The sequence below is a fragment of the Rutilus rutilus genome (assembly GCF_951802725.1).
Source record: "Rutilus rutilus genome assembly, chromosome: 2".
NCBI lineage: Eukaryota > Metazoa > Chordata > Actinopteri > Cypriniformes > Leuciscidae > Rutilus > Rutilus rutilus.
Genome location: NC_140210.1, coordinates 16,810,392 through 17,028,572, shown reverse-complemented (window position 1 = coordinate 17,028,572; position 218,181 = coordinate 16,810,392). Strand labels below are relative to the sequence as shown.

Below are 218,181 nucleotides of genomic sequence, written 5' to 3'. Positions count from 1 at the left end.
TGATGCATTTAATTGATCAAAAGTGAAGAAAGGTTCAAAGTAAAGACATTTATAATGTTACAAAAGATTTCTATTCCATACAAATGCTGTTCTTTTGAAATTTCTATTCTTTCAAGAATCCTGGAAAAAAAAAGTTTCACTGTTTCCATACAAATGTTAAGCAGCACGAATGTTTGACAAAACCAACTCAGAATATTGATTTCAGAAGGACTGAATTAAATTGACTGCTGAAAGTTCAGCTTTGCTATATACAGGAAAAAAATTACACTTCAAAGTATATTAAACTAGAAAGGTTATAATTTTTACTATATTGCACTGTATTTTTGATCAAATTAAAGCAGCCTTGGTGAGCAAAAAAAGACTTCTTTCAAAAACATAAAAAAATATATCTTATAGACGGTAAACCTTTGAATGGTTGTGTATATTTAAGCTAATACATGCTAATAGTCTTTTTTATTGTGTTTCATATTGTGAACAAGTCATGAAAAACTTCTATGGTACTTTGGGACTTGGAGCATAAAAGCGAGTCTGCATGCAAGGAGGTTTGCGGTTGACTCTGAAATGTTGGATTCACACCTCTGCTCTTTAGAACGCAAACAACTCGGCTCTCTCTGTTCTTAGCACGGGTGCTGCTTTAAGGAGTGGAGTTTGACCTCTGGATCACTTGGGACAGCATGTCTGAGCGTGTGCTTTCAGGACACATATGCCTTTTGTTGTTTCTGCAACTTCATGCAACCACTTCAAAAATAAATCTCTTACATTGGATGGGTTGAATCAATAAAAATTCCTTTGCCTACCTATTCACTACAACAAAACCATGTTGGTTTAAAGTTTTTTATATATATATCATTCTGAGTGTAAAAAAGCACACATACACTAGTTCAGACAGAGGAGGAGGCCTCAGGAATTCAATTTACCCTGGAGTGTCAAATGAACTGCCTTCCACAGTCTGTCGGGTCAAAGATCACACCAAAAGTCTGCACCCTCCCCCTTTCCCACACACACAGTCAAAGACATTTAAGAGCACAGATGGTTAATGGCTATCTTGTTGAACATGCATAGCTACAAGCTTCTCGTTCTCCTCCTGTGCCTTCTTTTCCCGAGGAAGATGATGTAACAGAATAGCTAATATAGCAGTCTAGACACTGGACAGCTGCTTGAAAGCTCATATGATGCAAACTCATTCAAATGGGGGTTACAGGATCTTTGCTGAAATCCATTCATTAATTAGTAAGACCAACTACAAACTAGCTCTATTAATTAATTTCAACAAAGATCTTATTAACGTAATATGATCTTTATTTTAGCTTTCAGCTTCAGCTTAATTTACAAATAGGCTATGATGATACGTTAGATTTGATTACACTACATAAACACTGATTTAAGTGTTCCAAGTTAAATGCACTTTAAAGTGCAGGGTGACACGATGTTTATTATCAGAACTGAATTATTATTTCAGACAGTTTCTTGTTTTCAGCGGTTCATTTGCTCCTGTTTAAATTGAGTAAGGTTCTCTCTCCCATTCTCCAAACTTTCCGTCACGCTCTCTCTCCGGGAATGTGTTTCCTGTGGTCCGCTGTCTGATTGGTCTGCTGACTTCCGGGGAGACGCGGATTGGAAGACGGAGCTCGACATCTGGAAGGGAGGAGAGCGGTGATGGGAAGTCCGACTCAGTTCTGCGAATCGGTTCTTTCAAGCTGTGTTTTTCAATGAACTGGTTGATAACGATCCATTGGTTCTGTTACGCCATTGCCTAGTAGGCCTACCTGACATCCCAGCATGGCATGTACAGTATTATGTGCTATAAATGAGCAATAATGGCATAGCCTATATAGGGCTACGCTTCAGGTATAATCTATAAACATGCGAAGTGTAATGACCGTATTATCCCATTTCATCCAATTGCTCATTTTGTAATGTCGTTGAAGAACCCACTTATTTTGAAATTATGTTGATTGCAATGTGTTTTGCTTTGCCTTTAATTTTGTTAAAGGAATGTATGTCCAAACATCTGTAGTAGCCTTTTTTTTTTTTTTTGGCTCTTTGAAAATAGGCCCTTTTTATTTAAAGTTTGTAATAAAAGTTTGTATTATTCTTTCTTGCATAATTTTGCATTCATTAATGTAGTTTTTTTTTTTTTTTTTTACGACAATTTATTGTATTATTTTACTATCCTATGGTGTTAAAAATGACAAGATAAAATATACTTTAGCTCACTTCAGAATTTCATGTTACCTTCATGTATTTAGTTTTTTGTCTTTTTGCTTGTAAACGTATTCTTTGTTACAACAAAACATACCCTTTTAAAGGAAGTTGTAAGTCAAGTGCCCCACTTATATTGATTTGTTTTTGCAGATATATTTTAGTTAATAAAAAAATAAAGTAGCCTAATTTTGAATCTACATTAAATTTATATTTAAATAACAGTAATATTAATTGTCATCACTCGTATAAAAAATGTTTTTAATGTTTTAATAAAATGTTCGCTCATTGTTTTTCAACCATAGACTGTAAAAAATACACAACTCTACAAGGCTCTCAGTTCAATGAATCATTTGTTGACTCGAGAACCGCACGGTTCCGTGAACAAGTCGTTCAGAATGGTTTTGTGAACCGGTTCAACTGATTCATTGAAAAGGTCCGACTCAAACGATCGACTCGTTCGCGAATCGGACATCGCTAGAGGAGACGAGGAGAAGAATATACGAGAGGTAAACCAGAAAAAAGGAGGAGAACAGGAGAGGGTGGTGGTGACATCTGAGGTGAGTGATGTGCTATGCCAAAATATTTAACCTGGACATACGAGCAGCTGAATTTATGATTTGAGAACATTTAAATCTTTCCGTTTGCCACTTTTGTTGGTAATAAGTTTGAAAGGCTGGAAATATTTGTGGACGCGCTTCGCCCTAACAGCGATAGCAGAAGGCGGATAGACGCCTCGGCAGTGGGCTTCTGAGTCTGACTAACAGTATCGGGTATTATCGTTGCTACAGTAACAAACACGCTGTGGCTTGATATATTGTAACAATTTTGACGCGTCTTTGATGTTGTTATATCATGTTCGTGTTAGTTGCGATGGAATGGTGTAAACGGGGGTCGTGCGTGTGGTCACAGCCCTCCTGAATATCGCTTGACTTAACGGGTCACTTTGTGTTTCGCGTTTGATCCTTTACTTTTACAACTAATGTCGCTTCAACATTAGGGTGTATATTATTAAATAAGTGCCATTTGTGGCGTTTGTTTCGCCACGGTTATTTTTACGCGCCTCGCCTCGCCTCTCCCCCTCTCAGGTCCATGGCAGGCTCCAGCCCCCCGTTCAAGGCCAGGCCAATGGAAAAGTCAAAGCAGCGGGAATCCATAGCTTATCATACTGGGCTGTGGCAAACGCGCTTGTTAAAGCACCAACATGTGTATTTGAAATAATCATTAGTGTGAGCGCGCCCGTAGGCCCGTGTGTGCGTACTCGCTGCTGTAGGTGCGCGCGTCGCAGTGGCGAGACTCTAGTCCCGTTTTATGACGCCCGTTCTGCGGCAGGCACAGGCAGCTCCAACAGCAGACATGTTCTCTGAAGACCATTTCACATTCTCCGGTCCTCTTATAGAAGTACAATAGCCAATTATACTGTAGCCTACAGTACACCAGTCACCGGCATAAAATCTTCCACAGTAAGGCCTTTGCGAGCTGTCGTATAATTGGGTTGAAATGTAGAAAGCCAATGTAACATTGAGAGCAGGTCTGGGAATTGTTGTTACTTCAAAGCTTGTTGCTACATTTCTGGAAAGCAGTGTTTGTCAGATGAAATGGTTTTGGTGGCTACTGGGTATTCTGTTTGTTTATGATCTTGCAAATGTGTTTGTAAACGACAAGAGGTCATTTCCACTGAGTTGCGTCCCTGGGCCTTCTACAGTTATCCACAATAGATGTTGGTTGCGATTGCTTCATGGGTTTGTCTTACCTCTCATTACTGCACTGTTTATAAGCTAACTGTAGCTTGGGGCATACATTTATAAATAATATTAACAATCCAATATTGAAATCTATAATGTAATATATATACAATATACAATATAATATGAGGATATGGATGTGGTCCAAAATTCTAAGACCACCAGTGAAAACGTTGTATCTTTTTAATCAAAAGGTTTGTCAAAAAATGGACGATTATGTCATTATTTACTCATCATGTCGTTCCAAACCCACAACTTTCCTTCATCTTTGGAACACAAAAGAAAATATTTTTAATATTCTTTCCTATTTTTTTTGTCCATTCAATATGACGTAATCAAGACTTACACCGTAAACCAAACACAGTAACGAACAATGACGTCGATTTTACCATATCAATGCAAGCGCGAGTCCGATGATGAAACATTGGAAGAACTGTTATTCAATCCGAACCTTGAGGTACATTATATGAGATGTTGCAACTGTAATTCCTCACCATCAGCATTAACAAGTGCATGTCCATCAACAAACCGATTATTTTAATTGTACTAATTTATTTAGAGAGTATTTTCTAATATATCGCGGTGAACACATGGAAACTGTATCAATAACAGTGCATGTTTACAATGTATACATTAGCCGAGCTCTAGAGTGAATGATCTGATGTAACATAAACGTTGGTAAAACAAATATTTCCTCAAAGTAGTGAGAACGACAGACAATCTGCATTAATTGACACAGTTATAGGTAATCGTGACCCACAACCGATTAGGAGAAGTATTTAAGTAAGACTTAAGTTAGCCAGTTAGCAGGAGACCAATATAAAACTCAAAACTAAGTTTTTTGAACACCATCTTTCAAGAGCAAGCGGTTTGTGAATCCTGCATTGAACTCTGAGATTTGAGAAGCAGTCTTCAGTAAAATAAAGGGAACATAATAAAGTTTAGGATTATACTGCTGTGATATCGTGGTAAAGATTAACTTTAACCACTGATTCTTCACATGCTCGTCCTCGGGCAGTGAAAAAAAAAAAGGGGCTTTACCTTCACATTATAGAGCACAGCGTCGTCTTCTTAACATGATGCTGTCCAGTATCCACAGGAATCAGCTGCTGGTTTGAGGTTCAAGTTTTCCCTGGTGTCTGTGCGCGCAATAAGTGGGCGAGCAATATTCTAATGTTTCGTCTTGACGTCACAACGAAACTGATCATGACTCGTTTGAAAAACGATTCATTTAATTGACTCAGAGTCGACTCTTACTTTTTGAAAGACAATAACTTTATATACGGTGCACTTTCAGATTTAAAACTTTTCAGGATGTTTTCATTCACTTAGAGCTATGTTACACACTACATGAAAGGTCATTTTCAAAAATCCATAATATAGGCCCTTTAAGTTTTTCATTTAGAGTTTTATTCACAAATAAACACTGATGAACCCAGCTCAAACATGCATGCTTAATACTCAAGAAGGTTTGTTCTTGTGTGTCAAGGCAATGTTTTTATGTGAACCTTAAAAATGTTGATTATACAGACTTTCAATTAATAGAATCAGATTTTGTGAACGTAAAAGGGGTTTTCAAACTTATTTTTCATATTTATATTCTTTTGCTTTAGTACCATGATGACAACATTAAAGCCAGTTGTTTAAATTTGGAAACAGTATGTTGTTTGTCTTTATGTCACACCTCATATTTTTCACAATAGGACATACAAATATATAGCTAGCTGCAATTGAATTTTAGGAAGGTGGTCCCTTGCAAGTGATCCTGATTTAGCCTATATGATCAACTCATTTATTTGGCCTGTTACTGGTTGGTTAGGACTTGATATGAAAATGTTCAGAATAGCATAATCTTTGCATAAAGACAATTTGACATTTTGTACAAAGGGAATTACATGATCAGTGTCACAAATTAATTTTTTTTATATTAATTAGTGACATATTAATAGTGCAGAATCTTTGTTTATTTCCTATAAAATAATATACAAACTTTTAGATCTGGGTAGCGGATACTGAGTGCTGTTGGGACAGGCATTTTGAACCATTGTTTCTGTAAAAACTGTGAGCACACATTCAGTATGCATAATGCAGTTACTCTCAGTGTAAATAAACCTTTTTTCAGTGGCTCTTTCTCTTCTTCTTGATCTCCTAAACTTGACTTGTATCCCTTCACCCCTTGTCTGTTTGTTGTGCAACAGCAGCTCAGTTCAGTCTGCTATAGTGAAAATAGTATACTTGTTAAGGATTCAGATTTCCGTGTGCTCTGGCTGGGATAAGGTCTCTGCTTCGGGATTGAGAGTCTTCTGGAATGTTTTGCTGAAGGCTGTTGTGGTCATAAAGTCTTATTTCCAGAGCCTGTGCTCCTCAAAAATGTATGTATGATGCAATGTTTGTTATAACACTCATCATGGGATTTATTTTGGTTAACTGCTGGCAGGATTTTGTTGGGGTGTAAATGTGCTTGTTATCATAGACTGGTCGTAGTCAGACATTATTGAAGGCTAAGAGTGATATATTTAGTGTATTTGGTGACTACCTCATTACGTTCATTAACTAGCATTTTATGGTATTATGTGGCCTAAAATTGTCATATACAGCTAAGACAGAAGAACCCCCAAGGTTTGTCATGGCAGTATGACCCATTTTACAATTTGGATGCAGACCTTAATATTTCATTCATCTCATCTCTTAAATTTAAAAAAATATAATGTGTGAAAAGTGAAATATGTTTAGTGCTGGATAAATGCTACAAATCACTACCTGTCTCACTGTACTGAGTTGACTATAGCAGGGCTGACTATTACCAAATCCTGGCAGATTTTTACAGATTCATGATTTCTGTCTTTTCCAGACTTTCAGAAATAATGCCTGCTGATTTTGAAACAAAAAGATTAGTCGGTTCCAGTTTCAAAGCTCTATCAACTCCCATTGCAAGTGCATTACTGTATGATTTTTGGCCATTTTGCAAACTGAGGGGCAAATGTTTTTCTGTTGGCACAGATGCTGTAGATAAAGCTTAACCCAGAACATTTATCCCTATGATGCAGCAGCTGCTTTCATTTTCATACTGCTCTGTCTGCAAATTTCTGTTTTTCTAATGAGACACATTGCAATATGAAAATGTACCCTGCCAATATTTTCACTTGCCCCACCACAATTAATTTTTCTTTTAAATGTGCCAGGGAAAAATCTTTTGCATTTTCTTTCATAAAAAGGGGTTTATTTAGTATTGGTATCGGCTCTGATTCTGCCATTCTTTGCCGGCCATCTACAAATCGTGTATCGGTCAGACAGGATCGATCCAAATCCGATATTGTGCGTACTATTCTGTGTTATTGTTAAGCCCCACAAAAAGCATAAACGCATTATAAAGCACCGTAAAGTTTTTGTGCACTATATTCCAAGTCTTCTGAAGCAATTCAATAGCTTAATGGGATATATACAGATGAATATTTAAGTCTTTAAATTAAAGTTCACATAAACGCTTCCCTTCGATACAGCTGTCAGTCATTCTCCATTCAGCATTCAAACTGCGTGTCGCGTTCGGTTACAACGGTCAGCACGGTAAAACGCTCTCCAGGATCATTCAGTGTTCCCATTATTTGTAGATAAAGGTCTATGGTTTTGCATTAAAGTACTTCATCTTGCTGGAGTTTATTACTTTTTCTAAATCATGTCACTTGCTACCGGGTGTCTGTTAGATCACAACACTGGAGTAGAAAAGACTATTGTTCTTCACGCGCACAGTAATTGAAATATAAAACTGTTAAAAGAAAAGGCTTACTAAACTGCTGCATCGATATAATACACTACACATCAATATCTCTTCCCTTTGTGCTTTGAACTTTTCAATGCAAAGAGCTGTGACTTGTTGCTTCAAGCGTATCATGCAGCGCACGGGATGTGCATAAGAGATTTGTGGCGCTCTTTATTGGAGCCTTTCATATTATAATACTTTTGCACAAATTCATAGCCTTTCTTGTCCTGTCCTATCTATCATATGTTAAGCTACGCTATACATTTAAAAGAAGTTTCTTTTTTAAAAGAAAAGCCTTTTAATTTAAATATATTTACTTCTGTACAATTTGTTTTTCATGAATGTATTTTATAACAATACAAATAGCAATGTGTAACATTGTACCAGGTTTAGTGCTACGCTTGTGCACTTTTATTTGTTCCCCACTAAATAATGTTTTTTCACTAAATGTTTAGATTTCATAAAATTATTGTGCACTCATGATTTTTCTAGAATAACTTTTGCTGCTGAATTATCCACTAACCTAGTTTATAATATACCTTTGTCATAGATTATGAATATATACACTCACCTAAAGGATTATTAGGAACACCTGTTCAATTTCTCATTAATGCAATTATCTAATCAACCAATCACATGGCAGTTGCTTCAATGCCTTTAAGGGTGTGGTCCTGGTCAAGACAATCTCCTGAACTCCAAACTGAATGTCAGAATGGGAAAGAAAGGTGATTTAAGCAATTTTGAGCGTGGCATGGTTGTTGGTGCCAGAGGGGCCGGTCTGAGTATTTCACAATCTGCTCAGTTACTGGGATTTTCACGCACAACCATTTCTAGGGTTTACAAAGAATGGTGTGAAAAGGGAAAAACATCCAGTATGCGGCAGTCCTGTGGGCGAAAATGCCTTGTTGATGCTAGAGGTCAGAGGAGAATGGGCCGACTGATTCAAGCTGATAGAAGAGCAGCTTTGACTGAAATAACCACTCGTTACAACCGAGGTATGCAGCAAAGCATTTGTGAAGCCACAACACGCACAACCTTGAGGCGGATGGGCTACAACAGCAGAAGACCCCACCGGGTACCACTCATCTCCACTACAAATAGGAAAAAGAGGCTACAATTTGCACGAGCTCACCAAAATTGGACAGTTGAAGACTGGAAAAATGTTGCCTGGTCTCGATTTCTGTTGAGACATTCAGATGGTAGAGTCAGAATTTGGCGTAAACAGAATGAGAACATGGATCCATCATGCCTTGTTACCACTGTGCAGGCTGCTGGTGGTGGTGTAATGGTGTGGGGGATGTTTTCTTGGCACACTTTAGGCCCCTTAGTGCCAATTGGGCATCGTTTAAATGCCACGGCCTACCTGAGCATTGTTTCTGACCATGTCCATCCCTTTATGACCACCATGTACCCATCCTCTGATGGCTACTTCCAGCAGGATAATGCACCATGTCACAAAGCTCGAATCATTTCAAATTGGTTTCTTGAACATGACAATGAGTTCACTGTACTAAAATGGCCCCCACAGTCACCAGATCTCAACCCAATAGAGCATCTTTGGGATGTGGTGGAACGGGAGCTTCGTGCCCTGGATGTGCATCCCACAAATCTCCATCAACTGCAAGATGCTATCCTATCAATATGGGCCAACATTTCTAAAGAATGCTTTCAGCACCTTGTTGAATCAATGCCACGTAGAATTAAGGCAGTTCTGAAGGCGAAAGGGGGTCAAACACAGTATTAGTATGGTGTTCCTAATAATCCTTTAGGTGAGTGTATATATATATATTAATTTGTTGTTTATCTTTATAATGTAGTAGTCTGTATTTAGTAAATCAACATAAAAGAGTGAGTATCAGTTATGGATTATTATCAGGTGTAGAAATTCTACAATGATTAAAAAACTGTGCTGGTATCGGATCGGTATCAGTTCTGAAAAAATGATATCAGAGCATCCCTTGTTTAATTGGCTTGTTTTAATTACTTAGCTGGAAATTACACAGCTATTAACTCCATAATAAACAAACTTTTTTTTTCTTTTTTTTTTATATTATTTAATTTGTTTATGTTGTTTAACTAATGCTTTCAATAATTTCTTACAATTCAGTTTTGACTGGCATATTTGTAAGCCTGCAACCTATGTTTAAATCCTTCGAATCTCAACAACATTCAGTTTATTACAGTAAATGTTTATGTCTACAGAAAATGTTTATGGCCATTTATAAACTAAATTTGTAAGGCTGCGGGTGTCATCCGCTTCTAGTTATTATTGCAAACTGGTACTTATCATATTGTTTTAATTTATTATCATAAACACACTGGTTTGTAGCGCAAATAGTTGTACTGTTTACATCACTTTAGGCTTGGTACAGTAGTCTGTGTTACCGGTGTTACACAGTGTTTCAGCAACAGAAGGGTTCTCCATCTGCTTGCACTCGGAAAAAAAAAAACCCCGCCCCTCAGCCATCACGGAATTTAATGGGGTCTTTAAAAACGCCCCCTAAAAAAATCAAGATATATGGGGCAAAAATGTCCCTGTATGAGTTCTGGTTTTTATTTATAACAGGATATAGAGTGCTGTTTTCCTGAATATCAGCACAATTGCAAATGTGATAGCCTATTGATTTTATACAACAGTTCAATAAAAATAAAGTTAATGTTAGGTGACTTTCATTTTAGACTTAGAACCTTGTCTGATTTTGCTCTACTTCTCAACAAATCCACAATAGAGCAATTGTGCATCTCAGTGCAACTGAATGAGTCCTAATCAGAAGGAATTGAATGACTCGCTCGTTAAGATAATTATTTGCCGCCACCTACTGGCAGTTTTAGTTTCAATACATTTTTTCCATCGTTTCATTTTCTATATTTATATCTCACGCCTGCAGTTGATAAAATCATACCTACGGTGCAGCTGCAAGAAATTCTGTCCGCACTTGTGCCAACTGTTTGTTTGAAACGGGCCTCGGAGTCGGAATTGCAAAGGCCGCCTCTGTTTGGCTGTACACATCACAGTGCAGCAGAAGTCAGATTTCACTTATCATGTGACGTGACAAAAATTCACTTATCAGATGACTGACAAGACGATGGGGGAGGATTTGGTGAGCATCAGATCTTGAGACAAATGTCTTATCTTATAACATGTGCAGTCAGTACCGGCGCTCCCTATACACAGAATGATCACGAATTCAAAAGTGAAAGTGGAGAACCCTTCACGTACCCCTTCAGTACCTCTTCCCGCTCCCCCTCCAGTGGCAGTGTTGTGGCAAGTTTATTTACTGGTGTGAAAATGTCCTAACCATGACATCCCTTCTGCGCTTTGTTATTCTTTAAGTTATTAATCTATAGGGGCAAATAAATTGGAAATCTTGCACATTCACAGAAAATAGCTTAGTACCGCTTTGAAAAATAAGGTGGATATGGCCTAAAACACTAGATCACAGGCCTGATATCTTTGAAATGTACAAGTCAAGAATTAACACATAATTGTATTATTCTGTGTTTGTATATGCTATATGTGTATTGTATATTTCTGCTCCATAAACTTGAATATATATTAGATCATTTATAAATTGTAAATATCAGATGAGACAATATCAATATAATTATTCCTCATGCTCTGTTATTCCATTGCTCTCTTTCTTTCTCTGTCTTTCTTTTTTTTTTTACACACAGACACACACATCTTTAGCATCAGACTTGAGTGACATTACTTTGTCAGTGTGTTGGTAACCATCTTCATACAGGATCTGGTATCCTTGTCGCAGCCTGTGTGGTTTTTTTTTTTAGGTAAGCGATGTGATGTCACTGCTAATAGCAGCGTCCTCTGGGCATACTCTGTGTGTGTGTGTGTGTGTGTGTGTGTGTGTGTGTTGGTTTATTTTCCAGCAGGCTGCTGCACTATGTCTCTGTCTCCCTCTTTAAGGGTCTGGAGTTGCTGACTGAGGAAAATGTGAGTCAGAGGGGGATAGGGGTAGAGAGAGAGAGAGAGAAGGGGGCCGAGAGGGAGGTGCTGTGGAGAGACTGCAGCTGATGGCATGTAGTACAGCGGTACATCTGCACTGTTGGGTTATTGCTCTGTTATATTGTTTTACAGGATAGTGCTTTTACTGCAGCCTGCTGAAGTGTTCATTTAGGATTACATTATTACGGGAATTGAATGAAGGTTGTAAACTTAAGTTTGCAGGCTAGGCTACTTTGATTTTGTGAATCTAAAGTAGCCATAGGCTACTTTGAAACAACTTAATTTTGGTCAAATTTAATATTTAGGAGCCAAATTACTTTTTTTAGCTGACAAGTTACATAATAGTTTGATAAAGATGGCTGTTCAGAATTGGTTTAGTTCTCATTTGATGCTGTCATTGTAGCGATCCTGATTATTTATTTATTTATTTTTTGCACTTGTGGTTTGTATGAACTGTCGGCCTGTTTAAAAAAGTTATATTTTATATTCAACTATAAGGTATATTTACTTGTATACTATTTACTAATTTAACTATCATTTACTTAGTAGGTTTTATTTACTCCCAAACATAATCAATGCAAACATTACAGTTGAATAATTTTTTTTCAGTAGTTTACAATGAGCAATAACATTTGTTTGAAATTGTGATTTTTGTGAATAAATTCTTGTTGATTTTTTTTTTTTTAGAATACCATTTATCACAGCAAATCTCTGTTGCGAATATCTTTAACAATCCCTGGTTCATTTTGAATAAGTCAAATCAAATGATTTGCAGTTCAGTAAGGGAGCAACACTCTCATGGCAAATATTTTACATTTTGACAAATTGGTGGTGAATTCATATGAATTCGTAGCCTGGTTCTACCAGACTCTCGTACATTTCATTTGTACAGAGAGTCTGGCCTCGCTCCATTGAGAAACGTTTACTTCCTTGAAGGCGGGTTCTCTGTTAAAGTTCAAAACTATTGGATCTGCCCAGAGTCACTCAGGATCTGCCATAACCAATCGCTAACGTGTGGTCGTCCGAATGATCAGAGGATTATGTTTAGAATAAGATGTCTGTCTTTTATAAAGTTTATAAAGCGACGAGAATACTTTTTGTGCAAAAAAAAAAAAAAAAAAACGACTTTATTCCACTATTCATTTCCTTCTCTCTGTTCCTCGAGTCTTGATAAAGCAGCGCGTCTGTGTGTTGTACGTCACACGTAGGCTCACTATTGGCCGACGCTAGTCATGTGTGTGATCACATCAACGTCATCGTTCTCAGCCACTCCCTCTATTCGCTGATTGGTCCTACAAAAAATTTGGTTCTGGAAACCTAAGAATATACAGCAGTCCCAGACGTAGTACTGAAGGAAAATGAAATTGAGCGGAAGTACGGAGGAGGGCGGAGCCAGGCTAATGAATTCGTACAATCTCATTTACATTTTTATATGATGTGCTTACTCCCCACTGACGGTTTGGTTAAGGGGTGTGAGGTAAACGTAAAACACTTGCATTTTCTCATGAGGTCGGGATGGAGGGAGTCAGTTGAAAATAATAAATATCATTTGTTTGTGAAACAAAAGATTAACCACCATACAAGATGTTATTTGACGAAACCACATATGAATGCACACAACTGTTTCCCAAGTGTCACCAACAGTGTTTAGATTTTAAATGACTCTGTCGCATATTTTACATTTTTGTTTACATTTGTGACCATTTTAGACCAAATATCTGTCATTTCTTTCCAAATAGGCTACCTATCAGGTTGTCATATTTCAGTTGCTCAATTGAGCATCAAATGAACGTGAAGCTCAGGGAAGTTAAAGCAGGAGTACCATGTTAACATACACTATTGTAATAACCTATTGACTGAATTATAATGCAATACGTGGAGTAAATTTACCCTTTTAATGTGTGTGGTTGCGTATTTCCCTTCTGCTCAATCAGAACATTTGCCATATGTGGCTTTGCGTTTGCTGAATAAAAGTTTGGATCGTATCAGAGAGATGCGTCTCTCTCTGATTCTCAAATGGCTGTGTAAATAAAGCTTAAGACTGAAAATCGGCTTAAAAATTGTCTAGTGGGACGTTGGCCTTAGATTAACTTCAGGGAATTGAGGAGGGAGCAGCCAGACTCATCATTCATCCAAATCAGTCCTGCTTTCCACAGAAAGGGGGTGTGAAATCATGCCACAATCCCACTGTCATTCTTAATGTGTGTGTGGGGGTGTGTGTGTGTGTGTAACCTTATCACACTCCTCTCATCTGACCAACAGTTGCCTTGGGCTTGACTCATGATTGTGAAAGTGCTGTTTCATTCCCGCTGTGTGTGCATGTGTGTCCCTACGCCTGTTTTCTATCCCGGCGTAACAATAGGAGGCTTGTATTGTTCTTTCTTGCTCCCTGTTCTCTCCGTCCCTCTCTCCCCCTTTCTTTCTTACTCTATGTTGCTGTTGGAAGCAGACAACCATGTGGTCTGTTTTCATAAAGAAAGATTATGACTGATGTCTCTGTCGATCACGTGGGTGAAGATATAAATAGTGAAAAAAGTTTGTATGTGTGATTGAATTGGGTTGCAGTATTTGCTTGACTTTAAATTAAAAACACCGACTTGCCTGATAATTCACTGGCCCCTTGAAATGAATGGTCACAATTATTGACAAGCCTGACATCACTTCCTATTTCCTGTGGATGTTTTCACAAAGCCTGAGTACACACTCTCTCACATTCCTCTGTGTGTTTGTTCAGAGTGATTGTGTGTTGGCATGTCTGTCGAGAGCCGGCCAGGCTTATGTTTCTTCATGCTTTTTTGAGAAATGCAAACACATTTATTCACTTTTTTCGGAATGAATTTGAATGTTATTCTGTCTGCCTCTCCTTGCTCGACCTTGATATCGTGTCAGTCTTCGTCTCGCTCTGAGATGTGAAACGCACAAACGCAGACGCTGCACATTCATTTTCGAGAAAGTTCCTCGCTTAGTCAATCTTCTCCCGTCCGCAAGCCCTGTCAACGTCCATCTTGTTTCTTTTCTTTTATGTTTTTTTTTGACACGAATGATGAGGTGAGATGCAGGTTACATAGGCACATGAAAGTAAATCTGCATTTCCAATATTTCTTAGCTGCATGTGAGTGCGTGCGTATATGTTTTGTCAAGGCTGTCAGGAGCAGATGGTAATTTTTATGCTAATTTTCATGCCTCAAAGCAATGCTCTCTCAAACCTGACGGGTCCAAAGGTGCGAGTGTGTGTGCGTGTGTGTTTCTCATCGGTCATGTCTGCTGCTGTAAATTCATATTCACCTATCACAAGCCAAAAGCAAGAGGATCACTGAAATATCAAGATGTTTTATTAATGCTAGAGTGTTCTGGGTGGTTGCCAGGGTGACGTTATGCTATCTTTAGTTTGTTTGTTGAGTAGTTTCTGGTGGTTACTTTAGTCAAAAGATCCTAAATTACCAGGTTAAAACAGGGATTTGTTCAAATAATGACTTTGCAATTTGAGGTGCATTTTCCAATCAACGTCGTAACTAGCTGCTTTACTGTACTAGGGTTGGGAATCTTTTGGTACCTCACGCTTGAATTGATTCTTGAGTTCACAATCTCGGTTCTCGGTTTTGAGTCAAATTTCAATTTGATATATGCATAGATTTGATTCATAGTTTACTGTTTTGTGTTACTTTTCCTATTTGAACGTGGTAGACAGTTTAATTGGTCTTGAAGAAAAGAAAAAAATCCCACTGAATTAAATGTGAGTCACGACTGTTTCCCGAAACCATAACTATGTCACACATCCAACGTTTGAACCGTTTTGTTTCAATAATAGAAGTTTTGTTGATGATGTGGAGGTGGTGGAGTACACTGAAAAAAAAAAGTGATGTACAATTTACTTGGATAGATTTTTCACTCAGAAATTGCCAGTTAATTTCACAATTAATTACACAAAGAAACACATTGATTTAAATGTAACATTTTTAAGTAGAAAGATTGAAATAGTTTTTTCTTGTAAAATGTACTCCAGTAATCTTTATTTTATTTACAACTTTTAATACGTTTAATAACTTCTGCAAGATTAAATATAGCTCGAGATTGAATGAATGTCAGATTTTAAATAACAAACATGACACGTGGAGGACTACTTTGCTATTTTTGTTCTCGATTGTTTTGTGTGTGTTTATACATATAAAATTAAATGAAAGATGTAGATTATATTGCATTTTAGCTTGCTCATTTTTTTCTTCATTTTTCTCTATTCTAACTTCAGGTTGAGCTGTAGTTCCAACCAAACAAATTTGCAATGTTGTTTGCAAATGTTCATTGTAGAGAGGTGGGACAAAATATTGATATCGCTGTCCTTCTCCGTACGATACGAGAATTGATACGCTGACGTCAAATAACAATATTTTAATTAATGAAATAATGCGCTCTAAATAGATTTCCTTGATCCCAGCGTCGCTACTTCATGGCTCCTCGTGGTGGCGCTCAAGAGTCAAGACATGAATGAGGGAAACGTGAACATAAGTTAACCCTAAGAAAAAGAGGATTTTAACAGGATGGCGGACAGCAGTGTGAGTTAAAGTCCAAAGTCTGGACCCACTTTGGCTTACCATTGATGGGACAAACAAAATCGACAAAGAGTCCGCGATATACAAGAACTGCCTGGTAAAAGTAAAGTGCACGGGTAAAACCACAAACATGCAAAGCCAACTTGCAACGCCATCACCCTGATCTCACTGGAAATGTTCAATTTAAATTACAGACTGAAAAGCAGTTTGGACTTGAATAAAGAGAGAAAACCAATTCGCATGCATTTTGTTTTCATATTTAGGCAGATATCGTGATGTATCATTATAGGATTTTCTAGCAATATATTGATTATCGCAGAATTGCTGTATCGTGACAATACTGGTATCGTGAGCCATATATCGTGTATCGTATCATATTGTGAGGTACCTTGGGATTCCCACCCCTAGTTCATTGGGACTATGGTTTCGGGAAATACTCAATCGTTGAACTACTGGTATGTTGCTATCGACAGAACTCGCAACCAAACTTGGCTTACAATGCTTTTGGGAAACATGCCTCTGGGTAGTTGAATGTATTGTACAACACTCCGACTTTGAATAACCTACAGACTTGTCTAAAAATCTGTTGGCCAAAGGCCTGTTAAATTGCAGATTGCTGGTTTTAATGGGTCTTAGTGCGAATATATTGCTGCACAATCTGATCAGGAGTTACAGAGTTTCACAGAAATGAAATAGAGAGAGAGGGAGAGATAAGCCCTGTATAAGCTGTTTTATGTAATATCGAGACTTTGCTGTGATTTGGTAATGCTTAGTTTAAAATTAATGTCCACAGGTCAACAAACACATTTTTGCATTTTGCAAAACTGTTTTTCAGAGGAAAGACTGGGAACAATGGACTCATCCTGCTGGCTGTTATAGAACATGCTTATTTCTATATACACACACACACACACACACACACACACACACACACACACACACACACACACACACACACACACACACACACACACACACACACACACACACACACACACACACAAACACCCAATGTTTCTGGCCAGGTCTTTGTTGTGTCTAGCTATCAACTTCCTTGTTGTGTGTGTGTGTGTGTGTGTGTGTGTGTGTGTGTGTGTGTGTGTGTGTGTGTGTGTGTCTCAAGCTCTCATGGCTTCTAAGTCATGTTTATTGTTGTGGCCCATCCGCTCTATTCATAGCCTGGATGCCAGCCGAACTTAGCCCCGCCCACAAAATTTTTAGGTCGGGAAGTTCACATTCTGACTAGAATCTGAGTATGACGACGTCAGGCTACTCTATTCATGTTCTGGGATCTATGTGAGGTCACAAGAATCCTGCACCTATATTTTTTAAAGGCGTACAAAATATATAGTTTCAATCTTCAATACTATACATTTTACTGCTTGATGGTATGTTGTTATGCCTAGTGAAATAAATATACATTTGTTTGGGTTTAGTAGGTTTTTCTTCTGAAAGAATTTTTTATTTTTTTTATTGATTGATCAAATACTTTTAAATTGTTACAAAATGTTTATTTTTTTAACTTTATATGTATCAAAGAAACCTGATTTTTTTTTTATCAAGGCTTTCACAAAAATATTAAGTACAACTTTTTTCATGATTGATAATAGTTTCTTGAGCACTAAATCAACCTATTAGAATGATTTCTGAAGTATCATGTGACTGAAGACTGCAGTAATAGTGCTGAAGATTCAGAATTGACATCACAGGAATAAATGCCATTTTAAAATATATAACAAAAAAACAGTAATTTTGAACAGTAATATTTTTTCACGATATTACCGTTTTTGATCATAAGAGACTTCTTTCAAAAAATCTTTGGAAATGGTCGAGTATATCGAACCTAAAACAATAAATTCTGATGATGATCTGTCATGCCAGACAAACAGCTATGCCATATGGTTTTAGTGAAAACTCCTTGTGAGTACTATAAGATCAACACAAAATGTTACAAATCTATACTGTCCTTTTTGTTCCCTTGTTGTTCCACTGCTTTAAATATCACTAAAATAAAATATAATATATTTTTTAAGTGCATGTATATTATGTTACTGAAAAATATATAATTTTCTTATGGTGGCTAATGAAAATGTTGTCCAAACCAGCCGAAAAAAATGTTGAGCCCTGCTTTACCTTGAGCCAGTCAGTTCCCACACCTATGAGATACAGTGGTAGAAGTGACACGTTGGGATATTCAGTGTCTATTGAATGTGAGGTGTCTTTGAATGCAACACACAAAGATCATGGCATCACTGAACAAGAGATGTGGAATGTCACCACCACCATAATGACATCACTGAAACATTATCCAAAGTGGTGCGGGGCTGTACTAGTTGCATGTCTTCATGCTCTTTGTGCGTGTGTATGTGTGTGTGTGTGTGTGTGTGTGTGTGTGTGTAGGTGTGAGAGAGAGAAAGCCCACTCCAGATGTTTGGCTTTGGCAATCATGTTTGAGGAGGATGGACTGTTTTTTAGTGACGCCCACCATCTCCCTCCCCCAATTCCTGTCTGCTGCTGGAACAGGAAATGAGTTTGGGGCTCTTTTCAGCTCTTGTGCTGTGCCTCTGGCTCTCACACAGCGAGAGGGACAAGAATGCTCCTCCGTGTGTGTTCCTGAGCCAGGCTACGTGCCTTTTTTCTTCTGCATTGCTTTCTTGCCCTAAATCTTAGACATTTCTCATACACTTAAAGGGATAGTTCACCCACTAATGAAAATGATGCCATTATTTACTTATTATTATTTAGATTATTCTCTTATGGTTAAAATTATTGTTGTAAAGAATGTGCTGGTTGCTATTTTTTATTCAGTATCAAATGAACAGGGACTGAGGCTTTCCAGTTTCAAAAAGGATGTAAAAGCTGTATAAAAAGTTTAATAAAATAATCCATATGACTCGTGCACTAACATTCTGCATACTTTTTCCAGAATGTAGGCAAAATCTTCTTAGTGTAAAAAAAATAAAAAAAACATGGATGTTGGACATTCACAGAAAACATAAACAACATTAACAATAAGTTGTGGCCTTGTGGGTGAGTAGGCTAAATCATGAATTATTATTATTATCAGTATTATTATTATCTTAAAACAAAATTGCTGGCTGCTTTGTGTAAACAGTATTCCCTCCACAACAAAGTCGGTCAGGAATATTCCTCATCATATTCTCACATAACCTTTAGCTGTGTGTTTGTGTGGCGTGACAGCGTTGATTTATGGTGGTTCATCATGTTTAATCTTGGGGTGGTTATTAGGGAATGATATAATCTATGCATACTTGTCACTCTTCATATGAGCAGTATCAGTGCAGCCTTCATCTCAGCTGTGTTTGACGTATGTCAGCATTTTCTTCTCTGATCAGCGGCGGCACAGAAGATATGGACTATTAGCTGAAGTGCTGCATGTGCATTTCTGACCTACTGCAGCTGTACTATTGGGGACAAGTTTCTGAAACTTTCCTACAACAACATTTCTTGTAGTCATTCTAATTAGCTTCAAGATGACCTAATATGCCCTTTTACAAAGTCTTGATTTTGTTTTTGGGGTCTGCTAGAATAGGTTATCATGCTTGAATGTTCAAATTCAAAATATACATTATTTTTCACATATTTCACATTGTTGCAGCACCTCTCTTCCCAGTCTGTCAGTAACGCTCTGGGCTACATTCCTCAAAAGCATCGTAAGCTTAAGTTGATCGTAGAACAATTGCCACCAATAGTCTCTACGATTAACTTAGGCGGCTTACTATGCTTTTGGGAAACACAGCCCTGTTTAGTTCCGGTCTCTATGAAGCCCCTCCTTCCGAAAAGCGCAATGTACTCTGATTGGTCAATTGCTTTGAGCTGGTTTTGGAAATGTCATGTTCATTACCATAATCAAAGTTTCAACACACTATTAAGGCATCTCAACCTGGCCTTTTGGGGTCTCAGGGGACTTCAGTGATAGCCTGTTTCATTCATCACCTTTGTGTCAGATGTGTCTCCTAAAATAGAAGTAAAAACAGACCTAAATGAGACTATTGTTGATTAAAGAGTTACAGATAACACTTTACTGTGGTTCCATTTGTTAACATGTTAACTTTGTTAAAATGAACTAACAATAAACAATACTTTCTGAATTCATTGATATTGAAGGTCGTATCTGTTTAATGCACTTTGAACTAACATGAAAAAACAATGAACAATTGTGTTTCTATTGACTAACATGAACAAAGATGAAGAAATGCTGAAGAAATGTGTTGCTCATTGTTAGTCCATATCAGTCCTGTAGCTCGAACAGTAAAGAAGCGATAGTGAGGTCATTGGGTTTGATTCCCAGGGAATGCATGAACTGATAAAATGTACAGAATAATACAATACAATACAATACAATACAATGAATAATTTAAATAGCTTCAGATAAAAGTGGCTGTCAGATGTATTAATGTAATCTAGTGTAATGTATATATTTCACTAGTTCACCTGCCCATTCAGCCTTAAAGGTTAATTGTAAACTAACTTGGTTTGCTGTCCTTGGAGGACGTTCGAACCTGAGGCTCGGCTCGAACTCCGATTTAACCCCCCCCATAGGAGGAAAGAAAGAATTAGAGGAGGAGGCGGGAAGGAGGAGTATTTCTCAATGTGATGATGCAGTGTCTGCTGCTTATATAGTATGCTCGTAATGATGATTGACAGGACCGAATGTTAGGCTCCTCCCGAACCTACGTTTGGAACTTCATTTCATAAAGAATTATCTAATGTTAATGAATGATATCTTATAGTAAAGTATTACCTAGTTATAAAATGTATGTGAATAGCATAGCTATTCTGGGAGACTTTAATGAGAAATGTTTGAGAGATGTGATATTGGAATCTCTGACTTTTGAATGATTTTGAATTACTCTGAATTATTATTTTGGTCAATCTTTTTTGTAACTGATGAAATCTCATCTAAAACATGAGAAAACACATTTAGGATTACTTGGGTCTTTTTTAAAAAACCCTCTCCATATTCAGAACTCAGATCCAGGTTATTTCGTTGGCTATGTGATTCTTTTCAGATTAAAAATGTTCTTGATGTTTGTTCTTCTGATCAGAGTATTTGTTCTAGGTTCGTTTATGTACTTCTATGGCAATAAGCTGTAACCCTATTGGCAAATTTAAGAGTACATAAAAAAAAAAGAAAGAAAGGTAAATCAGGTAGCAAGGTAAACGTGTATGTGTGTTGAAGGAAGTACAAACTGACTCAAAGCTTCTAGTATGCACACAGATTGTTTATACAGATGTTGATGGAAACCCATAGTGCTGTGGGTTTTCTCTTTCTTCTTTTCCTCTCTGTTGCCTTTTGCACTCGTTCTCACTATCTCGCTCTCTTTTCCTCCCTCTTTTCTTCTCTGTCATTTGGCAGCTGTTTTCACAGTGCAATGTGCTGGAAAGCAAGTCTTTGATATGAAGCCTGAGTGTGTGTGTGCAAGATTTCTCCTCTCTGAAATGTGATCTCAAATTGCTTCTTTCCCAGCATTCATCTGTGTTTGTGTATGTGTTTTTTGTGCGTTTTAATAGTGTTTTACAGTTTTTCTGAATTGCTAAAACACATTTCTTGAAACCATTACTCACTTTCTCAAAACCTTAAACACAAAACCAAATTTTCAAACCACATCCACAGAACCGCTGACTCTTCTGGCAAAATCAAACAATTGCCTCAAAACCATTTCATCTGTGCTCAAAATCAAACAATGCTCTCAGATCATACACACAGCGAGTCAAAATTATAAACACTACAGATCATTCATTAGACACTACATCAGAAAATGGAGAACACAGAATCCAAAGCATGCAGTTACAGGAAAAAAAGTATATTGTAATAAAGTAAACACATTTTGCAATTAAATAAAAAAATATAGTAATGACAACTTACAGTAGTAAGGTGAATAAATTATATACTATATTCACTGCAAGTATAGTATTGTACTGAATATTGAATAGTAGGCCTTATCGCATGTTTGTATATTCACCACTTGCATACTGTGAAAATACAGTGACCCAACTGCAAAAGCCAAAAAGGTTACAGTAAAAAACTCTAAATGAAAAGCATGTTACAGTAAAGTACACTCAGAAGAGTTGTGCAACTGCAAAATCAAGGTCAGTGAGAGAGATTTTATTCTGCTTCAGCATCAGGTCTTCATGTTGGGTCCGGCCGGAGGAGTTTATTCATATCTCAGACAATGTCGTCTCTGCAGGCAAAGGGGAAAACCCTAAAGCCAGATCCAGCCTTGACAACATTCTCCACACCTGCTCTTCCTCATCCTCATCCTCTTCCTGCTTGTTCACCTCCTCTTACTCATCCTCTTCCTTCTCTCCCTCTTATATTGTTTCCATCCATTGTTGGTATCAACATTCAGTGCAACATTTTGAATAAATGTTGGGACTCTGAACTGACTTGTATTATGCACAGTTGGTTTGGTCACATCATTAGAAATAAGTGTGAACAATTTTGAGTCGTTGTGTGTAAACGATGACCACTGTGTTGCATTTGTGCTTAACTTTCGCCTACCTGTGTTTAGCATTTTGAAACATAAGTGCATCACAGTGCAAAATGTGTTTTAGTGAGTGAGAATGTGTTTAGAGTTTTGAAAAAAAAAGTGAATGAGATTTGCAAACAGTGTTGTAACTACCTGAACTTGTTTAATGTTTTACAGAAAGAGTGATTTATTCGACAAATTGGTTTAGACTATTGAGAATTTGGTTCAGAGAATGGGGTTTAGTGTTTTAGCAATTCAGAAAAACTGTAGTCTTTGTTTGCTTGTTTTTTCCACGACACTGAATGGATGCTCTTTTATGGCACTTTTGGATGCAGTTATGAGCAGCAGTTTACTCCGACTGTACATGTTCCTCCCTGTTTCTGCAGCTAAATAAAAGCCTTTAATCTAACCAGTCTGTGTGTTTGTGAGCACAAGCGTCTCTCTCTCGCTTTCTCTCGCCCTCAGCGGGATGTGCTTCGCAGAACTGTGCTCTCTGTTTTTTATTTGCACAGTTGGATAATTTAGCAGGTCATATTTACTTCTGTTCTGTGTGGTTTGTTTAACATTTTATTTTCAGCTGCTAAAACTGTCAGTCAGAGTTTGTGTTGTGCATTTTTGGCATTTCTGTCTAATATTATTTCTATAGACTTAATGTGAATTCTCAAACTAACGGCCTTTTTCTCTGTTTTGCAGGTAAGAACCTCAACTGAATGTGAAAAGCACCTCTACCTGCAGAAATACAGGTGTGTGTGTGTGCGTGCGAGCACGTGTGTGTGTGTGTGTGTAAGAGAAAGGGGTGTGATGTGTTTTTCTCAGATGGTTAATTAAAGACTTCTGAAAATGACATGCCTAGAATTCTTCAGTTTTCCCTCACATTCCTTTTTTTTTTAAACTCCCTGTAAAAACTGGATTTGAGGGTGTGTGTGTGTGTGTGTGTGTGTGTGTGTTATGATTATAGCTGTTGTGTCCAGACGCCAAACTCTGTCTGTTCTAGGTTGCTGCAGAATTCATTTATTTAAGTGAAGTTAGGGGTGGAAAAGAACTGAGCTATAAAGTGTATTTCATTCTGTTGTTTTGTGTGTGTGTAATCTGGCTGCAGTTCTGTGAAGATGGAGTCTGTCCTCTCTGTATTGTCAGTTGCTGCAATAGTATTCCGTAACACACATTCCAGGGAACAATAGCGGGAACAATTTTCCAAACAATAGAGCTTTGAAAGGTTTTATTTTTATAGATTGTGAATTGCATTATTTGTTTTGAAAGGAATAGTTGACACACAATTAAAACTGTCATCACCATCACCCATATGTCATTATTTTCTTTGTTAGTACAAAATGTTAAGCAAAATAGCATAGCTGATCTTTTCTATAGAAAGAAAGTGGTGTCGATTTATTAATTCCAACCTCAAAAAAGACAAAAATAAAAAGCACTATAAAAGTAGGCCTGCCATGAAAATAGTCAGCATTTGGTGTGTTCCAAGTCTTCTGAAGCCATTCAGTCGCTTTGTGTGAGAAACAGACTCTTTGAATAGTCCATCCTTCATGCAAGTACAAAAAGATATCGCATAAGCTCTATGCATGTGAATTGATAAATGTTTTTATACGACTAATAGCCTGAATAATGTCTTTTCAGCATGCCCGAATTCGATTAAACCGCTCAATTCACATAATTACTTTTTATGATGTATTTTTTTTTACTTTTTGATATGTTTATATATACTTTCAATTGAGGGACAAAAATGATGAGAGAATATTCAAAAGTCTTATGGATTAGGATGAGTAAACTATGGCATAGTTTTCATTTTTGAAATCTGATGTAAACATATTAGAAGCAGATAAAAATTGCTTTGCAATCTCACACTTCATTCCAGCTCAAATGTTTTATGAGCGTATTTTACAGAAAACCACGCTAGTGTTCACTGAAATCTTTACTTGATTCTTATGGGTAGTTCTGTAAAGCTTGCCTGCAGCGTACAACAGTAAACAAGGAGCGCAGAGTTTAGTCGAAGGGTCAATTACTGTGATCAGGTTCAATTCATGTACTCAAACACACACACACAGTCTTTCTTTAAGGTCATGAGTGCGGCAGCTTCCTGAATGAGAGAGAGATGCATGGTTATGAAAGCGGGATCTTATGGAGGTTAGCCACCGCTTTGACATCTCTAATTAAAGCTCACCACACTCTCACACACACTGAACTGCTCTACTTCTGTTTGTTTTTGGTTCTTTGTTATGCATGGATACAAAATGGCAAACCAAATCAAAATCTCAGCACTTATCTGTCTTTCTTTCACTCTGTATCTGTCTGTATCTGTTTTTCCTCTCCCCATCCTTATTAACAAACACTTGGGCGATATAAAAATATCTTAATATTTTTCAGATATTTGATGACATGCAATAGCAGTATATCTTATTATTTATGTATTTGCTCTGAAATGACTTAAAATGTAATTTGTTCAGTTAGAGAAACCATATCAACAAAGTGAATACAGTAAAAAAAAAATCTGTATCGGGATCTTACAGATCTTCTAGGCAGATTTTTCACAGTTTTTCATTAAGCAGAACAAAGAAGAATGATATTGAATCATTTATACGCAGCATTAAAACGTGTAGTAATTAATAGTAAAACGTTTTTACACATGCACACATACACACACAAACATTTGAATCCAAATGGCATGCAGAGACTTCAGGATACATTTCAGTAATGCCTCAAACTAACTGTTGAATGAATCAGAGTGAATGAGTGGAATCATTGAAATGTGAATTTTCATGAAATTTAAGTGAGAGGTGCTCAATCTATTAAAATATCTATCTTATCATTTATAAGGTGCAGTCACATTTAGCATTGTTTAGTGAATTTTTGTGGACAATAACCTTTTCAATAGGAATCCACTCAATTGCAAATGTCACATGAGGGCGAAAGACTTTCAGACACAGACTTTGCAACAGACCAACTGAAAGCTGCTTTCTGTCTTTGAGATTTCACCGAAATGTCACAGCACCTATACTCATTAGTCATGAGACGGGGAAGGATCGTGAAGCTAGCATACTAAAACACTCTTTAGGAAACCTAAAGACCAAGTTTTTAATGTTGTTTATATGTCTATGTGGTGTTTTTAATATGCTTTAAGACAAACCATGTGCAAAGTCATAAGTCAAAACCATTGCTGAGTATTTTCTCCTTAAAACTGCAGTGAAAAAAAAGACGCGTCAACTGGTGTTTCTTACATCACAAATTACCTTGTAACCAATCACGTCAACAGGCGGGCGGGATTTAGCATATCATTAACTGCGAACTGTGCGAAGCAGGGGAGTCTCCAGAGAAGCCAGGTTATCCCGGCGGCCAAATGACACTTCAAAATCATTCAGAGCTATAAAAATGTATATTCATATAATGTATATTCATATTTACAAGTAAATATTAAGATGCATATTCATGAAGATACATTAAACTCCCTGTTATACCTACCTTAATAGCACACACATTTTTCTGCCCGTTTTCACTTGTGTGATCGCCAGCCTCTGCTTTTTCCGTTACACACTTTCAGCTAATAAAAGAAAAAGACAGTAATTTCCTGGTGTTATTTTTTGATTGGTTGGGGAATTCTACAGCCCTTCATCAAACTTACCAACATACAACTTTCTCAAATCATATCTGTGCCTAAATTCTGATTGGGTGGGCAAGGCAGACATTTGGCTGGGTTCAGCCCACCCCTCCCCATGCCTAGATTAAAATCGTTATATTTTTACCCAAATCATCACAAATACTTGATGAATCGCCTTATAATGTTTAGACATGTATGTCCTTTGATCTGTGCAGTGAAAAATTATATCATTCATATTCACCACTCGGTTAGGTGATTCCCCTTGAGATTGAGTGTGTGTTTCTGTTTGTGTCTCCACCCTGACAGTTATTTTTGTCATTGTGCTCCAGATGCATATTTCCACCCCATGCTGTTTACACGCACAGTAGGAGATGTCTCGGAAGATACACGCACTCACACATCACTAACCTTAGCTGAGGGATGGGTGTAGTGAAAATGCATTAAGTAAAAATGCACATATGCTATCTAGTATTTTCTGATCATATTTTGTATTATTGTGTTCAGAACATATTTCTTGAGTGCTTCCATGGTGATATACTCAGCTGGTGCTGATTGGCCAAAACCTTGATGATGCGCTGATTCTACACCATGGCCCAGGAGGCTCTGTGGAAATACCCACAATCCTCAGCTCCCTGGTGAGTATATGACTGCCTGCTCATTGAATGTTTGTATTAACCTTTGATTTTATACAGATATTATGCGTTGTGCTTTTCAAAACTAACATTGAAGCTGCACATTTGTAATTGTGAATAAATGCATAAAAGTTACAGCATATATTTAAATCATACTGTGCTACCTTTGCTTGTGTGTTTGTGGACGGTCTGCGAATGATCAAAGAAGATAATTGTATTATTATTTTTGTTGTTGTTGTTGCAGATTTACATTGGCACATTCTCTGGCTCAACAAGAAAACCTGTACAAGGTCAGACAGCCCTCTGTGTCAGGACATGATTTGTGCATCAACTAGGGAGCCAATGGCTATTGAAATCAATCTTTTAGGAGACTAATTGCTTTTGTTAATTGCCATTTTACACACCCGTTGCATGAATGGTTGAATATTTTTGCCTGCTTAAAAAAAATCCAATGTTGCATTGATCCAACATTGTCTAACAGTGTTATTCCCAAACAAGGTCAATTCAACCTTCAATTTTTTGTCTCACTATGCTAGACAACAACCAACATATTCAGTTGCAATTTTAAATGTTTATAGAATAAAAAAAATGTTTTATTACTATTGTGAATCTGTATCTTTAATTGTTTTTATATTACCATGTCAGTAAATGGACTGACAAACTTAAAGGGATACTCCACTTTTTTCGGAAATAAGCTCATTTTACATCTCCCCCAGAGTTAAACAGTTGAGTTTTACCGTTTTAGAATCCATTCAGCCGAACTCCGGGTCTGACGGTACCACTTTTAGCATAGCTTAGCACAGATCATTGATTCTGAGGAGTCCAGTAGCATTTCTTTCAAAATGACCAAAGAGTTTCAATATTTTTCCTATTTAAAACTTGACTCTTCTGTAGTTAAACCGTGTACTAAGATCGACGGAAAATGAAAAGTTGCGATTTTCTAAGCCTATATGGCTAGGAACTACTCTCATTCCAGCGTAATAATCAAGGAACTGTGCGGCTGTACCATGGGTGCAGCAGGCGTAATGATATGACGCAGCGCCTGAAAATAGTCCCCAGCTCGGTAACTTCTTCCAACGTGACCGGGACTAAGTTTGTCTAACCTATTAGACCTATTTTCAGGCGCTGCGTCATATCATTACGCCTGCTGCACTCATGGTACAGCCGCACAGTTCCTTGATTATTACGCTGGAATGAGAGTAGTTCCTAGTCATATAGGCTTAGAAAATCGCAACTTTTCATTTTCCGTCGATCTTAGTACACGGTTTAACTACAGAAGAGTCAAGTTTTAAATAGGAAAAATATTGAAACTCTTTGGTCATTTTGAAAGAAATGCTACTGGACTCATCAGAATCAATGATCTGTGCTAAGCTATGCTAAAAGTGGTACCGTCAGACCCGGAGTTCGGCTGAATGGATTCTAAAACGGTAAAACTCAACTGTTTAACTCTGGGGGAGATGTAAAATGAGCATATTTCCGAAAAAAGTGGAGTATCCCTTTAAAGTACACATTCCCAGTTCTTCTCAGTCAATTTAATATTGGACACACACAACCAAACATGACTTACAGTTCAGTGAGGAAATCAGTTGTTAATTCTGTAACAGCTCTAAATGATTCACTGAATAAGTATGATTCCTGACTCATCACAAGTTGTTATTTGATTAAATTAATTTGGAGGCATATACTGTTCCCTACTGTTGCCAATGGTGGTGACTAGATTTTAAATTAAATCTAAAAAAATGTTTTACTCAATCTGGAGCCCTGTCTGTGTTCATCTGTCTTATAAAATGTCAGATTACTGTGTGATTAGTTACATCCTCTTTCCTAGTAAATGCACTGGCTCTGAATCTGCTCTTTGAGCGTTAGTAAAAATCATCTCATCTTTTGGCATGAACCTGATTTAATTTTCCACCCAATCGCATCATAGTATGAAGCACTGAGTTGTAAATCAGCTAAAATCACATTCAGTTCCCGCCAGATTAAGTTGATTTTAAATGTGGTAATTCAGTTTGGTAGTACAGAAGCAGCACAGTGTGCAGAGCTGCTTGAGCAAAGACAAATAAGCTTTTCATGAACGTCAATGCAGATTCAGTCATAGTGTTGAATCAATCTGCAGTATTATCATTTTATTATATTCCTTCACATTGTGAAGATCATAAATCATGTGATCCACATTTTAATTGTTTTTGCATTGCTTAAATTTTTTTTTTTTACCCTGTTTACACCTAATCTGTCTTGACATGTCCTGACCAACAGCGAAGGGCAACCTACTCATCTGTCAATGAACCACGGGACTAAAAACAAGGGCTTTAAGCTTTTCCAAAATGCAGCTTTAGTTCGATTAGTTCCAAAATTCAGCTTTAGTTCGACAAAGGCACTCGAGTCTCGACCTAAAAATTATGGAGAATTCTGCTTAGATTGTTAACCTTTTGCATTTGCTTTTCTATTGTTGAATGCACTGTTGAATATATAAGTATGATTTTGACTGCTTTTCATTCTTTCTCACTTTAGCCATGATGTCAGTCTGCGTGCCCTCACCACGTAACCCATCCCCCTCTGTGGACGTAGCCAATCGCAACGGGCCCTCTGCAACTCCGCCCACTTCCCTAAGCCTGCGTTCCTCACACAACCAACTGCTAAGTGGTGATGTCATCAAACAAGGCCAGGCCACGCCTCCGAAGTGCCGGAAGAAGTACGCACTCACAAGCATTCAGAGTGCGATGGGACTCGGCGAAGGCGTGACGCCACCGTCGTCATCTTCAGCGACTACTGCCAACCCTAAACTGGCCAAAAATGGTGCAAATCAGTTACGTAAAGCTGCGGAGCGAGAGGATCACAACAAGAACACCACAGAAGAAGACGAAGATGGAAACACAACTGGCGAATCAGAGCTCAACATCAATGATGAGTTGAGGAACGTTGAGGAATTAAGCCTCGACAGTGAGTCTATTGTTGACGACGTTCACAGTGACTTTGACACCAACAACGAGCTTGTTGACGAGGATGTAAATGAGTTGGTTGATGATGAATCTAATGAGGAGGATCATGTGGAGTATTGTGACGACCTGCTCATTCTGTCTGAGAAAACTGAGATTGTTTCAGACAGGAAGTCCCCCGAGCTCCTTAAGACCAAGAGTTTCCTAGAGTCATGCCTGGATGACCTGTCATACGAACTGCCTGATGTGCAGGATGAGGATATCACTAAGCCTTTGCTGGAGAAAGAGAAGAATCCCTGCCCCTCGTCTCCACAGAAACCGCACAGTCCCGAGGACACGCCCCTCCTGTCTGTCGGCTCTTCATCTTCCTCTTCCTCACCGGAGACAAAAAAAGACCGACCACGGACGGGAGCCAAGACAGACCGGGCACTAAACCGCATCCAGAACCTTCCACACAGTGATGAGGAGTCCAGCTGGACCACGTTGTCACAGGACAGCGCATCACTGGGCTCACCAGAAGAGAACGGTCAGTAGGACACATTCAAAGCGTTACATGTGTAGCTTGCTGGTCTCCTCAGTGTGGTTTGGTGTGTGTGTTTTGGCCTAGTGTAGTGGATATGGTGCACTCATGTGGTATGTGTGGTTTTCAATTTGACTGAAGTGTGTTGGCAGAGAGGTTTTTGTGTGTTTGTACTTTTCACTTCACTGGAGTGTGATCTAGGTAAACGCAGCACAGTGTGTGTCTGGTTTGAGGCTGTGAATGAAAGCTTGTCAAAAGCAAGTTTACTATTTTGTGTGTGTGTTTTTATGTACATTTCTTAGAATTGTCATTTTTTCACCGTTTACTCTTTCTCATGTCATTCCAAGCCTGTAAGATGTGAACCACAAAATAAGAAGTTAAACAGAATCTTTATGCTGCTCTTTTCCATATAATGTGGATAGTGACCATTGGCTATCAAGCTCAAAAATGACAAAAAAGCTCATAAGTGAGATTTGACATTTGAGCATTGCAATGAGGGATTTTCAGTGCTTTTTGAAGTTTGACATGCACCGGTTACTGGTAAGTGTCTGATTTCAGTTGGGTTAAAACAATAATTAATCTTTCAACGTTTTGTAAACAACACTTCTTTTGAGATGGGGACTAACAGACCTAGATAATGCAATTGTAACTTGGAGTCGTTCAACATGTATACAAGTTAATTACACTACAGGTGGCCGAGGTGACTGAAAATAGAATTAAATAAAAAATGTAAACTTTATTTCTTTTAGCTAGTTGGCAAGGTTAATTTAGACTACTAAAATAACTAAAAATGAAATAAAAATGAAAAAAAAAACCTATATAGTTGTATATTTTTTTAACGCAGAAATCAAATGAAAATTGCAAAAACTCAACAAAATGAGTTAAACTTGAACTAAAGTTAAAAGGATAAAAGAAAATATAAAAACTAATTGAAAATATGAATAAAAACTATAATAGTATCTGTAGTAATGATACTAAAATAGCTGGTTACTCACTCATGTATGCTAGGACAGACAGATGAAGACTTTGCAGTTATAATAATAATAGCTGTGCAGTCAAGCTGAAGTCTTCATCTGTCTGTCCAAGCATACATGAGCGAGTAACCAGCTATTTTAGTATGTAAAGTACGTAAAGGTTCTTAGGAGATATTTTGAAGGATGTTAATGCCCATTCATTTTATGTAGACACTAGTGTATTACACTGAAGAAAAATCACACAGCATTTTAGCGGAGCGGTAATATTTCCTCTGGAGCGGAGAATGACTTTCTGAAGATTCTGCTCCGCTCGCTCATTCCGCTAAGGTTATGGAGTTCAAATATTGTTTTAATTAAGTTGCGAACCTTATACATAAATGCACAGTAAACATCAAAGTGAAGAACTATGGAAAATACGTAATTGAAAGAGTGTGGAGTAGCAAAAATTCATTTTGTGATATACTAAGCGAAGGTTTTGTTTAAAATGATTTGCTTAGGGGTAAAAAGAAGTTTGAAATACCTTTGCAGTGCTATACTATTAACGAACATCCCAACACCGCCCGTCCTCTCTGATGAGAGCGCAGTTTAGATCATTATGGAAATATGTGCTGCATGCTTTCCTCTCAATAACAAAATAAACATACAACAAAAATAACAGCGGTGAGAAAAAAAGCGTAGAAATGATGTAGCGATCTAGATATGTTTGCACCAACTCTGCAATTCGGCACTATCCAGTCAAGTCGCGTCACATTTATTTATACCACTATCTGCTATCTATATCTCACACCGCTCCGCCTCGCTCACATGCTCTGGTTTGGAACAACATGAGGATGTGTAAATCATTTTTATTTTGGGGTGAACTATACAACCCATGTAGTACATGTTTTTTGACAATGGTAATAAATCGTGCTGGATTTCTTGTGTATCACTGTGGTGAGTCAAAATGGCTGTTTCTGTGGTAAGGAATCTCCTCTCTGCCCCACGACTGTCACTCAAACCAGTCTATCATTGACACAGGGTCTGTTAATATCTCTCTCAGTAGACAGGAAAACCTCACAGGTGTGTGGCAGGTCTGTTCAGCCAGCATGGTGGGTAATGGACAGCTGTGAACTGGTTTGCACCCAGATGTTAACTGGCATCACCGGAGCAGATATTATGCACAATTCCTGCACATTCATCCCTCTCCCACCATTTCTGTGTCTTGTCATACCAAGGTCACATGACCACGCATTGGGTGTCACTGTAGAAAAAATGATCTTGGGGTTGCCGGGGTGACAGATCGTTCGGCGAAAGAGGTGGGTTTGATTGGCCTGGTGACCAATTGCGTGTGCCGGATTGACAGGAAGCTGATATCTCTTCCTGCAAGATTTAGATAAAAAATAAACAGCATATAAACAGAGTCTGTTGCTCTCGCATTCTCACCCACCCCGTCTCTCCCTCTCCCTTTCTCCATCAGTCACTCGCCCCCTCTGTCTCTCTCCGCCTCTACCTCTGCTTTCCTCTCTCTTCTCATGTCATCCTCTCTTCTTGCGGCTGCTCAGTCATGATGCTGGGTAAAGACTACATGTTGGCCATTGTTATAGTGAATTACGAGGGTAGGTACTGTGTGTCGGTGTGTCTGGTTGTGAGTCAGTGCTGCGCATGTAGCTACGCGTCTCCATTGCGTGTGCATGCTCATAAATGCAGGCGTAGAAGAGAGATAAGGAAGGAGGGAGGATGCAGTGAAGGGTGTCACGAGCTGTGTGGTGAATACTAAAGTTTGTGCATATGTTCATGGCACTTCGGTCCGTCCGTGTGTGCGTGTGGGCATGAATTTTACAGCTGTCCTCCCCTCCCCCTCTACCCGCCACATGCTTTATAGAATGCAGAAAGAGAGAGACATTATCGAAAGTGGGTCGAATGTTAGATCTAGCATAGAAAACTAGGCTTAGGATAGTAACTACAGTATAAGCTAGCACACTGTTTTATCTGTGTTTAAAATGAACTAGCTGTTGTTAAAAACCCACAAAATCATTAAATGTCAACTTGATTATTGTCTGTATTTCTTTGTATTTGAATCTGTGTGAAGGTTTTGTTGTCTCTGCGATGAGGTTTTTAGGCAGCTGTAGTGACCCACTTATAAATCAGGGACTACAAGTCCCATAATGCACCTTGGCATAATACTCAGTATTAAAAGAACACTCGTACTGCAGTGCCTTGTCGTCTTACTAAAAGGGAACTTGGTTACAGGAGACATTTCTAATAAGCACTCGTGTTCACTTAGCATACATGACTAGTGCTGGCTTACAGCTGTTTCACACAGTTAGTCAGTTCTGTTGGCTAATTATTAAGTCTCATTAAAGTGAAACACACCTGAGAGCAACAGTGAGGCGACTCAACTCAAGTTTTCTTCCTCAACACATTACTCACAGTAGTCAAATTAACAAAAAAGATTTTGTGGCCAAAAAAGGGTCATTTTCAAGAATGTAGCGATGTGTAAAACATCTCTCACACAGAAGTCACTTATGAAGTCGCGGTAGCCAACTTGAACTCAATGCAAAATCTTTGTGGAGAAATCTTCTGCCCTCAATTGAAATCACGTGGATTCTGATTGAAATGACTTCATTTGGCCTGCAAAAGAAATGTGATGAACAGCAATAATGTGACCGCACCTTTGGTGTTCAAACAGCATAAAATGCAGTTTTTACAGCTCGAATTCTTATCACTAACATCCTCTTGACAGGTTACCATGTTTAACCAGCCGTGATGCAACAAGTTATTTTTATATAAACAGTGAAAATGAATTCAACACTCATATTTAATACAGCTATGTGGAGCAGGATTTTGGACCAATGAGATTTCAACGTGGACTATCCAGGGTGATACTTGGTTGGCTCTTCTCTTTGACCTATGTGACCTTCAACACGTCAACAAATGACTTTGGTGTTGTTAAGAACAATTTATGAATGAAGAACAACTTTCTCTGTACCTTTCCCCGCCATTGGTTTACCTTTTCAAATCTAATGGCTCCTGTGACCAAATGGGATCGCAAAGTGTCCACTGTCAGCAACTCTTCAGAACAGATCCAGTACACATCTGGGAATTGTTTAACCGCTTTTCCACCGCCGGGCCGAACGGTTCTAAGAACAGAAAGGAACGGTTCCAGTTATATTTCCACTTTGGTTCGGCACAGCACGATTGCAAACCGTTCGCGGCACAGCTCATAGAATGTGTGTAGTGACGTCGCCACTCAGGATTGGTCACTTGTCTTTTGTCTGGCTGCCATTTTCTAGCTGGCCCAAGCACTCTATTCGAGCGAAGTTCATGCAAGCTAATAATACAATTAAAATAAATATCTGATCATCCTTCATGATGCATTTGTATTACATTCCACAGAGCTCTATTATCAGCCCTACGGTGTAAAATGAAACCATATCCGTATCGGCTGTGCCTGATTGGCACGGACTGGAACGGTTAAGCAATGAGAATGGTTTGGCCCAACAGTGGAAAATCGACTTTTGTCTACTGTTGGGCTGGGCGATAAAAGATATCATATCGTGATCGCGATAAAATTAACGTTGATAACGATGATAAGCTCTGGACATTTTTCCTCTATATGGATTAATCTAACACAGAAATAAATGCAACAACATCCAGTCTGTGCATGTCGCAAATAAGTGAATAAGTTAAAAATAAAAATGCAATGTTTTGTTCTGAGTTAATTGTTATATTTTCATTTGATTACATTTTAAAATCTTGATTACAATTTTTAAGTTTTATATAAATTTTTATTAAATCATAAAACACAGAATCCCCCCAAAATAAAATGGATTTCATGGGGCCCTAAATTAAAAGGGAGCTACTCTGTGGAGTTTAATTGTGAACAAACAAGTTCATTTTCAAGGTCTAACAAATATGTGGAAAGCAATTCCTTCCCCATTAATGGTTAATGAATATATATATACATATAATTTTTTTTATGATATGGAAAAAAATATTGTGATAATATTTTTGGCCATATCACCCAGCCCTAGTCTACAGTATCCTTAATACTGAGTATTCGGACATCCTACTTATTTGACATAATGTTTTTTCATGCTATGTGGCAGGGAATAAGTAGGAAAGCCTAGAAACAACAGCACATCAACTTGGAACATGAAAGAGATTTTATCATTTGTGTCTCAGGCTCTCAGCTGTTTATTTCAATGTGGCAGTTAATGTTTCTTAAGTGTTTAGTCATTTTCTATATTCATTTTGTGGAGGTAGATTTAGTAGAATATGAGTAGATTAACAAAAGGTCCTTTGAAAATCTCTTTAGAGTTTTAAACACACATTGAATGTCACAGCTTCATGGTTTTGGTGAGGACGTGTTTCCTGGCTTGAATCTGTTCAGCATATGTGTGAGTAGCAGACTGCAGTGGTTTACTGTGTGTGTGTGTGTGTGTGTGTGTGGTTTTCCTCTCCCAGATTGCATTGTGTGAATAATGCTCTTACTAACATGTGAAACATGAAACAAACATTCCCAGCTGCTGAGCGAAGACAGACAGAACAGTAGCAAGTTCCTGTGTGAGAGATAGTCTTCCAGTTGCACAGAAAAAGACCTATATTCTTGGTAACAATAAGCCAGAATTACACAAAATGATTCTAGTTTTGGGTGTCTTCAATGTTGGAATGGAATATTGCAGTATTAATTATAAATGATTCATTAGTGCACATGGTTATTTATTTATTTTTATTCTTGTGCCCTCATATTCTTTAATTAACCTAAAATTGTATATATTCTTTAATCAAAATAAAATAAAATAAGATGACGGTACCATGCTACAGTAAAAATGTGTTAAGCAATAGAGATTTTGCTGCACTGTTTATACCATGGTAGATATTTGCTTAAATACTTCACACCATTTACACATGAGAGCAACAAAGAAACATGGAGAAATGCAAAAATACAGAGATTGATGTATCTCAAACACATCATGACGTAATACAAAAAAGAAATGAAGGCGACACGCATTAGGCACAATGTGAAGTAGTTGCCAATCAGAATTTTGACTCAATCTTTTATAATATTAGATTCATAGACTTATTAATTTATGATGAATAATATTATCTTTTGGTTTACATTCATCAAATTCCAAATATTAAGAAAATAATACATCTTCACCAACATGATTTTTTTGGTGTGGCAGTAGTAGCATCGTCATCTTCTTTTTCCCTCTTTTTTTTTTTCAGGACTGGAACTAAAAGTTGTACGGTGATAAATATCGTGTTATAAAATTACTTAAGGTTTTGGTCGTACCGCCCACTCTTAAGGAGTCTTGGATATCTTGGTTGACGGGTGTGTGGACCACACCTGACCTTGTGTATTTGCATTTACAGATATCTGGGGGGAGCAGTCATTTCAGACAGACCCTGATTTGCCTCCAGGATGGAAGATGATGACAGACATGGCTGGTATTTATTACTGGCACATTCCAACGGGCACCACACAGTGGGAGAGACCCGCCCCATGCCATCCGGTGCCAACTGGACCCAGCCATGCCAGCCGCAAACACTCCCTGGGATCCCTGTCGCCTTCGCCCACTCCAGATCACGAGGTAACCCTTTGAAATCCTGTGGTTACAAAAACTGGACGGGTTAACTCAGCTTAAGCAAATTAATTGTTCATGTATCCATATTGACCAACGTATCTCTTTGTTTTCCTGTAGTCGATGTCTCATGCCGACGTGTTTTTCGGGGCGTCAAGTCGTTCAGGCAGCACCACTTCCGACAGCTCAACTGACCCCGCCCCTGTCCCGTCTTCTTCATGTCTGGAACCTACCCCTATCCTGTCCTCAAACTCTTCCTCATCCTCTGACGGCAATGTTCCTTCCTGTGGATTTGTCAACAGCTGCTACTTTGTAAGTCTTTTCATCAATGTCCCATTTTACAGTATGAACAATACTCTATGGATATATCCTGCCATTCTTTGGGTGTTTAGCTTTCATAATGAGTATGATTTAGTTGTGGAGAATAAATAGATAAGACCCTTAACTCAACACAAATTATAGTTCATGAAAGAATTAGAATTCAGAGAATTGCCATTTGTGACAGTACTTCAGTTGCCATGGATTAAATAGAGCTGGGTAAATGCTTAATATAGTTACAGGTTGCCATGACTGTATTTACTGTATCTTTGATGATTGGAAAGTTTAACGGAACAGCATTTATATGAAATGAAATTTTTTGTAACATTTTAAAAGACACTTTTGATTAATTGAATGCGTCCTTGCTGAATAAAAGTATTAGTGTCTTGGTCATTGGTCATACATAATAAAGCTAAAACTATGTGTATTGTATGTTTGTGTGTGTATAGCCTCGGTCCTCATCCCTACAGATTATGCCAGGAAAGGACAGACACTCTGAGACACGCCATCGGGAAGAGGACAAGGTAACAACAACTCTTTCACTCTCAGAATGTTGTGGGGAAACATTTTTTGGACTCCTCTGATTCTTGCAACAGAGAGTGAGATATCAACATCCATATTGCATCTAATCAAATCACAACCAAACACCCAACAGCCAGATACTGTACACACACACACACACACACACATTCTTGATGAGTGATCTAACAACCCTGTCTTGTCTCTCTCCACCCTCCCACCCCTGACTCCTCAACCTTGTCCTCCTTGTTTGTATTTTTGTGTGTGAATAATGGTGCAGAAACAGCCATGGAGTGATTTTGCAGTGGGAAAGATTGACAGTGAGGTCTGGAAGGTTAGTATCTCAGGCAGTTTATTATTGAACCAAATACACAGTAGAATGTCTCAGGGAACTGCACTTGGAACAACACTTGGTTCTGCTCTTCACACGGTCCAAAATATATTTTTTTCTGGCCAGTGGCTGGTGATTTGAGCCCATATTTTGCAACTGTATTTTGCGTTATATAAATAATTCAAAGAAAAGTCTGTACCTGTAGATGTTCTACTGGTGTAGTTGTGCTCTGAGATCCTGTACTGCTTCATACCTTCCTCACCTTTTGACCTTTAACCTTTCTTCTAAGCATGGATTTCGTCTTTTGTCTGCATGCACTGCAAAAATCATTTATATAACTAAATAAAAATTAAATAAAACGTTCCCCTTTTTTCAAATAGTTTTTTATTTTATTTAAGATAAGCCTCACTAAATTTTGTTATTATGCTTAAACATAAATTTTGCTTTTTTTTTTACACACACACACACACACACATACACATATATATATATATATATATATATATATATATCTTGTTTAAAAATATATTTGGATATATACAACAAACTTTACTGAGGTTTATCACTCTTCATTTCTCCTCGCCCTCTTAATATATTCCTTTTGTAAAATGTGCAGGGTTCAATCATCTTTGTCTGATTTAAAACTGGTTAAATTTTTTTAGTTCAGTTTGTTTAATCACTCATCGCAGGAACTGTGTTTCCTGTTTTGTTTTTGCGTGACTTGCACATCAACACAGATCTCTGCGCTCAACCCACTGGCTCCATGCTGTATATTTGTATATTTTGCTGTATGGTTGTGTTCTCGTGTTTAAGCATATCTCTGCTTTATCTCTGCTTCAGGATCTACAGGCGGCCACAATAAACCCTGACCCCAGTCTGAAAGAGTTTGAAGGCGCAACTCTCCGCTATGCCTCCCTCAAGCTACGGTGTGTGAAAGAGAATAAATAAATACAAATGAATGAGGGAGAGGATAAAATGACGGTAAAGTGAGATGTAAAATGTCTCTTCTGACTGCGTGTCATCTGTGTTTAGAAACCCTGCTCCTGTGGAAGATGAAGATTCCAGCAGCATTAACAGTGACCCTGAAGCCAAGGTGAGAGCACACGAGTTTGTTCTGCACACACTGCAGCTATTCAAAGAAAACAACTGTACAGGGAACTTATTTTAGGTCTGAGGGACAGGATCCAACTTAACACTCACCAAGCTCTGTTATAAATGTGTATAATATACTGTATAATGAAGCTGGTGTTTCCAATTGTTTTAGGAATTATATGGTTTAAGTCAAATTGTAAGAATGATAGTCAAACTCTTGCTGTTGTAAGAGACAAACATGAATCAAATCAAAGACATACAAACATGTACTAAAGAAAACCTTTGTCGCTACTGTCATATCATATAACACCTTTTCCCTCAATGGAAATTGTATTAGTAGACACAAATGTGTTATGTTCCTTGCATTAATACATGAACATTTAGCATTTTTTTGGACTGATGCAAGAGACAGATTTCAAGTATGATTCTGCCAGTGATATGACTACTTGTTTGTCGCATATATACCAAGTTCTATCATGAAACTCTAGATAGCGCAGGCTAATGGGTCCTTAACGCAACCCGCTGACAATTACATTGTTAACTACATGGCTCAAGCTGATTGGTTCATGTTGCATCTGCAGTCAATGAGCTTGTTGCTAAACATTTAAATAGTTGGTCAGTGTTTGCTGTAGCAGTTTCTCTGAAACCTTCCACCTTCCCCAGCTCCATCTGTATAGATCTGCTATGAGTAATTTCAGATATGCTATTTGTGGAGCAGCAGTATGTCTGTGTATGTATTGGCAGTAGCAAGTCTCAGTTCTTGCTCAGCGGCAGCGTTGCAGATCTATTCTGCCAAGACCAAATAGATTAATATTGTCATATCCATTACCATGCTAAACTCTTCTGAGACTTGAGTCTTGATAGAAATTCAAATAGAAAACAGCTAGTTAATATGAGCATAAAATGCATGGAAAAATATGCATTTTAAGCCCTGTTTAAGAGTACGTAATGCATTGATGTTCTCTATTACTGTGTATTTACTGATAGTGAGATTGTTTGTCTAAATAAGCACGATAAATGTATGGTTTAACCATGTAGCAGGATTGGCACAAATTATTTAATAAACATTGTTTATTGCTGTTTTTTATATTAGTGGAAATTGGTGGTTCTGTCAGGAGATTTCAACTTCAAATGTAATTCTTAGATATACAGTGCCATCCGGTGGCTGTTCAAAGAAATGCAGATGCGTGTTATGCTTGGAGACGTGGTAGTAGGGTAAACAAGACAATGGAAAAAAACATTTGTAATTTAGATTTTTACTATTTATATATATATACATACACAAATAAGAGTGAGTTAAATCCTGCTGTTAATATAAAGCACTAAACAACATCACTTCTGTCAAAAGACTATGCCATAAATACACAAAACACAAAATGTTAAACAAATCAATAAAAAATGACAAAAATTGTAATATACTACACTGATTAAAAAGAAAATGATACAAGATATGTCCACGACTCCACATTGCTTTTTTACTTTGCAATGAAAGTGGATGGTGGACATGACTGTCAAGCTACAAAATGGTAAAAAAAAAGTACAGTGATAAAGTCTATTTTTGACTTTTGGGGTAAACTATCGCTTTAACAAAAGTGTTCCACATTCCAGTCCAATCCTTCAGATTTCTTTTTTTTTGTGCAATTATTACCTTTGATCTCGTTGTTGTGGGCTTGCTCCTCGTGTATTGGATCCTTCAGTTATGACACAGATGCCTTGTGTCACATACACCACTATTTAAAAGTTTGGTGTCGGTAAGATTTTTCTGAAAGCATTCTTTTATGCTCATTAAGGCTGGCTTTATTTGATCAAAGATACAATAAAAACAGTAATATTTTGAAATATTATAAAAGTTTAAGATAACTGTTTTCTATTTTAATATATTTTAAAATGCAATTTATTCCTGTGATGGCAAAGCTGAATTTTCAGCATCATTACTTCAGTCTTCAGTGTCACATGATCCTTCAGAACTCATTCTAATATGCTCATGTAGTAGTTACAGTTTTATTTACAGGCCTATTTTTATTATTATATAATATAATATTGAGTTTCCAGATGAGAGGTCAACCCCCCCACTATCTCTCTCGCTCTATCTCCCTCTCTATCTCCCTTTCTGTGTGTTTCACACTCTTCCTCTTGAGGATCTGTTCTTTCAGCAGCAGTTAAAATCAAAAACTGAAAGAGCATGACAACATTCTGCCTATTATTAATCTCTCTCTCACACAAACACTTTCATAATGGAGGAGCCTCATCATCACAGATTGTTAGAAAAGAAGAGAGACTGAATGATGGATGAATTTGCTCTTGGAGTGTTGGGAATGAGATACAGATGAGTAAGGAGGAGGGGAACAAGTGGAAGATGAAAGAAAAGATCTTCCAGTAAAAAGCATCTTCTTGTTTGATCTCAGTGTGTGTGTGTGTGTGTGTGTGTGTGTGTGTGTGTGTGTGTGTGTGTGTGTGTGTGTGTGTGTTTGATCTCAGTGTGTGTGTGTGTGTGTGTTTGATCTCAGTGTGTGTGTGTGTTAATGATCGTATGTGTAGGAATGCTCTCTCTTTCTCACTTGTTTTAACAGCAGCTATTCTTAGAAGAGGCCATGTGAAAATTTAAAGAGGCGTTTCCTCAGTTTAGTGTCTATAGATATCTTCCACTATAGAGTACGAGAAATTTGGATATGAATCATAATGTTATAGAATTATATATATATATATATAACATTATGCTTCATATCCAAAATTCTCCTGTGACAGGAAGGGCATCCTGGCACCACAGGAATAACGCTAAGATATAGCGTTATATAACGCTATATATATATATATACATACAGATAAACATGATACAATATAATGGTACTTGTTCCTGTGAAAACTGTTGTTGTTATGTCTTAAGTCGTATATTTGCTGTACTCTTCATTTGCATAAAGTGTGTTGTTGTAGCGCAGTAGTTGTGTTACAGTGTTTGTGCTTAATCAGTGGGTTTGTGTTTATTACAGTGTTTTGCTGTGCGCTCTCTCGGCTGGGTAGAGATGGCAGAAGAGGACTTGGCTCCAGGTAAAAGCAGTGTCGCTGTTAACAACTGCATCCGTCAACTGTCCTACTGCAAGAATGACATACGAGACACTGTGGGCATCTGGGGAGAGGTGAGACACACACACACACACTCTCTCTTTTTTCTCTCTCTCTCTCTCTTTCTCTCTCTCTCTCTCTCTCTCTCTCTCTCTCGTCACACACACACACACACACACACACACACACACACACACACACACACACACACACACACACACACACACACAAATGCAGAACTACCAAGACTGCCATTGTCAACCAGATTTATAAGAACCCATGCTGGTTGACCAACCACAATAAGATTTATATGGCTCTGTTGGCAGCTAGACCAGCACTAAACCATCTTTAGTGCCAATCTTTTTAGCAGGGCACACACATATTCATTAAAAAATACACACGTTTCTAAACTTGTGTCTTGGATCATCTTTAAAAAAGAGATGATAAAAAGAGAGGGACAAAATGAGACAATACAAGAAAGAATAGAAGTAATAAAAAGAGGGAAAGCTGAAAATGTCATGCAGAAAAAAAGAATAGAAGAGAAAGAGAGTTTAATGTGTTGTGACAGGACACAGGAAGAGAGCCTCTGTTCTCCTTCTACCTTTTATTTTCTGGTCTGATCTTTTATTCATTACTTCCAACACATATAAGCACTTGCATTTGCACTTGCAGAAATTGAGTGAATAAAGTGGAGCAAGAGACACATTGGTTGATAAATATAATGATATTTTATTTAATACTGAAAAGCTTTGATTTGACAAATAAGCTGACAATTTTAAATAAGCTGCATTAAAAAAAAGTTTGTTTTATTAAGAGTATCAAGTTTTAATTTAGCAGCAACTCAACCAGTGCTATTTGTATGAAATGACATGGATTATAATATACTTACATTTCATTCAATACAAAAAAGCAAAGTTTAAAAATGTGCAAAATTGACTGTTTTACCCATTGTTTCCATGTGTTGTGCATTTTATGCTTATTAGAATATTACGGTTTAAACTTAGCAACATGGCGCTACTGTGTGTTCTGTTTGAGTTGAGCTATTTGTCTAAAATTACATGGATTACAATATAATTACATTTAAATACCAAAAAGCATAATTCGACTTTTCTACCCATTATTTGCATGTGCTATACGTTTTATGCTTATTATAGTATCATGTTTTTAGCTTAAAAAATGTACTAACACCAAAGCCGAGCCTAGTGTATATTTTGTGAGTGCTACAGAAATCTCCCAAATTTCATTAAAATAAAAATAAATATTTGTGCCCCGTAAATGCACGAAAGTCATATGGGTTTGGAACGATGAGGTTGAGTAAATGATGGCATTTTCATGTTTGGGTGAACTAACACTAACCAAATCGTCGTTGTTTTATTCACGTCAGAAATACATTGTGTAGGTAACTAAATAGTTTAATTTAATTTTAATTTTTTATCCTTCTCCCAGTTCACCGGCCACTTACTTTCACGTGTTGTAAATCCGACAACTCTGATTCTCTGCGCTGAAGAGCAAACTATTACATGGCGGCACAGATCACCCGTTATCATATGACATAATCATTATAAAAGTGTTTAAAAGACAAAATACAAACACTAACACATATTTGAGAAACCAGAATATCAGCCATATTTCACAATAAGAAGAAAATTGTTCAAGCAAAAAGCAAGAGGTTTATTTTCTCATAGCTGAATGGACACAGTGTAATGTAATTTTGAATATTGAAGACAATGGACAAAATTAAGACTCTTGATGTGTCCAAAACCAAGAAGGTTTATGTCTTAAAGCTTAAGGGAACAAGTACAAAAGTGTAGGCAATTTTTTTGTATGCAGTTTAACAAATATATATTTTTAAATGTCTCACTTAATTCTATTCAATAATACTGTTGTGCAATTCAGAGATCCTGAGATCCTGACTTTGCTTGGGGCCCCCAAAATGGTAAACCCGCCCGCCCCTACTTAGAAGGCAGCTGCCTATGTAGGCATTAGATAGTAAGAAAGCTCACTAGGTTTTGAAACTAATCTCTCATCTTGTTCATTGGCGTTGTGCGTGTGTTTCCAGGGGAAGGATATGTACCTCATTCTGGAGAATAACATGCTGAATCTGGTTGATCCGATGGATCGTTGCGTTCTACACTCTCAGCCAATCGCAAGCATCCGTGTGTGGGGCGTCGGCCGCGATAATGGAAGGTAAACGCTGGTTATGGCAATGGGTATTTTTATGGGTTAGTTAAGGAGAACATGTTAAATGATTAAGGGTTTATGAAATGTTTAATAAATGACAGAGATAAACTGAACCAAACTGAATGTTTAATAACTCTGTATTTATGAAAATATGGGAGGTGTTTCTATAAATCTCTAAAAAGAGTTTTTGAAACCGCACAGATGGGGCAAAAATGGATTTTATATCAGTTTAAACATTGCAGCTGCCACAGACATCATCAGGGTCTTATTTACGAGGAGCTAATTTTCTACTTTGCTGCACTTGTTCTGCTGACTGGTCACCTACCAACACTAATAATGTTTAATCTCTGTGACCCACTGAATGTTTGCTCAATTTTTTCGAGTAAGTACTTTCTCTGCCTAGTTAAATCAGATAAAGGCCATTTCAAATACTGAAATGACCTACAAAAGCCAATGTAAAGGTGAAGTAAATGTACATTTCACCTTTACAATACTTTATTGCTGGAAAAAGGAAATACTATATATAAAGTGTTTTTCAGCCATTTGATTATAGTTTGATCAGCCAGTGTTGCCAAGTATTTTCTAAATATTTACTAATCAATACGTTTTCCTCAGTTTTTCCATTAAATAATCACTAAGAAGGAATAATGATATTTAATGACTTTCCTGTATATGAACCGATATAACAATACATAGTAATATAATCATAATTTATGCATTATTTTTTGCTAAGACATTTTAATATACAAAAATAAAAAAATAAACACATTTTGATGACAAGACATTGGGCCCTATTTTAACGATCTGAAACGCAAGTGTCAAAGCGCAAAGCGCAAGTAACTTTGTGGGCGGGTCTTGGCGCTGTTGCTATTTTCCCGGCGGGATAAATGACTCTTGCGCCTGGCGCAAATCTAAAAGGGGTTGGTCTGAAGTAGCTTCATTATTCATAGGTGTGGTTTGGGCGTAACGTGAAATAAACCAATCAGAGCGACATCTCACATTCCCTTTAAGAGCAGGCGCGCTTGTTCTAAAGCGGATTCCTATTAGAACGGCGGATTTGCCAGGCGCACGACAGGAGCGGTTCACAGCCGAGGAGACCGACGTTCTCGTCAGGGGCGTTGGGGATGGAGAAACACACCCAAATTAACTTCGGTTAAACAGGCGTATGATAATTTGGGTAAATGTGTAAGCTAGATGTATGCTTTTATAATAAAATGTCTATCTATCTATCTATCGTAATAATGTATGATTTGCAAAAATGATAACTGCTGCGTCTGTGTGTAGATGAGAGAATCAAAGTGTATGCGCGTTGTGCACACGCTACATTGATTAAGGCCAAGCATGCGCCCTTAAAATAGCATATAATAACATGCGCAATGCGCCACTGACTTTAAACTGTTTTTTTTCAGTTAGTGGCGCAATTGTTTTCTAAACCTGTAAAATAGCATGAGGGAACGTTTGAGCCGGAACACGCCTCCTCTTTGCGCTGAACCGCCCCGGGGAGCGCAAGTGTATTTCTTAGTTAACCGACATGCGTCTGTGGAGGGAAAAGTCCGCTGTGTGTCGGGTGCAAAATAGGAATGATACATGCGTCGGTGTTCAAAGTCAATTGCGCTGGGTGCAAGATAGGGCCCAAAGTCTTGAAACTGACAGTTTGTCTCATTCACAGAATATGTAAGGATAAGAAATAATTGACGACGGACCGTTGAATTATTAGAAAAATATTGCATGCGTGGCCGTTACAACTCTGGTGTGCATTATTTTTCTAATAATTCAACGTCCCAGAGTCAATTATTCCGCACCTCGAAACATTGTTCAGATGATGTATTTCAAGACGTTTGTCAAGTTTTTGTCCTTAAAACGCTCTTGTGTGTAGGACTATTTGCTTACGCATCTAATCCCAAGCCTCCGTTGCTAATTCCAAAACGTCATTTTAGAGCTAGTAACGGGGACTTCAGCCACCGACTAATCCAGTTATAGAGAGAGAGACAGAGATTAAGCGTGTGTGAATTTGACCTCAGTCTGTGCGTCTCTACCAGTGTCTACTAATAGCGAAAATACGTTTATCTGCACCTTGTGAGAAACATCTTTTAGATTTTAAGTTGCTAAACTATTTGACTGATAAAATCATCAGAGCAGTGACAACACGCGACTGTGTGTCAGTACTGTATGTGTGTGCGTTTGAGTGGGAGAGTGAGGGAGCACGAGAAAGATATGTGATTTCCATAATAACTAATTAATGCCTAAATAATAAAACAATTTTGTGACAGAAAACTTGGAAATAATTTGTTGTTTTTATCCTATTGTTTACTATATATTTTTGCTTAGTCAGTGTCTTTGTGGGTTTTGGTTCTTTTGTCTTTTGTAGTCTGTAAGGACCTTTGAAATAACTGAAATCGTTTGCCGAAGTGATATGGAAGTGTAATGCGGTAAAGACCTGCCTGGAACTACTTTAGCCGTGCGTTTCCCTGAAAATAATTGCACACCTTAGAACGTTCTCAACCAATCAGAATCAAGCATTCAACAGCCCTGTAGTATAATGCTTAATTTTATGTCACTAGCAAAATTCTAACAAATATATTATGACTATTCAATATAACCTGCCAGTTCTAGTGGCTGGTGCATGTGCTGTGAATTCTTCACATTTCATTTTAATTAGTGATTTATATCTGCAAACGTCAGCATCTCTGCACCTGTGACTTTCCTCATGCGCTCATTACTTATTACACTCTGTAAGAGATTCACTTAATGTGTCTGTGTTAATGTATTCTGATATCGAGATACTCCTACGCTAAAGGTCATTATAATGATTCTGGATTGAAGAAGTCACCCAAGTGAAAGGAGGACAGAAATAAAAGATTGATGATTGAGAGACTAATGAAAGTTTAATCCAGTGTTATAGGGGCTGCCCGTATGTGTAGCTGTGAGTGTCTTGTGACTTCCAAATTTGACATCCAAATGTTGCATATAAATCTCGTACACACTCTGAAGAGCTGCACTTTTCTTGCTTTAGTCCCAGAAGAGCTGATTGATGTGTGTGTGTGTGCGTGTGTGTGTGTGTGTGTGTGTGTGTGTGTGTGTGTGTGTGTGTGTGTGTGTGTGTGTGTGTGTGTGTGTGTGTGTGTGAATGATGCAGGGGTGGAATGCAGCATACTTCATCAGGGATGCTGAATCACACTTTTGCCTCACTGTTTGTAAGCAGTACCACACTCTGACCAGCAGATGGCATACTTCATATGTTCACTTAACAGGAACCATGCTTTAGGCTGGGCTTTTTCAGACTTATTGTGTAGTCTGCATGTGTAAGTATGTGCTTGTGTGTGATCATTGTGTCCTCCTATGCTAATACTCCACTAAGCCCATCAGTAAGATTTTCCTCCCAAGACCCTGGAGGAGGTTACCGTAGCGACAAGCGAAGCAGGAGGGGGAGGGTAGAAGGAACGCTGGGATTGGATGGAAGGAGAGAGAGCGAAAATGAGAAGGGGGTAAAAAAAAAAGAGAGAGATCCAGCATAGAGAGGTGAGCTGCATGTTTTTAACAGAGCAGGGGATGAGACGAGGAGGTGAAAATCTGTAGAAGAGGGTACGACAATGCTATAGCAGGAAAAACACATTACTTGAAAAGATGTGAGTATTTTTCTCTCTTTCTATCACTTAATTTGATAACTTGAGACAATACCCATGAATAAATGTAATGCATTTTTTTCTACAGCATGACATTTGTTGTTGAGTTGTTTTCAGTGGAGGTATGTGTTGGAGTGAGAAAGGAGGAATAGTAGAGCAGTTAGAAGGTGGAGTGGGTGGAATTGCTCCAGATGGTGTGGATGAGTAGGTGGAGATTTCAGTAGAGAATTATGGACGTACTCTACGTGTTGTTGTCATTTACTGTGGTGAGGATAGCATTGTGGAGTACTGTGTGTGCCGTTATTAAATTAGGTCACGGCAAGATGTTCACATTTGAAAGAGACTGCAACTTCCTTGTGTGTTCCCTCAGATCAGGCCTTCCCTCTGATGCCATCCCACACATCCACGCAAACTAGAACACATGCGTTTTTTCAGATTCCTCAGGGGAACCTCAGGGTTCTGTTCTCGGTCCATTTGCGTTGTTCCCTGTACCTTCTTGTAGATTCTCCTTGACCCTCCAGCACATTTTTCTGTCAAATCCTGCTGAGGTGCTGTAACATAGCCCAGTTTGAACAGGTTTACCAGCCTGGGGTTCATTCTGGACATTACTGAGTGCATTGAGTTCATCTGGTTTTATTCTCTCTCTGTCTGGTCAATCTCTAATTACCACACTGTTACATATTCATGTCTTTTTCTGGATGCACACAGAGAGCCTCATGTTTTGAGGTGTCACATACATCTTGATAAATGTCTAAATTCTCTTGTCACACCTGCTGCTCTCATTTCCTCTCTCTTCTCTTTTCTCTTTCTTTCATACATGCACACATGCACACATAGAAATATGCTAGTCTTATTATGGAGGTTTGGAAAATGCAAAACTGCTAGAAAATGTATATTTTCTTGAAATGACAATATATTCTGTCCACAGCAGTTTTTAAGATGCAATTCCTGTCCTAGGAAATTTTTGTTATGGTCTATTTGTAATGAATGCATTGAAATACCTGAACACATTGGAACTTGTTCATGAAACAAAAGCAGTGTTTCTGTGTAAATCCTTCATAATACGTATTTTGTTGCATTGAATTGAATGTGACAGTTTTGTTTTGTGAATGATTTATGCAGAACTTTGTTTTACTCATGTTTCATTAATGGGCATCATTGTGTGTATTTTCTCATCATGTTTATTGTTTTAATCTTTTACTCTACTGCTTTCCGGGACTCAGAGAGAGGTAAATTGATTTACTTTTGATTTGTTATTTGTATTCTTCCCATTGCCCGGCTGTAGTCTGTTGCTGGTCATTTTGTTCATAATGGTTTATTTTTAGCTGAAATGTTAAAGAATAATACTGTGTATGATACAGCTGGAGGTATAAGTATAGAGATACTCATTCATCTTTCACATCCACGTGCACCTGGCTGCATATTGTATATGAGGTGTGTGTTTTTTCTTCACGGTTATATTTTACACCATTTTTTTTGGTTTGTTTGAAATGTTGGTGTATGTTTTTTTAAGTAACTGTTTTTAAATTGATTGTCTAAATCTAAAGGGCACATCATCCATCACAGTCTTTGAGGGCAGTTCTTAGCATATGCACACGTGGAAACACACACATATACACACAAACTCACTTTCACAACTCTTTATGTTTATAACCAAGTGTCTGTTCAATTGCATCATTTATTGATTCGTTTAATATGGTTGTTGATTTAAAATGACTCTATTTACTTCCTCAATGCACATTCCTAGTCTTAATGTGCACTTTATTTCTTTGTAATTATTTTAAACAAATTTAGGAAATCAACAGTACCTTTTTGTGGCCCAATCATTTTCCTATGGATAAAATAGTGACCCTTTACATTTTTCTAGTTCAGTATTCTGTTTGGTAACACAACAGATTATGTGATTTAAATGGGTTGTGAAATGTGACTTTAAACAGCTGTTTACATATAAGTTTAATCGTGTTTCATTTTAATTGTGTGCAAACAGGGATTTTGCATATGTAGCGCGAGATAAGGACACCAGGATATTAAAATGTCATGTGTTCCGTTGTGACACCCCTGCCAAAGCCATCGCCACCAGTCTGCACGAAATCTGCTCCAGGGTGAGAACTACACACTATACAAACAACATCCAACACAATTATCCTCAATGGCCCGTTCAAAACAGTTTAACACCAAAATTGCAGAGAAACCCACTGACAGTCTCAAGGATGTGCGAAAGGATAGAACGCAGCTGAGAAGGAAGAAACAGGGTTCACATTCTGTTTAGGCTGCTGATTTAGGGCAGCGAGTCTAATGAGTTCGATCCCTGTGTAATAGATCATGGCAGAGCGCAAAAATGCCAAAGCTATGGCTGGAGGATCCCTACAGGACAGAACACATGCTGGGCTCGACGTCCCACTACAAGGTAACACAACGTGCTTATACACTACTGGTCAAAAGATTTATTTAATGTTTTTGAAAGAAGTCTAAGGCTACATTTCTATTTGAAAATGTAACCAGCCTTGGTGAGCTTAAGAACATGTTCAAAAACATTAAAGAATTTGATTATCGCAAACTTTTGAAGGGTAGTGAATGTGTATTTCTTCCCTGTTAAATAATAGGTGTGTGTTAATGTGTAATTTGTGTGTTACCCTTAGCAGAGTTCCCCACACCAAAGACTGAACTGGTGCAGAAATTCCAGGTGTTATACGTTGGCATGATGCCGGTTGCCAGACCTATAGGTGAGCAATCACTCTCACTCGTAGTCTTGCACTCATAGTTTTCATGTTCTCTCTCTTTTTTTCACATACACTTATATAATGTGAAATATATGTCTGGATAAATTCCTGTAGCTCAAACAGTAGAGCATGGCGCTAGCAATACCGTCATGGGTTTGATTTCCAGGGAATGCATGAACTGATAATATTTATACTTTCAATGCAGGTGAGTCGCTTTGGATGCATAAATATGTAAATGAATTAAATCCTTAACAAAAGATAAATACAGTCTGCTTAAACTGACAAACAATCTTTTTTTTCATGTGTTTATTGTAAACACCGTGTAAATATTTAAAGTGCAGTGTGGAAAAAGTATGTAAATCCTTATTTAATGGGTAGTTGATATTTTTTCCGAATCAGCCATGCACATCTGTCAGACATTTGGCACTTTTCTTACTTGCAAAACTTTTTCAGTTATCTTTTGAGCTGTCTGGTGTGCATCACATTCTTAAGGTCACGCTTTTGTAACCCTTTTCAGCTTTCTGCAGATCAACAATTCTTCATCTTAGGTGTTCTGAGATCTCATTTGTTTAACGGTGATTGCCTTGTAAATAGCAAACTTTGTGAGTGTTGTTTTATAGATCAGGCTGGCTCTGACCTCCGTTCTCGTCTTAAGACACCAGGTTAGATGACTCCTGACTCCAGTTAGCTTTTGAAGAAATCATTTTCACCCTACTTAGGGCCAGATTTACTAACATCTTGCGCCAGCGCAAACCCTCTTTTGGTTTTAAAAAACTACTGTCAGGATTTACTAAAGTAAAATTAGCACTGAGAAGGCGTGGACAGGGTTATTTTTTCGGCTGACCTTATTGCATATGTATTTGTCGGTTTCCCTAGTTTCCCTTTCAGACACAAAATGTGTTTGAATGAATCACGCAAAGTGATTTACTAATGTTTGCGCCACTCAATTTACTCGTATTCGCGCTATAATTATTTACCGACCAAAAAAACATGTCTTAAACCAGATGCTAATTTGTAATTTGCCTTGTTTAGTAAATCTGGCCCTGAGTGCGTTTAATAAAGACATGAGAACGCATCATTGTTTGTTATTTAAGTAGACTGCATTTGTTTATTGTTGCGACTGTTGAAAATTATGGCTCATGTATTCAGATAAAGCCCCTCATACTTTTTTTCCTGGAACTGTACATGCTATTACAAGGTCAGATGTCCCTGTTTTCTAGGCATGGACATTCTCAACGGTGCAATAGACAGTTTGATAACATCGTCGATCCGAGACGACTGGATCCCAGTGATGTTGAATGTAGCCGATGCAACAGTCACAGTCATCAAAGAGAAGGCAATTATAGATCTTTTCACCTGTTAAACCCAATAACATCATTGCCAAAATATGTGTTTTGCTGAAGTACAACTAATTCAGGTGTATTTATCATCTTTGAAATGTTGATTTGTGTATGATTCTTGGTGTCATAACCTATACTAGGAGGAAGAGGAGGTCCTAGTGGAGTGTCGTGTGCGTTTCCTGTCCTTCATGGGAGTAGGAAAAGATGTGCATTCATTCGCGTTCGTCATGGACTCTGGGAACCAGCACTTTGAGTGTCATGTTTTTTGGTGTGATCCCAATGCTGGCAGTGTGTCAGAGGCTGTTCAGGCAGCATGCATGGTGAGTTATGACACCGGAACAACGGTTCTACACCTCGTCAAATGCGTTACAAACTTACTGCAGCAATCTTATTCTATGGGCACTATAGCGAAGCTTTATAACCAAACACAATCGTTGTCAAGACAAGAGCTGGACAATATAATGTAGCTACAAAAATTATATATCAATATTTTTCAGCTTGTAAGAATAAAAAAATAATAATTGAATTATGTCTCTCATGCTCACCTAGGCTGCAATTATTTATTGAAAAATATAGTAAAACTGTAATATTATTGTGAAATATTTTTGCAATTTAAAAGAGCCCTTTAAAAAAGAAAAGAAAATTATGTTAATATATTTTAAAATGAAATTTTATTCTTATTTTTTGAGGAATTGAACATTCAAAAGCTTGTATTTGAATGTATTTTAAATTTGAAACCTTTGTAACATTATACATGTCAAAAGATTTACTGTGACTTTTGAACAAATTAATTTGTCTTTGCTGAATAAAAGCATTCATTTTCATTTATCAAAAAGTACTTATCCCAAAACTTTTTAATATATAGAAGGGCTGTCAATAGATCATTTTTTTTAAGTGCGCTTAATTAGTCCCTAATTCATACATTTTTGCACACCAAAGCACCCATTCAAAAAAAACTTTTCAGAATTCACAGTGTTCATGTGTTCAGTGCAACAGCAAAGAGCTTGTTTGCATTTTAGACAAGTCAAGTCATGATACCGAATAGGACCACATGAAGATTCCAAAAATAAATAAATAATGAAACCGGATCTGACTGTACACAGATCCATTCAGAATTACTAAACAAGGCAACATTGGCAGGAGTCATGACAAATCAAAACATTATTCTGAACGTGTGGAGACAATGTGAATATACTGAAGTGTGTCTGTGCATAAATACAATGTGAGGGCTCGTGCTCTTCAGAAATGATCACAGAATATGACAGAGCTTGTGTTTTAAAGCGAATCAGACACTGGAATTAATAATTCACTGAGAATCCAACGTGAGTCTCTATTCTCTCTGCCATCTCTAATCATCATGGTTTTCTTTACATTATTGCTGTTTTGGACTGATTGTTTGGATGAATTCGCTTTTGTTTAACGGCTTAAAATGATCTGATTGCTAGAATATAAATTTCGAACTACCAGGGTTACAGGGTTACTTGTGCCATTGTAGATGCTTAGTGTAATAAACTCCCGACTCTCAAGATCATCTAACTGCGTGACGTTACGTTAATGACGCAATTTCACGTGCTTCAGTCATTTATTTGCGTTAAATTAACACATTAAGAATTTTGCATGTGTTATATATATATATACACTCACCTAAAGGATTATTAGGAACACCTGTTCAATTTCTCATTAATGCAATTATCTAATCAACCAATCACATGGCAGTTGCTTCAATGCATTTAGGGATGTGGTCCTGGTCAAGACAATCTCCTGAACTCCAAACTGAATGTCAGAATGGGAAAGAAAGGTGATTTAAGCAATTTTGAGCGTGGCATGGTTGTTGGTGCCAGACGGGCCGGTCTGAGTATTTCACAATCTGCTCAGTTACTGGGATCTTCACGCACAACCATTTCAAGGGTTTACAAAGAATGGTGTGAAAAGGGAAAAACATCCAGTATGCGGCAGTCCTGTGGGCGAAAATGCCTTGTTGATGCTAGAGGTCAGAGGAGAATGGGCCGACTGATTCAAGCTGATAGAAGAGCAACTTTGACTGAAATAACCACTCGTTACAACCGAGGTATGCAGCAAAGCATTTGTGAAACCACAACACGCACAACCTTGAGGCGGATGGGCTACAACAGCAGAAGACTCCACCGGGTACCACTCATCTCCACTACAAATAGGAAAAAGAGGCTACAATTTGCACGAGCTCACCAAAATTGGACAGTTGAAGACTGGAAAAATGTTGCCTGGTCTGATGAGTCTCGATTTCTGTTGAGACATTCAGATGGTAGAGTCAGAATTTGGCGTAAACAGAATGAGAACATGGATCCATCATGCCTTGTTACCACTGTGCAGGCTGGTGGTGGTGGTGTAATGGTTTGGGCATCGTTTAAATGCCACAGCCTACCTGAGCATTGTTTCTGACCATGTCCATCCCTTTATGACCACCATGTACCCATCCTCTGATGGCTACTTCCAGCAGGATAATGCACCATGTCACAAAGCTCGAATCATTTCAAATTGGTTTCTTGAACATGACAATGAGTTCACTGTACTAAAATGGCCCCCACAGTCACCAGATCTCAAGCCAATAGAGTATCTTTGGGATGTGGTGGAACGGGAGCTTCGTGCCCTGGATGTGCATCCCACAAATCTCCATCAACTGCAAGATGCTATCCTATCAATATGGGCAAACATTTCTAAAGAATGCTTTCAGCACCTTGTTGAATCAATGCCACGTAGAATTAAGGCAGTTCTGAAGGCGAAAGGGGGTCAAACACAGTATTAGTATGGTGTTCCTAATAATCCTTTAGGTGAGTGTATATATTCCTTAAAATACAGAGCCATAAACAGCTTTGTTACCATCCTAATAAAAATTAGCACAAAATATTTTTTTATGAAAAATGCCCTTCTGAGACTTCTGTGAATGGAACTTGATGGTCAAATAAAAAAATTATGTTAAAATCATTGCAGTATTCACAATATTGCTTAATCGTTGTAAACATTGCTTAGTCAACACTATAGACTATCTGTCTATACCAACTGTAGGTGTAGTGTCCAAAACTACCACCCAAACTTTTCATAAGATTTAACAAGATCAAGGTTAAAAGAAGATCTTTTCCAGCCCAGCCTGATGCATTGCATTCGACACATGAATTCATCCACTCACTCTTTATTCTTGTTTTCTTCTTTGTCTCTGCAGTTGAGGTATCAGAAGTGTCTGGTGGCACGCCCTCCATCTCAGAAAGCCTGCTCACAGGCGCCCCCTGCTGATTCAGTCACACGCCGCGTCTCCACCAGCGTCAAACGTGGAGTTCTGTCCCTCATCGACACGCTCAAACAGAAGAGACCAGTCACTGAGCTCCCCCAGTGATCTGACACACAAGCACGCATACTCACCGTCACGCTCTGCATGCTTATAACTATCAGAATGTCCTGTACATAACCTGTCCAGTCACATGATGGAGATGAAGAGGAAGTCGAGGATGAAAACTGTCCGAAAGAAAAACTACACGTAATTATAAAAAGGATCTGATGCCAAGAAAATACTCTCGCAAACACACACACACACACCTGATCAAGCCTCTCTCTTCCGTCACGCATATGTCGGTCGTGTATATCTGCATGGGAAGACACGCTTCTCCAGCATGACAATAACCAACAGGCTCCGCCCATTGATAAACACCACTCCACATGGACAAAGGCTGCTAAAAGAGATAACTTAAACTGAAGAAAGTTTGTGTAATTCAGAAAGAACAAATATGACACAGCAGAACTTCTTCAAATCGTCAGTTCATGTGTGCGGGTGTGTAGAAGAGCTTGATGCTGCTTCATTTGCTAAAGGATGTTCGCAAGTGTCGCAGTTTTTATGTTGCATTCTTTGTTACACTGACAAACACAAAAGAAGAAGAATGGATGGATGAGAGGAAGTAATGTCATAAAACTCAGAAGACTGTGAATGTTTGCAGTCTGTTCCATTTAAAGTCGGACGTTGAATATTCCCACTTGACATCTTCTGACCAAGGTGCTCCAATGTTCAAAAGATTGTGTAAATCGTCAGTGATATTTTAGTGAAATTTTGCAGGCAAAAATGTCCATTGTCAATAGTGTAGCGATGTTTGAAGCGCAGTCCACACAGAAGTCACTTTCAAACCAAGCAGCTTTCTGTTGGCGAATGCAACGAATTTGCCTGATGCGAGTGGAGAAATACCAGTCACACGGTTGGTTTCAACCTCAAAAATCGGCCAAACAACAGTGAATGTGACTGCACCTTAAGACAACAAAACAACAATGCTAACTTAGCATTGCTTTTGTTCAACGTCAACAATGCGCAAGTTGGGAGTTCGACTTCAAGTGAAGTTCCTTTGCACTTTTCCAAGTAGGAAGTTGGAAATTAAGTCGAACAGCATTAATGTCAAAACACATCAAAGCTTTCACCAAATTATTTTTTTTCTTTTCTTCAAGAAGCTCTGCTGACACGCTTGTCTTCACCGGAAGTCGACGAGGAGGCTTGTAAAAGATGCGGACATGAAACGAACAACGTTGTTAAATCAAACATCCCCATAGACTTGCCCTGCATTAACACAGTCGGAAGGACATGACCTCTTCAGTTCAGTGTGTAGATGTAAATTATGAATGTGCTTTTTATATTTCCAAAGTGAAATTGCCTCTTTTTTTCTTTTTTTTCTGAAAGAGAGAATGTTGCAGAAGAGAACTAAATTACTCGTAGGGCGAAATACAGGAGGCGGGAAGAACTTTGTTTAGAGCCGAACAGTTCAACGGTGTCACTTCTGCTTTGAACCCCTGCGTAGTGCTTACTTCCTCGAGAGGCTTTCCAGTGACTGAAAGTCAAAAATATCTGCAGCACATCCAAGTTAGTGAAAAACCGAAAGATCTATTTCAGTTCCAGCATCTGTTCCTCACGTTCGGGTGTCATTAGTGGCTCTACATGTCCTGGTTGCGCTTCACAAATGTTTTTTTGTTTTTTACCCGCACGCTTTACCCACGTGGTCTTGCTGTGCTCTGGCGTGCCACCTGTATTCCTAGACTTACCCTTTCTTTCACAAGGGTTTTGACGAATCACTTATGTGTGTACATACAGTATCTATATATAGCAAACATCATATCATAAGGCTTTATTTTTCAAATTTCAGATACTTTTATTTTGTCATGTTTTCTGTTTTATTTTGGTCGTACTTGCCTTGGCATGTCTTGTGATCCCATTTGTTCTGGCCATACTGTAAAGAAAAAAAAAAACTCATGTATGTGTTGTAGATAAACCAACTGACAAAACAAAGAAAATAAGAAGAGTGAATGATGGTAGAAATTGTGAATATGAATTTATTTTATGGTCCTTTTTAGGAGAGCTAGCTCTAGGGGAGGAGATGTGAACTGTAAGTGTCTATCTATGCATTCTTTTAGCTCTGAGGAAGATTTGAGAGAGAGAGAAAAAAAGACACATTGCCTTGCATGTCCTGGGACAATTTAAGAAGAATAACTGTACTGAACAGAAATGATATTTTTTATTTTATTTATTCTATTTTATATCGGTATATACTGGTTTTATTGTGATGTATCATATGCTTAGACATTCTTTACCCTGTCTCGGACAACAAATCAAACAAGAGGTGTCAATCCAAAACGTAGTACAGTTACTCTGGTGACTCTCGAAAGAGCTGTGTGTGCTCGGATGCTGCCTTGGTAACGTAACATTTGAAAGGCCTTGTAGGACCTTCACGTTCTGCCCAAACCAACATTAGATACTGCTTTAGAATACACTAAGGGACAGATTTACTAAACAGGGCAAGTTAGCGTGAGAGCGCAATTCCCAAAAAAGCGCAGATGGGAGTGAAAATGTCTATTCCGTAATGACCAACGCAATCTACCAATTAGCGTCTGGTTTAAGACATGCTGTTTTGGGCGGTGAATATTGGGGCAAAATAACAGTTAATTGAGTAGCGCAGACCTTAGTTTTTAAATACTCTCGTCCCATAATTTTTGCGTCTGAAAGGGAAACTCCAACAAATGCATGTGCAAAAATAACCCTATCTACGCCTTTTTTCACTGCGTGTCTTTAGTAAATCAGTACTATTTTAACGCAATTTGAGAAACAATGCAGGAAATTGGCAACAAACGCAGAGTCTCAATCATCTTTTCTTCCCTATTGTGATGAATATCCAAGTAAAACAGCTTCTCAAACAAGAAAAATGTTTATTGCTGTGATCTCTTCATGTGAGTGACGGGTTGTCCTGCCCTCATTGCCAGTAAACACGTCATCAGAGATTACGAGGGCCCATGAATTAAAAAATATACATGTGCAGCACACATAAATTATAATAAACACTACAATATTCCATTAAAAAAAAGTTGTCGGTTTTGGTCTCATGGTGACTTTAAAAGGTTTAAAAATGTGGCGCCCTTGTGCAAGACAATGAAAAATCCCTGAGACACGGCACAACGATAATTAATCGTATCCCTCTATTAATGCGTATTGCTATTTAACAGCAATTTTGTAGCAAAATCGGAAGCAGTGAAAGGTGTTACAGCAGCAAAGGGACTAGCGTTCTGTTAATTAGGTCAAGCACCCTAATTATGATAACTTATATTATATTACACACCATTTTGGTCATTTAGTGTATGTTCCAAAATGTCAATTTAAACAATTTCGTCAACAGATACATTCATCAAGTTTGTCACAATCATATTTTTCACAATAACCAGAATTAGAACGCATTTGTTTGGGCAGTATGTAGATGTTCGGCTAGCTCCACTATAACCATCACTCCTGTATCTTGACACACATGGCCCATCGTGTTCTGCTTTCACCCTGCAGATAATCAGAGTATGAGACGCTGAATTAAGCGTCGTCTGTATAGACTTGTCCAATCTGTCTGCGTACTGCACCCCCTCTTTTTATCTCTTTGCAGTTTTGAAGAAGTGCACGTTGGTTTTTGTTTATTTCTTTCATGTGAATTTCACTCTGTGATGTTGGGTCTTATACAATGCAATTTCTTTTGGGGGGAGGGGGGGGGTCACGGTGAATAAGAATTAATCACACTTTGTTTAGAAATTAATTCGCTGCCAACCAGCAAAGTCAGCTGTTACATGCTAGAGGAAGGGGGCTTATGGGTAATGTAGTCAGCATAGAATCATCATTCTCATGTTAGCCAAGAGTAGTGTGTTTGATTGACTCTTGTGTTCTTGTATGGTGAAACACTCTGATTGATGACTGTCAGGGGAATTCTCATCACAAGAACTAATAAGCTAAAAATGAACACTCTACTGAAGTAAACTCAAATACGTTTTTGTGGAAACATTGGCTTTCTCTGCTCTACACTAATTTGTACACCATATAAATGTAAACTGTTGTGAAAATAAATGGCATATCACTAAATACATCTAAGTGTTTCTGACTGTTAATTGATCTCATACATACTGTATAGTGAGTACTGTTAGTTGAAAGAATTGTCCTAATGATATTCATCTCACGGCAGTTCGTAAATATTTTAGGTCTTGTCGAATTTGTGTTTTCATGTGATCTCATCTTACGGCCCACTGAGGTTTATGGGTGGACCTTCATGCTTAGCATTTCTCTTAAAATCATACTTTTTCGTACTAAAAATGGAAAAGTTTCACCATTTAGACGACAAAGTTGTTAAAATGATCCCCATTCACACAGACAAAGCTCTATACTCATGCCAGGCCAGTAGTTGATGATGTCACTTTGTAAAGAAAAACTGCACCTATAGACTGTACTCAACTGAACACTTAAACACATGCGCATGATGTCACCATTTTCACATTATTCACATTTTTGTAGTTTACACAGAGACAATAATTGTGTCGTTTTCAAAAACTCGCACTTTGAAACCCATTTTTAAAACCTAACCGTGACCTAACAGTCAACTTAGAGTTGACATGTAGTTGCAAGTTTACTTACAGTTAGAAGAATGTCTAAAGCGGACCATCAAAATAAAAGTGTTACCGGACATTCATATTCATATTTTACTAAATATGGGTCAATAAAGCTTTAGTGGCTTAATTATAAAGCCACAATGAAGCAGGTATTTTCTTTTATATTGTGACGAACATCCAAGTGAAATGGTTCTTGGGTCCGTCCATTGGTTGATGAGTTATGACATTTTGATTAAGAATAAGGTCAAAACAAACTATATCTGGTGAATAAAATAATAACAAACATTTTATAGTGATATAAAATCTGGTTTAAATTAAACGAATAATTAAATGAGATAAATACTTTTTGAATTCATTTAAACGCATAATTAAATGAGATTACATTAAATAAGATACAAAATGTGGTTTAATTTAAAAGTAATACATGACCACCACAGATTTTTGATACCAAACCATCTAACACACAATACAATTAGGACCTTCCTCTGCCGGTTAAATATCACAAATATAACATGATACAAACAGTTACAGTAATATATCAACAAACCGCATATATCAACATGAATAATTCAACAAGACTGTTATAGTCATGAGATCAGTAGGCTACCTGGCCTTAATCTGCACACATTGTTTACCACAATTCTTCTTTTGTATGGAAGCACACGGGATGTGTGTGTATGAACAACAGGTTGTAACTCAGCGCCGTGTCTGTGAACGTAAAATGATCGAGTCTCGGCCTTTGGCGATGCTGCTGGAAGAGGAAAGACTGCTGGAGAAATTGGAGGAGTATGGGGACGAAGAGAGGTGTGAAGGACTGAGCGGATAAACGGGAGGGAGACTGAGCTCTCTTGGCCGGGTTTCCTCCCCGTGAGGCTTGCAGGCCTCCGATTTGATCATTTCCGTTTTCAGTTTGACAGATTCTCGTTGAGACGTGGCTCTGCTGTGCAGATGTCTGGATCTAAACGGGGACGCTGGGGTTCTGATGGCAGCAGGTTTGGTCTGAGGTGGAGTTGGTTTAATGGAGTTAACAGTGGCGTGTTGAGACGGCCGAAGGTGCAGGAGTCTCTTGCGTGGAGGTCGAGACCTGCTCTGGCGTTCTTTACGAGTGTGGGATTTAGACCTCTTTTTTCTCCCAGACTGCTTAGCAACTTTAGCTTGAGGCTTATGACCTTTTGGTCGCTTCTTTCGCACAACGGAAGACTGGTTGTCCGATGGGTCTAGAAGACTAAAATGATTTGTAGTGCTAAATGTGGCATCCATAAATGAAGTTTGACTTTTAGAGAGTGGAGTGTGATCTAGGATTGTGGAGCTGTCAGTCAGGACTCTAGAAGTGTGTTTTGGAGCGGCTGCTGTCTGACTGACACTGAAGGCTGGAGGACTCGGACTGATCATCACTGATGCAGGAGGTTCTATCAGAGAGGAAGGCGGAACAATAGATGTCGATCCCTTTTGTTTTTTCCCCTTTTTCGGTTTCCCTCCATTCAGGGGGTCAGGAGCCGTCAGCCCCCCCAACAAACCTTTAGCAAGAGCTCGAGCCAAAATGTCCTGCACAGTTTCTGCCTCTGCTGGGTTATGCTGTTAGAAAAAACACACACACACACACACATGTACATAGTGCAATGTTATTATGTAACATTGCTAATCTGATTGACTGATTTTACACAACTTCTGTCAACTGGATTTTAACCAAAAGGTTGTTGAACCATATTCTTGGGACAAGGGTTTATGTCAGGTTGGAGCAAGTTGTCACGTGTTTTAATCGAATTCAATAAAATAAATGCATTTATTTAACATACACTATTGTTTGGGATCGGTACGTTTTTTAATGTTTTTGCAAGTAATCTCATGCTCACCAGCCTTTATTAGGTCAAACATATAGAAAAAATAACATAATTATTGTGAAATATTATTACAATTTGAAATAACTGTTTTCTATTTTAATATAATTTAAAATGTAATTTATTCTAGTGATGGCAAAGCTGAATTTTCAGCATCCTTACTCCAGTCTTCAGTGTCACATGATCCTTCAGAAATCATTATGCTGATTTGGTGCTCAAGAACATTTATTATTATAATAATATGATTATTATTTATCAATGTTGAAATCAATGTTTTTTAGGATTCTTTGATTAATAGAGAGTTTAAAAGAACAGTATTTATTTGAAATATAAATCTTATAAATGTATTTACTGTCACTTTTGATTAATTTAATTTGCTGAATACAAGTATTCATTTCTTTAAAAATAAATAATAGAAATATTACATATTATAAATATATTTACTGTCACTTTAGATAAAATTAATGCATCCTTGCTGAATAATAATTACTAACCCCAACCCCATTTTTGAATGTTACATTCATTCCAAATCCATAATATTGTTTCAATATTTTAATTATTGTTTTGTGTTTCACAACTGTTTTACTATCAATGATTAATGGCAGATTCACATAATGACAACATTTGGGGGCAATGTATAATAAAAAAAATAATAATAAAAACTACCCTGAAAAATATTCAATGTAGTACAAAAACTAGCTCCAGTCTATACACTGTCTAGTGCACATGCAAGCTTTCATACATACACACACAAGAAGCTACAGGCTTGTTTCTCTTGCTGTGTGTGGTCTTGTGTGGATGCTAATGTGATCAGACACAAGTGTTCATTATTTAGAGTGAACCGGAGCTACACTGCCAGTATTTAGGACAGCAATGCATCAAGCTCTGGATGAGAGCGGTGTGTATGTGTGTGTGTGTGTGTGTGTGTGAGCTCTCTACTCACACACATACACATTTTAATATATATGAATCACAGCATATCATTATGGCTGTAAAAATTCCTTTATATAATATATATATAATTATTATGTTAAAAAATCTGTTAGTCTGATTCTGTCTCTTTCCTTCTTACCTCTCTTTTCATCACACAGAGGAAACAGCCATTTGTGACGTCAGATGATTCAGTTCTGAAAAACTTCTCTTTCTCATCATCCCATCCTGCACTGACCAGCCTGTGAGAAACATGTAGAAAGAAAAAGAGATGTTTGTGTTGTAAATTCAATCTAACTTATATCCATTTTCTCATAGCTCAAACATTCATAATCCTTCCCCACTTGCTTTTCCATGGATTAACGGCTGTTTCCATGGATACAGCGACTTTAAATCCATACAGTTAGTGGCGTGTGACAGGAAGGACTTAATGCTTGGACAGTGTTTGTGTGTGTGTGTGTGTGTGTGTGTGTTACCTGAAGGGCAAAGCTTTTGCTTTGCTTTCTGCGTTTTCAAGCGCTCTCTTCACAAGTTGTTCATTCTCCTCTGGATATACTGAGCATGTGCAGTACACTACGCCTTTCACTTTAGGAACTGCAGTTAAGAAAGTCAAGTTAAACCACATGATGTGATTTAGTCAATGTATGATTATTAAATAAACAAACACTACAAAATTTTTTTTTTTACGTTTTTGAAGGAAGTCTTAGCCTGCTTAACAAACAGTGAATTTTTTTTAAAGATTCTTTGATCAATAGAAAATTGTAAACATTTATTTTGAAAAAGAGCATTTATTTTAAATAATTTAATTTTAGTATTTATTTATCGTTGTTACATGTACTTACTACAGTAATAACAGTAAATTAAATACAGTTACAAGCAACTAACCCTATGCTTTAGTAAGTACATGTTGTGTACTTTTATTTTTACTCAGTACTTAACTGTATAATTACACTGTAACAAGGACAACTTAAAATGAACTGTAAGCAAAATATTTTGTAATATTATAAGTCTTCCTAATTAAACTGCATAATGTATGCAGAAAACAATTTCATCAAGTTAATGCATAAACTGTGGTCATCAAGAAATAATATATTGTTTACATGATTAATTTTTGTTTAGCTTTTTACTGGAAGACAAAATTACTGATTAATTATTTTTAATTGTTATGAATTCATTATTATTAGTCAATTATTTTTGTAGTGTGGTGAGAGAACATGAACACAGATAAAAAATAGGTTCAGTAAAACAAATTAATAGAAAAAGCTTTAGACATGGAACTTTTCAGTGTCACAAAAAAAAAAAAAAAAAATTCAGATAGTAAATGAAAGTGTGTGAGAGTGAGTGTGGTCCCGGTAAACCCTACATTGTGGGGAAAAAAATTCCCCAATAAAGACGCTAATTCCAAAAATCTTTGACTGTGGCGACATTTTTAAGTCCCATGAGAAAAAATGCTATCATTCTAAATATTTTGAAAATGTAAAAATGCAGAAAATTGTGTTGTTGTGGTTTTGTTTAGGGGTAGTGTTAGGGTGTGGGGGATAGAATACAGTTTGTACAGTATAAAAATCATTATGTCTATGAAAAGTCCCCATAAAACATAGAAACTCAACATTATGTGTGTGTGTGTGTGTGTGTGTGTGTGTGTGTGTGTGTGTGTGTGTGTGTGTGTGTGTGTGTGTGTGTGTGTGTGTGTGTGTGTGTGTGTGTGTGCGTGCGTGTGCGTGACTCACAGTTAAGTGCATGGCTGAGGTCTTGTGTCTGCTTATCAACTAGTGGCTTCAGTTTACTGTCAGAGATGGTTCCTTTAGATAGGCCATGCAACAGCCCTCTGTCTGATAAAGAGCAGTGTGTTATCTCGAAATGTTGTTTCAAATGATCAGATCAAACATATTTGTTGCTGTACCTCCATTCTCCTTGAGGATAAACTCAACAGGGTTACAGAGCGCTGAGGCAGAACACCGTGGGAGCAACACAATCACCCGAACCTTCTGAATACGCATATCCCATTCATTAAGCTCATTGAAATACTCAGACATCAGTTTCACATCTATGCAGAAAGACAGAAAACACCCGAGTTTCAATGCTTCACTACTGGCTAAACACAGGAAAGGCACTATATGGTATGCAGACATTTACTCATTATAAGGTTAGGCAGAGTAACACTTACTTTTGCAGCCAGTAGAGGTGAGGATAGTTTGTAATTCCTTGTTGAAGGTGGAGACATTAAGGACCCCGCATACATGTACACAGCCAGAACAGGCAGTGGCCTGGAGAGCCACATGAGCCACAGTCCAAGCAGAGAAAGACCCCACCATCAGAACGTCACCACCCTCCACCAACAGCGGGCCAACCGCACATGCAGCCAGACTGCGAGATTTATCCTGAAGTCACACACACACATTAATCCCGGATATGTGTTTGCACCATCACAATGACATGGAAGCTTGTTTCCGCCATGATTATATCTCACAATTCTGAGAACAAAAAGACAGAATTGCGAGTTACAATCTCGCAATTGGGAGAAATAAAGTCGGAATTGCGAGAAATAAAGTCGGAATTGCGATATAAACTCGCGAGTTTAAAGTCAGAATTGCAAGATAAAGAATGATGAATATAGAATGAATGATGCTTATGTGTCTTTATTACCTGTATTATGAGTGTGTGTTCTGTCACTAGTTTGGTTTTCTCCAGTTGTTTTGTAAGCCTTCTGGGAAACAGCAGGACATTAGAACAGTGTTTGTCCTTACAGAACACATTTCCCACCAGGTGCATGTGTGAATCGACCTGAGTGAAGCCCGATGTCCGCAGAGTCTCACACACGTTTTCAATGCTGGATGAATTGGTATAAAAACACAATATATATCAGGCGGTGTATATATTAAATAAGAAGAATACGTGTACATACACACAGACACACACTACCTGGCTTTGAGGGTGTTGACCCAGGCATAGATCGGTACTGTCTGTGATCTTTGTTGTTTAGCCCTCACAGCTGGAGGCAGGTAACTGTCAATTGTCAGCAAATTCTGCTTTATTCTGCACTGAGCCAGTGACGCTTCCAGTTTGGTCTTGAACCTGATACACACAAATATACAAGCACCATTTATAAGGTCCAATGTCTTTAAAGAGCTGTGGCATATCACCAGGGGAGTTTTTTTATTTTATTTTATTTGAAGTTCAGGACATTTAATAAAGTTCTCAGATATGCTTCATTTAAGTATTATCTTAGCCTCAGATGTTCTTCCCAAAACTCATTTTAGGAGCGATAAAAATGGGACAATTATTTTGAAAGAGCTATAAAATTGATGTTTACAACAACCCAGGTAATTTAGTCCTTTAAAAATTAGATTAATAAAGTTTGAGTTCTAATCTATGGAAATTCTATTTCTACTTCAGAGTTAAAAAATAGTCACAATAAATATGAGGTCACATTATACAAAGTCACAATTGGAAGACAGAAAGTCGAAATCATGAGAAATCACAATTTTGAGATATATAAAACTCTGAGGAAACAGGCATCCATCAAAATCTTTGTTGAGAATTTTTCTGAAATTTGCGGACACATTTTTCTTAGAAAATACTCCTTGCTGCGCAGGAGAGACAGTTGAGATTTTTCACTCCATACATGGGATTCACAGAACATAATTCAGTCTAACTTTATAAAGGATGAATTTTCACAGGGCAGACCTGCTCATACTGACCTATAAAGGCTGTCCTCCACCTTTCTCACTTCTTTTATAAGTCCTTCCTCTACTCTTTTGATTGGCTCTCTGGGCTCGAACTTCCTGTCCAGGAGGTCATAGAGTATGACCACCACAAGAGCCATGAGGTCGTCTGGCTGAACATAAACACAAACTCACACATCAAACACATCAAAGTCAATCCCGAAACCAACACAAAAGGGCAGATGTCAGTCAACAGACCCACCATTTGCTGAGAACGGTAAAAGTAGCTGTCAGTCAGGATCTCCTCCAGTAGATCTTGGTCTGTGATGGTAGCAGGAGAGAGTTTGTTATATTTAGAAGATGGTGGTTAGTTGTAATTCAACACCATAATATGAAGACATGTAGTGGGGAGCAAAAAAAAACCCAGCAATATACTCCAGAGATCCTAAAATACCCAACAGCAAAACTGATGTGTGAGTTACATCCGTTTTGCTGAGAAATTCATTTAAAAATAGCTGGATTCCAACTCAGACACGGCTTACTGAATTTAAAAAAGAATGAATGTGAGTTGAATTTAAATTTTAACAATGAATCCAGAATAATCAGATAATCAGACAACCAAATAATCAGAATTTATGTCTTGTAAAATATTACTTCTTCCAAAAAGTTTGGAGAGGAAAATGCCTTTTTATCTTTCTTAGATGTAAGATTATTTTTAGATTTAAAGCCCATGTTGCAGGTTAGAGTACCCAGTAAGCCCATGTATAGAAAAATAATGTAGGAACTAGATTTAAATATAAACATATACTTATAAAACGCTATTTAGGCTTCTGGAGTCGTTTTTGTGAGAAAATTTTACTTCCGCATTTGAAAACCGCCGAACTGGAAGTGACGTAACGGGAGGGAGATGGATCGCAATAAGCCTTTTTCACACGCAACCGGAAACTACGTAACGCCGGGTAAACGGATTTCCGCCAGAGGTGAAACTACGGTGTTTTCATATAGAGTGAACATGGAGCGTTATTTCATAACTTCTCTCTGTCACCGGAAGTAAGTTTACCCGGCGTTGATGAGCACCGGAAACACTAAACCCGGAAGTGTGAAAAAGGCCTATGACAGCTCGGAAGCGGGGGAAATTGTAGCCTAAATGTTTACTCGTATGATATAATTCATACAATTGATATATATGATGATATCATATAATTATGAGCCTGATATGAAGCCAGATGAGCAGGACAGGCCAGGATTAGACAGAACAACGGTGAATTGTGGTGTGAGGAGAACGGGGCGAGAAACAAGAAAAAAACTATCTTTTTAAAAAATGTGCAATTTTTTTTATATACATTAAAATATATATATATATAGTTTTGCCCCTTTAAATTATTGTATAATAAACAAGACTGATAAGCTTATGTCTAATCCTATCAGAATATATAAATTTAAATAATTTGTTGTCTGCATTTCTGGATGATAGAACTGACTGCGAATATGAACTGACCTCATGCTCACAACTCAGCGCAGCCATTAAAGTGCTATAGCAGCCAGTGAACTGATGTCTGACCTGACTGCACTAAAAGCAAATAGATGTCCTTAAAAAAAAGAAAAAAGTAAAAAAGCCTCCCCTAAGCAAAAAGTTTGAGAAAGTGAGGGCAAAGCAGAGCAAGGAAGAGGGGGGATGAGTCAGACATGTGTAGGGAGGTTAAGCTACAAGGAGAAACCCAACCAGAATGTGACCAGACATCCCCAATTGATTCAGGACTTCAGTAATCGAAAGAAGAGGGGGAAGGCATGGAAAGATGAGGTCAGAGGAAAATAAATTACTTCTATGGAGAGTGTGAGACTTCTTTTTTTCAGGCACTGAACCACACCCTGAAAGTCAGTCTATTATCTTCAAATCTACATTTACTGATATACTGTAAAACTTTAGAAGCAAACTTGAAATGAAATCAAACTTTTCTAAATTTGTCTATGTGTTATATTTGTAGACACCCTAATGTTTAAAGCCGGCAATAAAATAAAATAAAATATGTTGAGGTAAAAGTAATACACTTAAGGTCAATATAAATTAAGAATTTGAACAATATTTTGGAAATAATCTGCAACACTGACTAATTACTTCAAGTTTCATTCAGAATAAAAAGTGTGACAACCAACTCCAGTCTCTGTCTACAACATTAGAAAAAGGAAAAACTCTCCTCTGCAGTACTGTCGGACAGGATAGGAAATAACTGTGGAATTCTGGGTAATAGTATTATACGTTTATGACTCTTCATCTGTTTCCAACTGCACCTTTGAGTCCTGTATCTGAGGAACTGAATAATTGATGTTAAAGATTTGTGGGCCACAAATAGCATGACATCAGGGACCACAGGGACATTAACTGCACACTCCAAAAACAATCAAGATAAACTGGACACGGTAGATTCTTGTGCTGTCTAAATCTCATCACTTTATGATATTTACATTCCTACCAAATACTTGTATTGTTGTTTCTCATACAAGACCAGGCAGGTAAAGCCCAGTTTTAAGCTGAAGGAGAATACTGAAATATGATATTTTAAAGGAAAAGCAATTCTCATCCTGATAATCATACAAACTCCATTTTGGTTTTGAGGCCTGGCTTTATTTTTCACTTACATTTCAGGGTGTTAAATGCCAGCTCATATGCCCAGTGCTCATTCTGCATGGTGTTGGCATCACTGTTGTCGACAATCCCAGAATCATCGTCATCATCATCATCATCATCATCATCATCTCCACCGGGACTGATGTGCCCATAGCGAATGAGTCTGTGTGCGAGGTCTTTCTCCACACGAGTTTTCTGGAAAATAGCTGCAGCATGAAAGTACACAGAGTCGGGGAATCCCAAAGGTGTCCCCCCTCTCTCCATCCTGGCTCGGTTCCTTTCTGCAAACACTGCAGTGACCCTCTTTTTAAGGGACTGAACACATACTTTCCTCATTGAGTTCTTGGGAGACTCTGGAGTGTGTGCTTTATTCTTAGGAGTGGATTCTTGATCCAGTAAGTTCAGTGATGTGACATCAGGCAGATCTGAGTCCAGTGTGGAGTTGAGAGTCTGTTTAACCATTCTTCTAGAGCCAAGTTCTGTGAATAAACACTGAATTAGTGAGATCATTTATTATTATTTCACACACATTATTTAATCTAGCAGTTTTCAGCTGTGACAATATAAAAGGCAATTATTTAACTTTGTAAATAACATTCTGTGTTAATTTCACACTGAATAGGGTTTCCGGTATGCATAGCCTACATGATACAGTAGGGATTATCATATTTTCTATTTGACATACATAGTATTTTCACTCTATGCAAAAGAATATCCAGTATACAGCTGAAGGCTTTTAGTGGAATTTCAAGAATTTTAACTGTTTTTTCAATGTGGAGTTTTGAACTCCACTGTACGGTCTAAAAGTTTGGGGTCAGTGAGACTTTTTTTCTTCTTCTGAAAGATATAATACTTTTATTCAGCAAGGATGCAATAAATTGATCAAAGGTGACAGTTAAAACTTCTACATTGCTACAAGCATATATATAGATACAAGCATATTGTAGATATATATGATATTGTATATATATATATATATATATATATATATATATATATATACACAATATCATATATATCTACAATATATACATACAGTATATATATATATATATATTTAAATTAATGCTGTCCTTTTGAAATGTCTATTCACTAAGTAATCCTCAAAAATGTATCACAGCTTCCACAACCATTTTCAACAGTAATTTTCCTTGAGCAACGAATCAGTTTAAAATAATTTCTGAAGGATCATGTGAAACTGAAGACTGGAATAATGGCTGCTGATAATTCAGTTTTGCCATTTAAAAAACAAACATTTAAATAGAAAACATTTATTTTAAATCATAATTGCATTTCACAATAATACAGTTTTTTTAATGTATTTTTGATCAAATAAATGCACCGTTAGTGAGAAAATAAATGACTTTTTTCAAAAACATTAAGAAATCTTACCAACCCTGAAGAAGTGTGAAAATACAGTTGGCTCCAAAAGCCTGGGACCACTAGAACCTGTGACCTAGAAATAGTGCATAATCTTAAATATTTCTTATTTATTTTACACCATAAGATTTCTTTTGTTTCTAAATTTCAAAATCCTGTTACTGTTTGCTTATTACCAGGTTTAAATTAGAAACATCTAATTAAAAATAAAATCGAATTAGTCAAAATTAAATTGTAATACGCACCTCTCATAACGTAAGCGCAGTCAGCTCAGCAACAGGTATGAATATGAGAGCAGAATGTGAGAATTAGGAGCCCTCTCTCTATTGGTCTCTCCCCCTTGTCTCACATATGGTCTCTCTCTCTCTCTCTCTCTGAGATCTCATGTCACTACAACAACAAACATTTGTTCTTGTCAACAGAGTGTGAATCCTCTGTCTACAGATATAGTCAGCAAGCTATCAGCAGCTCATCATTACACACTCTCTCTCTCTCTCTCTCTCTCTCACACACACACACACACACACACTGAATAGCCTAGTGAATAGTACACTAACAGGTTTGAGATAAGAAAGAGGTGTGTAAGATAGCACATAGTCATAGAGTGTCATATATGTTCATTTTGGAAGTGTGTTTGTTGTATCTATTTAATCCTTTCTTTAAATATCTGAGATGCTGTTATTCACTGGAGTTTAGTTAAAGAACAGACTTCTGGCTTTAAGGGTAAACAGACTTCAGAGTAACGCTTAATTTCAGCTCATTTGAAACCCTCTCATGCCTGACGCACGTCGGCTCCAATGAGACACAATTAGGCTGATGTTTGCATTCATCCTCCTGAATGATTTATTGCTTTGGTCTCTGAGCCCAGTCTCCCTCAGTTACCCCCACATCAGCACCGAAACAAACTACACCGGTCTTTGTCAGAAGTTTCCAGACCAGTCACTTCTTTTGAAGAACTGATGGTTTTATTCCAAACTTTGACAGCCAATCAGCTGCTGAGTCTAATTAAGCCCCACCCATGCAGCATCTGATTGGTCACTACTGTCATCAGTTGACTTTTAATTAGTGATGAGATCTGTCAATCTCATGGAAAATAATCCTTTGTTGCTTTAACTTCAGAATAGTGGAACAAACACAGTGAGTCTGCTTAATTAATAATGCTGTGTGTGGGGTGTGTACACTTCCATGTGTGTCTGTGTGCTGAATTAGTAATGTAAAGAAATAGCTTCTTTTTCCTCATTAACCCACATCTCAATGCCTCAGGGGCAGATCAGTGTGTCCAGTGACACTACATCAGCTTCACTGCTGTTTCAGCTTCAACAGTGTCCTGACATTGTAAAGATTTCTTTTTCATAGTAAGAAAAGAAAAAAATCCTAAACTTTATGTGGTCCCCCTAACACCCCTTTGAGGCCTCCTGGGTGTCCCCAGACCCAAGTTTAAAAACCTCTGTTCTGGGTAATCACTGATTGCTAAATGGGACAAGTCAAAAGAGCCCATCACAGAATCTCTGATATTTCAGCACCCAGATATAATCAGCCAGGTGAACATTCTAAGCATGATTGCGTAGAAAAGTAAAATCAAACAAGACAAAAAGAGACACTTATGCAGTGATTGTGGAATACAGCTCCAGTTTAAAACACCTCTCATGCACGCTGTAAGAACAGTTATGGCAAATGTATGCAAATGTATGTATTCTTCATGTGCTAATTACATCAGAACATGCACCTGACCCACATTTCTGCTGGCCTAGAAGATGCTGTTACATTCATTCACGTAACGTTGCAACTAAATCAGGTCAGAAACCAATGTTAAAGCTTAGATAACTGCTTATTGTATATTGGATCAATTGTAAATAAAAGTACAATCATATTCTGCCACTGTTTGTGAAGGCAAGGTGTTACTAAATTGAGACTTCACAGTAATTTTAAATACTCTGAGCTCTTTGTGATGATCTTTCATAAAGATTCAAATTCATTGTTTTTTTCAACCTTTTTGTCAAGGCCTATATTGTCCACAACAATATTCAATGGTCCTAAGATTTTTTAGTTGTTTGTGATTTACAGGATAAGGATCTTTACTTTTTACTTTTACTTACAATTTCTACCCAATTAATTATTTTAAAGCTTGGCATAACAAGAAAAATGTATATTCATTATAATAATGATATAGCTGGATTTGATTAATTTACATGACATTTATTTTAAGGTAAAAGTTTATAAACCACACCTTTAAATAATTAAATATAAATTTAAATCTATCTAGTAGGAACCCTGGTTCAAAGAAAAAAAAGTTGTTGAGGGGGTGTAAAATATGGATAAAATATGAAATATAATAAAAATAGAATAAAAAAAATAACATCCCCCTCCACTTTTTCTGCGAAGAGCAGGACAACCTGTTGCTCACGAGATCGCACAAACCAAAACGGCAACAATAGTGACCGCTGGGATAACCCATTGTATCTACATACTAATACACATAGGCTAACTGTTCTACCTTACTTTCTACCTAATTTTACACACAGACACACACACACACACACACACACACACACACACACACACACACACACACACACACACGGTCACGTCTCCTCTGATGTCTGATCTACACACACACACAGACACACACACACACGGTCACGTCTTCTCTAATGTCTGATCTCCACACACACACACACACACACACATACACAAACACACACACACAAACACACACACATGGTCACGTCTCCTCTGATGTCTGATCTTCACACACTCACACACACAGACACACACAGACACACACACACACACACACACACACACACACACACACACACACACACACACACACACACACACACACACACACACACACACACACTGCACAGGTCAAATAGACCTATATTCAATCTGTACAATGGTTGATACAACACAGTATCCCACCGGTCACAATTGTGACCGATCATAAAACACACTTTTTCATGAAAATTTCTAAAAATTATGATTGATTGTTTCAAAGGGATACTAATGACACATGATTTGGATATTTTTGTGTCTGGGAAAATTTGGGGATTAAATGGGTTAAGTCTCACCCTACATTTTTTTATACAACCAGTTACAAATAGCCTTAATGAATTCTAAATATTGCCATGTTATGTTTCTTATGATGAGCAGTTCCCCACCACAAACCAACTACCTGTAAAGTAAAAATATAAAAAATGGGTTTACTGCAAACCAGTAATTCTACATGTTCCTACTGACAGAATCAATGAGCTTCTTTGACACAAATCATACAACCTAGCCTTGCTGCCCTCCACAGGACACACAGGAAGTTTGCACATGACTGGAGAGGCTCTCTGATGATCGGATGAGATGCACAAAACAAACATAAGATGATACAAGTATGCACCGATCCGATACTCAGTATCGGTATCGGCTCCGATACTGCCATTTTTGGCGGATCGGGTATCGGTCAGACAAGGCCGATCCAAATCCGATATTGTGCGTATACTATTCAGTGTTATTGTTAAGCCCCACAAAAGGCACACAAACATTATAAAGCACCATACGTTTTCGTGCACAATATTATAAGTGTTCTGAAGCCATTATATAGTATAATGTGAGATATAAATTAATATTTAAGTCGTTAAATTCAAGATCACGTAAACGTTTCCCTCAGCTGCGCTGTCAGTCATTCTTCATTCAAACAGCGCGTCGCGTTCGGTTACAACAGTTAACACAATGAAACTCTCTCCAAGATGATTCAGTGTTACTATTATTATACTTGATCTGTAGATAAAGGTCTATGGTTTCGCATAAAACAACTTTATCTTGCTGAACTTTATTGCTGTACCTTAATCATGTTACTTTCTACGGGTGTCTGTTAGATCACAAAACTGGAGTAAAGTCAGAGCACTATTTGTTCTTCACGCGCACAGTAACTGAAATTTAAAACTGTTAAAAGAAAATGCTGAATAGACTATTGCATAGATAGATACTGTACAATACACTACGCATCAATATGTATTTTCTTTGTGCTATAAACTTTTCAATGAGGACTCGACGCGCTGCGCGCTGTGACTCGTGTTGCTTCAAGCGCATCATCCTGCGCTCGGGATGCGCATAAGCGCTTTGTGCCGCTCTGTATTGGAGCCTTTCATATCATAATACAGTGACGCAATGAAACAATATCAATAGCCGTTCTTGTTCTGTCCTATCTATTATGTTGCTACCTCATTAAACAGCTGTGCTATACATTTAAAAAATGTCTCAATTTTATTGTAGGCTATAAAATAATTAATATTTTTGATTTTTGTTGTTGTTTTTCATGAATGTATTTTACAACAATACAAAGAGCAATGTGTAAAGTTTTACCAGATTTAGTGTTACACTTATTGTCTCTAATTTGTTCCCCACTAAACATTTTTTTTCACAAAATGTTCAAATTTTATACAATTATTGTGCACTCGTAATTTTTCTAGACTAAATTTTACTGCTGAATTATCCACTAATCTAGTTTATAATAGCATTTATGTCAGATTATGATCATATATTTTTTGTTGTTGTTTTTCTTTTTTCAGTTCTTATTATCAGTTCAACACAGAGTTATAGAAATTCTACTTGATTAAAAAAAAACTGCGCTGGTATCGGTACGGATCGGTATCGGCCGATACTCAGAATTTTTGGTATCGGATCGGATCGGTTCTGAAAAAATGGTATCGTTGCATCCCAATGTGCAAATGTAAAAACAAACAAAAATTAATGCTAAATCCTTTAGAGTTTTCATTAAAAAACTGTTTTATTGAGGTTAAATACAATTCTTACAAATGTGACTTAACAGAAGTCATTCAGAAAGAATTGAATTAGTATGGCATTAAAATTCATTACCGCTCTTAACCTCTTACATAATAAACTAAAAAAAACAATACAAAGGGGAACAACACCTTTTCAAATGTCAGGTACAAAAATATCAGACACATCACATTTTATGTTTTCAGTCTCAAAATTGGCATGTTATGCACTATCGGGGTGGGAATCCACGATGTGGGCCGCCACGGCCTCTGAATCCCCCTCGATCTCCACGGAAGTTTGGGCGGTTTCTCTCTCGACCTCGATCCCCTCGTCCAGAAGGACCGCCCCGTCCTCCTCGTTGTGCTCCCCCACCTCTCTCTGCCATAGATTTAGGAGGCGGGGATTTGGGGCGGAGTCTCTCAATTTCTTCAGTACAACCAGACAAGTAAGAGTTGGGCTCACTGAAGTGGGTGGAGTAAGCTTCCACATTGAAGTTGCTATTGGTCAGGGTAGGGCCCAAAGTCAGCCATCCTGAAAAAAACAAAGAAGCATAACATTAGATCAGAATAAACACACTACCATTTAAAAATGTGGAGTCAGAAATATTTTTTAGTAAAAAATTAATGGATGACCCATAGGCTAATATCCAACCTGGCCTGATGGTGCTGTCCCTGCCAAACAGGTGCAGCCGTCGACGGCCCAAGCAGAAATGTTCAATGATGTGGAAAATCTCCACTGGCTTCTCAATATTGCCCATCTCTGGCTCCTCTGTAATGATCAGGTCTATATCCACATTAGCATGAATGAAATCGCCATCTGTGCTGCGTCTAACCGTGCCTTTGATACCCATCAGACAGTGTTCCTGAGTGACATCAGAGAAGAAAAAATAAAAGCATTTCCAACTGGAAACAATTGTTAGTGCCAACAATGTTGTGGCATGCCACAGCTCTTACCTTGGTTCTCTGGAACACTGCTTTGGGGTCCAGCGTTTTGGTCTTACCAGGGTTGTTTTTGTTGGTCTTGATCCAACAAATGTCTTCACATCGCCTGAAGCCCCATTTCCTCAGACACTGAGAGAGAAGAGAGAAAGATGTTAAAACATAGTTTGCAAGACGCATAGACAATGACCGTACTGAAGCATATTTGTTTGTGGGCAGGTAATGTAGTAATGCATGTCATTTACATCATCATGCAGTATTTAAATCAGTAAAATTGACTGAGAATTACTTCACATCAAAACAGAACTCACATTAAAAAAAAATGTCTTGAGGTCGCAGATACATCACATTTTGAGTTACGCTTAAGATCATGACAGGGTTCCCACGCCTTGGTTAACTTCAAATTCAAGGACCTTTCAAGGACTTTCCAGGTTCAATACCCTCAAATTCAAGGACTTAATGTGGGAACATACCATCGTAGTAGTTTCGTGCGCGTGTTAACGTCATGGCAACGTACAACACAAAGTACTTCACGCGGGAAAGTAAAGTAAATCAAGAATACTAGTAAGCAAAGGCCACGAAGTGTTGGCGAAATAACACATTAGCGGACCGGAGGGAATAATATGGAATTTTTTCCAAAAAACGTCTTGCACAAAATAAATTCAAGCACTTTCAAGTATCTATGTATGTTTATTTTCAAAAACTTTCAAGGATTTCAAGGACCCATGGGATCCCTGTCATGATTAACGCAGGTGATAATTTGCAACAAACAGAAATACGCCACTCTGTGTGTGATTGTGAGATTTGTACCATTCGGCCAAGATCAAGGCCTTCTCCTGAGCCACACCACAGGAAAACAAAAGAGCGAATACATGAGATTTCCTCTATGTCCAGCTTCATGATCTATATCAGACATAAAATACATAAATAAATAAATAAATAAATAAATATACATATATATCATTTTTAGATAATTTGCAATAACTCACATCGTCCCAGTTCCAGAAGCGCTCGTTGGCAATGATGCCCGACTCTCTGTAATACTCCTCTAATGGAGGCTCTATCAGAATCACATCAAACTTGCACTTCAAATCTCTCAGATCAAATGTGTCTGGATCTGCCTGCAGATACCTGACACACAAAAAACATCCATACATTCATAGTATATACATGCAAATGGGATCAAAAAGTCTCCTAGTGAAATGCTTCTAATTTATGTATTTATTGATATGCTTTCCAAATTGAAAATCATTTGTTTTTAATCCATGTTTAAATAAATTAGATTTACAATGTGGTCTCAAACATAAAAATATATAAGTGAAATTTAGTAAAAAAAAAAAAATAGAGACAGCAGGCTTTCTCACATGGGTGGGGTGTTGGTGGCAGAGATGAGCTCATCTTTTAGTCGGATGAGCTCTCTTTGTTTGGGGTACTCCTCAAACCTGTCAGCCAAACCTATAGCACAACAGAACATAGGTTAACATGATCTCACAGCTTGGCATGAAAGAAGGAGACAATGAGAAAAAAAAAATATAGAAAGAGATCGGACAATTTACCTCCATCTCGGATAAAGTTCTGAGGTCTATGACCTGTGTCCACAAAGTGCTGGCAGTAATCATTGTGGGGATTTAAACTCTGAGTGCCCTGTAAAACAGAAAGTGATGATATCTTGATCTTTATAATAAAAAACAGCTTGTAATGACATTATTGATGAAGTTGGCATGAAACAGAAGTTGCGATAGTCTATTATAAAATGCATCTGAGTGAAACGGCTTCTGGGACAAGAAAAAAAAATGTAGGGCGAGACTTGATTTTGTCCATTAGGAATTGATTGCATTGTAGTTTTTGCAAGTGGAAGGGAAAGTTATTTTGATTGAAGATTACAAGGGCATGTGAAAAAAAGAGAGATGTGCATAGATAAATAATTTATAACTTTGGTTAGTCTTTCAAAACTCTTCACACACTGACTGAGCATAACAATAGTCTACGTGGGCAACTCTTTGGATCATTTATCATTGCTTTAGTCACAAAATGAATTCAGTGACTACATCTTTTAAATTACATGAATTATTTTCTCACTCAGACACAACCACCGGCAAAACTCTATAGGTCAACTTGTACATTTACATACTCATTTGCTAAACTTGAGTTCAAAAACTGAACAAGACTGTAATTTGCTACTTTTCTACAGTAATACCATATAGAAATATATTCTAAATCTACCAAATCTGTCTTTCAATTTCATAACCATCTATACAAAGGGTGACTATAATTAATTTAGTAATACATTTGTTCTTTAATGTAGTAACAAACTGCAGTGAATTCTCAACAGTAGAGAGCTGTCATTCTTGTTTTATAAAACATTTTTATTAAATAAATCATTGTGATGTAACGTTGCCTGTTAGTGTTTTTTTATGTCGTTGAGTGAAATCTTTGCTAGTGTTATGGAAGAATTGATTTTGAGACATGCATTAAGTGTCTTGGTTGTTTTAGTGCATTTTGGATGTGAAATGAACTGATGTGCCAAGCTGAAAGTTGGTTAGGAGAACTGAGTGAAGAGTTTTGAAAAAGTAACCGAAATGTGTGCTAGCGATTGTAAAAAAATTAAATAAAAAACCCCCTGTAATATCCCATAAGAAAATTTTGATTTCACAGAGACTTTAAAAATCAATCACCAACATAATGTAAGATTTTGCACAAAGTCCCATTGTACTAGCATGTAATTGTTATGTAAATAATATATTATTGTGTTTAACGCTACCTTTAGGAAAGTGCTGGAGTCTTTGTACACCTCTTCATACGGTCCACTCTCCTCCTGCTGCTGGGGCTCAACAACTTCCTATAACACCAAACAGCAGATCCAGGATCAGTTACCTACAGCCCTGTCCTGATCTAAACAGAATTTAGAAATTACAGCTGATTCCAGATCAGTGCTCACTCACCCTCTGCTCCTCCACATCCTCCTCTGGGTCCTCACTCTCATTCAGACACTTTCTTTTTCCACCAGGAACTGATGTGTCAAATGATGCCCTACAGTAAACATAACACAGACCAATCCTTATTGTCACGGATCTGACTTGTGCTTCGTGTAAATGTTGCCCTATCAATACAGTTGATCAAAACAATCAAACAAACATATTTCAGTACCTGCATGTCTCTCTGGTCTCTTCGATTTCTTTTTGTTCATCTTTACTATTGAGAACAGCACCGATGCTATCGGGACTCTCTGCCCCGAGCTGCAAAAACAAATCATTAACATCAACAAAGCTATCTGTATTTATTCATAAGTCTAAAAGCGATTGGTTTGCCAATACTCGCTAACACTGCCTTTATGCAGTAAGCTAAAAAGTTCACCTGTTGTGCAAGAAGCTGCCGTCTTAGCTTCTGCCTTTCACGTATTTCTTGCAGCCGGCTGTTCATGGCAATAATATTTTGCAGGGAAAAAAACTTCTCATTCAATTATTTGATGAAAACAAAAGTAAGGCAAAAAAATTCACCGAAAACCTCGACGTGAGAAGCAGTCGCACGTATTTTACATCATCAGACGCACACTATGACGTCAGCAAACGGCCGATACTTTCTTTTGAAGTTAAAACAATGCGTATTGATTTATTAAGATATATTACATTTTCTGCTTAATAATAATATTATGTTGCGATCATGTTGTATCGTTAATTTTCTTTCTTTTAAATCCCAGTTTCTTATATTTATTAATGACTTTTGATTTTTTTTTCTTCCACATAGCGCGAAGCTAGAATAACTTTATCTTAATTCACTTGTTTTATTGATGTATTTATACTGTACAGAGGCCTCCATCACGTTGTTTCAGAATGGTATTTTTTTATGCCATTTTTGGATGTTTGTAAGGGGACATATATTTATTATCCAATTGTGTTATTTTTATTTGATTTTGTTTATTCTACTACTCATCTAATCTTATCTAATAATAATAATAATAATAATAATAATAATAATTATAATAGATTTTTAATCCTAAATTTACTTTTCCTCTTAGATTTTGAAAATATAGGCTATTATATTCTATAGAAATTATTTAAAAAATGTAAATAAGTATAATGGTGTGATAGAATGTTCTCTTGCTTCAATCTCCAAACACCTTCAATCTCTAAAAGAGCTGTTACCACAAAGAAGAAGAAGAAGAAGAAGGAAAAATTTTAAAGAAATCAATGAGCAGCATTTATTTGAAATAGAAATATTTTGTAACATTACATGTATTCTTTTATGGGTCTATGGGTCACTTTTGATCAATTTAATAGGTCCTTGCTGTAAATAAATAGGCCTATTTCTTTCTTCTTCTTTTCTTACTTATCCCAAGCTTTTTTTGTTTCCACAAAAATATTAAGCCAATGTTTTTGAGCAGCAAATCATCATATTAGAATGATTTCTGAAGGATCATGTGACACTGAAGACTGGAGTAATTCAGCTTTGCCATCTAAATTTCATTTTAAAATAGGCTATATTAAAACAGAAAACGTGTACTGTGTTTATGTCTGTTTTATTCTGGAGCAGTTATTATTTTCCTGACACAAGAGGGCAGACATGAACTTTGTCTCGTCCCGTTGGCCATTGCGCCCATGCCTGAATGCTTGAACAGAATATTTCACACCGGAGCCTCGGAGAAAACAACAGTGATGACCACACCAGACCAGACACTTATAATGAGTTAACTGAACGTGGCAGACTCGTTTGAGTTCACATTCTGGGAGGATCGGTTCGGCGCGCGTACATTAATCGTGGACCATCTCCCAGAAGAACGTGTGCTGTCCTGACTCCTGACTATTCTGTAGTGGAATCAATTTGCCTCATACTATTTGGGATTTTCTGCACCTTCACGCACTTTAATGAAGGACATCATCATTGATTTTTTTTTTTTACTTCAAATCTCTGGTGACTCAATCATCAATATGCATGAGTCTTCATTATAAGCCCCGGGCTTCCCCGCGCGGTTTCTCTTTTATTGATCAGCGTCTGACTCTGATTCTCCGATAACAGCAGAAAGACAAGATGAGACAACTCAAGGACCATGTCTCCATATAGACTGGAGGAGGAACTGTTGTTATGGTTATGGTGACGGTGGCAGACAGGTTGATCGTGATGGATGTGAGATGTGGGGTTCTCTTCACCCTCGGCACGCTGCTGCTCATCGCCTGCACTCACGGGTCTCCGTTCACCGACTGTATTCAAAGCAAAGGGAAAGCGGGCTTTTACGTGGGATCTATAGACGCCACCGAATCAGGCGTGAAATGCATGAACTGGAACGACGTGCCCGGTGTTAAAGAGCGATATCCGGGGAAAGGTCTTGGAGATCACAGTTTCTGTCGGAACCCGGACGGGAGAATTCGGCCCTGGTGTTTCTTCCCAAACAGCCGAGGACGCATTGACTGGGGGTACTGCGATTGCAAACAAGGTATAGGCTACATAAATAAAATGAATTTGCAAGAGCAGTATTTTACATTAACTTATGCGAGGGAAAAACGCGCGTCAAGTGTTTCTTTTCTTAGACAAAAGACCTCCACGCGCAGATCTAGTCGTTCAAGAATAGTTTAATGTTCGTTCTTATGTGTTTTACTTAACTTATGATTGATAGTTAAACATATTCAGATCAAGAAAACAGTGCAATGCACCACGCAAGCAAGCTAAGACATGTCCAAACTTCACTGCATCCACGCGTGGGAAAGGTATGCGCGCCTCAGGTAGCACCTATAATGAGAACAAAGCAGCCACTCTCATCCGGCGCACGAGGTCATTTTATCATTTGGGTCTTACTTTGAGACAACGATCTCTAACAGAAATTTCGCAATATAAGTTATTTCTGTTGCAGCAGAAGCTGTATAGAAATGAGTAAATATGCGCGAGCGCGTCTCGTCTTGAGCTGCTCAGAGCGTTTGCATTGCTGACAGGCTCGAGCGCGAGATCTGGAGTCCGTGCGCTGTTAAGAAGTCAGTCAGTAAGGTTTAATTTGGCAATCACTATTTGAAAGTGAATGTTGACTTTTGTGACAAACGCGAGAGTATAAATAGTATCGACAGCGAGACGTATAATGCCTCTCTCTGTAGGCTACGAGAGACCGGGTCGATACAGGTCCCCCTCCCCGCACACACACAAACTTTTTAAGGTACATTTGTTTTTAAAAGTCAATTTCTGTATAATTAAATAAGATAAATTATTGACTACAAAAAAAGCTAAACATTTCCACTTTTCCCTGGGAAAATGTTTTAGTGTGGAACACACGACACGTTGACCTTTTGTGACAACATGTCCCAATGTTGTGAGTGTGACTATGTGAGATAAGTAAACTCCCCATGAACAATGAACTGTATTGTAAGATATATATATATATATATATATATATATATATATATATATATACAGTTGTGCTCAAAAGTTTACATACTCCTTTCAGAATCTGTGAAAATGTGAATATCTTTTTTTTTTTTTTTTTTACAAAATAAGAGGGATCATAAAAATTCATATTTTTTATTTAGTACTGTCCTGAATAAGATATTTTACATAAAAGATGTTTACATATCCACAAGACAAAAAATAGCTGAATTTATAAAAATGACCCTGTTCAAACGTTTACATATTGATTCTTACTGTGTGTCCTTACCTGAATGATCCACGAGTCCACGACTGTTTTTTGTTTTGTGATGGTTGTTCTTGAGTCCCTTGTTTGTCTAGAGCAGTTAAACTGCCTAATATTCTTCAGAAAAATCCTTCAGGTCCTGCAAATTACTCAGTTTTACAACATCTTTTGCATATTTGGACCGATTTGAACCCTTTCCAGCAGTGACTGATTTTGAGATCCATATTTCATATTTCCATATATTCTAATATAGGCCTTAGAAATAACACTTGGAGAAGAGGTAAAAAGTTTTAGGTTGAGTTCCTCTATAATCTTTCCATATTTATTATTTGTGACATTGTTTACGATCTTTCCAATAGTATTATTATTAGTTAAAAATCACTTTGAATGTGGACAGCTTATCAGTGTATTAAATGGGAAACGGATGAGTTTATTTAAATATTCTATTAGTTTACATTTCCAGCATGCATCCGCCGCCTCACATTTTCAAAACATTCTGTAAAAGTTTTGAAGCTCTGAAATGTTTGAAGAACATGTGCTGCCATCATGTTTGGTTGTGCTTTGTGTGATTTATAACTGAATGCAACAGCTGGGCGGCTAATACTGTAAACACTGGATGCATAAAAGGTGTTTTTTAAGGTGACATAACTGTGAGTAATTTTCAGTATCACATGCACAAACACACACATTTATTATAGAACTGACAAGTGAAACTCATGTGGAGGTCAAAGCTTTCCTCTGTCATCACATAAAGCAAGTCATGGATTAATGTTTTCGTGCTGCGTAACTGTGGGAACATTTGTAATGCGCACATTTATCAAAATTACGGAGACCAGCGGAACCAATTGTTTGCAGAACATTCACTTTTATCAGCTGCCTGAACAATGAAGGTCAACAACACTCAAGTTTAACTCACTTTTTGTGTGTATTTGCAGGCTCTTTGCGACTGCAGGGAGGCAGATCCAAGTTGGATGGTACAGTAGAAGTGTATTTGAATGGCGTGTGGGGAACCATCTGCAGTAATGACTGGGATGACCGAGATGCCGCTGTGGTGTGTCGACAGCTGGGACAGGGGTAACACATACACGCATATACTGTACAGTACACACAGTATGTAAAACATACTGTCATACCACTTGCAGTACGTAGGCTGTTTGCAATATCTGAATGACTTACTATATTTATCAAAATATGCAGTATATCACAGATCATACTTTGCAGAATACCATACCCTGCAATGCATTGGACTTGACATCCATTTCTAGTGTGATGAATGACTTAATGGATTATAGCAAACTCTTACTGTCATATTTCTAATAAGTGTTGATCACAAATCATTTTATTGTTTTGTATATATTATATTATTAACTATAGTAAACTAAACATTTAGTATCTATTAGAAGCTTTAGTGTGTTTTGTGTGAAGGTGGATCGTATCCAAATTGCATTGTCTTATTGTGTATTTTGTGCTTAATTTTCGCACAATTTCTATATAATGCGCTGCACCGGACGTTGCAATGGCTACTGAGTGGCTACTGAGTCTAAGGGCCAGATTTACTAACAGCTTGTGCTGGAGCAAACCCCTTTTTTGGCAATAAAAAACTACTGTCAGGATTTACTAAATATACATGGTGCAAAATTAGTTTCCCTTTCGGACACAACATTGACGAGAGTATAGTATTAAAATAAATCATGCAAAGTGATTTACTAAGGTTTGCGGTAGTGAATTTGCTGCTGCAATATTTAACTCTAAAAAAAAAAGCATGTCTTAACCCGTTTTGCGTTTGACATGGCTGTGTCTGTGTTGTTTAATTTGCACATTGTTAGTAGATCACCCACAGAGCTTTCCACTTCCCATCGGTTGCGGTCTCACGCTTATTTGCCCTGTTGGTTACACTTTATTTTAATCTGACGTAGTTACATTATGCTTACTCAAATAAGTACTGTATGTACTGTATGTATGTAAGTATGCACTTGCAATAGAGTTACGGTAGGGTTTGTTACTTGTAATTATGCATAATTTACTGTTATTACTTTAGTAAGTGTAGTAACGTGTAACTACGACACCTTAAAAAAAAAGTTTCCGCCCTGTTTAGGTAATCTGGCCCAAAATGCACAAATAATTGTGCTTGACTTGATACTTGATACTGGACAGTCAGGAGATAAAGGAATAGTTAAACCAAAAATGTACATTTCATCATCATAAACCATTCCAAATGGTTTGACTTTCTCTCGACTGCACAAGCTTCAAAAAGCTATTTTATCCTGAAAATTAGATTTAGAAATGCAAAATAACCATCCCTGACCCTGCTGAGATACTAACTGGATGCCATTATCTGACTTAAACATGCAATGTGGTGAGGTCATGTGACAACAATGTTGCACTCTACTAATGTTACTTGAATAATGCATATTGTTTCACAAAGGTTGCATAAAGTAGGCAGTATGCATAGTAAGAACAGACTAAGAATGTTATTTTATTTTTCCCAAAACCTGAACACAAACCAGACATACTATGTACTGCTGAAATATTCAGCATATATATTATGTCTGTCCGTGGTGGACGGTAAGAGATGTGTTTGTAGTTAGTTTTTGAAGTCAGTGCTGCCACAAAGAGATAGTTGCTGTGTTCCGACAGCCATATGCTTTGTTTATTCCCTGACCACAAAACATCTTTGTAAGGTTGTACATGGAATCCTTTGGTATTTGACCCCAGTGGGTCAAAGGTCAATCTTTCACCTTTAAACACGGCATATGAGTGAGTTGTCAGGCGGTGAATATGTGTGTGCGGGTGTTTTAAAAGATCGCTGATTTCCCCAGAGAGTTCTAATCTCTATCTCGAACACACCCATGTGGTTTATGTCTATCACGGTCACACACATCTGAGAGCATTTGTCTGAGGTCATTACTGAGCGTGCTCAGGGAGAGGTGACCGCAGGGTCTCGTAGATCACATGACACAACAATGACAGTTATAAATCTGACAAAAAGTATTATTTTACCATTAAAATACAAACGGATACATACATATGCGTGGACCCGTCATCATTTGACCTCGGGAGCTTAGAGTCCATATGCAATTTGTGAATAATTCATTGGGTGTCTCAGCTTTGATAGATGAACAGACTTGAATTATTTAAAAGCTGGAGAGACCGATAGACTTCACTGACTTTGATTTATGTTTTCCATCTGTCTGTCTACCACAGAAGCTCTCAAGCTTTGTATAGTAGAAGCTTATAGGCAGCAAATTACATTCTTAAGAATAAAAACATATTTCAATATTCTGCCAATTTCATTATCATTGACTCATTGTTTTAAAGTAGTTCAGATTTGAGAAATTTGTCTTGAAATCTCTGCGCTCCATTCTTTTGCTAGTACTTCCCTTGTTTGTATATTGCCAATGTTTGTGTAGTATTATTTAAATACATAAAACATACTGAGATTCTAATGTTTAGAACCCAGTCAAAGGTTTAGATTTAGTAAGACCTTCTTTGGGGAGAAAACTTTTATTCTGCAAGGGTGCATTGAGTTTATCTAAAGTGACAGTAAAGACATATATAATGCTACAAAAGATTTCTTTTTCAAATAAATGCTATTCTTTTGAACTTTGTATTCATCAACAAATCCTGAAAAAATGTATTACGGTTGCCACAAAAATGTTAAGCAGCAATTTCCAACATTGATTATAATAAAGAAATGTTTCTTGAGCACCAAATCAGCATATTAGAATGATTTCTGAAGGATCATGTGACACTAAAGACTGGAGTTATAATGCTGAAAATTGAGCTTTGCCATCACAGGAATAAATTACATTTTCAAATATTTTCAAATAGAAAACAGTTATTTTAAATTGTAACAATATTTCACAATATCACTATTTTACTATATTTTGCTCAAATAAATGCAGCCTTGCTGAGCATAAGAGACTAATTTTAAAAACATTAAAAAAAATTCCTGATACCAAACTTTTAAACGGTAGCCTATATTTCTTTATTGAGCATTGTTAAATTAATTATTCAGTGTAAACCAATTATTTGTTAATGTAATGGGTAACATGTAGCCTTTTTGGCACCTTTTGTTATCTCTCAATATTTCATCTCATATATGAATGACTAAACAAATATAATGTAGAGAAACAATCACCGGCTTAATGGTTGACATGAATCAAAAGTGCTTATGCTGAAGAAGTTGAGATGTTTAAGAGCTGCCAGGTTATGAGATTCATGGGATTAATTTATTCTGTAATTTAGTTTTACACATTTAGAAATAACAAAATATTCTGTCAGTGGTATCTTCATTTTCTTGTAAAAGCACGTGAACTGAGATTAGTCATTGTACATGTCAGTCAGACAGCTCCTTATCAATATCCCGACCATATTTTTCAGAGCAGGGACAGAAGAGAGTTCCAACAGTTACTCAAGAATAATTTGCAATACTGAACAGCATAATGCAGAATTATCTGTGGCTATAAAAGTGGCTAATGCTTAATTTATATATATAAAAAAAAAAAAAATCAAGTTCGCAAAAATTTCTTGCGACTGCATCTGCATCATTTGCAACCCCATGAGGGGTCGTGACCCCAGGGTTCAGAACATGTGGTCTACTATTTATCATTTACAAACTTTGACAAAGGTTCATGAATAGTTGAAATATCATGAAAACTAAATGGATTAAATGACTGAAGTGAGATAAATTAGATGAAAAAAATCTCACTTTGTCTCAGTTACAGGGCACGTGCACGTGTGAGTCCTCTGTCACGTCTGGTGGTGTCTGTAGTTCACTGGCAAACTGTGGGCTGTGAGGGACAGGAAGAGGACTTACTGCAGTGCAATCGCACCGTATGGAACGGGGGAGAGTGTGTTAACCGCCAGGCGGCTGCCGTCTCTTGCACACCAGTGGAGGGTATGCACACACTCACAGATACATAAACACAGACGCAATCACAAATATACTCTCAAGTAAAGGGAAAATATCTTGAAGCTTGTGTGTGTAATCTGTGTATGTATAGCTTCAGTGTTTGTCCCGGTGCGTCTCTCTGGTGGTCCATCAGCGCATGAGGGCAGAGTAGAGGTGCATCATGCAGGACAGTGGGGCACAGTGTGTGATGACCAGTGGGACGATAATGACGCTGAGGTGGTCTGCAGACAGCTGGGGTTGGGGTAAGACACACACACACACACACACACACACACACACACACACACACACACACACACACACACACACACACACACACACACACACACACACACACACACACACACACACACACACACACACACAGGTTGTGTTCTCATGTTTTATGGGGACTTTCCATAGACATAATGATTTTTTAAATTGTGCAAACTGTATATTCTGGCCCCATACACTAACCCTACACCTAAACCTACCCATCACAGAAAACTTTATTCATTTTTACATTTTCCAAAAACATCACTTAGTATGATTTATAAGCTGTTTTCTTCATGGGGACCAAAAAATGTCTATACAAGGACAAGGATTTTGGATATTGCCATCTTTGTGGGGACATTCCCCATAATGTAGGGTTTACCAGGCCACACACACGCACACATTTGGTTTTGGTTTTGGTTTTAAAATCCAATCTTTTGTGTTACAAATCCAATTAGGTCAAATCAGGTCAATTCAGGTAGTAAAGAACAGGGGTCCCCAATCCTGTTTCTGAGCCTTCCAGCAAAGTTCAGCTCCAGCCCTGATCAAACACAACTAAACCAGCTAGTTAAGATCTTCAGGATAACTACTGAGAGGTGTGTTGGATCAGGGTCGGATCTGAACTCTGCAGGTAGTTAGGGCTGCGTCCGAAAGCTTAAAAATGCTATCTTTGGAGGATGCATTCCACGGTAGGAAGGCATCAAGGCACGTCCGAAATCCAATACTCCCGAGATAGCTTCATCTGATCAATTTTTGAAGATAGATATATCCTTTGCTGCCTTTGATATCCCACAATCCTGTGTGTACCATTCCGTGACAGCTAAAAAATTAAGATGGCATCTGAAAGTTGCAGTTGATGGTCAGTTTCTGTGTAAATGTTCGTTTTTGAGCAACATTTTCCACTTTTGATGTCATTTCTAGCAAAAACATTACTAATGAAGTAATTTTATATATTATTTAGTTATCACCAAAGCTCTATTTTGTTGTAAAATATTAAACTGTTATGCTGCCTTAGAAGTCTGTTCGAAATCAGTTACCTTTGTGCGCAAACGCTGCCTGCAAAGTCATTGCCTGATAAGGCAGCGAGGCAAAAAGTCAGCTGCCTAAGCTTTCAGACGCTGCCTGGATCTCCAGGAACAGGATTGGGCACCCCTGGTGTAGAAAATATCTGGTATATCTACATTGGTTGGCTGCCATAGTAGAGAGATAAGAGAAAAGAAAAGAATCATATTATTCCGCTGTGGTACTGAAATCATTATAGGCGCATCAGACAACACAACATTCATGCATATGCTTAGTTGTCATTCAGTACATAGTGAGAATGAATGAATGAATGGATTCAGACATGGCTCTAGACACTACTGCGCTTTGTGTATAACATTACATTCATGTTTTGTCCCATATTATGAAACATACTTGAAATCTGATCTAACTGGAATTAGTTGAATCACATTTTACACCACATATTGATTATGTGAATTGGATTGGGTCTGTTTTAAAAATGTTTTTTTAATATTGATGTGCTGATTAATTCATTAATTGTATCACAATATTCTTAACAAATATTTATATTTGTATTCCTTTTACATTTTTTTTTTATATATATATTTAATTGTTCTAAATTAATTCATTATTAATAATTCATTAATTGACAGCCCTTCAAAAAACTAGACATGTATGCCAAAGAAATCAGCCTGTCTGAACATAGCCATAGAGGCATGACCTGTTTTTTTGGGAACACACTGTCTATTTAGAGGAACACCAGGGCGTTCTTTTCAACTGAGATGTGTGAAAATAGAAGGAAGATTGAGAGGAGGTAGGAGTGATAAATAGGGAAAGAGAAAGAGAGGAGTTGAGTGTCTTCTCTGCATAAAAATGTGAATTATTTTCTTGGGAGGTCCCTGACACACAAAGCCAAAGTGTTCTCGGTAAGAAAGTGAGTGTGTGAGAGACGGACAGAAAATTGAGATAATGAAAGGATGAGTGCCAGAGGAAGACAGATCGAGAAGGCAAAGAGGCGTAAAGGGTGATTTAGTGGGAGGAAAGGAATTAGAGAGGAACGGAAAGAGGGAATGGAAAGATCAAGATGTGAATCAGGTTGATTGTTTCTAGCTTTTCAACTATAATGTAACAACGGACGTAATAAATGGCGCCCAAAAGTGAGCTTTGCAGGTGTTTGAGTTTGTATAATAATCACTCATGTGAATGGCTCTTTATTGAGCTGAAACAACTCCTGTAGAATAAAATGCGTGGGTTCGTGCACATGTCTGAAACCACAGTTCCACTTTATTTGCCTCTCAACTTTCAGTGATTATTGACTGCTGAACTTTGTGCTTGATTGCCTATTAATCACAGAAAGAATTAAAAATATATATAATCTCATAGCACACTCTTAATGTGACCCGCAAAGTCTGCTTGGAACAATTCGATTTTAAATGTGAGTGTTGCATCAGTAGTCTGTTGTTACAGAAATCTCTCCTTGTTGGAGCTCTGCCATCCTCACCGATTAAGAATGGAAGAGCCCGAGGGTAACAGACTAAATGGCTGCCTCTGACATTTCTCTCCCATTACCTGTTATGTATAACTGTGGCCCCAGCAAATCAATGTGAAATTAAAAAGGAGGTTCTATGCTAACATAAACAATTGCAATAGACTAAATCATGGAGTGGTTTTATCCTCCAGGGCTGTAATATATATTCCTGCTCAATTTTAGTGAGAAAAAATAAATCACATTAATTAAAGGATTAATAAAGGATCATTTACTCACCCCGATGTCATCCAAGATATCCATGTCTTTCTTTCTTCAGTCGAAAAGAAATTAAGGTTTTTGAGGAACATTCCAGGATTTTTCTACACAGAATGGACTTCAATGGCAACCAACTATACCAATGTTCAAAGAAGGTTCAAATGTCCGTCTCAATGCAGCTTCAAAGTCTCTACACGATCCCAGTTGAGAAATAAGGGTCTTATCTAGCGAAACGATCGGTCATTTAAAAAAAAAATATATATATATATATACTTTTTAACCACAAATGCCCGTCTTGTACCATCTCTGAGATGTGCCGCGTATTACGTCATCACGTTGGAAAGGTCATAACAATTTTTTTTGAAAAAAATAAATAATAATAAATTAAAACAAAGATGTCAGATGATTTTGAAGTTGGAGGAGAAAATGAGATGACATTTTTCTACACAGTGATTGCTTTACTTTCTTTGAGTCGTTATGACTTTCAGTGATTAAAATTTTCCACTGAAGTGTTGTTTTTTGTGCTATATTCTGATGTTTGTGTGCAGTGGCATCGCTAAGGCTTGGGTGGGAGCATATTTCGGTGCAGGCTCGGGGCGTGTGTTGTTGGACGAGGTGAGCTGCACAGGAAATGAGCTTTCCATAGAACAGTGTCCAAAAAACGCCTGGGGGGAGCACAACTGTGACCACACAGAGGATGCTGGAGTTTCTTGTATCCCACTTACAGGTATACACATATACAAATATGGCCAAAACTTATGTGAGAAACAGACCACAGTTCTATTAAATTGAATGATATACGTATAGGTTTGGGAACTGAGGGCCATTTGTTAAACAATATCAGAATCAAGTGACATTCAGTTCCTCTGACAGTATCAACTTCCCATCAACTGTTTGGTTACCCATATACATTTAAAACATCTAACATCGATGTCACATTTATGATCAGGTACTTAACATGTGCTTTAGTATGAGAGTACACATCAAAATAAGTGTACTTCTTAAAATGTACTTTAAAAGGAAAATGTAACATTACAAAGTGCACTTTTTTAAGAAAGTTTTTTATTATTATAAAACAATTTATTATTGTTTATATATACTACTGATATTTGCTAATCCTCCTACGAGGTAGGGGTGGTTACTCATTGTTGGTGTCTTTTTGTTGTTTTTTCCCCTCTTTTTCTTCCATCTTTCAGTTACATGTGGGAAAAATAATGTGTAAAAAGAAGAAAGGGCAGACAACGTTTTCTCTTTCATGTTTGTCTGTTTTTTTTTTTTTTTTGTCTGTACAATAAAAATGTAAGAAAAAAGTTACTTTAAGTAGTAAAAACTTTAATGTGAGACAAAGAAAAGAAGGAAGTGAGGGCTTAAATACACAGGGGAACATCATTAACGGAACAGGAAACAGGTGAGAAGTAATTAGAAACCATGACAACTAATGAATAAATTAGATCACAGCAAAACAAGTGACAGGGAAAACCAAACAGAACATTGCAATGAAACTAAACTAATCAGAACATGACTGTGACATAAGTACACTTAAGTAGACCTATATTTAATTAATATTATATTATCTGCAAGTACAGTTTAAAAAAAAACATTTTTAAGATTTATAGTACATTACAAGTGCACTTCTTTTCAGAACTAGTTTTGTGAGTGAGCAACTCTTATAAGTTATCAGTGTACTCCAGCTGATTTTGAAATGAAGGACTCTTATGAGACAGTTCTATTTAGTTAATCAAATGCATACACTTTACAACTTAATGTTGAACTTTTGCCAGGATTGTTTTAAATGTGTGTTTACCTGAGGTCGATGTTAATACCAGGTGTAAAAGGAGTCCCTCTCTCTCTTTTTGAGATGGTGCAGTGCGTCTGGTGGGTGGCGTGAAGGGTTATGAAGGGAGACTGGAGGTTCATTACAGAGGTCAGTGGGGGACCGTGTGTGATGATGGCTGGACACAGACTAACACGCAGGTCGTCTGCAGGCAGCTGGGCTTCAGGTAGCACACACACATGCAACATTGAGTTATTTGATTTGATTGCTGGTGTGTTTATCATTTACAGCTTTGTTAATGCTGTTGTGTTGATGCAGGTCAGGGGAGAGTGTGTCACCAGGGCGGTTCGGGATGGCGGCAGGTCCTATTCTCTTGGATGATGTCAGGTGCACAGGAAAAGAGCCCAGCGTCACACACTGCACCCGGAGGGGTTGGCTCAAACACGATTGTACTCACAACCAAGACGTAGCCATTGTGTGCAACTCCCAACGCTCCAGACATGGAGTGCCCACCAGTAAGAGCTCTGACACTCACATACTCACACACTTTAACACCACCTTATACATTCTCTCTAATCAGAGACGTAAGAACAATTCAAACACTGAGGGAGACATAAATCTCATCAGCCATAAATCTGACATTGCCGATAAAAAGCTGATACAGTTTTAAAGTTTGAAACCTAAACTTGCAGAAATGTCAGTCATTCTAGTATTCTAGTCATTCAAACTTTGTTGCAACAACTCTGTTTCTTGTCTTCTCTGACAGAAGTTTCTTAATTTCAGTGACTAAATCAGCATGTGACACTGAAGACTTGAGTAATGGCTGCTTAAAATGCAGCATTGCCATTAAAGGAATAAAATAATTTTTTTTAAATATATTAAAATAGAGAACAGTTATTTTTAATTGTAGTAATATTTCACAATATTACTATTTTTACTGTATGTTAAATCAAATATATGCAGCCTTGGTGAACAGAGGACACTTCTCTCAAAAACATTTATTATTTCAAACTTCTGACTAGGAGTGTACAGATAGATTAATGTTATTTAAAGGGGTGGTTGATTATGATTTCACTTTTTTAACTTTAGTTAGTGTGTGATGTTGCTGTTTGAGCATAAACAACATCTGTCAAGTCACGATGCTCAAAGTTCAAAGGAAAGGAAGATATTTTCTTTTAAAGAAATTGCTTTTTAAGGACTACAACAAACGGCTGGTAGGGACTACACAACATTCCTCCTGGGTTAGTGACATCACTAACCCTAAAATTTACATAAACCCCGCCCCCGGGAACGCGATTTATAGATTATCATGACAGAATATGCTAATCAATGATTAGAAGATAGTTAACTCCAGAGCCATATAGAGAGAGAGTTGCGACAACGGAAGTTCAAAATTCTTAGTTGTCACGTGATTCGCGTAGACCTCAGATAGTTCCAGGAAGTGCTTCGGAATCAACTAGAATGCTTTAAAACACAAGTTTATTTGATTCAGATAATATGATAATATACAATCTTATTCTTTAAACGTCTTATCTTTTAAAACTGCATCACAAACGGTCTGTTCTACCGCGCTGCTGTTACTTCCGGGAACTATTGAAAGGCTCTACGAGCCGCCATTGCTGTAAAAAAAGCGTTCCATTGTAGTCAATGGAGTTGTCGCAACTCTCTCTCTATATGGCTCTGGTTAACTCCACATCAGCTACATAAATTTAAACATAAACAAAAAAGGACACAAGGACACAAGCTGTTGTAGCTCCACCCCCTTGCTGGGAGCAGCTGCTCATTTGCATTTAAAGGGACAGACACAAAAACGGTGCATTTTTGCTCACCCTTAAAAAGTGACGATTTTAACATGCTATATAAAAATATCTGTGGGGTATTTTGAGCTAAAACTTCATATACACACTCTGGGGACATCAAAGAGTTATTTTACATCTTGCGAAAAGAGCATTATACCACCCCTTTAAACTAAGCTTCAATAGTTATCATCAGTCATTTTTAATAAAATTTAACATATACTGGTATGACATTATATATATATATATATATATTAGTATATGTATGTATATATGTTACACCTGTTTGCCCTTGGGCTCATTATCTTTGTATATTGTCCGGTATTGTCGTGTCTACATGCTGTTTGTTTCCTGCTTTGTATCTGTGGACTACCTGTGTTTGTTTAATTTAAAAAAATACTTTTGTTTTGGACCTTTTGAATCTTGATCACTAGAGGCCCTTAAAACACTTTTATGTGCACTCCATCACTCCATATGGTTCAGATATGAGAGGTAATATACTTTAGTATTAGCACTTCAGAGTTATGACTATAATGGGGTTGTTGTGGTGATGCCTCCATACCTGTAACACATGTGGCACAAGGGATGGTCTATGCAAACACACATAAAACCTGAATTCCCCCTTGAGGAAGTCGATCTGTCTTTCAGCAGAACATTCTAAAAAAATTATGTGTTTGGCTCAAAATTAAAAATGAACGCCACAGTTTGTATCAGGTTTTTTGAGTAATTTTTTTAGTTATGACAACTTCAAATGAAATTGTGTTCAACCAACAAATTATATTGTTAAATTAACTTAAGAATTTGTAACATTAAAAAAATATTAAAGTAACACTAAGTAACTTTTCAACCTTCATAATATATTTCCAAAACGCTTGTGATGGTACATCGACTTAAAATAGGTTGAATGACGCGTCTGCCATAGCCTGATGGGGTTTGTATAGTTTTTAATCGTACTTTTAAACTTCGGGGTTCGGGTAGTAACACCCGCGCACAAAAAGAACTACAAAATTCGACTGCTTTACGGCATAGGCTACCTCACTTCCCCCAACACATCCTCGCATGCTGTTGGACTTGTAAGTATATTGCTTATACTGTATATCACTCGGACAAGCTTTTTACTCGTTGGTGTGAGCTAAAAAGCACCTGGCGTTCTTGTTGATGGATTAGTAGACATCTTCGGAGGCTAGCTGTGCTTGTTTGATGTCCGACGATTTGTAACGCGTTGTGTTTATTCCCCAATCGAACTCGTGTAACTGTCTGTCACACGTTTTACCGTCCACAGCATTACTTGATAGACAAAAATAGGACAAGAATGAGCATCAAACAGAAACAATCCGCTTACGGTGTGTTCGAGGCGCACATACAATACAGACTGTGCCGAGTCAGTTAAACAGGGCGCGCGCAGCTCTTAAAGGGGACACACCTTATTGCCACTCGTTACAGCTTCTATCCGACTGAACAGGGACCGGTATACAGGGGCATCAGGCTCAGGATCAGTGAGTGTAGAGACTGCTGCGTGAGTGGTATTTACGACAGTAACGTTAAATACAAGTAGTCCACAGCGACTCTAGGGGTCGTTGTTTGACCAAAACGGAAATCCTACATAATGGGGCTTTAAGTCGCTCCAACTACTTGAGTTGTAGCCCTGGAATCAATTAATTTTGAATCTATTTCAGTTAAAATCCACAGCTATTATAGCACAAGCTTAATGTAACTTATTTAGCATGTATGTTTAATTAACAAGATATAATTTGTCACTGGCATTAACACAGTCATTGCTTATAGAGTTAATGTAGTGTTTAACTCCATGCAGTCTATTCATCAGCACAATGGTAACCACAAAAAACTTCAACATTACAGAAACTCTTTTAAATGTCAAACATAACAGCATTAAACACTAACAGGCCTTTCCCTTCACTAAAAAACAAATAAAATACTTAATCTCAACATTTATTCTTCTTATCCAGTCCTATGCAAAGCATGCTGGGAACTAGAAATCTACTCCCCAAATTGCAGTTATCAAGACAATTTCCTTAAGTAACTACAACTTGCGTTTAAAAAAAATCAATTAATGCAGAAATTTGAGTTTAAATTACACACAATATTAAGTTAATGTAATGATCAACATTATGTCAACAGAACTTAAAAGAGTCATGACCTAGTATTACCTTGGATACCTACTGCTGTATTATAGTCTTTCAGGCCCTTCTAAAAAAGAAAAGTGGAAAAAAAAATAAACACAGAGCTCCTCTGACCCTTATTTCTGAAGGCATTATTGTCTCGCGAGATCTGATGCGATATTTTGGCTGTCGTGGACGGTCATTATAATAATGCAAATGAGGGGCGCGTTGATTGGTGGCAGGAAGGAGGGGGGTTGACACCGCAGGTAACGCTTTAGCATATCATTACAAACTGACATCATGGCGCAAGTTGTGAATGAACCCGACCTGGCTGCGACCGGCTTCCCGGCCAGTGTATAAGTATGAGGCGCCGTTTAGGGCTTAAATCAAACTTCATTCACGCACACATATATGAAACACGCTTGCATACATATATACTAAGTAGTCACACATACATGTATATGAACTCTCCACGCACATACTCATATGAGACGCGAGCACACACACACACAAACTAGACGGCGCCTCATATATAAGCGTTAGGCAATCAATAAACAATAGCCGAATTCATGATGATCTCAGTCATTTGTTGTTTGCAAAATAACGTTAGCAGCCATTCCCCATGTTTACCTCGAAGCTAATACTCCCGCTAGCATACAATAGCCGCATTAGCAGTTAGCTGCTGTTTGTTACACACAGTAGAGCAATAAAAACACATTCTTACCGTTTCAATTGCAGGCAAGTCTGATTGTTGAAAATGGCCCCTTTTTCCCGAGCTTCGATGCCAACTTCGCCTGATATTGCCTCAAATTTGTGAAGGATTCCGGCGTAAAATGTATAGTTAGCACAGACACATAACGTTAAGCCAGTGGGAAGGGTTGTAGGAACCGCGTCATTAAAAATGAATTTAATCCACTGGTCCCTGACAGCTTGGTCCGTTCTTGGGAGAGAAAACACATTTACATGTTGATTCTGGCAGTCAACAACAGAGCAACTCAGTGTGCACTACGTTTCTGCTTCTTTCTCGACTGAATATGAGGGGAGGAGGGGCGCCAGGGCGCGCTTCCTGCGGCAGGTCTGCGGTGTCCATATATGGTATATCCTGCCCCGTCATGACGTCAAGTCGGGGCTGAAATCAAAATCTTGTATTTGAGTGCGCGTGCACGCGCGCTGGTTTACGAATCCTGGGGTAAACAAACGCTTCACTTTTAAATATCGGCTTCCCGGCCAGTGTATAATCGTTAGGTAATCATAACATACATTGATTCTCGTGGAAAAGTGAAAATTGCAGGTCATGACTCCTTTAATAAAATAATGTTTGCAACTTAAAAGGTTTAAAATCAATAAATTAGAATTTTTAGCTTGCAACCATGCATTTAAGTTGTGGTAACAGGTTCCCTGAATTACTTTTTACAGTGAATGTTACATTACACGCACTACTGAATATATATGTATGCAAAATCCACACAGACAGTTATGATCTGAGAAGATTTTTAGTATCTCTCTAATATCTCAGGACTCTTTGATTCAGCATAATGTATTAGCCAGCTCAAGACAGATTGAACAAGTGCTGCTAATGGTCTGGGGACATGAAGTCAGACATTTAACAAGTACAGCTGCCACTAGACTTATCATGTCTGACTCCTGCTGAGCTTCATAAAGAGCTGATGATTTTACCTGATCCAGACAGACACACAATTACACACATACATATGGAAAACACTCCTACACTTCCAGATGTCAGAATTCACTTCATTTTCATGATTATAACTCTAGGTTAAAAAAAATAACTTAAGTTAATTTAATATAACAAATTAAATGAAAACAATTGTATTTAATAAAATAAAAATGACGAAATATTTTTTGGGGGGATTTTAATTAAAAATGTTTTTCAAGAAATGATTTAAGAAATTAATCACAAGGACATAAATAAATTTGAATAGTAGAACAAATTTTTAGGAGCATAACATCTCTTTGTCTCGTCAATTTGTTGTTTGATTAATATTTACAAAATACTGTAACAGATTGGGACAGATCTATAGTGATGCATTTACACTGCAAGACCACATTTTTCCTGCCTTAATTTACATCCATTTAAGACACAGGTTAACTAAATTGTTTTGCAGAGAGTTCACCATTCACGTGAATAAAATATCGCCATGAATAAAATATCCAGACGTAACGTTACTTTCACATTATTTTGCAGCTTTTCTGTATCTCAGTTTGATTCCAACTTTTCCCCTCTATCCCAGAGCCCTTTTGTAAAATGCAGCAGAGAGAGAAAGAGAATGTGTGTGTGTGTAATAGATCTTTATGGGCAGCAGGCCAGTCAGAGTGTGAATAACAGAATGAGTGACAACACTGGAATTGGGAAACGGTGAGGTATGTCACTTACACACTCACACATACACACACTAGATACCGGTAGTATTGTTTGTGTGTAAATGCCTGCTGCAGTCCTTTTTCCTGCACTCTCGGGCTGATTTAACTTTATTGAGCAGCTGATGCTTTCAAGAGACACACTATAGAGGAGATCTCCTGTTTAATTCATCTTACTCAAACAGGAATTCAGATGAGTGTGTTTTGTTTGTGTATAAGAAGTCTCTTATTAAACACACATTTCAGAATTCATACAGTGTTGGGGGAAACGCATTACAAGTTACGTAAGTTGCGTAATCAGATTACTTTTTCAAGTAAATAGTAAAGTAACGCATTACTTTTAAATTTACCACAAAAAATCTAAATTACTTTTTCAAATAAGTAACACAAGTTACTTTGTTTTCTCATTTATTGACTGACACCTCTCCTGTTGCCATGGTGAGAGAAATCTGGAGTGAGGTGCAGAGGTGTTGTGTGCTGTGTAAACATGATGGTTATTGTAGTTCTAGACTACAATAGTGGGAGCATGTGTTTATTCATCTCACTTGCACAAAAACAGATTTCAGTATTCCTCAAAATGTATAAAAATTGTGAAATGCAAACTCAGCATATTATGCAAACCTTAAAAAAAATTATGCAAAAATTAAAAAAGTTGTCACATCATTTAGTGCATACAATCAAATCATTTCAGGTTACGCCTGTAACCATAGTTCCCTGAGAAGGGAACTCGCACTGTGTCGATGACGCTCTGGGAACGATAATGCCCAAACGCCATGCTCACAAGTACCTGTTGTGTGAGAGCACAACTACGACATAAGCACCTGTGAACCTGGAGCAGCATCCAGGTCCAAGTTGGTGAGCGGAGAGGACCAGCCCGCCGCATCACAGACGTCTTGAAGGGAGACCCTCGAAATTAAGGCCTTGGTGGCCGCCATACTCGTGGTAGAATGAGCTCTGACAGCCAAAGGTGATGGCTGGCCAGAAGCTTCATAAGCAAGAGAAATAGCCTCAACTATCCACTTGCTGACTGTCTGTTTGGACGCAGGGAGCCCCTTTTAGACGATCCAAAGCAGACAAACAGCTGATCAGATTTCCTCCACAGGGCAGCTTTGTGGACATAAGTATCCAGCGCTCTAACTGGACAAACAAGGTTTAGCTTTTGCTGGACATGATTTCTGAAAGGAGGACAGAATGCCTGCAAAACAATAGGCCACGGTACGTTGGTCGGCACCTTTGGAAAATAGCCCGTCATAGGGAAAAGGAATGCCTTGACCATCCCTGGTGCAAACTCAAGGCACGTGGGGGATACCTACAGAGCTTGAAGATATCCTACTCTCTGTAGTGAAGAGATGGCTAAAATGAACACACTTTTTAAGGTCAGAAACTTCTCTGGAACCGCATCAAAGGGCTCGAAGGGAGCCGCAGATAAGCCTTCTAGTACAACAGCCAGGTCCCAAGCTGGAACTCTGGTATGAATTACAGGCCTCAGCCTCCAAGTGCCACGAAGGAAACGTGTTATCAAAGGGTTTCTCCCCACAGATACACCACCCAAAGGGACGTGGTAAGCAGCTATGGCAGCCACATACACCTTCAGTTTGGACGGGGATAGCCCTGCAGAAAAACGATCTTGCAGGAACTCTAGTACTGAACTAACTGGGCAGATAACTGGAAGGCAAACCCACAGGTTACATATCTCTGGGCGGGGGTGAAGGATCATTCCTCCCGCTTGAGATAGAAGGTCCCTCCTGACCAGATCTCCAGGGGAAAGCCGTCAAGGAGGGTCACCAGGTCAGGGTTCTCGAACCGCGTCAGCCCCTACCCCCTCACTATCGTCCAGGTGCCTCAGCAGGTCAGCCTGGTATGCCTCTAGTTAGACACGGTGTGCAGACATGTACCAGCCTGGCCTGCTGCCATGTACGCTTTACCCACTAGCGCAAATGTTGTTTTTTGGGGCTTAGTGGGTAGCGTCGGGCCTTCAGGGATGATGCCGAACTAGGGGACAGGTGGTTTGTAAGCGTCTTTTCCACCTTCGGCATCACCCTATAACCATCCTCTTTTAATCCCTTGATATCAAAGTAGACATGTACTTGAGGACTAAACAAGCGTGCCGAGTATGATTTATTCCACAACCTCGATTGTGGAGATTGGGAAAAAAACAGTAGGCCCCGTGGTGGAGGTACTTTGTTTGGTGTTAGAAAGCACTCGTCCAATTTGCTTTTAGGTCGAGCGCCCTGTTTCTCGGCTGGCCAATCAATGTTCAACTCAGACACAGTGCGAGAAACTACCTACACCTGTTCCTCATATGCAGGGGAAAGATATGGCGAATCCTCCATCCCTGTCTCGATGCTCAGCACATCCACTTCCTCTGAACTGGACAGCTGAAGCACCGGGGTCTCCCTCGGGGCGGAAGAAGCCACAGCGTGGGCTTCCGATCCCAGAGAGAGAGTACTGGATCCCCCGGGTAAAGGCTGAGAAAGGGCGGGGCCCGTCTCAAACCCCTCCGAGAAATCCTCCGCAATCTCATCTTCGGTGCCAGAACTGCAGGGAATGCGAACCTGAAGACTCTTCTCAAAGAGTGACAGGCGAGAGCGGAGCGTGCGAAGTGGCAGCCTCTCACAATGCTCACAGTCAGGCCCCTTGAAGGCTGACAGATCATGCTCCGCTCCCAAACAAATAACACGCATCTCGTGTTTATGCGTTTGTGTTATTCAGAGCCATAATGAAACGAGGGCAGGGAGAAGCACTCGATTTGAATGTTTGTTTGCTCACCATTCTTTTATATATATTGAGTTGTACTATTTTGGGACAGACAACAAATAAGACAAACAGTATGAACACAGAGTGCTTGCTGAGGCACAGAAGATTACGCTGGTCATTTTGGATGTGCTTTTATGCTTTCCTGGTTGTGACGTCACCCGCCTGTGTCGTTCTGTCTCGCCATTGGACTAGTTGACACGTGCGTCAGACGCAACCACGCAGATGCGTTCCTAAAGCATCATCGACGCAGTGCGAGTTGCCTCGAAAGGGAACTAAAGTGCATAAATCTAAATGGGCGAATGCGATATACTACTTTTGTGTTTGCATTCATTTTAATTACTATAGACCTACACAAAGATATTTAGTAAAGTAAAAGAGTTTTTGTATTACTAGTACCCTAAGCATTGCTTACTAATTTTCTTCTTGAATTCATTTTACAACACACACACACACACACACACACACACACACACACACACACACACACACACACACACACACACACACACACACACACACACACACACACACACACACACACACACACACACACACACAGCTTCCTCTGTCAAGTTGATGGCTCTATGAAAATGTGGTGAGTGTGACTGGGAAACTCTCAGGTCTTGAATAATGTCTCTTTCTCTCTGAATGAACTTAAATTTAGTTCCCATTTGCCTTTGAGCCACATGGAATCCATAAGGGTTCACATGGAATCTGTACCCACAAGACAGAATTTCCGCAGATTTCCACAGAACCGGAACACCCGTTTTTTTAAAGTCATTCATCTCAATAGTAATACTCTCAGCTCCGTTTAACGCATGCTTAAATGCATTCTGCAGAAAGCAACAGATTTACCTCCCAGATCAGCACAGTGATGTCGGTTTTGCTGCTATTGTGATTAATTTTAACATGAATTATTACTCTACATCTATGTCTCTGTCTATCTTACTCTCACACCAGAAAATCTTCTATACTGATGAAAGATGACCATTATATACATAAACACTCAAGTTCTCATTCTCGACATGCACTCAGAAGAAACACGGTACTTGGATGTCCAAATAAATAAAACCCCTCTGAGTGTGCCTTTGTGGTCTTTTTTGATTGTTTTTCATGACATCTCATAGACGGAGCTGATGAAAAGTAGAGACCATCTGAAAAAACAATTTTAGCAGGGATCATTATCGTATGTTATTGTATGTGTGTGCGTGCTGCTGGTGCTGAAGGCTTTATGAAGTACATTTGATTTAATAAAAAAAGTACTTGAATAGCAGCTGACAAATGAGACATGACTGTGAGAAATGAACCATGTTTTAGGAATGATTAGTAATGCAGATGTTCATAAAGCAGTATGTTCTTGTAATGCATAGAATGTTACACAGACATATAGAATATGCAGTAGAGCGACAAACCATAAGAACTTGCACACAAGTTATTATAAAGTGACTCAAGTGATAAAAATAATAATCAAACACTAAATCCCAAATAATCCAAGCCTGTATGCTGTGTATGGTTGTCACGCAATAAAGCAACTTGGCACATTAATATAGAATTCAGCTATTGAGCAGAATATCTGCATCTGTGTAATGTGTAAGTGGGGGCAGATGTTTCATGAATGGAAACCTAAAACTCTCCCTTCAGCACAAGGTGTTTTTTATGTCTCTTACTGTGTAACACACACTCATACAAACTCATATATGTGGACATAAGATGTCTTTCCATAGCCTCCCTCATTTCCTCTATTCTTCCTCTCATCTTTTGTGCTCCACAGAAGAAAGAAAGTAATGTCTGAAAGTCAAAGAAATGTAAAAAAAAAAAAAATTACACTGGAACACTGGAAGTCAATAACCAAAACTTTTTGTTTACCAACAAATAAAACTTCAAACTTTATACTTCATTATACAGAACATATAAAATATATGTATATCTGAAATGTTTTTGCCTATTAGCAGTCAACTGCTAGCTTGAACCTACAGCCAATCAGATCTGTCTAGATGCTGAACCACTATACTACAACTTGCTGATCAAAGCGAAATGCAGCGTGTGTTCATTCATATACAGTATTTTGTTTTATCTGTCAGGTCTACCTGTGAGACTGGTGGGTGGAGAGAATGAGAGAGAGGGGCGTGTCGAGATCCTGGTGGGTGGCCAGTGGGGGACGGTTTGTGATGACGGATGGACGGATCGGGATGCAGAGGTGGTGTGCAGACAGCTAGGTTACAGGTGAAATCAACATGTTAGGGTCATCTGAACAGCCTTGTATGTTCCGTCATTTCATGTCATTCAGAAACGACATGGTAAAATCTAAATGCTATTAATGTGAATTTTTTTGCACCCACACTCAAATTCACACACTAAAGCAGTAAACACAAACTAGAGAAGTCAGGTTTTATGATAAACTTTGAAGTTGGCTTGAGAAATTTTAAGTGTGAAGGTTTTATAGTCATACAAATTCAGATGAAGAAAGGAAAACCATAATAGACCTATTTGTCATGATTGCTGTCTTGTGTTTTAGTGACTCTTAGTTTAAAGTGAGTTCCTATTGTATCTGTTCACTTACTGTGTTTAACTTCTGTTTCACACATACTCATACACATACAGTTTGCAGCGCGTATGTGGTGCATGTTGCAGTACGTATGCGATGCAGGAGCAGCACGTGCTCATGTGCTTTGTGCAACTGATCCACTGTATACCACAAACACAACATTTATTCATTATTTTTTATTTCAAATCCAAAAGTTGTTTCTAAAATTTTTTTTGTCAGAATTGCAATTCTCTTTGTACACAGTACAGATCTACAATTATACAATCTTTCATAGACTTATTCACGTTTAAACACACAACATTTTAAAGAGTAATGAAAACAAATTTTTTGAGATGTAAACAGATATGCACATCACTGAAAACGCTAAAAGCACTCATAAATTTCACCAAATAAGTGGAAATTTCAGAGGAATTTCGTTCTTCCGGGTTGAAGAGCAAAGTTGAAGCAACTTCACGGAATCTGAGGTAGAAGCGTGCTTTCAGAGTGTGTGATTGGCTGCCGGCAAGATTCTACGTCAGTGCTTCTCTGAATTTATTCATGAGAAAGAGCTTTCGTTCAATCCAATCACCGCGCTGTAGTATGCATGAGAATGAGATCACATTACAACAGAGAATTTAAATGTCATGGAAACCGGGTTCAGCGCTGTTCATTCACAACTCTGCCTGTTCTGCTGTGTTGTTGTCCTTCAGCCACATGTGTCGTAAGTGTATATTGCCTCAGTAAGAGTGCTGTTTGCATTTTGAGCTGGAGTTTGACTGCAAATACATGGGAAATATGACTGTAACAACATGTGCATTAAAACGTTTTCTGCGCGGAACGCTGCGATGAGTTTAACAACGCTCGCAACGCGGATCATATCATATAACTTACGGACTGCAGCGATTTGATTTCGCCCTGCAGCTCAGGCTGGAAACCTGTACATTTTTCTATCCTGCTTCCGTTACAAATCTGCGGGGACCAATCACAAACTGGCTTATCCACCTGGCGTGCTATTGGCGGGTATAACACGATGACGTCCCTCGCACGACCGCCAATCCAATTCCTTTTAACCCCTTGACGATGCTCAATGGCTTCTTTAGTTTTTGCAAACAAATCGCTCGAGTGGGTGTAAATACCACTCACTTTCATGTTTTTTTTTTGCACAACCTGCAAAAATCGCTCGATGCCATTGCTGCTTCTGCAAACCACTGATCAATGCTACAAGCCAACACGTTTGTTGGCACGTTCCTGCCTGGAGTTTTCGCGTCGCTCTGCAAAGCACGTCACCCGGATCGTTGGTCTGATTGGTTGAAGGACTATCCAAATGAGTCATTTGAACTATGCCCGATGATCACGCCTCTTGTGCAGTAGAAAATACAGAGCAGACTCCCCAGACTAATGTTCAATCTTAAAAGATTGAGCTTCTACTGGTGATAGCCAGACTAGACTCTCATGCTTTTTCTTTAGCATTTAAATCTTTATATAAAAAGTTCCACAGGTCGTACAGAACTTTGTTTCTCCACTTCAACAACCAGTGTCATCCATTGTGCAGCCTTCTTGTTCCGTGTAGTTCTTGGACCACCAGCCTGTCATTTCACACATATTATAACAAACTGTGCAGTGTATTTGATACTCCATGGTAAGTGTTTTGAGATGACTGTGAAAAATGTATTGTCAAATAATTTAATTAAATGCATTTATGGTGAGATAACAAAATTTTCATGTCAATCTGTGTTCATTTTGACCACGAACCATGCACTGACGCTTTAATTCAGCGCATGCAGCACAGCAAAAATAGAATCTGATTTAGACTGCTGCAGACGCTCAACTCCTGGAATGCATTGCCGGACTGCATCCACGTGCAGTGTGAACGCTCTAAACTGGTAACATGGGCACTGGAAAAAATACCCACCGCATACGCACTGCAAACGGAGTATGTGAAACAGGCGTAATACCTGTTTGCTTTGTGCCTTGTTAGTTTCCATAGTTACCCTCGTCTTTTACCATGGCTACTCATTGCATGCACCTGTTCATTGTTCCAGCCTGTCAGCAACTGTGGCTGTACAAAGTGCACAATGAAGGAGTTGTAAACAAAAACAGTCTTTACTTTAATCCACAAAACTCAGGAGAACGTTGGTAGAACAAAGCCACGCATAACATTGACGACCGATGGAGAGACCATCAGGAGGTGGTAAAGATGATGGGAGGAGCCAAGGTGGAGACAGGAGCAAGGGGAGTCCGGCGGAAACCCAGAATCCAGCCAGAAAGGAGGCCCACGGTGTCGTTGAGGGAGGGTGGAGCCAGACGGAGACGTAGGAGTGGGGAGAGGGAGTGCAGCGGACAGCTTGCAAGTCTGTGGCGCAGGCAAGGCGACGCCCAAACAAGGAGCACGGTGAAGGCGTAAGTCCGTTGGTTCCAGGTGGAGCTGAGGGTGGGAGGAGCCAAAGCGGAAGAGTCTGGACGACGTGCAGAGGTGGAGTGACGGGATCAGTGGCTGGAGGCAGAGCCAGGGAAAACCTTCGTCCAGGAGGAGCTGAATGGCAGAAGGCCCAAGGTGGATCCACGCCACGGAGGGGAGGTGGAGGTGAAGGATTTGAGGGACTGATGGGAGACAGCAGAGACTGGGCAGAGGAACTGGCTGAAGTTGAGTTGGGAGAGGGAGCCTGGGAGGTATCATAGGAGAAGCAGGAGACTTGGAGCTGGGTGGGACCAGGAGCACTGGAACTGGACGGCACCAGCGGGAACATGAGAGACAGGGTAACATCCTCTTCAATCAAGCGCAACACAGAGACCAGCGGCAGCACACCCTCAGTGACAGGAGTGTGGGTGGGGCTCCATGAGCATTCCTACGACGATGCACAGTGTTGACTGTTGACACACCTGTTCAGACATCTTGCGAGGCTCAGGCTCCAGGGCTATGGCTCGCCCATAACATTGACAACACGGAACAAAGAACTGAATGAACTGAGGGCTAATATACACATAAAGATAATTGACGTAACAAGGAATACCTTCGTAACTCAGTCAACGACCATGGAGACAAACCAGCTAAGAAAACAAGGTCAAATAGGAACTGAACACAATACCAAAATTGACTATATATGTTACACAGCCCTGCTACTCTGTGTATTCATACCCCAGTGTTTCTCATGTGCTTTGTCTGGTGTCGTCCTTCATGGATGTATTGTGCGCATCCAGCAGTAAGATCTCAGTCTCTCGAGGACCACAACAGAGACTTTTTTGACATTGCATATCTCACTTACTTCCCGGAATTTGCACTTATTGACTTTTGTTATGGACTAAATAACCACTTCCAGTCAACATTTATCCGTGATGGTCCTCAAGGTTTAATCCATTTAAGTGGATCCCACTTCACTGTGGGCGAGGTAGAGGAAAAACCCTTCCCCTAAACACCTTTTAACATTTAACATCTGGGTGACCTTTTTTGCGGTGGCTATGTGTCTCAAGCTCCAGTGGCCACAGAGCTTGGCCAACCACGGATCTCAGCGCATCCAAGTCTGGTGGTGCCAAGTCCGATGGACCCAAGTCCAAGGGTCTTTGCGCTTCCAAATCCAGTGGTTCCAGCACTGCAAGTCCAGTGGTCCCATGTCCGGTGGTCTCAGCGCTGCCAAGTCCAGTGATCTTAAGTCCGGTGGTCCTGGCATGTCCATGTCCATTGGAACTCTCTGCCTGTCTGGTAACACCCAAGGAAGCCATCTTTGAACTTTTTGTCTGCTCTGGCACAGCCGGGGAGGCGTTCTGTGAACTCTCGGTGCTCTCGTTCCAGTTCTGCCTGCTTCGCCATGGTGGTTGCTAGCCTGATCTGCCATAGAGCTCTCCAGTGTTCTGCTCCGCCTGCTCAGTCGTGGTGGTTTCCAGCTCCACCTTCTCTGCTGTGGTCGTCTCCAGCTTCGTCTGGTCCGCCTTGGGGGTCTTCAGTTCTTCCTGCTCCGCCTTGGGTCTTCAGTTCTGGGTGATCTTTGGGTCAGCCCTAGCCACCTGCTCTGCTAGCTCCGCCCTGGCCGATCCTCCTCAGTCTCCAGTCACGCTTCCACCCCACAGGCCTGGCCCTCCCTGTGTTAACTCTGCTCCACCACCCCCCTGGACTTGTTAGTTGTTGGAATGTCTGGAAACCGCTTCTTAAGGGGGACTTTTAAGGCAAGCTCACACTACACGACTTTTGGCTGGATTTTGCTGTCGCAGACAGATTTCCAAGGTCTGCAAAAAAAATCCTGGATCATGCCAAATTGGTGCTCGTTGCAGTCGGCGATGTTCGTTTAGTATGAGCAGGTCAGTGACGTGATCTGAGCCTGAGCCAGTCACAGACGCTGCAGTATTTTCAAGCCGATCACTATGCAGATGGTATAAACGGAAAAATCTCATAATCACTTGCGTGAATTTATGTGAGAACTTTTTTTTTTGTGCTGTTGGTTGGGACTGCCTCTTGACCAAATGTCTTGTAGTTTGTGCACCTCGTCAGTGTTGTGTTGTGTACGCGTGCTACTATTGGCAAAACAATGACAGATTACCTTGTGTAGTGTGAGCATCACAGGAATTCAGGTACTCTTGTAGTCCTATATAATGTGAGCTTGTCCTTAGTTTGAAGTGGGTTCTGGTTTCTATTGTTTCTGTGTTCACTTTCTGTGTTTTGATCCTGTTTGCTTTGTGCCTTGTTAGTTGCATGCTGCATTTGGATCCAACGCAATTTTTTGACTAGAAGAGCCATGCTACATTGACTGTTATTATTAACCTTATTAAACCAGTTCAGTCCCTAATAAACCTTTACAGACCCAATTAGACCACAAGATCACTAAGAAATCACATCAGACCACATTTCTAGGCACTGATGGTTAGACTGATGTCAGGCATTGTTAGCATGTTACTTGGTGTTATTAGCATAATAGTTATTATCTATCACAATAGAAAATTCATTTCACAATAGATTTATTTAGCAATAGGTTGTGGTCCATTTCATCAATGGTTTGTTTTTCTTGTTTGGAAGTGATAATAAAATTGTTTAAGTTCAGTTATGAATCATGGATATGTGTAATTGTTTAGCTCAGATTACAAAACTGAGAAGACTGTCAGATTTACACACATTAATGTGATCAACACCTTCCCTCACGCTCACCTCCTAAGGGGGGTGTCAGAGGTCAGGTTATTACACTGTAACTGATGCTCATATCTGATGAGCTCAGTTCTCTCAGCTGGAGTTGGCGACACTTCTCTCTTGTGTTAAGTTTGATATTCTGTGCTTGCCTGTGTATGTGTGTTACGATATGCTATGTTTCTCTTAAGTGAATACACTTGAAACCCACACAGATCTTTCATTGTTCAGTAGGTAACATTCACACTTCAGATTGAGCAAGGGAACTGACCCTTGCTAAACTACAGGATTCTGATCAATCAGCACACATCCCAAGCTTTTACACAACAGCAGTGGTATTTTAGTATTATTTATTTTGAATTAACTTTTATTTTAATATTTTATGTTTTAATTTTAGTTTAGGTTATGGTCATTTTGTTATGTGGTTTTGTTTTGTTGAAACATTTCTAATTTTAAAAGTTGAATTAATTTATATAATATTTATATTTTATTTCAGCTTTATTTCAATTAATGACAACGAGCAATTTTAATGAACATTTTTCAATAGTTTTAGATTTAGTTTTACTTCACAATAACAACAGTTTTGAAAAAAAAAAGTAACAATGTATCTTTTACTGTCATTCTTTTGCAGTGGCCTGGCTAAAGCTCGTGTAATGGCGTATTTTGGTGAAGGCGAGGGGCCTATTCACATTGACAACGTAAAGTGTACGGGTGGGGAACATTCTCTGACTGACTGTATCAAACAGCAGTTTGGGACACACAACTGTCGCCATAGCGAAGATGCCGGCGTAATTTGTGACTATGGGTTACAGAAGGATTCTTCTGGGGTCAAAGGTGGGACATTCTTCTTGATCCTCTCATAGCTACAGCATTCACAAACTGTATGTGATACTGGCAAGGTTTAAATGGATATTTCCCAAACCTGTATGAATCTCTCTCTGTCATGGAACATTATAGGAGAAGTTTACCAGAATGTTGATGCAGCTCTTTTCTATGCAATAAAAGTTCAAAAATTACATAAATCCATAATAGTACAAGAAAAGAAGTGTTTACTTTAACTGAATTAAAAAGAGCAGTGTGAACATTCGGCCTAACATCTCCTTTTGTGTTCTTACGGGTAAAAAAAAAAAAAAAAAAATTATATGGTTTGGGAAAGACAGGAACAGGAGTTTAAATAATGACAGCATTTTCATGTTAGAATTTCTTTTAGGCACATTGACATTGACAGACATTCGTGGACTTTACAAAAGTATCTGACTTCATTGTAATTGGTGGTCTTTACAATTCAGGGAAGCGCAGGTAAATGTGGAGTCCTGGAGAGTGGCTTTGAAGGATATATTTAGAGATCCTCACACCTGTAAAAATACTTGAATCCATTTAAAAGCTAGAGTGAAAGATGAAACCTATCAGATCAGATGTCTAGTTTGCGCTGGAGTGGAGTGTGTGTTATGTCTGCTCTAAAGGATGTGGTTTGGCTCGCCATCTCATGATCACTGGCACTTAGACTTCATTTATGCTTTATTATTCTTATCAATCTAATAACTCGCTAGTTTATCCGGCCTGCAGTGCTTTCTCCATTAAACTCTGAAGCTACACACACATCTTTTTGTGTTATTATATGAAAAATAAAGAAAGTATATTGTGCTTCTCATTACCATAATGCCCCATTATTATCAGTGGTACTTTTCAATATAATCTTTTTATAGTAAAAAAATACTCTCTAATAAAATTTTTTTGGTCACACATTAGATTAGGGTCCAATTCTCACTATTAACTATGACTTTTGCCTCAAACTCCTAATTACTGCTTATTAATAGTTAGTAAGGTAGTTAAAGTTTAGATATTGGGTAGGATTAGGGGACTAGGTAGAATTAGGTAGAATATGGTCATGCAGAATAAGGCATTAATATGTGCTAATAAATAGATAAACTAATAAACAGCCAGTATCGTAGTAATATGTATGCTAATAAGTAACTAATAATGAGAATTAAACCCTAAACTAAAGTGTTACCCATTTTTCTTTAAATAAGCATAAAGGCAGTACAACAAACACTGACATGATGTAAATAATACTGTTATTTGTTATTTATATAAATCATTTGATACCTAAATTATTAATATGATTTAAACGCATTACAGTAATGAGAAGAAGATTCCTAGGCTTCATTTTCCATATGCAAAATATATATTTTATTTTTTTATTCTGATTTGCTGTGAAATAGAACCAAGGCAGATGTTCCTAACAGGTTTCGTGAGATTCACCCATCCATGCTTTATAGAAACATGTGTTTGCTTCACATTACAGAGGCAGTGGGCTCCATGTGTGGTCTAAGACCCTCTCACACCCGTCAGAAGAGAATAATAGGAGGGGAAAACTCTATACGGTAAGCAGAGAGGGTCAAAATGTATACAAACATCTTTGACATAACAAATTACACATTTGAAAATAATTGTTAATGTGGTCGAAATGAGATGATGAAAGTGTAGAGCGGGTAAAATGGAAATTCAGAGTGTTTGTGTGTGTGTTGTGGTGTAGTGGGGGCTGGCCGTGGCAGGCAGCTGTGCGTATGCGAGGGTCTCAGGCAGATGGAAGGCTGGTATGTGGAGCCACTTTGATAAACAGCTGCTGGATCCTCACCTCGGCTCACTGCTTTAAGAGGTACTTACACACATGCATATGGACAGGTATATCTTCATTCTGTATCACATCTGCAAGGCATAAATAAAGTCCACCCACACACACAAATATGTACACACACTTCTTTCTTGTGTTTCCAATTTTCCACTGTGACTCACACAGCTAGATAACACAAATAGGCTGAAATACAAACAAAACGTATTTCTAATTGTCTATTTTAAACAATATTGCTTCCCACACTTCCTCTGTAGCCTGTGCCCAATTATGTAACCATTATTTGTGACTTGCAAATAAACACTCTTAATCATTCTAGCTGCAAAACAAACATAGTTAAATAGTTCCAATAATTCAGATTCAATAACAAAGACAGAGCAACCAAATCAAAATATTTGCCATTCAGTGAAGATGTCACACTGCAAAAAACATCAAATATACCCTTAACTTTCACCTTGTTTTCTAGTAAAAATATACAGTATCTACACATATACAGTGGGTACGGAAAGTATTCAGACCCCCTTAAATTTTTCACTCTTTGTTATATTGCAGCCATTTGCTAAAATCATTTAAGTTCATTTTTTTTCCTCATTATTGTACACACAGCACCCCACATTGACAGAAAAACACAGAATTGTTGACATTTTTGCACATTAAAAAAGAAAAACTGAAATATCACATGGTCCTAAGTATTCAGACCCTTTGCTCAGTATTTAGTAGAAGCACCCTTTTGATCTAATACAGCCATAAGTCTTTTTGGGAAAGATGCAACAAGTTTTTCACACCTGGATTTGGGTATCCTCTGCCATTCCTCCTTGCAGATCCTCTCCAGTTCTGTCAGGTTGGATGGTAAACGTTGGTGGACGGCCGTTTTCAGGTCTCTCCAGAGATGCTCAATTGGGTTTAAGTCAGGGCTCTGGCTGGGCCATTCAAGAACAGTCACGGAGTTGTTGTGAAGCCACTCCTTCGTTATTTTAGCTGTGTGCTTAGGGTCATTGTCTTGTTGGAAGTAGGGTTGTAACGGTATACCGGTATGGCGATTTATCACGATATTGGCATGTACGATTATCATATCGTAAACATTTGCTAATCCACGGTTTTGAAAAAAATAAAATAAAAATTAAACCAGATCTCATCTGCGCATATGCAACTTCTTTTCACTTGACTGCTTAGACTCCACCCAATACATGTGCAGCAGACAGAGGCTGCGAATTCGAATCTCCTTTTCCCCCGCCGAAAACAAACACTTTTGTCATCTGAAAAACGAACGCGGGATTTTCCTCGAAGATGGATATCCAGTTTAGAGTGCTGATCGGGAATTTTTCTGTCCGAGCCCGGCCCGCGTCCGACAGAGCAGTAACCGAACCCGACCCGAGTCCGACAGGCATAAAGATATGTCCGAGCTCGACCCGAGACCGACAGTTAAAATCTGTTTTTTTTTTCTTCTCATACTAATGAGACATGTACGTTTGTTTGTGTGGGAAGCCCGCTTTTATTAAGCAACTGTAGGAAGGCATTCGGAAACTCTGTTGATAACCAGGTGGAACCATTAACCCTTTAGATAGGCCTGTGCAAAAAAAAAGCTTAGTTTCTGGCTTTTACATGGAGTTATATGGAGTTTATAAGGAGTATAATAGCATGAAAAAGTAAGTGTGTGTGTGTGTGTGTGTGTGTGTGTGTGTGTGTGTGTGTGTGTGTGTGTGTGTGTGTGTGTGTGTGCGTGTGTGAACTCACCTTGATGCATCTGAGAAAATCAAAATATGCACCTCAGCTCTCAGATCTACATGGAGTAAACAAAAACAAAGTAAGTGTATTTATGCATCTGCTCCCTTTTGATGGTGAGAAATGCAGACTAAACAAAAACAAAGCAAGTGGATTTAAACGCGTACATGCAAGCCTGCTGGTCATTTGATGGTGAGAAGAGCAGCAAGCAACATGAGAAAGGGCTTGACTTGTAGTGAAGTTTTAGAGATGATTATGCTGCCTGACCCCTCCAGCGAGCTGCAGGATGTATCGTCTTCTCCCTCTGACACCACAGACTCAGGAGAGTCAGATCCTGATTTGGATGTGGCACCCTCATCATCCTCTCTAGCTTCCACTGAAGGCGAGGAGGATTCGGAGGATCCTGGATCTGGCTGGATTGGGAGAAACGGCGAAGTGTGGTTTTCCACCAACGCGGAGACAACTCCCTTTCTTCAGCCTGCCAGAGGCGTGACTCCAGGGCCGACGCGCTATGCCATCACAAGGCATAGTCATACATGTTTGTATGACTGTACAAACATGTATGTGTTGACGCAAGTCATGCTGACAATGAGGTCAATCATCTCCTCCGTAAAAAACAGATTGAACACGGAATCCATGTTCTGGACCCTTGCGAAGGCATAGCGCGTCGGCCCTGGAGTCACGCCTCTGGCAGGCTGAAGAAAGGGAGTTGTCTCCGCGTTGGTGGAAAACCACACTTCGCCGTTTCTCCCAATCCACCCAGATTCAGGATCCTCCGAATCCTCCTCGCCTTCAGTGGAAGCTAGAGAGGATGATGAGGGTGCCACATCCAAATCAGGATCTGACTCTCCTGAGTCTGTGGTGTCAGAGGGAGATGACGATACATCCTGCAGCTCGCTGGAGGGGTCAGGCAGCATAATCATCTCTAAAACTTCACTACAAGTCAAGCCCTTTCTCATGTTGCTGGCTGCTCTTCTCACCATCAAATGACTAGCAGGCTTGCATGCACGCGTTTAAATCCACTTGCTTTGTTTTTGTTTAGTCTGCATTTCTCACCATCAAAAGGGAGCAGATGCATAAATACACTTACTTTATTTTTGTTTACTCCATGTAGATCTGAGAGCTGAGGTGTATATTTTGATTTTCTCAGATGCATCAAGGTGAGTTCACACACACACACACACACACACACACACACACACACACACACACACACACACACACACACACACACACTTTATTATGCTATTATACTCCTTATAAACTCCATATAACTCCATGTAAAAGCCAGAAACTAAGCTTTTTTTTGCACAGGCCTATCTAAAGGGTTAATGGTTCCACCTGGTTATCAACAGTAAAAATTACAAATTTTACCTCTTCCCAACAGGGAAAACCACCAACAATCAAAAATGCATGATTATATGGTGTCATGGCTTTGCAATCAAAAAATGTGGTTATAATGGAAGTCAATGGGGCAAAAACAGCCACGAACAGTAAATGAGGGAGAAAAAGTTAAAATCTGATGCTGCACAAAAACTAACAATGCATCAAAACCAATGTTGTTTCTAATCTTTGACATGTCCAAGACTGTGATAAAAGGTAAAAAAAAATCCAGTCCACAATCACATTTTATATTGAAAATGAGTCATTTTGTGTGTTTTTTTTCCCAAATCAGTGACATCATTTACGAATTTGGCAATTAAAGAGTTAAAATCCTGAATTTTTTTTAAACATTTAGTATTTTTGAGCAGGACTGAGATTGATTAATAGATTCATGCAAAAAAATTTGAAAAAAATATTTATCTGATACATTTTTACAGCAGTTTAAAGTAGTGGCTGTTTTCAGCCACGAACATAACGAAAGGGTAGTAAATTTGCCCACAGTGTACTGTTGAGTTTTTGAAAAATTTCACAGCATTTTCCCAAAATATGTGTCAAAATAAGATTTGTCACCAAAAATCATTCCATTTGCTGAAACACAGAAAAAGTTATGGCCAAATTTAGACTCAAAAATACCCCATAGTGGATGAAAACATCCCCAACAGCACATAAGGGTTAAAGCGTCTGCCGTCTCACTCATATATGAGGACGTGAACACATGAACATATCCAGAGCTGCTCTGCTTTTATTTAAAAGAATCATCATCAAATACACTCTGACTGAAACTCATAGGTGTTTAGTACAACCTGTCAAAATAAAAGTTCGATTTAGCTTAAAGAAATGTTACTATTGTACAATAGAATATAGCTTAGTTATAACAACAACAATAATAAAGTTTATTTAAACATTAAGAAATATAGTTTTATGTCTGTTTTAATTTAGTAAACCTATCCAGACAAACAAAAGTTGTTACATTTCATCTGATTGCATTTTCAATAATATATTTGTATTAAATCATAGAATCCAGACAAATTATATCAGACAAGTTACCCAGAATTTCTGAGGAAATACATTTTATAAGACTCTACTATCTTATAATTATCTGAAATAATAATTAATAAATTAAGAATAAAAATAAGTTAAGGTTTTATGAATTCAATTGATTAGATATGTTTGTTCAATTGGGAATTAATTTTTTCTTTCTTATTTTTTCAAAAGGTAGACTCATACAAAAAAGTTTGTTTTAATAAACCATATGTTCAACCAAAAAACCCTATCTGTTTTCATTCATTTAAGAGCCATTGTAGCAGATGATTAAAATAATAATAATGATTGTTTAATACCGTATATCATGAAACCGTGATATTTTCTGAGACGATTATCATACCGTGAAAATCTCATACCGTTATAACCCTAGTTGGAAGGTGAACCTTCGGCCCAGTCTGAGGTCCAGAGCACTCGGGAGAAGGTTTTCGTCCAGGATATCCCTGTACTTGGCCGCATTCATCTTTCCCTCGATTGCAACCAGTCGTCCTGTCCCTGCAGCTGAAAAACACCCCCACAGCATGATGCTGCCACCACCATTCTTCACTGTTGAGACTGTATTGGACAGGTGATGAGCAGTGCCTGGTTTTCTCCACACATACCGCTTAGAATTAAGGCCAAAAAGTTCTATCTTGGTCTCATCAGACCAGAGAATCTTATTTATCACCATCTTGGAGTCCTTCAGGTGTGCTTTCATGTGTCTTGCACTGAGGAGAGGCTTCCGTCGGGCCACTCTGCCATAAAGCCCCGACTGGTGGATGGCTGCAGTGATGGTTGACTTACTACAACTTTCTCCCATCTCCCGACTGCATCTCTGGAGCTCAGCCACAGTGATCTTTGGGTTCTTCTTTACCTCTCTCACCAAGGCTCTTCTCCCCCGATAGCTCAGTTTGGCCGGACGGCCAGCTCTAGGAAGGGTTCTGGTCGTCCCAAACGTCTTCCATTTAAGGATTATGGAGGCCACTGTGCTCTTAGGAACCTTAAGTGCAGCAGAATTTTTTTTGTAACCTTGGCCAGATCTGTGCCTTGCCACAATTCTGTCTCTGAGCTCTTCAGGCAGTTCCTTTGACCTCATGATTCTCATTTGCTCTGACATGCACTGTGCGCTGTAAGGTCTTATATAGACAGGTGTGTGGCTTTCCTAATCAAGTCCAATCAGTATAATCAAACACAGCTGGACTCAAATGAAGGTGTAGAACCATCTCAAGGATGATCAGAAGAAATGGACAGCACCTGAGTTAAATATGAGTGTCACAGCAAAGGGTCTGAATACTTAGGACCTTGTGATATTTTAGTTTTTCTTTTTTAATAAATGTGCAAAAATGTCAACAATTTTGTGTTTTTCTGTCAATGTGGGGTGCTGTGTGTACAATAATGAGGAAAAAAATGAATTTAAATGATTTTAGCAAATGGCTGCAATATAACAAAGACTGAAAAATGTAAGGGGGTCTGAATACTTTCCGTACCCACTGTATACACACATAGTTTTTAAATTAAAAATGTAATGTAAAGTTTTAGTAATTTGTGTGGTCGACTTCATCTACATTACTTTTACTCATAAGACTGCAAACATTTCTCTCTCTTCCTGAACACTGCAGAAATATGGAGTGCTTTCTTCAGCATTATTTAAGGATTTTGGAGCACTCAAGGCAAAATAAGTTTTTATAGAAGTATTTATTTATATTAAAGTATTTATAGAAAAGATAACCCACATTTGACTGTCTATAGAGTTGAATTGACACTATTACATTTGTAGATCCACAATGTGGCAAAATTATAAAATTAATTCCTAAAGTAGGCCTAATAATTTAAAATAAGCAATAATTAAAAAAGAAATCTTAGCAAAACTGAGCCTTTAAGGCAGATTTGTTCCTCATAAAGAGAGTTACTCTCATATGAAGTAAGATCTAGCTCAAACGGGGTAGCAGGGCTGTTGTTTTGAATATTGCTAACTCAATGGCTTGTTGCTAAGCAATGATACATCCTATCTATCCCAAAATGACACTACATGCAATTAGCCCTTCATGCTACATTTGATGAATTCTCACCAAAGGGATAAAACATTTTAGCTGTTCACATTAAGGAAGAATAATAATAGTATGCCAGAGGAAAAGAAATAAAAAACATGTCCACACAAACACTTTCTGCTTCCCATAAGGATCGGTCTAGTAAATGATCTGTCTTCAGTTCAGGTCTGAGACTGTGCTGCATTTCCACATTACTGTGAAGAATGTACGTTAGTGGCAGTTTCTTGAATCATTTAAGGTTACATTTTTTAAAAAGGGTCTCAGTAGAAATATGTTGGCTGTTTAAGTAAGATTGAATCTGTTTTTTATCAGCTAGTCCAAGCACTGAGCCCTCAGAATATGATCCATGACATCAGACTACTGCTAAAGTTTCCTCTAGTTACACGCTCTCCTACACAGAGCTATAAATCTATATACCTTTGCGGCCCCCTCCCTCTTTTCCCTCAGACACGTACACACACTTTTTCAAGAATGCAATTAATAGCATGCAGAACAGCATAACAGTTGTTTTAAATAATTTGAGATCATTTCGCTCGAGAGGACTAAAGTTAGTCTCTCACTTCCGAGTTTACAGAGGGTAACATGACATTTGTGCAAAAATAGCATGTACAAAGACACACACACACATTAGCTCTAAACTATTTTAATGCTGTGTGCCCAGTTGTTGTCAAACCTTAATTAAACTCCGACGTGGTATTAAAGTATTACAACCGACGTGGTATTAAAGCCCTAATGTCGGAACTGCCATAATGTACAACCCTAAGAGTTTAATAGCTGTCAACAGATCCAGCTTCCGGCTTCTGAAAATCAGTTCAACAGAGTCTTAGACTAGTGAGCAAATGTGAGTTACCAATTAATAGAGTACTGAACTTTATCAGTTATTGGCCATATATGGAGATCTTGGGAGCAGCTGAAATTGGATATATTTAATTGCATATGCCAATTTACTTATTTCTACATTTATATTGGCTTTTGCTGTCAGTTAACACTCACTTAAAATGAGTAAAAAGTTTAATCATACTATAGTAAAAGTTTAAGTTGTAATTTCCAGGCCTAGAATAGTCATTAGTCAAATTACAATTAAACTTTAAAAATGTATTCAGTAAGGAAGCATTAAACACAACAGCACAACTGTTTTCAATATTGATAATAATCAGAGATGTTTCTTAAGCAGCAAATCGACATTATTAAAATGGTTTCCTTTTTCATCAAATACACACACACACACACACACACACACACACACACACACACACACACACACACACACACACACACACACACACACACACACGTGTATATATATCTATATATTTTTTTTAATTTAAATACATTTTCGAATAGACTACCATTTATAGGTTTAATAAGTTTAGACGCTGGAGAGGTGACCACAAACTATAGTCTATAGGGAAAATGGTTGGGGGTTGTAAATGAGAAATTATCCAGATTCAAAGTTGGGTTCAAGTGCAATATGTCAGAGCACTACCCACTTGGCCATGTGTCAGACAGAATAACCTCATAATAACCTAATTGAGATCAGTACTACAGTTGGGATTAATGGTGATCGTGAGTATTAGAAGCTTAATATATACAGTGTCAGGCTCAGAGCTGCCCTTTCCAGATTGTTTCTCATGAAGAGACTTTGAGAATGTGGTGCTGATCCTGCTGCTGACTCCTGCCAGACCAAGAGTGTCATTCCGGACAGGGCAGATCCTTTTTCCAGAAAAGACCTGACCGTGTAACGGGACACTGCTGTCTCTCTCTCTGGCACCACATGTATATTTCCGTTACACACCAATGGTTTCAATCACTAACAAGCAGACAGGAGGGCACAAACACGCACACACAGTCACTGCAGTGCAAACAACAGCTCTTGATTCTGTTTATTCCCTACTGATATACACATTATAATGACATATATCATTTATGAACTATAAAAGTAATAGGCATTGTATGTTTTTTTCTACCCACCCTTATGTTATATATATATATATATAAGCCAGAGGAGAAAAATGCAACTGTGGCTGCCAATAGAATACAATAATTGTAATTAATCTCACAATTTTCTTGTTTTATATATATAATTATTATATATTTAAAATAAGTTAAAAAAAGAAAAAACCTTATAGTATATTAAAGACTGGCAAGCACAGGACTTTCTGTTTCATGCAAAGACCTTTGTGAGTGTGATGTCATGGTGTTGGGTTTATGGAAAAAGAGAACTTCCTGTATGTATCTGTTTTCACCAACCGACCGTGACTGTGGTTTTGCAAGTGTGTGTTTGTGAGTGCACATGGTTTGGCTTTGGGACCATAAGCTCGGTTGACATGAAGCTCCCGAGGAAGGGACCGGATTTGTCATTTGAGGACTTATTTGAGTGGCATAGAGAGAAGTCATAAATCATCCTGCGATAATGTATTACGCTGCTGTGCTGTCCCGTATACTTGTTTGATGATTCACTGTGTTCTGGTCAGTTGTGTTGTTCAGTCTTGCGGAATGTGTCCTGTCTGTATGCCCTCTCTATCTCTTATTTAGCTATTTTATTACTAACTTTTTGCCTTATGTTATGATAGTATAGCCAATGTTAATGGCCTATACTAAATAAAATGACCTAAATAAATGAAACATAAAACACTTAAAGGGATATTTCACCGCTGGAAAGATGAATGTATATTTGTGACCAGTCACGGAAAGTAGGGACACAAGTCGGTTCTGGGGCATTTTGAGTTATTCACATATTCTGAAAGTGTAGTATTCAAGCTTTCCAACGATGTGTAACACATGTAAATCTGATAATATTTGGAGAAGTTGTGGCCATTTGAAGGTAGGCACTCAAAAAAAACTGAAATGGTAGAAATCTGCTTCTAAAGATTGGCAAGTTCTCGCCCTTCTGGGAATGACAATAGGGCTCATTTACATCTCATTTAGATAAGTCATACCCCCTGTAAAGCTCCCCCGTCTCCCCCTCCCCCCTGAATGTACCAATTCTACAAATTCTCTAAATAAAACATTTCCAGTTAACTGGCAGAGCATTCATTTCGTTCGTTTTTTAAATAAGATACTAGCGCTGAAATGTGTTTTTTTTATTTTTATCAAGTGATCAAAGTGCTCGTTGCCGCTGCGATCAGTGGCGCAGATACAGTGTTTACTTGTGTGGCTCGCGCACACACTGCATTGTCTTCACTCGACGCGCGCTTCAATCCGTTGCGTTGCGGTCGGATACTCTCTATTCGTTCTGTTGAAATAACAAAATAATTCAAACGTTTGCGTGTCCCTGCTTGATATACAACCACTGATGAACATAATCGTTTTGATGAGAGAAAAAAAAAAAAATCCATACAAGGGCGGATTTGAACTCTCAACCTCTGACACGGCTGGCGAAAGCTCTACCACTGTACCATTCATTTACACGTTAATTATAAAGGCGGATCTATGTATTGGCACTGACAACATGTATTAGGCTACATCTCATTAAACGACAAATTAAACCCCATGTAACCTACTATTTAAATCGATTGCTGGACATCGTAATGTTATTGGCGTCCATGTTCATTGAATTTTGAAATCAGATAGAGCCGGCCAGAGCGCTGCATAATAAGTAGCCACGCCGGCTTATTCAGTATGGAAATACACACCGACAATGACACGCCCCTACTGCGTGCTAGAATCTCCGAAAAACAAGCCGATTTCAAACTCAAAATGTACGCTTTTAAATATACCAATACTGCTATCTCAAACATGGAGAGGCTTCTTCGTGATCTCAACTAACAGATTCTGCAAAAAAACGAAAATCACCAATTTTGAAAAAAAACGCTTCTTTCTCATTTTGCTCGAAAGTTGTGCTGCCGACTTGTGTCCCTGGTTTCCGTGACGGGTCACATTTAAATTGGGCCATTTATGTAGTAGAAATGTGAAATTATTTTAATAATTGGTGCCTTCTAAACTGAGAAAAGCCAGAAAATGTATTTTTGGCTCATGTGGATGAAAGACAACAACTCCCAGAATGCACTTGCTTCGCTGCCCTACAAGGCCACTCCCAAGCCACGCCTACCGGTTACAGAGGGGAGAATCGGAAGAAATGATACAGCTAGGCTACTAGTTGACTCAAAACTGAAAAGATGTGGTTTTATCGTGAGATCCCACCCCCTATGGGCGGGTTGAAAACATGCGGAACTAGCTTCTACTGCTGGCTGTAGTCTCGAGCCTCTGGCCAAAAAAGCCTCCGATGACGCAAAATGACGATTTTTGCATCATCTGAGTTTTTTTTTTCCAGACACACAATACAGAAATCTCTCGTCTCAGGGGGACATGACGGAGGGAAGCACGGCCATTCGAAAATACTACCGGGTTTCTACTGATACTAGCTTAATGCTAATCGGTGAAGTATCCCTTTAAACCCAATATCCATCATTTTAAGTGCATTTAGGCATTAAGATTGTATAATGTACAGCATGAAAAATAGATAATTTTTAAGATTTAAAAATTACAATTAGGAAGTGTTAATTTTTTTTGTATTTTTAAAGATGAACTTTAAGTGATCATTGGATGGAAAAATCATTTTTCAGATTTTTATATATATATATATAAAAAAAGTGTGATAAATAATACAGTAAAAATAGAAATAAAATGATTACAATTTAAAAGAACACTTTTCTATTTTAATATTTTTTTAAATGTAATTTATTTAAAAATGTAATTTATTCCTGTGATGGCAAAGCTGAATTTTCAGTGTCACATGGTCCTTCAGAAATTATACTAATGTGCTGATCTGGTGCTCAAGAAACATTTCTTATCATTATCAATGTTGAAAACAGTGCTGCTTAATATTTCAGTGGAAATTGTGATACACTTTTTTGTTTTTGTTTTTTTGTTCAGGATTCTTTGATAAAGAGAAAATGGAAAAGAACAACATATATTTGAAATAGAAATCTTTTGTAAAATAAACTTTTGAATGGTAGTGTATGTAGTAACCTTAATTAAAAAGTCTCGTAACATCAGCCGATTACCAATGTGTTTTCACCGATCACAAATATATATTTTCACCAAAATATTGTGCATGGATTCAGTTCTGTTAATCACCAAGTGGTCATGGTTATTGGCTGATTAGTGATGTCTGACCAGTATGTAAGTTACGGGTCTGTTGTGTGCTCTTTCTTAGATACGGTAACAGCACTGGGCTGTATAAAGTTCGTGTGGGTGATTATCACTCTCTGGTTCCTGAAGAGTACGAGGAAGAATACGCCGTGGAGAAGATCGTCCTTCACCCGCGCTACCATGCTGACAGTAATGACTACGACCTGGCACTGGTGCGTGTGTCCGGCCACAGAGCTCACAGGGGTGTCACGGGCGAGTGCGTCGTGCTGAACCGTTTCGTGCTGCCCGCCTGCTTGCCAGTGCGGAGGGAAAAAGCGCCAAAGGACATCGGCAACTGCTACATCACAGGCTGGGGAGACACAGGTCAGAGATTCCATCACACACACTCATTTATGCATTTACACTCACTTAAAAAATGTAAATGCATTTACTGTGTCATTATTTACATGCCGTTCCAAACTCGTGTTTTCTTCTTTGATGTGCAGCATACAAAATATATTTTGAAACATGTTTCATCTGTTACTGTCCGTACAATGAAAGTCAATGGGGATCGAAAACACAGAGAATTTTCATTTTTGGGTGAACTATTCCTTTAAGGTCATAGGTGTGTTCTTGTTCGTGGCTCATCTGTTCAGAATTTAGATTCTGAATTATTCGTTTTACAATAAAATGTCTACTTAAAGGATAACTAACATATGTTATAAAGTTGTTTGGTGTGAAAAGTTCACTGATTTGAATGGAAAACAGCTTGTTTCACTTGAACTTGAACAACACAACAAGTATGGAATTTTTAAACAATTAAACATTTGTCAGCATTTGTAGGAATCTGCCTAATACATGATCATATTGTTTTTGTGTTTCTGATTTTCTGTTTGCTGAACATGTAGATCATGTTATCAGTATAACATCTGTTTTTCTGCAACAATCAGGCATCATCCATCTCAAACATTTAGTAATTACTTGTATCCTTGGTGGTATTTGCAAACAAGGTTTTTGCATGAGGGTATTTGTAAGCACTGGTTTATGAATGAGCACATGACGTGAGTGCCATTTTAACATGTTCATAATCACAAAATTAGTCTGTATTAGTGTTCTGTGATGGGGCTGTGAAATGATGTCATTTGTACATTTCTCCAACCAGATGTCCAGTGAGACAGAGATATCAAAAATATTAGCAGCTAGCATCAGTTGCAGATACCTACACACATAATATACTCTCACAAACATTAGGGGGGATTTTTTAACATTATTATAAAATAAATAGTAAATAGGCTATGCTCTTGTGAAAAAGATGTGCTCTTTATCATACTTTTACTTATTATGGACATTATATACTTTAAAAGAATGTACTTACTGTACAGTAGGTGTGAACGGAGTTTAATGTTTTTGAGCACTTAATTGCATGATAATTGCAGTTAAAGTGTAATATAGTTAAAATTTATATTAAATGGAATTAGTGAGGAATTAGTCAAACTTTTAATTTGACATTATTACAAAGTGCACCTTTTAAGAAACATAGCCATTAAAGTGTACCCTTTAAAGGGTTAATTCACCCAAAAATGAAAATTATCCCATCATTTACTCACCTTCAAGCCATCCTATGTCCTATTTTTCTTTCTGTCAAACACAATTGGAATTAAATTAAAAAAAGAACATCCTGGCTCTTCCAAGCTTTATAATGGAAGTGAATGGTAACTTGGATTTTGAAGCCCAAACAAGCGCATTCATCCATCATAAAAGTAATCCATCCAGCTCCAGAGGGTTAATGAAGGCCTTCTGAAGAAAATTGATGCGTTTTTGTAAGAAAAATCTCCATATTTACAACTTTATAAACTATAATTTATAAATCACTGGCTTTCGGAGTTCCGGCCTGACGTCATGACGTATTGACGAACGCGGAAGCGCAGAGGATAGGCAAAACAAAACATCGGTCATTAATTAAAAGTCTAAAACGAGATTTTTTAAAGACAAATGTCAGAGGAGCTTGAGTTTTCTTGCCCAGCCCTGTTTGTTTGAACCGCGAGAGGCGTCTACTCTCACCTAAGCTTACGCTACTCCTACATCCTACCTCATGCGTCGTGTCGGAGGTCACTTTTCCGCCAGAACTAGACTCACGTACGGCCTTACCGGAAGCCAGTGATCATAGTTTATAAAGTTATAAATCTAGATATTTTTCTTATAAAAATGCACCACTTTGCTTCAGAAGGCCTTCATTAACCCCCTGGAGCCGAATGGATTACTTTTATGATGGATAGATGCACTTTTTTGGGCTTCAAAATCCAAGTTACCATTCACTCCCATTATAAAGCTTGGAAGAGCCAGGATATTTTTTAATATAACTCTGATTGTGTTTGTCTGAAAAAAGAAAATCATATACATCTAGGATGGCTTGAGGGTGAGTAAATTATGGGTTAATTTTCATTTTGGGGTGAACTACACTTAAAGGGTTAGTTCACCCCAAAATGAAAATTCTGTCAGTAATTACTCACCCTCATGTTGTTCCAACCCCGTAAGACCTTCGTTCATCTTCGGAACACAAATTAAGATATTTTTGATTAAATCTGAGAGCTGTCACACTCCTCCATAGGCTTCTAAGGGAATGAAACTTGCTGGCGCAAAAAAGTTATTAAAGAGATTGTTAATATAGTCCAAGTGACTACAGTGGCTCAATCTAAAGTATATCAAGCGACGAGAATACTTTTTGTGCGCAAAACCCCCCCAAAATAACGACTTTATTCCACTATTAATTTCCTTCTCTCTGGGCCTCGAGTCTTTTCACGTAGTGTTTTAGCGCAGCGCGTCTGTGTTGTACGTCACACGCATCACACACATGACAAGCGTCGGCCAATAGTGAGCCTACGTGGTGACGTGCAACACAGACACGCTGCGCTAAAACACTATGTGAACTAACTCGAGGCCCAGATAGAAGGAAATGAATAGTGGAATAAAGTTTTTTTTTTTTTTTGCACAAAAAGTATTCTCGTCGCTTGATAAACTTAAGATTGAGCCACTGTAGTCACTTGGACTATATTAACGATCTCTTTAATAACTTTTCTGGGCCAGCAAGTTTCATTCCCTTAGAAGCCTATGGAGGAGTGAGCCAGCTCTCAGATTTAATCAAAAATATCTTAATTTGTGTTCCGAAGATGAACGAAGGTCTTACGGGGTTGGAACAACATGAGGGTGAGTAATTACTGACAGAATTTTCATTTTTGGGTGAACTAACCTTTTAAAGTGGCCTTTTATTTAATTTAAGTGCACATTCATTACAATTAAGTGCATTTCTTTTCTGGCCACACCTTTCCAGCTGTCTAGTCTCATCAAAAAAGACAGACATGACAGAGCTGTAATCAGAGGCTGACACAGAACATGAGGAAATCATCAAGGAACTACAGTGTGTAATTATAATGTCAGTGTCAAGTATCTACAGATGATCATGTGATGTGCTGATGGTGGGGCTTCGTTCTAATGGCCACGTTGTGTTGTAAATCAGTCTTTGAGTAGTCTTCTCTCAGTAAGTGGACTTAACAGAATTCTAAAGTGGGATGAATGAAGTGTGTGATCAGAAAAATGACCGCGCACTCCGTTGCATACGTGAACAGTTAAGTCTGATCACTTCCAGACTTCAAGTTAAAAGAATGGAGGACTTTCTGACCTGTTGGATTTTTTTTCTTTTCTCAGGCCGTGCATATTCGAAAACTCTTCAGCAGGCCTCGATTTCTGTTCTGAGCAAGCGGCAGTGTGAGCAGCGCTATTCGGACCAGTTCACCAATCGCATGCTGTGCGCCGGCTCCTCCCACGACGACCGCCGCGTGGACAGTTGCCGCGGAGATAGCGGAGGTCCGTTGGTGTGTGAGAGGCCGAGTGGAAGTTGGGTTGTGTATGGGGTCACATCATGGGGTCACGCCTGCCGGCTGCAAGACGCACCCGGCGTCTACACCAAAGTCTCCGCCTTCGTGCCCTGGATTAAGAAGGTCATTGGCCAGTAGGACCCGATGGAAATTTCAATCAACTAATAACAGGACGTTCTGACTATGCGGGCAGAAAAATCAAGCACATTTTTAGATAATAGTTGAAAACAATTTTATAACTAGCTGAAATTAAGTCTAGTATTCCAAATAAGTCTTAAATGTCAATTACGTAGTGCCTGGCGTCAGTATAGTCATGACAAAACTTGAACTTTGCTTCTGAAAAAACAAACATTTTCTGAATTAGTATTTTTGCTGTCCAGTAAAAATATCTAAACATCCTGAATGAATTTAGAGAAACAATGTATCGATACGTTTTTATTTTTAATATTAAAAAAAGATTAGATTAAGACTTGTTTTCAGAGAATACATCCTGAATTATTTTCTTACATCATTACTATTTTTTTTTTTGTATTTTAGGCAACTTTAAATCTTAAAGTTTGTGAGGTTTGTTTAACCCTTAAATGCATGAATGTTTCGCCAATCATTATTACATTTTCGGGGCTTTAGTGACCCGGATCTATATCTAATACGGATGGATCTCTACCTGCCGCAATAGTATAAAACTCTTGACATTTGAAATATAAAATATAGCATATTTCGTTACCTTTTGAAACTTGGAAGGGTTCAATTTGAGCAGATGCTTTTTACCATCATCGCTGTCGTCGTCAGAGCTCATTTCCCCAGTACATTCAACATCTGTCTCTTATTTGCCATCTCAATTATTCTCAAAACTACAGTGCTCATTAACATCTTCAAAATCAATATTTTGATCGCTCACACCATCATTGTGTTAGACATTGCCACCTTGAGGAATAAAGGTGAATTGCACTTACAGAGTCATCAGACTCAATTGTTGCGCAGAAAAAAAAAAACCGTACACTAGTAGGCTATTGCATACCTTAGGTCGCTAGCGAACCTATACACTTTTTACAAGAAAACGTATAAGAAAACAGACACTTTTTTATTATTGTATTTATTCTTGTTATATTGTTTATAATGAATTGACTGGGGAATCCCAAGAAGGTTGATGTCTAACTTGAGAAAATGAATGAGGGGGAAGGTAGTGAGTGACGTCCCGGGTCGCTAAAGACCCGAGGTGTGCGTTTAGGGGTTAAAACAAGACAACAACTTTTTGTATTTGTTAAATTAACACTAAATGTATCTTGTTTTAAGGATGGTTAGATATTTTTAAGAAAAACACAGATTTAAAAAAGAAAATCAGTATTTGCAGAAGTTTTATAGGCCCGTCTTGATAGCGATGCATTTGGTGGTCTTAAATTGACATAATTTCAGTTTTTTAATGAAAGCACTTCTAGGTTGAAGAGACCACAATTGTGAGAATGAAATTATTGATCTTTAAAAGGACAAATTAACCTGTATCTATGTGACTGTATACTCTATGCCATTGAGAAACAGATACAATTTGAACATGTAAAATGGTACTGTAAAAAAAAGTAATGTTCCAATTTGATACATAGCGGACTGAAGAACGTTCCAATGGCTTGAAATCACATCAGGCTTTAATGCTGAAATGTGAAGATTGTGGATTTCCTGCCAAGAAATGTATGGTAATTCTAAACTCCTGGCCTGGGATACGGTTACCATGCCATTGCTAAGCAACTGACCACATCACCTCATCAGCACATTAGATGACATCATAATCCTCCGCAGGAATCAGGACATTATGTGTTATAGATCAGATGTTCATGATAATTGGACTGAGGCTTGCCATATTTCAACATGAGGACATCATCATTTGCTTAATATTTTTGCAGTGCCACACTCACTTCCAGAAGCCAGAGATCTGTGGGATATGGGAATTATGTGCAATGCAAAGCTGTTTATACCTCCTTGTTTTAGTGTTGTGATGAGGAGCATTTCATGTTAGCATTCATTTTCTGTGACTTCCATGAGCATGATTTATGTTTTGCTACAGACTACACCCCTTTTTTAACGCAATCCATTATTATTGTTGTTATTATTGTTAAAAAAAGAGAAAACCTCTGATCAACCACAAGCTCTGTTATTTTGCACAAACTATGGTGTTTAGGCTTTTGTAAATTTCATGTTTTTCTTATACATGAGTCAGTCATTGTAATATCGTGTTAATTAACTATACTATGAAAAGTGTAAAAAGTGTTCATTTTTCACACGGGGTCAATAACACAGTAGTGCTTAGTATTTCCATTATATATGTACAAATATTTCGGAACTTGTGGCATGGTGCTTATTCTTGCCTAAAAATAGTATGTCAAGTCATGTCAACTTAAAATCATAAAAAACTTTTGATATACAATTGTCTGACAACCTCAGTTTGGAGCATTAAACATTTGTTGTTGGAATACTTGATGGAATATAGTACCTTACTGTCAAAGACGATCAGCTTCTTAAACTGGAACATTTTGTTTGAGGGAAATCTAAAAATGGTTTGACTGAGATTATAGGACAAGTATATATATATATAATAAAAATTGGCACATCCATATCTTGTATTTGAGGACGTTTCTAACAATCGTTGGCTTTAGGTTTTCTAAATACACAGTCAAGCTACACTTTTAACAAGTCCAGCTTTCTGTGTTTTCGTTCACACAGCGGTCTAAATCAGTGTGTACAGACCAGACAGTGCAGTGTTAGGACAGTCTTTTCAGAAAGCCCTTTGTTTACATGAGTTACAATGTACCTACAGGATCCGTGTGTGTACGCGTGTGTGTTGACACTGCATTTCTAATACACTCTTCCTTTAAACTAATCTCTATGGAGACAAGTATGATGGGAAATGCTGAAATGAATTTTCAGAAATGCAGATTATTTGTTAGAATTCATTCATATTGATTCACTGAATGAAAATAAAATTCAAGAGTCCTGCCAGAAGTAAAAATACTGTAAGTAAATGTAAATCCGATACGTATGAGACCTCTGCAGTTCTAGGCAGGAGGGAGAGTTGCTTCTCTATGACTCTTTATCCAGTGACATTGTTCTGGCATGTGACAATCCAGATAGCTCACTGAGAGAGAGAGAGAGCGAGAGCGATGGTTCAGTGATTGACATTGAGGGCAGTGTTACAGCGCCATCCTGTGGCCGAATTGGAACTCTCTAAATGAAACTTAACTTAAAACGTTTTACGTATAGCCCAGTGATTTTATAATGCTTTACCTCATAAACGTACAGCCTTCTGATCTTCCAAGCACACGTACATAATATGTCTCCAGTAATTCACAGTATTATTAAATAACCAATGTAATTGAGACCTTTTCCCTTTCTGAAGTAGAAGTATCATATCACTATATAAACTGGTAGTAGCCTAAAAGCCAGTTAAACTTCTCACTAGGCAAAATCAGTTCTTGACCATATTAATAATCATTTAATTTATGATAATGTCTATAGGGGTATCGCTATCTCTGACACAACAACAAAGAAATACACTAATATAAACATAAGCTGCAACTATATGATGGAGATTGTTTATTACCCCTCACAAAAAATACTGTGGTAGTAATATAGTGCATTGTATCATAGGGTAATGCCATGGTACATAATGATACTGGAATTCGTGTATCATGATTTTACATGATACTCTGGTTCATGTACAAAACACCTTGGTAATACCATGGTACTTTGTTGTATGTGACGTACAACCCTCCAACCCTGCTCCTGGAGAGCTACGATCCTGCAGACTTCAGTTCTCTAACCCTGCTACACACCTGCCTGTAATTATCACGTGACCCAAAACACCTTGATTATCTGGTTCACGTGTGTGTTGAGATCTGCAGGACGGTAGCTCTTCAGGAGCAAGGCTGGAGACCTCTGGTGTAGGTGATGTATAGTCAAGTCTATTTTTGGAAACGGAAAAAAATAGGTTAGGATCTAGGGCGCCCCCTGCTGCCCACCCACCAACCTTGCAGGCGGTGCCCTACTTCCAGCTTCACGAAGTCCCCTGGGGGTCCATAATGCTAAACCCGCCCAGTACTAATCTAAACTAAAGTATATGGGCCCCTATAACTCCAGAGTGTGCACGTTAAGCCAGGTACCCATGTAACCAGCGCTCATGAAGAAACGCTCCGATGCTCCCAGTGACGACACATGATAAGCGTCTCGTTGAAGCCAGAGCCATATAGAGAGCGAGTTGGACTCTCTCTATATGGCTCTGGTTGAAGCGTTCTAAATGTTTTGTCTAAATGTTAATCTGTAACCGTTAATCTCTCTCGAACTCTGTGTCTCACAACTAATCCCGAGTACGTTTGACCGTTGCATTCGCGTTATAGCGTCTCCAGTTGTTCGGTGAGATTCAGATTTAGATTCACAAAATGAATCGTTCAGACGTTTTCGCGAAACGGTTTGACAAATTGAAAGGATTCTTCACAAAAAAGTACAGATTTAAAGAGACTGAATTGATAAAAATATTTTTTTTTCTTTTTTTATCCGATAGGATACATTTCTATGTATGTATGTATCGGATTCGGAGTAATACAATTTCTAGTAGGTAGCCTATACATTTCTATATCCTTCAACATGGTATATGCCTAATCCATCCTCTGTGTTAGTTTCGATGATCGGAGAGCAGATGATCCAGCTGAGGGACACAGACGCTAATGTAGCTACAGCTACTGTATGTCTGCCCGAGTAAAGTACAGTAAGAAGACTTTGATATGACAGTAAGAATAATTTTTTTTTACACAAAATCAGATCTTAACCGTAAACTCAGTTGGTTGACTGGGTAGGCCTAAAAAGTGATTGTGAGGGTCCCATTATTTATATGACCACTAGAGGGAGGTATTTTATTAAAAACAAGATCACTATAGCCCAGCACGAAAGGTTTTGTCATAAAAACAAAACAACAACAACAACAACAACAACAACAAAAATGAATTGCCTAAGATGTCTCTGACAATTAAGTCCCTAGAGTATTTTTATTTGAAAGGGCACCTTGATGGTTTTGAGTATACCTAACCATGGGATGACATGTAGTAATATATACAAATAAATATATATATCTAAAATAATAGATAAATAATATCTAATATATATATTTAATGTATGTTTTCCAGGTATATCATGCACAAATGAGACAGAACTTTGCAAGGACTGTTTTTCGGAAACATGTTTTCTCCAGTGTTTATTGAATATATATAGTTATTTACATATTTCTCAAAGCACTTTCTCTCCGTATTGAGGCAAATTGTTTTTAAAAATAAAAGTCACACTTCAAATTCATCAGCCAACCAGTTGCAGTCCAGTGGGAAGGGCTAAGGCTACCTGGCTACAGACATATGCCTAGACACACATGCACGCACGCACGCACGCACGCACGTACACAAGCAAGGGTTTCTGTGTACTTACACACACACACACACACACACACACACACACACACACACACACACACACACACACACACACACACACACACACACACACACACACACACACACTGAAATGATGAAATGATATCCGCTCTTCAGGCCATTTCTGGGACATGGACATCACAATGACATCACTCCATTGACCAGTTTAAAGCTGACGCAGCAAACTTGACTGTGCTCTTTATTTTTCCATATTCATTCTTAACATTTTGCATCTTCACTTTGATTGGCTGATAGATTGATTGACTGATATATTTGCAAGAGTGAGGATATGAACAGTGGTTGTGCAGTTCTAAATTTCTTGATGACGTATAAAATCTAAAGCCATACCTTTATATCCAGTGTCTGATGGGGGGACAGTAAATATAAGAGGAAGTCTGTGGAGGTTTACATTTTCAGTTACGCAGTCTTTATGCAAGTCTCTGTTTGGCTGCATCTGAATTTCAAGGGTCACAGTTACATCACCGTATCTCACTGACAAAATCTGACCTTTCGCAACAAAAATGTCATGTTGCCATGGACACATACTGCTTTGTTTGGATTACCAGAGGCACCAATGATTGGTGAGTTGAATTTTTGACCTTTGCTTCGCAAGCTTTCAGGTAGGTGGCATTGAGTCCTGTTCAAGTGTCTGGTTTCCTGTGAGGGTTGAACCTTGAGGAGCGGTGGTTTGGTTAGGGCTACCTGACCTTCTGTAGTTCCTCTCGGAGCCAGGCTGGTAGCGGCTGACCCAGTCTGTGCAGCAGCTTAGATAATTCAATGTTCTGATCCCTGTAGAATCTGGAGAGAAACGCTCGTGACTGAAAAAAAGAAAAGACAAGAGTGAACAGAAAACATTTTTTAGTGAGCAGAGCAACTACAGACTTGGTTTAAGTCATAGGGGTGAAACAGGACACATTTTCGATATGTTGTTATTTTCGGTTTTATGGTTTGGCACGCATCTGTAGCAAACATCTGCTGTGTTATACACTATAGCACCTTTCACACATACACATATGTTTTTCGCTTGTGTGTGCCATGTAATATTCATTAACAGAGTAAGGTAGCTCCGCCTACTGATGGCTGGTCCACCCAATCAAATAAGACAAAATATTTTTGTGAAAAAAAAAAAAAAAAAAAAAAAAAATCACACATAGTGAGAATAATTGCTCAAAACCATAAATTTAGGCTATATTTTTTGTTGAATATCAAGTTTCAGAAATCATTATTTTAGAGCAGAAAAACTGTTTTAGCCAATCAATAGGCTAGTAGTACTGTTTTAGCCTATCACAGATTGTTGTGGGGAGAGGAAGATGAGTTTACTAGTGAAATAGATTAATATTCAACACGCACGAGGCGAGCATGTCGAAACAGATATCTTGATTAACTATTAAAAAACAAAAACAAGAATAGAGCCTGAAACTACACTCGATGGTGTCGACAGTACAAACACGTCAACTGATTACCCCACAACGTCTTATCTCCCGTCCACCAGCACCTCCTCTCAACCCAGGCCCATCATTCAGAAAAGCAACCTACTGGCTGATTTATCCACACTTGATGAACCACCTGCTCACTCAGCCCCATTTAGTTTCCGCGCACAAAAAAATCCGGCAAGTCCAAATATTTTGCTGCCACTGGAAACGCGATAGCTGCTGATAATACTGAAGGAGCTTATATATGTATACAGTGATAGGTGTCGTATTCCTATAGGTAGATGTGGATCAGCTGAGAGTCAAATATAGAAAATACGATTGACAATTAGCAAACAGTTAGGATTGGCGGTATGGTTCTGTTCTGGGCGAGAACTCCCTGCGCATCCATGCAGCCTAGCATGGATAAGAGCAGGGAGAGCAGCAATAACCCCCCTTAGGGTAAACAGAACAGAACCAACATAAATGTATTGCAGATATCATTCATTCAAGATTTTAAAGTACAACATATTTCGAGAATTTATTCTGATTCAAGGGGAATCAGAATGCCAAATCCTGACTGGGCGAGAGGAGGAGCTGGGGATGGAGGAGGGTAATTAGCTCCTGAGAAACGCGATAGCTGCTGATAATACTAAAGGAGCTTATATGCATACAGTGATAGGCGTCGTATTCCTATAGGTGGACGTGGATCAGCTGAGAGTCAGCTGATGCGAGCTTGACTTACGTGACCTGCCAGAACTGGGTTTAATAAAAAAAAAACAGACTCAGTTAAATTTTTTAAGTTACATACTGTTCTCATGAGCTGGGTTTGTTCTCTCTCTCTTGTTCTTTCTATCTCTCTCTCTCTGTCTCTCTCACTCTGGCCCTGCCTGTCTATTTTCCCTCCTGTTAGCGTTTGCGCTGCTTCTCTGTGACACCTGTTCTCACTTTAGTCTCATTACTTTCTCTCTACTTCTAGTGTTCGTTCCCCTTGTTCTTTGTCGGATTATTTTGTGTGTACGTGAGTAATGCCTGTGTGATATGTTATCTCCATAAAGATTTACCTTTTATTATCTTGTCTAGTCTAGAGGAGTTGTGCTCGTCTTGTGTGCTTTCTCTGCTGCTGGTGGCCTTCTACAGCCTTCTCTCTGAGGCTTTGTGGCCACTTACAAGGACTGTGTTACTGCCACGTGAATTACCAACTCTGCAAACTATTACCAAGACGGGAGTCTTCCATTTTTTGCTGACCTTCTGTAAAGTACACTAACTTTGAGTTTTTTCCAGTTCTGTGTCATTGCATGACAGACTGCCTATGTTAATTCTTCATTAAAGACTATTGCAAGAACTTGCCTTTACACTTTCTTCTGACAAATGAAGCTCAGAGTTTTCCCTGCAGCAACATTTCCAAAGGATTGGCACATATGCATCAAACAGACAGAATGCAGTAATTCTGACTAAAATATACATTATTTTGCTTCAATATATCTGTTCAGTATACCACCGTTTAATAAAACAGAAAAAGAAGCAGAATTTTGTTTCGTTTCCCCCACTGCTGTACAGAAACGTACCGAACCATGACTTCAAAACCGAAGTACATACCGTAACTTAATTGTTGTGTACAGTTACACCCCTAATAATATGTACAATATGAACCATGTTCTTAATATGTGCAGTGTTCTTAAAGAGTCATTATTTACTCATCCTCATGTCATTCCAAACCTTTGACTTTTGTTCTTCTGTTAAACACAAAGAAAGATGTTTTGTCCATACAATGAAAGTCAATGGGGTCCAGTGTTGTTTTGGACTCTACTGACTTTCACTGTATAGGGGAAGAAAAACAACAGTTGAAACATTCTTAAAAATATCTTCTTGAGTGTTCTGCAGAAGAGAAAGTCGTACAGGTTTGGAATGACATGACGTGGGTGAATGTAAGTTTTGTAACTGTTTTTTTTGTGTGTAAGGAAAAACAGTGAGAAGGAAAATGGAGAAATATGAAGCGAGAGAGAGAGTTGTTCTGTTGGTTTCAGTTATTTAGTACATGCGCTTCAGACATGTTAGCTGTTGCAAAATTGAACAGTCAGAGGTCAGAGTGAGTTCTCTCTCTCTATGACCCATATTACTCAACGATAGCATGCCTCTATAATGCAGCTCTAATCATAAAAAATTAAAGGCTCCATTTTGCTCAGAGTTTACTGTTGTTATGTGGTACCTCAGAGTCCATGGGTGGGTACTTGCGGCCTTTGCTCTTCCCCAAACACTTAGTCCTGCCTCCTTCCAACAGCTGACACCAAAAGCCCTTCTGAGGATCAAACCTGTCAACAGATACAGAACTCTTTACAATCTTAGAGACTTCTTTCCTCAAAAAACATATTTCTAATTTGCATATTCATTGAAATATATGCTGTTATTTCTTTCTCACACTCAGCAAAGGAGAAAATCTGGAAAACTCCAGAATGTGTGTCCTCTCACACACAAACAGCGGTCTGACTGACAGATGTCTGCTGTAACCGACACGGTCTGGTTTGATAGGCATTCAGAAACACATCAGCAATCTTTTAACAGCCCTCAGCAAAATGCGATATAAAATATGTGTGTGTATTGGTTCTTTGACAAAGCAGTAAGCAGAGTGTTACTTTAAAACATGAACTGCATGTCACACTTGGCGCAATGCATTTTTGTTTCACTCTCTCACTCTTTCTCTCGCTCTTTTTTTGGTCTCACTTACTCATTTTCCTTTTTTGTTGCTCAAAAATGTGCTCAGATATTCTTTGTTTAGTTTCAGTCCCAGAAAATACAAAGAGAATAAAGCAAATATAAGTCCTTTTCTCCCAACTTCGGGCACTTTTATTTCCCCGGGGATTCATGTATTTTAAAACTAAGAGATTTTCTTCGCTTTATGAAACTTTTTTACAATGCTCTATTTTTTAGCAAGGTAAAAGGCATTGTATTTAAATGCCTATAAAAAAATCATCTGTAATTTTGTCAAATTATGCAATCAGAGCTGATTTGGGAGAGTATGCATTATTCTGTAAATGTAGATTTATGGATAATTTCTTAAAAAATAACCAGACAAACATCACTTGGATTCTTTGTGTGATGGAATTAACAATCAGCAGTGGAGGACTGCAGGCCAGTGGCTAAAAAATCTTTACACATTAAAGGGTTAGTTCACCCAAAAATGAAAATTCTGTCAGTAATTACTCACCCTCATGTTGTTCCAACCCCGTAAGACCTTCGTTCATCTTCGAAACACAAATTAAGATATTTTTGATTAAATCTGAGAGCTGGCTCACTCCTCCATAGACTTCTAGGTGACCGAAACTTGCTGGCCCAGAAAAGTTATTAAAGAGATCGTTAATATAGTCCAAAGTGACTCCAGTGGCTCAATCTTAAGTATATCAAGCGACGAGAATACTTTTTGTGCGCAAAAAACAACAAAAATAACGACTTTATTCCACTATTAATTTCCTTCTAGCTGGGCCTCGAGTTGGTTCACGTAGTGTTTTTGCGCAGCGCGTCTGTGTTGTACGTCACACGCATCACACACATGACCAGCGTCGGCCAATAGTGAGCCTACGTGGTGACGTGTAACACAGATGCGCTGCGCAAAAACACTACGTAAACTAACTCGAGGCCCAGATAGAAGGAAATGAATAGTGGAATAAATCGTTATTTTTGTTTGTTTTTGCGCACAAAAACTATTCTCGTCGCTTGATATACTTAAGATTGAGCCACTGGAGTCACTTGGACTATATTAACGATCTCTTTAATAACTTTTCTGGGCCAGCAAGTTTCGGTCACCTAGAAGTCTATGGAGGAGTGATCCAGCTCTCAGATTTAATCAAAAATATCTTAATTTGTGTTCCGAAGATGAACGAAGGTCTTACGGGGTTGGAACAACATGAGGGTGAGTAATTACTGACAGAATTTTCATTTTTGGGTGAACTAACCCTTTAATGAATACATAAACAAATGACTGGGATCATTCACTAAGCATGTGTGTATGCACAAATTTGTGCGTGAAATCTACATATGAATGTTTTCAAGAACAAATCATGATGCACCAAAAATGTTCGTACTAAAATTAATTCTAAACGTGTGAAAATGTTTAGGAACAACTGAAACCACATGCACAAAAAAGCACTTTCTCGTGCTAAGAAGTCCTATTTCATCTTAACACAACTATAATTATATTATTATTTTATGAAAAATGTATGAATAAAGGTGTTTATGCTGTTTAAACAGGTTTGAGAATGACACAGCTGGCATTGCTCTCTTGAGGATCTGGCGAGAGCGCGTCTGCAGAGAGCGGCATGTTGACGAGAGTGACGAAAGGCTGTAAAGGAAAGGTTATGCGGAGGTTATATGGAGATGGTTTGGTGTTTTATGCAAATAACTAACCTCGTGCCGCTAATTTAAAATAGTATAAATTCACTAACATTAGAACAAGATTAAGAAAAAAAATCATGTGCATACACACGTGTTGTGAATTATGCAGAGATTTTTCGTGAGAAGTTCTCCTGTGTGCACAAATACGTAATAATCCACACGATTATTAGAGGCCCATTGTTTGTTTCCCATGCATTTTGATATGCAAAATTGTGCAAATGTTTGTTAATTGTGTTTTTAGGATAAATAAAATGTTAGCTTTCACATTTTCCAAAAGAAAATGTTTAAAATATTAATTTCCTTCAAAGAATGTTATGAAACACAATATATATTATGAGATGTGGTGGAGATTCATTAGCTTTGGCAAAAATGTCAGAACTCTTTTGTAATGCTTGTACATTAACTGTTGGACATTCTTAGAGGACAAATTAAACCAGTGAGTGTGAAAAGTATGTTTTAAGAGGGTTTATTTTAAAATTCAACAAGGCCAAAAGTAACCAAGAAACACCCATAAAAGAGATGAAAGCAACAGAGGCAGAGGGAGTGATGTATGACATATGAGACGAATGAAAAGCAGAGGATGATTGTTGAAAGACAGAGACTGAAACAAAATATGAAATGAGGAAAGCAAAGCCACAGAAAGAAGTGATCGTAAATGAAAGTGACAGAAAACAAGAAAAAGTAGAAACAGGCATGATGAGAGAGAGAATGAAAGGAGATGTGTGGAGAGATGAAGTGAGAGAGACTACACAGGGAGGTTATTAATAAAAGCCAAAGATTGATGGAGCTGTCTGTGGTAGAGAACACATGCAGAGACTCACAGAGCATTTAACACACACGAGAGAGGGAGAGGGAGAGAGAGAGAGAGAGAGAGAGAGAGAGAGAGAGAGAGAGAGAGAGAACTGAAAAGGATCTTTAATCTTTCGGCCTCTTATGTCAATGGTATTGATAATACCATTGATCACAATGCGAAATCACAAGCAGCGACTATTTTTCTTTTCTTTTCTTTTAGGTCCTTATTGGTTCAGGACACACTAACAAATATTCTTCAATACAATTATGGTATGCATTACTTTAAAGGAAAGGCTTTTTATTTAGGAACTTTTGACATATTTTTCTCTTCCAAAGTTGAAATGAGTAAATGTAATTTCATTAAATATGTTAAAATACAATATGATTTATGCACATGGTTCAAAATTAACATTTTACCACACTTGCTACTTGGTGGACAACGAAAATGTATCTGCCACAAACATTTCTCACTGGCCAGGTATTTCTTTTTTTAAAGATATATTTTTGGCATGTTCTACCTTTTTTATAACCATGTTCTTCACATTTGTAAAAAAAAAAAAAAAAAAAAATATATATATATATATATATATATATATATATATATATATATATATATATATTTGCCTTCATTTTACTCTGTGAAAAATCATATTAATTTTGTGGTTTAATGTGAGGAATATTTCATATATGTGTTACCACATGCTGTTCTGGAGATAAGAAAAAAACGCTTAAGGTATAAGATGAACTTCTCTGGTAAATGTTGTTAGAAGATTGTGAAAATTGTTTTCTTTTAGACTTTTATAACTCTAAAAAGTATTTTATAGATTCTATAAATCATTCAAATATGGGGCAGTCGTGGCCTAATGGTTAGAGAGTCAGACTTGTAACCCAAAGGTTGCACACCATTCCCTCCTCTCCTCACTTACTCCTATTATGTTTTCAGAATTGTGAGAATGTACATAACACTTTAAGAGCAATTTAACACAGAGAAAGTGTCAGATGCCTAATGAGCTGTTTTTAAATGGAGAGGCCAGATGAAGTTAATCCTCTTCCTCTCATGCGGTGCTAATGGCTACAGCCAAATGATCACAATTAATCTCATTCAGACTCTGTACAGATTATACAGGCATCAACTGCTGAGAACACGGATCTGTCAACTCATTTTATCAGCTGATTCTCAAACACATGGGACTAGGGACAGCATGGATGGCAGGCTTACTCCTGTATCGTATCTCTGGATGAGCCTGTGTCCATCTGTGTGCGTACAGTAAGTATGTGTATGGTCTCGTTTGCATATCCAAGTGGGGACCAAATGTTCCCAGAGAGATAATAAAACCAAAAAAACAACAACAACTACATTGTCTGGACCTACATCACACAGCTGCATAAAGTAATTGTTTATTTGTAATGCTTGCAATTTATTCAATAGGTTTTGTACTTAATGAAAAAACAACAATTGGACATTATAACCGTTTCATTAATGTTTAGTGTTCAACAAATTCAACAAGCGTGCGTAATATTACCAATGAGTGAAACATCGTCATTGATTGAAATGGTGATGTGAACACCAGTGGAGGACTGCAGGCCAGTGGCTAGAAATGTATTTTATCATTAAATTATTAGAGATTAACATTTTCGCATTTGCATTTCCTGTGCATTATATACAGTTTGAGATTTTGATTTTGATTTTGTAACATTCAAAAGTTTAGGGTCAGTATTTTCTTTAAAAGAAATGAATACTTTTATTCAGCAAGGATGAATTAAATTGATCAAAAGTGTCAGTAAAGACATTGAAAATAACCAAATCAGCAGATTTGAATGATTTCTGAAGGATCATGTGATACTGAAGACTGGAGTAATTGTTGCTTAAAATTCATAATAAATTATTTCAAAATAAATTAAAGTAGAAAAGTTCATTTAAATTCATTTTAAATTGTTATAATATTTTGCTATTTTTTAAATATTTTTTTTACTGTATATAGCAAATAAATGCAGTCTTGGAGAGCATAAGATACTTCCTTTAAAAATAAAAATAAAAGATTACAATTAGACAAGTTCAGGCTTGCGGTTAAAGTTAGTATATAGTAATTGTAATTATGCAAATTTACAAATCACTGGATGTCCCCACTTGAAATAAAACATATGGGGCCCTATTTTAACGATCTGAAACGCAAGTGTCAAAGCGCAAAGCGCAAGTAACTTTGTGGGCGGGTCTTGGCGCTGTTGCTATTTTCCCGGCGGGATAAATGACTCTTGCGCCTGGCGCAAATCTAAAAGGGGTTGGTCTGAAGTAGCTTCATTATTCATAGGTGTGGTTTGGGCGTAACGTGAAATAAACCAATCAGAGCGTCATCTCACATTCCCTTTAAGAGCAGGCGCGCTTGTTCTAAAGCGGATTCCTATTATAACGGCGGATTTGCCAGGCGCACGCCAGGAGCGGTTCACAGCCGAGGAGACCGACGTTCTCGTCAGGGACGTTGGGGATGGAGAAACACCCAAATTAACTTCGGTTAAACAGGCGTATGATAATTTGGGTAAATGTGTAAGCTAGATGTATGCTTTTATAATAAAATATCTATCTATCTATCTATCTATCTATCTATCTATCTATCTATCTATCTATCTATCTATCTATCTATCTATCTATCTATCTATCTATCTATCATAATAATGTATGATTTGCAAAAATGATAACTGCTGCGTCTGTGTGTAGATGAGAGAATCAAAGTGTTTGCGCGTTGTGCACACGCTACATTGATTAAGGCCAAGCATGCGCCCTTAAAATAGCATATGAATAACATGCGTAACGCGTCACTGACTTTAAACAGTTTTTTTTTCGGTCAGTGGCGCAATTGTTTTCTAAACCTGTAAAATAGCATGAGGGAACATTTGCACTGGAACACGCCTCCTCTTTGCGCTGAACCGCCCCGGGGAGCGCAAGTGTATTTCTTAGTTAACCGACGTGCATCTGTGGAGGGAAAAGTCCGCTTTGCACGAGTGCAAAATAGGAATGATACATGAGTCGGTGTACAAAGTCAATTGCGCTGGGTGCAAGATAGGGCCCATGGTGTGTGTTTATATGTGTGAGCCTTACGTGAGTGCCTGGGAGTAGTTGTAATAAGGAGTGACACCCAGAAATTTCTGAAGCTCGTCCATCACTTTAGCTGGGTCATTCCTCAGTTGCTGTCCATCAATAATCATTAGCTACAGGAAGAGATAGAGAGAGACAGACAGAAGTAGAGGATTCAGAAAAATGTCCAAATAAAAGTCCTGAACTCAGCAATGGTTGGTTCAGAGTCGACCACTGACAGATGTGTGTTACCTGGTTTGGAGGGTAGTATGTGAGCCATCTCTCCAGGTGTGTGGCGTACAGTCCCGGTACGAGACAGCGGTTTTGGAGAGAGCGCAGCTCAGGTGGAGCGAGCTGGTCTGCTGAAATGACCTCATAGAAACTGAACTGCAATGCTGCTGGGTCCTCATGAGCCCTCTGATGCTGCCAGTGAGATTAAAACTACTTTAAAAACCAAAACCAACTACACAATGACTTAAATATCAGTATTTATTCTGAATCTGACTGGTCATCAATTGCAAATTGGTCAAATACTTTTGTATAATTGTAATATTGTTGTCTGTCTTGTTGTTAGGCCAATTATTTTTAACAATGTAATGGTCTATTTTTTTCCTCATCTGCAGATGATCTGCAAGTAAGATAATCCAATGATCCAATGAACTCAAAATAATATTTATTTATTAAGTAGCCATGTAATAAGCGAGATAATGTGCAGGGCTTAAATGGTATTTAATTAAATGTAATTAATGTTTCTTTAATACAGGATATGAGATTGCAATGCTTTTCTTTTCATGTGCTTGTGATGTGCAGTATAGCAGCTTCAAGCTGTGCCCTCCTGTGCATCCTGTTGATGACACAATCTCTAACTCGCGTTTACACCCGGTGATGTTATCACTCACACTTACACATATTCAATCTCTCCACAATATCACACATGAACATGTGCATGATTGGTTCCCATGTATATCCACCAAGCAAGGATACACAAACCCTGAGTGATTTCATGTATATAATATATACTGTATATCTACTACTTTTCACTAAAAGACTGAAAGGGTGTACTAAAGTATAAGAAAATATCAAACCTCTATAGGTCTGGAGAAGTCATGAGGACCTGCACAGGTATTTGTTTAAGCTCAACACCTTTGGTGTTGAGACTCTGCTTTTTGCTTCTTTTTTTTCAGGTTAATGGATGATTTTTGTATTTTTATTTTTTTTACAACTCAAGTTAACCCGTTTCTATTGGAAAAATCTTGCTCTCCTAAAGTTTACATGCGCATGACTTTCCGATTTACGTTAATAGTTTTGAATATTACTATGAATATAACATGACAATAGTATATTGAATATAAGACATGTTTTATGTAATTCCTTTATGGAATAATAAATGGGTTTAGTTTATTTTTATGCATTTATTAATCTGCACTTTACAGTATTTTCATTCTCATTCTCATGTACCTATCCTTTGCCTATCACATTAATGTTTTATGTATTCTGACGTATTTGTTTGACAGCTTGATTTTTCACAGCTGCCGATATTGAAAAGCAGAACGATTTTTGTCTGGACATGCGCATACATAAATGACTGCTCCATTACTCTGGATATTCCACAAAAGGCATTTACATGACCCAAAAGTCTGTCTACTATTGAAAAAATTAGGGTCGGTAAGATTTTAAAATGTTTTTGAAAGTCTCTTATGCTCACCAAGGCAGTAAAAATAGTAATATTGTGAAATATTATTACAATGTAAAATGACAATTTTCTATTAATATATTTTAAAATGACGGCAAAGCTGAATTTTTTTAAGCATCATTGCTCCAGTCTTCAATGTCACATGATCAACCCTTCTAATATGCTGTTGTGATGCTCCAGAAACATTTCTTATTATTATCATTATCAATGTTGAAAACAGTTGCTTAATATGTTTGTGGAAACTGTGATACATTTTTGGGGATTCTATGATGAATAGAAAGAACAACATGTATTTGAAATAGAAATCTTCTCCACCATTATAAATGTCTTTACAATCAAGTTTGATTTCACGTTTTTTTTCTTTAAAAGCACAGAGGCCAAACTTTTGTACGGTAGTGTACATAATCAAATTCTTGTGCATGTAAACATGATCAATGGCACTGATTTTCTTTTACTGTACAAGCAGTCTCTTTAATCCACCCACACAACTCTGATTGGGCAATTCTACTAGTCTTTGCTTTGTTATTGGTCAGTGTCGTACCTGGTACCAGCTGTACGCCCTGTCTGAAGGGTTGATCAGCAGAGTTAGGATCTTGGCTTTAGGCAGGAGAGCAGCGGCTCGTTTGGGCGTCTCCTCAGAAGGAAAGTAGTTTGCACTTTTCTCAAACAGGAAATCTGTGCTGACATTAGAGGGTATGGGAAAGAACTCCATGTACCTTTGAGAAGAGAGGTGTATTGAGTTAGAGAACGGTGGGACATTTTGCCATATCACATTTTGTCCGCTCCACTTTTTGAAATAGCTTGAGGCGAGAATATATCAGGGCCAATGACAAATAAGAGTTTCCTAGATAAGAAAAATGGACAAATCTTTTAGTTATTAATATCTATAAATAAGAAGATATTTCCCTAACACATTGAATACGGATGTACGGAGCCACTAATTAAGAATTCGTTCCCACAACTTATTTGTTCTAGATATGTTGTACTAATTTGTTATTACTACGACAAATTAATAAGTTGCCCCCCCTTATTATTTTTTTACACTTTGCTTTGCCCTGTCATAAATAGGTCAAATCATCTTAAAGGCAGGGTCGGCAGTTTTTTTCTAAAAAATCTTTTATCCAAATTTGTTTAAACTTTCTTTATATACCAATACATAATTAAAATGTAAGTACTCTGAAAAGGAGAGTATAAAAATCGAGTGTCTGTAGTCCTCTCAGGGCTGCAATAAACACAGCTACTTATTTCCATTCGGAACGAATGAAATGATTGGCTGGGCGACTGTCTACCACCCCTGCTGCTACAGGAGCTGCCCACATGCGCGCACCCGTTTGACTCGAGGAGGCGAAGAGGCACGGAAGCTAGGAAGAATCACAATTATGGTAGAGAAAGAGCAGTCAAAATTCCCAGTACCTGCATATACAGTCAGCGAAGGCAAACAAGGCAAAAAAAGGAACTAGTAAGGTAGAAAGGTAGGCTACTTGTCTCCGGAGTGTAACGTTAGTCCTCATCAGAGCCAACAGTGCTTTCATCGTGGAAGCTCTTACATGCAAAACACCGTATATGTTATGAATCCTACACGAAATTCACCTTCATCACAGTGTAACTGATGGTAATGGGAAAACGTGTGTATCAATGCAACCTGTTTTTAGCTTGTTACCGAATCAAACTCAATATATTTTAAACTTTACCAGTATCGATATTCTAGCTTGATAGTGAGTACTAACATCCATGTTAGTTGTTTATATTCATAATGATAAAGTTAGGTATTTTATTACATGTGATTCTGACATGATGTCACTACATGCACTGCGCTCCTCTGGTCGGCATCGCGCGTTCATGTGTTTTGGGGGCGTGGCTTTGGAAGGAGCCCAGAAGGGAGGGGGTGGGAGTGAATGGAATAAGTAGCTGTGTTTATTGCAGCCCTGAGAGGACTACAGACACTCGATTTTTATACTCTCCTTTTCAGAGTACTTACATTTTAATTATGTATTGGTATATAAATAAAGTTTAAAAAGTTTTTTTTTTTTTTTTTTTGTTGAAAAAAACTGCCGACCCTGCCTTTAAGAGATATTCTAAAAGACTTTCCCTAAAGAGGGTCCACTTTATGATGTAATTTTCTGTTTTATTTTCTGCATGTTAGGAGCACTATGACTTTGATTTTAGCACACACAATTCATATATTAATAATATTTTGATATTAGAAATGAAGAACTTAAGTCACAATAGCAATTCTGACAGAATTAGTTTTGTAAAAAATATTTGTAAACCTTTCTGATTGTAATATTATCATTTATATTTCAATTTAAATTTGGACATGAACCAATTCTCTATACTATGTAAGCTTGGTTCTGCAACAGAAAAAAGTCAGAATTGCGTGATATAAACTTGTGATATAAGAAATTGCGAGTTATAAACTCACAATTGTGAGATATAAACTCACAATTGCGAGAAAAAAGTCCCAATTATTAAAAAAAAGTCCCAATTCTGAATTTATTTCTCGCAGTTGCAAGTTTATATCTCGCAATTCTGACTTTAATTCTCGCAAATGCGAGTTTATATCTCGCAATTCAGACTTTATTAGATATATTTATCAAAATGTTAAATTATTAAATGTAAAATTAAATCAAGTTAAATTATTTGTGTATTATCTCATTAATATTCATGAGCTGCGTCTTCACCATTTTGTGACATCATAACCAGTGCATACTCAGCCAAAAACACCTGTGAAGAAAGTGAAACCCATGCACAAAAGTGTCTGGAGCACAAGCACATGTTTCACACCCACCAGTCGATGCCTTTGTGATAGTTGTTGGTGTTGAAAAACTGAACTTCCTCGAATGTTTTCACACTGGGGAAGTTGCTGGAGATGAAGGGATGCATGATCAGGAAGAGGTAGAGCGCTGTCGTGCCTGGTGAGAGAGAGAAAGAGATGAAGGGAGAAAGGAGGAGGGCAGAAGAGAACGGAAAAAGGAGGAGAAGTAAATCAACGCGCCCTTCCCCTGCTAATGATGAAATTATATCTGCAGCTGATAGCGCTGAAGAGAAACATTTCGGGCCAGGAGATTCAGCCCACAGACCAAGAAACTAAGAGACATGGGATCAATACCCCATTTACCTTATGGATTTTTTTTTTTTCTGAGTGTGTGTTGCGAGTTTGTGATACAGCAGGAAAGAAGATGAGTGCAGAGAGGAGAAGTGTTTAACAAGACAGTGTCTTGACACCAATCAAAACCTTACAGCCCCAAAACAGCGCTCTGTCTTTCCCTTGTTCTACCCTCAGCCCTCTGGGGATGTGTCTGTGTTGTTCTCCTCTCAAGCTCAACGCCCATGGTTGCACTTTCATCATTTCTAGCAGCACAAGGTGAGATATGAAGCAGGATCAAGGGGAACAGCGAAGCGAGGAGATACGTGCACACACACGGCTTTGAAGCCCTGCAAAAGGAAAGACGGAAGAAACAGGCTCTCGTAACAGAAGTACAGAATTACCTGTTTTCTGAGGCCCGACCACCATGAACTTGGGCAGCCTGTCGCAGGTCTTCTCTTTGGACCAGATGTCCTTATGCCGTTTATCATCACATGGGTTCTAAAAAAAACAACATCATAAATGGGTTCAGTCAAATCAATATATTATCTGTTAACAGATGCACGGAGACAGAGGACAGGTCATTGTCTGTAGCTCGATGCCTGTACAGTATATGGATCATCCTCGGGATCATATTCAGATATCATATGATGATATTAATAGATAATCTAAAAACCTATTCGGATGGAATTTGTTTTCAGGACATATAGTATGTCTGCACTGTAATTGTTACTGCAGTAATTTAATAAGCAATTTATGTCGAGTACAGGACAATATTAAATTCACTTGACATCTTTTTTGTAGTTCTATCAACACCTGTTAACACCTATATGCGGCATCTTTTAAATATAAAACAAAATTTGAACAACCACAGAAAAATGCTTGAGAAAAAGATGTTAAAATTGTGCAAAACCCCCATAAATCCAAGCGTCGTCCCTGTGAGAAGTTGTAAAGGGCAACTGTTCATTTTCTGGTGGCTTGTCATTGGTCAGTGTGCACTTGAGACATGGAGTGCTTGATGTACAGAGATAGTTACATAGCCTACAGGCCGCAGAGAGAAGGCTTTTTAACAACATGTCAATTTGCAAAGGACTGCTTTTCCCTGTGGTAACTTCTTGAGGACATTTTATGTAAGGTAAAGGATACTGTATTTAAGAAGTCTAAAAAAAATGTTAACTGGTCTAAAAAATAAAACAAATTAAATATAAAATAAAATGATTTAAAAATGTTTTTGAACGAGGTCTCTTATGCTCAACAAGGCTGCATTTATAAAAAAAATATATAGTACAAACAGTAATATTTTGAAATATTCCTACAATTGAAAATAAATGTGTTCTATTTTAGTATATTCTAAAATGCAATTTATTTTAAATTTATTTAAAAAAATGTAATTAATTGATGGCAAAGCTGAATTTTCCGCAGTCTTCATTTTCACATGATCCTTTAGAAATCCTTCTGATATTCTGATCTAATGTTCAAATATAATTTATAACCAGTTCTCATTAAACTATGGAAACTCATGACGTGTTAATCGTAAATAAATTCAAATATTTGAATTAAAGACAGTTTGTGCCTTTCTATGACTGACCTGCCATAGCGGGTGCCTCTGCTCCGGGAAGAGTGTGAAGTACTTGTGTGCGAGCTGCAGGGGAGGAAGTGTGTGTAGCCTCAGGTTGGTCCAGCATTTCAGGAAGTTAGCCAAATTGTTGAATGTATACAATCCCAAGCGGTCATTCCCATAGTTGGAGAGATGAGTCATAAATATACTGATCTACAGAGAGGAACAAAGAGAGAAACTTTTCATTCATCCATCATAAGTAAATGCTTAAATCTTTGCTACTATAACATTTAAGCTAATTTCAGCTATAGTGACAAATGTGAACGTGATGACCTTAGTTGTAATATCCCAGTGTTTCCTGTAGGTGGCAGTATTGTGTATATTAATGTTCAGGTCTTAAACCTTTGCTCCTCCATTATACTAACACCTTTTCTCATAACAGCATTAGAGGAGAGAGAAAACCATTTAAAAACAAACCAACCCACATTTGTCCATTTTAGTCGCATTAGTGCATGATTTTATTTGTCAAACATGTGTTGTAAACAGCCCAGCAGATGTTGAGGTGATGTTGATCATTTGGTTTGCTGGCATTGTTTGATAAAGGCTAAATGTCGCCTAGCAACCCTGTAAACTTCACTAGGGTGTGCTGATTTCCTGCGTCAGCCCCTTTATGGGGTGGTTCATGGCACCCCTGGGGCACATTCAATTACTGCAGGCCGATCAGCGGTCTTTCATATGAGGTAAGCCCAGCGGATGCGTCCACTTCATGTGGAGTGGAGCTGTAATTCTGATGTAATCCACTAGAGTAAGGTCATTCGTGGACAGTGTCTGTAGAGATTAGGATCAATACAATTAACAAGGGTCTGCTGAGAGTAGAGAAAAGATGAGAGGAGTGAGGGGGGAAAGACAAGAGAAAAAGGAAGAGTGGAGAAGTTTTATTGGGTCTCTATGCTTGACTGGTTTAGTAGGTTGCGTTGCAAGAGGAGAGGAGAGGGAATATGTGGCCTAGTTTAAAACACACACTCCCAGTAATGCCAGGCAGGGCCGTCGCTAAAATACACCCGACCCAGGGCAAAGTTTTTATGGCTGGTTCCCCTATTCACCCAGGTGCAATGAGATAGAGGCCCTTTTAGGGGCACCCCTCATCACAGGGTCCGGGACAACATTCCCAGTTGTCCCTCCTCAATGACGGCCCTAAAACAAGGCATCCTTCACTTCTACAATAATATCACATAAAATTACATATACTGATAATCAGCTTGATTGATATTTGTTTTACAGCTACTAATACGTAATCAGTCCTTTTATATTGGATTATCCCATTTAAAGTATGTAAAGTAATAGTACCAAACAATGCCATTAAGCACTGTGAATTTAACAGGAAACAATAGTGTTCAACGCTACACAAATGTAATGGCATTAAAAAAATAAAACTCTACCACTACTAATAAATATACACTACCACTCAAAGGTTTGGTGTCAGTGAGATTTTTAATACTTAATACTTTTACTCAGCAAGAACACAGAAAAGGCATTTAAAATATATATATTTTTAAGTTTCTAAATATTCATCAAATATTCCAGGGAAAAAAAAGTATATTTTGTGGAAACATGGAAATATTATCAGCATTGATGATAATATGCAAATCAGCATATTAAAATGATTTCTGAAGGATCATGTGACACTGAAGACTGGAGTGATGATGCTGAAAATTCAGCTTTTTCATCACAGGAATAAATTACATTTTAAAATATTTAAAAATAGAAAACAGTTATTGTATATTGTAATAACGCATAAATGAAAAGTTGTAAACGCAATAATGTAAACAATACTATTATTAATATTAATGTCAATTAAATACTGTATAAATAAAATACTAATAACAAATATTTATAATGGACATTATGTTTTTACCTTTGACTTTTATTTCTACTCTTTCACACATTACAAAGTAATTAAAAAAATCGGTTGTTCATTTCAATTATAAAAAACAATAACAGTCAATCTCTAATAAACACACAAGTACATGAACCAGCAAAACAACAAAAGACAGCAGAAGCAGCACAAACTTTACAGCTAACTAAGCATCCACTAGTTTTAGCAGAACTTTAGCACCGACATCAATTCATTTTCCACATAACTCCTACATTTATCATGAAATGAGATCTGCTATATTATATATATATATATATCTGTTTATTAAATTGAAGGTAAAAGAGAAGACTGTGATCCATTAGAACAGGCAGTCTCCTGTAAGCTGAAAGTGTTTTATAATCAGCCCGGATCTGGTTGGAGCGTGTAATGGACTCTGTATCAGGGTCTAAGTGCGGCTCCCTCAGAAGGTTGCAGTGGATGTGGTAGCGGCACAGCAATGCCAGAAGGCTTTGATTGATGGATGGGATGCTAGGTGACCGTGAGCAGGGCGGGGAATATTTATGGGATAATGAGACAAGTTTAGCTGCTTCTGTCACACTGGCATGCTTTATGCCGGACTGGTGTAACACACACTCTCGCGTACACACTCGCAGCCGCTGAATTCAATTTAACCCTCACGGGAAAACGAATGGGACCCGTGATATTAAAAAGATGTCAAGTATTATAAAGTATTTTGGTGGGATTGTGGTGAATGTTCGCCTTTGCTCCACACACATAAGAACACAGGCTTTTCCCATATATACAACATCAATCTGACCACTGAACGAGTTCTGCTGTACCACAAACAGACTGATCAAGATATGATTTATGCTGCGCTTTCAGCAATCAATAACAAACACACACATAGACTTTGTAAAATAGACACCAGAAAGCAACAACGCCTACACACACAGCCATAGGTCATATGATTCATTTTACCTAGCGCTAACAGCCAGGGCAAAGAAAGAGAGCAAGAAAAAAAAAAAGAGGTGAAAAAAAAAAGCATCCTTAAAGGATCTCAGGTCCAAAAGCATCTATCCTGCTTGTCCAACACACACTTGAGAATGCCAGCACAAGCTACCATTTTAACAGCTAAATTTGGACTACCTATTGAACACACACACACAAACACCGAGAGGATCTAAAGGGTTCCAAACAGATGTTCCTTCTGGAAGAGGTTCAGGACCTGACAGAATTATAAATCACTAGCCTGGAAAAGACATGAAAATTTAACCAGCAACACACACACACACACACACACACACACACACACACACACACACACACACACACACACACACACACACACACACACACACACACACACACACACACACACACACACACACACACACACACACACACACATCACACACACACACACACACACACACACACACACACATCACACACACACACACACACACACACACACACACACACACACACACACACACACACACACACCACACACACACACACACACACACACACACACACACTCACACACACACACACACACACACACACACACACACACACACACACCACACACCACACAAACACACACACACACACACACACACACACACACACACACACACACACACATCACACACATCACACACACACACACACACACACACACACACACACACACGCACACACACGCACGCACGCACGCACGCACACACAGCTCACCTTTGCACTTTGGCAGCTAGCGTTTCAGAAAGGTCTAAAATTGGGACGTGAAGTTCACACAAGTTGCTTAACAAATAGTACTTCGTTTGTAAGTACAGTTATTGTGAACTTATTTGGTTGCATCATTCCTTCTTAAAGCAAGACTTAGCTCTCTGTAATGTGTAGTCATGTAACATGATGTTTACCTTTATAAACCAACCATCTTCCAATTTCATTTCATCTTGTTGTATTTGATGTTTCAAACATCTTTTGCCTTACATAACGGTCAGTAGCAACAAAATTACATTTCCATTGAGTTTGAACAGAAGAACAGTGAATACAACACATAAATAATCATGAAATATAATAAATAGTATATTTAAATATCTAAATATAGCAAATATTAAAGAAATAAATATTCTAAACTCTATATATTAATAATATAAGTGGCAAAATATAAAAATGGAAACAGAATCAATCAATTTAAACATTAAACATTTAAAATTTAATTAGTATTTTTTGTGTTTAATTAAATCACAGTGAATTAAATTATTCTTTCTTATATTATAATTAATATAATATCAATATTATATATCATTATTATAATACAGGGGTGCGTTCTCCGAAACTACCTTAACGCTACGTCGTTCTTAAGTTGTACCTTAAGAAGTACCTTATCGTTAATACGTGTTTTCCGAAACCTTCTTAGTTAAGTATACCTTCTGTAAGTCATACGTTCGCAAGGTTGGTCTGGAGCGCTCTTAGCTATACCTTATCGCTGCTGACGGTTCATACCGCTAGTGGCCACCACTACGCAAAAAGTTTTTCTACATCGCAGTTTAATTACACATAGAAAATGTTATATGAACATTTAATATAAAATCTGATTTAGTATTAAAATTACATTTTTACTTTACTTTAAAATTTTACACATAAACTACTTAAGTTGTTATAGCCTACACCCAGAGTATGGAAGTGTTTTCATTAATAAAGTTTCCATACACTAATGGTTGTTAGCTTTTTTAATTACTATCCTAAGGCACATCAGCTGGCGAACCATTTGACAGAAAAGGCTTAGGAGTCTATATAAAGAAAGATGAGTTTACACAAACTTTATAGCTATGGCAGCGAGACAGCGAGTAGGCTACTTGTTTTAAATCAAAGACGTCCGCGGAGCCAGTTAGTGTATGTCAACTACATGGCTGGTGGATAATCAGCATACGTTGTGGAGAACATTATGGCCGTGAGGGTTTGGGATTGCACACTTGCTAAATTATAAACACATAGGCCTACTCATATTTATTTCTGCATGTACATATTTCAATGAGCCCCGATAAATGCAGTTTGTAGCTACTATTTCTAAAACGCTTCTTTATAAAGAACATTGTTTTCTCAATACTTTACCTATACCGCTGTGAAGGAAAGAGCGCACAATCGATCATCGAGGCATCGATATCAACCTATTCAGCGCCTCCACCATGGACAGCGCCTGCTAAGGTCGAACTTAAGAAGGTTTACCTTAAGCAACATCCTAAGGTATAGTTCGGAGAACACACGTAGGAAATGTATACCTGTAGTTAAGGTGTACCTTTTGAGTCTTCGTAGCGCGCTAAGAGACAACGTTATCGGAGAACGCACCCCTGATCCTTTTATTCCAAATGTTACTCTGGTACAAGGACAATTATTTTTTATTTTAGGTTATTTTTCAAAAGCCAGTTTCACGCTATACAATTTTGTCCACAATTTTGCCATCTGAGACACATTTTGTAGATTGTAAAAGATAAAGTTTATTGGTGCATCACAGAACTTCTCAGTAACCAGGCTAAGTTGTAACAAAGCTTGCTCACTGACTTGGACATTCAAACTAACAAACACACACGATCCAAAACATACTGTAAGAGCAGGTAAAGTTAAACTTTTCTTCATTCCCCAATAAGCAACAATCAATTTTACTAGAAAACTAAAATGTTATACTGTTAATTGTGTATTCTAGTCAGTTCACCATGCATAATAAACCAGTTTTAATGTTGTATATACTTTTAATAGTCTCAACATAAATGTTTATTCTACTGTTCTATTCAATTCTGTTCTATACAGTACACCTGCAAAATCCAACTTGATCTCTTTTTTCTGTTCTATGTAGTATTAATCTTGACCTACTTGTTCAGATCGGCGCAACATGATTATCACATGTACACGGGTAATGACTTGGCCTGCATGGCATTAACACACACACACACACACACACACACACACACACACACACACACACACACACACACACACACACACACACACACACACACACACACACACACACACACACGCACACAGTTAGGTTTTCATGTTTTAGGGGGACTTTCCATAGACATAATAATAAAGTACAGATAGTATATTCTATCCACTTACACTAAACAAAAAATGATCTCTGTATAATATCAGTTTTAAAATGCAAGATATTTAAAGTGTACCTAAGTATACTTGCAATAGTTTCACTTTAGCATAATCATATACACAGTATAGACCTTATGTAGCCCCGCCCCTTTTCAGCGCTGCGCTCGTTGTCTTTTGACTTCCGGTCTGTATTTTCACAGCGATCTTGCGTATTTATGAATGAATGAATGTTTTAAAATCTTCCCGGTCTATACTGACATTTGTTTAGACATCTGCTTTAAACATTACAATCCTCATGATAACTTTCATTAACTTTACATTATGTAAATCCACTTCAAAAGCGAATTACTCCTGGACAGCAATGCCATAGAAATATACAGAGCGACCGCAAAAACGGAAGTTCAAAGACAATATTCTATAAATGGCGGTGCCCTCGTTTCTCTGGCGCATAAGGTCTATACTTTAGTTAAGTATAGCTTTAGTGTGACCTCAGCACTATTTCTGGATAACTAAAGTGCATTAAATACAAAATTAAATGTTCTAATGTAGCAGAGTTTAAGTATACCAATTTAGTATACTAAAAGTACAATGGCAGGGTATTTTGATAAAGTACGTTAATATGTAAATGTATTTGTAGTATACTTAGCATAAAATTAATGTATTTCAAATATATATTTTTTATTAAAGATACATTATTTTTTTAAAGATCTGACATTCACTTCCCCTCTGAAAGCTATCCCAAAAGACTTGGACTCTTATCATACATTTATGGCACGTTGACAACTTTTTTGTTGTTGAAAGCTTCAGTCCAGTGTAACTTCATGATTAAAAACGGTAAAATTCATGATTTTGCATTTCCACCAAAAAAGGTTTAACAATTCAGGAGTGCAAGAATGGGAGAATTTTCATGTTTGTATATTCTGATGTGTAACCTATAACTGATTTTTCACTGCTAAATGTATTGAATGATACTTTTAATATATATTCAAAAACAGTGGTGTTTGTGGCCATCTTGGTGTTTGTATCATACTCTAACTTTCTCTAAGCAAGCGTAGCTTAATAAGACTCAAAATCAGACACAGACACCCCCCATCGGCTCATTTAACAGGAGAGTCCAGCTGGAAAATTTCAGCCTCAAGTATCATTTCTCTCTCTCTTTCTGTCCTTTACTCAGACACAAACAAACATATACTCCCTCTCTCCTTTTCTCTGATTGGACATCCTTCTTTTTCTTGTACAAACTGTTTAGTTCCCCTTATAGTCTCTCTTTCTCTCAGTCTCTCACAAGTTCTTTGACAATTATCCATTATCAGGATAATTGAAAGGTGACATCAACATATAATGATGTCAGCTGAATTTGTTGTGTTGCTCTTAAAGGAATAGCTCACCAATTTTTTTTAATTCATCACCCTCATGTTGCTTTAGTCTCCAATATTTGTTTTTCCGTGAAGAATAAAATCTTTTAAGAATTATTTTTGATGCAAGTTTATAAAGACCACAGTGTTTCCAATTAATTACCTAGAAGAATATTTTTACCCTTCTCATAATAACATAAAAGATCACTGAAGTCGCAAAGATCACAATGTCTATCGCCTTCGATTTCGCAAAGCATCTATAAATCGAACTAAAATCAAAATGATGAAATGTCATAAACGGTGCGATTTAATAAGTATATAGTCTGTTGTGCTGCGTGTTTCAGAGTGATGCAAGGCGCTGTTTCCATTTACACGTGAGCAGCTCATGATCCAATATTTACATGCGTGCAGCTCATAATCTGGTGTTTTCAGTGTCTCAGAGTGGCTAAGTTCAGAGTAATGCAGTAATGCAACGTGTACCAGCTGTGCTTTATTTTTGCGTTTTTGTGGACAGATGATTACAGCATTTTACTAGATTTATAATGAGAAGTGTTTGTAAACCTGTTGTCATAGAAGCTTAAAGGTCTCCCTGCAGTTTTCTACCAAATTGAAATCTTCAACTTTTGCAAGTAAAGAAATTAAGACAGAAATAAGTATTGTAATTTTTACTAATATATACTTAAAGGTAAAATATCCCATAATCTCAAGGCCAGTGTTATATATTTTGTTAAGTTGATTACTTACAATATCCCAAATGTTTCCAACTATTTTTAAATCGTGAGAAAATTGCGATTTTAACCAAGGAAACGGGGCGTTAGAGCAGGGGGGAGCTGGGAGTCGCCAGTCAATTGCGTCATTTCCGCGTTACCCTCGGTTTCCGCTCGTACTGCGTGGAGTCCTGGACAAATGCGGAAGTTGTAGTTGTAGCGTCTATCAAGCAACAAACGTTAGCTTGTTTCGTGCAGTCGTTATGGAACACAATTATTCTTTATCGATTGCAGCTGGTTCTGTCGACAAAGCATGCTTAATTTTATATTTTCCAAATGTAGCATTCGGTAATAGTTATGTTTATGTAAGGGAAGTATATATTGCTTTAGATTTGTGTTTAGTTTATTGACATTGTTTATCACGTCTGGTGTTTATGGCCATGTAAATAAATATAGCATGTGTTATACATAAAGATTAATCAGTATTTTGGCAAATGATGTGGGTAACGTTATGTTCGAATGTACTTTTACAACAATTGTTTAGAACACGTAAAACTGCGCCGCGTTATCACAACAATGAATTAGACATACAGTAACATCTATGATAACCAATTTAGTATTAAACCTTACTTTTCTTGCGGTTAATTCATTTTAATGAAATAAAAGTGTGATGAGGTTCAAGAGTCAGGAAGGAAGAAGACAGGGGTCGGCGTGACTGGGACTCGTACTTTATTAAAATAAAACAAAACAAACAAAAGTCGCACACAACGCGCATTCACCGTGGCAACCGCGACGGCACAAAACAGTTCAAAAATGAGAGCTCGGATCCACCGGTTTTCTTTCTCTGCGTCCAATTTTCTCTTCAGTCTCTCTCTCGTTCCAGCGCGCGGCTTATAAGCGGTCTCTCCACGCGGATCACTGCAATAAGACACAGGTGTTCGTCATTTGCACTTGACCTACTTGCTCGTCTCTTCTCTCTCCCATTACAGACCGCGCTGAACCACGCCCCCCTCGCCACAAAAAGCATGTCATTATAAAAAAAGAACTCATCCATGAACATGATTTTTCGATTCCCGTCTGACTGATTTACATCCACGGTGGAGTTTAAAACGACAGTTCCCATCATTCCACGCTCCTTCACATCGTCATCAAGCTACGCCGTTGTTGTTGTTTGGAATGTAGCGCCCTCTAGCGGCAAAAAATTATTGCATATTTTAGCTTTAATATGAAATACTTTAATTTTATTTTACAGTGCAATTGTATTACAATAGCAATATGATGATGATAATAATGGGCATGAACGAGGGTAAAATGGAGTGTCAAAAACAGTGTTCTCCCCTTACGTTATGCTCTGTTAACCTGATGTTCTCAAGCAAAGCACAGCACAGCTCTCTCTCTCTCTCTCTCTCTCTCTCTCACACACACACACACACACACACACACACACACACACACACACACACACACACACACACGCACACACACACACACACACACACACACACACCTCATTTCAGAGAGAGGACCTCAATAATGAATGGGCAGATAAATGAGTTTCCATTAAAGCCCTCTGGACAAGGAGACAAAGAAGGCACAAGGCATGGTGGAATTTTTTTCTTTTTCACTTCAATCAATGTTATACTAATGTTTTTTTTTTCAATATAATAACAATTTTATCACTGCCATAAAATGTTTAATCGATGCTACTGAACGAAGAGAAGAAAAGAGTGATGTATGTCATTAATAAGTAGTGCTGTGTCTTCATGTTAACAGTGATTCATTTTAACACAGAAGAATGTGGCTGTGATGAATAAATCAAAAAGCCTACGGTCAGATTAATGTATGTATGTGATGGGTTTGAGTTTAATGTAGAAAGACAGAAGTGTGATCATGTTCCTGGTAATGTGCATCTACAGAACTCTCACAGCACTTTTTAAGCACAATAGTAGTTTGGATGCTTATTGTAGAAGAATATTCAAACAAGATCCACAAAGGAATCTAAATCTTGTCTGCTTTATCTTCCTTCATTCAGTGTGATGTTCTAATTGGACAGGAAGTGTTGCTTGGAGATGAAAGACTCATGTTTAATTTACTAGACATGGAATCCGGACTCTAAAGTCATGACCACACAACCTCCTCCTCATATTACCTGCATTCCAGTCTCCGCATTCAACGCATTCAATAATTACCACACGAAACATTTAGCATTGCTGCTAGTTATTTATAATATATCTATATTAAGTGGATTGTAATTATATAAAATTATAATATCATATTAATTAACATTTAATTATTGATTTTAATTCCTCAGAGATTTTGGTCCATATTGACATGATAGCATCACGCAGTTGCTGCAGATTTGTTGGCTGCACATCCCTGATCCGAATCTCCAGTTCCACAACATCCCAAAGGTGCTCTATTGGATTGAAATCTGGAGACTGTGGAGGCCATTTGAGTACAGTGAAGTCATTGTCAAGTTCAAGAAACCAGTTTGAGATGATTTGAGCTTTGTGAAATGGTGCGTTATTTTGCTGGATGTAGCCATCACAATATGGGTACATTGTGGTCATAAAGGCATGGACATGGTCAGCAACAATACTCAGGTAGGCTGTGGCATTTAAACAATGCTCAATTGGTAGTAAAGGGTCCAAAGTGTGCCCACAAAATACCCCTCACACCATTACACCACCAGCCAGCCTGAACTATTGATACAAGGCTGGATGGATCCATGCTTTCATGTTGTTTAGGCAAAATGCTGACCATATAATCTGAATATTGCAGCAGAAATTGAGACTTATCAGATCAGGTAATGTTTTTCCAATCTTCTATTGTCCAATTTTAGTAAGCCCATGCGAACTGTAGCATCAGGAGTGGAACCCGGTGTGATCTTCTGCTGTTCAGAGATGCTTTTCTGCATACAGTACCTCAGTTGTAACGAGTGGTTATCTGAGTTACAGTTGCTTTTCTATAAGCTCAAACCAGTCTGGCCATTCTCCTCTGACCCTGGCATCAACACGGCATTTTCGCCCACAGAACTGCTGATAAATTCTCTTTTTCGGTCCATTCTCTGTAAACCCTAGAGATGGTTGTGCATGAAAATCCCAGAAGAGCAGCAGTTACTCAGACCAGCCTGTCTGGCACCAACAACCATGCCATGTTCAAAGTCACTTTAATCACCTTTCTTCCCCATTCTGATGTTTAGTTTGAACTTCAGCAGATGGTCTTTACCATGTCTTCATGCCTGAATACATTGAGTTCCTGCCATGTGATTGGCTGATTAGATATATGCGTAAACGAGCAGTTGAACCGGTGTACCCAAGTGGCCGGTAAGTGTATATATTACAACAATTGCAGCTCTTTTTATTGGTTTTACGAAAATCCCAATCATTTGTGCACCATTTTCCCCAAACACAACAAACAAAACTCTGCTATTTGTTAAATTCTCAGTTGCACTTGGAATGTTCTCAATTAGCCACAATAAATATTGTTAATAAATAAATGAGTTAGTCACACACAACACAGGAAATGCAAATTTCCTAATTGTTTACACAGCTATCTCAATTACAAAACCTATAAAAGGGGAAAAGAAAAATGACAAGAAAAAGAAGAATGGGAAAAGGAAGAAATGTATGAGTGAGAGATTTTGGAGAGGGTAGAGGAAGGGTAATATTGAGAGGGAGAGGAACAGTGGAAGAGGTAGAAAGAGACGAGGGGAAAGGAATAGATGGTATAGGAAGAGGAGATGGAGCAAGAAGAGTTGAGGATTTAGGAGAAGCAAGAAGAGCTGAGGATGTAGAAAGAGGGGTAGAGGGTGAAGAGATGGTAGAGTGGAAGGCAATGGTATTAGTGCAAAGAAAATATAAGACATGGACAGAGGGGAAAGGAAGAGCAAGGTGTAAGAGGAGGAAGGAGAGATAGAAGGATAGGGTACAGACAGGTTTCAAATTAAATCAGCACCACCCTAATTGACCATGTCATAAATTAAGGTCTTTCCTTGAGGGAAGCTGGACAGAGAGTTTAGCCCAATATAAACATTGTGCAACAGTCAATGTCCCTGGACAACAAGTGCTGCAATCCAATGGTGTTGTGGCACACAGCGCTGTCTTGAGGACGCACAACACAGAAAAGCTTCTACATTTTTTAAACTCCCTCAATGAAATCCGCTTTCCGCAGGGTGATCAGGAGCAAATTGAGCAAAATTCTGTAGTTGTTTGGGACAATTTCCAATTGAACCATTCAGCACTGCTGCAAGAGTGGTTTGAGCATCACCCACATTTCAGGATGGTCTTCCTTCCAGCATATTCTCCTCTTGAAGACGAAAATTATATGATCACAACCCTTACAACCAAGTAAGGCCCTGATCACACCTAACGCGTTTTTCAGGTTCGAAAACGCGAGGCACACAGCACTGCCCCATCACACAGAACAAGCAGTGCGCTGCGTTTTTTATGTTGCTAGGCAACCACTGAAACAGCTGTCCTGTCAGTCAAGTAAACGTCAAATCAGCCTTTTATTAACTTTATTTACTTTCTGTTAACATTGTGGTAGTTACGGTTTGTGAAGTCGTTAAGCTCTTGGTAACCCGCGAGAGCACCACAAGTTTATCCTCCATCATCGCACTCTCCGGGCGTTCAAGCAACTGTAGCTTTCATCACTAAAACGGAAGGCCCGCCTCTCCATTCATTCGATTGGACCGCGGAAAAAATCGCAGTGACGTCGGACTCTTTTTCCGCTCGGAGTTGCTTTTTTTCAACTGCAAAAACGTCATAAACAGCATAAACAGCGCGCAGAACGCTCACTGCCATAGGAAAACAATTGAACAAAGGCGCCTCTCGCTGCAAAAAACGCGTCAGGTGTGATCGGGGCCCAAGTCTTCTTCTAGCGATGGAAGAGGCCTGTGGAGAAGTTGAGGCACCAGAATGGATCCAGCATTCACTGCTTTTTTTCCCCACAACTCGTGAAAATTTATGCTATGATGTTGAAGAACTTCTTTGACCAGATGTTAATTAGAGGCAAAATCTATAAGGTTAACTGATTCAATGATTGCAGTACATTTATTTATTTTATTTTATTTTGTAAAATTGGCCGGTAAAATTCATCGTTATACAACTAAATTCGTCATTAAAGAACTTAGAAGAATACGATTAAAGAACACGAAAAACATGTATTTTCATTCATGTATTTGTGTATCTACAGCTGAATTTGTTATCAAATCTACAGAGAACACACTTGTAGTTTTGATGTTAGCCTACTATTCATTTTTGATAAATGCATTACTAGAATAAAATTCAGTGCTTCATTATGCAGTAAAACTTAACTGTTGGGCCAAAATAAGAGTGTGTTTAGAGCTGTGTTAATTGTTTTGAGAGCAACTACATTCATTTGGAGAAATGTGTCAAATCCATTGAGAAAAACTGTAATATATAAAGCTTTTAAACTGACTAAGCTTACGTGTATTTTTTTAAGCTGTTTGTAAGCGTGTATAAATTATTATTTAAATTAAGTTGATTCACATGCATTGATATACTAAGGTTTATAGAGTTAAATGCAAACTCTGGATCAAACCCTGGTTTGACAGAGAACATTTATACCAAGCGTTTGTATGTTTTTGTCAACTCTAAATATAGCGGCAGCCAGTCTCCCATAGAGGCTGAGTAGAGGGAGTAAAAGCTGACGCGTTTCAACTGCAAATCCAGGTGGTTTATTGTAATAATGAAGAGAACAGCAGTACGTTGAATGATGACGGTAAAATAAGAAAATATGCAATGAAAAACAGAAAGTGAGCCTCCCAGCTACTCACCCCCTTCCTCCATGCTATCCATACGCAAACTAACAGGTAATATGCACCTATACCAAGTGACGTAACAAACTGGACGTAAAAATTTCAAAATAAAAGACATCAGCATACCTGGAACCTACACTCCAGCCCCTGATTATTACACTAAACTTACTCTGAGTTTGTTTAACGAGCTTCATGCAACAGGCCTGTGATATTCAACAAGTTGTTTCTCATTCACAAAATAATCCATGATTAAAATAATCCACATTCACCATAAAAAAATAACTGAAAATGAAAGATTTATATATTAAAAAAGATACATTATAATGTAAAAATTAAAAGTGAAGACTGTATTTTTCAATTTTAAATCAAATCACTGATAGAAAATAATTAGACAAAAAAGTTTGATGGCCAAATGTTTATAGTAACTGGCTTATGATGCTGAATTTAAAATATAAATTCAATATACAAGTAAATAATGCACTGATCCACACTACCAAAAAGCCAAAAAGAGAAATTATTCTCAGTATCTCTTTCTCATCGGATCCTCTTTTATTCAGACAAACACTTAACACACTATTAACACACTATCACACGTTGTAGGCTTTGGCAAGGTAAGTGTGAAGTGAACAATCTTATTCCACACAGAGTGAATACAATATACTACATCTTCACACCTCCATATCTCCTTATGTTCCTTTCACCCACCCTCTCTCTATTTGTGTCTGTGGGTTGTTTATTATTGCTGGTATAAGCAGATGACCAGGATCTTTGTGAACATGAGAACACACAATCTCTGATTACATTCAGCTTGTTTTTCAGGTCAGTGCAGTATCATGGGAATGAGTCAACCCTTAGAAATTGCCTTTAGCAAAAGGAGAAGATACACACGGATGATTTCTTCACACACACAAACATCCAGAGTATGACTTTCTAAACATTACATTTTCTTACCTTATACACATAAAGGCAGCACAGGATGTTAGCCATTCACAATACAGTATCCATACATCAGTCAATCTACAGTATACATTAATGCTCCACAGCTGTTCTTCAGGACTTTAAGCATCAGTGTTATTTTAGTAGTATTTATATACTATTATAGTATTTATTAACATTTTTAATTACATTTTTAATATTTTCAGCTTTAATTTTTATTGTAGTTTAATTTTAGTCATTTTGTTACGTGCTTTTTTCAAAATTCTTTTGAAACTTTTTTCTATTTAGCTGTATTTTTCAGTGTTATTTTTATTACTTTTATTACTATTACTTTTTTTTTATATATATTTTTATTTAATTTTATTTCAGTCTTATTCCAATTACTGAAAATTATTTGTAATAGTTTTAGTTATAATTTTGTTTATCAATAACAACAACAGACTCAACACAGCAACAAATCTGATCATAGTACATAAGTACACCACAGATTTGTCCCAAAATTGCATGCACGACCTTTGCCATGGGAAGCATTTTCTATTAAAATTTAACAACCCCTTTTTGCTACCCAAACTATGTATTGCCATATGGTTAGATGCATTATTTTGTTCCTGCAGTCTGTGACCCTATCAGGACAGACCTGTGACTCAATTTTGGGTCGTAACCCACTAGTTGAGAAGCACTGATTTAATGTATAAACACACAGCACACATAGTACACGACAGTATACACACTATTGTTTTTCATTTCGCTGCTGATTCAAGCAGGGCAGAGTTTCAACATAAGAACAGTGATTCATGCTGGGAGAACAAATCTATAAGCAACACTAACATGGAAACCCAGCGAGAGAAAAGAGGGGGGCATGAGGACAGAATAAGACAGAGAAAAACAATACAGCAGGCTGATAGGATGAAATGAGCAGAGACAACAGGGAATAGAGGTATGTGTGTGCCTGTGTGTTTTACACTTACAGGGTTGAGCAGGACAGTCAAAAACAGCTCTCCTCCTCGTACGCTTTTGTCCAGTTCTTTAGGGCCTCCCGGATATTCTTTATAGAAGATGGTGTGTGTGAATAAGCCGCATGTCTGGCGGGGCAGCACCTGCTCACACACAAACACACACACACATAGAGTTTTAGACTACAAAGGTTAGTCAACACAGTTCAAACCCTGCTTTGTATTCGAAAAAAATTATATTCTTATGGTAAATTTATAAACCTCTGTGACGTTTATCATGTAAAACTCCCAGTTTCAGTTTTACACATAACTTTTTATTAGGTCTCATGTCAGTGTATCTGTATTAAGGTGTTGCATGGAGACAACTTATATCCATTCACTGTCTGAATCAGTCAAAGTAAACAGAATCATTTCTCAGTGGGAAAAAGCTGAATGTTTCAATAAAATATGTGCCAAACTGGCAAAGACAGACAAGAAGAAAAGAAAATAAGAAATATACTGTGACTCAATGTGACAAAATTACTTCTTGACAACAACAGAAAAGCTCTGTCTCTTTTTCTCTAGGGTACTTCTCCAACTACAGTAAAACATGTTTAATGTTTGTATTTTGACAAAATAATAGCTCTTTTCTATGTAATTACAAAAAAATGTGGACTGAGGCATTCAGGTTTCAATATAAGGATACCAAAGTATCAAAAAATGTAGTCTACGAGATTCGTTGTGCCTCTGAAGTGTTCTGAATGTATACAATAGCTTTGACTGAGAAATTCAGGTCGTCATTCAGATCGACTGAAATACAGGTTTCCAAAACATGGTTTCCAAAAAATATTAAGCCTCAACTGTTTCAACATGAATAATAATAAGAAATGTTTCTTGAGCAACAAATCCATTGGCTTTTCCACAGTAAATTACATTATAAAACATATACTGTATATTTAAAACATATGAAAATAGATCAAAGTTTATCTTAAATATTAACAATATTTCACAGTATTACATAGGACACTTTCGAAAACATCTTACAGACAGCAAACTTTTGAATTGTATAATGTACTCTATGTCCAACAACATCCTTGCTCTGTGTGTGGCAGACAGACAGGTTGAGAGTTTGCAAGGAGCAACAGAGTCCATTTCTCAACACTGTAACAGTGTGTAAATATCAGAGAGGCAGCTAGACTCCTCCAGCAAACTGCTAAAACAGCAAAATATATTACATTAACATACCCACGAACACACTGGTCTCTAATGCACTGATAAGAGCTTTCATCACCCATATGCTTGTTTTCGGACTGCTTGACTGAGCTGGAACAGATCTTTGGGACTCTGTCCAATCTTTCCATCTAACTTAAACCTAATTGCTTTTCCCGCTTTAACATCTCTCTCTGTGTTTTATTGCAGAGTATTGTGTGGCATGCGTGCTCAACTAAACGTGTTCCGTAGCTGAAACTATACGCACACACACTTGAGGGGCGCAGCACAATTGTACTGCACGCGTGTGGCCTTGATTTAATATTTTAATCTACCCCATCTCCTAAAATTCAATTCCAGTGCAAACACACTAAACTGCCTGTCCCACCAGAACGCCTGGGGAATTTATGAGACTCTATTCATGGGCTCTGTCCTTCCCGTTCACTTTTCTGCCACCCACCTCCCCTGCTCTTTTTTCTCATTGAATGTAACTTGCCCTGTCAGTATATTATTGTGGCGGTTTGTGAAAGGAGCAAATAGTTCTATGGCGAGTTGTCGGCTTGCTGTATTGCGGAGCCTGTAACAGTCTGACATGCTTCATAGCTCATGTTTAAGCTCCATGTATCCACACTCATCATTCAGCGCTCTGGATCTCTGATCTGAGACCTGTCGTGCTCACACAGAGGAGGCCATTAATTAGGCCGCAGGTGTCCGAACAACTGACCCAAAACCTTTTCGGTGCATCCTCTAAATAAAAAAGCTAGGGATTTGTGCTCACTAACACCTGCTCTAAAATATCTGCCTTTAGCTAGATTCAAAACACTCTTGAAAAAGCTTAAGATGATGATAGCTAAATTGCACGTGAAACAACACTAGTTTGAGTTAGGCCTGCCTGCTTGTTCTTTTGTATTGTGAATGAGAAAAAGTGACACATCTCCAATTCACTAGAAAGAACAAAGAATAGAACATGTTGTAGTGGGCTGGTGTTCTAACAAAAGAGAGTACTCTAATTTGTTTCTCTGAAATAAAAAAATAAAAAGTCACAAGTGTTCATACGAATCAAATAACGGGTGCATTTATTCTTGCTGTTTCATAAGAGTTATGAAAGATATTGCACTGCATTTTAAGAACTCATTTTCTTAATCAGTTTTTTTCCCCCCATTAAAATATCTAAACAGCTTAAAATTGCAAAAACTATTAAAAGTTGTTTCTTTTTTTACCCCAATGGCAAATAGCTTTTTCTTATTTCAAGCATAAATCTAACTAAATGTAATAAAGTTTATGCTTTGACCTAAAAAAAAATCCTGATTTGCCAGTTAGGTAAGACAAATAAAATAAATTCAAGAGATGTTGTTATATATAATCTATTATCTATCATTATGCAAAATTTTACTTCTGTATTTTATCATTTACTGTACCTCATTCCTTGCATCTGCCCCTACATTACTTAACAGAACAACCAACCCGTTTTCCGACAGCAACGCTAATTTAATTCCATACCCAACCCGTTTGACAAAGACTGTAACCCGAACCGCAGCTGCATGCAGTTGTCTCTCTTAAAAACATTGCTTTTGGTCCTCTTAGCAGCATGAAAAATAAAACGTATTCAAATTGTGAATAGACTATATACAGAAAGCGAGCAAAGAATGATCCCTATATAATCACTGAAGCTGTCAATCACTTCAATTCAGCGTGATCGGCTATAATGCTCAATGGTACAAAACTTTATTCCACGTTACACTGCATATTAGGGTATCCGCCCACGTGCGGGACTGTAAATTATGACAAAACTTTCATTTTAAGGTGAACTATGCTTTTAGGAGGAATCTTCAGATAACCAGAAAGCCCTGGACCAGAAATGAGAGACAGAGACAGCAAAAAGCTATTTCAAAAATTGATTCAATGCTGCAGTTAGGGACATCTAGTCAAAATCTGTGTGTGTGTGTACCACTAATAGATTTGACTGTGGTGAATGCACTATGGGGTATTTCATCTGAGTCCCAGTGTGTCATCATTAATTCTTTTGGAGTGTGTTTGTGTTTCATTGATTTATAGCTGTTCATAGCTGTTGCTTGTATTTTGGCAGTCTCTAGCAGGCAAGTCTCACTGCATTTTTCACACGACACTACACAAAGCATGAGGCGGAGCCCCATCCACAATCATTGATGTTATGTATGAAAGTGTATTATTGACAGCTTAGCCTACTAGCATATAATTAATGTGTGAAGAAAAGTTATTTTGGTCAGCTACAGTAGAACAAAATATGATAACACTACAGTTTAATCAGACATTGAGAAATAGGGTATAGGATCTTGTATGACTGCCTGCGGATGTGAAAATAAAATATTCAATATTACATTTTCCATCTCTTATATAAACTTTCAAGTGTATGGTATATTGTTTCCTGTGAATCTGATCGCAGGAAAAATGCATTTTATGCTACATTAATTATTTGTCATACTTTTTTACACCACACAGAAATCTTTTAAAGTGTGTCCTCTATATGAACCGTACCATGATGTTGTTATGAATGAATCCCTTGCGGTGACGTGCAGGTTTGAGGTGAGGGTATTCCTCAGTACTGGTCACTCGTATCCCCCATGCTTTCTTCCAAGCCTCATACAGCTGAATATGGACTGGATAAACACCAGAATGATGAGGGGCCACGGCATATCCCAGATCTACAGGAATACCATGCTCCTGTAATGAGAAATACACACCAATAAATATATTTTATAGTTGGATGTCAAGCGCAAACTCAAGCATAATACAATCTTTCATAAAAACACATACACAGGGATGGTCACAAGTAACACAGTACAGATGTAGCCTACTTAGAAGTGTATTACTACACTGGAGTTATAGTGTAGCTATAACTCCAGTCTTCAGTGTCACATGATCCTTCAGAAATCATTCTAATATGTACTATCTATTGTTGCAGGTTATAAAAAAAAAAAAAAATTTTTAGATTGATGAAAAAGACTGTTGCATGTCACGTCTGGTTAGAACACATTGTGATATATACATATTTGTATCTGTTGAGTGCTTGAGAAAACAAAATAACCCAAAATGCCTTTTCTCAGAAACAGACGCACACACATTTATATAGCTGGCGCTCTCCTTAACACACATTCACACTTATCTTCAGAGTTACACAGAGCTACCTCAGAGCTATTGATTTAAGACTTTATGATTTTTTATGAAAAATCCATTTTCATTTTTAAATTTCTCTAGGCTAACTAATTAAAATCAGATAGGTGAGATAATAGACGTCTAAAGAACAGCTGAGTCGATAACTGTATTTTGAGGTGAAATTTCAGATTTAACTTCCATATCATGAGGATCCAGTAATCCATAGAATTTCCCTCAAGAGATTTTGTGCGCGCGCACACACACACATACAGAGAAAACCACCCACATCCTCCATCCTCTCATGTACACTCATCTGTTAGCTTAGCTGCACAGCTCTGATTTAATCAAGCCCCCAAACCAACAAAGGCAAATCAAAGCTGTCTTCTCTAGATTATCAAACTTCTGCTCGTGGCCCATTAAAATTCTCTGTCAGCTTGACTCTCACAGTCTCTGCCCTCTGAGCTGACAGACACTAGTCTGTTTAACTCAGCGCCCAGAGTCAAGCGCATGCTAACTGCTTGACCTTGGTCACTCACGTAGGAGATTTTTCATGGGAAAGTTTTGAAGTTTGCTATTTGTTGATTGCCACAGATTTTGAGCAGCTCTAAAACTGCATTAAGGAAACTCATTTGATCATTTTTTAATGGTTTCATTTTTATGTTACATTTCATCAACAACCAATGAATTGAACCAAGACAAATGAAACATTTCTTGTTTAATTTCCCTACATTTCTTTTCTTCAATAGTTTGTTTCACTCGGATGCACGTCACAATACAGAAGAAATAATCTGTCACTATACTTCCATTACATTGCAAATCAACACACACATACACGTTTATATTTCTATCATGTTAGAGAATTTCCATTGGCATCTATTAATGATATTTTCTACTTCCATATTTTCTATTTTCATAATTTCTGCATATTTAAATCTTAATTAAGGCATTATTTAGTATATTTATTGAGCTTTTTTTTTTCCTTGGCTGCTCCCCAAAATGTAGTTGATTTCAGGTTTTATTATCCTTGTCAGAACATTGGTCCTCATAATGTAGGCAAAACCTAAACCATAAACACATAGAGACATTTGAGGCACTTTCCTTTTTTAAAATTGAAAATCAGAGTCTGCGACAAAAACAATCATGCTTATTGAATAAATGAATCATGTTTAAAATCGGCATGAACCAGAAGATGCGAAAGTATTTTCTTCCACATGAAACAGCTTCATGAACAAGAAAATTTGTAGTGCGGGACTTGATTTTGTCCATCAGGAATTGATTGGATCGTTGACGATGGTTGTGGTTTGTTATTGCTCTGATCTCATGTGAGTGACAGGACGTCCCACCCTCACGCCAGTAAACACATCATCAGAGAAGAGAAGAGATGTCGTTGCAATTAAAAATGATGAGAATGCATACACTAAATACAACAAAAAAGTGATGAACAGCATTGTTTAATTAAATACTTTGATATAAAAAGACGCACAATAGCACCAGAGCCTTATCTTCTGAACAAATGTTTGAATATGTCAAACGTTTTTTAAAAATCTGGTTCAGTTTCGAATCACTAAAGCTGTAATTCGGCATTGTAGAAGAACGTTTAGGAGAATATGAATGATTATTGCCTCAGATCTAAAGCAAACAATGTAATGCAGAAACTGTGATGCAGTGTTTTGTCACACTACATTAGTACTGTACTTGTTGGAAAAAGTAGCTTGATGCTACTGAAAATGTAGATAGTTCCTTGCCAAAACAGTTAAACACAAACATACCCACAGTGAAAGAGATATTAGCCAACTTGAGTTCTAATATTTAAATTTCTTAATCCAGATGGATAAACACACTAAAAGCCACTCAAAGTTCATTGTAATATGAAGGCCTCTTTAAAGATAAAGACGAAATGATATTGAAAACGATAATAGGGGTGAGGGATAAACAACAGGGATAATAATACTATAGATAAACCAGACTATTGTTTTCAAAAGAGCTTAGTTCAAATTTAATTTTAGTCACATTTTTTTTAGCTAAACTGCTCAAGCCGTGGCGCATGACTCAAATTATAATTTAGCTGGCGGTTATGCTTTCAGACAGAATCTGTGCTTGTTTGTGACTTCCAGCAGGGGCACTTTACGCTCTGTTGTTTATCACTCATTCCACTGATCACATCACATGGCTGTTTTTCTAATATTCAAACTGCCAAATGACAGTGATTTTAACATACAGCCTAACAGTACAGATGAACCCTAGACAGCTAGTGAGCACACAACCATCTACAATACCTTGCTGTGCATATACATTTATATACACTATAAGGACGAAAGTATTGGGACACCTGACCATTACGCCAACAGGGGTGGCATCACATTCTAAATACATATACATTAATATGGTGTTGGTCCCCCTATTTCAGCAAGAACAGCTTCCACTCTTCTGGGAAGGCTTTCCACAAGATTTTCACAAGAAGGAGTGTTTCTGTGGGAATTTTGTTCCCCCCCCCCCCCCCCCCCCAATCATCCAGTAGAGCATTTGTGAGATCAGACACTGATGTTGGATGAGAAGGATGGCTTGCAATTTCCCTTTCGGTTCATCCAAAAGGCGTTTGATGGGGTCGAGGCCAGGGCTCTGTGTGGGCCAGTCAAGTTCTTCCACACCAAACTCTTCCAGCCATGTCTTTGTGCACTGGGGCACAGTCATGCTGGAATAGAAAAGTGCTTTCCCAAAACTATTCCCACAAAGGTGGAAGCATAGCACTGTCAAAAATGAACAGGCCCTTACCATTATCCCTTCTCCACACAACTTTACAGTTGGCACAATTCAGTCAGGTATGCAATGTTCTCCTGGCATCCGCCAAACCCAGACTCAACCATCAGAATGTCAAACAGAGAAGTGTGATTCGTCAATCAAGTTTTCGCCAAGAACACGTTTTCACTGCTCCAGAGTCCAGTGGCGGCGTGCTTTACACCACCCATTCGATGCTTGGCATTGTACTTAGTGATGTGAGGCTTGCATGCAGCTGCTCGGCTATGGAAATCTATTCCATGAAGCTCCTGCCGCACAGTTTTTGGGCTGATATTAATACCAGTGGAAGTTTGGAACTCTTCAGCTATGGAATCAGCGTCGTCAGTGTTGGCGACTATTACACACCATGCGCCTCAGCACTCGGGGACCCCACTTAGTTCCTAAATGCTTCCACTTTCCAAAAATACCACTTACAGTTGACCATGGAATTTCACAAACTGCAAAGGTGGCATCCTATCACCTATTCACTGAGCTCTTCAGAATGACCCATTTTTTCACAAATGTTTACAAATGCAGACTGTACGGCTGTGATTGAAAACCTGAATTAAATAATTAAGAGGATTTTCCCAATACTTTTATCCATATAGTGTATACATGTTTTAAAACATTTCTTGCAGTGACATACAAAGCGTACTTCTGAGAGCAAAAAGAAACAAAATAACTGACCAAATCGCATCAAACGTGCATGAGTGGCACTGCACAGCACAATGGATGGATAGTTTACTTGCACGACAGTTTACTTGTTCACTGGATCATGAAGATATCCTCTCTAACGGTTCAGCTGCAGTGTTTGGCTTCCAAACAGCTCATAACTACATAAAACAGGCTGTGTGATAATGAGGAATGCCAATGATCACCCCTTAGTGTGCCAGCTTACAGCTAGATTCTTTTTCTTTGAAATTCACTTAGAAATCTGAATGTTTCTGTCATGTCTTATACGGCATATATATATATATATATCTATATCATGTATCTGGCCCGTTTTATAGACAGGGAAAGGCATACAGTGAAAGATAAGGAGCAGAAGAGTAGAAGGGATCAGGAGATGGAATGAGCCGGATTTGCACTTTGGTTGCTCGCATCCATTTACAGTATGCGTGTCACTCTGTAATACATGAAGGGTAAATATATGTGTCAGAGTATTACATTCTGCTGGAAAAGTGTCTTTGAGTGTGGCATGAGAGTGCTGCTTCACAGAAAAAGGGGGGCAAATAAATGCAGGAGTGTTACTGAGAGATAACTAAGTGAGAGCACACAGACGCTCACACTCTTCCCCGTTCATGTGTAGGTTTCAATGATTCTGTCAAAATCACAAGAGGCACTTCTCTATTTGAGCAACAACTGAAGTCTCAAAGCACCTGTAAAACATGCATAATTAGTGTTCATTTTCTCTCAGTAAATGACACATGACTCGCTGTCGGGCTAATGGTTCCTTAGGTGAATGAGTATTTTTCACTGGATATGATAATACCTGGATGATGGCTTTGTTCAGTGATTGTGTAAGGGCAAGTAAAAAGCGTAGTTTATCTCACCAAAGCAAAGTCTTTGTTCAGGATCATCTGTTCCATCAGAGAGGATTCATTATGGAAGAGATGAGGCTGCATATGACTCCACATATGAGGAAACCACCAGAACTCATCAACATATTTCAACAACAGATCATCTCCATCATCTTCCTCCTGCGTACCTACACAAACAAACATTAGCATATTGGGTATTTCTTTTGGGGCTGTGGACTAAAAAATCCCAAATTCCTAAAACTCTCAGTTTCTATATTGACAGTTTCTAATAGCATCATGGAAGAATGATTGTCATTTGTTTACATATTGTTTTGTTTAATAGCATTCTGTGGTGAAAAAGATGGTGATGGAAATATAATTTTAGTTTTAGACTCCTTTGTTTTGCTAAAGTGAATTTCATAGCTAGCATGTGTTCTAAATGCAATGAAATGTTTCACATAATCTGACAAAATTAGATTTGATTGGAAATTATGCCTTTTTGACTTGATTTTTCTTCGTTTTTTTGTGTGTTAGTTTTCTTCACACATCATCATGCATACATTAATCTCAAGCAGACTCTTCACTAACACTAACACACACACACACACTTGTATATGAAGTTTACGTGGACTCTCCATTAAAAAAAACAAAAAAAAACACAGTTTAGTATGTTATTTTAAGCCATTTGTTTTATAAGAACACAGGAAGTAATACCTATGTCATTAAAAAAGAAATTGTCCTCATAAACCATATATACACAAGAACACACACACACACACACACACACACACACACACACACACACACACACACACACACACACACACACACACACCAAAACGTAAACGCATAAAAACTTTTTTATTACTTGAAATAAAATAAACATTTACTGAAATAGAATAAAATATAAAAATGTATTTTATTTCAGCTAGTTACCAAGGCAACATTTCTCATTTTCAGTTGAAGTACTAAAATAAACGAAACAAATTAAAACTGAAAACTAAACCTAAAAAAAGAGACATAGACATATTTACAAAAGAGTAGGTGGGTCTTGGCCAGAATAAGCTACAATTCGCAAAGGTATTCAGCAACAACAATAAAACATTTTATTATTTAGTTCTCCACACAAACACATACATACACAGTTCACAAATAGAACATAATCTCCAACATAATGAACTAGAGAAACTTCAATGTTGCTATGGCAGTTCTGTTACCATGCAGTTCTGTCAGAATATTACAGAACTAATCATGCGCGTTACATACATTTTTCCCCTTTATGTTTTAACACCGACGCACATAGGCTACACAGTTACCTGTATGGAAGAATTTCCCAGAAAATCCCAGGTTAAAGGTGAAATTGGAGACATAAGACCTCAACGTGTTCTGTGTTTCCAGAAGAGCCTGAAAAAGCAAAAACGTCTAACATTAGATTTGTCCATACGTCAATCAACTATAATACACATCACAATATTGAACTCTTTTGCATTAACATTATGAAGTAGTATATATGCGCGTGGTCTGTGTATATGCGTCTAAGGATGTGATCGATCTTTCAAGTATGAGTAATGGCATTTGGGTTTGGCAGGTGCCTCATTGCAGCAGTTCCAATAAAACAGTCTCATATATTTCTAGCCTAAGACACCATGCAAATACAATCAATATCTGTCTGACAACTGACAGCGAGTGTGAGCGTGTGTGTCACTGTTTTGTAGGATATATGGTAATATCGCAGAAGGCAGGAAGGGGCGTGTTGGCTGACTTAGACGGTGTCATCAAGTCATTACTCACAGAGCTCGGGAAGATATGCTGACACACACTCCGGCACACAGGCAGACACACACAGACGGGACCCAGGAGACAGGTGTAATATATTTGATTTTATCCTCCAGTGAGAGTGTGGCAGTTATCCCTGATGACATTTTGGTAATTAATTCTATTTACATTCAACTAAACAACTGCAAAAAAATCTGCTCAGGTACTCGCATCTTGGTAACCGAATCAGCTCACCCACGTGAGGGTGCACCAGACTATGTGCGTTTTGCATTTTAACCTAATAAAGTGGCATTTTGATCGAGCGCTCATTAATTTAAAATGATCTGGCCTCACAAGCAACTGTCATCTAATTCAATGTTCATGTCATAATGTGATATTACTAAAACTGAGCCTTTTGATGAGATGCCTTTCTGAATAATGAGTGGAGTGTGTTATGTGTCTTACGGGAGATACGGCCTCATGTTTGATGGCTTATGGCTCAGCATGCAGGAAAAAAGGTAAGGGAGAGAGGGAAAGATGAACCTATGAGTACATTAGCCCACCTCTTGTATCCAGGTAACTGGCCATGTTTTTTGTCATTTTGTCAAAATTTACACTGGCCAAAGTAATTTCAAATCTTTACATTTAATGACTTTTCATTGTTTCCAGCAATATATTTTAATTAAAACCAATGTATTGCAATAATGGTTAATGTTAATGAGATTTGCAATTATTAGAACCACAAAAAGGAGAGGTTTTTTTATTCTGGCAAAGATTTTAGTCCAGTTATGTTTTTATTGAAATTATAATGTTTGGAATTTTTTTGACTTTTGGAATTTGCAGTGGTATTTTATGTGGTTGATTATGTTTTCATCATAAATTATGAGTATATGTAGCCTGGTAATACCAAACTCTGCTACTTCGCTTTGCTTCGTAGACAGAGTCTGGAAGGGCGTAATAGAAAAGCATTTTCTTTCTCGCGGTGGGGCGCTTGTCTGAAGTTTAAAATCATTGGTTACCCGTAAGCCAATCACACAACGTTTGGTTAAGAAGTGTGTTATGCGCCGACTCAGCCGCATTGAACTTAAACTGTAAACACATGTATGGATGCGAAAACAAAACCATCGAGCGAAATACCGGACTGAACATGGTTGTGAACGACTTTTGCAGATTATGTGAAGTAAAACTACGCATCCACGGTACAATCAGCGTCTACGTCACGGCTCTCAGCCCGCCCTCTGTTCGTTGATTGGCCGGCTGTTTTGAGGGCGGAGGAAAACTGAAAGACAGGTCGATATCTCAGACTGAGTACAGAAGCGAACTGAAATTGAGCGGAAGTACGAAGTCTGACGTAGTCAGGCTAGAGTATATGTTCACCCAAAAATGAAAAACTTGTCATCACTCACCCTCATGTCGTGCCAAACCGTAAGACTTTCATTCATCTTCGAAACAAAAATGAAGATATTTTAAATGAATCAAAGAGATTTCTGTCCCTCCATTGACGCAACTACCAATTTGACGCTTCAAAAGGTTCGTAAAGAGATCGTAAAACTAATCAATATAAATCGAGCAGTTTAGTCCAAATTTTCTTTAAGTAACAAAATGCTCAGTGTCAAACTCTGAGTGGTTTATTTTAAGGAATAACAATGTAAATAAAAGAAAGCACATAGGAAATTATGACAATTATTATATTGCAATTAATAAACAGATTACAGCTAAGAAATAAAAGATTCAAGAAATAATTGATGTGGAATTTTATTTTATTTGAAAATTTCAACTGATCTGTTCATCCTAAACTTATCTTACCTATACTAACCATGAGCGATGGTGCGTTTAAGTCAATTCGGAAAGATCGTATATTTACAAGTTTAACAATATGAACGCCACCACAATGTCGTAAATACGATTTTCTTTAAGCACTGATCTTTACGAGTTGGGGGCGTGTCAGTAAGAAATACTTGTGGCGGAATACTTAGGTATTTAGCAGGGTAAATAAATCAATTAAAAACATAAAAAAGCAAAACACATCTGATGCACATTCTTTGTTCTTCCTTTTAGAAGTAGAGGAACCTTTCTGTATCTTTGTGTAGTTAATTAAGAAGTACGCCGTCATCTTGCTCCAACGAAAGTGACTTGAACGTACCTGACGTCGTAAACACGACTTTCCAACTCGTAACTATGAACTTCCCAGGAGGATTTGAATGCGCCACAACACAACATCCAGTGAATCACATTCAAAACAAACAAAAAAAACCATTCGTTTGTGGCTTTCTGTCATAGACTTGTCATAGACATAGGTCTCATTTGATCCAATTATACAGTTGCCTGGAAAAAGAAGCTCTATACTTTTCCTCTCTCTAAGCTTTCCTTGTATAGGAGACAAACAAACTTTACCTCATCTTACCCTTCTCTGCTCTTTATATAAAGAATACATAAAAGGTATTCTGTGGACAACAGTGAAAGGTAGATGGGACGAATACTGTTGCAGGAGCGAGAGAGAAGAGTGCAAATAAAAGAATGAGAGACAACACATTTAATATTGATGTGGGAATCTGGGATTTTGGGAATCTGACATCATAAGATAACAACGCCAAACCAGAGTGCAGGAGAGATGGTATGGGGAATGACAGGATAAGAGGAGAGAGTGAACCTGAAATGGATGACAGAAGGAAAAGAGAGAGAGACAGAGCTATTCTAGGATATTTTTACAGACACAAAGTTTCCCGTTCTTTCAGCATGCCGTGACGTGCGCACAATCAGGTACACGCATAAATCGCACAAGTCTTCCAAAACGCAAATCTAAAATATCAAGACATGCCACAAACATGTCGGAAAAGTTGTACTGAAACTTCCTCAGCTCATTTCTATAGTCTGCACTACCCACCACTGTCAGGGTCCTCTTGATTAAAATGCAACAAACAGAGCGAAATTAATTATTTAAAGGTTAGGTTTTAAACAGCTCTGTCTTAAATCGATTCCTTACGTTTACTGAGCACACTTCAAAAGAGTGCATATGAATCATTAATGCATTAATAAGCCAAAGAGGCAGCTTTATAATGGCATCATAGTTCTGATGCTTCATGTCAACTTGGCCATTCATTGTACGCGGTCATAAAAGTGTAAAGCAGTTTATTTTTAAGAATCTGTGTTTTATTGTAATTTATTATGACCAAACCCTCTGTGTGCTTTAAATCAGTATTATATTCTTGTTGGCTCTTGTTTTGAGGTTTGAAGGTAAATTGAGCATTTTATCAAACAGTTATTTGACTCTGACTTCAGAGGTAGTTGGTTATGGTTAGGGTGTTGATGAAGTTTGGCCTATGATTGGTTGGCAAGAAGGTTGTGTCTGGGTCAATCTGGGAATCTGTCCTACCTGACACACTGCAAAATGTTCACATTTATCACAACAGTTTTGCATAAAGTGTGAAATATGTAGTTTGAACATCTCATGAAATTTTATATAATTCATTTATATTATATTATAACAATACAATATAATTTCATCCACCCCAATCATGAGTCATACGATTGACATTGCCTGAACCGTCTAATATATAAATGTGAAATTGTCGTAATTGTCATGGAACAAATCTAGACAATAAACCTTTATTTGAAATGTGAGAGTTGCATTTGCCACACTGAAGCCTATCAAGAGTTTTGCTGAATAAATGAAAACAACATTTCATTTCATTTAAAATATGCTAACATTATCATTTATTGAGGCAGCGTATTTATTAAAATATTAGCTTTTGAACATTTTTAAAAATTTAACCCCAAATGTTATGACCAAACTTTTAGAAGCACAAGACCAACCCCCAAAGACAGGAATAAAAACAAACAGTTCATATTTGTCATTTAATATTTATGTAAACATAGCCTATTTATTTGTTGTTATTCCACAACACTGGATAAGCTTTATAAAATAGAATTATTTTATAAATTAGGCTATATATATTTTTTTTTTCTAAAATATATTTCTTTATAATTTTTCTTGGCAGTTTTCTAGCATTCACAAAGCACATAAGGGTTGAGAACTTATGGTGCCAACATCAGCCACTATGAATGGGTATTTCTGCCAAGATTAGGACTGGCATCACTTCTGTGGCCTGCACTAATCCAGATGCTGTGTCTGGATACTTGTGGCACTAGAAGCTTCCAGAAAACACACACATAAGATTCATTGCCACTCTTACAAACTGTCTTTGCCAACTTCAAATAGAGATCGCATCGCACACAATAAAGTTCATCAACTTATTGTCTTTGGCTGACCAAAAATGCCTTAGATGAACTGAAGTAGAATCACTCATTTGAATTCATTTATCAGCTTCAGCCTAATAAGTAACCACATATATGCTCCGATCCAGCGAGCTAGTAATCAGACAACGTAATCAGAGCGTAGAAAGATAGGGTTTCTTCAAGGAAAGTGCATTCTACTGACTTTTCCTCCACAGAAATTTAATCAGTGCCCTTAAGACGTAATGGAGAGATGCATAATTCACTTGCTCAGTACAGGTGTGCAGTATGGACAGTTTCATAAGACTTTTTGCAGAATTGCCTTCAACTGCAGGCAATGTTTAATTTTTTTGCATAAAATAGAACCCATTTATATAAAGTTAGAAAGTTTATTATAAAACATTTTTGAAATGTAATATTTAGCGGCTCTTTCTCCTGGAGGCAACACTATGTGACAATGGAAATGAATGTAAAAAACGATCTGCTACATGACAGAAACCAAATGAAAATGGCCTTTATTTTTAATGTTTAGTAAATGTTAAGTAACTACTTTAAAGGTAGATATTTAAAAACATCTGATTAACAATCATGGCGTTCTTCATTAGATTAATATCCATTACACTGTAACAATGTTGCATCGAAGCAACAAAGATCTTTAAACAATGCCTCATAACACATTTAATTTAGAACGTTAAACGCTTTCAAACGTTAATAATTAGTCATTATTGAACCTATTATTATTCTCTTATGCATCATGTGTTTACAAAGTAAAGAAAATGTGATTGTTACTCATCAACAGAGGGTTAACAGAGACAGTCAATAATTCCAAACGTTTCCCCAAAAACTATCAAACAGTACTGTATCACTAAGTTCATGGTGTTTAGATCCTCATAAAAGAACAGTGAGGGGGAGAAACGGACTGATAAGCAGAGTTAATCAGATTGACTGTTTTTTATTAGACTGCAGAGAGAGCAAATTATATTTAAGGATTGCAACCACAGCTGTGCTTCCTTTCATTACATACACATATGCAGACGACCCTCTGGCGAGGGATAAAAACACACATCCATGACAAGACGAGTGTATGTTTATCACTCATTCTTTATTTCTTTCTCCCTTCAAACTCACTGTCTTCTTTTGGGTTCTTACATTATCTCTTCTTATCCCTCACACTTTCATCTGAATCTGAATGTTATTCTGTTTCACTCCTCTCTTCTAGCGACTCTCTGCTGACATTGAGGGCCGATCAGGGAGAAGATAGAGTGACAGAGATGCATGTTAATGACCTGAAAGCACTGATCGATTCCTCACTGGGGAGAGATAGAGAGAGAGGGAAAGAGGGAGAAAAGAGTGAGAGTGGTGGAGGGGAGGAGGAGGGGACCTGTTGAAATGCTGACAAATAGCTGAAGACATCTGGGCAGGCAAGAAGACGAACATGCCCCCAGAGAATGACAGAGAGAGAGAGAGGGAGAGGGACAAAGAAAGAAAGAGACAGCCATTTCTAGAGTTTTGTTGGCAACATGTTTCTTAAATACAAAAATTACTAACAATCTATCTATCTATCTATCTATCTATCTATCTATCTATCTATCTATCTATCTATCTATCTATCTATCTATCTATCTATCTATCTATCTATCTATCTATCTATCTATCTATCTATCTGGTTTACCTCAGTTCATGTTAGGTCTGTGTTTAATGACTTTCTAAAGCCAAAAAGCTCAACACGGTCTGCTGTGGATCAAATCTGCTTTTTAAAGGCAGACTGTGTGCATATGTGTACATGTGTGTGCGTGCACCAGGGGAACCGGGAAAGGCTCCACATGTAATATTTATTGGACATGAAATCATTGCTTATTCCTGAGGCCATAAGAAAAAAGAGCATGCGCATATACAAGCCCATTAATCTACCTCGGTGAACCCTTCAGATTACTGAAGAAAAACAAACAAACAGTTAAGTCTGTCATTTAATTTTTTACGTGTGTGCATTTTTTATTTTTGGAGAATACAACGGGAAGAAGAAAGCATCTAAATCATGTAGAGTTGTGTGTGACATTGCACTGGTTCCTGGGACCAGAAGTGGTTTTCCTCAAGGGGGCGTATGGAGGCTCAGAAAGCTGAATATTCTCGTAAGCTGTGATTTTTATAAAAATAAATAAATAATGTATTCACTATCTGGTACCTGAGGTATAAAAACAAATTGCCATAAAATATCACGTGCTGATTTCTTTTATAAGCAGTTTGAACAGTAATTTATTTATTATTCATTTTTAGTTTACATTTATTAATCTCAGCAAAAACACAAATTTAGGGATGGCATGCACTTTGTTTCAAGGAGCTCCATTGATAAAATTAGCTCACTTGATGCCAAAGACGAGATAAGTCATTGAGTCTGGTTAGTCTAGTGTGCAAAGAGACCCGGATACAAATCCCAATCTAGTGCATACTTTTTTTCTTTTCTTTTAAAAAAAATATACTACAATAAACTAAACAGCAAGTGTTTACATGCATTTTCTTATGGAAAACAGCAATACTGATATGTGAAATTCAATCATTATTAGGGTGACGGGTGACTAAAAAAAAAATCTGCCACAGCGTTTTATACTTTTTGAACCTACAATAATCATGCAACTTCATTATCAAAAGATTCAAATATTATTTTCCTTTGGAAATTGCATTCAAAATCCACTTGGCTCAGAAATTTGAGGAGGCACATGCCTATACTCAGTTTGAATGGACATGATTCTTCTGATGCTGTTACTATTATGTCGTGTTCACAGATGTAGGTGTGCAAATTTTCAAACAAACTTCAAACTTTTCTGAAAAAAGTGTCAAACACACTTTTCTTCAGGAATCTGAGATCTATGGCTGCAACCAAAAACACTGCATCTGAACTGAGAAGCAGGAAATGACAGCTATGCATTTCGTGTTTGTTTTCGTGTACACTTGCTGACTCGGGGCATCGAAACAAGACTTTAACACATCCGCCCAAAATGCACAAAGCACTTCCAAGCTCTTTTTTTGGGTAAGATCTGAATTAGAATGGGCATGTACGCAGAGAGGATGGGCTCGATTAGATAAGCCATGTTTTTTTTAAGCAGGTAAAAAACAGGGGCGAATGCTAGAGCTTGTACATTTTTATTTAGATACAAACAGCAGGGGGGGGAGGGGAGATAAGAGGGATGAGAAGTCAGAAATAAAGGTGAAAAGAAAAGTAAGGTTGGCAAAAAGAAATAATCCCACACAAATGCCAAACATATTGTTGTCACAGCAACACTCCTTTCACAGCAACACGGCTTACTGTTTCCCCTTCTTTTTTTCCGTCTCTTTCTCTATCCATGTATATTTACACGGGCATCTTATCAAAATAGCACAACTTTATTTAACGAAACAATAACCTACTACTCTATTGGGCCAGAGCTGTGTTCATATACATACATTCCCATTACATCAGAACTGAACTGATGAATTGGGATCTCGCCTGAGAGCCTAATCACCTTCGAGTGTAAACTAAATGAGCCAATGGACATTGGCGTGCGAGATTTGCAATGGGAACTCCGCCCTGCACATATCCTGTACAAGGAGTCTACTCGCTGCTTGTGGCGAGTACACAGAGTACACGAAACCTCTCAAACTTGTTAGGTGTCGCCCAGCCCGCAGCTCTACAAATGTCTGCTAGCGAGGCGCCGTGTGCCAACGCCCAGGAGGAGGCAACACTCTTGAGTGGAGTGAGCCCTCGCCCCAAGGGGGCACGGCTGGTCTTGGGCCTGATATGCAAAGACTATGGCGTCCACTATCCAGTGGGCCAACCTCTGCTTGGAGACAGCCTTTCTCATCTGCTGGCCTCCATAACAGACATAGAGCAGCTATTCTGAGGTCCTGAAGCTCTGTGTTCGGTCCACGTATAGGCGCAAAGCAGGAACAGGACAGAGCAAAGCAAGGGCTGGGTCTGCCTCCTCCAGGGGAAGCGCTTGCAGGTTCACCACCTGATCCCTAAGTAGTGCTTATTCAGTTCTGACGTAACGCCTCCATTCCCTCCTTCAGGGAATAGGGTTTACATTATAACCTAGATGTTTTCATGCCTTGCAAACTTTTAACATTTCTTTTTGCCATGAATTCACATTGTTCTTACAAATTCTGCTGATTGTCAGCCGGCTAACATAGATAATGTTTCATCGAATATTTAAGAATGATTTTTAGTCTTGGAAATAGTAAAAGTAAAAAAAAAAAAGAAAAGACCTGTATACCCACCCCACCCCTCTTTCCCCAAAATATGATTAATTTTAGTAAGTCAGTTGCTTTCAGACTTTAATTTAATTAAGTGTTAAAAAATTACATTGACTGATTCAATTATAATTTACATCTTTTCTCAAGCAAAATAAAATAATTCATTTAGTTATGGTACTGCTGTTCATCACTATGATTTAAACTCATTTATTTAAATTATGCTGTTTTATTAGTTTAGTTGGTGTAATTTTATGCATATTAATATACTAAGGTTGATGCCCTAACGGATATTTTTGTTTTATCCTTAGTACTGAATCATATCCAGTAATTATATCATTTTAAATATAATGTTACCATATCTTTAATGTAGTTAGAAACTTTTCATTATTTATTAACTATTTTTATTAACTCTTTCTTAAGGGTAGCTTTAAATTATGCGTAGCTTGTAGCTTGGCATGTAGCTTTCCCAATAAAGCTCATAATGTGTCAAGTGCGAGAGGACACACATGTGAGTGTGTTGTTGATGTGAGTGTGCGGCTGAAAATGAAGACAGCTGCTTAGCAACCTACGTAGCCTTTTAACGGAAACACACACACACACACACACACACACCAGCTCCATCTTACTCAGAGCAGAAATATCATTGGATCAATACTTTCTGAAAATAGGTCTGGTGTGTGAGTTTTTCTCTGGTTGCTCTGTATTTGACCTCCTGAATCTCAGATTTAACATCAGACTGATGCTTCTGTTTCAATCTGCTCTAAAAGTGTCAGGTTCACGTGACTTTTAAACGACCAAAATTATTGCACTGTTCACAATCACATTATACAGCATTCTTTAAATCTGTCATCTTGCTAGCATAGCAGAGCACACACAATCAAGCACTGACAAGGTCCACAAATTACAAAATCTCTGACCTGGGGCTTTTACCGATAAGCAGAGTCTGTTTACCTACCAAAATAAATAAGAAATTGCCACTGAACTTGGGACTTGCCAGAAATGCAAAGGACCAGGTGGCTGTCCAAGTTTTTTTTTTTTTTTTTTTTTTTTTTACATTTACTTAGATTAGAGAGGAAAGAGAGGGAGATGGTATTGGAAAGGACAACAAGCAAGTTCAACTGTGCCACATGTTGGAGCGCAGACTGCAAAGCTGATGTGTGATGTGTGTACTCAAAATTCTTGCTTGAATTCTTGCTTCCTTCACCTTCAACCTGTGGCTAGTCAGCTACAGTAGTACACTGCTGTACATTGTTCTAATTGTTACATACTGATAATATCAAATGTGAGGGTATCAAAATGTATCCAAATTTTACAATGAACAAATGCAATTAAATATTTAGCATAATTATAACCAAAAAGGCAGTTAGTTCCACATTTAAGCTATTTTATTCGCAAACAGCATGAACCACCCACAGTCTGATGCGTATTGCACACAAAACTGGAAAGCACTTGCTCAATCTGGCAAGCTCTAATCTGACAAATTTCGGGAGTAAAGGCTCACAGGGTAGTTTATCAGTCCTCAGGGAAGAAAAGTCATGTTAACAAGGAACTGGTTGATACAATGAGCACTTGAAGGCCGAATTTGAGATAACTGTGCTATAAGTTCAGACATATTTTCTGCTACTTTTCTGTATATGGTTTTCAAAAGTTTGTAGAAATATTCAATATTCTGCTCTGGTATTCACACCAAAACGAAGAATAAATGAGAATTCACAAGAAATTATTCTGTAAATACATTTCTACACAAGTCCCGTGGGCCTCAGGAGATCTTGTAAAAATAATAATAGTGTCAAAGTCTGAATTCTTTCAATATCTTTGTTCTATTTTGTCCATCTTTCTGCTTGTTGACCTTCTTGACACCATCATGTATTTATGTTTATCAAGTCTCTTTAAATCACTTTATCTCTCTTAAAATGTATCTGGAACGGAAATGATTGCCTAAGTACTGTTCTTCTTTCTCATTTCCCCTGTTTTCTAACCCATATCTGTGTGTGTGTGTGTGTGAGTGTATGAGAGAGAGGGAGGCTTCAGGAGTCACTTTGATTCTGCTTTCTGTCTCTGGCTGAATGTGTGCAGGTATAGCTTTGATATTGTGATTGTTCACTGTGATTCTGTTTAACAGTACATGTTGAAGTCAGTGTGAAGAAGTGTCAGCTTTGTCTTTAATCCTCATCTATATGCTGCTTCAAAGCCAAGAATCATACTCACCATGCACACTCACACACCACACACATACACATACACGATCTGCTGTAAGTGTACTAGGGCCACAAGATCTAACAGCTACATCTCAATATTTATGCATTTGCTTTGAAAAGGCAAAATAGTGATTTGTTTCAGAGAAACCATCATTTCGACCATCATTTTTGTATCCAATAAGATTCAAAAGAATTAATTCAAGATGTCAAATGCAATCAAAATCCAGTTAAAAATAATTAAGCCATTCCATGGTTTTCTACAACCATAAAGTGCGATATGTATTTATACACATTTTCCTATAACTTTTTAATACATTAAAAATGCTACACAGTGACCTAAATCACAGTGAAGTAAACTGTACAAAGAATAAAACTGTAAACAAGGTGAAAGATTTTTTTTTTTAAAGTCACCATGAAATCTAAATATATTGCATATCTTATATTAAGTATATTAGAATGATTTATGAAGCATTGTGTGACACTGAAAACTGCTGTAATGGCTAATGAAAATATAACTTTGCCATCACAGGAATAAATTACATTTCAAAAATACAATTATTTTAAAATAACTGTTTAAATATAAAGTAAATGTATTACAAAATATTACTGTTTTTACTCTAATTTGATTAAATAAATGCAGCCTTTGTGAGCATAAGGGACTTCTTTCAAAACCATTAAAAATCTTACTGACCCCAAACTTTTGAATGGTAGTGAATATGATTAGTTTATTTAATAAATATATAAAAAATATTCATATATTAAAAATGCCATGCCAAAAGGCAAATATTACTGCAATATTACCCAAGTGTACATAATTAAATTCATAAATACTTCATAAATACTGCAGTTTCAGGGCTCGCAAAATAGCCCGATGTCCCGGGGCTATTGTGGTTTCCAGTCGGGCAACCAAAATGCATAACCGGCCTGCCCGATGGGCTATCTGAAATAGTGTAATCAAATTCCTCCCTTTATTCACATTATTGACTAGTTATTTTAAGGAAAAGTATGACCGCGCAAGTTTTTGATCATGCTGATTTATCCATAGCGCAATTTCTCATGAGTCTCCATGCCTGTTTTAAGAGAAACATATGATAAATAAAAATTAAAGCTCCACTTGCATAAATGCTTTACTTTGCGTGTCAGAATGTTTGAATCCATGTGCTAACACACTATCACTGTAAAGCTGCTTTGAAACAAAAACATCTGTATCGTAAAATCTGTTTTCAAAACTGCTGATGCTTAGAATCTTGTACCGGAACAATCAGAGAAAAGTGTCAAACAGTTTTGCCAGACGTACGATAATTATCGTATTTGTATACCTCTGTTCGATGTACGATCAACAATGAAAAAAATCTCATAATGTACGATAATTTCAGAATTGTGTTGTGTCGCTGTAATCAGAGTTTCTATACAAATTGGTCTAGCTTTGGATTCAACGTCTACCGTCATGATCGTGAGGAGAACGTGAAAGTGGTGTTACGCATGTCTTCCATCTCATCCAACGTTACGTCTTCTCAGCCAATCATTGTGGAGAATGACTCTCTCTCTCACGAGCACAAGTTAACGTTCCTTTTGTATATTGTAAACAAAATTGCATATCATAAACATGTAATCTCTGTATGTTTTGCAACAACAACAAAAACTCACAAAAAAAGTTAACGTTCCTGCCGCTTAGTTCGGTTGTTTCCAATCGGAGGTCGATAGTTTAGCAATAAAATAATTTGCAGGTCATGTCAAAAAGTTGTTGGTCTAGATAAATAGCTATATTCTGTGTGTTTGACCCATGTACGATAATTTCCTTCCAAATACGATAATTTTGGGATTCTGGTACGATACTTGGACACTCCCAGTCTGGCAACACTGGTGTCAAAGCTTCAAAGAGTCATTATTTCTCCATCCCTCCTGCATCCAACTGCAAGTTCTGACGTTTGGGGAAGACAACTGGTGCTTCCACCCCTTGTAAAGCAGTGCCGTTCTCACTTAATTTATTGTTGCTAAGTGACAGAGATTGCGTGCGCAGTGGAGAACATTGCGAACATTGTGTGTGCGTGTGTGACAATGTTAAGAGGAACATGGATTTACGGCAGTATTTCAGTTCCACTCGGCCCAAAAAAACAGATGTTTTGACTCCTAACCAATTTTCTACATTCAAAATTGTCTTTTTATTTGGGCTAGTAAAATTCATTTCGGGCTACCAAAATCTGAAGAGTGATTTTTTAATTTTGCGAGCCCTGAGTTTGAGCTAGGTGAGTTCAGAAGGTTCCACATACACATCTGTGCTTAAATGCCCTGTTACACAACCACAACCACCAACACAAGGTCACTTTAACTGCAATTTCAGCAGAATCTCTGCTTGGGGAATCCACACACACACACACACACACACACACACACACACACACACACACACACACACACACACACACACACACACACACACACACACACACACACACAGGTAAAGTGATGGTAAATCCCATTTGTGTTTGTGAGAGTGTGCAAGTGTGCATCGAGTCATTTATCACTGGTGTCCCCTGTTTTTTCAGCCTGTCCCATGGGCTGATGGGAGATATGGCAACCAGTCACTAAGAGTGACATTCTAATCTACAATACCTACATCTAGTGCACACAGGGTTCTTTCTTTCTCACTCTCGCTCTTGTTTTCTATCTCTCATCTTTACACTCTCAACAAATACACGACATGAGCCTATTATGACAAGAGTCAAAAAGTAACTGTTGTATGATTGTTTAAGTAATCTAATGGAGAACAATAATTTGTGATATTTTACAAACCAGTGGCTCTCAACTGTTTTTGCTTTAGTATAATGATCAAATGATTTTCAAAAACTTATATAAAATTTAATTTTTTTTACCTGCTTTTCGAGAATCAGGACATCCCAGGCTACTTTCTACCAAGCAGTTTCTACCAATACACAGCAGATATATGAAGAGTTCAGATGCAAAAGCCTCTAAGTGCCATGTGAAATTTTCTTCTAGAATGATCATTTTTATAAAGCTCGTATATAAAAGTTCAGTGATTTCACTTAAATGGCAATGAAAATTACCTATGAATTGTCATTTAAGTGAAATTACTGAACTTAAATATACAAGCTTGATAAAAATGATCATTCTAGAAGAAAATTTCACATGGCACTTAGAGGCTTTTGCATCTGAACTCTTCATATATAGCCTAACAACGTGTGATTATATGATTAGTTGCATTTTATTTTAGCCATTTGGCATAGTTTTTTTCACTTCTGACCGTATCAGAACAGACTTGTGTCGCATTTTTGGGTCACTGCCCACCAGTTGAGCACCATGGTTTTTCCATTGATTAGCTGTTATCTGCCATTTCATTCCACTGGCTTAGTATCGGCCTTTCCTCACACACGCACAAACACATGCACCTGTTCTGGATTCTGATAGCCTGCCATAAACAGTCAGATTCTTCTCTATAACCAGCAGTAACAGTGGCTAAAAACAATGGCTGGTGGATCAAAGCCTTCCCACTTCTCTCCCCCATCACCGCATGCCTTGTTTTTCCCCAGAATCCTCCGGGAATTTTCCGCTGACATTTCCAGCCGTGCTCCAGAGCGACTAGCTCTAATTCTCTCCCTGAGCACCCCCTCCAGAATCTCCATCTTACCACTGGCTCATTTGCCAGGTCTAAATTAGCTCAGACCAATCGGGAAGAATTTGACAGTGGACATTCTTAGCTAGCAACATCTGGGGAGGTGTCACGTGCTTAGCCACTAACCTTTCTCAGAGAACATTAGATTCAGAAATTAAATGTGTACCCACGCTAGGTAATGGTACCATACTGTTTATAGAGTCTGTTTGAAACCAAGTGACAGCTAACAATCAAATTACCCATGGAGCAACCATAAAGAATGTGTCATCACTTCCCGTGTCCAACGGGTTCAATATTTTGAAATAATTGAAGCCAGTCAGGTTTAGATTTCTGACAAAGACGTGTAAATGTTAGGTACCTCATTTATAATCCCTCTTAATACATATTTATGGAAACGGAAACTCAAAAATATGCATAGGCCTAATCAGTAGCCTAATTACCATAAGTACCAAAAGTTGTTATCATGCAAGTGTGCAGACGGGAATAAACTAAACAATAAACCTTTTGTTCTAAACCTTGATGCTGTTTTCCGTGAAAGTAGAATTTAGAAGAAATTTCAATCAACTCTTTCCATTGAACGACACTTCGTGTCAATCAATCAACATCGGTGGCAATCAAGTAAAAACTAAAAATTACCATAAAGGTGATGATACATTGGGCAACTTTTTGAGCAATGCTGCTGGGCAATTGTTGCCGTCAACGTGCAACCAGGAGACACAGGACTCACAACAGATCTAAAGTATCCAGATAGAAATTTGTTGCCCATTCGCAATGGGAAAGTGCCCAAGGAAGATTGCCCAGCAACATTGCTCAAAAAAGTTGCCCTGTGTATTATCACCTTAAAAGTAGTAATTTCGCACTTAATAAAGCACAACGGAACATTTTAAACAATTTAACAATATAATCATGGAGGCCTCCATTGCTTTCCTGGGTGCCATATGGCAATTTACACTTTGGCCAGTAGGTGGCGAAAATTAACCTTTTTGCATTTGCTGTGATCAAAATTGCCCCCTATACCCTCATTCACTATTCCCTACATTGCTCCACTAATATAGTTCACTTGAAGGAGCGAATGAAAACAAGTGAGTGAATTCGAACACTGAATGCGCCGAAAGGGCAGCCACTTTTGCATAGTCTGTGCTCATGATCATTTGAAACGTAGCAAACTGACAACTCAAGTCCAGTTGTCATGAACATTTATCTTGAACTCAGTCATGGAAACTAGTATGTATACGCCTTAATTAAACAATTTAATAATCAGTTAAAAAGGAATTTATACCTGTATGATATTACGCTGTAGCCACATTGGACCAGCGGTTTGGAAAATGGATGGATGATTCAGCTGCGGGCGAGACGTGGGAATTCATTCGACACACGACTTTCACAGTGCATCATAGGTATTCTCTAGCCGTTGAGCGTACATCGGGTGTACACTCGTTATTGCGTTGCATTGTGGGACTGAATGAGTGCTTTTGATAATGTCCACTATGGTTTCGGACACCACTACAAATGGCTGTCCCCATAAATAGTGCCCTATTTAAGAGTATGGGGGCGATTTCAGACACAGTCATTGATTTGACAACCACCATTAAAACAGCATAAGTAGAAGAATGATAGTGTAGAAGAATCTACTGGACAGGAGATTTGTGCTGCATATGGCGCACAGCAGATCAATCGCGACCGCCACAATTTTACTGTAATGGTACTGGTTGTTTTTCACTAAAACCTTTTGGAAAACAATCAGCAAGCTGCAGTTACTTTTTTTGTTGACACTCTTTAAGTGCTTTGTTAAGCGTTAAAGTGAGTCAGACGGTACCGCAACTGTACTGAATTCACCCAACCGGATATTCATTAAATGATCTCCTTTCATTTTCTACAGAAGGAAGAAATGAGTATACATGAGGGTGAGTAAATGATGATAGAATTTTCATTCATTTCATTTCATTTTAGACTGTTCTTCACAAAAGCAGATAGCTTCAGAAGACACACAAATTGTATGGACTACTTCTATGGTGTTTTCTGTGCTTTGACAATTTATTATGAAATTTGGCAAGAGTCAACATTGAAAAAAAGAACAGCATGTTTTGGAACAAAATAAATAAATTATGACAAAATGTTCATAGGTGACCTGTTCCTTTAAACATTTGACTCTCTCCTATTGTATCCATCTCTAATCGTAGCATAAAGTCCGCATTAATTCATATACACTCATGTGCATGCACTTGAAACTGAAAGCTCTGGAAGTCATGAAGTCATCTCACAATGGAGAGTGAGCGGCTCTTCAATCTCAGAGAGGGGCCAAACGTGGGAACGAGATTATGAATGAGTATGTGAAAGAGAGAATGAACACCATTTTACTGCTCTTGTCCCTCTAAATAGCCTCTTTATACTGACTGAGGCCAACTCAAACACCCACTCCAATTCAGTGACACACACACACAACATCCCCTTCTTGTCCTCACAAAAACATTCACATTTAGTATATCAGACGTGAACACCTGCGACTAAAAATCAACCAAATAGACTTATTGATATTTAGTCTATTTTGTTTGTATTTAGTCACAGGTGTTCTTGTCTGATTTACTAAATGTTTTTTTTCACCATTTTCACCAAATGCTGCATGTAAAAATCCCACACAGCTAATTAGAGCTCAGATTCTAGTCTTCGTTCTGTCTTTTGTGATTAATTGGAACAGGTTGGAGATAATCTTGTGGTAGATGTGTTTGTAAAATGTAGAATGTCTCTGGTGATGCATCCTATCATGGCACAATTTAAATGCCCATATAATAATTGTATAAATATATCTTATCATTTATTTTTTTAGATTTTAAATTTACTCAAATTAGCACACACATACTCTTACCTTCACGTCATTGACATTCATTCTCGTCCCTTTCTTCCCCACAAAAATGTCATCTATGTCAACCAGGATGTAGCGTTCCAGAGATCGTGACAGCTTTCTGCCTGTGAGATAAGCGATGGCATCCACCAGTATGAGTCTGTGTAACCAGTAGCTCAGCCCATGTCCAAATAGCACACGCTGCACCCCATCGTACAGACCCAAGTCCTGCACGACGGTAGCATGGAGACCCTGGGGACCTGGGATCATCTGGGCCGCCCCACTCTCACTGGGCCGAGCTTTAGCCAATAGGACTGGTTCATATGTGGAGTGATTGAACTGGAACACAGTCCAGTCTTCTCCTGGTAAATGCCCTCGATCCACTTCTGCTCGTGTTACGTAGAGCAGAGGTGAGCGTGGGTTTACGCAACAGTCCCGAAGTGCAACATTTGTTCGCAATGTCAGAGGGAAACCCCTCAGCTGCTGTGCAGGCTGGGAGTTTTCACTTGCACGGTGAAATGCGATGACGCCAACGCTATATTCGGCGCAGTATTTATCCAGCAGGTCGCGGTTCCATGCATCCATTCCGACATACTTGAGAAGGTTCTCATAGATTACCAGTGCATAGCGTCCACGGCCTTTGTGTGTTAAAGGTGGGATATCACCCTTCCCTGGTGCAATTTCGGCATGGTAAAGGAATTGGTTGGATTCTAGAATGGCGATGATGTCCTGCCCCAGTTGAGAATACTGACTTTCCACAAATACCAGCACCACCGGATCCTTACGTGACGGATCGATTGGTTTTGGCGTCCGAGGCTCTGACTGTCGGAAAGGGAGGGCCCTGAGGTCAGCACAGTCTGGACCTATGGCACGGTCCGCAAGATCCAGTTCTTGGGTGGAGCCTGTGTAAAGGTAGTAGGCGGAGACTAAAACGCTGACCATACAGAAGGTGGCGAGGAGGATGACCAGCCTCCTCAGATTCCTCCGCAGCTTGGTGGCCAGATTCATGGCAAACGGCGCACATGTGTGGGAGTGTGCGTGGGTGGGAGTCTCTGATTGATCACTGATGCGGGCTAAAGCTGCAAAGTGGCTTTTTTGGTGATCATGCTGCAGTCATGTGACCATCTCACAAAACTGGCAATTCCGCTTCCAAGACAGGCCACTTTTGGTTGATAACGTGGCACAATGTTCAGCCAAGACACCAGCTGTTACCGAAATGAATCCTTCACCCAACTAGCAGCCCTCCATGTCCTGAGATTTCTCCTGACCCCCAACAAACCTGGAGATAACACAGATGACAAATGACAAGCAAATTCATGTTTTAGTACAACTTTAAGCATCTCTGAGGTGTGTGTTCCTCTCACAGAAGTGTTCATCAGGGGTGTGTATGGATGCTCTTGAGGGGCAATTCAGCCGTCAGCCTCCAGGTTGTTTTCAATCAACACTTCACCAGCTGTGGCCAACACTTCCCGGGAGGAGTGTGTGATTGGTTGTATATAAATAGGAAGTTGGAGGCTGAGCCAGTAGGAGCCTAAGGGTGGCTCTAAGGGAGAAATTCAAAATTTGTCCAATAGGAATTGACTGTGTCGCTCATATACTGCATGTACACAAGGTAATCTACATGACCACATTTTGTCTTCAAAATGTTGCTACTGCAGAAAAAGGGATAGTGGCAGGATATTTTCTCATAAACTGCAAATGCAGTACATCCAACAAGTGCACTTGTTCGCTCTCTGTTTATGTGTGTTTGAGACTATGTGCATGTCATGATTGGTGTAATATCAGAGTACGTAATTAAAGGAACATGAATTACACAAGATTGAAATAACAGATTACAACGTTGCGCTGGAACATCACAGGGGAATTCAAGAAAGTCGTGGGATGAATTTTATAAGGCGAGAAAAACTTAGATTACCAAAAGAGTGTTCCCTAGTTCTGCATCATAAGAGCACAGGTTTACTTAGGGAGTAGCAATTGCATTTACAAGACATTCTATATGAAAACATGTGCTTATTTTTGTAGTCTCTGTCTATTTTAATATTTTACTATTCTATCATGTTTACTGAAAACTTAATGATCAACAAGTTTAGTGTGGTATGCGGGCTGCAAAGTCCCGCTATGTGTGCAGATTTGGTTAATACTTGCTAATACCTTCAGTAGTTGTGTGTACATTTAGGCTACAATTTTAAAGGGTCATAAATCGGTCAAATGAAAAAAAATTATAATAATAGTTTTAAATCTAACGTCAACAGGTTTGTATGATGAGGGTATGCTTCAATAAATATCGTCACCTTCTTATAAAAAACACTGCGCCTAAGAGATTTCCTCACTTGTACAGGATAGTGAAACCGACGTGTGCGCGCACGTGTGCGTGTTTCCCCGCGAGGCGGCGCATTCTTTAAAAAGAGAAGCATCGCCAGAGATGAGATATTTTGGCTACATTAATTGCATTAATACTAATAATATAAATATGAATACCTAATTCATGTCTTTGCTCAGTCCTGTTATGTTTAACAAGACTACATTAATACATTTTGGTTAAAATCCTAAATAAACTACAGTTTCTGTTTAAGATTAAAAAATGTATGTCAAAAATATCCTGAGGAAAAGTCTAAAACAAAAAGAGAAAATGAAAGTCGAATATTAAGAGACAAACAAACAAAGATAAAGTAGCCTACATTTACAAGTAAATGCAGCCTCAACACATGCAAGGATTCTAAAAAGAACACTTAGACAGTTATTAATGTTCACGATGTTCTGTAAGATAGAACATTCTTTTAGAAAATGTTTTCAAATACTTTTCAATTAGCCCAAGACGATATGGAGACAAACATGCACATGTGCAATTGTTTGTGCGTATTAACGGTTGTTTTTCAAACTAAACCGGAGGCCGTTGTCAATCGCGCTTAAGAACTGATTTTGCTCAAGAGAAATTGTATTAAAATAAAAGACTATTAAAGCCGTTAAATAGCCTACAACGCGAGCGAAATTGAACGCACAGCATCTCCGGTCCGATATCGGTAATGTGACATTCCAGCACAGCATATCTCTAAATCTCACACACACAAAGACGTTCAGCACCCCAACCAGCACAAAGTTACAATACTAACTCAAAACTAGCCGCACTTTCGTCATCTCCGACGACGAGCTTTCTTACCTTGAGCCGAACCTGAGGTGCAGCTGAGCGGGAAGCTGTCACAGCAGAGCCGCCTCTCTCCGGAACACCAGCTCCTTACAGCTCTGAACCCGAGCGCCCAATCTCATCCACTGATTCAGAGGCAGCCATCTGGAATGATGCGGGGACCGGCTCGCTATTCTCTCCGCGCCCTCTTCCCCTTTCTCTCACTGCGACACGGATTAAAGGAGCGCGGGGGGGGGGAAGACAGGTCTGGAGACAGGAGGAGAGACAGGACTGGAGAAAGGAAAAGCGCTCAAAAGACGAACTGAAGAGAATATCCCGAGAGGAGCGCTGAGACACAGGACTCCCCTCCACTGTCAGCAGTGACTGAATAGAGTCGCTGCCGCTCTCTGCGCTTTAGCTCACCAACACACACACACACACAGACACAGAGAGAGAGAGAGAGCGAGAGAGAGAGGGAAAGAGAGATGCTCAGAGTGATTGGCAATTTATATTATGGTATGTAACGTAATGGTATGGCAAGTAGCTATACCACGAATACATGGAAAGTGTGACAAGTGCTATTATGCTAATACTTTTTTATTTTTTATCACGGTATAATTACTAGCCTAATTATTTTCTTCGCTTAATAATAGTTATAACAATATAGTAGTAGGCCTATGTTTAAATAAATATGCAAGCAGCTATGCAAAATAATACTCCATTAGCCTACATGTAGTCATACTTTATACAAATATGCGTACTCCTCAGTGTTTGTAAAAAGAGTAATTTTAACAACGGTATACAGTAAAAACCTGCTAACCTATTATAAGTTACCTTACCATATACTGTAAAATTATATTGTAGCCTACTTTAAAAGACAATACATGTAATTTACTGAAAAATATTGTAAAAACACTCTAAATATTGTTAAAAATGAAATAAATTATATGGCTAAAATGAGTTTTTTGACAATGAAATGTATTGCCTTATAATATGGGGAAATGGGCATTCTCAGAATTCCCTGCATGAACAATCACATCTGTTTGGATTTTTCATTTAAAATCTATTTTTGTAATCAGTTATACTGCTGATAATATTTTGTGTTTATAACATTGCGATTTGCCATTTTATTATTGACTGCAGTTTCAGAATTTTGATTAATTTCAAGCCATCATATTCTATTGTACAACCTACATATTATTTTCAATGCAGCAACATATTTTAATGTCTCAAAGATGTTGATTTATTAACATTAATTTAATTGAATGAAAAAAAAAAAAAAAACCCACAAAAATGGCATCCTGTAACGCTTGTTGCATCTGCTGGTTTTTAACATAAATTAAATTAAAAAGAAAATGAGTAGAAAATAGCATATTTGACCCTTGGTGCATTCATTCCAGTGTGGTGAAGAAGTAGTCGAAGAAAAGGGGAAAAAAAATCCTACAAAAGTTGTAGATACTTAAACCATAACATCATACTTCTCTTAGCATTTAATTCCAATGCCCAGTCTGGTCTCCATGAGTGGGATTTTCTGTTCTGCTTTTCGTAAATCAAAACGGTTTGAGGGTTTAACTCAAAATGAAACAGGACAGTGCTGACTTCTGCAGAAATGCTAAAGGCAGTGTAGGCCAAACTGTTCTGCAGAATTCTACAAATGGCATGAAAAAGATTGATGTGATTATAAACAGGATGAAGGGAGGTGCAGATTTGATTGATGATTAGGTCATTTTACAATGGGCAATATAACGAAGTGAAAACGGTTGTATATACTCATAAACAACATAAGAGCTCTTTAGAGACATGTTCAAACATGAGTGCAAGCACTCAACCATTTAAAACACTGAGTGTGATTTGATTAACAAACCAACACTCGCTGCATGCAAACATATACACACGCGCTCAAAGTTAAACAGCTATTTAAAGCAGGATGAGAGCTTCTGTTGGGTGGCCCGCAAGTCTGATGAGTTGATACAGACAGGAGCCAAAGAATCTCTCTCTCTCTCTCTCTCTCTCTCTCTCTCAAGCACACACACACACACACACACTTCTTAGATACACTGAAGAGGCAGCATTAGTGTATGCCTCATTTGGGCCAAATGTGATGGTCTGGCAAGCGTTCAGCTCTCCTTCCTCTTGCTCCCCCACCACTCCTCTCCATTCCTGTTTCCCTCCCTGTCCATGCCACCCCTTTCTCCCCTCTCCCTCCTTCCTTTCTGGAGCTAATGGGGCTGAAAGCTTCCAGCAGTTCTCTGCTAAAACATGCGTTTAATTTGATTATTTACTACCTATTGTTTTCTGCCCTATAGAGCCAGAAGAAAGTAAAAGAAGAGAGAAGGTGTATGTTTGTGAGAGAACGATGGGAATATGTGTGAAAATTGTAAGTGAGAGAGACTTTGTGTTTGAGAATGTGTGTGTGTGTGTGTGTGTGTGTGGTGGGGGGGGGGGGGGGGGGGGGGGTAATTGTGTGTGTGATGAGTGTGTATTGTGTGTGTGTGACAGGGGAAGCCCAGCTCGTATTTGTTATTCTAATTGAGGCTCCTCAGTTGTCTATGGATTCATTGTGTTACACTCAAGTCAACGTTTAGATTTAAACCCAATAGGACCAACACTTTATCTTATCAAAACCATCCCCCACATAAAGAAAATTAAAGGAAATTATGAACTTCCAAACTCCCCCCTCAAACATAAACACATTTAATAATCTTCCTACTAATCTCTAAACTTAAACAAATATGTTTGTAATGTTTTGTGTACCTCTCAAGCTGAATTTTTCTGTAGTGCAAATTTGGAAATTTGAATTACAACATGTTGCATGTTAAATTGTGTTTCATTATAAATTGCACTGTAAAAAGTGTAGATCTGCAATTGCTGCCTTAAAAGATATTTAACTGCATGATTTAACCCATACATTTTATGAATTTAAATGAATTTACTTAGGTTGAATAATGTTAGCATTTTTAGGTTATATATATATTTTTTTTCCAGTGTGCTAAACGAATATACAGAATATAAATGCAATAAACATTGCATAAGGGTAGCTGACAAATGACATGGACATTAACTTTTTTCAAACACATTTTTTTTTATAAAAAAAAAAGTTTTGCATTCAGTAATACAGTATTTTAAAATGGTCCTACGGTGTGGCAAAATAATTTAGAAGTACAAACATATGTAGAATTTCAAAAACTGCAAAAATGAAAATAAAAATTGAAAAATCATGTTTATAAAAGTTTCACATCACAAAGCAAATTTACATAATTGGTCCAAAACAGTGCCAAAATGTATATATAAAATTACACATTCATTTTAATAAAATTATTTAAAATGAAAGAATATTAACTTGGACAGTCACACCAGTGCACAAAGATCATCATTATAATTACAATTGAATAATACTCTAAAAAGACTATAGCTGTTACAACTATGTTGTCTAACGTACATGAAGACGAAGGTTCAGAGCTCAAAAATAGGGTTTAATATTATCCACAGGTAAATCCAAGAGAACAAAGCAACATAGCATAACATACACGGGGACACTGAACTGAAACAGAACCGAACATAGCCTATCAGGTGATAAGATTGATACAGTGATGATAATTGATGTGTACAGCTGAACATAATTATTGTCCGTGACAACAAATGAATGATTAAGGCAGACAACGAAACAACAAACGTGATTGTGACACTAGTTGAGCACCAGCATATATTGTGTTTTGGATACTTGTTCTCAAGCATATGATGATTTGTCCCACAAAAAAAACTGCCCAAATAACTGAATCAGCAAAACAACTTGATCAAGCAGAAAGGCTATGCTGGTGAACCAGCTAGACCAGCACCAAACCAGAATTATACTGCATAAATCAGAATGGAAATTCATGCTGCCGTCAGCTGATTTTTCAACAGGGAAATGTCTCTAATTTTTCACTAGTAAGCTGGCCTGCCAATTAAGTTGGGGGGAGGTGTCAGGATTCAGATAGGGGAGACCCAGACGCAGAATGAGCAAGTGAGTGATATTTATTAACAGAAGACAGTACAAGATAGGGTGAGGCAAGAACAGGAAACAACGACAGGACAGCTGGAACCAACACCAGAGGACAACATGTCGAAAGAACTGCAGAGGACGTGACCAGGCCAGGCAGATGGTTGTGGTGAAGACAGGGCAAGGAACCATGAAGCAGAGATCTGATACTTGCTGCACACAGACCCTGAACCAGTCTAACCGCCAGGCAGAAGAAACCAGCAGGCAGGGAATCTCAGGGAGTAGACAGGAACCAACACAGACAAAACTCAAGACAACAAGAGATAACAAAAAGATCAAAATAAAAACCTGGCAAAAACTAGAACACCAGAAGACACTAAATATAACTGGAGCAATAAATTCTATAAATGAATAACTGGAACTAGTAAACAAAGAAATAAAACAAGACTGCAACCTTGAAGACAAGCTAAATAAAATAAAATAAAAGATTAGATAAAAGCAAAACCAAGAGGTGAACCAAAAATAACACTTGGAAGAACTAGAGCAAAATAAAGACTAGGATTTGACTACACTAAAAATCAGGAACAAAGAGAAGACTAGAGAGAGAGAGAGATATATAGAATAAAAAATAAAATAAAGTTAGAACTGACAGAAACACTGACTGACAAGCTGAGCGACAACACACACCAGCAAAAACCAGCAAAGACATCATCTTTTTATTGGCTTTTCCATTGACTTTTCTTCCCCCACTTTCTGCTGTATCTTATAAATGTCTTCCTTTATTTCCCTTATCCCATAATCTCTGCCACTGTAACTTAATTTTGCTCCGTACATAAGATTTGATCTCTACTTTACTAACTGGTACTGCCACCTCTACCTGATTTACTTTCAACCCATTTTTAGCTAAATTATCTGCCATCTCATTCCCTTGTATGCCAATGTGTGCTGGGACCCATAAAAACTGAACATCAATCCCTAGACTACTTACTCTATATAAAGATAACAAAATTTCATACATAATATCCTCCCTACATTTTGACGTAGCACTTTTGAGTCTAATCAGAGCAGCACTTGAATCTGAACAAGCATTAGCATTGTCATGGGTTTGACTTCCTCTATCCACTGTAATGCAAACAAAATCGCCATCATTTCTGCTGCATATACCGATAAATGATCAGTTAATCTTTTAAACACCTTAATTTTTAATTCTGGAATGTAATAAGCACAGCTTGATTTTCCGTTCTCTGGATTTTTAGACCCATCTGTGAATAATTGCACGTAATACCCATATCTCTCATGCAGCTTAGTGTTCACATAAGCTTGCAAATCAAAAATGTTTTTACTTAAACTAACCTGTTTCAGTAAAGAAAGATCAACTCTAGGCTGTGGTAATAACCATGGTGGAACAGCTGGTATTAAATAAGTTAGACTAGTGACCCAATCATTGATTCCTAACTCCTTTGTTATATGCAAAATTACATGACTAAATACCTCCTTTTAAATTTTGCTGCTTTCCCAACTTTCACTTATAATCTTTTTTGTACGATGTGTGTTCTTTTGACTTTGTAAATTAGCCCTCAACTGTTTCCAGCAAAGACATGAGGGAAAGAGGCACAATATAAATGGAACAGCACATGAAGATCAGGTGAAAACAATCAAGCAAATGAGGGCTAGACAAGGGCTAAACAAGGGGGCGTGGTAACGGGAAACAAGGAGGTGGAACAAGAGCAGGACATGGCAAACACAAACAAAGACAAAGCAGAACCCTGACAGGAGGGTGCTCGCTAAGGTCCTCTTCTCATGCTGAGGTGGCTCACCAATAAAATGCCTTGCTTATAAAAACAACAAAATGTGTATGATAAAATAATAATTTCAGAGAGTATATCTTAAAATAAGTTTATTTTTCTGACTTCACAGGCAAATTTTTTTCTCTTCTAATAAAATTTAGTTTATTCTTAAAACTAATTTCCAATGGGGTAAGAAACATAAATATTTAATAGCAAGATATATTAAATAAAAACAAGTCTTATTATTAAATTGTTTCTCAGGTAAATGTATCTGGTTTCAAGGATGTTTAGATGGGTTTTTTTTTGTTACTGGAAAGCAACACAAAATATCGGAAAAAAAAAAATTCCCGTCCCGATAACCCGTCCTAAAGTTGCTTAATTTTTATGCATACCAACAATAATTTGAAAGTGTCAAATTTTAGTCTCACATTTTATGACAAGTATATTGTAGCCTTCTTTTCCAGTCTCTATTTCACTAACACTCACTCACTCACTCAAGCACGTCGCCACTGTGTGATCTTGCTATCAAGGCTTCAAAAACTCCTGCCTGCTGTCAGGGTATTGCTGTTGATTCATGTCTTTCTTCCTCTTTTACACCATCAAAAAAAAAAACCAAACCAAACCAAAAAAAAAAAAAACACGCACATACATACACACTACTCTGAATGAAGGCTTAACACTCTATGCTGTAATTGAGGCCATGAGATATAGAGCTCTCTAACACTGAGATAAATTCCTTGTCACCCCCTACCTGCGCTTTGATTGGTGAAGAGATAGCAACACTATGACAGCCAAGCAGCTTCAAGCAGCCTGTCAGAAGACGCGCATCATTTTCCATCAGAAAATCAGCCAGGCTTATCTGTGATACGTTCTCTTAACGTTTTTGAGTGTTCTTCAGGCATCCTTGACAAGCACTTTAAATGGTTCTTTAATAGATGTAGATTAACCTAGCTTAAAAAAAACTCAGATAGTATTTTTTTGTTGGTGGACATTTTAAAAGGGAGATGATAAAAAAGAAATCTTTCTGATGTTAAAATATTTTGTGTAATCCCAGCTTGATATGCAAAGACGAGTAAGCCATTCGGACGCATTTCCTGATAAGTGAAAACACGGTTCCACTTTCAAAACACTTGTACAACCAGTGACACCTAAATTTAAATGAAAATTCTCAACATCAAAAAAAAGTAAAAAAAAAAAAAAATCCTGGCTTTTAAAAAATTTAATTATATAATGTGCGCTTTTGCATGGGAAAGAACATTTGGTGGTTTATTGGCCATTTGACTTTAAATCAGCTTTTTTTATGTCATTTCATGTGTAAATATCTTTGTTTAATTTTTGTAAAAGTCATTATGTTTTTAGTTCTCTTTAGGACGGCAGAAATTTTCCACAGTAGTTTTACGTTTCATTGCTAATACACTCAAGACATCTTTAAATGGATGCAGAGTTTTGAACTGGTTATGCCTGAGAGTGAGACTAACAGCCGGTGGTTTTCCCCAGCATTACCCATCACTGAGAACGTCAAACCAATGCAAATGAAACGCATAGGATTATGTACTGTGTGTAGCATGTCTGAATTGAATAGCTATTTTTAACTGTTCGGTAAGGCTTCTATACTTCAAATCAGTTGAATTGAAAGTGAAGGTTGTATTAAATCTTCACAATGTATAATCTTAGTGTCAGGTTAAAATAGGATTTAGAGATATAAAGATGCTGTGAGCTGCGTGTTTTTGCACCAATAGAAAAAGGGCTGAAATATTTTATTCAAACAGAATCTAGCGGAGTAGAAATGAAAGTGTTCACTTCAAGACTACATGAATGTACGTTTTTGAAAACATTTTTGAAAAACTAGTTTCAAACATTCAAGACAAAGTGCATTTCCATTTCAGTTTTGACAGCAAACATGTTTATACTTTCCATTTCTGCCTGAGTTAGTCAGATAGGAAGTCACATTGTATCTTCAAAAGAAGAAACTTTATATCCTTAATAATTTATGCATGCATCCATCTCCAAATTATACTGAATATGGCAATACTTCAATAATCAGTCCTCAAAAGCTGTGCAGCCTGCTTATAGAGTACTCGTAATTCATCACATTGTACATCATATTTTATAAACCAGCCTTCAGGCCAGAGCAAATAGACACACACACACACACACACACATTATCAGTTGATCAATGTCTAAATAACTCCTGAAATGACTTTCTTTATTGATCAGTTTCAGTCTAACTGAATCAAAGTAACCACAATTGCACATTTCCTCCAAGTAACGGAAAAGAATGAACTAAGCACATTAGTGTCACATGTAAGAACCTTTTGTGTAAAGAAAATGTCACTGTAACTCAGTTTTAACTTGTGATATATTACAAAAGTGTGACATCAATGACATCAGAGACATTTCAATATTGTGTGTTTCTTAAAAGCAAAAAGATTCAGATTCACATAATTCATTTTCAGTTGGTGAGGATGTATGTTTTCAGTAGTTTCGTTTGTAGTGATGTAAAGACACACACACACACACACACACACACACACACACACACACACACACACACACACACACACACACACACACACACACACACACACACACACACACACACACACACACACACACACACACACACACACTCTCTTGCTCAGTGACTCACATATCCAGTTTTACATTCTTGGTTTTAAGCACGATTTTTGTAACTGGTAGATGTTGTTGTCATTGTGTAACAGAAACATCCATTCACAACATTTCTTCATTTGTTAATCTTGACATTCAGCGTTTCAAGTGTCCTGACTGGGTTGATGGCATACTGTACCATGTCAAAGCATGTAAGTGCTGTGGAGCGGAAGGAGAGTGGTCACAAAGACAAGCCACTTGTGTATTATACAAATAAATTCTATATGTATTGTAAATGAGAGAAATTGCAACCACCAATATGTAAATGTAAAGGAAGTTTATAGAATTAGCTCGACCAACCTGAAATATACAGCCTTTTAGTGTTCTTTGAAGGTTAGATGTTATTGCCGAGTTTAAATGTAAGTTTGGCAAGAGATTTAAGATTTTTGTAATTTTATCTCATTGAAAAATGATGCCTGTGGTGAAATTTCTGCAAATATATTACATTGCGTCTTGCATGTTTAGTGACACTTTCAAAGTAAAAATGTCCAATGAGTGGCGATTTTAATTTTCTTAGAATTATTTTCTGCCAGAACGTAAATCTGGCAACATTTTATTATATTGGTTGTTGTATGTACCATAGCAGTTGAGTGCTGCAAAGAGGTTAATTTTCTATTGCATTTGAAAATAACACAGGCTACCAAATTAACGTATGTGTATTAGTTTACGCACTATGGTAAAAGTGTTTTGAGATCATATTGTGCAATGAGCCATGTGAAAACAAGTCTTTATCAACCAATAATCTGCCTTGTAATCATAATTTGTTTGAAAAAGAACAAAAGTTCTTGTTTATTGCTTACAGGAATAGTTCACCCCAAAAAAAAAAAAGAATTTTTTTTTTTCTTAAATTACTCATTTCATTCCAAACCAATGTGACTTGTATATTGACTTTCATTGTATGGGGAAACCCCCACCAGAGCACAGAACATTTTGTTCAGGTTTAGAACGTCATGAGGATAAGTAAATAATGACTTTTATTTTTGGGCAACCTATCCCTTTGGAACGGGTTACACTCTAAAAAATAATTCTGTGGCTTAGTAATAAATATTACAGTAATATTTAATTTTATTAACTAAATAAAATCTCTAAATATCGTTTACTTGGTTGTTTGAGTTAAACATACCAAAATAATTGACTAAAAATCCAACAGTTAATTTGATCTAAAATTTACAGTTATATTTAAAGGAGCTGTATGTAAGAAATGTATTTCAATTAATCATAAAATGGCCCTGATATGTCACTAGACATTAAGAAATCATGTTCATTTCAATTACTTACATCACTGACAACAGTAGTCCGGCCAGGATATTGTCATTTAAAAAGTGAAGTTGCAGCCCTCAACTGATGTTGATGTTGTCATGTTGTGTTTTGGCCTGAAGCGCCACCCTCCACCTATCTACTAATCACGAAGTCAGTAGTGTTTCGGCATCCGGGTTGCCAGCTCTGCTCTAGTTACCACAGCTGCAGCTACAAACGTTCGTGCTGGATCCTGCAGCCTATCTGGCAACCTCGAGTCAGGGGGGAGGGGGAGGGGATACACCGCTCTACAGTAATTTGAAAGTGATTGCAGTACCAGTTTTGGCCACAATCTTACATACCTTTAAGTTTTTTTCACTAAAAGAATTTAGTATTTGACTAACCAATTATTTATTTATAATACACTTAATATATTTGTGAACTTTCTATCAAAATATTTGAGAATGGAGAATTAAACTGATCTGTTTCAAGAAACAAAAATATTACTTCATTCAAATGAACATTATTAATATATTTTAACACACTCTTAAGAAATTGAGTAAATTTACTCAATTAAAACAATGCACCCCTCCCCCGTCCTCTGACATGATGACAGCTCATCGGTTGAGTGAGCGCTGGCTGTTTGAATTCTCTTCAGTCTCCAGAACAGTTCTCTCTTCTCAGCTTCGCAGAATTGGTGCATTTCCTCTGTGAAATTCAGGTTTGTGTATGTTTTATTTTATCTATAAAATCATTACTGTGCTTTAAATCATTTTAAACATACATCATCATAAAACATACAGAGGCGTAATGTTACACCTAAATGAGAGTCGTGCCTGTCTTTTCGCGTGATTGAAACGCCTTGCATAAAACACACGACTTTATTCCTAATGATAATGAATATAATTAATTTGGATGATAAAATGTCCTCAGAACTGTGCACTGTTTGTTTATTGGCAGGTTATGGAGTCAGTCGCTCGCAGTATCTTTCGGCTACGAGTGAAACGCAGGACGGCGGTATGAAGTTAGAAGTTCACCCACAGAGCGGGAGTCCGTCTCTGGCAGGAGAACCAGCGACAATCCGGTGGAAATTGGATAACAGACTTGTGACAAGTGTTAACAGACAAGTGATTACACTTGAATTAGGCTACCTGAATGTTTAATTTTTACTTCTAAAATGTTTGTTAAATGAGTTTAAAGGGGTCATATAATGCCATTTTTGTACAAGTTATTATGATTCTTTAGGGTCTAAATGAAAAGTTTGTAATACACTTTAATTAAAAATTCTCATTAGTATTGTAAGAAAACACCACAATCGCTTAGACGCCATTGCGTATCAACAATGTCCGCGCGGACTATGATGACAGCTCGCTCAGGGCGGGTCTGTGTTGAAACGCTGCTGTCAATTAACAATCGTGGGAGGGGCTTGATTTGGGGCTTGATTTGAGACGGGGGAAAACATATAAGGAGATTAAAAAAAGACCACTGGATGGATTATCATTATATGGTTGTGTACAGGCACTGCCAACACACATTTCAGTACAATCAACTTGTAAAAGTGCATGTACCATTATATGACCCCTTTAAATGTAGGCAATATTGTATAGGCTACATGTTAAAACAGTGTAAAATATGCTGTATTGCTGTACTCATCGACAATAAAGGCCAATGTCATGAAAAAGAAGTTTATTCAAGTGTTCTATTAGTATACTTCTTTTAAACGAAAAATAAGAAAGTATACTTTCAGTCTACTTTTTATGTACTTCTCAGAAATATACTTTATGTACTTCTCAGAAATATACTTCAAATTCCACTTAAGTATACTTGACTTATAAGTCTAAGTATATTTGGCCTATACTTTTTGATCGAGATATACTTAAAAGTATAATTAAGTATTCTAATTATTCTTGGCTTGTATTTGTGTTAACTCTTTTGATCAAGTAGCCTATTAAATATACTTTTTTTTACATAGTTTTTCATATAGCCTACAGTCTTATGAATCTTACATTGTTTGAAAATATTGATTAAAATATTGATATAAAACAGATATGTTTCTAATTCTGCGTATCTGAATTTTTGTATAGGCTAGTCCACTGGTAGTGTATAGGAATTTACTTTAATTCTACTTTACTCTTTCCCTACCATTGACTGAATTTTCCAGCTATCCATGTTTTCACTGGTATACGGTAGGGGGCGCTATGACACATCTTCTAGTACAGAATCTCCAGATCAAAACACAGGAGAAGAAGCAGCTGAAACAAGTGATAGAAGATTGCTCACTCAAATGCAAAATAACGTGATCATCAAACATTAAACAGCTTGTAAATCAAAACTTTACCAAATCAAAAAATTAATATTACCAAATGAAATGAAGCGTAACCCATGAAGAGAAAACGACTGTGAAGCTTTGGGGGTGTTGGACTTGATCTAACTTACTCCATCTGTGTTTTGATTATCGTTCTGAATCTGATCAAGGTGTAGTCTTTGACAAAAATGTGATTTTCTCATCTTTTTTGTTTAAAATGTTGCCTTTATTTATGAAACTTACCAGCATTCAAGTGTTGATAAAAAGAATGCATGAAGCTAATAAAATGTTTTTAAAATTAAAGTATAGTTAAAGGTATTTTTCAAGTATAAAAAAATAACATAGCTAGGCCTACTGCAAGTGCAAAAATTATATATAAATAGAAAAACTATAAGCATAATGTTAAGTTCACTTAAAGAAAACATGTAGTATAAAACTACTAAACTAGTAGTTTACTGAGAGTACACTAAAAGAGCAAAAATAATATATAAATAGTAAACTATAAGTATGATGTTAAGTTCACTTAAAGAAAACTTGTAGTATAAAACTACTAAACTAGTAGTTTACTGAGAGTATACTTCAGTTGCTACAAGTATTAAAATAGTGAACTACTAGTATACCCATAAGTTCACTTGCAGTACAAATGAGAAACGTAATTATGAACTAGTTGTGCACTTAAAGTTTACTACTGTTACACTTACAGTACACTTAAACATATACTTTTATATACTAAAAGTGGGCCATGAGTCCCAAGTATTAAAATAGTACACTTACAAGTTTACTACTAGTACATATTGACATTAGTATACTTACTACATAATGTATACTTAAAATACACTTGAACATTACTTAAGTATACTTCATAAAATGAACTTGAAGTATACTTCTTTTTCGTAAGGGTACTGGTGGTTGTATGGATAATTTACAAAAGTTTAGAGGAAATAAAAAAGTGAATATTACTCATAAATAAAAACAGTTAATATTACTCATAAATAAAAACAGTTAATATTACTCATAAATATTGTTTTCTAAATGTTTAAATGTTAAATTATAGATGCAGTTACTTAGATTTACTTAATATTTTTACTTGCATTTACTCAATTCATACAGTATATGTCATTGATTTCACAGCTTTAAAATTTACTCTATTTTTTTTTTAGTGTAAAAATGTTTCACCAAACAAATTGAGTAAATCATAGTTAAACTTTAGAGTGTACCAGTGTCATTTTATGTTTTGGGGTGCACTATAAACAATTGCTGTAAATTTTACAGTAAATATTTAGAATTACTGTTATTTGCAATTTACAGTATTACTGTTTTTATGCTATTAATTGTGAGAGTATGATAAATAATTGCTGTAAATTCTACAGTAAAATAAGATATTGAACATAATTACAATAAGATTTTGTTTTTGATAGTTTTAAATGACTGGTATTGTATTTTGCTTTAATTGAAACATGAAAGAAAAAATGCCAGTCTTTCTGTACAGGAAAGTATTTGGTGCTTCTCTAGAATAAGTTCATAACACTAAAGCAATACATTTTTTTATTTATAATTTGTAAGAAATCATTTAAAAATGTTAGCTTCGAAAACAATGTTTCATAACAAATGCAATAGGGGAAAAAAAGTTAACACTGGCCCAAGCATGGTAAATGAGGAGCCATCAATGGTCTTGCCTGTAATTATATCCTTATTGTAACAAACATTACAAGAACTATGTTACTGTTACATAAAGCCAATTAAAAGCTAGAATCAAGATTAAAGTGTATGGACCTTCTTGAATTACTGACTAAACAAGTGTTTATCCCATGTGTAAAATGTGTTCTGCTAATAATGGATATTAGGAAAAACCTGGCTTTCAGCTATTCCAAGAGATGACAGGAAATTAACATTTTCAGTTTAAGAACATTTTAAGTAAAGTTAGTTTGACATACCATGGCACTTTGATTTAGAAGATTCTGCCAAATTGATAAGGTTTTTGGTGCTTAAATAATATAAAATACATCACATATCCTATGTAAACAAGTAATTGTTAACTATGTTATTACTTTATTGCAGTTATGTATAACTTCGCATGTGTGGATGAAACCACAAAAGACCATTTTGCAAAAAAACAACAACAAAAAAACTAATCTCATAAGGGTGCATGCCCTGGGACCAACTAAACGGTTCACACTTCAACCACCCCAATGTTCAAACCAAAACTACGCCCTTGACTCACCCTCATGTCGTTCCAAACCCACAAAACTTTTTTGACAGTAATGACATTTTTCATTTTGGGGTGAAATAACACTTTAAGAATGTTTGTGAATGCAGATTTTTTATTAGGATTAGATTTTAGAAAACATTTTTATTAAGCTGATTTCTTTATGTTTTGATTTATAATTTTTGTTTCTTTTTATGCCAAGTTAACAGCAAAATATAATTCTCCCCAAAGCAATATTGTAAGGAGATCATTCAACGGCTTCAAATATATGTGTGTGTGGTCTACTGAGGTTAAACCTGATTACAATTGGTCATTAAATGAAATGAGATGTTTGTCTTATACTCAGTGATTTAAATGTCACTTTTGCTATTTATGACTAAATATTTGAGTATGCTATTTTTTGATATCTGGATGTTGTGTGTGTTTATTCAGAGGCAAATTGTGGGCATTAATCCAGAAACTGGATTGAAGACAAGAAAACAATGCAAGGAATAAACCAACATATATGCTCCATGTTTTGACAGCTCATGGACTTTAAATGGCTTGCTGTTTTAAAAAAAAAAAGGTAGACAAACAGCTCTGACCAATATTTAAAGTTCATGTTTAATGATCAAGAATGTAATGGAATGTATTCCTATTTAATGTATTGGCAATTTAAAGTTCTGAACATTTCTTTTGTGTTTGTTTCAAGTTCAAGGTTATGACTGAAGTTCAGTTCTGTCAGGACCACTATCGTCAAATACGATTGGCAATTGCATACATGATTGGCGGTACGGTTCTGTTGGGCAAGAACTCCCTGTGCATCCATGCAGCCTAACATGGATAAGAGCAGGGAGAGCAGCAATAACCCCCCAAAACAAAACCACATGCCAATATCCCCCAACACAAACTGACAGTGAAATTCTGGATGTCTTTTACACACTACCCCCAACACGACTGATGCTGATAGAATGGTTAATACATCATGATGTTAGTGGCATATATATAGGTTAGTGGCACTATAGATCCAATCTAATGGGGGAAGCATCACCCCAAGCTGGAGCAAGCAAGGACACATTGCAACAAGCATGTTGCTGGAGACAATTTAACAGTGTATGGGATCTATTGGGAGAAGCTTACACCCCTAGCAGCAGCAAAATCTGATACAACAAGCATGTTGTATAAATCGCGGAACTATTGCTAAAACTAGTGTAGTTTGGCAGGGGAAGCATACACCCTACAGCAATAGCTCTGACTAGCGGCAACAAAACTGATACAACAAGTATGTTATATAACCATGGGACTAGTATTAAAACTAGTGTAGTCCGGTCTGGGAAGCATACACCCTGTAGCTCTGAGTCATATGCAGTGCACAGCTAAGCAATGAAGTACAGTGTGCTTCCTCATTCATGAACATGATTTCTGCTCCCATCGTGCTGAATTCCATTGTTGTGGAGGTGAAGATGACAACTCCCATGATTCCACACTCATTCACGGGATCATCAAGCTACGATGTTGTTAGTGTTGAATGACAGACCTCTGCGGTGAACATACCTAATGTGTATTTGCACAGTATGTTACCAATAATCTAGATAAGCTTAAGCCACAAGCGTGTGCTAACTTTAACACAGCATGTACAATAATCGGATTGAAAAAAAAGCTCATTCTTTATTCTATGCAATCAGATAAGGCTAAAACAACGCTTTGATTACCACAGCATGTCGCTTAGTACAGTATGCTCAATAACACTAGAAGCCCAAGTAATGAGCGTATATTCAGTAACATTTGCATTGCATTGCATTGCAAATGGTGGATGCTGCACATTGGTGGTGGTTGAGGAGATTCCCCCTTCCATATGTAAAGCGCTTTGAGTGACCAGAAAAGAGTTATAAATGTAACAAATATTTTTTTTATTATTATTAGCAACCACTACAGTACAGTTCTAAAACTTTTTTTTTGGTCGCGCCCCCCCTTTAAAAAAAATCTGAGCATGTTTCCAATAGCAACCAGATAGCCTTAAGCACAAGAATTTTCAATAACAACAGATAGCCTTAGAGCGAGCATATTTCCAATACACTATAGCTTTAAGAACGCCATGTTTTCAAGAACTTGATAGACCAAACGTGTCTGATATGACATAATCAACGCTGAACTGAATTAACTGAATAGTGACTGTTTACTATGTCTTTTTAGAGCTGTGCCACAGCAGAAATGATTCCGTGATTTGCACCATGAATTGCTATTTCCTAACTATCACCGCAAGCTGCTTGAATCCGTGCTGCATAGTGCTAAAAGCACAGCATGTGCAATGCGAGCAGTTGCCAATGACAACAGATAAGTAACGCACATAGCCAATATGATCGCATAAGCCTAGCAAGAGCATTTTTAATGAAGACTAGATAGGCCCAAGCAACACGGATAGCATTAGCAACAAGCATATTGTCAATACCCTGATAGCTTTTAGCAATGAACATTAAAAAGAAACTTCGCTTAGCTTCGTGTAGACTTTCAGAGAAGAATGGAAAGTGAATCACATCGAGTCCCGTGTCAATAATGCAGCAATGCGAGCAGCAATGCAGACTGAGGTCACTTCCAAATCAGGCAGCTTATGATTGATGCGGCGAATCTTGTGTTCAAGTTCACAAACTTGAATGAATCTGAGGTGAAATCCTTGTGGGGAATGAATTCATCTCGCTAAATTCCCGATTGCACGATTCTGATGATGTGGTTTGCCAGCTGAATTTCAACATTTAATTAGCTCCTGAGAAACGCGATAGCTGCTGATAATACTGAAGGAGCTTATATATGTATACAGTGATCGGCGTCGTATTCCTATAGGTAGACGTTGATCAGCTAATGCAAGCTTGACTAACATGACCTGCCAGAACTGACGCTATGCTTGATTTACACTGTAGGTATGCGGCCTTTAATTCCACGTATACAATTTTATCACTGCATGGGAATGAAATGCGTTGCTATCAGTGGTTGTGTCACGATTATGGACTTATATTTTGCTATTTTGTTCCATTTCCTTTAGTTCCTGTTTCTGTTATGTTTAGTCCCGGTTTCCTTGGTTTCTGTTTATATCCTTGTTTGTTTATATGGTTAATTATCAACAGCTGTTTCTAATTTAGTTCCTTGTTATCCCCTGTACATATACTCCATGTTCAGTTTACTGCTTTGTCGGCTATTGTCTTATGTAAATGTGTTAATTCCTGTGTACCTCATTAAAGTCTATTTAGGGAATTCCTAGTTTGTGCTTGTTGCTTATCCTCCCCAGTCCAGAATGTTACAGGTTGCAGTAGTTCTTTTTTTTGTATAATTATTTTGTTAATAACAGTATTTCATTGATCAGTTTGCCCTGTGTATTTAAGCTTTGTATTTCTTTCAGTTCTTGTTCTGTTGAAAACGTTCTCATCACGGTTTCAGATGTTCTGTTCCTGTTTGTTTTTTCGTGTTTTGGTTTCTGAGTTTAGAGTTAAAGCAGAACTTGGTAACTTTTTTAACTTAATAAAACTGTCTAGAAATCATTTGGATGGTTAAACAACCTGTTCTGGTGATATTGGTGACTTTCCCTGCTCCCCCCAGCGTTCCCAGGCGGAAAACCAACCTTGCAACTTGGGGACTACTGTCCCGGTAGCGAATTTTTTTTTACCAGGATGGTAGGGGAAGACTCATGAATATTCATTAGGGAAGTCATCCCTGATTGGTCTTAACCCCAGTGACGGGTAGGTTTAGGGGCGGGGTTAGGGTAGGTCATCAGACCCCCAGTGACGGGTAGGTTTAGGGGCGGGGTTAGGGTAGGTCATCAGACCCCCAGTGACGGGTAGGTTTAGGGGCGGGGTTAGGGTAGGTCATCAGACCCCCAGTGACGGGTAGGTTTAGGGGCGGGGTTAGGGTAGGTCATCAGACCCCCAGTGGCGGGTAGGTTTAGGGGTGGGGTTAGGGGTAGGTCATCAGACCAATCAGGGATGACTTCCCTAATGAATATTCATGAGTCTTCCCCTACCGTCCTGGGAAAAAAAATATCGCGTCCCGGCAAGATAGAAATTGGAAGTCTCGTGAGAAGCGAGAACGAGAACGAGCGCGAAACACGAACTGCTTTACGGCAATTCGACATAAACACACACGCATGTATGATGTATTATCAGATTACCCACCTCGGTAGACATAGCTCCACACGATACAGTTGGCTTGCTCCAGGAGCTCGTGGCGAAAACATGCGACAACAAAAGGGAAAATCAGTGAAGAAGTGACTAGAGTTCACTAGAGTTGCCGAGTTCTGCTTTAAATAAGCTGTCACTGTCTGCGAATAGATCCCAGCTATCTCATCATTACTGCAACCGACCGTGACACCCTTTAAATAATTGTGCAGCAATTATATGAGATTTAATAGAAATCCCAGTGATTCTTTTGAGTTTGAAGTGTTTATATTTACTGCATTATTTCTGATAGAGTCACAGTAACAAAGTTAAAGGTGGTGGCCGAGGCTGTCGATAATAACAGAGTGGTTTCCCCCGGCAACTTCAGGACCTTATCCGTTATTCGACAACCAAAGCAAAGCGTCAACAATCGAAGAGGAGAAGTGCTCATCTTCCCTCAGCCTACACCCACCTCTTCACTTCTGCCCCACTAATAGATACATCCAGACAGAGAGAGATGGGTCGACTGTAAAAGGTTAAATGAAAGAGATGAGACAAAGGGAGGCAAAAATGAGAGAATGACAAAAGGAACGAGGGTAAGAGAGACATAGAGAGGAAGCAGAGAGAGATAGGGATCGATAGACTCTAGTAATTACATGATGATTTATGACTGAGAGGTGCAGTAGATCGCCTTTAATTTCACACCGTAACTCAAGTTTTTTTCTTCTTCATTTTTTCCCCATGACTGAGCAAGGTCAGTGTGTGTGCATGTGTATGTGTCCAGGGGCAGATCATTTACACACTCCCCCTTCTGCTGAGTAGCTTCCCTGTCACTGAGATATGATCATTCTGGACACGTTTTTCACAGCCAATACAAGTCATCTCTCTCTCTCTCTCTCTTCCTTCCTCCCTCCCTTTCCGTCTCTCCCACCTCACATTGTATCTCCTGTTTTACTTCTTTTTTTTCTCCCTCCATCTTTCTCCCTTCCAACTCCCTCCTTGTCTCTCTCTCTCTCTCCCTCCATCACACTGGCCAAACCACTTTACTTTTGGCAACTGCTCTTTTGCTGAGTGCAGTAATATGAATATGATGACACGGAGGGCTCAGGCAGTAATCGCATATTTGGGATCTGATAACTGATTTATTAAGCACCCATGACAGCGAAATGTTTTCTCAGCATAAAGTAAACGTTTCATCTCACAGACCTAAAGCAGTAAAATCGGAATCGACCTGGGATTTTGTAGTTTCTCAAGCTTATATATTAGAGCACCATTGTTTAGTGGTAAGTTTGTTAAAGTGTCTCATGCACTGATAATTTTTACTTTTATATTCAGTTAGATCTTTGATGAAAATGTCCTTTAAACAGTCAAAAGCTGCATCGTGTCATATTCATTCATTTTTGTCCGTTGTATCCTGACTGAAATTCCATTTTTATTAAGTCAACAAAAATAGTAGTTGATAATAAAGTGCAAGATGAGGGTCAAACTGTAACTAAATAATTCTAATATTTTAAAAATGTACATTTATTATCAAACATATACTAGCATTCAAAAGTTTGGGTTCAGAAACACTTTTTAATGTTTTTGAAAGCAGACTTTTATTCTTACCATGGCTGAATTTATTTGATCAAAATAGAGTAAAAGCGTAGTATAGCGAAATATTACTACAATTTTAAATAAATTATATCCTTTTTAAATATGTTAAAATGTAATTTATTCTTGTGATGGCAAAGTTGAATTCCAGTTTTTAGAGTTCCTTGAGAAATCATTATAATATGCTGATTTGGTGCTCAAGAAACATTTCTTCTTATTATTAAATGTTGAAAAACAAACAAAAAAATTCTTTGTGAAAACTGTACATTTTTCAGGATTATTTGATGAACAGAAAAAAAATATATATATCTTACTGACCCCACACATTTTAAAGGTAGGCTAGTGCATATTTTTTATCTCATCTTTGTTATCACTGATGAAATCTAAAAACACATTTGTCAACAAACATTTGCGTCAGTAATTACATCGATGACATTAACACTATTCTCATGAGAGTGTTGTGTTGTCACTAGTGCCGTACCAAAGGGCTTAATTTCCCAAGTAACAACCTTTCATAAATACAGCTTTTTACTAACAGCAATAATCACTCACAATGATGCTAATAATATATGTAATATATAAACAGCACCAAAGTTCCAAAACAGTCATGCACTTCATTGTAATTATGACTTTTAAAGAGTCACTTATTATTATAACATTTATTCATTATCTGAGACAGAGGACATAATATTCACCTCATATTGCACTGAGAAAAATAATCTGGCATGACTGACAATTTGATGAGTTGTATCTTTTTAAAATGCCTTCCATTCAGAGAGCAGAATGTAATTATATCAAGTAAAAGAAATGACAGAATCTGGGCTGAGAATTTAAACGCATGTGTGGGAGACGTGTTTTTAAAGGATTTTTTTTTTTTTTTTTTTAATCTAATCATAAAAAGGCTGCTTGCAGACTCAGAGGAGTAACATTGAGACAACACAGAGTACCACTTCATAAATTGCCTTGTGGCTGTGTAACAGTGTGTGTCTGGGGTTATTGTGTTATAAGCGTATGTTTAAAGTGTGTGCCAGTCACAAGTGTTCTTGTGGCTTAAACTGTAAACATGTTGAAGAAAGCACGTGGGTCTGTGGGTTATGTGGAGCTGCGTGGGAGTTTAACGTGGTGTGTGTGTGTGTATGTGTACGCATACATGTGAGTATTTCTGTGCGTTAAGGTAGATCGTCACCTTGGTTGCTGTTGTGGTGAACCACATCCCTCTCTCCCCTCCTCCATGTTTGTGAGGAGGACGTAGGCGTATAACTGCCGACACACACGACCTGTTCGACACAATACACAACTTTTTTCTTTTAAATCTTGATCATCCCTTCTTCACCAACTCTCCCTCTTTCACTTTCTCTCTTGACTTTTATACTTTATGAAAATTCAGCCATAATTTAGGCCTACTTGCCCTTATGTTGCTCCAAACTCATGTGATTCTCTTTTTAAAGGAGAAATTTAGCTTTAACTTGAAAAAGTTAAATGAAAGTGTGGGGAAGATACTTTGAATAGCTTCCTAAGTTACAAGCAACCCATGATTTAAAGAAAAAATGCATACAGTTAAAATAAGTAATTAGCATACATGCTAATAATAAAAAGCAGCTAGAAACACTGACTATTTAAGGGGGGGGGGGGGGGGGGGGTCTGGTTAATTATAAAATTATCAAAAATATAATAATAAAGTATAAAAAAGTATTTATCACACAAAATCTCATTTAGCATTAAATTGAAAATACATTTACACACTCACACACGGTTTTAGCATTTAGCATTAAATTTAACATATTTAAACACACATGCATAGAAATTGCATAGACATTGCATAGACTTCCACTGATGTGATGTCAGTTTAATGATATTCCATTTGACCTAATCCAACCCCTACCCCTAAATCACAGAAACATGTGCAAAACTCTAGATTTAAATAATATTTGTTTTTATATTTGTTATAATAATATAAAATTTTTTCGCTGCTAGGGGTCGCTAACTTCTTACAATAACAAAGGCATAAATTGATGACGCAGTGATAAGCGGAATCATGGAACTTGTCGTCATGCCGATGGATCTAATAATGTTTATGGATGAGTGAAAACATTCATGTTTTTTAACGCGATTGCTAATGAGAGACAGAAATCAGCGCCACACGCGAGTCCCACGGATATAAAGGAATGAGGACATTTAATTCTAACTAACTACCCGCAAGTGCTGAATTAATATTCATACAGGTCCGTTTATTTGATGAATTAAACTTGTGAGGTAATGCAGCGCTGTTTCACTTGGTCTACACTATCAAACTAAACTGCACTTGAGTGTGTTGAAAGTTATAGTGTTATTCTATGTGTTAGCTTGTTGGCTATATGAGACTAGTAAGCTAGATCAACATTAGAATAACATACTGATCATATTCTAACGTTTCATCATGTTGAACTATATAACATTGATTCGTTTTATGTATCCTCACCTGTCTAATATGCAAGAGCAGCGTCTCTCTGTCAAGTCGTGAAGCTCTGTCAAGTCCAAGTTTGTCGCGGAGCTCTAGGCATCTCGAGAACGGCACGCCTATATTGATCCTCGTTTTAGTTCTCCTTTTGTCCCAAAGTCTGCTTGCCATGGTCCATAATGTTTGAACGAAACAACAACAGTGTTCTGCTAGACGTTACGCACTATGCAGTTGTCCACATCTGTCGCCATGGTTACTATGGCAGTACAAGTGGAAACCAGGGATAACGCGGATATTAAATCATTGACAAGTGACAAGGGACGAGCACTATTTAAAATTGTGAATTTCTCTGAATTTACAAATTCTTAGAAACATTTAAGATAATGTAAGTACACAATTGAAAGAAATATATAACACAGTGCAAGTGGTTTTTGGATATTTTAATACAAAATTCGTACATATTGTACCTTTAAACGTACAGTATGGAATTTTTCGCCGCTAGGGGTCGCTAACCTCTTTACAATAACAAAGGCGTAGTTTGATGATGCAACATTTGCTAAGAATTATGGATCTTGTCATCAACGTCAAGCAGACTGATCTAATAATGTTTATGGATGACTGAATACATAGATGTTTTTATCATGATATGAAGCAGGTCGACATTGCTAAGAGACAGCTATCAGCTCCACACGCGGCGCGAGTCCCGCGGATATAAAAGGAATATTTCATTCTACCGAACTAAGTTACACGCAAGTGCAGAATTACAACTCACAGGTCAGTTTATTAGACAAATTAAACTTGTGAGGTAACGCAGCGCTGTTTCACTTGGTCTAACATTACACTATCACACTAAACTGCATTTAAATGTGTTGAAATGTATGTGTTAGTTTGTCTGTATGAGACTAGCAGTAAGCTAGATCAACATTAGAATAACATACAGCTCATATTCTAACATTTTATCATTGTTGAACTATATAACATTGATTAGTTTTATGTAAATGTGCTCACCTGTTTAATAAAGTAAGTTACATGTAGGAGCGGTCGAAGTCTCGGACGTGGAGCTCTAGGCATCTCGAAAACACCGCGCTGATATTGATTCTCGCTTAAGTTCTCCTTTTTTATCCAAAGTCTGCTTGC

At 37.8% G+C, this 218,181-nt stretch overlaps 5 protein-coding genes across 16 annotated transcripts; 2 read left to right on the top strand and 3 right to left on the bottom strand.

Annotated features, from left to right (window-relative positions):
- The first annotated feature begins 2,632 nt into the window (after nucleotides 1–2,632).
- On the top strand, nucleotides 2,633–57,408 carry apbb2b (amyloid beta (A4) precursor protein-binding, family B, member 2b). Of its 11 annotated transcripts, none has more exons than XM_084402991.1 (20): nucleotides 2,662–2,762; nucleotides 23,403–23,452; nucleotides 26,818–26,948; nucleotides 27,190–27,235; nucleotides 29,457–30,407; nucleotides 36,734–36,951; nucleotides 37,063–37,254; nucleotides 37,710–37,784; nucleotides 38,060–38,113; nucleotides 38,951–39,036; nucleotides 39,143–39,203; nucleotides 42,190–42,336; nucleotides 44,322–44,449; nucleotides 50,054–50,168; nucleotides 50,386–50,473; nucleotides 50,709–50,789; nucleotides 51,407–51,448; nucleotides 52,007–52,122; nucleotides 52,267–52,446; nucleotides 55,323–57,408. In XM_084402991.1, the coding sequence occupies exons 5-20, from the start codon at nucleotides 29,459–29,461 to the stop codon at nucleotides 55,491–55,493; spliced, it is 2,703 nt and encodes a 900-aa protein (XP_084259117.1). In that variant the 5' UTR covers nucleotides 2,662–2,762; nucleotides 23,403–23,452; nucleotides 26,818–26,948; nucleotides 27,190–27,235; nucleotides 29,457–29,458; the 3' UTR covers nucleotides 55,494–57,408. The 11 variants fall into 11 exon arrangements, with proteins under 11 accessions (XP_084259123.1, XP_084259117.1, XP_084259113.1 ...); XM_084402987.1 differs by having other exon boundaries at nucleotides 50,706–50,789; XM_084402995.1 differs by lacking the exon at nucleotides 38,060–38,113 and having other exon boundaries at nucleotides 50,706–50,789.
- Nucleotides 57,409–60,423: 3,015 nt separating this feature from the next.
- Nucleotides 60,424–69,555, bottom strand: LOC311286215 (putative methyltransferase NSUN7; the record flags this gene model as incomplete). The annotated part of the gene is made up of 11 exons (XM_084402331.1): nucleotides 60,424–61,609; nucleotides 62,945–63,044; nucleotides 63,279–63,396; nucleotides 64,533–64,634; nucleotides 64,706–64,849; nucleotides 64,970–65,183; nucleotides 65,449–65,632; nucleotides 65,725–65,877; nucleotides 66,504–66,640; nucleotides 66,730–66,788; nucleotides 69,105–69,555. The coding sequence occupies 11 exons, from the start codon at nucleotides 69,553–69,555 to the stop codon at nucleotides 60,731–60,733; spliced, it is 2,541 nt and encodes an 846-aa protein (XP_084258457.1). The 3' UTR covers nucleotides 60,424–60,730.
- A 5,672-nt stretch (nucleotides 69,556–75,227) lies between these two features.
- mettl14 (methyltransferase 14, N6-adenosine-methyltransferase non-catalytic subunit) lies at nucleotides 75,228–79,742 on the bottom strand. Its single transcript, XM_084396502.1, has 11 exons — nucleotides 79,539–79,742; nucleotides 79,332–79,420; nucleotides 79,127–79,214; nucleotides 78,946–79,023; nucleotides 77,741–77,828; nucleotides 77,549–77,639; nucleotides 77,174–77,315; nucleotides 76,995–77,087; nucleotides 76,200–76,316; nucleotides 75,898–76,108; nucleotides 75,228–75,777 (listed from the first exon to the last, which is right to left on the bottom strand). Exons 1-11 carry the CDS (start codon nucleotides 79,602–79,604, stop codon nucleotides 75,476–75,478), a joined length of 1,365 nt encoding a protein of 454 aa, XP_084252628.1. The 5' UTR covers nucleotides 79,605–79,742; the 3' UTR covers nucleotides 75,228–75,475.
- Nucleotides 79,743–80,933: 1,191 nt separating this feature from the next.
- Nucleotides 80,934–129,464, top strand: prss12 (serine protease 12). Its single transcript, XM_084399949.1, has 13 exons — nucleotides 80,934–81,612; nucleotides 83,727–83,865; nucleotides 87,513–87,691; nucleotides 87,798–87,948; nucleotides 91,253–91,431; nucleotides 92,563–92,704; nucleotides 92,797–92,993; nucleotides 103,612–103,753; nucleotides 109,793–109,995; nucleotides 111,467–111,545; nucleotides 111,698–111,820; nucleotides 123,125–123,423; nucleotides 126,742–129,464. Exons 1-13 carry the CDS (start codon nucleotides 81,264–81,266, stop codon nucleotides 127,047–127,049), a joined length of 2,490 nt encoding a protein of 829 aa, XP_084256075.1. The 5' UTR covers nucleotides 80,934–81,263; the 3' UTR covers nucleotides 127,050–129,464.
- A 2,909-nt stretch (nucleotides 129,465–132,373) lies between these two features.
- On the bottom strand, nucleotides 132,374–195,121 carry ndst3 (N-deacetylase/N-sulfotransferase (heparan glucosaminyl) 3). 2 transcript variants are annotated; one of them, XM_084401560.1, is made up of 15 exons: nucleotides 194,747–194,943; nucleotides 192,954–193,132; nucleotides 191,614–192,868; nucleotides 174,023–174,110; nucleotides 172,740–172,894; nucleotides 167,794–167,979; nucleotides 164,107–164,235; nucleotides 148,400–148,582; nucleotides 147,216–147,312; nucleotides 146,515–146,638; nucleotides 144,268–144,442; nucleotides 142,286–142,456; nucleotides 142,058–142,167; nucleotides 135,992–136,094; nucleotides 132,374–133,191 (listed from the first exon to the last, which is right to left on the bottom strand). In XM_084401560.1, the coding sequence occupies exons 3-15, from the start codon at nucleotides 192,595–192,597 to the stop codon at nucleotides 133,072–133,074; spliced, it is 2,625 nt and encodes an 874-aa protein (XP_084257686.1). In that variant the 5' UTR covers nucleotides 192,598–192,868; nucleotides 192,954–193,132; nucleotides 194,747–194,943; the 3' UTR covers nucleotides 132,374–133,071. The 2 variants fall into 2 exon arrangements, with proteins under 2 accessions (XP_084257686.1, XP_084257685.1); XM_084401559.1 differs by lacking the exon at nucleotides 192,954–193,132 and having other exon boundaries at nucleotides 194,747–195,121.
- Nucleotides 195,122–218,181: the final 23,060 nt, after the last annotated feature.

What these genes read in the sequence shown, in the direction of transcription:
- prss12 (XM_084399949.1), top strand. Translation starts at nt 81,264, where the DNA reads ATGGTTATGGTGACGGTGGCAGACAGGTTGATCGTGATGGATGTGAGA. An exon ending in TGTCGACAGCTGGGACAGGG is followed by an intron (nt 83,866 to 87,512) that starts GTAACACATACA and finishes ACTTTGTCTCAG; the next exon opens with TTACAGGGCACGTGCACGTG. An exon ending in GGAGGGGAAAACTCTATACG is followed by an intron (nt 111,546 to 111,697) that starts GTAAGCAGAGAG and finishes GTTGTGGTGTAG; the next exon opens with TGGGGGCTGGCCGTGGCAGG.
- mettl14 (XM_084396502.1), bottom strand. Translation starts at nt 79,604, where the DNA reads ATGAACAGCCGGCTGCAAGAAATACGTGAAAGGCAGAAGCTAAGACGG. An exon ending in GAACTTTATCCGAGATGGAG is followed by an intron (nt 77,640 to 77,740) that starts GTAAATTGTCCG and finishes GTTGTGCTATAG; the next exon opens with GTTTGGCTGACAGGTTTGAG. An exon ending in GCTTCTGGAACTGGGACGAT is followed by an intron (nt 77,088 to 77,173) that starts GTGAGTTATTGC and finishes TGTCTGATATAG; the next exon opens with ATCATGAAGCTGGACATAGA.
- ndst3 (XM_084401559.1), bottom strand. Translation starts at nt 192,597, where the DNA reads ATGAATCTGGCCACCAAGCTGCGGAGGAATCTGAGGAGGCTGGTCATC. An exon ending in TGGGAAATTCTTCCATACAG is followed by an intron (nt 172,895 to 174,022) that starts GTAACTGTGTAG and finishes TTGTTTGTGTAG; the next exon opens with GTACGCAGGAGGAAGATGAT. An exon ending in AGAGGCACCCGCTATGGCAG is followed by an intron (nt 147,313 to 148,399) that starts GTCAGTCATAGA and finishes TGTTTTTTTTAG; the next exon opens with AACCCATGTGATGATAAACG.
- apbb2b (XM_084402987.1), top strand. Translation starts at nt 29,459, where the DNA reads ATGATGTCAGTCTGCGTGCCCTCACCACGTAACCCATCCCCCTCTGTG. An exon ending in GGGCTCACCAGAAGAGAACG is followed by an intron (nt 30,408 to 36,733) that starts GTCAGTAGGACA and finishes TTGCATTTACAG; the next exon opens with ATATCTGGGGGGAGCAGTCA. An exon ending in TTCTCGTCTTAAGACACCAG is followed by an intron (nt 51,449 to 52,006) that starts GTTAGATGACTC and finishes CCTGTTTTCTAG; the next exon opens with GCATGGACATTCTCAACGGT.